The sequence below is a fragment of the Stegodyphus dumicola genome, chromosome X1 (assembly GCF_044657685.1).
Source record: "Stegodyphus dumicola isolate Sdum_Otavi_A_Nest chromosome X1, ASM4465768v1".
Classification (NCBI taxonomy): Eukaryota; Metazoa; Arthropoda; class Arachnida; order Araneae; family Eresidae; genus Stegodyphus; species Stegodyphus dumicola.
Window position 1 is genome coordinate 82873055 of NC_140780.1, and position 288358 is coordinate 83161412.

General features: G+C 33.9%; 3 protein-coding genes, 1 long non-coding RNA gene and 1 pseudogene across 11 annotated transcripts; 3 read left to right on the forward strand and 2 right to left on the reverse strand.

Moving 5' to 3' along the window:
- Positions 1 to 27891: 27891 nt before the first annotated feature.
- LOC118199148 (putative tRNA (uracil-O(2)-)-methyltransferase) lies at positions 27892 to 135668 on the reverse strand. Of its 5 annotated transcripts, XR_015038673.1 has the most exons (14): positions 135221 to 135667; positions 129791 to 130197; positions 100671 to 100767; positions 94086 to 94302; positions 93926 to 93994; positions 80540 to 80647; positions 66413 to 66484; positions 65351 to 65457; positions 64227 to 64410; positions 64054 to 64128; positions 61062 to 61413; positions 40190 to 40306; positions 36027 to 36191; positions 27897 to 28134 (listed from the first exon to the last, which is right to left on the reverse strand). XR_015038673.1 is itself a non-coding variant. In XM_085808039.1 (13 exons), exons 1-13 carry the CDS (start codon positions 135262 to 135264, stop codon positions 27950 to 27952), a joined length of 2055 nt encoding a protein of 684 aa, XP_085664165.1. In that variant the 5' UTR covers positions 135265 to 135668; the 3' UTR covers positions 27892 to 27949. The 5 variants fall into 5 exon arrangements, 4 of the variants coding, with proteins under 4 accessions (XP_085664165.1, XP_085664166.1, XP_085664167.1 ...); XM_085808039.1 differs by lacking the exon at positions 36027 to 36191 and having other exon boundaries at positions 27892 to 28134; positions 40169 to 40306; positions 135221 to 135668; XM_085808040.1 differs by lacking the exon at positions 36027 to 36191 and having other exon boundaries at positions 27892 to 28134; positions 40169 to 40306; positions 135280 to 135666.
- Positions 135669 to 148961: 13293 nt separating this feature from the next.
- On the reverse strand, positions 148962 to 150153 carry LOC146993204 (THAP domain-containing protein 2-like). The gene is made up of 2 exons (XM_085808475.1): positions 149881 to 150153; positions 148962 to 149118 (listed from the first exon to the last, which is right to left on the reverse strand). The coding sequence occupies exons 1-2, from the start codon at positions 150031 to 150033 to the stop codon at positions 148990 to 148992; spliced, it is 282 nt and encodes a 93-aa protein (XP_085664601.1). The 5' UTR covers positions 150034 to 150153; the 3' UTR covers positions 148962 to 148989.
- A 444-nt stretch (positions 150154 to 150597) lies between these two features.
- On the forward strand, positions 150598 to 241553 carry LOC118182926 (solute carrier family 35 member E2A-like). 4 transcript variants are annotated; one of them, XM_085808471.1, is made up of 8 exons: positions 150599 to 150755; positions 154089 to 154268; positions 186652 to 186988; positions 195462 to 195597; positions 217126 to 217374; positions 222475 to 222528; positions 227542 to 227745; positions 239950 to 241553. In XM_085808471.1, exons 3-8 carry the CDS (start codon positions 186691 to 186693, stop codon positions 240140 to 240142), a joined length of 1134 nt encoding a protein of 377 aa, XP_085664597.1. In that variant the 5' UTR covers positions 150599 to 150755; positions 154089 to 154268; positions 186652 to 186690; the 3' UTR covers positions 240143 to 241553. The 4 variants fall into 4 exon arrangements, with proteins under 4 accessions (XP_085664600.1, XP_085664597.1, XP_085664599.1 ...); XM_085808472.1 differs by having other exon boundaries at positions 150685 to 150842; XM_085808474.1 differs by lacking the exon at positions 222475 to 222528 and having other exon boundaries at positions 150598 to 150755.
- On the forward strand, positions 201680 to 209789 carry LOC146993205 (uncharacterized; annotated as a pseudogene).
- Positions 241554 to 258295: 16742 nt separating the features above from the next.
- Positions 258296 to 259522, forward strand: LOC146993206 (uncharacterized). The gene is made up of 2 exons (XR_015038532.1): positions 258296 to 258515; positions 259376 to 259522. It is a non-coding gene; the product is annotated as an uncharacterized LOC146993206 (long non-coding RNA).
- The last annotated feature ends 28836 nt before the right edge of the window (positions 259523 to 288358 follow it).

Sequence of the window (288358 nt, forward strand, 5' to 3'; positions counted from 1 at the left end):
TTTGCTGAAACATCAAGTTTTTGCAAAATAATATGCATCAACAAAGTATCACTAAAATTATCTATCCTTTGATCTAATATTTCCAATGAGCAAGTTATTTCGCTTACATTTTCTACTAAATTTAATATCGAGGATGCAGATTCCGTTTGTATTTGTGAAACGTTGAGAATTCTTTTAATAAAAGCAAATATCTGGTCTCTTTTATTAGAAAATCTCTCTTCTAGTAAATTCCAAACAATCCTGAAATTTTGATCAGCTATGGGAATTGACTGAAAAATGCGATAAGCATCATTTTTTAAAGAACTCTTTAAATATTGTAATTTTTGAGCTCCAGAAAGATTTGGATTGTTGCGAACACTAGGGTTAAATAAATCTTTAAATGTTATCCATTCTGTTAAATTTCCGCTAAATGTAGGTAAAGATAATTTTGGTAACTTTAAACTTTCAGAGATTGATTCAGGTATGACAGGTTTGTCGCCATTTAAATTTATGACCTTGTCGATCTTTAACTTACGAACAATTTTTAAGTGAACCTCCTCAATTTTCTTTAAAATCGACTGTTCTTCCTCAACGAAAGTGTCTATTTTATGACCATCCCAATTTGTATAAATTTCACTAAATAGAGATTTGAAATCTTCCTTAAAGATTTTACATTTTTCTAAGATTAATTCAGCTTCAGCATTATCTAAGTTATCAAAATCTATTTTCTCGATGAATTTCGTTAACTTATCAGGTTCAGTGTTCCGCCTTACTTTCTTTGGGAACATGCAAAGACCCTGACTCGGAACAGGGAGCTTACTAAAGCTATGTTCAATAAATGTGGGAAGTAGACAAGATACACAGGAAGGGTATACGAAACCCTTTATTTTTCACTCTTTACAATAATTTCCGTACTTCGAAATACAGAGACCAACTACTTGTGGTCTGAACGTAAGAATATAAAAATATTTAACTAAACTCTAACTTAACTTTGGAATAATAAACAAGGGCCTACGTGGAAGATTGGCCGTATATTAACAGGAAGCCGTATGTAGTACAGAGAACTGTTAACACTACAATACGTTTAAAATTATCAAGAGGATTAAACCTCTGGCCTGGAAGGCAACCAGCAACCGAGTAAAACTTCTAAGGCAAGCGGCCTGCTTCGACTAACTCCTTCCTCTCTCTCGCTTGGCAAAAAGCCACAACTTAAGTACTTGGCGTTCGCCAGACAAATTTTGCATAAATAAGTTAAAGCTTTTAATTCTGGCGGGAAGTAGAAAATAAGAAGTGATAGTAAAGATTTAAAATAAAAATAAACGTTAGTAAAACTTAAGATCCTTACATACTTCCCGCCAGAGTTAATTAGTTTGAAACTGAGGTCTAAAACGACCTTGTTGAAAACTTTTAGCTCTAGAATCTAACGCGAGGCCAATCTTTTACAAACATTTCTCACTAGAAACTAGAAATTTTAAAAAAAATTGTTTTTACAATATCAGCTCCATGGACAACCAATTTTTCATCTGTACTGCATCTAAACAGGAGCTTTTATTCAAATCTGGTTCCTTCCAGAGATCTGCAAGGAAAACTAGTTTAATGAAATGTTACACAATGAAATGGCAAGTAACATGAATATTTATATTTCTCTTAACATTCTTATTTCATTCATGACTTTATTTTATTTATCTCTCCCCGTGCTCTCTGACATGTGTTGTAAAAGAAAACACCAAACACGAATGTGTTTATGTATACGTGTTCAACACTGCCGCCTACAATCCAAACACTAACGTGTTAAAATTCAACATAACAAGACCTCGTAACACACCCTATCTTCAACTCTAAGCCCTGAGGTACTATTCTGAAAGTGGCTAACTCTGAAGTGTAGCGTCAGAGAGCCTAACTACATTCATTCAACCTTTAACACATATTCACCATAATTTGGTCTTTTTACAGTCACACGAATAAGTTTAAAATTTTTTTGCATTACTTTCACTTTTACCATATCATAGTATTTCTTAACATTTAAAATAACAGTTCACATTGTATATAAGAACATATTAACATGCCGTTAATTTTACGCATTTTAAAACATACATTAGTTGTACATTGTTAACTTCTATTCTTTTCCAAGCAAGTGCCAATTCTTCTACATTGAAATACTACATTTCAAAAGTCTTTCAGACTAAAACTTCTTTCTTGCCAGAATGTTTTAAATAAAATTTATACAATAACTTTTACAATATTCAAGTATTTACACATTCCTATTATACATCAACTTTAGGTTTACTCGCGAGTAATTGAAAAACATAATACCAAAATCGGTAACAACTCATTTCTCGCCTTTTTGGCGATAAAGGTAGACCTCACATGAGGTAAAACTTCTTGAAATCTGCCACTTGCAGTAAGAATGAAAGATTAACTTAAGTTTGCAAAGTAACATAAAATTTTACTTATCTTTGTGATATTCGGACATTCTTTTCTCTGCCCAGTCCTGGAAGGTAGCGAAGATTCTAGTTTGATTTAACCTCCTTCTCGTGAGGGCTCGCCCTTCAGTTCCTTCCTCTAGAAGCTTTCTTTTTCCTCCAGTTCGGTCACCCTTGAATACCTTCTTTTTCGCCTCTGGCTGTGGTCTTGGCCGTTTGATGGCAGCTGGTCTTGGCTGAACCGCGACACTTCTCTCTCGTTCCGGCTTGGACCTCGTTGCTGGCCGTTCAAATTTTCTTGTATCTTTTCCTCCGCCGCTAGTGGCCCTTCCGCAGTTCCGCGACATTTGCTGCGGAGAGTCCTGTCCGATGAGTAGATCTTCCGTTTGGGAGCCGGTCTATAGTTGCCGTTATTTCTCCTGGCTCTATTTGCATTCGTCGTACTTTTCCCTTCTTCATTCTGGGGGTGGTCGTGAGCTCTCTTTTCTGGACGGTGGAACGGCTTCTTTTTCTTGTTACCTTCAATTTTCCAGCGGGGAAACTTTCTTTTCAATTGCTCCTGCCTCCTAATGGCTTGCCCTTGTACTTGTCGTTGTTCCACCTCTGGAGCTTGTGCCTGCCGTGCCGGATCCTGCAAAAGATCTGTGAATATTTGCATTTTATTACGGTCATAGTAGGGTTTTATTTGATCAATGTTTGCGGAGCATGTTTCACCATTCCTGGCTTTTAACACCACTACAGCGTGAGTTACTTTTTCTATGACATATGGTCCTTCAAATCGTGAAAAAAATTTGGCGGTTTTATCTTCTGGTGCTGAAGAAAGTGAATGCTTAATTCTTAATACTTCATCTCCTACTTTATAAGTTACTCCCCGTCGTTTCAAATCGTAATAAAGATTTTGTTTTCTCTGTGCTACTTCAGTATTCTTTTTTGCTTCTTTAATTAATTTTTCTATATCACCCATTTTAAATTCTGGGGCTCTTTGTTGCACATAAAATAATTTATCTAACGGCGTTATAATCTTTCTGCCTAAAAATAACTCAGCAGGAGTTTTCCCCGTTGTATCATGTTTTGAGGTCCTAAGGGCGAAAGCAAATTCATTGACATAGTTATCCCAGCTTTTATGAAAATTTTTAACATAACTACGGATAATTTTCACTATATTTCTATTGACCCGTTCCGCTATATTTGATTGCGGCCGATACGGGACCATTTTTAAATGGCGTATGCCCAGTTTTTGGCACATGTCTTCAAATATATTACTTACAAATTGAGGACCATTATCCGATATAACTTTTAGGGGCGCCCCGTATTTTAAAATATATTTATTTAAAATAGAATCAGTAACTAATTTCGCGGAGGCTCGTTTTAAGGGAACAATTTCGGTCCACTTACTAAAATGATCAACCATAACAAGGAGATAGCGACTTTTATTTAACTGACTTTTTGGAAAAGGGCCCAATAAATCGATGCCAATTATTTCATTTGGAAATTCGGATTTAATACTATTTAGAAACCCGGCCGGGCGGAAATTAATATAATTAACTGCTTGACATGTTGGGCAGGACTGGACATACGCCCTTGTTAACTTTTGCAGTTCAGGAAAATAGACTGCCTCGCGTACGCGTTGGATAGTTTTTCGAATACCAGCATGAGAAGCTAAAGGGCTGTCATGTAACTCCTGAAGGACACTTAATCTAAGACTAGCTGGGATAACAGGTCGAAATTCGTTGTTGGAATTTGTAGTTTTTGTATAAAATAATAGACCATCTATTAGTTCGTAATGGGCCGCCCTATTTCTTATCGCCACAATATCTTGGTGGCTAAAATTTTCAGGATCCTTTAAATACTCATAAATGCTTCCAAACTCAGGATCCTTACCCAGTTCGGTTATTACAGTTTCTCGGGAATTTATTGTACATGCTGTGAGCATTGCCACCTTTACAGTATTACCTTCTTCATCTATTTTTATTCTGAATAGGGCATCTGCTACGATATTTTCCTTTCCAGGGGTATGCTTGATTACCAGATTATATTCTTGTAGCTTGAGTGCCCATCTTATTAACCTTGGGGATAAGTTTTTCCCTTAGTACATACAATCTAGTTACCGCCGCATGATCAAAATACACTGTTATTGGCGCCTTTCCAAAATAGACTTGGAACTTTTGCACTGCTAACAGAACTGCAAGTGCCTCTCTCTCGGTCGCGGAATAATTTCTTTGTGTTTGATTTAAAGTTCGGCTAAAAAATGCCACGGGCTGCTGATTTTGCGAAAGTACCGCTCCTACCGCATAATCCGAAGCATCCGCTGAAATTTCTAAATTCTCATCCTTTTCAGGAAATTTCAAAACAGGGGCTTGCGTTAATGCTTGCTTTAATTTTTCGAAAGCACTATTGGCTTCGGTCGTCCACGAGAATCTTGCCTTTTTCCTTTTTAATTTTAACAATGGTTCAGCAATAGCTGCAAAATCTTTTATAAAGGACCTATAATATGAACAAAGTCCTAGAAAAGAAGAGAGCTTCTTCGCCGTATTTGGTGGAGGATACATTTGCACAGCGATTATTTTTGATTCGTCTGTCTCGATTCCTTTCAGAGATATTTTGTAACCTAAATATTTTAATTCAGGGGCTGCAAAGTTGCACTTTTCGACATTAACTTTTAGACCGGCCTCATTTAATAAAGAAAACACCTGTCTTAAATCCTGTACATGTTGGTCCAGATTATCACTAGTAATAATGATATCGTCTAAATAGATAAATGTGGACTTTCCAAGAACAGGCCTTAACACAATGTCCATACATCGCTGAAATGTTGCCGGTGCCCCTGAAAGGCCAAACGGCATACGCAGGAATGCATAAGTGCCAGACTTGGTTATAAAAGCAGTCTTAGGCACGTCCTCCGGTCTAACCCCTATTTGAAAATAACCAGTCGTTAAGTCTAAAGTCATCATATATTTGGTCGACGTTATGTTCCTTAGAATTTCTTCAATAATAGGTAACGGATATAACGGATATTTAGCTATGGAGTTAAATTTACGGTAGTCAATCGCGAAACGCCACCTTTTTGGATGTGTTAATGGATAGTCATTATTTTTCTTACATAAAACCACCGGGCTAGCATAACTACTTGAGATGGGCGTTATGATCCTTTTACGTAGCATATCGCCAATGTGCCATTCTATAATTTTTTCTTTATTCTTATCATACCGGTATGCTTTGTGGCGAACTGGCATTGAATCTCCGGTGTCAATACTATGGTTAGTAACTTGAGTAAATCCTGGAATATCACTAAATAACGAAGCAAATTCACTTACCACTTGTCGGATTCTTTGTTGCTCTTCATTAGGCAGGTGGTCAAGGTTTAACATCGGCGGCTCCGATTTTTCTTCTCGAACTGGTTTCATCGTCAGCTTAACGGACGCTTCATTAAAATCCAGCGTTGCTTGTGCCTCTCAAAGAAAATCTATTCCTAAGATAATATGTGCCTGCAGATTATTTACTATGAAAAACATAACCTTTACTTGTTCGTCCTTGATAGGACGTATAGCGGTAATTTACCTATGCACTTACATCTTTCTCCTTGCGCAGCTAACACTGTCGTATTATCCGAATTATATATGCGATATTTACAAAAATACTTCCTAAAAAAATCTTCTGCCACACAGGAACACTGCGCGCCTGTATCCAGGAGTGCGGTGGCTGGGATATTATTCACCAACACTTCAATCTTTGGAAGAGTCAAATTTTTCACCATCACTGTATTTAACTTGAAGGAAGAGGGGTTTTCTTGGCCTTCGGATTTCCGCACCCTCCCGTCAGCAGAAATCCGTTTTAATTTAAATCATTTTTCATTTCCATGCTTTCCTTCTTTTTCCACTGGCCTTGAGACTTTTTTCCTGGATTGCTATTGAACTGTCGACGTTCGCCGGCTGTTTTTGGATGCTCGGGTTTCCTTGCCCACTGATTCGCTTTGCTTCCGTAGCCGTGTGCTTGACTTTGCTGTGGTCTTGGCGCACCAAATTGGTTTCGTTTTTCATACTGGCGTCTTCTTTCAATGTCCGCCGTTCTTCTACTTTCAAACTGGATTGCTAGCTCAAATAATTGTTCCAGTGTAGTCGGATTCCTTAATTCAATAAAGTCTTGTACTTGGGGAAGTAACCTCTGCAAAATCACTTGAATTATCTCAGGATCCGGACGGTTTCCATACAAGAGTTTGAAGACCTGAATTTTTCTTAAAATAAAGGTGGAAAGATTTTCGATTCTTTGCTGATATATGCTGAAAAGTTCCGCTTCTAATTTCGCACGATCCCTTACGACAGGGAAGGCTTTTACTAGGGCAGTCTTGAAATTTTCGTAAGTATAGGTGGGACTTCCTGCTTGACCCAAGAGACTTCTGCCTATACATTTGAACCAATTAAGCGCTTGGCCCCTCAAAGCGCTGGTAGCTAAGGTAACTTTCTGAAACTCGTGCACCGGGTACAGCATGAAGTGGTCATCTAGTTTTTCCAAAAAACTGGTAACCGGTGAGTTTCCATTAAATGTTGCTTCTGGTTTCATCGAAGCGCGCATGGTCTGGACGATGTAACCAAATCCTTCCAGGGCGGCAGCTGGCATTTCTGGCATAAATATATTTTAAAATACGGGGCGCCCCTAAAAGTTATATCGGATAATGGTCCTCAATTTGTAAGTAATATATTTGAAGACATGTGCCAAAAACTGGGCATACGTCATTTAAAAATGGTCCCGTATCGGAACAGGGAGCTTACTAAAGCTATGTTCAATAAATGTGGGAAGTAGACAAGATACACAGGAAGAGTATACGAAACCCTTTATTTTTCACTCTTTACAATAATTTCCGTACTTCGGAATACAGAGACCAACTACTTGTGGTCTGAACGTAAGAATATAAAAATATTTAACTAAACTCTAACTTAACTTTGGAATAATAAACAAGGGCCTACGTGGAAGATTGGCCGTATATTAACAGGAAGCCGTATGTAGTACAGAGAACTGTTAACACTACAATACGTTTAAAATTATTAAGAGGATTAAACCTCTGGCCTGGAAGGCAACCAGCAACCGAGTAAAACTTCTAAGGCAAGCGGCCTGCTTCGACTAACTCCTTCCTCTCTCTCGCTTGGCAAAAAGCCACAACTTCAGTACTTGGCGTTCGCCAGACAAATTTTGCATAAATAAGTTAAAGCTTTTAATTCTGGACGGAAGTAGAAAATAAGAAGTGATAGTAAAGATTTAAAATAAAAATAAACGTTAGTAAAACTTAAGATCCTTACAAACTGTGTTTTCAAAATTTTCTTTCGTTTTTTTTTTTTTTTTTTTTTTTCCCCTATATGTGACATTTTGAAAACATTCTAAATTCTCGATTTTACTAATACTTTAATTACAATAAAGTAGCAATAAATAAATGTCAATTGCAATTAAAATGCGTTAACGTTTTCACTCACCTCGAACACTGTATCCATTGCGTAACTCTTGAGAATTCTAAAGTGTATTATCAACACCATTATGAAGACGTAGAATTCTTATTCACAAGCGCGTCAGCGTTTGGAAGAATGCAAAAACAAGATGAGAGCTGCGCATACGATCTGCGCATTGCGAAATAGTATCTCATAGACAGGCAGACGACTCTGGTAGCCGAAACACATGGTATTACACTTAACTGGATTATAGTGTATGTTGGATGCTTAGACAATGAGAGAGTGGGTGTCCTTGCTAAAGAAGTGGCTATTAGAGGCTAATACTTTAAACGCAAGAATACCAGTTTCAATAAGAAAGCCCATATCAATTATGCTAAATAATTTGTACACGAATTGGGATATGGTATGGCAGGACTCTGTAAAAAGACACTTTTTATGCATAATTTCAAAATTAAGAGAAATAAAAAACCTATCTTAAGCATAGATGTTAATCAAATTATAAGCGGCCATGGAAGATTTCCTTATTATTTTAATAGGTTTGGGCTTCAAGATATTGATAAATGTAAGTTATGGAATGTGGAGTTGCTCGTCATTTTGTTGAAGTGTGTGCTGTCACTAGAAATATAGAAGAAACAGACAAACCCTTTAAAACATTGAATTACAATAATGTAGGAGTGAAAAGAATTAAAGACAAAATTATGCAAAAATAGGTCAAAACACAGAAAATAGGCATAATATGTTAACTTGCATGTGGATGCTAGTGCTTTGAGTATTTTTCCCGTATTTTAGTTTAGTTCTTAACGCTTTGCTTCATGAGGTATTTCTCCCGCCTTCTTAGCGAGCCATCATGGTGTAATGGTCTACACGCTCAGCGCGTAATTAAGAGGTCCGAGGTTCGATTCCCGCCGATGGCGTTGCATATTTTTCATCTTACCTGCTTCCAAAAAATACCTAATGTCTCTACAGTGGCGCTCGAACTAAAAGGGTGTTGGATGATGATTCTCCTCACCCAAGATTTGGCGATTGGGTCCCCTAAAAAACCACAGTCGCCCTTTAAAAAGGGGGAGTGTATAAGGTATTTCTCCTGCCTCCTTAACGAGCCTTCGTGGTGTAGGCGGTGAAGGCGTTGCATATTTTTCATCTTGCCTGCTTCCAAAAAATACCTAATGTCTTTACAGCTTTTCCTTTTTATCCGTCTGCTCTCTTTTGCCAATGAGTGAAATATAAAAAAAATCAGAGGTTTATATTCTAGTACCAACTGGTTGTATCTTGTTTCTGTTTCGTTATGTTTTCTAATTTTTTGTTTTGTTTTGTTGGAGCTGTTGTTGTTTGATTTGCTCTGGAGCAGCCCACAAAAAGGCCATATGGAGATGCCAAGTCTGCCAGGAGGGTCGGGCTGCGCCGCTCACATCACATCCCCACCTACAGCGGCCAATTGTGTGATTGAGTCGAATAAGCGTCCATTTTTAATGTCGACCAAAAGAGAAAATTTTTGCAGAAAGTCAGCACCAATTATTGGGTGCAAAATCGCAGCTATGAAAAATGGCCATTAAAATTTGCGACGCAAACCTAAGTCTAAAGACTAATATTTCTCCATATGTTGCGATTTTTGATCCATTAGCTGAAAATAAGTTTAATTTTCTCGGCGGCCGTTTCGATTCGGCAAGAATGAGAGGTACGTCTGAAATGTACGCACCTGTATCAAAAACAAAGCGCCAGCCTGACAATTTCTCAGTTACAAATGAACGACTAATGCACCGGCCGCTGTCACCCGTGGCTTAGAGTGACAGCCCACTCAGTTTAAAGAAGATCGGCTGGAATGTGCATAGCTTATACTTACGCGCTTTATCACGAAATCGGGAGTTGATAGAAACAAATTTCTTTTTTCTTACTGGACTGCGTGCACTGGTAGTCCTCTTTATATCAGTTTCGGAACTTTGATCTGCCACGCGGGTGATACTGAGATCGTGTCTGTAAGGTTGATACCTGCAATGATAATTCCTGGATTTGTTGCTGGAGCGACGAAACATCAACTCTGGGATGCTGAACTTGATTGATTGCTTGTAGCTGGAGAACATCATGAATTTTTTCTGCCATCTGGACTAACTGAGATAGTTTCTCGTTATTGTTGGCAAAAATAAACTTGATATTGATCAGGAGACGGTTGAGCCCCAATGATTGTAAACATTCGATTTAAAATTGTCACCTGCAAGTTCCCGCATTTTTTTTTTAATAACTGGAATGGATGCATATCACCAAGTTGCAGATCCTGTAACGGCTGCTTTAGTTTGGTATCTTCAGACTCCTCATGTATTTATTTTTCGATTCTCCGTATTTATCATCCGGGGGGGGTCAGAACTATCTCGCGGACTGACTGTAGAATTTCAGTGTCGAGGGCAGAAACCGCGGTATAAAATTTCGTGTCATCGCATGTTATATCCCCAGCTTGAATTTGGCGTCTAAGGTTGGGAGTCATTGCGGCAAAAAGGGGCAGGTTTTATAGCAACGCGAGCCATTTGCTTGTCATCAGCTGCTGGGGGGGGGATCGCTAGCTGACATTTCAATAATACATATAAGTAAATATAGATGAAAATAAAATGCTGCGGTTCAGGAATGCAGCTGTAGTACACGTGACAAAAAACTAAATAACTGGTACTAGGCCCTGGGTTCAAATGATCTACAGCATGAGAAATACATAAGGAAATGAAAACTCACCCACTTGAAGAATGTAGATATATAATATTAATTTTGTCGAAGAAAAAGGTACAAAATACTACAAAACACCTTGATGCACAAAAATTATCCAGTCGCACGTTACCAGAACATGATCAGCGACGATTAACGATGGCATGCCTCGTTAAAGTAATCCACGTTGCTGGAACATGACAGCTGACGAATACATTAAAGTAATCCAATATGCGCATTAATAAAAAATATTGGCTGAGATTCATTTCACACACTAAATTAACCATTTAAAGGGCACTGGTATATAAAATATACCGGTTGTTAGTCAATTTTTTAACCTCCTAAAAATTGCTATTTTTTTTACACCAAAAGCTATAATCGTAAGTTTCTAGTGTTTCCTTTCCATTCTAAATGGCAGTCCCTATGAATGCTCAATATTTTCCAGTTATGAAATTAATATACCTCGTTCCAAGATATCATGTTTGAAGATTCATAAATTCTATCGGAGGGGAAGAAAAAATTCAAAATCTGCAAATGTACACATGCTGAATCTTATATATTTACTTCATTTCAGTGAGAAGTGATAATTAACAAACGATTATTTATATACGATTTTAAAACCGGTATTAGCCCATACTGAGAGTACCACTCCAATAGATGGCAGCAGCAGTCTTCTCCTTTTCTACTCTGTGTGATGACAGAATTTCTTTATATTATAACAGTTTATGATGTAATAATTTTTTATGATTAATTTACAAGCTGCTTAGGATTCAACATTATGTTCCTGAGGGGTTGAGGAGTTTACTGACCCTGCCCTAGGACTGAATACATGTATATTAGTTTCTTTTTATTGACTCATCCATTTCAAAATTGTGTCCGGCGTCAAAACGTTACACAGTTGTAGGGGTTAAATGTGGCATGTTAGCCCCGAAAGACAACCATTGCTTCGTGTTTTCCAAAATACTAGAATGCAGCGAAAAGGAAAAGAGGTGATTGACTACTAATTTGTCATTCGGGGGTGTGATAAGATCACACCAAGGGAAAGCTCATTTAAAAATACGGGAAATGGAAATGCACTTAAGGTCCATATCTTAGTGTAATTAAAAAAACTGCTGATTTGAAAGCATGCTTTTATTCTTTGGGATATCGTCTTTGTTAATTTCAGATGAAAGACTAGGGAACGCAAGATAAATTTGCCCTTTGGGTTAGGATACAAACAGTTTGTTTTCGAAATAAATTTTTACAGTTGGTGAAAGGAGAGAAAATGTTTCTAAGGCCCGTTTTAGATGCAAACCATAATTTATCCAAAAGCTGAAATGGAGCCCAAAGGGGTTGAAAATCCAAATAAGAGCTTTGAGGTATATCACATAATAAAATGGTTTAACGGCCCTTCTTCCTGAACAAAAATATATATTACAACCTATATTTACAAAAAATAAAAAAGGGGCCCTTACGGTCTTCGATAATCTAATGTGTTCGGGGGGGGGCGATTCCTAGTATCACAGTATGAAGCATGGTCTTTTTTTACATATTACCTAAAGTACAAAATATAACTTCAAAAATGCAACTCACTTTCTCAGCTTAGTGTTTAATTTTTCAATTCTTTATTTTTCGGCTGAGTTTCGGCTCTGTGTAACATTTTACTAGTTCAGTTACAGCATGATAAGGTTTACGCATGCAGTGTTATATTTGCTAATTTTTTTATAAAATTATAATATTGAATTTAAATTAAGTTTAAAAGCTTTTTACCCATATTTTACATAAGTATGTTCAGGTGGGTTGCATCATCAAAGTGCATGAAAACATAAATTTTATTTTTAAAATTTTAAATTTCTAGCGAAATTTTAAAAGTTTTTGTCTTCAGACTTACATAACTATATTCAAGCACCCATCTATACAGACGCACATCAAAAGCACAAAAAATTAATTTAAAAAACAAAAATGAACAGTTGGCAGCTATCTGGAAAAAATGTCTTAGAGGAGCACCGGTATAAAATACGAGTATAATAACCAGCTTTCAAAATTCAGGATTTCGTTCTAGATATTTAAGTCTCAATTTTGTGTTCTTAGGGTTACAATTCATTAAAATTTTACCACAATTTAAATTATTTTATATACCGCCCCTCAAAGGGTTAATATTGATGGTATTTAAATCAGAAGAAAAACCAGACCGACAGCGGTGACGACAGAGCGTGAAGTGTGACAGACAGACAAAGTAGACAGATGTCTTGCTTTGCACCCAGTAAGGCTTTCTGCCCGCAGTGAGGAAAATCAAGCTTAGGTGGGAAGGGAAGGCAATTAGAAACAGGGTAACTTTGTTTGAGAGAAAAACAGTTTCGTAGCATTTGATACGAATTTTTTGTAAGCCAGGTAAAAAAGTAGGTTAATAAAGGGGGGAAATAACATCGAGACTATGTAGGGAAAAATATTTATGGACTTAAGACAGAAAAGAAGAAAGAGAAGCATGAAGTCTACTAATCATGAATGTACACTAACGTTAAATTACTGGGAAGTCCATGTGACCTGTCACCTTATAATGAAGACCCTAATTTGCTGTTGTAAATGTATAGTATGTTGAGTGAGGTGTTGAAAAATCTAACCTAATCTAAATGAAAATGCTCTAAAAGAAAAAAAGGGGGATGATTCGTTCCAGTAACTGAGCACTCCTGAACATTTGTTTCTCATCAGAGGAAGAAGAAAAAGGGCAAAACGTGAAGCCCAAAAAAACCTCTGATCAGGAGTGTGGTGCTTAGAAAATTATGAGTGTGCTTGAGCTAGTTGAAAGTGCCGGCAAAACCAATGAAAAACAAGAAAAGATGGGGTCCAGTTTAAAGTCTAGTTAAGAAGTTAAGACAGGATCGCAAAAAAAAAAAAAAAAAAAAAAAATTTCTTCAAAATGGAGTACAAGGCAATATGTATGCTTTTAACTTGAAACGCAATAGCAAAAAGACACATAACATCAGACAAAAGTACATATTACTTTAAAGTATCTTTCACTATTACAGCTTCCAAGATATTCATACATTTTTTTCAGAAAACAGCAGCAGATAAAATCATAAATTCATGCACAATGCGAGACCACATCAGCAAAGAAAATTATTTACAGGGCATATTTATTAAAATATTAATTATTTTTTATTAATTAAACATAGTAATTATTTATTAATTTAACTAGCATAATTTATCATATTGCTACTAGTTTAACAAATTAAGGCACACTGTATTTATATTAACTCATAATTCTAAGAAATTTATTGAAGGAAATATAGAATAACTCACATCTCACATTTGGACATTAAACACATAGCAGAGTACAGTATGAGAAAAAAAAATTTGATAAGGTATAATATTTAAAGGCGAGAAAATTTTTAAGCGAACTGAAAAAAGGATCGGAGATGGAAGTAGCAAATCGCGTAACCTAATACATACTTCTATGCCTAAGATTCCCATTTTTCTTCTCAAGAAATTTATCAAAGCAAGAAATGGGCGCTCAGAAGGATAACTGCTGATGACGAGAACTGATACAGGAAGTAGCGTTTGTCCAGAGTTGTTACAAGAAAGGAAAGACATAATTATGCGCAATTACTAACTATTTTTTAATGCTAGAAACTTATGAAATAATAAATGAATGAATTTAAAAGTACTTAAGTAATAGAGATTTGATTTAGTTTTGAGAAAAGAAGGATACTTATCTGAAAGTTCCGTCCCAGGTTTCGTCGTGTATTCTCACATCGTCCACTCTGTCACTTCTCAACACTGCACAAAAAAACACCGGAGCAGAAAATCTTTGTAAAAGTGTGTGGAATTTCTTGAGAGAACAATCTTCAGAAGTAAGGAAATATATAATCACTAGGAGGAGAGGAATGTTTGTTACTTATTTTGAGAGCGCGAAAGTGCGGCCGCTTGTATCGGTGATCTCAGCGCCTCCTCAGCGTGAAGTGTTCGACAGAGAAAGTAGACAGATGTCTTGTTTTGCACCCGCTAAGTCTTTTTGCACCGGTGGGCGAAAAATCAAGCTTTGGTGCGAAGGAAAGGTAAATAGAAAGAGGGGCAATTTCGTATTTGAGGAGAGTAAAAAGGAACTTCGTACATTTTGTACGAGTTCGAAAGGCCAGGAAGAAAAGATGGAACAAAATAAAATTTAAAATAAATGGCCCAAAAATAATAGAGGGAAAAAAAGGCCTATATAAAGAAAAGGAAAAGAAGTAGAAAATATCCCAAAATACGATTGTGTCCATGATGTAGTTAAAAGGAGAAGAAGGTGTCTTCATTTACAATAAATAGTGTCTCACAGGTGTGTGTGTGTGTAGTGAGTGTGTTCGGTAATTCTGAATAGATGTGATACTGAGAAAAAAAATATTGACAGTGTTAAAATGCTTCGTATCAAGGTATTTAGCATTGAATACACAGTAATATGTATGCTTGCATCCTGAGACACAACAGCAAAAGACCCATAACATCAGACAAAAGTATATATTAATTTAACTAAAGTAACTTATGCTATTTTCGTTCCCAACATTTTCATACATTTTTCAAAAAACAGCAGCAGACAAAGAACATAGAACCATATACAATACAAGACCACAACCGCACACACACACACACAAAAAAAAAATTATATATGTTTCATATCTATATATGTGTGTGTAAATTACAGAGTATATGTATTAAAAACATAAATTAAACATAGTATTTATTAATTTAACTATCAAAATTTATTACAAGATTAATTATTTTATTATCATAATTTATTACTAGTTAATTAATGCTAGTATAACACAATGAGGCACACTTTTATTTATATAAACTATAGTTCTAAGAATTTATTTAAAGCAGTGAAGACTAATCCCCCCCTTACATATGAACATTTAACAGATAGCAAGGAACAGTATGAGAAAAAAAAATTGGTGAAATATAATATTATTTAAAGGAGAAAATATATTTAAGCGATCTAAAAAAAGGGAAACCAAAAGAACCGAGAGCGAAGTAGCTCGATGCCCCGAATCCCCAATTTTCCCTCTCACGAGATTCCTCAAAACAAGATAAGGATGGGGGGGGGGGGCTTTGTAGGTGGTGACAGACGTGAAATGATAACGTTGGCTTCCGCTTGGAATTGTAACTACAAAGGAAGCCAAAAGCAATGAGCAATTTCAAGTATTGCTTAATGCTAAAAACTGAGGAAAAACTAAACTTTATTGATTTAAAGACACTTATTTATGAATTCCAGGCTTTCGTAGTATATTCTCACATTGTCCGCTCTTTCATTCTCATCAACATCGCAGCTGAAAATCTTTTGAAAACGTGTAGGTTTTGTAGAAAAAACACTATTTCAAAGTAATTTAATTGATAATCACTAAGGGGAAAGAAATGTTTTACACGTTTTTACAGAGCGCTGCGAACGTGCAGCCGCTTGCCTCGGTGATCGCAGCGCCCTCTACAGAGCGCGTCCCGAAAATATCCGTTAGGGTTACAGTTAGAGATTCAGGCACGCGGTTGGCGAGTAAAAAAAGACAAGTTCATTTAGTGTCGTCACAATATCCTTTTTATTGTTTAAATTACGAAGTATAATTACAAATGCAAAGGTTGTATGTAAACGAGTGAACTTTAATTATGAAAGCAGAAGAGAATCAGGCCAAATGAATCATAAAATTAACAATACGACAACCTTCATTTTGGCGTAGATTTAAGTCAAAATCTCAATCTATTGCGAGGTCAAACAGATACAGCTCGCTCTTTATCGGGAGCAAAGAATCTGCAAGCCTGATCAAACTGCAAGATTTCTTTGCAAGACTGAGCAAAAAATATTAGCAATAATAAAGATAGCAAACTTCATTGATTATGAGACTGATTCTTGAAGTTCATCAATCCCGAAACTAAAATTAGAAACTGTGCATATAATACACAAACGTTCTGAAATTGCTAAACAAGAATTAATAATGGCCCAGTCAGGTCAAGATTCAATGCAAATTTCGAAACTAAATTCTGAAAATTACACTACTTGGAAATTCAAGATTCAAATACTTTTATTGCGTGATGAGTTGGATGACCTTCTACATTCTCCCCCACCTTCTAGACCTGACGATGAATTTCTGAAGAGGGATAAACAAGCACGAGATATAATAAATCTATGCATTAATGACTCTCAGATCCACGTTAGAGATGAAACGACTACCGCAGGTACGTGGCAAAAATTAAAGTAAATTCGTGAACGCTCCAATTTGAGTAGCAAATTGTAACTTCTGAGAAAATTATATGCAATAAAAATGCCTGAACACAGTGATATAATCACGCACGTCATTCACATGTTAGACTTAGTCGAAAGACTGAAAGCTGTCGGTGAGAACATTCCGGATCAGCATGTAGCTGCAATTTTGTTAGTTACAATTCCCGAATCATACAATAATCTAACTGCCCTAGAAGCCAGAGAGGAAACTCTTATGACTATAGATTCCGTAGAAACGAAACTCGCTGACGAAAACAACAGAAGACTAGAACAACAAGCAAATCGAAGTTCTAATTCTTTAATGGCGTTTAAATCTACTATAAATGAAAGAAATTCTAGTAATAATATACCAGGGAAATCTTTTAGCATTTGTAAACGCAGTGGTCATACTAGTGAGCGTGTGTTTTAAATTTCAAAACAAAAATTACAGTTCTTGTCCTGACAACTCAAAATCAAAAACTCGCGTGGCCAAACATGTCGGAAAATCAAAGCGACATTGCATGAGCGCTGAGACTTCTGATGAAAGAAGCTATGATTCCAGTGACAGTTCTCACTCGGCGCCAGTCCAAAGTACTGTTTGCGAAAACGGGTTTAATAATTACTCCACGGTATTGCTCAGAACAAAATGTAAAAAAAATTCTGCGTCGATTCCGGCGTGCGTACTTACTTAATGGGAGACAAAAGTTTGTTTAGAAAGCTGATATATGAGGTTTCGCAAGCAAAAATCATTTTAGCTGATGGAAAATTTTATATTCGCAGGGTAGAGGATATGTTGATCTTGATTTTGAAGAGGAATGCGGGTTTCAGAAAAGTAGATAGACTAATGTTTATTACGTTTCTCATTTGAAGAGCAACTTGATTTCCGTTAAGCAAATTGCTAGTAAGGGATATTCTGTTACTTTCGGAAAAGGAAATTGTTTCGTCAAAAAGAATAGCCAAATAATCATGAGCGCGTATTCCAATGATAGTTGTTTATATGAAATTGTTCCAATCAAAAATTCAGGAAACGCTAATATTGCAGTAGAATGTAAAAATAAAAACTGTATACAACTATGGCATTAAAGGTTAGGCCAATGAAGTTATGATGCAGTTAGACAGTTTGTAAAAGAAATTCTTGCCGAAGAACTAAAATTAGATAATTTTACTCATAATAATAGCTGTTCAGAATGCATAAAGAATAAAATGCAGCAAATTTCTTACCCAAAAGCTACTAATATTCGCGGAAGCAAACCACTTGAACTTGCACATAGTAACATTTACGGTCCTATGCTTACTCCAAGTACTCTTGGTTGGAGGAACTTTATTTCGTAACCTTTATTGATGACTTTACTAAATACATCATCATCTGTTTGCTTGCTAAAAAGAATGAAGTTCTTAGTAAATTAAAAGTCTCGGTATAAGAAGAAACAAATTTGGAAAAACCATACAGACTCTTCGAACCGATAACGGCGGTGACCATACTAGCAAAGAAATGGAGTAATTTGTATCGAATAACGGCATGAAACATCAAATTACTGTTCCCTTTTCACCTCCTCAGAACGGTGTCAGTGAAAAAAAAAGATGACCACCTTATGAGATGACCAGCTGTCTGCTGTCCCAAGGCCGACTTTCAACAAATAATTGGGTGAAGCTCGCAACACAGCAATTGACATCCAGAATCGCCTTCCAACTAGATCTTGTGATAAAACCCTATGAATTATGGAGCGGAAGAGAACCTAATCCTGCTCATATGAAACAATTTGGTTGCAAAGCCTATGCGCACGTGCATAAGGAAAACTGGAAAAAAAAAAAATAGACCAGAAAGAAGCTGAACGAACCTTTGTCAGTTACGATCAACGATCAAATTATTACAGAATCTACACATGGGGAAACTATAAAATTGTCAGTAAAAGCATAAAATTTGTCAAATAATCATTAGCGAATGAAAATATTGAAATTCCCCTCCATCCAAAGGTTGAAAACGATGAAAAAGAAGAAGAAACTTAGAAAAAAACCCAGAATTAAATCCGAAAGTGAGCCAAGACGATCGGAAAGGAATACGAAGGAGGGAACCTCCAGTGCGTCCAGGATTCTTCACAAATACTATCAAAAAACATACTTGAGAATTTTAAAGGCTTGGGTAAGTTCAATTCCAAAGAAAAGGAAAAGTGGTTACTCGCAGTTGACGAAGAAATCGATTCCTTATTCCGAAATAAAACATGGGAACTAGTTGAGCTTCCTGTAGGAAAGAAACCTTTTGGATATCGATGGATTTTCAGTCTGAAAGAAAACGAAACTTGAACAGTCATTCGTTACAAGGCGCGACTAGTCTCAAAATATTATAGTCAAAATTTTGGAACTGACTGCGACTATACCTTCGCTCGCAACATATGGTAAAAATGTACATGAGGCATGTTGATGTCACTACAGCATTTCTACACGGGAATTTAGAAAAAAAAAAATATATGTGAAACAGCCGGAAAGCACAATTCAACCAGGACAAGGAGAAAAGGTTGCAAATTGAAAAAAATCGCTTTATGGATTAAAGCAGGCCGCCAGAGCATGGAATAAGAGGGTCGAAGAAGTATTAAAGAACAGTAACTTTTCGTAGAGTACGGAAGACCCATGCTTGTTCTTAAAGAAAGATGGAAATGACATGATAACGATTACTATCTGCGTCGATGACATCCTTTCAGCATGCACAAGCGAAGATAAGATAAGATAAAAAAACGAATCAAATCTCTTACCGAATTCATCGAAGCAAAAGACTCAGAAGAAATCAAAAACTACTTAGGAATCAACATCAAAATAGATGACAACAAGTTCTTATTGAGCCAAAAATAAAAAATAGGAAAACAAGATTTTTTATCTAGATATCCACAAGCCATCTTACACACCAATCGAAACTTCTTATCCATAGGAAGATGACACCTCTTTACCAGTGGGCAACACCAAGTATAGGCAAGCCATCAGAGCCTTACTATATACAGCCATTCTAATCAAACCGGATATTAACTAGCAGTAAACCTATTAAGCAGGAAAAATGAACCCCCTAATGAGAAGGACTTCAAAAGTAGTTCTAAGAGTTATTCAATACCCGAAGGCTACAAAAACATTTACCTGAGAATTGACTCGGATACCCCATCAACACTTTATACACACTGTTATACGGATGCTGCGTATGCGCCTCATGTAACCACTAGGTGATCAACCGGGGAAAATTTATATTTCTTAGGGATCCCCTCCTTATTTTGGTCCACAAAGAGACAGAATTGTGTTTCTTTATCATCTACTCAGTCCGACCTTATTTCTGCAGCTATCGCTGCTCAAGAGCTCAAATGGATTCCTCTCCTTAAAGATTTTGGACTACCTCAAAAACTGCCTATTCAGATACTTGAGGACAACAAGTCCACAATATCTATTGTCTCACATGGAAAAATAAAAAGCAGGCTAAAGCGCGTTAATGTTAAATATTTCATTTTAAGAGAAATGGTAGAGAAGAAAATAATCGAGACAACATTCTGCAGTATAAATTTCATGATTGCCGATATTTCGATAAGCCTTTGGCCAAACCAAAAGTTATGAAATTAAGAAGTGAGCTAAATCTTATTTCCACCTTTTCCCCAAATGCATGACTAAAGAAGGGATTGTTGTAAATTAATCAAGCATTTTGGAAAAAAATATGTTTTGTAACTCACTTATTCTAGTAAACCTAGCGTGTACCCTAGTAACCAAAAGTGCGCCGACCATGCCAGGAATGACATCTCATGATCCTTTTTTCTTTTCTATTCTGCGTTATTATTACTCTCCCTTGTGTAATTCTATGGTATATCTTTAATGTATCCGATGCTTATTATTATGTTAGTTAAAATTGAATAAATGTGATTTGTGCATAGATATGCATTCCTATTATTAATGGATACATGATGAGTCATCTCTCACTCCAAGTTTTATTTCGGAGATTTAACCTGGGCTGTTATATTCACGAATAAAAGGTAAGCAAAGCTTGCTATCTTTAACTTCACAAAGAGCATTAGGGATGGGAAACATCCGATAGTCTTGTGAACAGCACTGCGATAGGCCAGTAAAAACAAAGACAACGTTTGCTCCCAGTCCTATTGGTTTCTGGAAGATATCAGCGAGAAGTTCGTAAGGATGGTTCGATTAAACCTCTTTATCATGCCATCTGACTGGTGATGTAAAGGTGTCGTTTGGGTTTTGTGCATGCCAAGTAGCTTGCAGAGTTCTTTAATTACAGCGACAGAAAATTCCTTTATTGGAATGTAGCTGAAGAGGCACTCGAAACCTGGAACTCGAATTCTATATCACTACTTCCGTTATCGTCACAGACTCTCGATAAGGAATAGGATAAGCTTCAGGCCACGTTTTGAAGTAATCGATGACAACGTGCATATATTTGTTGCCATTACCAATTCGTGACAAAGGTAACAGGATGTCAAAGGTGATGCGTTCAAAAGGCGCTCCTGCATTGTAACATTGCAGCTTTCCTTGGCTACGCTTCTTCGGTCCTTTCCGACTCGCACAGGTATCACAAGATAGGCACCACTTCTGCACGTCAGCCTTTTCAGTACTCCAGTAGAAGCTCTCTCTAATTCCCGATACAAAGGCTTCATTATCCCAAAGTGGCCTCCTGTTAGACTACTATGTAGCTGTTTAAAGATTTTTGGTAGTAAAGTCTCTTAAGATAGCTGATTCTGAAATCGAAAGTATTTTGAACCCAGAAGAATTTGATGAAGAGATTCAAACTACAGAAGAATATCGCGAAAAAATTCTGTTGTGGAAATTTTGAGCGAAAAAACGGATTCAGTTGTCAAACCAAAACTCTACTGTTACTGATACAAATCTATCTAATTCTCAATTATCTTCTCAAACACTAGAAAGTAACAGACGTTAACGTATTAAATTGCCGAAAATATCTATTCCAAAATTTTATGGTGACATCGGCCAATGGCTTTCATTTTGGAAATGTTTTGATCTGGCTATTCACAAAAACGAATCCTTAGAAAAGTTAGATAAGTTTATTTATTTGCGTGCACATTTAGGATAACTGCATTAAGTATTATAGAAGGATTTTCACTTTCTTCCGAAAATTATGATTCAGCTATTAATTTACTACAAGATAGATTCGGAAGTAAAGATGTGTTGATTAATGCACACTTGGATAATTTACTGAAAATTAACCCATTGGAAAATTCTAATGATATAAAAGCGTTTAGAAAATTATTCGATCACTGTCAGACTCACATACGCAGTTTAGAAGCATTAAATGTCGCATCTGACACGTATGAAAGTATTTTATGTCCGACAATTCTTAAGCCCCTTCCTTCTGATTTAATCCTAGAGTATAATAAAGAAGGAAGGGAAAGTTTAAAATATGATTTACACAGTTTAATGGGTTTTATTTCTCAGCAATTAATTGCACGGGAAAAAACAGCTTTGCAATCGAAAGAAGCGGCGTCAATTTTCCCTCCCTCACTCCCCCGACAGATAAAACGCCAAAGCAAGCTGTCAACTTGGCATGATAAACGGGTACCAGATGTAGCGTATGCTTCGCAGTTACTGTCTACTAATGAGAATCGAAATTATAAAACATTCGAACTGCATATTTTGTGATTCAGATAATCAGTGTTCAGAATGTCGGAATGCAATTCGTTTAATCTTAGATGAAAAAAAGCAAAAATTAATAAAGAACGGAGGTTGTTTTAAATGCCGAAATATATTTCTCTTTTATACAAAGCCAAAGTTAAATGTTCCATATGCGGTAAAGCTCATTTTTCAATGTGTCATACTTTTAAGGATGATTCTCACTGAAATAATTCTACAGACATTATTGGGGGTGAAAATGACAGTGTTCTGACGAATAAATTATGCATACAGTTAGTAAATTTGCGAACTTTAGTATTAAAACTTCGTGGGGATGTGATCGAAAAATATGTGAGAATTTTAATAGCGGTTCCCAGCGATCCTACATTTCGAAGTATGCAGTTAGTATAATGAATTATAAAACAAGTGGTAAAGAAGAATTAATCCATGGTTTGTTCGGAGGAATTGAAAAGAAAGAAACCCATAAAAATATTTAATAAGACTGAGTAGACTTAAAGGTGATTATCACTGTAATTTTCAAGCTTTGAATCAGGATAAAATATGTACTGACATTTTTCAAATTCGAAGAGATACATATCTTATTGAACTGCGAAAACATGAAATTTATTTAACTGATATGCAGAATAAATCTGTGGATTTAATGTATGAAAAATCGCCCTTAGAAATTCATGTTGTTATAGGTGCAGATGTGGCGGGAAAGCTTCTAGCAGGGAGGGTTAGACAATTAAAATGTGGGTTATCATGTGTACAACATCAGATTAGGATGGACAATGATGGGGAAAACTAAAACAGTACGAAAAGTGCAATGTCACTTCATGTTATTGATGCTAAAATTTCGGATTTATAGTGTCTTGACTCGTTAGGAATAACGGATCCTGCTACAACCCACACTAGAAAGGAAATTGATGAAATCGCTAAAACATAGTTTCGTCAGTCATTAAAGAGAGATAGTGAGGGTAGATATCAAGTCTCCTTAGTTAGAAAGGCATACGGTTTTACCTGATAACAGATTTTTAGCAGAGAAAATGTTAAAATCCTGCATCAAAAATCTTCAGTCAAAAAAACTGTCTGAAAAAATATAAAAATATTTTTAACGAATGGGCTGAAGAAGGTAGTATAGAATCAGTTGAAGATAAGAAAAACGAAAATTGTCATTACCTACCACATAGGGATGTAATTAAGGAAAATTCAACCACAAGGATAAGACCTGTATTCGATGCCTCAGTGAAGGAAAGGAATGGTGTGTCCTTAAATGATTGTTTAGAAAAGGGCCCAAATTACTTGGAATTAATACTGAGTATTTTAAACAGATTTCGCCTAGGTAAATAAGGGGTTATCTCAGATATACGCAAGGCCTTTTTGAAAATAGGTGTCTGTCCTCGAGATAGACTTTCTTAGATTTCTGTAGTGGGAAGGAGATTCCGAAAAATTGTATATATATCGACATAAGCGTGTTGTGTTTGGCGTTAATGCCAGTCCTTTTCTTCTCGCTGCCACAGTGAATTATCATCTCGAGAATGTTCCGGAACACGAACAAGAGGTAGCTAAGAAATTAAGTGAATCAATTACGTTGAGAACTGAGTGGCCAGCGTTGATACTATTGAAGAACTAAACTCTTTCATTAATGTGTCGAAGGAAATTTTGTCGACTGCTAAATTTGATTTAAGGGGGTGGTGTTACAATGAACCTAGCGGTGAAACATTGAAAGGAAATCCTTACAGTCAAGACTCCGATAAACCCGTATCAGTTCTGAGGTTGAATATGAATTTAGCAGATGACACTGCTTTGTCCTGTGACTTTAAAGACAGTTCTGTGGAACAGCCCGTCAATACATTGTCAATAGTACACAGGAGTTCTGACCCGATTGGGTTTACAGCTCCAGTTACTCAAATTCCAAAGCTAATGCTTCAAGAATCCTGGAAACAGATTTCATGGGATAACAATTTACCTAAAAGGATTTCAGACAAATTACATAACTTGGAAAAAATAGCTATACCCAGACTAATCTTTGCTGACTTCCAAACAATTTAAGATTTGTCTTTATACGTGTTTTATGACGCAAGTAAATCTGCTTATGCCACATGCATATTTATGCGAAGATGTAATGAAAATTCCGTTACATGTCAGATCATCCCAGGTCGATCCAGAGTGGCATCTATCAATCCGATCTCCATACCACGACTAGAGCTCTTAGCTTGCACGATTGGCGCTAGACTGGCACATCGTGTTAAGGAAGATTTGAGACTAGAAACCTTGCCTATTTATTACTGGAGTGATTCCATGGATGCATTATTTTGGATCAAAAAGAAGGAAAACTGGACCGTTTTCGTTCACAATAGAGTGAAAGAAATCTGTACTCTAAGTAATCCAAACGACTGGAATTATGATCCTGGAACGCAGAATCCAGCGGACCTCCCTTCCCGAGGATGCAGTCCGGAAACCTTAGTCAAATCGAAATGGTGGGAGGGTCTCCACTGATTGAGAAATGACCCAGAAAAATCGCCTACCTCTGAAATTGCACTGAATTTTGACATTATAAATGCTGAAAGAAAGAAGACAATAATTTCTGCAGTTAATTCGAATGTTATGACGGAAGTTAGTTTTGATACGATTTCTTCTATTCTTATATCTTGGATCTTCTGTTTTGTTAAAAATGCCAGACTAAGTCCTAATGAAAGAACGTTTTTAAAAATTACAGCTGAAGAAATTAAAGAAAATTAAGAAATTAACTCTTTTGAGATTAGTGCAGGGTGAATCATTTTCTGGATTAGATGACAAAAGATTATGTGTACTTCAACCAATGATTGATTTTAACGGAATCCTTTAGGATAAAACCAGAATTCTGAGAAGAGATGATGCAGAAAATTTTCGATTTCCTATTATTCTTCCTTCAGATCATCCTATTGTAGTAAAATTAATTAGAGCTAAACATGAAATGAACAATCATGTAGGAGTACAATTTTTTATATCCGCTTTACGAGAACAATATTGGATTTTGAAAACACAAAAGACTGTCAAGAAAGTCATAAGAAGCTGTGTTGTGTGTCAGAGGTTCGACGCTAGTTCTTCGAAAACACCCATTGCTCCTTTCCCTGAAAACTGAATAAGAGAAGCAGCAGTCTTTGAGATTGTAGGTGTTGACTTGACTGGACCATTGATACTGAAGGGAAATCAAAAATCATGGATAGTAATTTTTACCTGTGCTGTTTTTCGTGCAGTACATTTGGAACTGATTTTCTCCCTATCGACTGAACATTTTTTGCAAGTGCTGAGATGTTTCATTGCTAGACATGAAGACACCATACCATCTATTCCAACAATGTAATGAATTTCAAAGGAAGTGATAGATTGTTCAAAAGCTTAAATTGGGATAAAATATTAGAACATGCTAGTATCCACAGGATCACATGGAAATTTCTTCCGCCATCAGCTCCCTGGTGGAAAGGATGGTGGCAGTGATTAATTTGAATCCTGAAAAGAATCCTTCGCATAACGTATGTCTCGGAAGATGTTGAAGATTTATCTCCGATCACACCTATGTTTCTCCATGAGATTTGACAAATTGGAGTTCCTGATCTGGATAATATAGATGCGAAATCTTTAAACAAAAGGCTTATTTATGGACAAAAACTTTTACAAGATCTACGTAAAAATTTAGAATTGAATATCTCGGACAGTTACGGCAAGATTCTGGACATGTAAAAGCCTCACACCCTCTGAAAATAGGAGATCTAGTTTTAGTGTCTGATGATAATAAGAAACAAACAGCCTGGTTGGTGGCAAAAGTAAACGAGATTTTCAAATCTCGGAATGGACATGTGCGTTTAGTTAAGGTAAAGACTAAGCTCGGGGAAGTTTTGCGACCAACCAAGCGTTTGTATCCTTTGGAGTTAACATCATCAGATGAACAGTCTAAATTTAGAAATGTGGCAAGCAGCTCTTCTGATGAAACAGAGACTTACTGTGATCCTGATATTCATAATGACTTGCCTCTTGGGAGTGATATGATTCTGTCGATGACTACAAGAAGCAGTCAAAATATAAAGCCTGTTCAAAGGTTACAGTTTTAAACTTGATTTGTCAGCAAATTTAAAGGTGGGAGTGTGTTGAAACTCTCACCGACCACCACGTGATTTGCCCATGCGTGCAGCAAAAAACTAAAAGCGAACTTTTAGAACTCGTGACGGACGTTTAAGTGAAACATGTAATCCTTCTCTTCTATGTTATATATATATATTTTAGTTTAGAGATGTGATTTGTAAATTAAATATCTTATTATCTTAGAAGCGTCTCTTTTTGCACGAGTAGTGCCTTTGATGTGTGTAATTAATAAAAACGTTCCTGGATATGCCTTTGGATCAAGAAGATCATGTAAAAGGTAAGCCTTTTTAAGTTTATTTTCTAAGAATGATTATGTTGTTAATCGTAACATATAAGACCGGTCGAAAACTATATAAGGCCAGATAGAGAGCATCTGCTCTGTAAGTAGTAATTGTTAGTTCAACATGAACTAAGATATCTCTATTAGCTTTGTTTTTAGATGCACTTTGCATTGCATAGTATTTAACATTCTTAGTAGTTTGAAGTTTTAAATTCTAGACCGTTGAAGTGCTTCTTTTGATCAATAATAAATTTTATCAACCTAAAATTGGACCCGCATGCATGCAGCAGTATGTATGTAACTATGCTACCATTATAGGATATACAACTTTACATGAAGTAAAGCTAAATTTAGAAAGCAGGAAAATGCACAGGTGAGGTAAATCTACCAGTAGTAACATACTATGTAAAAACATTTTAGTACAAAAGTTTCAGTCACTAGAAATAGTTTAACATATTGCTAACAGATGAAAGCATTATATGCAGCGGTCATTAAATTTTAAACCTGTTCCATTTTACAGAATTTCTTCATAAACAAGCCCACATTTTAGGAATAAAACAGAATCCACTAATAAACTTTTTATTATTATAAATGGTTATTTGGGGGCTAGTTCATTACAACACTAGAAAAATATTACTTTTTGGTGGTGATATGAATCATAATAATGGAACATTTTTACCTATGTATTCCCCAATTAATAATGATCTGGCCATTTCTACTATTAACCCCACTCAAAATTAAAGCTTATTGAAATCTGCATACCATTCACCAAAATAAAATGACATACAGATTACATATATTTAACAATATTCACTTTCAAAAACAGGTTATCATAAAGTCGTAAACCAGCTGACTTGAAGTTTTGCATTAAAGTGAAGTGAATAAAACAGCATTAATTATATGAATGCAATGTACTTATATTTAAAACAATGTTTGGCTCCAATAAATATGTGAAAACAAAGAGTAAGTAATCACTATATTTTTTCCAATATTCTCAAGTTAGCTTTGACACAAATGTAGTTTAATTTGCTATCAATTCTATAAATAAAGTGGCTATTATTTTTATATGCCATCATAATCATTTGATTCAGATATGTGTGTATGTGAAAGATTTATCAGAGAGCTTTAGAAAAGTAGACTATGCACATTGACACAACAATGTTCAATACTTTTCCTTATTTAATAATGAAATTCTATAGCAAATAAAATGATTCATTTCTTAATGCAAGAAATTACATTCATTTGCAAGAAGAGGACAGCCTTGAGGATGATGATGATGAAAATAGCACTTTCTTGCATGAAAATTTTTCTTATCTTTAGAACCTTTATGTTTCTTACTCAAAGATTCATCACATAGTAGAAAATCTTTCTTTGGTATCTGCAGTTGAATTTTACCATTCCTAACTGAAATAGAAAGGATATAAATTATTTTTAATCTATATTTGTCACATATTAATTTACAAATGGTGGATGCAGAAGTTTTCAGTGCCATAGAGAGTACTTATGGCACTGGTTTTTATGGCATAGGCTCCTAAATACGGCATAAATAAATAAAAAAACTCAACCTGAATACCAATCAAAAGCAAAATAAAATGTTCTAGGTTGACTAGCTAAAACTGTATTTAAAACTTAATAAAACTGCAGCCTCTGCAGATAACTGCTCCGCTTCATCACCTGCAGTTGGAATGAATGGCTAGAAAAAATTTCCCTCCTTTTGTTATTTTCTTTAATCTATTTGTCACATATTAATTTACAAATGGTGTCACATATTAATTTACAAATGGTTAATTTACAAAGTTTTCAATGTCATAAAGAATACTTATGGCACTGGTTTTTCTGGCATAGGCTCCTAAATACGGCATAAGTAAATAAAAAAATCAACCTGAATACCAATTAAAAGCAAAATAAAATGTTCTAGGTTGACTAGCTAAAACCGTATTTAAAATTTAATAAAACTGCAGCCTCTGCAGATAACTGTTCCGCTTCATCACCTGCAGTCGGAATGAATGGCTAAAAAAAAATTTCCCTCCTTTTGTTATTTTCTGCTGGATTGCTGTACTCCTCAGAACCAATGTCCAAGTGTATGCAGATCAAGATAGTTTTCAGTGGCCCCAAATATTTTCGAAATACAGAAAATAATACAAAGCAAATGATTACGAAAATGAAAAGGGCTATCGAGAACAGCGTAGACTTTTATATACCCATCATTAGAAACTAACAATCCTTTTGCCTTATTGCAGAATAAAAAACTACATATTCTATGAATTAATATAACATTCAAGAAATAAGAAAGTTGATGACCCAAAATGTTCTCAGAGCTTGCAAGTCGGATAAAATGGTGATAATAGACAAAGAATTCATCAGAAAAAGTTCAGGTGCATCTGTAAGATACAAAAAAACTATAAAATGCATTTTGCAGAATGGCTGATTATCCCGATATAAAATGCTATCTTGGTAATACTGAGCTCAATACAGATTACAGTACACCAAACTTTTGATACAGTTCAAAAACCTATACCAAAAATTATCCAGCCAGACCTGTTGCTAACAGCAGACCTTTAATGTCAAAGAAATTCAAGAAAAAGCTTGCTAAACTATGGTCTATTTTTATAACGGCACTTCTGAAGTGTGTACTTACTTATCAGCTTACAAGTGAATTTTATGCAAAATTTTATGCAATTGCTTCTGATGTTACCATGCTTATCATTGACATTAAATCTTTATTTCTGTTTCTTTGAGTTTCACACAATCTATGTGAAAATCTTGATTCAAAAAGTAAAAATTGCATCCAAATTTATTAGCATCTATGAAGCCTTTCATTTTATTTTTAATTTTGCAGTGTTTAGAATCAACAGGCAAACTAGCAAACAAAAATTTTTATGTGAATATGAATCTCACACATTTTAGTTGAAATTCATATGCAACACATGGAAAATTTTTTTTTCACCAACTTCTCCCTAAAACCTGTTTTCTGGAATAAGAACACTGATATCTTTATTCTATGGAAACATTCAGAAGACGAACTCATAGCATTGTTTTCATTTATGTTACAAAACTTCCCTAACCTACAGTTAAGAATTAACAGAAAAGTTAACAGCAGCATTTAATTTCTTGATCTTAAAAACTGGTGACATTCTTCAATAGTCTACCATAAATCACCCGGCAATCTAACAGTTATCCTGTACGATTCTTATTCATACAATTTTCATAAAAGATCTGCATTTTACTTTTATTTACAAGCCAGAGAATTTTATTCTTCACCCAAAATTTATGAAATTGAATAGAAATATATCCTACAGATTCCAACAAACAATAAATATCCACCCAATTTTGTTGATAAATTTATCAAGAAAATGAACAGTTGCTACCAATGCAAGAATCAAACAGAAGTAAATTTAATGCAACATTTTCTAACTATACCACATGCACCAGTTGTGTTCTCAAAAGACTGTTATATATATGCCATAACTCCAGTCCCATACATCTGAAAATTGTTAAGAATGGGGAAATCGGAAGCCAAAACAACAGATGCGTATACTAGGACACCCCCAATAGTGGTGTTACACCTTTATGTAAAAGGATTGCCATTCAAAAAGACAGAAATCTTCATAATGCTGATGCTGCAAAATGGAGGGTGCACAAACTGAAGTTCATTTTCTTGCTTGAAACTGATTATTTAGCACCCTTATGCCAGTCTGATTTTCGTTTCAATAACTGATTAGTTAATTAAGCAGGGGATGCAATACATCTTTGGCGCCTTTATGAAAAACAGGCACTTTGCATACCTGCACCCTTATGAAAAACACTGCATTGTTGTACAGCTGCCTGTACTTATATGAAAAACAATGAATAATTATACAGCTACCCAATGGAAAATACAGGTTTGCATCATCAAGCACATGTTCTCATCACTCAAAATAATTTTTCAGGTTGCACTTCTTGGAAGAAGACTTAGGCATTTAAAAATAGCAAACTATTTTCACTGAAATGACAAACTGCTACACACGTCCGGGGTGAAAAGGATACATTAAAATTTTTAACCTAATTTTTCTTTTTTGGTATCTGGAATGAACACAAAATGTAAATTTAATAAAGAAATCTCATACTAAATCTTCAACATTCTCTCAAATATTCAATTTTTATATGTTTTATCTCATAGTTTAAATATTCTACCTGATTTTCTTTCCCCTATCAATGTATATGTCGATTTCAAATATAAAAAAAGCATTTTTACTGTTACCAATAATATGGAATCCCTCTCCCAATTTGATATTTTCTTTTTTGTAGTGTTTCAAAATTTTCTTAGCATCACAACCTATGAGCTCTCTAGAAATTCTGTAGAAAAAGTTCTTCTCTAGAAAAACATAGAAGACTCCAAAGAAAATAATTTTATAACAGAATAATATATATGAATAATTATTGACAATCAAATCAATTAATAATTTAAACAAATATACGTAACTGTAAAACAAAACAAGAATGTTCAAATATCTTTTTACTCCCCAATGAAAATTATTTCACAACACAACCCATGTCTTGGGAACCACTATTCTAAATCATCCAGTGTTTGAAATTGACGTTTGCAGAAAGCAGGATGCATATTTTGCAGGAAGCAGGATTTTTATAAAGGAATGCAGAAGTGCATCCTTATGAAAAATGTTGAATTTAGTCTCAAGTGAGAAACTGATAATTTTGTGCACAATTCTTCATGCAGTTGCACTGTTACAAAGATCCCTATTTTTTCAAACAGCAGTCGACTTGTATAAAGTTGCAGCACTGCTACGCCAGGGTCTAGCTATGATGCACTCTAGCATATACTAGCCCGATTCACAATAAAGATACAAAGAAACTCGACGCATCTGTTCAAGGCCCTCGAAAATTATCAGAATTGCCAAGCATGAAAAAGATATTGACAAATAGTACATCAATGAAAGTGGTACATCTTTAATTACCCCACAGAGTATCAAAACTTGTAGAGTATTAGGTATGTTCCAAAGTCAGGAAACCATAGAAATATGCACTGCCCACACCTCTCAACTGCTAGCCAGACATGCTTCCCAATTATACAATGAAGGCATGAGGTAATAGCAAAGAAAATGCCTTACACTGTCTTCAGTTAAAGGAAAACTGGGATAGGAGGGACCTATTCGGCAAATCCTGCTGATGATGAGTTATCGTCTACCACCATTTATTTTGGGCGCTATTGTGGTGACCATTAAGCTAACTCACAAACTCAATAACTGAATGGAAAAGAGAGAAAATCATCAACAAACACCGGCATAAAAGCAGCTTTGAAATCAAAGTAGCATCACAAAATGTACTGCAAGAGACCTTACTTTCAAACTACCACAAATGTGGACATCAATTGTGAAGTACAGTATTACTGTAGAAAACAATACAGGAGGGAAACTTTATAGAGCAATTCATAATCATATGTTCGAATTTGCCTTCGTTACGCAAAGGACATGTGTTTGAACACTTATTGTTTTTCATATTATTGAAATTTTGTATTGTACGGTTGCTCAACTAGCTTTTCTAGCTTGTTATGCAAGTGGAGTTTTTACTAGCATGTTTTCAACATGATATTATGGATGTTGACTGAAGATCTTATTTCAGAAATCAATAAAAACTAATATAAATGATATTACAGACTGCTGGCTAAATATATCAAAGGAGCTAAATGAGTTAGTTTCCAAAACAAAAGTGCATGACGATGTTCATGAGAACTTGGATATCGGGAAAAGACAATAAAACCCAAAGAAATCTTTTAGCTGTATTCCAAGACAATCTACCGCTATCGAGGAGCAGCTGCCAAACATTGTACAGGGAAGTAAACAGTCAGAAACTCAACACACACAGAAATGTCAAACCAAGGATGGCATTCAAAAGAAAATTAGTTGAAAGAGATGCAGACAAAGTAAAAATATTAAATAACTGAAGCTCTCAGCAGCAATGAGAAAAATATGGAGATGGCCATGCCACAGGAAAACTGTATTAATTATTAGAACACTAAATCCCACCCATTATCCTGTCAGAAGCAGAGGTCAACTCAAAGAATTTATAAGCAACATTTAAAAGCTTTTGCTCAGAAGACTTTGATGTAATAATAATGGTTGGTCAACAAAAAATTTTCTCAAGAATCCTGAACAAATCTAGGAAACTTGCTAGACATCTATTTATATGTAAAAAAATACAATACCCACTTTCCAGATGACTATAGAAATATCAATAAAAGCAGTAATAAAGGAGTTACTCAACGATATATTAGAAAATGACATGCCAAGATTTCAGAAATATGAAGTTTTCTGTGAGAAATGTAAAGCAGTTCACAAAAGTCAAGAATGATAGTGCTAGGAAAATTCTGATCCACTTTGCAGATCTTTAAAGAAACACAGAAGGCAAGGTAACCAGCATCTATAACACTGCAGATGTGGGAGAAAAATAATATCACCCACATATACAGAGGAAAGACAGATGTAGAATCATACAGTCCCAGAGCCTGCTAAAGACAAAGATACTATCAAAGGCTCAGTCACACTCATTCTGGATGTTATAACAAGACCTGACACAAAAAATACCTCGAGGAGAACTTCTCATATGACTTCAGAATGAGAAAAAAGACAATGCATAAATTGCAGAGGAAGAATTCATACCACACGGATGTTCAGACTAAAAAAGGATGATGGAGAAATTAAATTCTTGGCTAAGGAACAATGAAAACCTGATATGAGAAAACACACGATGATGATCAATGATATATTGAGAATAAGACTTTATAATACAGCAACGACAATCATGAACTGACAGATATATCTATACGAGATAAAAAAATATAAAAGCAAACTTCTAATTTTAATTGGCTATAATATAATCACTTTCATTTTTTTATTTAATTTGGGGACATCCTCTCTCTATCTTAAAAATAGCGTTATAAGTATAAACTGCATCATTCAAATTAATCATGTGTTCCTACATAATGCTTAATGCAGATACCTCTTGATCAATCACAAAATTGTAAACCAAAACTTTTTAACTCTAACTGAAACTTTTGCTCCCTACCTTCTTCCTCTGAACTGATGCACCATTTTTCGCTTCACCTTCCCTGTTGTGTGAATGATTCGCTATGCTCGCTTCGATCACTATACTATCAAAATGTAAAATGTTCTGGAAATACGCGTGATTGTAGGGCCAAGTGAATTGTGGCCACAAATGTGAATTTAAATTTAAAAAAAGAAATTAATCTGGCTCGACTTGCCTTTAAACAAGGTATGGAGGCCTTTATAAGTAACTGCCAAAGCATCGCTTAACCACTCATGAAAATTTAGTACACGAGTTCGTTAAAGTGGTTATGCCCAAATAGCTGGATATATGTGTACTAGAAGAAAGCTGTAAGGTCTTCCAGTTTGTATAAAATAAGAAAATTCTAAAATGTAATAATAAAAGAAAAAAACCATAATTTCAATAATGACATTACAAATGATATTACTCATAAATGCAAAAATGTTTTATGATATTACTTATAAATGCAAAAATTAGCATGTTGTACAACTTTAAAATTTATAATTATTCATAATAATTAATGGGTATATAAAATTTTTCTAATTGTGATATTGAGTGTAAAAATTTTTGGAAATCCTTCCCTGACATATCAAAATTGTGAATGTTCGAGAAACAAGAACATTTTACCAATTGGACTCGAATCTTAATAGGACTGTAAAAATGTGCAATTGTTTAAAAAGAATATAGTGCTTAAAATTATTATTGAATTCAAAATGTTACGACTTATAATTTTCTAATTGTTCAAAAGTTAATTTTATGTTTTGCATTTTCAAAATTATATGTTTTGTATTTTCAAAATTATGTCAATCGTATTTTGCTGCTCTAATACTTTTTGTCTCAAAAAGCTTCTGTCGCTCGACCTTTTTCTTTTTTAAAGGGGGGAATGTGTAAGATAAAAAATATGGACAAAACTTCTAATTTTAATTGGCTATAATCTCTTTTAGTTTTTATTTAATTTAGGGACTTCCTCTATCTTCAAAATAGTGCTATAAGTCTAAACTGTGTCATTCAAATTAATCACAAGATCCTACATAACGCTTAATGCAGATACCTCTTGACCAATCATAAAATTGTAAACCAGAAATTTTTTAACTTGAACTGAAATTTTTTACTCCCTCCCTTCTTCCTCTGAATTGATGTGTCACTTTTCGCTTCAACTTTTGTGCTGTGTGAATGCTTCGCCATGCTCACTTCTATCGCCATAGTATCAAAATGTAAAATGTTCTGAAAATAAGCACGGCTGGAGTGCCAAGTGAATTGTGGCCACAAATGTTAATTTAAATTAAAAAGAAATTAATCCGGGTCAACCTCGTTCCTCTTTAATATGGATCAAGTATCTATGCTAAACAACATTGCTTTGCTTCTACATCTCAGTGTTCTTACATCAGTGCTTCCAAAATCGTGCTTTCATTACATACATGAAACTACTTATCAAGAAATGCATAACAGTAAAACAGCTGCTAATATTCTATAGAGAGGCAGTTAAAAAATATAAACGACAACAAGATTTAGCGGCTTTCAAAATTCAGGCTTAAAAATCTGGAAAGTCGTTAAGCTGATCGATTTACCCATTGAAAAGATAAAAAGAGATAAAAGCAAACTCATTTTGGCTGTCGATACATACAAACTTAAAACGTTTAATAGAACTTAGGTAAATTTAATTCTTGAAGAATTAGACCGGAATAAAAGAAATTCTGGAAATCATTTTACCATGGAAAGATATTTCCCAATTTTAGCACAATACAAGACTAAAAACAAATTCCCCGATTACAAACAATGTATAGCACAGATGAAGTGCAGTAAAATATGATTAAAGTAGTAATCTGTTTTACACTACTTGCACTTAAATAACTGAATGGAATTACAAACGTTTTATGATATAGCTAGCTTACTGCACCTAGCTTGAATCTTGGTGAAGAGAGTGATTACTTTTCCCATCTGGACAACATTGAATACTAGTCATTTCCCCTAAAAAGTAACTCTACTTTTAAAATAAATTGCTATAAATTTTTCTTCTACCAAACTATATTTTCAAAAGATTGAAAGATACTTTTTTATATTCTTAAACCAAATTCTTATATTATGCTAGAATTTTAGTCCTTTTTATTATAATCCTGTGATACATGATTGAGGCTTAGGTTCATTTTATTTATTGTTTCAAAATCCTTATTTGAAGAAACAATTGTTAATTCTCTCTTAAATATGTCATCTCATTAAAAAAAGATCTGCAGACTAACCTTGGTAAGTATAGGACCGCTTTTGAGAAGCTTGCAGGTTTTCTATTGTGTACGTTAGAATGTGATGGTGGGAAACAATTCCTACTGCTCCCATTAATGGATTCTACAGCCACAGGGCCTCACCATGTGGCAGATTCTGATGAAACTGCTTATGGAAAGGTATACCTGGATGAAATATGGGAATAGCTGTTTATCAAGGTCATTTATAATCTCGATTATTTCAGTGCTATGAATCACATCAAAAAAATTAACTGAGATTTAAATTTGTCAGTTAAACAAGACAATGTGTTTGATCTAATCAAACTGGCTAAGGAGTGATGGAAGCTCCTGCTGTTAATGGAAAAAAAGCTGAAAGAATGCTGCGATATGTTAAAAGAAAGCATGAATTTTTAGTACCCGTAATATTAGGTATGCAAATTGTACTACTTTTGATGTATTTCATGAAAAAATTACTTGATATGTTAAACACAGAAATTCTAATGTTTCTTGTCATCCTGGTACCAATAAAATTCTGTATTATGATCAGTATAGAAATTAATTTCGTTAAACGCTGTAACGGTTTTAAAAAAGTTGACAAAAGAACTGTAAACTCTCAAAACCCTAACAAATTGATTTTGCCCCCCCCAAAGGCTAGGCCATCTAAAATTGTGGAACAGAATGTTAAATCCAAATTCATAATAAATTTTATACTCTGTCACCAAATAATAATGATGTTGACACTAATGCAAATAGTATGTGTAATGTTGTTAATGACAAGTTGGAAGAAATTTATATGGATACCCAGAATGGATTGAGTAATGACTGTACACCTATTCGACCTCCAAGAATAAAGCCAATAATGGTTAAACCTAAAAAATTCTCACACTTCATTAAAATTCTGAGAAATGATATGAAACTAAATTCTGTTGGTAGAGTCAGTATTGAGTTCCTTCAAAAATGTTTCTAAAAGCTGAGGATGCTCACAGAGATATTATTCATTACCTTACCTTGACTAATGAAGAATGGATCATTATGTCACAACAAACTAATTCCAAAGGTCAATTAAGGTCATGTTCAGAGGTCTTTCTATGGACTTGTAAACAAAAGTTCTAGGGTTAAAAAAAGTCACACAGATGCTTAAAAAAAATGCTCCCATGCCCTTATTCAAAATTCAGCTCCCATGCAAATTGAAGACTGAACACATCTGAAATTTAAATCTTTTGCATTTTCATATATCTGTTACTGCATACAAAGTAGAAGGTAGCAGTGTGCAGTATCATAATACTTTAATCATTCTTTGGAAACTTGTTGTTTGAAGTGCATGTGCATGAAATGCACTCAGACACAAAAATTCAGACTGTCGTGCCAAGCAATTAGATACAGCCAAATGTAAATACCTCCAATCTAGTCACACTACCAGTTACCATGGTTGTTCTAAATTTCCTTCAAATAATCTGTCCAAAAGCAACAAAGCAAAGAAGCCTAAAGACAATAGCATCCTCACTGATAACAGTGGATTAAGCAAATTCTCCATTGTTACACCAGATGTGCCAGGTGCAAGTGCAGTATGAAATAACTGTGTTAACATCATGAATCAGTCTGGTGATTCCAGACTTGGTGACACTGCTACATTGTCATGCTCTTACAAGAGCTCAATAGTATGTTCATAAGGTTGCCAATGGTAAAATCTTCTTCAAGAAAATTTCAGCAAAAATACCAATGCTCCAAGCCACAGAACAAGCTATATACAAACTTTTTACACTGTTTGCAATTTCTCAGCTCCACTTAAACTGTAAACAGCAGTTAATAATGTGTCTAAATCTTTTGTAAACTACAATGGCTACCTTCAATAAAAAGTCTATTTTTAAGATCTGTCAACAAGACTAGTACAATAATGTGCACAGCAAATGGCTGAATGCCATTTGTATATTATTTCTGTACAAAGAAGATTATTTCTTGTAAGAATAGAAAATCCTTTTGTATTCTTGTAATGTATTAGTACTTCCACTGTTGACTGTTTTGCATTTATGGAACTTTGTATATGTAAGAGTTAACATGCAACAACAGATCACACTTACCTTATGCCTTATACTAGGGGTCTCCAAACTTTGCAGCCTTAGGGTCATACTTGATTACTCAAGTAAGTTCTAAGGGCCAAAACAGTTTCAATTTTCTAGATACGTATTAGTCAAAAGTGGAAATAGGTAGTACCCTCTATACACTAACTACTAATACATGGCACTCGTATTTCTTCCAAGAGCAAAGTATAACAAACATTCTATAAAATATACAACTGAAGGTCAACCTAAGTTGAGAACACTAGATATAGGAGTAAGTATATGTGTTCGCCGTAAAATACAGTTCTACGATTTCGAGAAGTAATATTGTAAAAAATTATGCTGTGAAATATGAATACTGTTGAACAAAGAGAACGCAAGTACCATTTCCCTAAACCCAAAGTGTCAAGAATGCAGTTTGTACTAGGAAGGATGATGTAGTTAACTTCTCATTAATTTTTACATTTTTAATAATAATAAATGTTACAAATATTAATCTATGGAAATACAGAACATGGCATTTAAAATTAAAGCATAATTTAAGATAGTACATTAAAAATATTTAAAATATAAAACTAAATAATAATGAAATGAAAAGAGTGTCTAAAATAAAAAATATACAGTCAAAAGTTGTTAATCCGGACTCGTCGGGACTTCGGCGATTCCGGATTATCGATTTTTCCAGATTATAGATCATCAGTTTAAATCTCGTAAGATGGCACGCAGAAATTCTAAAATTAAAAAATATGAAACCGTAATTTATGAAATAAAGAACAATTATGATCTAAAAGGTATCAAAATTAACAAAAAAAAAAAAAAAAAAAAAAGCTTAATATTTATTTGTTTACTTTATTAAACATTTCTTTCAATGTAAGTTGTTTAAGTTGCTTCGTTTTATGTGATAATACTTTCTCTTTAATTCTATAAACAGACATAATTTCTTGTTCAGTTACAAAGTTCCGCTGTTCAAGTCCCGTAATTGCTGTGCCGAGAATACCGACTAACTTGTCAATCGAAATTTTTTTGTTTTCACTAACCTCTCTGTCACCTTCTTCATATCTTTATCCATTTTTTGCAGCAATTACACTATTTGTTTGATGGACATCGAAACATACTTTCGTTTTGTTGATCCTTTGGGAGCTCCAGCATCGGAAATTCTATTTGACATAATCGAAAGTTCAAGTTTACTTTTATAAAATTGCTCTTACAGTCTGCAAAAAATAACAAGCCGGATCCAATTCGAAGATTAATCATCATCAACATTAACTGAAATAGATAATTAGATAATTTTAGCTTATACCTTACGTTATACATAAAACGCGCACGCGAAAACGTATTCTGCGCTTGCGCATACACATATGTGCAGTTGTAAAGGTCTTACGCGCATGCGTAAACGCCTATGCGCATGTGTCAACGCGGCGCATGCGCAGAAAGTTTTTAGCTTTGAGGTCCGGATTATAGATCATTCTGGATTATGGGTGTCTGAATTAACGACTTTTGACTGTACATGTAAAGCATACTGCAGGATAAAAATTTTAAGAAATAAATAATAGCAAGAATTAATTCTAAACAGAAGATTTATTTATTGCACTTTACTGGCATTAGAGTTGGACCGATTCTCTGCGAATGAATTTCAGTTATGCTCTGCACATTTACTTCACCCGCAGATAGTCGGAACTCAGTCACCTCAGGTACTTGAACTTGGTTTAACATTGCTCAAGGAGTCTACCTTCTTCTCTTCACATTCTTTGATCACCAATGCCTCAGTCATTAGAAGCTGACTTCACCTAATGAAGCCATCTACAAAAACTTTAATTTTACTAATGTTTAAGTATGGTTTCACATGTCAACCTAGAACACTAATTACTTTTTAACTTTATTCTAACTGTGTGTACGTACTAATTTTTCAATTTCAAGAATAATTATCAGAAAATAATGTGTATTTACTTAAAAAAGTCCTTTTTTAAAAAATAATAAATATAAATCAACAGTCACTTAGTTAACACATATAATACTTACAATGTCAGTTAATTATTCTTATAAGTACATATTACAGAAATCTAATTGCATCCAATTACAAACATAGTAAGCATAATTTTTCTTAACTGTTAGATGATGCAGAATTACCTTGGAAAACATTCTTATGGTTGCGTAAAAATGTTTGTAGACCACCGCATTGGCTTTTCATTCCCTTCAGTATCTTAGAATCCAAAGATATAGCCAAATCTTTAATGCTAATTTGTCCTATATTAATTAAAAATTTTCTACTTTGTAAAGTATACTCTTTAATACATATAATGCAATCAAGGAAATTAACAGCGGGCTATTTACTCAATAAAAAATACAGTAAAACTCGTAATTTGAGAACACCTTTGGGATTTTAGATGTCCCCTAATGAGCGGTTATCATCAAAACTTGTACCTTTTTAATTTATAATTATACTTATTGAAATACATTTTTATTAATATAAAAAATATGTTACCAGTTTTAAAATTTATTTAACATATTAAAATTCACAGTGATTAATATTCATTAATAATAAATATACCTCCATGTTTTCATTACAAACAGTAAGTGATATTTTTCTGCTGGCAATCTGAATTTAAAATGCGATTTTCAAAGCAAACTTGAAAACTCAGAAACCAAAACTCTCATAATCATTAAGATGAGAGGAAAACTTTTAACACATTATATGCTTCAGCAGAACTCTGCATTAGACCTAAATTAGTGAATTTTCCTTAATTTTCATTATCTAATATTTCTTTTTCACAAACATTATGTTAAGCATCAAGTCTGCTTTGTATATTTTGCAGTTTAACCTGTGATATCCAGTTTCATCAATATGCTGGCGTTAAATTGTACATTGTCAGCCAACAGTTACTGTCATCGCCTGAATGAGAAATATAGTGGCATGACATTTAACATGTTAATATAGCAAATGCTACATTTACTCAACAAAAAATGCAGAATTACCTTGGGTACCTTTATTTAAAAGGAAGGTGTAAATGTTTTTAAATTTGAACTATTATTCATTCCTTTAAATACATTCTGAGAAAAACAGTCTCAATATTCATTAGGTTAAAATACTTCATTTCTTAATATCATTTTTATCTTTTTATTACATACAGATGTATTTTTAAAAACTGATATTCTTAAATTTCTGTATTCTCAAACTCATTCTTCATTAAATGTAGGTACCAAATTCTGTTTTAATTAAAAACTTTTAGTATGCCAAGGAAAGGATTTTTTCTTGCCCATCTCTAAAAAAAAATTGCAAGGTTCCTTTTGATTTCCTTAGTGATGAAATTTTTCAAAATCTTTCTTCAGGGGACACCCAAGTTTTACAAACAATGCACGTTCCAAATTCCATGTTTCTAGCTGTAATCATTTAAGCTATTTTATGATCAGTCAGACAATCAAAACTTTACCCATCAAACATTAAAATTCAATTTTTTAATATAAATGTTTTGGGAGTACTTCAAATAAGTTTTTTAATAAAAAGTTTATGATAGCTAAAAAGCCACAAGAATTAAATCTTTGAAGTTATGGGCCATATGTCATATCTTCCTGTGGCAATGACTAAGAATGCCAGAATAAAGCCTGTATTACTGACATAGTACTGCAGGATAAAAAGATAGTTTTCAATTCAAGTTCCAAATCTGGATGATGATATATTGCCAATAAATAAAAATAAACACTACCCTCCAAAAGTTAAGAAACAGCATATTTTTTTGTGTCTAATTTGAAAATAAAGCAACATAGAAACAAGAAATTTAGGGGATATGTTCATTAAACAGTTCTTTAATGAAAGCAGTATAGAATGTTTCTAACATGAACACAAACATGAATTACAACAAAATATTGCACTCTTGGCAGGAAAATCCAGTCTTGGAGAAACAGTACATCAGTTTTTTTTAAATGAAAAATGTGGTGGTAACATTACAAAGATGGGTTCTAATAAGGAATGTGTCCACCCTAAGCTGCAATACAGGATGATTCATAAAGAAGTATACAGTTTTAATGCATTATAAATAAAGAACAATATAATATATTATATGTTACCAGCAACAGAAAGGTATAGGATTATTTTAAGTTTTGTTAGGCTGCTATCACATGTCAGTTTATTTCAGAAGAACAACTGTTTGGAACAATTTTTCTACTTTGTCACAACAGCCAATCACCATAGATCGCTTTGAGGTTAACACAAGGGAAACTGATTCCCCATTACAAACAAGCTGATAGCTGATTGGTTTAAAACAAACAACATGCAATTTTTTTGGAAAGGAAGGAAAAGGTTGCACGCTTTTATTTCAATAGTAAACCAGGCAGAAAAATTGTCCGAAACAGTTGTTCTTGTGAAACAAATGGCATATGATATAGAGACACTCAGAGATGTTTTATTATGTGAACCCATAGTCACACGACATGATGCAAACTCTATCGGCATTTTCTTGGGATACCCTCGTACAGTTGATGGTCCACGACATTTATTTTTGCACAAACAGCTCATAGTTTTAAAATTTTCATGCCACTGATAGACAGATTTTCTAGTTGAAGGTTCTCTTCCGAATTGTGATCAGAAATGCAGTTGCGGATTCCATTTTGCTAAATTCAAGAACAAAAAAATCCTTCTTCACTGCAGACGTCGCCATTTTGACTGACTAGTCACACGACATGCACGTTATTGCTTATGTCACTTTCATCAGGGGCTAGACACAATCTTTAAGGGTATGTCTACCTTGTGGTTTATTGAGGTGATGCGTGTCTTTGACTGTCACTGTTTTACAGCATTTGGAAAGTGTATACTTCTTTATGAATAACCCTGTACAGTGGCAGCAGTGATGCTGTTAATTAATTTAGTCACTGAAATGGGAAGCAACGACCAGACTCCACTAAGTTTGCTACACATGTATTGAAGGACAAATGGTGGTCAAAAGGTGGACAAGAAGCATTCAGATTTGGAATTCCAATGGTGTGGTACCAGCCATGAAATCACAGCAATGATTGCTACTTTTGTTCCTACTGGTGTTCATGGTTTCATTATGAAGAATAAACATAGAACTATCCATTCAAATGTGCCATCTGCTTTTTTCCCAGTTCCTCGTGGTTTAGATGTACTATATATATAATTAAAAAAAATAATTAATCATAGAATTATTAACTATTCTACCAGAAAATTTACAGGAAATAAATGGTTCTGCAAGTGATTTAAATGAAGATAACATTGAGGAGTATGAACCTAGCAAGACTTGTAACATCAAAGGGTTTTCAAAATCTGAACTAAATGATATGGTTTGAGACTTGCATTGACCAAAGAAAATTCAGAACTGTTTGGCTCGAGGTTTGAACAGAAGAATCTACTTGCAGCTGTCCTTTTATTTTCTTCCTTCAGGTACAGAGAAGAGGATTTTCTTATATATATTTCAAAATAAGGAAACTGTCACATACACGGATGTACATGGGCTTCTGAAGCAATTCAGCACACCATACAAAGTACCGACTGGAGACTGTCCATAGGTTTGTCCAAAAGAAGACTTGTAGTTGTCCTTCTAAACAATGGGAATACCTATGCATCAATACCCATCAGACATTCTGTCTATTTAAAATAGTATTAAAGATTTGGAATTCAATCTCGATGAAATTAAATACGAAGATCATACATTATATGCAGTGATCTCAAAATAATATCGATGCTCGAGGCCCATATCACACGGCGTTTGTTTCACATGAACAACTGTTTGGACAAATTTCCGCCTGGTTCACTATTGAAAGAAAGACTTGCGACTTTTTCCTTCCTTTCCAAAAAAATTGCAAGTTGTTTGTTTTCAACCAATCAGCTATCAGCTTGTTTGTAACAGGGAACCAGTTTCCCTTGTGTTAATCCCAAAGCGATCTATGGTGATTGGCTGTTGTGAGAAAGCAAAAAAATTGTTCCAAAAAGTTGCTTTTAAACAAACCTACGTGTGATAGCAGCTTAAGACAGCATGGAGGATATAAAGTTTCCTTGTTTTTGTGTGAATGGAATAGTAAAGACAAAATAATAGATTACAAAAGGGGATTTAATACAAAAAGGGATTTATTAGAACCTGGAACCAAAAATGTGCACCTGAAAGCTCTTAAAGATCTGAATAAAGTTCTTCCACCTCTGACTATCAAATTAGGCTAGAGGAAGCAATTTGTCAAAGCCTTACCAAAAGAGGTCAATGTTTTAAATACACCTGCGATAAATTTTCAGCTTTATCAACTGCCACTTTAATGGTCCTGACATTATGAAACTTCTCAAAGGTGGTCATTTAAGAAACAAACGGAAGATACAGAAAAGCCTGGGGAGCCTTTAAAGACATAGTAACCATGTTTCTGGGCTGTGAAAAGATCTGAACTTCAAATTAATTGAGAAAATGCTACAGAAGTGCCAAAATTTAATCTGTCCAATGAGCTTAAACATTTATTTCCTAAATTCACATTTGAACTGTTTTCCTAAAAATCTGGGTGCCATTACCAAAGAGATAGATGAAGGAGTTCGAGACATCAAATGGACTACTTTGATGATGGCAGAATATTGCTGGATGTTATACCAAGATGAACCCCATCAAAAACAAAAATGGAACAGCACAAAACACAGCAAGCAGTCCACAGAAACTTCCAACACACGAAATAAAATTATGTATCTTAGATACATTGTCTCAGTATAAGATGGAAAAAAAAAAAAAAGAATATATTATAAGGAAAAAACATTTAAATCTATTTTAAAGCTTCATATTTTTGCAATTTTTCAACTTTTTACAAATTTTGAAAGTTTTCATTTCTGAAAAACCATGATGTGATGGGGAAAATTGACATCTTTTTCAGATTCAGGGCTAAAAAATACACAGGAGTCAATTAATTTAAGTTACAAAACAAGACACGACCTAAATTTTGCAGGCTTGTGTTATTTTAACAAAGCTAAATTCTTAAAGCAGCAAAATTAAGTCACAAGTGGTTTCTCTTTTGCTCCAGTCATATTAACACAGCATTACATAGTTAACTGGTCTTTGACAGTTTTTCCAGCTGCTTTTAAACAGAAATTTTTCTGAAAGTACACAAATTTAGCTATTTCATTAGAATTATAGATATCAAAATATTGTCCTACTAGTGAACTAATTTGTTCACCAGACATATGTAGATTCACAGGAAAGCACCTTTTTCACTTTCATTGGATTCCTTCAATATTTTTTTTCCCCTTTTTCCTGTGAAATATTTTCTATTTGACTTTTGCTGAGACCACATCTTATGAAAGCACACTTAAGCTGTAATATTTGTTATTAGCTATTTCAACACCAAATATATTTTTTCTGATAGACTGTGCATTACACTTTGATTCTTCATGGGAAGAGAAAAGTTTTATAACATTAAACAAAATTAGCTAAATTAGGAAGAAACTGTAGCATTTCATCGTGTAAGCGAGAGGTGCTGCAATCAGCCAATCCACAAGAGGCGCACACCATCCGTTATTCATTATGTCACATCTTCTGTCCCGTCTCACAGTCTCTATTGGTGGGTGCCATTGGAAGAAAAAGACACTACACAATGCTCCTGGTAAGTCTCATTCCTGTGTGTATAAATAAAATATATTTTTATATCAAATGCTGTTTCATTCATATCCAGGAGTCAGATTAACAAATATCACCCTTGATAGTGACTACCTTTAATGGTAACCTTCTTCAATGGAGCGAAATCGTAACAGAAACTTTTAGTTTTGATTCTTCCCGCTAGTGCGTGTTCCATTAAAAGAAAATGGTTGAATTCGAAACCTTTGCTGCAGTGATTCAACCTTTTATTCAAGTTGATTCATCTCTTTGGCTTTACAAGTTAGAATCAATGTTTGAATTAGCTACACCTAAACTGATAATAGAGGAAAAGACAAAATTCAACTAGGCGCAGCTCACTTACAAGCTAATATTGCAACTGTTGTTCATTATGTCATCGTTAAGCCTGATAAAGGTCAACCCATATTAGGGTCTGAAATAAAGAATTATCCAAAGATGTTCAGAATCAAAAACTTAAGAGATTCGTTGGCTGCTAGCAGGCGAAAACCTTGGCGATCGAAAGCCCAGCAAGTTTCTTCACAATATGAAATGTCGTGCAGAAAATAATAATATAGACGATTCACTTTTATTTGAACCCTTTAATCAAGCAATGCCTGCACCTGTTCGAGCTATATTAGCTTCCATCTCTCGTAGTACTTCGGATAAAAGATGGAAACAGCTGATCAAATTTTGGATCTAAACAACATGAATATATCTGCCACCGTCTCTAACAATGAATCCTCTTCGGCAAATGCCAGCTGTTCTTCAGCTCAACTTCGTCAGGAAATCAAAGGTCTTTGAAAAGAAGTGACCAAACTTTATCGTTCCAGAAGTTCATATCGTACCAATTTTTCTGGCCGCAAACGTTCAAAATCGCTGTGTGCTGGTATCATAAAAAATTCAACCCTAATGCAAAAAATTGAATTTATCGTGTTCCTACAAGGGAAACTTGAAGAAGGAAAAGTAGACCAACTCTTCCCACCCTCATACATCGTGCCATCTTTTCATTACAGACCAATTGACAGGTAGGTGTTTTCTAATAGATTCAGGGAGTGATGACAGTTTAATTGTTGCAAATAAATCTGAATTCAAGGCCACCAGTGCTCCAAATGTTTAATGCTGCTAATGGATCATTTATTAATGTCTATGGTCGCAAAACAATAAATGTGAATTTTGGTTTAGGACACAATTGTCTTTTTTCTTTTTATATTTGTTATGTTACATGCTCGATCATAGGTGCAGATTTTTTATATTACTTCAATTTACCTCCTAATTTATGTAACAGCGATGTATTTGATTTAACAACAAAGTTTAAAGTAGTTGGTGAAATTAAATACTTGCAAAATTTTTTCTGTAAAATCTTCTTGTGTTGATAATTTATTTGGTAAATTACTGTTACAATATCTAGATATTACTGAATTACTGGATCCCAATCAATCTGTGAAGCACAATACTGTGCATTATATAAATACTAAAGGTTGTCCAGTTGCTGCTAAACATAGACGGTTAGCACCTGACCGCCTCAAAATTGCAAAAGCTAAGTTTCAGTGCATGATTCAACCGGGTCATATAAGACCTTCCAAAAGCTCCAATTCATCGCCTTGCACATGGTGCCCAAGAAAGGGTCTGTTGAATGGAGACCTGTTGGTGACTATCAATCTTTTAATGCACAGATTGTCAAAGAATAGTATCCTATTCTGTTGCATGGCTGAATTTACCTTAGAATTGCACGGTAGTCACATTGATTTCGGAAAAACGTATCACCAACTTCCCATTCATCCAGATAATGCATATAAAACAACTATATGTACTCATTTTGGTCTGTTTGAAAGTTTAAAGAATGCAGTTTGGTCTCTGTAATGCTTCCTTAACATTTCAAAGGTTTATCAATGAGGTCACTAGGGACTTGCCTTTTGTTTATGCATTTATTGATAATTTACTTGCAGCTTCTAACAATGAACAAGAACATTTACAACATTTAAACCTGCTATTTTCTAAACTTCAGGTTTATGTTTAAATGTCAAGTAATGCAAATCTGGTCAATCTACGATAGATTTCCTAGGATTTAGGTTATAGGGTGAAGGAACTGAACCCCTCCCTGATCATGTAAAATGCATCCTAGATTTTCCTCAGCTGCAGACTCTCACACAATTACACTGATTCTTAGGTTTATTTTATTTTTATAAACATATTCCTAAAGCTGCTCATATTCTAGCACCCTTAAGTCAAATACCTTGAAGGCCATACTAATATAAAGAGACATTCTCATTCCAAAGCTTCTACTGAGCTATTACAATAGGACGATGAAGCAACACTCTCCTTTACAGCTTCTAAGGAAGCTATCACTAAAGCAACCTTGTTATGACATCCCATGCTCAGTGCACAATTATGTCTATGGGTTGATGTATTCGATATAGCAATTGGCCGTTTATTCATGCAACTTGTTAAACAACAATGCGAACCTATAGCTTTTATTTTATTTAGCTGAAGCTTCTATTCAGCTCTAAGCAAACCTCTAAGGAATTTCTCCACTTATGACTATGAATTCCATGCTATGTATTCTTCAGTCAAGAAATTTAGGCACCTTGAAGGACGAAATTTTCTCATCTGTTTGACCAGAAACCCCTTAAATTTGCATTCCAGCAACATCCTGACAAAATGCAGTCCTTGCCAATTACGCCATTTGAATTTTGTCTTCCAGTTTACCCCTCGTACTAGATATACTAAAGGTTCTGATAACACTGTCGCTGATGCACTATCTTGAATTGAGATCGATGATATTTCATCTACTGTGTTCGATTTTCAAATATTTGCGGCTACACAATCAAGCAATAAACTCCAACAACTTTTAGCATCCAACAGCTCTCTTTAAAATTAGAGAAACATTATTTTCCTCTCAAGGATATTCATCTCTATTGTGACATGTCACAAAAACATTCCTGTCCCTTTGTTCCTCAGTGTATGAGATTAACCCATTAACTGCCAAAACTACAAGGAATGTTTCTTTTCTCATGAAAATAATAACAAATATTAAATTAAGCATTTATAACATAAATTTATATCGAAAATAAAAAAATGCTCTTACCGGTGTAAAAAGCGAGTGTTGCGTTCGCGCAACGTCAGCGGAATAAGACTACAGATGTTTAATGAGTAAGATTGTACTCGTGATGTTTCTTTCGAGTGAAGCGCAGGATTACTTTTTAGCTGTAGAACGTTTTATAAATACAAATCACTTTACTTGTAATTAATTTAATATAAAAATATACATTGTATTTCTTTTACAAATACAGATTATTTCAATTGAAAGATTCAAGAATGAAAAGTTTGATTACAATCATGATGTATAGCTACATTACATACTTTGCATCTATAAACAGTATGGCTATGGTACTCTTTACAACAAACTCTTTTGTTATCAATGGACTTTATGATAAAATGTCTACCATCTCCATGCAGTGGTTTTTGAATGCTGAATTTACTAGGTCTTCCTGTTGCTGATCTATTTCTTGTTAATTCTATGCTCTCAATAGGAGTTTGCAAAAGGAATAATGCATTCTCGCGTCTGAAATCTAAAAGAAACTTTATATTTCCAGTAGTAAAAAAATGGTGATATTTAGTAAGTTTAGATACGGTCTCACCTCATATACAGGGGTTGGACAAAAATATGGAAACACCTTTAAAAAAAACATGTTTCTTTGCTTAATATGGTGTAGGAAACCCGTTGGCATCCAAAACAGCTTGCAGTCTTCTCGGAATGGATAAATACAGTTCCTGCATGTTTATACCATTCTTCCTACAAAACGGTGGCAAGTTTAGATAACGATGTTGGCGGTGGATAACGAGAACGCACTTTCCGTTCCAATGTAGACCACAAAGGTTCGATAATATTCAGGTCTGGTGACTGTGGTGGTCAGGGGAGATGGGACAACTCATCCTCATGCTCAGAAAACCAGTCCTGGACAGACAATGTGAGCTGTGTGAACAGGGGCTTTGTCGTCTTGGAAGACACCATCACCATCGGGGAACAAAGTTTGTGCCATGGGATGAACTTGATCGGCCAAAATGTTCACATAAGTATTGGCAGTCATGTGCCCTGACACAGTTATCATGGGGCTAGCAGAGAACCTCGATATGGCTGCCCAAACCATAACAGAACCCCCGCCATGTTTCACTCTTGGCAACAAGCAGTCTGTATTATAGGCTTGAGATGGTGTTCTCCAGACGTAAACTCGGCCAGAAGTGGGAAACAATGTGAAAGAAGATTCGTCAGACCATATTACTCGCTTCCACTGCTCTATAGTCCAGGCTTTATGACTTAAACACCACCTTTTCCTATTACGGGCATTAGCATCACTGATGAGTGGCTTCTCAATTGCAGCACAGCCAGCAATTCCCTGTTTATGAAGCTCCCTTCTAATTGTTTTGGTACTCACAGTGTTCGGTAACACAACATTCATTTCAGCAGTAACTTTTGCAGCGGTGGTCTTCTTATTTTTCGTCACAATTGCCCTTAATGATCGTCTGTCACGATCACTCAGGACACACTTTCGTCCGCGCTGTGATTTAGCAGATGATGTTTTTCCGCTTTTCAAATATGCGGAATAAATCTTCAATACAGTACCTCTTGAAACACTAAACACCTCGGCTACCTTGCTTACGGAGGCACCTATCATACGTGCTCCAACAATCTGCCCCCGTTCGAAGTCTGTTAACTCTGACATAATGCAATGACAACCTCACATAACAGTACTCCGACAACAACTGAACTGTTTAGCACATTTACGAAGTTGTATAGGTGGCGTCAGTAGCCAAAAACGTCAGCGCCACCTACATATTTCATTAAAATCAATCTTTCTTTTCAAACATGCATTTCACAAGGTGTTTCCATATTTTTGTCCATCCACTGTAATTTATCAATATTGTCAATTTGACTATTGTCAAATGCAAATTCTGCTTCATATTCCTGTACTGCAAACGTGATATCGATTCTCGTACAACAGGAACAGAAATGTCCTTATGAAAAGACCAATACATTTTTTCTTGAGGTAAAGAATGATATCCTGTAAGCAATAATATTCCAATAAATCTTCTCATATAGGCTTCAGATGCAATAAATTCTGGGCTTTTTTTAATTTTTTATTTATTTATTTATTTATTTATTTATTTATTTATTTATTATTATTTTGCTGAACGTATATATTTGTCTGTTCAACGAGAAGAGAGTAAATGTCTAAACCAAAAAGAAAATCGAAAATCTGTGCACTAGTTTTACCTTGTATTTTGTCTTTTATAATTTCTCTTCTATCTCTTCTATCATGTTCTTCCTGAATCATAACTAACAGTTCCTTTTTTATCCACTTCAAGATTTCAGTCTTCTGCTTTTTAAACTTTTTAGTATGACTATAACTGCTTTTAGAAGGCTGAAACTTACTTCTTACGTGAATTTCAACTTCCCCAGCAGTATCACTTGGTAAGATATCATTATCATTATTTAAAACATTGCCATTCCTTTCTTCTTTGTCACTAGCTTCTGCAGTTTCTGGGGGAACAACAACAATATCAGTTTCATTCTGGTCATTATTAACATTATCATCATCTGTTTCTTCATCAAAAAAATTTTGAAGGGCTTCTTCTAATGTAAGATACCTTGTTCTAGGCATTTTTAAACAACCAGAACATGAACCAGAATATCGAAAGGAAAGAGTGAAAAAGGAGATTGACTACCCGTTTCCTGCTGACGTCGCGTCAGCGCAACACCTGTTTTCCCTTCCTTCCCAACACAAATATAAACATCTGACTGATGTAATGTTCTGAGAAACAGTGACCTTGACTAAAAATAGATCACTCATAAAAACGCCAATTCTTTCATTAAATATTTTCAGCAAAATTACCCGGTCAAAAATTTTGCTTAAAGTATGCGATTAATTATTATAAACAAAATGATTGTTGAAGGCAAATATCTTTTTACAGAAATAATTTTACAGAAATGGCCAGGCATGAGAAAAGAAATAAAATCTTTTACGCACAACTGTGATCAATGTCAACGAGCTAAAATTTCTAAACATACCAAATCTCCTCTTGGATCATTTTCTGAACCCCATGCTCGTTTCGCACATATACATATAGATTTCATAGGCCCTCTCAGGGTTCGTAGCCACATTTTAGTTAAAAAAATAAACACCTATAAGCATCTTTCGAGCATATTTTAAGAAAAAAAATAAACACCTGTCTAATTACATTATACACAACTCCATAACCTTAAAAGAAAAATTAGATTTGTAATTTATAATATAAGAAATTCAGTATTTATTAAGAAAGAATGAGCATTACTCAACCATGAAAAACAATTACATTCTTTTTTTTCTTAATTTTAAATAACAGTTCAATTTACAGAACTAGTTTACAATGACAGAAAAAAAAATTATGCAGAACTAAATTATATTACAAGACTTAATGATGAAATTTCAGTTCAAAATAGAGAAAATAAATAATAATAAGCCCTATTTATTATATTCGCTTGGCACCTAAAAATAAATACAATTTATTTTTCCACTTATATTAATATTTAAATAATTTAACTTCAATTCTGAACATTTTTTAAATTTTCATTGTATAATTGTTTTTCCTTAACATATATTGCAAGCAAAGTAATTTAAGCAAAAATAAGTAAAAAAAAGGAACTTTTCTGAAATCAGAAGCTGAGAAACTGCTTCAAAAGCTTAACTAACCAGCACACTCGGAAATCGCCGAATATCTCAAAATTTCGGATAGTCGAGAGTAAAAAGAAGAAAAAGGGTAGATTGTAACCTTTCTTTAGATTTTTCAGCTAAATAATGCTTTTGACATTTCGATATGTGCATCATATAAAAAACAGCCCTATGGAACTGAAAAATAATCTGCTTAGCAAGCACAGTAAAACTCTTTTTATCTCTTCGAAATATCGCAAGCGTTATTGCGCAATATGTGCGCCTTAATTCTTCTGCATGTGATATTATGCAATCGGAATCAGCAGCTGCGGTATTCGAAGAATAAATTACTAAATAAAGGAAAACACCCCTTTGTTTCGTTCAGTTTTCACCGTCATGTGCCCATGTGGCATATTTATCATTGAGCAGAGCACGTTGCGCTGCCATACTCATATTGATTAACAATGAGATTTACCAATCTGGGGTGTTTTTCATTCTAATTTTGAACAGACTGCATTAAATTTCTGAAATAGAATCACTCTTCGCTTGGGTTGGTAGACATCAGAACTTTTACTCGTATTTAATCCAGGTTGGAAAGTGATCCCCACCCCAAAAAAAGTCCGTTGCTTGCTTTGCTGCGAACTGTGGCTAAAAAAAAGAAATTATTTTGACTATTCGATTACTTTATTTATGCCATTCCAAATATTATTCCTTAGAAAACTAATCTGTGTTAAAACACACTTACCCATTTTTTAAGTTTATCTATACTTCAGCAGATACTGCAAATACAGTACAAAGTCTTTAATCCGGACTTGTCGGGACTTCGGCGATTCCGGTTTAAGGGTTTTTCTAGATTATAGATCATCAATTTAAATCTGGTAAGATGGCACGCAGAAATTATAAAATTAAAAATATGAAACTGTAATTTATGAAATAAAGAGAAATTAAGATATAAAGGGTATCAAAATTTACAAAAAAAAAATCTTTATATTTATTTGTTTACTTTATTAAACATTTCCTTCAACACACGCATGCATAAAGCATAGATTACACATAGTCGAAATTAGAAAATTGCAACTAGAAAACTATTTGATGTGTAATTAAGAAGTCAAACAACAAAAATCAGCGTTATATTTTCAGATTTTCACAGGACTAGTTTCGATGGTTTTACCGAACCACCATCGTCAGCTGCAAAACCGCATATGAACGAGACAGGATATCCTATCTCGTTCATTTGTGCTTATGGTTAGGATATAATGATCAGATAATATCCTATCTGATTATTATATCCTATCTTGTTCATTTGCGCTTATCTGATCATTATATCCTATCTCGTTCATATGCGTTTTTGCAGCTCACGATGGTGGTTCAGTAAAACCATCCAAACTAGTCCTGTGAAAATCTGAAAATATAATGCTGATTTTTGTTGTTTGACTTCTGAATTAGTGTTTGTTCGGCGTGTTATTGTGTTTTAATTATTTGATGTGTGTTCGTTATTTATAATGACGAGGAATTTGATTTAAATCATATCAGAGACGCAGTAGATCCAGATGAAATACTACATTTAGTAAGGAATTATAAGCCGAACAAAATAAAAACATCTGCCCTGAAGATAAGGATAGTGCTGACATATCAACTTCCAATTCATTGCGTGCCGCGGCGTTTCCCCCCCTATCCTGCCACAGAGCAGCGTGAAATTGATAAACAAATTTCGGAATGGTTAGAGAAACAAAGGATATGCCTTTATCCATTTTTTGCAGCAATTCCACTTTTTGTTTGATGGACACTGAAACGTGCTTTTGCTTTATAGTTCCTTTGGCAGCTCCAGAATCGGAAAATCTTTTTAACATAATCGAAAGTTCAAGCTTACTTTTTATAAAATTGCTCCAACAGTCTGCAAAAAATAATAAGCTGGATCCAATTAGAAGATTAAGGAACAACGCAATCTGCAACGTTAACTGAAATAGATAATTAGATAATTTTAGCCTAGCTTATACTGTCAGTTATACATTAAACGCGCATGCGTAAACGCTACGCATGCGCAGAAAGTTTGTAGCTTTGCGGTCCGGATTATAGATCATTCCGGATTATGGACGCCTGGATTAAAGACTTTGTACTGTATATTATTATAAATACTCATACATATGCTCATAGTATAAGCATACCGATCATAAATAAACATGAATATGAACTGACCACGCGGAACGAGAATCTAAATTATTAAAATCTTGATAGAAATTCAAACGTGTGTAATATTGGGTGGGAGCAAAAGAATATGGAATGTGCTGGAATTTTCTACTACTTTTGCAATTCTTTGACCAATAGAACACCATGCACCTGTCTGTACTCGTGCGCACCAAAGGTTATGTTAATGCAGCGAAAAGCCCGTTCACATGCAAAGCTCTTTTGTGCAGCCACCGTTTGTATTAGGAAGAAACGGGGATATGAAGCAGTTCCGCCTTCAGGACCAGCTCAGATGCACATCGTCTTCCATCCCTCAACCCTTAAGCCACTGCGAGCAATGAATGATGTCACAAACGCGGATCAGATTGGCGAATTTCTAACGTCTCACATCTTTTTTGGCATTGCTTACTATTGCTATTGAAAACCATTGGAGTTTAACTCTTTAATTAACTAAAATACACCTAAATTAATTTAAAATGTAATTTATATATGAAACTAAATGGTTAAAAGAAGAAAAGAAATCACATATATTGCTGAACGTTTTTAAATAAAATGTTTTCTGGCTGTTAAAATTTCAAAATTTGCTTTTTGAAAAAATGAATAAAACGACAAATTAATATTATTTACAATAATTATAAACATTTCAGAAAATATGTTAAAACTAATTCATGCATTAAAATTGTTTTGAACCTGTTTCACGAAGATTTTAAATAAAAGCTTGTAATTTATGTTTATATTAACGAATTGAATAGCAATAGGTTTTATTTTATATATATATAAGTACTGAAATTCAGTAATAACATTTTTAAGAAATTTGAAATGATTTAATCACGATCTAGGCTGTTTATATTTTTATAGTGCTTTTTCTCCATTCGCATTTTTTCGATAAATCCTCTTTATTTAGTGTCCTAAAACTTATATAGATATGGCCTAAATTATTTAATATTTTTACCCCTTATTTAAAATTATATACTTTATAGAAACAAGGATGGGTTTTGCAAAATACTGAAAAGAAAATTTATTTGAAGTGAAAATGTAAATGAGATATTTGTTTCAAAGTTTTTACACAAAAATATATTTTCATTTTTCTTAGAAACTAATTCATTATTTGCAAAATTGATCATTAAAGTTATTAAGAACTCTAATAAATGCAAAAGAAAATTTGGGGAAAAATTGAAAACTGTGGGAGAAGAATGACATTTTAATTGTTAACCTTCTTCAAAAAATTTTAATTAAAAAAAAATTACTGGCCAGAAAAAAGTATTAAAAAAATTTTAAAGGTTTTTAGATTTTAAATTACATCCAAATTTTTAATGTTTTGTGTGTTACCTTTATTTATTAAATATCATGTTCTACGTACTCAAACCATAAAATTAAGTTCAACAGCAGTATCTCAAAATAATTTTTAAATGAGCATATCTTTAGAATTTCCAATACAATCTCGCGCGCAGGAGATAAAGAAGTTTTTTCTTTCAGTGATGTTTTGCCATTGCTCGCTTTGAAATCGTTGCGTTTGTTAATAAAAAAATTCCTGAAAGTTTTACAAAATATGAAACAGCTAACAAATTCTAAATTTGGGCTTCCAGTTGCCCATACTGGGGTGGAAACGCACGTTATTCAAAATTGGATGGCTCTAGGTACCGTTCTTTTATCATAATGCGAGAAACATACATACATTTATGCAGATTCTTCATTATTTAATTAATTTAAATATAACACAGGGTGATAATATTTGGTGGCAACAATTTGAAAAGTGATTCGCCGTTTAGTTTTCAACACAAAATGTCAAAACGAAATAAATAGTCCTTCAGGGTGTTACGTCGCAAATTTTAATTATTAATATGTGTTTTACGTTATTGTTATTCTAGTATTTTTATTTGTATTCATGTATATTTTAATCCCATAAAAAGAGTTTCTTAAGTTGTTAAGGCTTTATTTAACTCGTTATTCTTGAGTAGAAAGTGTAACAAAGGCGAGAAACAGTTGCGAGGAAACATCTGGTTTCTTGGTTTATTGCCCTTTTTACTAACAATGGAGGCAGTAGGGTGTTGTGCTGTCGCCTTTTACTAATGGCGTTTGAAACGAAAATCGTCTTCCTTTCACTTTGTTGTATTTGCATTGTTTCTTTCAGTAAGCTTAGGTAATTACTTTCTTAACATCAGTTTCCGCTTGTTAGTTGGTGGGTCCACTTTACGTTCCCACGTTTTTTGAGTACAGATGTTGGCTTCATTGTCAGATTTTCTGGTTTTTAATTCGCCGTGGGGGTTGAATTTTCTCAGTTTAGATAAAGTAAAATTCTGGCATTGGTATGATTTTTTGTAAGCCAATGAAATTTTTGGGGGGAAGGGGGCGGAGAGGAGAGTTTACCTCAGTGCTTACACCTTGTTAGAATTCATTCTGATTTTCAAGCTAAGAGGAAGAGAAGAAAAGAGTGGAGGGACTTGACCCTTTGCGGGTCTTGCTCTCACGAGTGCCGGCTATTGAGTCGGATTTAGAGACAGATTGGAGTTGCGAAGATGTAAAGCAGAAAAGAGAAAGTTCGGTGGGGCTTGACCTCTTGCAGGGGGCTAGCGCCTGCGATCTAAGGTAAGGTTTCTCGCGGCTTTCCGCTGATGAGAATTTGTTAGAATGGAGAAAGTGCTCTATGCAAAATTTAATTTCACCGTTTCATCGTGTATTTTGAGATCTTTGAATAGTCATGTTAGAGGATTTCCAGTTAGAACTGTTTATCATAGACAGAAGAGATTTGTTACAGCTAGAGTTTGTGCTGAAAGTGCTCTACGCAAAATTTAATTTCGCCGTTTCATCATGTATTTTGGAGAACTTCTTGAATAGTCATGTTTGAGACATTCTGGTTGAAGGAATTTGACATGAGATACAGATTTGTTCCAGAAGAGGGTATCATGCACCCCTTGTTCCTGAAACCAATGGACGTTTCTGAAAGTGTTTTGAAAGGAAAATAATGGCCTTCACTCATTTCCCAGTGGATTGGATTGGACACTAAAGATCTTTCTGTTTGGAAACTGTCTCTCACTTAATGGATATATTTAAGGCGGTTCCTGGCTGATTGAAGAATTTTTATTTAATATCCTACACCTGCAATTCCTGAAATCAATGGATGCTTCTGAAAGTGTTTTGACCAAAACAAAAAATAATAATAATAATAAAAAAGTTGTCCCTGCTTATTTCCCAGTGGATTGGACACTAAAGATCCTTCAATCCGGAAAAAATGTCTTCCCATCTGTGAGTGATTTTTAAGATTATTTTCTCTCTTTTCTCTGTCTTCCCAAATGCCATGGTGGACTGACTACTTAATAACCATTTATCCACATATATAAATTTTTATTAATTATGTAAATTAAATATTGCTAGCTGGTAATATTAAGAAGTGATTAGAAATTTTAAGGGAATTACCAGTTAATTCGGAGAATTCAAATATGTTACACCTTCTTAACTTGTCAAAAAAATGTTAATTATTAATTAAATGTTTTAATTATTGTAACCTGAAATTTTGTGTGACAGATGCGATATTTTCATAGTAAAAATATGTGGTAGGGGATACTGATCAGTACCCAAGTATTTAGTAATAATATTACTATATTCAAGAATTTAATAAATGTGTTTGATTTAGAATTTTAATTGCACTTGTTTATTTTGTGTAACTTACTTTGGTCTGTCATGTCACTCCATTTGTTTAAGCCGGTAGGCTTTCAAGAAACATGGAGCTTTACTTGAATTTGGATTATTGATTTTCCTTTTGCATAGGTTACTCACAATGCAAACCTAAAATTTAATTTGTACTACCACTATATGATTGTTTATATGAATGTTCATATGATTTTATTGTCTGGCACCATGAGTCAGTTTAAGGTCAAAGTTATAAAAGATTAAAACACCAAAATTTCAGCGATTCAACAAGGGCAAATTGTCCCTTTGGGCTAAAAATTTTCTTTCAGCTTAAAATTATCTTGTCTTACAAAATTATTTAATAATATTAGAAAAAAAGTAGATGAAAGTTCTTAAATTAAAAAATAATCATTCAAAAGGTACTGAGTCCCCTTGTCTCGTTGAAGATGATATGTGCATCTTTAGTTTTAATTTGAACGGTATTTCTGGAATAACCAGCATCAGATAACCTTGTATCTACTAATTTAAAAATTTCCGTATTTTGTACGGTTCCATCTAATTTTTTTGGATGATATCACATCCCCAGATATCTATCAACACGATTATTTCGCTGACAGTCCAGCAAGCAGTCAATTGCACATCAGCCATGTTGTTTGTTAAAATTAGAGAACGGCGCAATTGCGCAGTGCAGTATGGGAAATCTCCCCATTTGCCCTGCTCCAGGAGAGGTAGGAACGTTCAACCAAGTTCTAACTTCAATTCGGCGAGGCAGTTAATGCTTGTTTGGCATGTGAATGGGATACGTTGGAAGAACCGATTTTCGCTACCTTTCAAATCTGCTCTTGTGAATGGGGCTAAAGGGGCAAAAAGCTGTTTCTGGGAGTATAATTCACCATTTGACGTTCCATATATGGAAGAAAAGTTGTTTATTTAGTTTTGGCTTTGTTACGGGGGAAAAAATGCGCGTTCGTTAAAAAAAAGAAAAGCACTAAAAGCAAAAAAAAATAAATAAATAAGTGCTTCAGAGAAAAAGTAAGCACCTATACGGGCTTTTATATTTTATTTTCAAATATAAGGACTTATAAGCACTTGTAAGGACTGCTACTAACTCTGCCTCTACCACCATCTGGCGGGAAACAGTTTTGCATGACTATCATAGACTGATTCACAAGATGGCTGGAAGTTATTCCAACAACAAACATGACTGTGGAAACAGCCATGCATGCCTTACTACACGGCTTGATATCCAGATTTGGATGCCCAGTTACAATTACATCTGACAAGGGTAAAAATTTTGAATCTAATCTTTTTAGAGAACTTACTCACACTTGGGTGGAGCAAGATTCGAACCTATGCATATCACCGACAGTCAAATGGAATTATTGAACGCTTCCATTGGCATCTCAAAATAGCCCTTAAAGCACATAATATAGCACAATGGACTGAAATTCTTCCACTTATCCTCTTAAGTAAACGTTCAGCCATTAAGGATGATGTCAAAGCAACTTCTGCTCAACTTGTTTAGGGCACAAAATTAAGATTACTGTTTGATCATTTTTTAACATAAGATGTTTTAATACATTTTACTTTCTATGTGAATATGTCTTTTAATTTTATAGTGATACATAATTTTATTTTCAATTGATGGAGTTCCACTGTTTAGGTTTTGTTTCTGTCATGGTGAAAATTCCCATTAAATATCCATTTGCAATCCCTTCATTTTCAAAAATCTCTATCACTTTCTTTACTATTGGTGGCAATATTTTCTGGATTTAAAACCATACTACAGATTTTGCCATCAGTTGTGACATTTAGCAATTCTTCACATATTTCATTAATCAGAATTCCCTCCTCCCAACAGCCATAGAACACAGCTCTTCTTTTCTCTTTGTTCAGTGTATTTCCTTGGAACCAAGCATTACCAGCTTTGTTTGGCTTCTTTACTCATGATTATTTACTGATATACTACTATTTACTGTTTATCCTGTAACATTTTTTTCTTTCTTTTTAATTGAAACAAATTTTACAATTTTGGATCTATCAAGAGATAAAGCAGCAGCCATCATATTCTTCATGAAAGAGACAAAAGACTACCTGTCTATAAAAGACTATTCTCTATAGAGAAAGACTATATGAATAACAACCTTATGAAAATTAAATCTGACTCGGAAGTAAAAATGCAATATTTTTTGCCATTTCATTAATTGATTGATTACATTGTCATTGCAATCACAGAAATAAGTTATATCATCTTCAGTTAGCATTTCTTTGCATATTCCAGTTATCAGAAAATTTTGCTTTTTATGTGATACTATTTTAAAACCTTCAAATCTCCAGCTACCATCATAACTATACATCGCATTTCCTAAATTGCAAAAACATTTGAGAAACGTGAACATGCTTCATGCTAAAAAGTGATTATTTAATATTTAATACAGAAATGAGCAAGGTAAATTTACTACATACATATCCACATGCTTTTAACATTTACATTGCATCAAGCAACAAGATGTACTAATTCAAATGTAAAATTGAATTCTGTGCCCTCAAGCATTACAGAAAAAAATACTAGAGATAATAGAATTAATTACAAAATGTACAACTTTTAAATTACATTTACTATAAAAAATATTTTTGCACAGAAAAATTAATATTGCAGTAAAGTTTCTCTTAGATATTTTTTACAATTTTAAATACAGTGCATGTATCCAAGTTATTCTACTATAATATTTAATAAAAAAATTTTAACTCAACTTATTACAATCTAATTATTAATAAATCTTAAAAAGAATGCAAATAATTTTGTTTATTTACTCAGTAAATTAACAGTTATGGTGGCCTCAATACAATGAATTAAAGCCTGAAGTTAAAAGAGAATATCAGTAAAAATAATACAGAAATGCAATAACCAATAGACAGCAATGCTCAAATACATACCACCAGAATTCCAAGAAATGATATTTGTATCACGCTGGATGTGGACATAGTTTTCTGTTTTGAGCAAGATTTCAGCAACAGCAATAACTGTTTCTTCCAAAAATTTTTTATCCAAGTTGGTGCAATTTCTTACATTTTCAATTTTTTCCCTCGGTATAAAATCACGAACCCAATGGTTACTTTTGGACATTGCAACTTTGTTCTCTGCTTGTATATGGCTATTTCCTGCTTGAAGACACACTGAAGAGCAGGTGTACCTTTTTGAATGATACTGGATAAATTCAGAACGTAATGCATCTATTTCTGCTTCATCACATTTCTCGTAAGTTCGCGACTGACACACAATACATATCTGTAAAATGCAAAGATGATAATCACAAACGCAGCAAATCTAATACACTGAAACTCTTATTTTGATCATTTTTAAGTTTTTATGCAATCATTTTCCCATATTTCATGTATTTAATTTTTTTTCAAAAATTTTTATTTAGAAGAAATAAGATATGGTACACAAAAATTAAATTTAATACACAGACAAAATAAAGGAAGTTTCCGATTTTATGAAACTAGAAAAGAATATGAAAATTCTTCAAATTTTTCATTAAAAGTTTTAAGCATTTTAAGTATGTACATTACAGTATCTCCAAATGATAGGTATATTAAATATATCTGCATATTTCACTCATATTACTCTGAGTTTTGCTAAAAATAGATAATATTCAGTATGAACATTAAAATCTGTTTATCTTTTTCAGATAAAAATCAGTTACTTGATTATTTTGAAATTATAAGGATTAAAAAAACGTTATCCTGCTTCAGTTTTGCTAGCACTGTTTCTTCAATAATCATTTACTAATGAAAAAACGTCATACTGCTGCACATTCATGGAAAACTTTCTGAATATTTTGAGTTTCAGAATAACGGTTAACAGAATCATTAGATATTATAACAGTTATAGTACAGAGCATAGTGCTTTGAACTGGAAAGGCATTTTTCTTTTTGTTCCAATGTTAACAGTGAGACCAATTAGTTTTGACAATGTTGTTAAATTTTTTAGTGGTTTGTTTGTGAGAAATAAAATTTAACTGCAGTTCCTGATAGAAAATGTAAAACAAGAAATTTCATGTATGCTGCTTTTCATTATTTCCCTCTGTTTTAAATTCAATTTTATACTTAGATTTGCTCAATTCACTACATAAAATATATTAACAATTTACACACCTTAATAATATATACTGATATGATGTAAAATTCACCATCACTTAATTAAAATGTTTGGGGTTTGCCAATACCTCGCAAATTACCATTTAATGAAAATAGATGTGATAAATGGGCAGTTAAAACACTTTCATGAAAACTTTCATAAATTAAACTATTCAATTCATGATCCACATGCACATTTTTCTTAATGAGTGGAAATTAAGCTTGCAAAATGATGGCACATTACATGCAAGGTTCATTCTTTAACATCATAATAGGGAAAACATTCAAGGTTTTAATTATGCATTGTTGAAATTTTTAAAAAAGTCTCAAAGACTTGGTTTAAAAACTGAACAAAGTAACACTAAACCTTACATTCTTTTAACGCAAACTTGGGTAATAAAGAGGAAAATTACTCTGTACATTAACCTGGTAGAATAAGTGCAGAAGTTAGTAAATCTGCATACATATCCTCTCTGTTTTAAAATGAAGCAAAAGAGTAAGACTAGTTGTTTGATGCTAAAAACTGCCAGCCAAACTGTATATCCAATATTCCTTTATAAGGTGAACGAAGTAAGAAGTGGGTATTTGGGAACTGTCCTTTGTATTTCCTTATAGCTGCTGTTTTAGCTGTAGCCTCATAGGTAAAAAGATATCAGCCAACTCTGCTTTTGCATAGCAATGCACACTAATTGAAACTCACATCGAGAACGACAATTTATGACAACAGAATGCTTTTACTAACTGTTCAACATTGCCCTGTACCTCCTCAATGTGCCATTCTCCTTAGTTTGACCCTTTCTAACTGCCTTTGCAGTTTACCATACATTTTTTAAAACATCAGGGGTTCTGATTTTACTTGTTTTACAATAATGAAAGTAAGCTCTCTGGATTAGTGAAAATGATGTACTGTGACCAGCATAGAAGCATTTCAGAGATGAAAGTTCTAACAAAACTATTCCATCTCGATGTTCTAAATGAAACTGGTGCATTTATGTTTCACAAGACCAGAAAAACTCACGCAGAACACAAGAATCAAGATAAACTACAAAATGTTACTTAAGAATAGGTAATTCAAGAACATTCCCATCCTGGCTTGCTTCATAGCCATGGTAACAATGGCTATAGAATATGGTCAAGTCCTTTAAGTTGCATAATTACACCAATTCTTTCTGTGCAGTGATAATGGTACATTTTATAATCACGAATGGCTTTAACAGTCAGCATTTTTCACCAGTATCTAAAATAAGGGAGCAAAATTTTAAATAGTCTGCATTTACTAATTTCCCCTACTACTGAATAACAGACTGAGTGAATAAACATAGTCATGTGTGTGTTAGGATCGCAAATTGTACATTGTGATCTTTCTTTAATTATTTCTGTAAACAATTTCAGTAATACAGCAAGAGAGACTGAACATAAGATTGCGCACGAAGGAAAATGAAAATGGTGTTTAGAGAAAAGGGAAAAAAAATTTTATTAATGCTTTTGTATTATATGTGATTATACATTTTTTAGAACACATTCCTAGAAGTGGATATCATACAATTTAAAAAAAAAAAAACTCTAAATTCTTAGAAGTTAAAGAAAATTCTCTTTTACAGTCAATACAGAATTTAGCCACACGTATTTATTTATAAAGCAAATGCTTGAAATGAAAAAATGTAACGAAAACTATAATGTAAAACAATGCTATAATTCTCAAACATGTAATAAGATGTCATTAGATTTTATTTCACTATTCATTACATAGATGAATGTAAATTAATACAACAGGCAATTGTTCACATACCTGTTTATGAAATGCATTACAACTCTGGCAATTACAATATGCATTTTTCTCCCAGAAAAGAGTTGTAATCTTGATCTAACTGATCACAGACATCAAATAATTAGTACACAGAATTATGGCAGAGACTACTCAAAGGAATGTATGACAAAAATATTTAAAAAAAAATTTTTCACCCTTTTTGTAGATGGAATACGCAGTTTATCTTGTTGTACATCAAATCCCATTGTTTTGCAAAGTTCCTGTAAAAACTTCAAGTAAGACTGGTACTGTGTGTTTCCAGGAAAATGTCTTTCATACTTTCCATTAAAAGTGTAACAGCAGCATGGTAACAGGAAAACTCTCATATTGTAACTAGATCTAAGAATATAGAATTGAAAGCTTAACCACTAGGAAGAAATGGCGAAAATTTAATTTAAAAAAATGCAGTGCAGATAAATGAGACAATTTGAAAATGAGACATTATAGCTGATGAAAGAAAACTAAAAGTTTCTTCGTACGAACCTGCTGAAAAGGTCATACCTCTGAATAACCGTTCAAAGTTTAAAGTAGATTAAACTAAGTGTCATGTTAGAATGTTGCCAATGAATTTCTTAAACCAATTTTTTAAGGCAAAAGAAAAGCTTGATTTGTTCTTGAAACAAAACTGAAAAATGCTTAGTGAAATCAGCAGCAGATTCTCTAAAAATTAAAAACTTCATTGTTTCAAATCAAAATCCAAAACAATGCTCTTTTTTACAAGAGCTTACAAAAAACTGCACATTAAGAATTCAATTTCAATTAAGTATTAAGAATTCAAGAAGCCTAACTGAAAGTACTAATTAATACATTTTAACTGTCATCTACACAGGTCATATCAGTGTCAAAAACAGTGTAGCTGGTTTTCTTCATGATAAAGCCTGTTAAGACAAGCATTGTCATTCAAGAAATGTGGGCCAGAAAACTATATTTGCATTTTATCATACCCTGCTTATTTGCTAGTCTTTATTACGTTTTTGATTATTTCCAAAAATCAAAACAGAAACTAGGCAGGTTATTTTGATAGCTAATCCAATATCTGGAAAATGGCAATGATTATTTAAAACAGAATTCTTTTAGTTGCTTGCCAAAAACCTTTCTGTACTCTCCATTATCATGGGGGGGGATAAAAAGAAACAGTGTACAGTAAAGTTTCAGAGCACGTTACTTTGAATAAAGCAAAATTGGTAATTTATACACTAATTCATTATCTCTTCCGCAAATTAGTTTCATTTTCAGATTGCTCCACAACATTAATACTTAATAAAAGTAAATACGTCACCTGGCTGCTATAACAGGAATCCAAGGAGTCAGCTCATCTGAATGATTTCCTATGATCCAGTCATACTCAGGAAACAGCAGTTGGTCAGATGGTTCAACAGCTTTTTCCTTTAAAATATGATCAAAAGTATTTCAGTAATATAATAGAAACAGCTAATGTATGCTTTCACCACTCTCAGAAAAAACAACATAAAATTATTTTGCACTTCATTCTATAACCAAATAACACATTTCATTACATAAAAATATAAGTGTAAATTCTGTGAAAATACATCATTAGCAGAATCCCTTACATACAGTCATCTCTATTTCAAATGGACTATGAAAGCTTTTGCATACATTGAGACTTAATTATATGATTATTGCCAGAATTTTTTTTTGTATTGAGTATAGCTTCTTTTATTGCCAACACATTTCTCAGTCACATGGTTTAATTTATCAATTTTAGTTAAACTAAGGACTTGTGTTTGTACATTAGGAAATCACTTTGTCTTATGATAACAGTAACCACTATCTGAAATTTGATTATGACAAGCTTATGCGAGCTACAAGGAAGAATGTTTTCATGGGACTTCCTAAAGAAAATGCATATATCCATGCAACTGGTTTGAAAAATCACATCAGCCAGCTTATTCACTGGAATTCAAATGTGAAATGACCCATGTTTAACAATCTTATCCATAGGCCAGTAGTATCATGAACTAAAGAATTAAATACAAAATAATATAGAATATGTATAGCCACTCTAATACTTTATTACTTCGAGCTTTCTTGCAAAACTCAAAAATATATTGGAAAGCAATAATACCATTCTCTCATGGGATAAATTCAACATGGCAACATGGCAATTCAGAATAATTTTGCCCATTGCAAAGAGCAGACAACTCTGCTGAAAAAAGGCTTTCAAAACTGACCAACTTTTCAACTTGAACAGATTGTCCTAAACATACGTATTTACCTTCTCTTTCAGAACACCAAAACTGAATTAATCAAAAATTACTAACATCTCTCATATTTACAGATATTCATCATTAAAGTTTTATACAAATAAAATTTTACTCACAATTAAAACAGTTGATGACCCATATAAATCCCAGATTTTTCTTTTTCGAACATCAATACCTATTCCTTTGTACTGAAATACAACAAAACGTAATCACATTTTCAGAAAAATACACTAAAATACATCCTAGCAGAAAATTACTTAGATTAGATGAATGCAAGTTAAATGATTATTTCATTATCTTCTTTACTCTTAATTTTCTTATTTCGGTGTGTATTTTCTTATTTGTGTCTGTGTCACATACACACACACACACATATATATTGTGTATATTATATACTCCAGTGGTTACATGATAAAACTTTACTAAAATAGAATTCAGATGAAAATAACAGATTCAGATGAACAAATATTAATTTAGAAATCAAACAATTAAAAAAACAACAACATTTTTTCACTTTGGCAGCCGAGGTTGATGGTCCAGTAAAAACATTGAAACTAGTCCTCTGAAAATTTGCAAATATAATGCTGACTTTTGTTTGATTTCTAAATTAAATTCAATGAATAATATGACAATAACGTAACACACATGGATTTCACATAGCCACAGAAATGCATTCGATGTGGCAGATATGATGTAAGTATCACAGGGGCAAACGAGCAGAAAGTGTGTACATAATGCTATTAAAATGAGACTAAAGATAGTAAAGTTAAAATTCTGCTTCATTTCTGTGTTCACTTGAATGTTTTGGTTTGCAAATTTAATATTAAAATTAGCTAAAAGACTAAGTTTCACTTTTGATACAAAGTAAGTACATGCATTATTAGTACTACTAAAAACTATATGACAGGGATTAATTTTGATATGATGCATTTATAATGATTCGTAATAAGCATATTACTGTTTTTAGGATAGACAAGAGAATTAACCAAATTAAAAACTAAAATGTAGACCTATAAGGCTATCAGAAACTGAAGAATTAAATTGCAACATGCACACATACACATGCAAAACAGCAAAAGAAAAATATATCCAAAAAATTTACATCCATTAATATATACTTTAATTTCCCTATTAATAAATTAATTGATTGGACTTCTAACATTTCCAAAAAAAGTGATTAGTAACACAATAATTGATCAAATACAATGCATTAAAATATTTGTACAGACACATTAAATACGAGGGCAATCCCAAAAAAAAAGGTCTCCTATTTTTTGGGGACGTAGAGAAAGTTTTAATACGGTTGTTGGCAACACTGTTGTGAGTGGTGCCTTCTCTGCTACCACATAAGCATGCAGGCGCTTCGCTCGGATGCTCAGTCTTGGCTTGGCAGCCATTCGAAATGGAGCTCCCGATAAACGTTACCACCAAGTGCGAAGTGCGTGCAGTTATTCGATTTTTGAACGCAAAAGGCGTTAAACCAGTTGAAATTCACCGCCTATTGACGGAAGTGTATGAACAGTCGTGCATGGATGTCAAAAACGTTCGCAAGTGGTGTAGAGAGTTTACAGCCGGTCATACTGAAATTCATGATGAAGAAAGGAGTGGGAGGCCATCAATTGCCGACGAGACAATCGCGAAAGTTGAGGAACTCATGCGTAAAGATCGGAGGATCACTCTGGATGCTCTCTGCATTTTGGTTCCTGAAGTTTCCATAAGCATCATCCACAGGATTTTAACGGAAAAGTTGCAATATCGGAAGGTGTGTGCAAAATGGGTGCCGCGTATGCTGACAGAAGACCACAAACGACAACAGGTTGATTCTTCCCGCGAATTTTGGACGGCGGTTTTGCTCCGATGATGAGGTGAAAGATGAGGTTCAACGCTTCCTGAAGGGCATGGCGGCAGGCTGGTATGACATGGGCATTGTAAAACAGCCACAGCGTCTACAAAAATGCATCGACCGAAATGGCGATTATGTTGAAAAATAAAGCATTCTTCAATCTTTAAAGTGATGTAGCAATTATAGAAAATAAACGGTTCTTTGTATATCTAAAAATATAGGAGACCTTTTTTTTGGGATTGCCCTCGTATTCAAAACGAAATTTTACTACTTACTTAAACTCTTAAAAATAATCATGTATCAAATTAATTAATTAACTTTTATCTTAAAAAAAGAAGGCATTAAATACCCAGTCTAATCTTTTTACTGGTAAGGTTATGATAACATTTTTCTAAACCTTCTAGACGAATTATGTTGGATGTTTATCGGTTTAAAGATTTATAAATTTTGTAATTATTACTGTAATTATTGTATATGATGTAAAATATCAGTTTCTTCTAGCTATCTTTGCTTTTACTAACAAGATGCACCAATTTTCATTTCTAAGATTTGTTTGCAGCCTGATACAAGTGAAGATAGTCTACTTTTCTTTGTACACTGCGCAAAAAAAAAAAAAAAAAAAAAAAGGGCGGCAGTTCTATCTCTCCCGTTCTACTGGGCCGATTGACGAAATTCAACTTGCGTTTTTCATGTCTCAAAAGTGTGAATTAGGATATGTATTAGATTTATGTATAGCATTGTTCTAATATAGGTATATTGAATAAAATCGGACTTCTGAAATTGCATGCCAATTGTTTTCCATATTTCGATTCTGCGATTCAAATTATGCCAAACTGCCAAGTTTTGTAAAAAATTGCATAAGTAGTTTTTAAAAAATTAACTCTCAAAATTTCAGCTCCTCAATGTTAATTGAATTTGTTATATTTACTAATATCTCTTTTTTATTAAACTTACCTGACTTCTTCCAGAATCGAAATTTACATTCATTCCAAATATAATTCACACATTTTTTATGATTTATTTTTTAAATTTGTATTTTAAAATGTTTTTTATAAATTTTTGAAATTTTTTTTTATTATAACCTATTACATTTTTAACATCATCTTAAAGTAGATGTATTTCTAATGCAAAAACAATTAAGAGTTTTTTTATTCAACATTTCTTCAGATATACCTAAATTTCCTAAGTGAATTTACATTTTGGCATGTTTTGAAATTTGGCATATTTAATTTAAGCGATAATAACGAAAATGTGGTTTACATACTTTGTTGAAATTATTTGAAAGAATGAACGATGGACCTTTTTTTCCTCTCGTGCATCAATGAAAAAAGGGAAAGGAAAATAGTTTGCTCTAAATTACGAAGTTCATCAAGTGAATTATTCTTGGGGCAAACTGAAAAAAACGCGCCAAGATAAATTTTTAAAATTCTCCGGAAATTTCTCATAAAAAATTACAAAATTTAATATCTAGGCATAATTTGAGTTGTAGAATCAAACATGGAAAAGAATTGACATGTTACTTCAGAAAAAGTATAATTTTGTGTCAAAATACCTATATTAGAAGAATGCTATATATAAATCTAATATATATCGTAAGTCGCGCTTTTGAAACATAAAAAACGCAATTTGAATTTCATCAATTAGCCCAGTAGAATGGGAGATATAGAACTGCTCCATTTTTTTTTTTCTACAGTGTACAGTTCAGACCATTAGCCAGAAATCAATTAATTTCGATCGTTTGATAAAGTTTTACAGCCAATTTGAACTAAAGCAGACAAATTCTCTCGCCAACTTTATGATAGCCGAACCAAAACTAATTTCTCCCCCTTCCTAAAACAGCATCTGACATGTCTACTAACACCCTTTTCTCGTAAATATTACAACACTAGTCTCATTAAATTCCAATGAACGTTGAATAACTGCCATTTTGCTTATTGCTTCAATTGAGCATACATATAAATTTACTTTAATTCATTTCTGGCCTTTTTAATGTATAATAATTATGCATATTTTAAAAGCCTCATACAAAGCAGTGAATGTGTAGGGTAACTTTTTTTTACAAAAGAATATTAAAATCCTTACTTAAATAATTAATAAGCTTTGTTCTTGGCTTGTATTTTGAATCAAACTCACCAACTTCTAAATAGTTACTTAAATCTCTCAAGATTTGTTCTTGACTAGTACTCTGAACCCATTTTGGCTCAGTATCTTCCTGGCTTGGTATTTTACACCTGGTTTTTGAATATTAATGCAACGAAACACATTCGCTTCTATTAATTATTGTTAATTGATTGGAAATTGGTTTGTTCCGCTTCAAAAGTAAATTAATTTCCATTTAATAGCAATTTATTCAATTTTTCTTAACATTTTTCATTTTATACCACTTTCATAAATTTACTTTTATTTATTTATTTTTTTTTTGGCTTGATTTTTTTTCTAGCAATAAAATTCACTTTATAAACTTACCTAATTTCCTTTTCTTCCAAGGAGATAATCCAAAAATTGTTCTAATAGATAAATTCTTGTTTTATGACTTAGCGGATTTAACACAAGTATTAGGCTCCATAAGTACCATAAAAATTCCATTATATATATATATATAATTTATCAAGCAAAACTTACAAGCTTACTACTCCTTTGAAAAAGTAGTAAGAATTCTATTGTACTGAATTTACTCATTAGCATATTTAAAATGCAGTTATCAAAAGAAATAACTGAAAGTGAAAATGCAACCAACAAAGTAAGTAATTATCGTCACTGATTGGAGATTAGTTGACTTTTCAAGGAGAATAAACTAACTTTTGATTAACTAACAATAATTACTAAATGTAAATTTTTTTCTCACGCAAGAATCATTATTAAAAAAGCTTTTTAGTAAGATTAAGTTATTCAAATTTTTAGTTAATAATGAGTAAGAAATTGGCTGTGTTGTCAAGTTTTAAATGTAAATTTCCAATTGGAATAAAAAATTGGCAGTGCTGTCAAGTTTTAAATGCAATCTTTTAATTGGAATATAAAATTCTTATATGAGTGAGTTTTATTTTCTAACTTGAGAAATTGCTCCATGACACTTTCACCTTTCATCATATTAACACAATGCAAACTTTGTAAAAATAATAAAACCAGAAAGAACAAGTGTACAAAAATAGATTCTCATAAGACTAAAATAAACATTATGAAAAAAGTAATTTACATAATATAAAGGCTAGAAAATGAATTTAATTAACTTACAAATACAGTACAAAGTTCAAAATCCAGACGTCCATTATCTGGAATGATCTAAAATACGGACCTCAAAACCACCAACAAAGTTTTTCTCATAGGCTTTACCCATGCGCATTTGATTCCCCCCTCCACACATAATAAAACATCTGGAGACTTCCGATTCTTAATTTCACTTCGACATTAAATAAAATACCTTGTTATTGAAAAAAAAATCAGTTTAGCATAAATTTGTACGAGACATAAATTCTCACTTCGACACTAAATAAAATACCTTGTTATTGAAAAAACAATCATTTTAGCATAAATTTGTACGAGCAGTAATTTGGCTCTGTTGCTGCATATTTGCTTGGCACACTTCCCAAACCAAAACATTCCACCTAGATACATGGTTGATCTGACGCCAACCTGGCGAATCATTATTATTTATTATACTTTCCTTTCATCACCGCATGTTTATCAACACATGATGACTTGAGTAATGACTCATGTAGCTATGCCTAAACAATTTTCTTTTATGTTAGTAATTGAATAACAAAGGATTTATGGTAACCTTTTATGTTGACATGACGCTTGGTGATGATTACAGATTTAAGTTAAATGGTGCTTAAAAAATATTGACGATGAAAAATTTAGCAAACATTTCTTTCCATATTCTAAAAATAGATTTTGTTGATGATACTCATACACCCAAATATTACATTTAAGGCTATTTGAATTAAGAATAACTGATTTGTTATTGATGATACTCATACACCCAAATATTACATTTAAGGCTATTTGAATTAAGAATAACTGATTTGTTATTCACATAAACCCAGAACCAGCACCAGGGCGCGTAAGGTGGCATTTTGTGCTAACATTTTCTCGATAATTTTAGAGAAGACACAAATTTCTTGTTCAGATACAAAGTTCCATTGTCAAGGTCTGTAACTGCTGTGTCGAGAATTCCCACCAAACTATCATTTAAAATCTTTTCATTCTCAACAACCTCTTTCTCACTCTTCAATATTGATAGCTATTTTTTCCAGAGTTGAAACAATATTACAGAACTGGAAATCCATTAGTTGACTGATAATTGGGGCACTGTCATCGCAATAGAAAACTTCTATTACGTTATCATCATTTATTATTATTTCTTTATGAATTCGGATACCTTGATAACTTTTATACCTGGCTTTTGCTTGTGATATCCAAAACCTTCTAATTCGCAGCTACTACAGATTATTTTTCAAGACCATAGTACAGATTACACTATCTGTTAGTTGGCTGATTATTGGGGCATTGTCATCACAAAGAAAAACTGTTATAATTATTATTTCTTTACGAATTCTGGTAATCAAAAAAATTTGCATATTGCTTGGGGTATTCAAAAACCTTCAAATAAGCAGTTAGTATCCTCTTACCAGCATGAACTATGACAGCTGGCCTTAAACATACCAAACATTTCTCAAAATTAACTGTAGACTCCTCTCATGACCTTGCAATGCTCCACAAAGAATATTTTTTGTTAGAATGTTTCAAAAATATCTTCAATGGTCTTGCGAATGTTCAGAAAATTTAAACAGATTTTAAAAAGGCTACTTTATATCTGCATTTCAGCACATGCAACACCACAGTATCAATTTTCTGATTGACAGATGTACAACTTGGAGGAAATAATAAAATGGAGACATTAACTTTTACCAAAACTTTTAATCCAGAGCTGAAAAGTTAGCAATAATCAGGATAATTTTTGCCTTATGTGGTAAAGCAATCGGTTTCAAGTGTTGCCAAGCTTTGGGTATGAAATGATTTTAAAACTAATCATTCATTAATGTTTGCATCACCTATGCTCTTTTACTTGAGTGATAGATGGCAGGGAATATCTTTATTCCTTTAAAGGGCATTTGTGCATGACTTTAAAAGGCATCTGTGCACGCTAAGATTGCTAGTCTTAATTTGAATCTTTGACACCAGTTGAAACCTCTTTTGCAGATGTCACCAAGGTATTTCAGAGAACATACTGCCAGAAAAGACCAATTTCATCAGCATAATAAATTTGTTTCAGAGATCACATTTCACTTGGAGTTTGATAAATTTATCTGTGAATTGTTCCGGTGTCACTCTATTAGCTGAAGCTTTTCTCGTTGAAATTTTTAGCTACATTATGGCATGGGAATTTCAAATTGAATTAATCAGTTTATTGGATATGTGCACCTAAAATTTTAAGATCATTTCCTCATGAAATAATTTGGCTTTTGAGATATTAGCACTGAATCCATCAATGGAATGACATGGCCTCGCAGTGATGCTCTCATATCCTTTCAAATATCACCTAGTCATGATCACCACTTTTATAATAATGAATGGATTTTCCATTATTTATTGCTAGTGGGATATCAAAACTCACAAAAAAAATCTATGAAGTTCTTTTCCAGCCTTTTACATCACATACTGTGGACTTCCAATTCCATATTCCTCCCTTATTTTTGAGACAGATATGCTTTTATCCATTTTTTGTAGAAATTCCATATATACCTTCCATTCTTTGAATGGCATCAAAACATATTTTCCTTTCGAAATCCTGGTGCAGCTCCAGATTTTCACTATAACTCAAATTCAAATTTTATTTTTGATAACACAATTATAATGATAATGGAGAGCTAAAAGTAAATATCAGAAAGTTATAGAACAGCTCAATTTGCTATTCCTCAGAATCTTTCTCTCTTCCCTGCTGTTGTACCAAAAAAAGAAAACCAGTATGAACAATATTCCATTCCAAACAAATATGTTTTGGAGCTTCACACATTGTTATATCGAAAAATGCTACTCCCTCGCAACCACTCAAGCATAAAAATGGGGATCATAGCCAGCATCAATACAACATTAAGCATTGTATTATTACTGGCCACAGCACAATATTTGAGCTAGCAGATCTTTGAGAGTAATATGCATGATTTTTAGTCAAGAGATTAAAAACTACTGCTTCTCCTCGAGAATTTTACACTCCACTCTTAGATCTTGTAAGGAGAGAATTTTTTTGGAGGCAGGATTAGTGGCAGACATTGCATCCTTTCAAATAACAGATGGTACAAGGAAGGTTCAGGGGAAAAATAATAACTAAAAAAAATTAATGTTTACAAATTTAATGGAACATGATCCCCCCTGACATGCACACAGATATCACAAGTGTTCATGCTGGCAATAATGTTGTTAATTACAGTTTGAAGAATTAAGTTCCACTTATCCATTAATGAGATAACTACTTTTCCAAGGTAATCTTGTAAGTTCTTTATCAGATGAAGGTCAGATTTTTCTGGCCATGGTATTAGCTCATTATTTTCACTTTCAAGGAATTTGTTAACATGGTTTGCTCAGTGTGGACGAGCATTATCATCCATGATAAATCAGATCCATATGCACCTCTGAAAAGTCTTACATAAAGTTATAATCCTGATATCTCTGGCAGGTCACAAATATGTTGTTCAAAATATGCATCAATTATTATTATTCCCCATATCATCAGATCTGCATTATGGAAACAGTCATGTTGTTCAGACATAATGTTCAAAGGAAAATCCCATTAAATGTGACTCCCTCCAAATTTAAACACATTTAGAACCAGATGTTAAACTAAACTTTGACTCATCAATAAAGAAAACATTCAACCATTGGTATTTACTCAAGTTCTGGTGGTTTTGCACCAGGTTTCATACACATTTCTGCACACAGAGATTAAGTACTTTCAAGAACCATTAATGAAAAAATTAAGGACCTATGAGCAAATGGAAACTGAATAAAAACCAATTAAAAATATTATCTATGCCTAGACTTCACTTTTGTAATACCATCCTAAAAATAAAACAGATCCATAAGTAAGATGAATTATTATTAAACATTAATTAATTAACAAAATTATTAATAAGTTTGAGACTCAAATCAACTTTATAAAATGTATCAAGCAGCAGCATTAAATATTTTACACTTATAATAGTTGGACATATTTGAAAGAAGATAAGTGACATTTTATTTATGTTTGACTAACAGTTAGCTTTATGTTGATTTCCCCCTCCCCCCTTTTTTAATGTTTCATTTGGTCACATACATATCAGTCTAGAGGTTTAGTGAATAAGCTGGTAAATTTTATGTCAAGCGGCATAGATTAAAAAGAGAAGTAAGATCAAAATCAGCATGAATCATAACAAAAGACTAGATATTGTCACCACTGCTGCTTGTAGAAAAAGACCTGCTGATTAGAGCAAACCTGAAAGGCCCGATGTAGGCATGGCTCGCAAGTTTTGAAAGTTAGGCTCTGTCTGACACAGTTAGCGTCGTAGCTTCATGTAGAATTCCAGGGATTGTTAACCCAGTTAATATACTTTAAGGTCCCAAAAAGGCACTGACGCCCCACGGGTGATAAGTTGTTTTATATTATTTTAAGTCTCACTAGATGCAAAGAATAAGCCTTACATGATTTTTAGACTTTTGTGTTTTATCTTGTGACCACGGTAAGGATTAATGAAAGGCAATGGCTCGCTTTACTATGCAGAGAGAATTTTTAAGGGTGAGCAGTCAGACAAAATAATTAAATTAGGTAGTTAGATAGTTATTATGGATTTACATGGCCACCATTAAATTTTACTTATTTCTTTAACAATATTTGTTAAAAAGTCCTATTAAAACCACAATGTAATAAAATTTCACAGTTTAAAATATATGTAATTTATGACATTGATTCTTAAACAATATTAGGAATATAACACATTAAAAGCTACAAAACATTTATGTTTTGTAACAACAACACTCAATGAAATAGTTATGCGTCTTTTTAATTTGAAGCCTTCTCAGAGATTTTGGCTAATTTATATCAATTTCCTTCTCTTTAAGCATCTTTTCTATCAACCAGAAATGTATCTCAATCTAAAAACCAGTGTTCTCACTAGTTTCTGCGTGCTCTATCTCCTAACTTGTCAAACTCTCCACATACAACACTCAACAAAATATTTATGCGTCTTTTTAATCTGAAGCATTCTTAGAGATTTTGGCTAATTTGTATCAATTTCCTTCTCTTTAAGCATCTTTTCTATCAACCAGAAATTTATCTCAATCTGAAAACCAGTGTTCTCACTAGTTTCTGGGTGCTTTATCTCATAACTTGTCAAACTCTCCACATCTTAGCTATGAGGATTTATTTGATCTGATAAAAATTAAATAGTCCAAAAACCTCCCAAAGACGTGAAGCACATTATCACTATGTCCGAAAGCAACTACAGTGTCAGACAAAGGTTTAAATAAGCATCCTATTTAAAAAGAACTTAGAACATAACAACATATTCTGATGCTAACAAAATCAATTACAGCTCGTGGTGATGTAATTAAACAAGAACAGTCAAATTCAAACTAAACGTGTGGACTATACAAGTTTCTTTTGATTTAAGCTCGCTCAGTAATTCTATCATATGAGGAAATAGAAATGAGAAATTATAGTAAAGGCTGAAATCATAAACACCTGGTTAATTTACATAATAATAACTGCAAATATCTTTGAAGAATAATTTATGTATTCAGTTTCTTTCCTCAACACATTTCCTTTTCATTTTAGAATTTTTGGATTTAATTTAGGATTTCTGTTATCCTAAAAAAATTAATGTATTTAGAATGTATAGAAAAATTTGCTAATTTTATTTCTTTAGTAATATAAACATTCAAAAGAAATATGAAATATATATGCTAAGAGCTGGTTATAGAGCTGGTGTGGCAGAATTTTTAGAATTTAGTGATACACCAAGCAACCAAATTAGAAATGTCATAACTTTTAGAATTTAAAGCAGGGACTGGAAGCAGAATTTAGAAAGGTACTAGGCAGCAGAATTTAGGATCCACAGAGATTGCATCGGGGGGGGGGGGGTATGCCTAGCACCAGCTCTGTGTTTGATGCATTAAGGCATATTAGACGAATGTTTTAAATTCTTTATTAATAAAAAAAATTCCTTTCTGTAACGCCTGTCTATGTGATAAGTTTAGAAGCATTTGTGATATTTTCCATGCTTGTGTCTAGTGAAAAGTACAGAAAATGAAGGGATGATAAACATGTTAAGAAAAAGATTTTAGTATCAGAAGTAAAACACTCAAATATTATGTTTTCATTTTCTTCCAAACATTCTCCAAAAAGTAAGAAATTCATCACAAACTTCCTGTAAAATACATCCATTAGTTAATATCATGTATTAATACCATGGAGACATCTTTCATTTTGTCATATATTTCTTGATTCGTTTAGAATCGTGTGTCTATAAATCTTGCTTTCAAATCCTTCTAAACTTTCCATGCTGCAGTATCTAAAATCCTAAACAAAAATTATCCCTACCAATTCTGTAATAGCAAAAAGCCTGAAATATTTTGGAAAAAAAGGGGGGAAGTGTAAACTTAATTTTATAGAGAAAACGGATGCAAATTCTGAGAATTCTGAGACAATTACATGGGAAAAACTCTTACTATGAAAAAATTAAAAAGATATTTTTTAATTAATTACACAGCTAATTTAATTTTGATTTTGCTTAGAACTGTTTTGTAAATTGTGCTTTACAGCATTATACCTTGTTTATTTTTCAGATTCAAAATATTGTACAATAAGTTGCCAAAATGGAACTTTATAATATGATAGCGAAAAATAAAAATGTTTTATTTTAATGTTATTTTTTAAATGTGATTTCAATATATTACCTGTATTTTAATCAGATTTATCAATGTTACAATATTTTTTAAAAAATCGTCGAAAAATTCCCAGATCTCGGAATGAATTTTTTTTTTTAAACTGATCTTAAAATCACCAAATGTCGATGAATCACCAAATTTAGAACCATTAAATAATGAACTTCTCAAACTTTGAACATGTGATGAATGTTGTTGTAAAAGTGGTTAATTTCAATCAGTCTAAAGGACTTAATCCCAGGCAATTTCAGCAGTTCTTGAATGATTTGGAAGCTGAATATGGTGATATTTTGTATTACACGAAAGTACGTTGGTTGAGCCGATGAAAGATGCTTCAGCGCCTGTTTTCTTTGAAGAGCAAAGTTCAACAATTCATGGAATCTAAAGGGAAGTCCATTCACAAGTTCAGTAATAAGAAATGGTTGGGAGACTTTGCATTTCTCGTTGATATTCCAAGTCATCTCAATGATTTGAACTACCACTTACTGAGAAAAGACCTACTTGTTCATAATCTTTATTACTTTGTGAAAGCTTTTGAGACAAAATTAATCCTGTGGGAAAGTCAGTTGCTAAAGAATTCAACTCACTTTCTAAAATTGATCGAGTGTGTGAAGAACTCTACAACATGGAATTCAAATAATTATGTAGAATGCATTTCAAATTTCAGAGGAATTCAAAAGCAGATTTCCGATTTTCGTGAAAATGAAATTTTTATGAGAATGTTCTCCTCGCCATTTTCAGTAGACATTGAAAGTGTTCCACCAAAACTTCAATTAGAATTATTAGATTTACAGTGTGACTGCAGTAAAATGAAAGTTTCTTGAAAATCCTACATTAATTTATTTTTATTCAAAGTATGTGACAGAAGACAAGTATCCAGGAATTCATATAAACATGCACTCTTCATGTCTTCTATCTTTGACAGTACCTACATATGTGAAAATTTTCTTAGTAAAATGAAAATCCTAAAATCAAAAACAAGAACATGGCTGACAGACACTTAGAAGAAACTTTATGAATTGCAACAACACAGATTAAACCAGATATTGAAGATTTAATCAAGAAAAACAATGTTAAATTTCACATTAAAACTAAAGTAACAAGTAATGTAAACTGTTTTTATTGTAAAGGCCTATTGTAACATCTTTCTGTACAATCATCTTTATACTTTTCTTTTTCTATAGTTAAAAAGAGTTGCAAAACATTTTAATTCGAATTCATTTGACTTTTTGGAACTAATGTATACACATCTCTTCACTTAGAATCAACTATAGTCTTGCAAAACAAACCTCCCTTTTCTATATAAATTTTCTGACTACACTATTTTTTGGACAGACATGTGGCCTGCAGATCTTTGTGAATTTATAGATGTGGCTCACAGGCATGAGAGGTTGGAGACTCTCTACTCTAGAGTGTCAGGAAAAAACATTATGTTAAATATGAAAATAAAATGTTCCATTTTTCTGATTTTATTAGTAAAATTTAAGAAACATTTTTAGCTATTAAAACACTAATTTGTAATCTGGCTTCTAAGGATGGAAAAATTTTCACTGCTAGCAAATGTGATAATAATGAGCAAAATTTTATGAAAAGGTACTACATTATGGTTGCTCTTTATATAAATGGCCAATAGCTGAAAATTTTAAATACCAAATTTAATAACTAAGAAATAAGCTAGACTTTTATTCAATGTCTAGTTTTATCTGAAACTTAGATATTTAGCATACTATTTTCAAAAGAAATAAAGTTGTAATAGGTATTCTCATGGACTGCTTACGAGTAAAACATAGAATTTGCCAGCACTGAAAAATTTACTATATCATAATATTCCTTACCAACCGTAAATCTTTATTTTCCTACCACCTTCCCACATTTTTTAATTAAGGCAAAGATTAATTTCAGATTGACATTGCTTTTACAGAAAACAAACTGAAAGTGTTAATTAAAGAATTCCTCTTCAAGGAGCAAAAATGCATTATTATACATCACTTTCTCTCAATAAATCTTGCTACAGAAAAGGGAAATAGTCAGCATTTCAGATTTCAGATTTTTTTTTTTTTTTTTTTTTTTTTAAAGACTGAGAATTTTTAATCATGCAGAGAGAAGAATATTAATGCTCATGTGCTTTTATTTTGAAATAACAGTTCATTTCCATGATTCACTTCCTATAATTTAGAAAACAAAAGAATATATTCCAACATGTATCACTTACCAATTTCTGCATTCATAATGAGAATATATTTTAGATGAAAATTCACAGATTATAATTCATGATGGCATGGACAATGAACAAAACCTTCTTGAATAATTTTTTAAAATAAAACTATGTTTTACTTAAAATATATATTAAATAAGACTAAAAGAATTATACCAGAAAAACATCTCATATGAACAATATCAACATCCATGATTAAAAATTGGCTTAAGATATGCACCAACACGCCTAAGATTAATAAAACATAAAATATAAAAATATAGTACTTACCCCTTCTGATGACAGAATAGAAACAAGAAGGCCATTCCCACAGCCTAAGTCAACAAAAGTTTGCTTTTTGCTTAAATTTAGCCTTTCCCTTTCTTGTTCCCAAGTAGTCTACATACAAGGAAAGATAATTTGCTACATATGATTTAAAAATCAAAACTTAATGGTTTTTGTGAACATTAATGGAAAGATGCAAGATTTGGAATTAATTTAAAACATGTTTGCAAAGGGAAAACTATATTTTAGATAACAATAGTTTCAAAAATTTTTTCTTGAATTATATATATATATGCAATACAAAGTCAGAAATGGTGCATAGCACAGGTTGTGCACACACGAACTTGCTTCTCAACCAGGATACTTGTGTTTGTAAAGAATCAGATTCTATTCATAACTCTGATACAAACATCGGAACTGGCTTTCACGAAACAGAGGTAAATCATGTATCAACTGTTCAAAGTACTGAGGTGAATTGTACACACGACGCAAATAAACTACAGAGTAGTGAACAAACTGTTTCAGATCTTTCTGTGAATGAAAAGCATGAAAGGACTGAATCTCCACACTGTGATAGACAAAACAGAAATACATCTGAGAATTGTAGTGAAAACGTACTCTTGACTTAAGCATAACTTAATGAAAAGCTTGAGAGTGCAATTCAGTATGGACTTTTATTTGTATAATTAAAAGTGTTATGTGGTTAATCTGTATATATAACTTGTACACAGTATAACTATTTGTTTCTTTAGCTATGTTATTTGTTTATTTTATTACATTTTGCTTGTATCGAATTTGAATTCTGACCAAGGATTGTACTGCCTAGGACGTGCAGTCCTTGGTAGGGGGCAGTGTCAGCTGTGGTAAGATAGCTTTCCCACAAGGCATATTTAGGGCTGCCAGAAAATGGCAATGGAAGGCAGGGTTGCCATAGTTGGTGACAAACCTCCCATTTGATGACAAAATTGGCAATATGCCATAGACGGATGGAGAACATTCTAGAATAAATTTTTACCAGTTTGGACCAGAATGTTCTCAAAGGCAGCCCAAAATCTATATAAACCCTGTCTGCAGATGGAGTAGCAGTGGGTGAGAGTCAACCAGGGACAGTCAGTGAGTAAGTGAATCAGTCAGTCAGTTCCTCGTCTAGTGAGTTGATCGTCGAGAGTATCACTTGCGTCTATCGAGTGTATCGCCGACTGCATCGCGAGTTGTAGCATGGAGTCTCGAGAGTACATAGAGTTCCAAGAACAACGAGTCCAGGGTTCATACACATTTTTGCACATGGAAATTAAGTACTTTTAAGGGTCATTATTGAAAAAATTAAGGACCTATCAGCAAATGGGAACTGAATAAATTCAATCAACTTATGTTTGAACTTCACTTTTGTAATAACACTCTAAGAATAAAATAGACCCTTTCTTACTAAACATAATTTAATAAACATAACTATAAAACAAATTTGAGAATAAAACCAACTTTATAAAATTTATCAAGTAGCATTAAATATTTTACACGTATAATAGTTGGAAATATTTGAAAGAAGATAAGTGACATTTTACTTATGTTTTACTAACAGTTAGCTTTATGTTGATATTTTCTTTTATGTCTCATTTTGGCACATACTTAGCGTAGAGGTTTAGTAAATAACAGGTGCATTTTATATCAAACGGAATAGGTTAAAATGACAAATAAAATCATAATCAACCTGATTCGTAACAGAAGATTGGCTGTTGCAGTGCTGCTGCTTGACAAGAGAGAGACCTGTTAATCAGAACAAACCAGAAAGCCTGATGTAGACATGGTTGACAAGTTTTGAAAGTTAGTTGCGCTTTGTCTATCTGAAGCAGTTAATGTTGTAGCTTCATGTAGAATTCCTGGGACTGTAATCCAGCATTATTTTAAGTCTCACTAGATGCAAAGAATAAGTTTTACATGAATTTTTACATTTTTGTGTTTTATTTTGTGATCACGGCAAGGATTAATGAAGGGCAATAACTTGCTTTAATATGCAGAGATAACTTTTAAAGATCAGCAGTTAGTTACAGGTTGCAGGGTTGCTGTGTTTAAAATGTTATGTCAAACAGCATAGGTTAAAACGAGAAATGATGAAATGAAAAGGGGAAGTTATAGTAAAGGCTAAAATTGTAAACAACTGGCTAATTTGCATAATAATAACTGCACATATCTTTGAAGAATAATTTTTTCCCTCTTTATATATTCAGTTTCTTTCTTTAATATGTTTCCTCTTCACTTTAGAATTTAAAATATATAAAACAAATGTGAGAATAAAGTTTCTTTCTTCGATATGTTTCCTCTTTACTTTAGAATTTTTGGAATTAATTAAAGATTTCTGTTATTCTAAAAAACCAGATGCATTTAGACTGTAAAGAAAAAGCTGAACATTCAGAATAAATATGAAATGATATATGGTAAGGGCTGGTTTCAGAGCCGATAATGTAGAATTTTTTTAGTTTAGTGACACACCGAGCAACAAACTCTAGAAATGGCAAAACTTCTAAAATTTAGGGCAGGCACTGGGAGCAAACTTTAGGACAGCACTAGGAGGCAGAATTTAGGATCCACAGAGATTGCATCAGGTGGGAAAATGTCTAGCGCCAGTCCTGTGTATGATCTATTGAGACATATAAGGTGTATCTTTTACTTGTCAGTTTTCAATTTCTTTATTAATAGATAAATTCTTTTTTATAAATGCCTGTCCATGGAATAAGATCAGAAACATTTTTGATATTTTCCATGCTTGTGTCTAGTGAAAAGTTGAGAAAATAAAGGGAAGGTAAACATTTTAAGAAAATGACTTTTAATATCAGCAGGACAACATTGAAACATGTTTTCATTGTCCTTCCAAAAATTTTCCAAAATGTAAGAAATTCATCACAAGCTTTTTGTGAAATACAATGAAAACATTTTTCAGTTTGTCACATTTTTCTGAAGCCTTCTAGAATTGTGTGTCTGTAAATCTTGCCTTCAAATCCTTCTAAACTTTCCAGGTTGCAGTGTTTAAAATTCCAAAGAAAAATTAGCCCTACCAATTCTGCAACAGAAAAAAAGGTGGGCATATTTAAAAAAGAATTAGTGGAAGAAAGCATAAAATTAATTTTAAGGAGAAAAACTGATTATTCTGAAACAATTACATGGGAAAAAATGTAACCATGCAAAAATTAAAAGGAAAAAATTTTCAATTAATTACATAGTTATTTTGCTTTTGCTATGAATTGTTTTGCAGACTGTGCTTTATAGCATTTATTACCTCTTTTATTTTTCAGATTCAAAATACTGTACAAGTCGCCAAAATGGAAAGTAATGTCACTTTATAATGATAGCAAAAAAATGAAAATTTTTTATTTTAATGTTCTTCCTTAAATATAATTTCAATATATTATCGTTATTTTAGTTAAATTTATCAATGTTTAAAAAAAAATCGTCGAAAAATCCCCAAATCTCCAAATTAAACATTTTCTATCAAAACTTATCTTAAAATCACCAATATGTTGATAAGTCGCCATATTTAGAACCGTTTAATAAAAGAATTCACACCATCCCTAAAAGCGGAAAGTTGTTTAAGAGCTTTAGATTAGGGGGGGGGAAATGAAATAATTTTGAAATGCTTATGTTTAACTCCTTGCTCAGAAACTCCTGTATCACATCTTTTATATTAAGAATAGAAACAAATTATAACCCACGAGCCCATTCAAAAGGTAATATTCGTTCAGTGACTCACCAAAAATATTCCTCGAAAATGATAATTCACACTCAAAATAGCAGTCGTAAAAACAAGGCAGAAATTTCAGATGATTAAATTTACAAACCTTCTGCCGATTTTGGCCGAAATTAAGGTTTTTTAAGGACCAAAAATCGATTCAAAAAAACCTAAGGAATTTTAAGGACTCTTAAGGACCGTACGAACCCTACGAGTTGGGAGCTGTACTCTGGTGCTTTGCTGTTATAGCCTGAAGCCTGTGTAGCTGATTGTTTCAGAGCATTTGTCATAGTTTTTCAATGACTGTAAATGTGTTTTTGCAGCTGTCTTGAGTAATACTGGCTAATAAATTGTGTTTTGATGCTGCATCAAGTGTCATTGTGAATCACTCCAAATCCATGAACCCGTACAGAACGCAACAGTATGTTCTCTTTATAATATAAGAAATAACATTTGAATTGCAAAGCAAGAACCCAAATATTTTGATAAAAAGCAGATTTTATAGAAATTATTTGAGCATGTTAGGCTTGATTGCAAAATGCATTTGGCAGTGATGTTCAGGACAGTTAACAGCTGATAATTGCATAGTTAATTATTTTCAACTGTATTTATCCATTCAGAAGGCAACTAAACGAATAAATTTTCTTTACTGACAAAAGTATATAATGAACAAATTTATCTAAAAAAATTTTTTATTGCTATAGTTCACCTTTTTAGTACTCTAGCTGTCTTTCTTTTCTTCTGCTTTAGCAAGCGCATAGGCTAACCGAATAGCTGAGCAGTAAAGTCAGAGTGCATTGGTTATTTCACTTGGGTTTGATTCCATAAGAACAGGTTGCCTGCATGGGCATTTTTATTGTCTTCCCAATATGCAACGTAGATTCAAGTTAGTTTACCTTACGAAGTTCTCCATAAAAACATCCTGGCTCTTAGGCAGACAGCTCTCACGTGTCATAATCAAATAAATAAACTTTAATAACCATGTAATATTCGTACTTCCTTATTATCATGGGTCCCCTTTGGAAAAGGGAACAAGATTATCAACAAATTGCTAATGTAAACCATCTTAAAACATTTCGATCCCAATGACAATAATTTACAGTTTGTTCATGATGAGAAGAGTGCCAACTAAATCACACTGTCATATTTTCCTTTTTCATATAAATGTTAATAATTCACAACCACTCATAATTCTCTGATCACGAGAAGAATTCTCAGTATTCCACATGTAAATGTATTTTATTTTCTTAATTAAAAATATTTTATTTACTCAGAAGTAAGGAAAATGTTTGCCAGGTAAAATACACCTTTCTTAAAAGACGGATTTTACCTCACATTCAGATATGTAAAAATGGTTATTTGATTTCCAATAAAACTTTTTAACTAATATCAATGAAAGCACTTTGAAATGCAGCTTAAAAATATGGAAATGACAGAAAAGTATGTTTAAACTGACTCAGTGGTTTCTGAATATTGTTTGTAAAAGCACAGGAAATTATTTACATTGGTTAAAGATGAAAGAAGCAATATGGAAATACAATTATTGACTAGAACGGTTTTATGAAAGATGCGTACTCTTAATAGAACGTATAGATTGTGGAAGACTTGCCCAGAAATAGTCTTGGAATAGAAGGTAGTTTCACAAAGCCTTCAAAGACCTTTGTGGCAGTACAGTTGGCCAGGGATTTTTCCAGTTAGAGTTCATTATTCTCAAAGACTTCCTCAAATATTCTTGGTAATAGAAGATATAATGATACTTTCAGAACACTTTGAGGATCAGTGCCTTTTCTTTTGTAACTTCAACATCTCTTGCATACAGAGATATTGTACAGTCAAAAGTCGTTAATCCGGACTCATCGGGACTTCGGCGATTCCGGATTATCGATTTTTCCGGTTTATAGATAATCAGTTTAAATCTCGTAAGATGGCATGCAGAAATTATAAAATTAAAAATATGAAACCATAATTTATGAAATAAAGAACAATTATGATATAAAGGGTATCAAAATTTACAAAAAAAAAAAAAAAAAAAAAAAAAGCTTAACATTTATTTGTCCACTTTATTAAACATTTCTTTCAATAATTAAGACACAATAACACGCCGAATAAATACTCAGAAGTCAAACAACAAAAATCAGCGTTATACCTACAAAATTTTCACAGGACTAGTTTCGATGGTTTTACCGAACCATCATCTTCAGCTGCAAAACCGCAAATGAACAAGATAGGAAATAATGATTAGATAAGAAAGCCTGGACAAGAATAAGCAAGTGGCGCCATCTGTTGGCGAAACCAGAACTAAAACATAATTTCTCTAAAAGCCGAAGACAAATTTGAATTGGAATTAGGATCGTTAACTAGAACAGAAAGATTTTTATGAATGTGAAATGCCTCTAGAAAATCCAGTTCTCCAATGGAAGATGTTTTTTTGAATAATTTTGGCAGCAGAAAAATTGAAAGTGTGATTTTCGGACCAACAATGTTGAGCAACAGAAGACTTCTGTGTTTCCTTTTTTCTAACATATGCCTCATGTTCTTTGACGCGAAATTTTAAGGCTCTCTTAGTTTGGCCAATGTAAATTAAACCGCACTGGCAAGGAATCCTATAAATACCCCAGGAATTCATATCCGGAATGGGGTCCTTGAGTATAGAAGTTGGAATTTTATTGATGGGAGAGTAAACAACCCGAAAGTTAAATTTCTGCAAAATATGTGCAACTTTATAGCTAATTGATGGAAAGAAGGGAATGACAACAGAATTTTTATAATCTCCTAAAATAAGAGTGTGGCTTTTAGTGTGTTGAGATGAGAATTTTTTAACTGCTTGATTAATAATGTTGGGTGAAAAGCCCCTGTCAATAGCTATTGCTTTTAAATAATTTAGTTCTTCATCAAGGGCTAGTTTGGAGGAGCAAACTTGAAGAGCACGGAAAACATAGGAATAAAATGAAGCTAACTTTTGTTTAGTCGGATGACATGATTTAAAGTGTGGTGGAAGGCAAACCGATGAAGGGTTACGGTAAACTGTAGTACTGAAGGTGGATGTGTTACGTGTGACCAGAATGTCGAGAAACGGAAGAGAATTGCAAATCTCAAGTTCAAAAGTGAACTGAATAGCAGGATCAATAGAATTCATTGTTGAAAGAACTTTATTTAAATCACCTTTATTACCTTCAAACAGGGTAAAAGTATCGTCTACGTAGCGGAACCATGCCGGGAAGTTTAAAGTTTCAAACAATTTTGATTCATAATAATGCATGTAGATATCAGCCAGGATGGGACTGAGGGGGCTTCCCATGGCTAATCCCTCAGTTTGCTTGTAATATTTATTTTGGAAAACAAAATGTGTTTGTTTCAAACAGAGTTGGGTGAGAGAAATTAGCTCATCAGTTTCGATGCAAGAGAAATGAAATTCGCGAAGTCTGGTTTCTAGACATCTTAATGCACCCTCCACTGGGACATTGGTGAATAATGATTTTACATCAAAAGAAACCATGAGTAAATTACTAGGAGAAATGTTTTTAACCTTTTTTACAAACTCTATTGAATTTTTTATGGTGTAAATGTTATTGTCTAATAGAGTGGAAAATCTAGAAACTAAATATTTAGCTAAAGGATACGAGGCAGTACCTAAATTTGATACAATAGGGCGGAAAAGAATACCACTTTTATGAATTTTGGGAAGAGCATATAATCTGGCACAATTCGCAACAGATGGGATAAGCGAATGTTTTAAGTTGCTTGAAATGATTTGCGAAGATTTGATCGCAGTTTTTATTTTGGATAAGTCCGAAGGTGAAGGATCTTTAGGGATCGGATTATATGGTCCTTCGTTTAAGAGTTTAGTGACACCATCGATGTAAGTGTTCTTATCCATGACGACTATCTGTCCACCTTTGTCGGCCTTTGAAATGATATATCCGGGTTAGAATGAATTTCGCGCATTGTAGCTCTTTCTCTCGCAGTTAGATTAGGTTTCAAAGGTTTATTATTGAATTTCACATTATGAGCGATAAGATGCCTAATCATTTCTTTCTGTGAATCTGAAACTTTACTGAACTTGAAAGCTTTTTCGATAGGAGCCAAAATCTTTGGAATCGAGGGTTTACAGGTTTGTGAGAAGTTAAAATTATATTTTAGAATTCTCTCTTGTTCTTCTGAAAGACTAACATTAGAAATATTAACTATTGGCTTGATGTTTACAATGGGAAGATTTTTTGAACTACTTGAACTGGAAGACTGTAAAAGAAGTTTTTCGACAGACAATAACATTTACACCATAAAAAATTCAATAGAGTTTGTAAAAAAGGTTAAAAACATTTCTCCTAGTAATTTACTCATGGTTTCTTTTGATGTAAAATCATTATTCACCAATGTCCCAGTGGAGGGTGCATTAGGATGTCTAGAAACCAGACTTCGCGAATTTCATTTCTCTTGCATCGAAATTGATGAGCTAATTTCTCTCACTCAACTCTGTTTGAAACAAACACATTTTGTTTTCCAAAATAAATATTACAAGCAAACTGAGGGATTAGCCATGGGAAGCCCCCTCAGTCCCATCCTGGCTGATATCTACATGCATTATTATGAATCAAAATTGTTTGAAACTTTAAACTTCCCGGCATGGTTCCGCTACGTAGACGATACTTTTACCCTGTTTGAAGGTAATAAAGGTGATTTAAATAAAGTTCTTTCAACAATGAATTCTATTCATCCTGCTATTCAGTTCACTTTTGAACTTGAGACTTGCAATTCTCTTCCGTTTCTCGACATTCTGGTCACACGTAACACATCCAACTTCAGTACTACAGTTTACCGTAAACCTTCATCGGTTTGCCTTCCACCACACTTTAAATCATGTCATCCGACTAAACAAAAGTTAGCTTCATTTTATTCCTATGTTTTCCGTGCTCTTCAAGTTTGCTCCTCCAAACTAGCCCTTGATGAAGAACTAAATTATTTAAAAGCAATAGCTATTGACAGGGGCTTTTCACCCAACATTATTAACCAAGCAGTTAAAAAATTCTCATCTCAACACACTAAAAGCCACACTCTTATTTTAGGAGATTATAAAAATTCTGTTGTCATTCCCTTCTTTCCATCAATTAGCTATAAAGTTGCACATATTTTGCAGAAATTTAACTTTCGGGTTGTTTATTTTCCCATCAATAAAATTCCAACTTCTATACTCAAGGACCCCATTCCGGATATGAATTCCTGGGGTATTTATAGGATTCCTTGCCAGTGTGGTTTAATTTACATTGGCCAAACTAAGAGAGCCTTAAAATTTCGCGTCAAAGAACATGAGGCATATGTTAGAAAAAAGGAAACACAGAAGTCTTCTGTTGCTCAACATTGTTGGTCCGAAAATCACACTTTCAATTTTTCTGCTGCCAAAATTATTCAAAAAACATCTTCCATTGGAGAACTGGATTTTCTAGAGGCATTTCACATTCATAAAAATCTTTCTGTTCTAGTTAACGATCCTAATTCCAATCCAAATATGCCTTCGGCTTTTAGAGAAATTATGTTTTAGTTCTGGTTTCGCCAACAGATGGCGCCACTTGCTTATTCTTGTCCAGGCTTTCGTATCTAATCATTATTTCCTATCTTGTTCATTTGCGGTTTTGCAGCTGAAGATGATGGTTCGGTAAAACCATCAAAACTAGTCCTGTGAAAATTTTGTAGGTATAACGCTGATTTTTGTTGCTTGACTTCTGAGTATTTCTTTCAATGTAAGTTGTTTAAGTTGCTTCATTTTATGTGGTAATACTTTTTCTTTAATTCTATAAACGGACATAATTTCTTGTTCAGTTACAAAGTTCCGCTGTTCAAGTCCTATAATTGCTGTGTCGAGAATACAGACTAATTTGTCAATCGAAATTTTTTCGTTTTCAATAACCTCTGTGTCACTTTCTTCACTATCGGAAGCAAATTATAATGTCGAGGAATTTGATTTAAATCATATCAAAGACGGAATACATCGAGATGAAATACTACATTTAGTAAGGAATTATAAGCCAAATAAAATGAAAACATCTGCCCTGAAGATAAGGATAGTGCTGACAGATCATTGCGCGCCGCAGCGTCCCCCCCCCCGCAGAGCAGCGTGAAATTGATAAACAGGTTTCAGAATGGTTAGGTAATTTTTTGCAGCAATTCCACTTTTGTTTAATGGACTTCGAAACATACTTTCGCTTTGTAGATCCTTTACATATTAGTAAATATATATCGGAAATTCTATTTAACATAATCGAAAGTTCAAGCTTACTTTTATAAAATTGCTCTAACAGTCTGCAAAAAATAATAAGCCGGATCCAATTCGAAGATTAAGGAACAGCGCAATCTGCAACATTAACTGAATTAGATAATTTTAGCTTACCTTATACCGTCCATTATACATTAAACGCACATGCATAAAGGTATTTTGCGCATGCGCACATGCATATTCGCAGCCGTAAAGGTCTTACACGCAGGCGTCAACGCGACGCATGCGCAGAAAGTTTTTAGCTTTGAGGTCCACATTATAGATCATTTCGGATTATGGGTGTCCGAATTAATGACTTTTGACTGTATAATCACTTGCTGGCCCACCATGAGCTGGAAAAAGAAATATTTTGAAGGGAATATTTTACCAAGAAAGCCATATCCCTTTTCACATCTGTTGCCTCAACAAACCAAATAGACTCTACAGTGGTGCCCAAACTAAAAGGTGGAGGAGGGTAATTTTGTCCCCATGAAGATTTGGTGGCTAGGTCCTATCAATGTTTATATAGGGAAGAATGTAAGTTTATCTCCCTCTTTCCTCTGTGCTTTTGTGGTGTAACTGTAAAACACATCTGGTTAGCAATTGGAAGGTCTAAAGTTCAAGCCCTGGCAAGGGCATAACTTATTTTTCATGTCTCCTAAACTTTAAAATTTTACTATTAAGTTTTTCAACAATTCAACAAAATGGCTATCAGAAGTGGTACAAACGGGACCACAAACAAATACTTTAGGGGTATATACTACCCTGATCCCCAATGAAGATTCAAACAAAGAAACTCAATATATCAGTTGGATATCTAGAAAATTATCATTATGAATTGCCTATCATAAAAATGATATTTACAAACTCTCTGCTAAAAAACGAGTATATCAACGAAAATTGCAAAGCTTTGGTTAAATACTCCCTGGAGCATACAAACTCAATAGCTGAATTGGAGAAAGACAAAATTATCAACAAATCCATAAATTGTTACTAGAGTAACACACACCTTCCTTTCAACCTATCATATACCTAGGTTTCTGAGAAGTATAGATAACCTGCAGAAAGCAATAAAAGTAAAGGACCTTCATTTAGCCATCATTTCCAGCTATTGCTGATGAAGCAGATTGGTCACCAGTGAAAGGTTCTATTTCATTTATATTTAAATGAGGTTTTAGAGTGTCAGCCTAGAATATTTTATTTAATTTTGAAAATTTGAACAATTACTGTTTGAGGGCAAGTCTTGTTAAAAGACTGCCATAGTATGTTCCTAAAGATATTACTCAAGTTATTTATAGTGACAGTTATTAAGCTGTTTGTTAAAGAATGATATATATCAAGCAGGAACAGTAATGAACAACTGAATAAGAGAAGCACAAAAAAAAAAAAAAAAAAAAAGCTGAAGCAAGACAAGCATTTTACACATGGAGAATGAGATTAGTGAGTAAGAACAGATAAAATACACATTGGAAAATGGAAAAATAACAAATGAATTTCATACTTTCAACTTACACTTGTAGTAAATCAGTTATAGGTTTTCTTAAATGGTCTAAAGAATAAAACCAAAGAAATTCTAGTGTCACAACCTGCAATTATAAATTTTTATAATACTTTCACAGGAGGAACTGATTTATGCAATAGGTTTTCCAGTTTGCATCTGGTTGCATAATTCGCACTAAAATTGGTCAGAATGACCTTTTGCTTCCTTTGTGGATTTAGTAATCTCCAACTGCTGGATGATGAACATGGGAAGTTCTAAAGAAACTAAACTACATTCCTCCTTCCCAAAAAAGGAAATATTTCCCATTTTTCAATACTGATTATAGGTAAAATATAAATGAAATATTAATCAAAAAGTGTTAATAAACATAAGCACTCAGAATGAATATCAAATGAACATCTCACATATAAATAGAATGAAGTTATGTTAATATACCAGTGCAAAATCCAGATGTAAGGAGGGAAGTAAACCTTAACCCATAATCATTTATATTAAGGGGTATCAGAAACCCCTATATCGACAATGTTAAATTGGCCATTTTCGATGTACTTTTTCTCAAAATCTGCTGTAAATACAAGCTTGAAATTTTTTCTGTAATTAAAGTATACCTATCTGATTATACTGAAATGAGCTTTTGAAACATTTTGAATTTTAGAGTAAATTACAGAATATTTTGTTAGGCATAATAAAATTTAGCACTTTTCTCACACAAAAAAATTAAAATTTTTTTTCTAAGTTTATTACAAAAAGCTCATTTCAGTAATTATTAGGGAACCTAATAAATAAGCCATAAAAAGTTTAGATACCTGTGAGCAGTAGTTTCTGAGAAAAGGTACATTGAGCACAAAAAAATCACGTTTGGAGAAAAACGCGTTTTTATGTAAAAATCCTCATTGGTCAAAGCAGTAGATGACAAAGTAAAACTACATTTTTTTTTACAGTTCTAATTTTCATAGAGATTAAAGAATGGTATTTTTAGAAAGATAAAAGTGAAGAGAATTTTGAAAATGCAAAAATCCAAAATCACAATTTTTTGAAGATATTGGGGTTCCAACACCCTTTAAATGCAATGTATACCTGCATGTATTAAAAAAAGAATTGCTTTGAAAATTCCTAAAATATAATTATTAAAAAATACGTAACTTATTTGCTCTAATTTTTTTATTAAATGTATTTCTATGTTAAAAAAATATATAATTTTCTTTAAAGGCATTCCGGGTAGAAATACTTAAGGGAAATCCAAAGTGTACCATTTGATAAATAATTAATGTATTATTAAGCAAAAAAGCAACCTTAGAGCAGCATAGATTTTGGATAAAATTTTTATAGATTTAAAGACACAAGGACCACTTCTTAAGAGAGGAAAAATGGCAACTTTTTTCACAAATTCAAATGCCAGTTATACATCAGAGTTTACTTTTCCTACAACCTATTAGCATAGTTTTAATCCAAACATCTATAGTTCTTTCAGTATGCGTTACCTCAAACGCAAATTCCCATGCTGTAAAGTAACACGATGTGCCCCAATTTTAGTTTTAGATTTCACCCATATCCCCCCCAAAATAGTCATGCTTTCTAACCTAAAATTTAAACCAGAATTCTAAGTTTCATTTTGTCATTAATAAAGCAGTTTTTTCTTTGAAAAATAGCACTTATTGCACTACTACTGAAAACAATATGCCATTGTTACATTGCTTTAAATTATTATAAGATTTCCCTTACTTATGAAAGGAATATATTGTTCAACACTGCTTTTAACAAATTTTCATAGCAATTATATCTAAAAAAAAAAAAAAAAATGATATATGGCAATAAAATGAAAAGATAGAAATTTATTTTACCATTAAATAAGCAGCAATAGATAGATCTTCATATACATATTTCAATATGGCAATAAAATGAAAAGATAGAAATTTATTTTACCATTAAATAAGCAGCAATAGATAGATCTTCATATACATATTTCAAAGGATCTGAACATTCTGGCCACATCTAAAACAGCACAAAAAATAAATAAACCTTCATATAAAACATAGCAAGAGATATAAAAAAAAAAAAAGAAAAAAGCAATTATTATACTTACCTCAATGTACTTTTTTCCATATTTCCGTTTCAAAAATTGATAATATGAGTTAAATTTCTTTGCAGATACTAATGTCAAAGAGGGAAGAATAGCATTATCTGGCAGGTTTTGGGACCAGTTAACAACTTTTGGAAAAACTGATGTTTTGAGCCATAGTTCAGATTGTTCAACATTTACATTATCCTGATTTTCTGTCCTGCAGACTTCTAGAGAAATTCTAAATAGTATTTTCAAATTAGCCCACAAAAATAAATGATATATTTATAATTAACAGTTTAATAAACATGGATAATGCAATTTAGTACCATCTACTTATTTAACAAACTAAAAATATCACAAACCCTCTTTCTTAGTGAGTAGATAAAACAGTTTTCAGTACAATACCAGTAGATAAACAGTTTTCAGAAAAATATTTAAAAAAAAAAAAAAAAAAAAAAAAAACAGTTTCATTAACTATTTAGTGGTCATGGATATGACTGCAAATTTTAATTACACATAATGTAAGAACATAAAATTACACAAGATGAAGTAATCTACTCCCAGAATAATTTTTTAGCAGAATAGCCTAAATATATTGATGTTTTTATGTTTTTTCTAGCACACAAATGAAAAACAATACACTTTCCTCTACCTGCCCTCCATAAAAGACAACCAATCTAAGGATAATAATTCTAACACAACTTTCTTTTTACAAATTACATATCTGAACTTACAATGTAATGTAAAACTGATGTATATGAGCTGTTAATTTCTTCAGATAAATATGGGTAGAGACATAACACTCTTATTGCTTCAGTGATAGGATATCATTAAAGTAAGAGAAAAAATGACTTGATACTTACTTTAATGTTTAGCACATTAACATTCCCTTAGTAATATAGTGCTCCCTCACTACAATGTGGGAAGTGCAGCTAAGCTCAAAGTGAAAGTACAATTGAGAAAAAATGATTTAAAATGTATTTTAGTATTTTTACAAGACGAAGTTCATTATTGGTCACGTCCCTGTTGTCTATAGTGGAGACGATAACAGATTTATGGACCTTGGACACACTTGGCCTTACTGACCCATCAATCAGGAAAAGCCAGATTGAATTGCAAGAAGCTGCTCGATTATATTTCCTAAATACAGTCCATGTAATAGATGATCGTTTTGAGGTTGATTTCCCCTGGTTGGAAGATCATCCACAACCAGATTATCTTGATTTAAGCAAGAGGGAAACTGTTAAATGTCTTAAAACCGAGTCCAATAATGAAGCTTATGAAAATGTTTTTAAGGAATGGCTAGAACAGGGAGAAATTGAAGAGGCTGCTAAAAACAATCATGGTCAAGTTCTTTACCTTCCTCATCGAGAAGTTATCAAAGAGAATAGTACTATAAAATCCCGACCGGTATTTGATGCTTCGAGGTTTCTTAGTCTTAATGACTGCTTAGAAAAAGGTCCAAATTATTGGAACAGAATCCTAATATTTTAACACAATTTCGAAAACAACAGATAGGTGTTATTACTGATATATGAAAAGGCTTTCTATAAATGTTTCACCCTTGATAGAGATTTGGCTTGATAGAGATTTTTTAAGGTTCTTATGGCTTGATAGTGATGGTCAGGTGAAAGGGTAGTCACTGTCATGTAGTTTTTGGTATAGCAAGCAGCCCTTTTCTTCTAAACTCTACTATTCAGCTTCACTTACAAACTTTTAGAAAAAATAGAAACTGGTTTATTCTCATATCCAAAAAGTATCATTCAAAATCTTATGCATAGTTTCTATGTTGACAACTGTGTCAGTTGTGTCAAAAATGAAAAGGAAATCAATCTTTTAATTAATGCACCACCTGAAGAAATGGCCAAGAGAAAATCTGAGCTTCAGGGTACGAGTTCAGTTATATTAATGATGATGGTTCTGCTCATACGAATGTGCTCGGTTTAATATGGAATAAACAATCTGACACTCTACGAGTAAATACTGGTAGTATAAAATAGTTAAGTTTTGAAAAAGTAACTAAATGGTTAATCGTATCTACAGCTCATAGACTGTTTGATCCTCTTCGTATATGTTGTCCTGTCATTTTTATCTCTAAATTACTGCTTCAAGAAACATGGAAGCAGAAGATAACATGGAATGAAGAAGATACCTGTATGAGAACTACATTTTTAAAATGGCTGTGAGATAAACTAGAAAAAATCTGTTTTCCTAGATAGTTTGGTTCAAGGAATACAAGTGAAAATATTTCAGAACATATTATCTGTAATGCCAGTAAGTTTGCTTATGCTGTGGCTGGTTTCATTCAAATAAAAACTTTTGATTCTCTTAAAAGTACCACTGATACAAGCTAGGAGTAAAGTTGCACCAACTGGAAAAGATTGAAACTACTATAGCGAAACCGGAATTACTTGCAGCTACTATATAGCATGACTTTCATCCTCAATTTTATCAGAGATACAGAGTGACAAAGTTTACTTCTGGACTGATTCTTCCATTATTTTAACATTGATAACAAGATATGCCTGGAATGTCTCTGTTCAGAATAGAGTGAAAGAAATACGAATACTAACAATTAAAATTTTTGGAGACATATTCCTGGTTGCATGAATCCGGCTGATCTCCTGAGTAAAGGTTGTTCAGCTATAAATGTATTGAAATCTAACTGATGGCTAGGTCCAAGTTGGCTTTACTTTGCTGAAGAAGATTGGCTAGAAGGTGACTTAAATTTAGATGAGAGTGAGATTGTTAAGAGAAAAGAAAAGGAGCACAGTTTCATCTGTAACAAAATGTCTAGTTTCTGCATGCTTGGTTACCAAGAGAGATTGGTATTGCAGATATTTTATACAAGCACAAATCTAATTACCTGAATCTTAAGATTCGCCTACAGTTGTCGATCTGAACAAATTGAGAGAAAACACTTAAACCTCGATTCTGATGAAATTTTTTAGACTGAGAGGTCATTGATCAGAATGGTTCAAGAAGACTGTTTTGTGAATAAAAAAGATGAGAAACTAAAAACTTTAGGAATATTCAAGGATCAAAAGCGAATCCTCAGATTGAAAACTAAACTTACCTGTCGTAAGGATGCAGAAGAATTTAAAATGCCAGTTATTCTTTATTCCAATCATGAGATTGTCAAAAGATTAGTGTGATATCAAGAGAAAAGTGCACACGCTGGTGCTCAAATTTTGATAAATATTCTACGAGAGAGATTCTGGATGCTGAATACTCGTAAAAACTGTGAGATCTCTCATTAATCAATGCGCAGTGTGTAGAAGATTTTCTGCAAAAAACCAAGAAACTTATACTGCATCTTCAGAAGACAGACTATGAGAAGCAACAGTATTCGAAATCTGTGGATTTGACTTTGCTGGACCAGTGATCCTGACAGGCAACATGAAATCTTGGATCTGTTTATTCACCTGAGCTGTTTACAAGACAGTCCATTTAGAGTTGGTTGAATCTATGTCTACCGACAATTTTTTACTAGCTTTTAGAAGATTTATAGCTCATAGAGGACACAGTAGAATCATGTACTGTGACAACAGAACTAATTTTGCTGGTGCTTCAAATGTGCTTCAAATGTACTTCAAGATCCAAACTGGAAACAAATCATTGATGACACAACTATACTACTAATTCAATGGAAGTTCAACCCATCAACTGCCTCTGGGGAGGCTGGTGGGAGAGATTGACATAACTCTTAAGAAATTGTTAAGATGAGTACTAGGAAAAGCTTCCTTAACTTCTTAAGAAATGACTACAATTCTCTGTGAGCGTGAAGCAGTGATTAACTTCTGTCCATTGACATATGTAACTGAAAACGATGCTACTTTAATGCCTTTAAACCCATCTATATTTCTGCAAGACAGTCAAATAAGTGGTGTTCCAGATCTTGATCACATTGAGCACAAAAGTCTTAATAAGCAGGTTAAATATAGAGAAACCTGCAAAGAGATTTAAGGAACAGGTTTAGGTCTGAATATCTAAGGGCATTCCTTCAAAAACCAGAAAACAGAAAATCTGTCAAAGTGAATATTGGTGATATATTGATAGAAAGTGATAACACCAAACGAATCAATCGGCCACTAGACAAAATAATTCAGATCCTTCCAGCGAAAGACGGAATTACAAGACTTGTTAAGCTTAAAACAACTAATGGACAATTGCTAAGACCAACTCAAAGACTGTATCCACTTGAAGTATCTAACAATGCTCCCATCATACAGAAATTTTCAACCAAGAAGGTTGAATACGAAACTTATTCAAATTTTGCCTCTGATGACGTATGTGTACCTGAAACTCAGATCCAAAAGACTGGAACAGGTTGTACAATCAAAGTACCTAAGAGACTGGACTTGCGAACTATTTAAAATTTTCTTTTGTAACTTGAGAACTGTTCACAATTTTCTTTTGTAAGTTACATTTTTAAGATATAAAGTTAACATAGATGGGGGGATGTCAAGTTGAACATCTAATATTATCTTTGTTTGATGTAATTTAGAAAATTACAAATGGCAATAGTGGATGTTTTTTACATTTATGTTTTGAGCTTGTTATTTTTATTAGAAAATGAGAAAAAATGGCTTCAAGTTGCTTTCCAGGTGTATTTGAGAATTAATGTGTATTATCATATTACGGCATTTATATTTTAAGTGTTGTTTGAGATGTCAAAGCTAAAATTGCCACTTGTAGGATTTGTAAAATAAACTGTGTTGTCACAAGATGTTTCATTGAATAATTTATTACACTCATTTCCATCACTAATTCTTCTAATATTTGAAGGCAAAATGGAACAATAGCCATTAGGCTCATCATTCATTCTGAAATCTAAATATTTGGAAAAAGTATGGAATAGGCAATCGCCATTTTAACATTATCAGGTAGAGGTGCTTGAATATGTATGGTGCTTGAATATGCTGGTGCTTGAATATGGTGGCTGTAAGCAGCTCCATATTTACCAAGCTTGTTCAGTCATTGGTGACTGTTACACTGTCTCTTTCCTTTACCTTTCTGGGATAACATGGGCCTTGAACCCCTCATCGTTAATGAGAACACTACATTTCAGAGAATGAAAATATTTACTGCGTGGATAAGCTTACATGGTTAAGACCTAACTTGCAAGACTGTTAAGATAGATTAACTCATTAACTGTTAAAACTTACAAGGTTAGGACCTAAACTCAACTAAGCAATTTATTTCTCATGAAATGCTTGACAGCACATTACCAGCCATCAGCAACACTTCTGGAGCTGCCAATCAACACTCTGAAAAATTCCTCAAACATGATAATCCAAGAACTCATCGATGACTCCATACTGAATACGAAGAGGTCAATAATGCATATCCTGCATCACAGTCAGAAGTAATCCCATTCTCAACTGGGGGCTACATTTTTCGCGCTCTACTGTGTGTCTAGATATTTGTCTTCTGGTCCGCTGAGCTTGAAACCCATTTCTGGAAAAAAAAGATCATTTGCATTTTTTAAAAATTATTTTGTTATTCACTGTTTTCCATACACCTTGATGGTTTATAGTGTGCTTTGTATCCACTCAAAAACACAGCTGCATGATGCTACATATGAAAACATGTCCTATCTTAAATTTCTACATACCAGATAGTTTTCAATTTTCATCAAAATTTGTTTTAATATGTGATAAAAATTATTGTTGCTACAATATTCACACTTATACTTTTATTGCATGAATGGCATTGATCACTTGTCTTTATTTCAATATCACATTCTAGTTTTCCAAGAGAAGAAAAGCGGTGTTTCAATTCTGAAAATTTTCGCCTTTTAGTAGAGAAACTTATTGATTTTTACCTAATGTTAATTAAATAATATATTATTTTAGTCAACACCCACACAGCATGTCCAGAACCATGACATAACAAGGAGTGTCATAAACAGAGAAGAAATTATTATTGTAATTTATTGAACAAAATATAAGATATATAAACTTTGTATTAATTACAACAGACTCCTTATCACGAATCACTCTGGCACAATTTTCATCAAGGCTTTTCTTTCACAAATCAATTCCATTTCCAGTTCTAGGAAAAAATACAATTCATTCATTGTATTCATAGAATTCATATAACTTCAGCCAGAAAGATGAGTAAAATATACCCCTTTCATGTGATTTATAACCTTTGGATTAGCTTGCCATTAGTATATCCAGACTCCTATACAGACTAGTTAAACATGAGTCTACTATATTTCCATGCCTGGTTTTTGTTAGAAATTTCAGGCTTTGACACTGACACACAACATTTACAGAAATGAAATTTTGAAAAAATGTTTGTAAATCTTTGAACGTATGTGTTTAATTTTAGGCATCTACCTTTAAATGTTACAACATTTCAAGATCTTAATAAAGCCGAATGCCAGGGCAAGACATTCCTGTAACAATAAGGATGTTCAAAACAGTATTTAAATTAAAATGGAACACTGTTCCAAATACATAAAGTCATTTTTTATTTAAATTTTATCTCAAATAAAATACTGCTTTATTTAACCAGCAGCTGTATTAATTATAACTAATCGTTTATTAACTTTTAGCTGTTACTTAAGTTTCAAACAGAAATAAGTCATTTACTTACAAATTGTCCTTACAGACTATTCTGTAAGGAAAAGCAGGAGTTATGTGTGAAGCCTGGACATCAGTTTTTTTTGGATAAAAAGTAACACAATTTGTAGCTGAAAGAAATTCTTTTCATTATTACAGAGGTAGATATACAAAGTTATACAAGCGTAATAAAGAAAATTTTCAATTACACAATTCTACCTGTTACAAAAAAAATTTTTTTTTAACTTTTTTACAGCTTCACAGTAACCTTTTACACATTGAATGATTTGATATTTTCAGTCAGTTCCCAGTTTATAAGAGATTATTGAAAATTACTTGATAACTCATCTAATTATATTTTAAACATTACACAGATTATAAAATACTAAAAAATTTTGTACTTGCAATTTATCAAATTCTTTAATGGTTTAAGCAAACACCCACAAAAACATTACTTTTTAAAAAATTTTTAATATAGGATAAGTTCCTGTTTTTAAATATTTCAGTGCAGACAATGAAAACAGTCATCACATTAATACTTTCCACTCTGATTTTCTGTAGGTGTTACAGTTGTAATAATATTTGGGTAGGCTATTCTCTATCAGTTACAGCTTAAATTTTATTTAGTTAGTGTGTAAATTTTACTTAGATGATTATTTAAAACTTCATGAAGATTTAATTTCACTTTCAAATTACAGCATAAAATTTGAGATCAAGTTACCCAATAGCTGGAATAATCTAATATCTGGACCTGGAGATCACCAGCAACCCCCCTCCAGAAACGGAGAATATTATACTCAACAAACATAAGCAGGTATATCATAAACAAGATTTTTCTGCTGACTAAATGAGATTCCTGCATGTCACTTTCATACTCCTGCTGGCTACAGAATCACACCAAGATCAGTGACAATATGCTGACTGACTTGTCTATCTGATCTAAATAACCAATATGTGAAAGCCCAATGTTGTCAAGTCCATACATCATCTTACTAGATTTAAACTGATGATCTAAAATCCGAAATCACAAGGACTTCCAAAGATTCTGGATCTCATACTTTGTACGATATTACCAAATGAAAAAACAGGCAAAACAGCAATCTCATATTATTACTTTAAACTTTTATTTTGCTACAAATATCCACTAAGCTTCTTCATTTGATGAACTGAATTTACTTGAAGCTCTTTACTCAACGCAAAATTTACCTACATGCACATACTACTCGAAACTTAGTTTTTCCCACCACTTTCAATATTTTAATACATCAATTTTCTCTTGTAAATAACTTTTTTGCATGCAGAGCATTTACTTCTCTAATGTAATTGGTCCCCCCTCCAATGTTACATTTTGAATTGATGTTTCCTCTACCAAACTCATTATTAAATGCCCCTACTAGAAATATTGCTGCACTGAGATAAAGCAATCTTATTGGCAATATTTTGGGGTTCAACACAAAAGAGTTAAGCATACTGTTAATGAGATATTGTTAAACTAAATTGAACTGTACTTAATTACTAACACAACAAAATGCAACTACTTTAAAAATTATTAATCTCATGTTGGCTCATAAATTATAAATCTTTTCTCTCTGATGATAATTATTTTCTGACTACCACTTGTACTGCATCTACGTACTTTTTCCAAAAAATTAATTTTTACACAAAACTAACTAAACCAACATCCGATATAAAGCACAAAGTTTGCACACATTCTATTCCTCGCAGATATATCAAGAAGATAAACTCTGACAGAATTTGAGTAAAAATATAATTCAACTATTAAATAATTAAATACAGTTCTTAGACAAACTATTTAGTCAGTTATCTTTTTAACCTGCAAGGAAACACATGGAAGTATCTTAACGCACAAAACATTTTTTATGATTTAATTAACTTCATTGATAGCTCTAGCTTGTAATAAAAGGACATGCTTATAAGACAACATTATGCCAAAAATTTCTAGGATAATATTTTTGTCAATGTATTTTTACAGACAGTACAGAAAATTTATGTGGTCCACATATAAACTGCAGACTAGCATTAGTATTTTGAGTTTCAAGCTCTTTTCAATATCTAATTCAAGGAAGAATTTCCCCCCCCCCACAGGCTATCAGCATAAAAAAAAATAACTTTGTATAACACACTAATATTATCAGTATTTTGTCATTGACTAAAAGCGACCACTCACCTTTGAGATTTATCTTATTCTCCACATTATTCGATTTCTTGGTAACTGTGATGCAATGACTTTTACAAAAAAATTTTCATTCAGTTAGAACCTTTTTTCAGCTATCCTATATTGTTTTGAAATGGAAGATATATAGAAGGCCGTCATGTTTATATACATTTCACCTCTCTTTCTTCTGCTTAGGATATTTTTCTATGGTGAATCACACTCACATATCCATTCAGTATTCAATGACATTTCGTGTTACATGGTTATATTTATATTTCTTTCGGAAAAAGCACTAAATATTTTTCAAGTTTTAACATTATTGCAATTTATTAAAAAATATAAATTTGCATTATCAACATATAAAATAAACATGATACTTAAATTTTAAAATATTTGAACGGTGCTGCCATCTAGTACTAGAAATTCCTATATGTGCGGTGGGACGCATTTGTCCCACCTTTCAATTTCAACCATTCTTAATTAATATATATGAATTGAAATAATAATTTTTATTAGAAAAGGAAACTTTCACATAAAAATATTCATTCTAATACCAAAAGTTGTTGTTCAGATGATTTAAATTGCATTAGAAATTAAGAAAAAAAACTGCTTCAAAATTAGACTTGAAAAGAATTCTTATTTTACACTATTTCTATGAATGAATACTAGTGCTGCAATCAGTTATACATTTAGAGAACTAAAAGGTGTAATTATATATATTTTAAACAGAATTTAGCAGCTTTCATCTAAGAGATAAAAACTGATAAAAAAAGGTGGGAGGCCCATTAAAGGGTTAATGTATTTTGAGAAAATTAATATATTTTTTGCAATTATTCACACCATTAGCTATACACCTGAATTTGATACCGATAATATTTGGGATTAGATTTTCGGGTACTCTCTGATTATCCATCTAACCCTCCCACAAAGCTGCCATTTGTTGCTAACTAATCTTTCGGCAACCTAATACAGTCAAAAGTCGTTAATTCGGACACCCATAATCTGGAATAATCTATAATCCGGAAATCAAAGGTACAAACTTTCTGCGCATGTGTCGCGTTGACGCATGCGCGTAAGACCTTTACGGCTGCTCATATGCGTGTGCGCATGCGCATTATACGTTTACGCATGCGCGTTTAATGTACAACAGACGGTATAAGCTAAAATGATCTAATTATCTATTTCAGTTAATGTTGCAGATTGCATTGTTCCTTAATCTTCGAACTGGATCTGGCTTATTATTTTTTGCAGACTGTTAGAGCAATTTTATAAAAGTAAGCTTGAACTTTCGATAATGTCACAGAGAATTTCCAATGCTGGAGCTCCCAAAGGATCTACAAAGCAAAAGTATGTTTCGATGTCCATCAAACAAAAAGTGGAATTGCTGCAAAAAATGGATAAAGGTATATCCTTTGTTTCTCGACCATTCCGAAATTTGTTTATCAATTTCACGCTGCTCTGCGGCCGGAGGGGGGGGGACGCCACAGAGCGCAATGAATTGGAAGTTGATCTCTCAGCACTATCGTTATCTTCAGGGCAGATGTTTTTATTTTATTTGGCTTATAATTCCTTACTAAATGTAGTATTTCATCTCGATGTACTCCGTCTTTGATATGATTTAAATCAAATTCCTCAACATTATAATTTGCTTCTGATAGTGAAGAAAGTGACACAGAGGTTATTGAAAACGAAAAAATTTCGATTGACAAATTAGTCGGTATTCTCGACACAGCAATTATAGGACTTGAACAGCGGAACTTTGTAACTGAACATGAAATTATGTCTGTTTATAGAATTAAAGAGAAAGTATTATCACATAAAAAACGAAGCCCACCAGCGACTGAGCGGAGTCTAACGGAACAACTGGTGGTTCTGTCCGGGGTTCGAATCCCGGGAAACGAGCTGGTTGCCAGGATGATATTCTTAGTTTTCCATATGTGTAACATGTATGCAAGCCAATTTCCGTTAGGAAGTCCTCGAACGAAGGCATCCTTCACCTTAGGCAAGTAACCATCGAGTACTTTGCCATAATCAAATAAACCTTTATCCATAACATGCTTCAAATATTTTTATGTTGAAAAGTTCATGCGCCAAAGTTGGCCCCCGTTGAATGAAATATGTTGTTTATTTTTTCTTTGTTTTTTATAACAACAATGTTCTTGTTTTCAGAATCTGAATTATCAATAAAATTCTTTTAATAATATACAATTCTATTTTTTTTTTTTTTTGTTTTTTTTTTGCTTAATGAAAAATTAATTTAAGCGACAAATCTCTTACATTTAGAAAAATTTTCGATTTTCGAAACGAGTTGCTGTCAAAAGCGCATCTTCTCGTTGCTGCATATATTTATTTAAAGCAAACTGCTTGGCGCGTGTGCTTTTATATTTGAAAAGATTCAGAGAATTTTCAACAGGGAAATAAAGTTATTAATTTTACTGAATTTTGTGGATTCTTTCTGTTTTGAGGTAAAAGTCAAACCATCAGATATGTGATAACCTTAAAATAAGGGTATATATAATCAGGATTTTGCGGCCAGACATTCCCAGCGAAATACATTACAAAAAATTATCTATGTAGAATTAATGTATATTCCGTTTAGTATTTTAATTTATCAGTGTTATTACACATCAGTTTATCAGTGCAAGTTATATCGAGTTTTAGTTGTGTTCGATATAAGAATTTTATTTGGTTTATATAAATCTGATTCGTTTAATAATATTATATTTATTAAATACTATTTATTAGGTTTCCAAATCTGTCAAACCCAATCAATGGCCTCCTGGCTAAGATATCTGATTATTGCTATTTCGACTCGTATTCGAACCCAAACAAACGAAATGGTTGAATTTTGTGATTTCCCCTATGTGTAACATGAACATGAGTACGTTTTACTTAGAAAGTCGTCCATGGAGACATTCATTGCCTTCGGCTGATAGATCTCATTTCCTTTGCCATACTCAAAAAATCTAAAAATTTTTCGAAAACACTAACAGATGCATATAACAAAATAAAATTAAGTAAATGCATATAAGAAAATACATTAAGTAAATGCATATAAAAAAACTGAAGTAAATGTATATAACGAAAAAAAAATGAGGTAAAAACAAATTTTCAATAATTTTTCAATACAGTAGTTTTTAAATTGCTTGTTTCAAATTTTATTTCATTTTTATGTATGTACTAATATACAGTGTATGTGTGAGAAAGTGTGCTTGTTTGGCATATCCATATATATTAATTAAATAAATCTGATTTGAAAATGCATGCACTAACGCGTTTTTCTCGTAATTTGAAAAACACTAAAGTATTGTCTGAGAAAAATATTTATAAAGAAAATTAAATTTTGTCTTCTTACTCGGTGCTGTGTAAAAAATTTAAATAAGCTTATTAATTTTTTCTTCTTTATTAAAAACAAATTAGTTTCTTTTCATCTATATATGAAAAATAACAAAACCTTGCTGTCAGAATGGAAATTCTTAAAAATATAAAACTCGTTTTCTTCGAACAAAAGTTTCTGAGAAATTTCTCTAGGTCAGCAGGTAGTAACAGGACCACTGACTGCTTTGTTTGAAAAACCCGATGAAGTGGATGATTTTACCCCCAAAAGGTTTCCTTTAACAAAGCAGATGCGATCCAAATGGCTTTGCTGAGAAGCGTTCGTATTTGAATAGCTTGAAGCTTGAAAGCTTGAGTTGGAAGACTTATTGTTTCCGAAGCAATCAGTCAGACAGCAATAAAATTTGTTATAGATATTTCTCTCTCTCTGTGAGTTCTTGAAATCTTGGAATGGGTGAAAGTTTATTTTGTTTTACATATATAAGGAAATTGCATGTAAAGCAAAATAATTCAAGGCACATATTGTATGTTAATCATTGTACGTCCCCTCAGCTCTTCGGTTGGTCACTCGTATTAAGAAAAGAAATTCCTATACTGCTTTTGTATTACTTGTATATTGAAAGATTTGAAAAAAATAGCTTCATATGAAAAGTTTTTCTCCGATGAACGAATACAGCTGAAACATGTTTCTGTCTTCAAGTATATCCACAAAACATGAAATAGTATTGTACTCTTTTGTATTCTATTGCATTTTTTACTTCGTGGTAAACTTTTTGATTCTTAAATTTCTCTCTCTCTTTTCTTATAATACACAAGTACTCTTTCAAATATGGCTGACCTATGAACCTAAATTTTTATACCATAAAATTTTATATAAAAATTAGCCGTAATCATTAGACACAGCTTTGTGTATATTATATTCTTGAATACATGCCTGCAATTAATACTAAGAATACTATTGATAAAATTCGTGATATAATTAATAATGAAAATACTGTTTAAGCTAAAAACCGATTTGAATCTTTTTTTCATTATAGGGTAACATGAGCCAAACAATTTTCGTTAGAAATATACAATTATGTTAACTTGACACATCAGATAGAAAATATTTTATCGTCATCATCGGCTATGATAAAAGATTTTTACGCTTAAGATTTTGGATTATGATAAAGCACACAGGACCTATTTGTCTAAGGGAAAGGAAGTCTTTGGGGTAGATTTCTTTTGTGGGAAACAAACTGTTAATTCACAATCAATTGTACTTATGAAAAACCCCTAAACCCCCATGCAGCCGCTAGAATTTACCGGTGCTCAGCTATCTTACTGCTTGGAGAGACTAGTTGGCTTTCTGAACTTATGCAATACCTATCTGAATTTGAATATTTGCATAAAAAACGAGCAAAATAAAATGACACATTGTAAATAGTACATTTTACTGAAATCAAACTTTCTTTGAAAAAGGAAAATTAATTGTAAGGAATAAGATGGATGCATTTAATTAAACGGCGGGCAATAACAGCGCTGATCATACGTTTCGTATAGGAAATCATTTTGTTCGTGTTATCGTATAACGGAAAATATCCACAGATTATATTTTACGATTTTTAAGAAGTCATGGGTTATCTGCTTAAGGAGAACACCTTCGTGGGCAATTTTCTAAATAAAATTGGCTTGAATTCACGTTACGCATCGAGAAAATCATAAATACCACAAGCAGCTAAACTGTTCGGTTGCCAACAACAAAATACCAACATCCAGCAATCTTATTCACTCAACTATAGTGAACTTAAACTAATGTTTGTATATTATTAGTAGTATTAAAATAACGAAAATATTTATTCTAATAAAAATTTGTGTTTGAATATCCTCCCTAGTAAGGTATTTCCTTTGGTTGGAGAATTGTCAACAATAAATGCTATGTTTAAACAAGACATTTATTTAGAGCATAATGCTTCAAAAATGTACGCTGGGATCCCTAGGAAAAAAAATATCGCCGGAAAATATATCTCCGAAAAAATATTTAATTATTCATATTCTTATGATTAATTACAGTCAAAAGTCGTTAATCCGGACTCGTCGGGACTTCGGCGATTCCGGATTATCGATTTTCCCGGATTATAGATCATCAGTTTAAATCTCGTAAGATGGCATGCAGAAATTCTAAAATTAAAAATATGAAACCATAATTTATGAAATAAAGAACAATTATGATCTAAAGGGTATCAAAATTTGCAAAAAGAAAAAGCTTAATATTTATTTGATTACTTTATTAAACATTTCTTTTAATGTAAGTTGTTTAAGTTTTGCTTCATTTCATGTGATAATACTTTCTCTTTAATTCTATTAAACAGAAATAATTTCTTGTTCAGTTACAAAGTTCCACTGTTCAAGTTCTATAATTGCTGTGTCGAGAACACCGACTAATTTGTCAAACGAAATTTTTTCGTTTTCAATAACCTCTGTTACTTTCTTCGCTATCGAAAGCGAATTATAATGACGAGGAACTTGTTTTAAATCATATCAAAGACGGAGCATATCGAGATGAAATACTACATTTGGTAAGGAATTATAAGCCAAATAAAATAAAAACATCTGTGCTGAAGATAAGGATAGTGCTGACAGATCAACTTCCAATTCATTACGTGCCCGCAGCGGCGATCCCCCCGCCGAGCAGCGTGAAATTAATAAACAGATTTCGGATTTCAAAACATACTTTCGCTTTAGATCCTTTACATATTAACAAATATATATCGGAAATTCTATTTGATATAATCGAAAGTTTAAGCTTACTTTTATAAAATTGCTCTTACAGTCTGCAAAAAATAATAAGCCGGATCCAATTCGAAAATTAAGGAACAACGCAATCATCAACATTAACTGAAATAGATAATTAGATAATTTTAGCTTATACGTCCATCATACATAAAACGCGCACGCGAAAACGTATTCTGCACTTGCGCACACTCATATGCGCAGTCGTAAAAGGTCTTACGCGCACGCGTAAACGCCTATGCGCATGTGTCTACGCGGCGCATGCGCAGAAAGTTTTTAGTTTTGAGGTCCGAATTATAGATCATTCCGAATTATGGGTGTCCGAATTAACGACTTTTGACTGTATTAAATAATTAATAACTTCTATAATTATTAAATGAAATGCTTATTTATACTTTACCAAATGTACAGCAACACTCTTTTTTTACAAAAATACCATATTGAATAAATTATATTGTAAGCTAATAAGTAACAACATTGCTTTGTTTAATTAAGATACAATAATAAGCCGAACAAACATTAAATTGGAAGTCAAACAACAAAAATCAGCGTTATATTTTCAAATTTTCACAATCTAATTTTCATATCTTATCTCGTTCATTTGCGCTTTTGCAGCTGAAGATGATGGTTTGGTAAAACCATCGAAACTAGTCCTGTGAAAATTTGAAAATATAACGCTGATTTTTGTTCTTTGACTTCCAAATTAATTGCTTTGTTTGTTATTAATATGTCTCATCTTTCCTATTTCAGATAAAATTTACTAGTGTTTGTTGGACAGGAAAGCAAGAATTTTTAATTTGAATCCATAAATTTATTATACACTGAAAACGGTTTCATGTTATAATTCCTTTTCTGAATATCTTGAATGTATATGAAAAAGTAAAATGCAAATTTAATATTAATATTACCACCCTTAAAAACACCCAAATATTTCGTTTTTTACTCTCTTAAAACTACGTAATAATTAAGGAAAAATAAATTATTTAAAATAATTATTAGTTGCCTGCAGTTGAAGAATATAGGAAAATGCTGAAGGTTTTAAAGATTTTTAATTAATGGCAAAAATACAGAAAATTGGAAATAATACGAAATGTTTCAGCAATATCTCAGAAGGAAGGAAAATTGCACCAGATATTTGTCAGAATATAATTTTAGTGATAGCAGTTTAATCAGTCTGCATTGAAATTCCGGTGATAATCAGTGACATACAGATTTAGGTTACTTAGGTTAAAAATGCGTAATAATTTAAAATTTAACCGGGTAAATTTTAAAACCAATTTATTTGAAAACTATCAGCTTCGCTGCGAGCCTTCGTCTGGCTTTTAAATGTACCGGAAAAATGGCTGAAGGGAACTCCAAACGTTAAATTTAAAAACTGCGTAGGATTTTACTCTGCAGAACAACTTCATAAAAAAAAGTTATTACGTATAAAAAAATTACAATGAAATAAGCAATGTCCCTTAATACAAATATTAATTATCCTAATAAATAAATTAACCAAATTCCCTTTGCAAAATCTTAAGAACTCAAATGGTATAAAGGAGGTTAATAACTTTGTTTCCAAAAAAATAAGTCAAAACTTTTCAATATCTTAAAAACAGTGAAATGAGCAACAAATAAAATAAAGGAATGCAAAAAACAAAACATTCTGAAAAGCAAAGTATAATTAATGATATTTTATCTTATGTTTTCAAGGGAAAAAATTACAATGAAATAAGCTATATCTCTTAATACAAATATTAATTATCCTTATTAAAAAATTAACCAACTTTCCGTAGAAGAACAAAAATCATGCAAAACTTTTCAATATCTTATAAACAGTGAAATAAGCAAAAAAATGACATGAAAGCAACTCAAAAAACATAAAATTCCGCGCAGAATTTTACTCCACAGAACAACTTTATCAAAAAAAAAAAAAAAAAAAAAAAAAAAAATCAATAACAATATATTACAGTCAAAAGTCGTTAATCCGGACTCGTCGGGACTTCGGCGATTCCGGATTATCGATTTTTCCGGATTATAGATCATCAGTTTAAATCTCGTAAGATGGCATGCAGAAATTCTAAAATTAAAAATATGAAACCGCAATTTATGAAATAAAGAACAATTATGATCTAAAGGGTATCAAAATTTGCAAAAAGAAAAAGCTTAATATTTATTTGTTTACTTTATTAAACATTTCTTTCAATGTAAGTCGTTTAAGTTTTGTATCGTTTCATGTGATAATACTTTCTCTTTAATTCTATTAAACAGACATAATTTCTTGTTCAGTTACAAGGTTCCGCTGTTCAAGTCCTATAATTGCTGTGTCTAGAACACCGATTAATTTGACAATCGAAATTTTTTCGTTTTCAATAACCTCTGTCACTTTCTTCGCTATCGAAAGCGAATTATAATGACGAGGAACTTGTTTTAAATCATATCAAAGACGGAGCATATCGAGATGAAATACTACATTTGGTAAGGAATTATAAGCCAAATAAAATAAAAACATCTGCGCTGAAGACAAGGATAGTGTTGACAGATCAACTTCCAATTCATTACGCGCCCGCCGCGGCGATCCCCCCGCCGAGCAGCGTGAAATTGATAAACAGATTTCGGATTTCAAAACATACTTTCGCTTTAGATCCTTTACATATTAACAAATATATATCGGAAATTCTATTTGATATAATCGAAAGTTTAAGCTTACTTTTATAAAATTGCTCTTACAGTCTGCAAAAAATAATAAGTCGGATCCAATTCGAAAATTAAGGAACCACGCAATCATCAACATTAACTGAAATAGATAATTAGATAATTTTACCTTATACGTCCATTATACATAAAACGCGCACGCGAAAACGTATTCTGCACTTGCGCACACTCATATGCGCAGTCGTAAAAGGTCTTACGCGCTCGCGTAAACGCCTATGCGCATGTGTCAACGCGGCGCATGCGCAGAAAGTTTTTAGTTTTGAGGTCCGGATTATAGATCATTCCGAGTTATGGGTGTCCGAATTAACGACTTTTGACTGTATATTTATATAAAAATGACAATGAAATATGCCAATCTCTTAAAAACAGTGACATAAGAAATACGATGAAAAATTGTTGCCAAACCCATATTTCTAAAAGAATGAAACTATTCAAAATGATGCTATTTCATCAAAAATCTATCAACAACAATAAGACAGGAAAATTGTTGCCAAAATCACATTTTTAAAGATGTGAGATGCAAGAAATGTACTCGGAAGCTTCATTTAAAAAATCTTTTAAAAATACAAAATATTATCATTTTTCCAAAATTCTTTTTGTAAAAGCATTCGCAAGGATGAAAGTTTAACGTGTCCAAAAATCAAAGAAAAATAAACTGTACATTTTTAAAAATAAACTTTTTTAGAAAAAATCCCATTGAAAAAGTGTTAAGCTCCCTTTGTTAAATAAATTCGTATTTAATCGATTTATTGAAACACGAAATTTATTTTAAGTTTGTAAAATAGCTAAGTGCCTACGTTTCATGACGATGTGAAAATGGAGTGTGTAGAGTAAAATCTCTCTTTCCTATAGCCCATTATGTTTCAAAATGACACGATTTCGTCACAAAACATGAAAAAAAAAAAAATTCGAATTCGAATTTCGAAAAAATCGCTTCGAAGTGCACTGGCTCTTGTGTACATGTACCTATGTACCAAATTTCGTAGCCGTGGGTCTATTAGCTTACGCGCAGCGCGAACGAAAGGCGCACACACACAGACTCTTTCTTTTATTATATGTAGAGAAGATATGTAGAGATAAGATTGTTTAAGGGAAGGAAACTTTCAAGTTTCGCAGCTGTAGCCTGCGGCATTAAGACGATCATCAGGGAGAGTCTAGCCTTTTGCAATTCTCTTGAGAGCTCACAGTTACCGAACAATATATAGCAATCAATCTCACTTAGCGGAATCATTGAAGTAAAATGCTGGGAGGGATGGAAAATAACAAAAGAACTGCTTGACAATTTTCAGAGGTTTAGGGTTATTTTCGCGACATTTTACGGGAAGTTCGGTCCAAAACTAGCAACAGTTTTAAAGAGATTCGCAGATAATCACTCGACAGGCTAAGGGTTAAGTTATTTTTTTGCAATTTTAGTTGTGAAAGATAACTAGGGAGTGGGGATGAGGTAAAAGTTACAAAAAAAAATTATTATACAAATAATAAAAATATAACTGAATTATATTTTTTTTTATATTTGATAATTACTAATTTGAAACCAATTTCTTGCTACAGCCAAAATCTCATCATCATCTTCAGATTCATTTCCATCACTCATGAAACCATCACTGCATTTCATTGCTGAAACTTTCTGATAAATTGGCATATTCAAAATCATCAGAGTCGCTCATTATCAGATAATTTTTCTAAACAAGTTACAAAAACACTTAGTAAAAATTAATTTATGGTTAACCGCTTACTTTTATGATAATTAACACATTAAAAATGGATATATATTACCTTTTCCACACCAAACAACTGCTTCATAACAAAAAATTCCTAAAAAACTTGTAGCTAATCATCAAAATGCGCCACGTGGTTTACACAAGAAAAATATGCACAGAGGTGCCATCTATGGTAAATAAGTTTAACCTTTTAACTGTCATGCCTGAAATAACCTCGGGTACAGCACTGGTATTCCAAAATGTCAAGCCCGAACATCACTAGGGCTAGTTTTTTTTGAGTGCATCGCATTCTTAGACCCGAATATATATCATGAGAAGTTTCGGCTTCAATTCAACAGATGGCAGGGCTTTACTGAAGGTTTCAAAGGATAGAGGTTAAAGTTCAACGTGCACAGCTTTTTTTTTTTTTTTTTTTTTTTTTGATTGCGAGGCAAACTTTCATTTTTGGAATTAAAAAAAATTTACAATTTATGCACCCAAACCATCAAAATAACTTGACAGTTAAAAGGTTAATTATAATGTAGCCTATCTATTTTTTGTACACTTGAATTTGGTAACATTTATTAATATCTTTTTTTTAATTAAACTTACTTGATTCCATCTTTAACAATTTAAATTTAGGTTCAATCAAAATAAAATTCACCACCATTTTTTATTTATTTTTAAAATTTCTATTTTCAGTAAATTTTATAAATTTTTTGTAAACATTTTTTAATTATAATGCATAAAAAGTTTACCATTAGCTTAAAGAAGATGTATTTCTAGGCATACTTGTAAAAAATTAAGAGTTTTTTTATTAAAAATTTTGATTTCAATTTAGTTGACTACAGCAAAGCACAATGGGTTATCTACCTAAGGAAAGAGTTGCCTTCGTGGAAGTCTTGCTAAGGGAAACTGGCTCATATACACATTACACATGGGGAAAACATGCAGCCAGCCCGTACACCTGGATCAAACCCAGGTCAGAACTACCAGTATTCAGTGATTTTATTGCTCAGCCGCTGGTGGGTATTATTCAAAATTTCCCAAGAAATATATAAATTTATATACCGAAGCATTTTGAAATTTGGCGTATTTGCCATAAGTGAATGTGTGATTCATGAACTTTGGTACAATCTTTCATGTAACAAAGAACTTTGTTACCAAATGTGATTCATGAACTTTGTTACAATCTTAAATGATTTGCAACAGTTATTTTGAAACTTAAATTTCCAAATAAACTTTTACAGAGAATTAGGCACACAAAATTTCTTTATCGTCATTTTATTAATAAACATATGGAAAATTATTTTTAATTTATAAAGAATATTAATAAAAATTTAAAGTTTTTTCCTTTCATAAACATAAATTTTTACTTTCGCCACATTATTGTCTGCTTCATTTCACTTATTTTATATGCAATGAAATTTATTTAGCAGATTTCAGAATTGTGCATCATATATGTATTCAGTATTTCTGAGTTCGTCAAACAATATATCAAAAATATTATAATAAGACATGCTGTCTTCTACTGCAGAAATGTTTAATAGCAGCAAAATTTATTAGAATAAAAGATTTTTATTTTATTTTCTATGTGTAGCAAAGGAAACAAAAAAAAGGAACGATTCTGAAAATGTTTTATATCCTAAGATATTTCATGACATTATATGCATAAAAAATTTCTAAACCAAACTGTTGTTTACATTTGAAAGGGCCCATCAAAGCAAATCCTCTTTTTTCATAGCAAATTATGTTTTTATGTAAACACAGGATTTAGAATAAGCACATTTTTAGACCGTGATTTGACAAGATCTGAATTCTAATCTTTAGTAATATAATAAATTATGATTATTGTAACATTTATTTTAACATTATTATTTATGTTACATTTTCTGATATTAGAATTTACTAAAAATTTTCTTGTAAAGTAATTAAAAAAATTTTTTAATTTGTCTTTCTCTAAGGACATACTGCTTATTTTATATCAATCAAAGTTCTGACACCTGCTCTTTATTCTTTTCATTAACGTTGACAAAAAAAAACAAATAAAGTGAACTTAACTAATGAATGACAAACTTAAGTTCAGAAAGAAAGTGCTGATAATTCATGCAATGGTGTTGTATTTATCATATGCCTCGAGACTGGATAATTATACTGGTTTTCGACGAGTTTCTTACTTCCTTTGTTCAGAAATATGCGTTTAAAAATCGCATATAAATTAGGTTGGCTGGTTATTTAAATACGGCACAGCACATGAAGGCTATCAGCCTAAGTGGAGAAAATCCTCCATCAAGGACTTATGTAAGGAAAAGTGGCTCATATTCATATTGCACATAGAGAAAATCACAAAAGCTAACTATACAGCTATCTTGTTTGTCTGTGCTGGACTCCGGAACAAATTACCAGTATTTAGCACCATTTAACTGCTTGGTGACTGGCAGTACCATTTAAATTAGGAGCCAGGTTATGAGCTCTAATTTACTCTTTGTTATTAATTTTAAATATTGTTATATTATCAGGCAGGAAAAAAAAAAGTTAGTTTACAAGTTAGCTCTTAAACCATAATGTAAATGAACGTTCAGTTACATACGTTATTACTGTATTCACTTGGTGTTCTTGGAATCTAAGCTAAAGACAGGACAATTATCTTCCTCAGGGTTCGTACACATTTCTGCACACAGAAATTAAGTAATTTTAAGAACCATTAATGAAAAAAATTAAGGACCTATGAGCAAATGGGAACTGAATAAATTCAATTAAAAATGTTATCTATGCTTGAACTTCACTTTAGTAATACCATCCTAAAAACAAAATAGATCTGTAAGTAGGATGCATTATTATTAAACATGAATTAACGTAATTATTAACGAGTTTGAGAATAAAAAAAACTTTATGAAATTTGAGAAGTAAAATCAAATATGTTACACTTATAATTAGTTGGACATATTTGAAAGAAGGTAACTGACATTCTATTTATGTTTTACTAACAGTTTTATGTTGATTTTTTTTTTTTTTTTTTATGTCTCATTTTGTCACATACTACAAGCTCAGTCTAGAGGTTTAGTAAATAGCAGATAGATTTTATGTCAAAGGGTATAGTGAACGAGAAGTAAGATCATAATCAGTATGATTTATAACAAAAGACTAGATGTTGTCACCACTGTTGTATGCCTAGAGAGAGACCTGCTGATTAGAACAAACCTGAAAGGCCTAATGTAGGCACGGTTTGAAATTTAACTGGGCTCTGTGTGACACAGTTAGTAACATAGCTTCGTGATGAGTTCCAGGGGTTGTAACCCAGTTAAGCCACTAAAGCAGCAAAAGTGATAAGTTGTTTTGTATTATTTTAAGTCTCATTAGATGCAGAGAATAAGTTTCACATGAATTTTTACATTTTTTGGGTTTTATCTTGTGACCACAGTAAGAATTAATGAAAGCCAATAACTCACTTTAACGTGCAGAGATAATTTTTAAGGGTAAGCAGTTAGTTGTAAATAATCAAATTAGGTAGTTAGATAACCTTAGTCATTATGAATTTACATGGATACTATTAAATTTTATATTATTTTTTAGGAATAATTGTTAAAAAAGCCCTATTAAAATCCCAATCTAATCAAATTTCACAGTTTAAAATACATGTAATATATGACATAAATTCTTAAATGATACTAGGATAATTACACATTAAAAGCTACAAAATATTTATGTTTTGTAGCAACAGCACTCAACAAAATACTATTTATGCATCTTTTTAATTTGAAGCCTTCCCAGACATTTTAGCTAATTTATATGGATTTACTTCTCTTTAACCCTTTGAGGGGCGGTATATAAAATAATTTAAACTGTGGTAAAATTTTGCATGAACTATACCTTATGAACCCTAAGGACACAAAATTGAGACTTTAAAAAAAAATCTAGAGCGAAATCCTGAATTTTAAGAGGCAGTATATATTTTATACCGGCACCCATCTAGGACATTTTTTCCAGGTAGCTTCCAACTGTTAATCTTTGTTTTTTAAATTAATTTTGGGTACTTTTGATGTACGTCTGTAGTGATGAGTGCTTGAATATAATTATGTAAGTCTAAAGACAATTTTTTTTTAAAATTTTAGCAGAAATTTAAAATTTTAAAAATAAAATTTATGTTTTTACGCACTTTGATGATGCAACCCAGCTAAACATATGAGTACTTATGTAAAATATGAGTAAAAAGCTTCTCAACTTGATTTAATTTCAATATTATTTTATAAAAAAATTAGCAAATATAACACTGCATGTGTAAATCGTATGATGCTGTAACTGAACTAGTATAATATTACAAACATATGTAACTCAGCCAAAAATTTTAAAAAATTGAAAAATAAAGCACTACGATCGACTCAGCTGAGAAAGTATGTTGCATTTTTGAAGTTGTATTTTATGCTTTAGATAATATGTGAAAAACACCATGCTTCATACTATGATACGAAGAATCGCCCCCCCTCCACACACACACACTTTAGATCATCGAGGACTGTAAGGCTCCCTTTTTTATTTTTTGTAAATATAGGTTGTAATATATCCTTTTGTTCAGGAAAAAACACCGTTAAACAATTTTATTATTTGATACACCTCAAAGCTCTTATTCTGATTTTCAACCCCTTTGGCTTCATAGGGGATCCTTTTCAACTTTTGGATAAATTTTAGTTTGCATCTAAAACGGGCCTTAGAAATATTTTTCCTCTTTTCACCAACTGTGAAAATCTATTTCCGAAACAACCTATTTGTATCAACTAGAGCTCAAACTTCTCTTGTGTTCTCTAGTCTTTCATCTGAAATTAACAAAGAATTAAAAAGAATTTCCCTAAGAAATAAAAGCATGCTTACAAACCAGCAGTTTTTGTGATTACACTATGAGATGGACCTTAAGTACATTTCCATTTTAAGTGAGCTTTCCCTTTGTGTGATCTTATCACACCTCACAAAGGGAAGAAAGCGTGACTCCCGAATGACAAATTGGTTGTCAATCACCTCTTTTCATTTTCTTGCATTCTAGGATTTTGGAAAATAGGAAGCAACAAGTGTCTTTTGGGGGCTAGCATGCCACGTTTAACCCCCCACAATTGTGTAAAGTTTTGACCCCAGACGGCAATTTTGAAATCGATAAGTCTTTCTCTTGAGAAAGGGATAAGTGTTGAAATAAAAATTTAGCTAAACACAGACGAATGAAACTTGAGCTGAGTACACAAAGAATAAATGAAACTAATATACTTGTATTCAGTCCTAGCGCAGGGTCAGTAAACTCCCCATTCCTCCATGAACATAATATTTAATCCTAAACGACTTATAAATTAATCATGAAAATTATTACCTCCTAAACTGTTATAATTATAAAGGAATTATGTCGTCACAGAGTAGAAAAGGAGAAGACTGGTGCTGCCATCTATTGGCGTGGTACCCTCAGTGTGGGCGCCGGTATATATTATATACCGGTTTTAAAATCGTATAAATAATCTTCTGTTAATTATAACTTCTGACTGAAATGAAGTAAATATATAAGATTCAGCATGTGTACGTCATATATTTGCAGACTTTGAATTTTTTCTTTCCCTCCAATAGAATTTATCAATCTTTCAACATGATACCTTGGAACAAGGTATATTAATTTCATAACTGTAAAATATTGAGCATTCATAGGGTGATTTTGCCATTTAGAATCAAAAGAAAACACTAGACACTTACGATTATAGCTTTTGGTGTAGAAAAATTAGCATTTTTTCGGAGGTTAAAAAAATTGGCAAACAACCGGTATATATTATATATACCGGTGCCCTTCAAAGGTTTAAGCATCTTTTCTAACAATCAGAAGTCTGTCTCAATATGCAAACCAATGTTCTCACTAGTTTCTGCGTACTTCATCTTCAAACTTGTCAACCTCTCCACAATGTACCTATGGGGGTTTACTTGATCTAGTAAAAGCCAAATAGTCCACCCACCCCCGACAGACGTGAAACAAATTATCGCTATGTGTTAAACTCAGACAAAGGTTTAAATAAACCTCTTATTTAAAAAGAACTTAGACCATAAAAGCATGTTCTGATGCTAACAAAATAAATTACAGCTCGTGATGATGTAATTAAACAAGAACAGTCAAATTCAAACTAAAAATGTGGACTAGTGGTCAAAGCCTATACAATTTAATTTTAATATATGCTGGCTCAGTAACTCTATCATATGAGGAAACAAAAATGGGAAATTATAGTAAAGGCTCAAATTATAAACAACTGGGTAATTTACATAATAACTGTACATATCTTTGAAGAATAATTTTCTTTATGTATTCAGTGTCTTTCTTCAATACATTTGCTTTTCATTTAAAATTTTTTGGATTTAATTAAGGATTTCTGTTATTTAAAAAAAACTAAATGCATTTAAACTGTATAGAAAAAGCTGCTAATTTTATTTCTTTAGTAATATGAACATTCATAAGAAATATATATGGTAAGGGACAGTTAAGAGATGGTGTGGTAGAATTTTTAGAATTTAGTGACACATCGAGCGACAAAAATCTAGAAATAGAAAAATTTTTAGAATTTAGAGCTGGCATTGGAAGCACAATTCAGAAAGGTTGCAGAATTTAGGATCCACAGAGATTGCATCAGGTTGGAAAATGCCTACCCCCCAGCCCTGTGTATAATGCTTTAAGACATATTAGATGAATCTTTTAAATTATCAATTTTCAATTTCTTCATTAATAAAAAAATTCCTTTCTATAATGCCTGTCCATGTGCTAATATTTGAAGCTTTTTTGATATTTTCCATACTTGTGTTTAGCAAAAAGTAGAGAAAATAAAGGGAAGATAAAAACGTTAAGAAAAAGACTTCTGGTATTAAAACTTTCCGTAAAATACATCCATTACATATTAGTCGTATTTTTCTGGAATCTTCTAGAATCGTGGGTCTATAAATTATGCCTTCATATTCTTCTAAACTTTCCAAGCTGCAATGTCTAAAATTCAAAAGAAAAATTACCCTTATCAATTATGTAACAACTAATTATGTATCAACTATGTCTGTCCAAAATATGTCTTTTTTTTTTTTTTTTTTTTTTTTTTTTTTTTTTTTTTTTTTAAGGGCAGACATATTTTGGAGGGGGGAAAAACCAGAGGAAAAAAGTACAAAATTAATTTTATAGAGAAAACTGATGCATATACTGAGAATTCTGAATATTCTGAGAAAATTACATGTGGGAAAAACTCTTACCATGAAAAAATTAAAAAGCCATTTTTAATTAATTACACAGCTAATTTTGCTTTTGCTAAAAACTATTTCATAAATTATGCTTTATAGCATTACAGCTTGTTTGTTTTTAAATTCAAAATAATGCACAATAAGCTGCCAAAATAGAACTTCCATAATATGACAGTAAAAAATTAAAATATTTTATTTTAATGTTATTTTTTCAATATAATTTCAATATATTACAATTATTTTAATGAAATTTATCAATGTTACAATGTTTAAAAAAAAAATTTCCCAGATCTCAGAATTAAAACTTTCTAAAGAAGCTGATCTTAAAATTGCCAAAGAACCATTTAATAAAAGGATTCACATCCAAAAGCAAAAAATTGTTTAGAAACTTGAAATGCTTATGTTTCACTTCTTGCTTAGAAACTTAAGTATCTCACCATTTATATTAGAAACAGGAACAAATTATAATCCATGAACCCATTCACCCATTCAAATTTAACCATATATATCAGTGAATCGCCAAAAACTATTCCTCCAAAATGCTAATTCACACTCAAAATGGCAGTCGAAAAAACAGACAGACATTTCTGATGATTAAAATTAAGGACCTTCTGCCGATTTTGGCCAAAATTAAGGACTAAAATGCAATTGCAAAAAAAACTACACACTTTTAAGGGCTCTTAAGGACCTTACAAACCCTGTTCCTGCATTAATCACACGGGAAAATTAAGCAAGTGTTTAAATTGACATTAGGTTTATAATACAAGATGAGGTGTCAAAATAATACAGCAATTTTAAATGTTCAGCTGAGAATTCAGCAGAAGATATTTAATCTGAACCTTATTCTGTCAAAGACCATTCTAAAGAATCTTCTCACCAATATGAATAACCACTTTGCAGAGACATTCTATACCCAAATTAATATGTTTTTAGTCATCCCACATGTTCTCCAGATTTGTCTCCTTCGCATTTCCTTTCCCCAAAACTAAAACTGTCTCTCATTTTTTTTAATATGGAAAAGACAAAAAGAAAACAATAAATATTCTTAGAGGAATGTCAAAACCAGCTCTCTACAAGCCTTCTCTGTCATTACCTGTTGTACAGTCAAAAGTATAATCCGGACGTCCATAATCTGGAATGATCTATAATCCGGACCTCAAAGCTACAAACTTTCTGCGCACGCGTTTACGCATGTGCATATGCATTTACGCATGCATATTTAATGTAAAACAAACGGTATTATCTATTTATCTATTTCAGTTAATGTTGAGATTGCATTGTTCCTTAATCTTCGAATTGGATCCGGCTCATTATTATTATTATTATTATTATTATTTGCAGACTGTTAGAGCAATTTTATAAAAGTAAGTTGAACTTTCGATTATGTCAAAAAGAATTTCAGATTCTGGAGCTGCCAAAGGATCTACAAAGCGAAAGCATGTTTCGATGTCCATCAAACAAAAAGTGGAATTGCTGCAAAAAATAAATAAAGGCATATCCTTTGTTTCTCTAACCATTCCGAAATCTGTTTATCAATTTCACACTGCTCTGCGGAGGGGGGGGGGACATCGTGGCGCGCAATGAACTGGAAGTTGATCTGTCAGCACTGTCCTTATCTTCAGGGTAGACGTTTTTATTTTATTCGGCTTATAATGCCTTACTAAATGTCGTATTTCATCTCGATGTACTCCGTCTGATATGATTTAAATCAAATTCCTCGTTATTATGAATATCACAAATACACATCAAATAGTTTTCTGGTTGCAACTTTCTGATTTCGACTATGCGTAATGTATGCTTTACGCATGCGCGCATTGAAAGAAATGTTTAATTATGTAAACAAATAAATATTAAGCTTTTTTTTTGTAAATTTTGATACCCTTTAGATCATAATTGCTCTTATTTCATAAATTACGGTTTCATATTTTTAATTTCATAATTTCTAATAATGCCATCTTACCAGATTTAAATTGATAATCTATAATCCGGAAAAACCGATAATCCGGAATCGCCGAAGTCCTGACGAGTCCAGATTAAAGACTTTTGACTGTACTTGCATTAAGGCAGAAAGTTTCACCAGTGTGAGCTCGATACCCTATTTTTTTTATGCACTCTGATTACTTAATTACCACAGAGTGAGTATACACTAAACTTCAATAACTTCAGCCTTGGTAAGTCTTCAATTTGGTAAAAATATATTTACAGGTGCCCCTTGGTGGAAATTGGCAATTTTTGTCCGTACATGGTCACAGTGACTGAATATTTTGGCCTTGGGCCAAAAATCGCCACTACACAAAGCCAAAATAACAAGCTGTATAAACTCGGTATCCATGTACACATCAGCTTATTTTCATTTTAAAAAAAAAAATCATCAGAGAATTGCACAAACTTGGCATTATGCACTCCCTTGACTTTGCCCATATATACATCAATCTATTTTTCACTTAAATCAAAGGAGCAGTCAGTTCTACACTAGAGTCAAACAAAAAATATATATTCTCATTAAACTACATTTTAAATTAAAAAATGAAATAACATAAAAAAGTAAATTCATCTTAGCCTTGCACAAACAAAATATCCACTTACCTTATTTAGGAATTTCTAGTCAAATAAAATTCCTTAACAGCATCCAAAAACTTGCTAAAATTATCTGAACTAGAATCTGTATACTGGCATCACAACATAAATTCACAAAAATAAGAGTAAAAAATATCCTCCGTAGTACTGGTATCCTCCGAAATTCGACCATTGCATTTCTTTCGTACAAACAGGACACTTATAATGGCTACTTAAGTAAACCTTCATTTATACACCAGTCAATTAATGCTTTTTTTTCCTTTTTGTTCCAAATCATATAGAAATTCAAATTAATCTTGCCACATTCAGCCATTTTACCATGTAAGCCACAAAATAACCAATGTATTTCCTACCCAACATTCAACACGCAAACACACTTACAAATCTCTTCCCATCAATCAAATTCACTGCAATCACGAAACCAATTACATCAAAATAGGGTTTCCATAACATTCAACTACTCACGTTACCATAAATGAAACAACTTAGTGATAATCCAAGGGGCACCCTTAAATATATTCTTACCCTGAATTTTCAACAAAACGGTTGTTGGAACTAGGTATTCGAATGCAAGTTGAAGTGAATATCAAAGCATGTATTTTTGATAAACGAACTAATTCAAGGTCGAATTTCCAGTATTTTTCTTTTTCAGGAGGAGGAGTTTGTTCATCTTTGGCTCATTGAAACTTAACTATTTTTGGACTAATACTTTGCTTTTTTCCATAAAAACAAAAATCTTATGCATGCTATACACATTTCATAGCACATAATTTCAAATTAAAATTTAAGCTAAAATTTAAGCATAATTTAAACTTTAAGAGTTTGACAGTTTGGATTATATTCCACCTTTTAGCAAAAATACATGAAGCATAAATTTTTACGTTAATCCTCTTACAATGAATATTTCAAGTAGCTAGTTTTCTCTCATACTATTACAGATTATGTAAAAACATATACTCTTTAATATGGAAATTATTTGCCCCAAAATTGTTAAAATCTTATGATTTAGATTGTTTGCACTCAAGATTGGGTCACTTGGTGGGATAGAATAAACACTGTCTCCTGCTGAGCAGAAAAGTTTGGGAATACTTCGTCATTTGCTAAAAATATTTTTTAACTCAAATGTCTATCCTTTGGCTTTTACTTTATTTACAGCTAAAATGTATAGAAAATTAAAAGCAATCTCCCTGAAAATGCAACTGAAATTTTAAAAGAATCTGAGAAGAATACAAAATTTATAGAAATGTAAAGATAAAAAAATCATAATATTCTTGCATTAACACTGAAAACAAATATACAAGAAGAAATGTAGAAACAAATTTAGAAGGAAAGACAGAAATTAGAAGAGAGAACAACAATTTGATATCCATTTAAAAAAAGTTGTGTTTTCAAAGGAACATAACCTGGAGGTTTATACCATATTTTGCTAATGTTTTTTTGCATAGTGCAGTGCATCAAATATACCAGCAAAGGAGCCTGTGGTAACGGGACCGGGAGGAAATATTGACAAGTGAAGGTAAAAGGTGACTATTTTTCAAATGAATGGTTGTGTGTTTATTCTGCCTTCAGCCTCCGTGGGTGCAGGTCGCTCTTCTGCTGCTCTCATGGTGAGCCATGATCTTATGCCAAACCATGATGTTCTTCCTCCGGATAAAAGTTTTTCCGATTGCAGTGCGCCTATGGATGACAGTGAGAATGATATGATGACCGCTATGGAACATGGACCACCTGATGATGATTGACCCGACTATGAAGCACAACTTGCTCAACTAAATATGCAGATTATGATATTGGAATCTACAATCAAAACAACCAAGGATACAAAAAAGCAATTCGATGCCGCCAGGCCAATCACCGCTCCAGATACTTACACCGAAGTTATGGCAAAGATGCTTCGAGAAGACACCTTACAGAAGGATTATCTCATAGTAAGCGAGATCTTTTAATTTCTCAGTGTGATAAACCTTCCCCTTCTAAACTGAATAGAAATGTTAGCTTGCATCAATTAAAAAGAAAACAACAGGATAACTCTGATCTCTCAGATGATAATTCAACTCAAAATGATGGATTCCTTAAACCCACGCATGTAGCTAAAATTGGTAAAAAAGATCATATAGCAAAAAATCCTATAACCATAAGTAATAAATTTAACGTTCTAAACGCAGATAATGCTAAATATAATTGAGATAATCAAAATATTCAAAATAGTCAACCCGCAGACCCTGAAGAACAAACTCCCCTGCCACCTAAGGAAAAATAAGCACCCCCAATCATGATTAAGTCTCCAGATAACATTAAGCAAAACGTTTACTTAAAACAACTCGCCACCCAGACATCCTCCAAATTCTACAGTAAAGCTAGCAGCAAATTTCTCAAAGTTTTTCCAAACACCTCAGATGACTACAGAACACTCACCACTTAGCTCAAAAATCACTCAGTCGAACATTATCTCATCAAAGCACAATATAAAAAAACCTATCAAAGTTGTAATTCAAGGATTACCAATCGATATGAACACCACAGAAATTAGCAACATTCTAACAGAGCTAGGATACAAAATACACAAAGTAGTTCAAATGACACGATTACGAATACGACAACCCATGCCATTATTCTAAGCGCAACTTCTACCCACACCCAACATCGACTCTATGCATAACATCACTCATTTTCTCATTATTCATAGTTGAAATTCAAAGATACATCAACAAAAACCTCATTCTACATTGCCACAATTCTCAAAAATAGCATCACTCCTCTGAAAATTATTTTCATGCACCATGCTGCGTTAAATGCACAGGAGATCACAAAACTTCACTCTGCCCTAAAAAAGGTTTCCTAGAAAATCCCATATGTGTTATTGTAGTTATTCTCACCCCGCGTCTTATCGTGGTTGTTTAAAGTTCCCGAAACCTAAAAATTCAAGCACTAATCAGTGCAAAAAAAATCTTACTTGGAAGTAATACAAAATTTACCACAAAGTGATAAGTCTCAGCAGTCAGAAACTAACTTAAATCAGCCTAGCAATACTCCCACTACATCCAAACCTAATCCTACTAAAAAATTCTCAAACAACTCCCCTTCAGTCTTTCTGGAATTTTTTAATGCAATAAAAGAACTTGAAGTTATTTTCAGCATTCAGCTATTCAAATTAACACTTCTCATCAGTCAGAAGCTAAATGAGATAAGAAACGCAAAAACAGTCATAGAGAAAATTTATAACATTTTTCTAATCCTTGAAGAAGCAAGTAATCCAAATTCTAAATAATTAAATACTCAAACAAATAGTTTATTCAATAAATATCTTTCAATTGTAACTCCTCATTAATTAACTTAAACTTAATAACTCCACCTTCTCAGGCTAATCCCTCCCTCTCCCCCCTCCCCTTACTTTCGGCTATCTTTCAAAATTGTATAGCAATGAAAAGAGCCCTCCTGCACACTGAGTATTTCTCGCCCACCTATCACTTTCTTTCTCGCTGGCCCAAGACTGCTCCGACTCTTCCCCAGTTTCAAGGTCTGCTGAAACGACCAATAGGTGGCACCAGTTATGCCATTCTTATGCTCTCTATCCAGCTACGCACTCAAATACAGCTATATTCCGAAATTATTATCGTACGTCTAATGTGCCTCAGTGCTCAATGTAGAAATTTTGTCAACAACATCGACTTTCCTGTTCACATTAATCTGGACTTGCATCTTATTTTTCCAGAACTATGTTTGTCAACGTTTGAAAAATATTAAATTGCTGATCTACTGGGATAGGTTTTTAACCAGGTTCACTGAACCTTTGGTTCACCGAGGAATGGCTGTGTAAATTTCAGTTAGATCGTAGAACGTCATATCATACCACAAACAGATGATTTCAAGATGGCTCAGTCGAATTAGTTGAAGATTCAAGAATTTATCGAAGCATGTATACGGATATCACCTAAAGACTTCTTTTCCTACTGGTGAAACCACTTTCCTTTCATCTTTAGCCTTTAAAATGCCTAGCATCTAAAGACATTCAGTATCATAGTAAAAGCTGCTTTGCTATTTTACGCTGAACGAATACTAACAAAACAGAATGGAAAACCTTAAATAAATGTCAGAAATACCAAGATGTTTGAAAAATGTTTGTGGTATATAGCAAACAAGAAAAAAAGGTGGTTGATTTTTTAATAATTGCAAAATGCCTGAGGAAAAACACGGCATTAAGAAGAAAAAAATTTTTTTGCATAATAATTTTCAATTTAAGTATTTTTAAATCATATGCTATTTCTTGAGATTTTAAAATTTGATTAAAATATGAATAACATTTTAAGAAACTAAAAGTCAGATGATAAAACTGATTAAAGCAATATATGCAACTCATCCTAAATTAAACTGATGGTTACACATCTTTTCTGAATCGCCTATTGAAAGGAATGTCATTAACTGTGCATTAATGTATTTTCTCTTTCAATATATGCAGTTTTAAAATGCATTACAGTCTGGGCAGAGCCACACAAAGGCAGGGACATATGGGGCAGTTGCCCCGGGCCCCCACATCAGAGCGGGGGCCTCAAATCAAATAGAAAGTTTATTATAAAAATTTAAACACCTCCATAAAGTTTAACTCTTCATTACTGAAGCAGATGGGTGCCCCCAAGGAAGTTTTTGTCCCTGGCCACAGTTAGGTTGTGTCGGGCCCTGAGTCTGAGTCACAAAGTATTCTTTCAAAAGACATGCAATTCAAATAAATATAATCAAATTCTTGAAAATTTATATTAATAAATATAGTTAAAATATGCAGTTTAAATGAATAAATAGAAAATTTTAAAACAACTAATTAATGAAACCATGCAACTCAAACAATTAAAATGAAATTCTGAAAAGGAAAAATTACCTAAAAATAACAACTGTAATTAAAAAATATAATATAAAGAAAATTATTTAAAAGAATAAGTGATGCACCTTTTTCATCATTTATATCTTTCAAATAATTTTCTTTTATTAACTTTCACTTGTGCACTATGAAAGGAAAAAGAAAACAGGTTACCATAAATTACGAATTCCGCCAAGGGAATTATTCTTGGTGCAAACTGAAAACAGTTATGCCCACATAATTTTTTTAATTTCTCAGCAAATTTCTCGCCACATTTTACAAAATTTACTATTTAGGCATAATTAGAGTCGTAGAATCAAAATGTGGAAAACAAATCTGTGTGTCACTTCAGAAAAAGTTACATTTTGTGTCAAAATACCTATGTTCAATGATTATATAAATCTAATATATATCTTAAGTTGCGCTTTCGAGACGGGGAAAATGCAAATTAAATTTGCTCAATTGGCCCAGTAGAATGGAAAACACACAACTGTCCTTTTCTTTGTGTGTGTGTGTGTATATGCAGAGTGTATTATTGAACTGTTTTAACTTAAAAACAGTCACCCAGACAGTATGGTGGTTAGGGGAGCATACTACAGTACCTAAGGGACCGAGTTCGAATCCCAGAGAAGACAGAGATGTTTGCAAATGTATAGTGTCGATGTGCAAAAAATCGGCACTACACAAAGCCAAAATAAGAAGTCAAAGAATTGCACAAACTCGATATCCATGTACCACTAAAGATCGACAAAGGGCACCTGTAAATATATTTTTACCTACAATTATTCTTGTCAAAGATGGAGAGATAATCACAGAGTATTGTTTTTGTGTTTTTATTTATTAATTAGTGTGCTTTCTTGATTATTAGAAATTTCGTAGGTAATTTTATTATTTAGTTCATTGTTTTAATTTGTTGATAGAAATATTTACAGATAATACTGAAGTTATTGCTAGCTTTGTCTATAGTAGTGATGATAATTTTTTTTTTTTTTTTTTTAGTTCTTTCACCTTTTTGTAAAGTTCATTTTAAGTATAATTTGCATTACTGTAATTGCAAAAATGAAGTTTATTAATATTCCTTTTAATGCTGCCCTGTGCTTGGCGCTTCCATTCTGCAAAAAGAATTAAAAGGAAAAAACTGCTTGCAAGCTTGAACTAATTATATATTGGTTAATGTTGTGAATAATTTTCTAAAATTGGGTTTTTGCTGGGATTAATTAATTCTGAATTTAGTTCCAAATTTTTTAAATTCTTAAGCTGCTTGCTTTCAAGCTCTGGCAATAATGGGCTTGTGCTGCTGTACAATGTATTTTTCATAACATGGCAGAAACAAGGAGGGTCAATAACTGGATCACCGTTGTGGTTGTTTAATATCACCCCCTTTTTTTTACCCTGTATGTGAAACAAATTTTGGCATCAGAATCATTGATAAAGAAATTTTCTTTTTGTTCTGTCTAAGAATTTTGCTAAATTTTAGGACAAGATACTTCCATGTACTTATTAACTACCTACAAAATTTAATATTACTATTATATACTATATATAACAAATAAGTATGTTTCCATATCATTTTTTATTCAATTTTGTATCTTTTTAACATTTTGCATCTTTTTTAATGCAATGCTTACTATATGTTTATTAGACATTGCTTGATTCCTCATTAAGTCATTGGAGAACTTGTAAATAAAATTTCTGATACAATTACTATAATTATTAACATCGGATCTTACGAAACTGGAACAGAAAAAATATATTGTAAGGGATTTTTTATTTAAGAAACTGAAAATATATTGCATAAAATGTAAAAATAATATTACCTATTGCAATAACTTCCAAAACTTCATGAAATTTATCCAAATTTCTTGGAAGCAGTTTTCTAAAAATGAATATAGCAGAATTTTCACTCTTTTCACATTCTGGAATTTCTTGTTTATAAGAGGTTATTTTCTTTATGTGAAAATATTCATTCTTAAATACTGCTTCAATGTCTCTCATTGAAACTTCATAAAGTGCTAATAATTCAAATAATATATCTTCCATACTGAACGTATCTTTGCCAGAAATCATCCATATTTCCAATACCTCAACTGCCAACAGTTTACGATTTATAATATGCGGTCTCTCAATCCAAACATTTATTCCACTCCAGAAGTTAAATGTAGATGATTCACTGTTAACAGTTTGTTCATGTACTTTTATCCAGTTACTTTCCATATTACAGCATCTTAAAAAAATAATTCAGTATTAAAACACACGAAATGAAACTTGAAGTAAATTTTGGATATTTTTACTTTTATGTTGATCAACAATTTTCCACCTTTAAATAATCTGGGATTCAAAGAAAAGCCGCACCATGAATATAATATTAAATTTGCAAAGAACATCTATTAACTATTACACACACACACACAAAACTTTGGAATTCATTCAGCTCAAGTTTTTTGTTACTCATAAATTTAATACAACCTTAATATCACAAATAAGGAAAAGCTGATAACTACACCAGATTTCTGAATATAAGTAAATCAGTGCATAAACTAAGAAGCAATAAAAAATGGGTTTAAGTCAATGCATAAACTGAGATGCAATAATAAAAGGCTGTTTACTCTAAAAGACATTTTGGTTGATCTTTACAATATGGTAACTGGTAGTTTGGCGACATTTTGGAGGCGATAAAGGTTACTACCTGGGACTTTGGTAATAATGTGAGCAGTACTCAGTTCCGATTACGCATTATTTTGTGTGAGGGAAATGAGAGATCATGGGATATGTCATGTGATATTAATGGACGAATTACGGTTCTTTAATCGGAAAAGGGGGGAAATCGGGAAAAAATCTGGAAATTTCGTATTTGGCTTTATTCTGTGTTGTGTGAAACAGTGTTCGTGAATTTTTGAATCCCATGGCCGTAACTAAAGTGAATTCGAAATGGGTATTTATGTATGTATTAATTTAATGTATGTGCTCATTTATATTTTAAGTAGTGTTTTTGAATTTAATTATATTTTAATTAAATGATAGTTATTTTGTGAATTTTATGTTTGTAGGAATTTGGTATACGTTTTAGTTGAAGTAAACGTGCATGGAAATAATTTAAATATCTAAGTATTTGTAATGGTTGCGGTATGAATTCGTTGGTGACGTGTATAATGTAATAGATGATTTAGAGGTAAAAGTTTTTGGATATTTTATTTATTTTATATGTGGAAATGTTCATATTTGGAAAGGGTAAATACTTTTTCGCGATCAGGTAATTTCATATATGTTCTTTTTACCGGGTTTAAAGATTGAGAAAATTGTCACGTATTTTCGTGAAATTTTTCTAATTTATGAGAAAAAAGCAGTGTACATGGATATAGTGAAGAGTGTGAGCAATGCCATTTTTGTGCAATTCTGGGATGTTTTTTTAAGTAAAAATAAGTCGGCGTGTACATGGTTTAGTAATATTTTAATTAAATGATAGTTATTTTGTGAATTTTATGTTTGTAGGAATTTGGTATACGTTTAAGTTGAAGTAAACGCGGATGGAAATAATTTAAATATTTGATACTAAGTATTTGTAATGCTTGCGGTATGAATTCGTTGGTAACGTGTATAATGTAATAGATGATTTAGAGGTAAAAGTTTTTGGATATTTTATTTATTTTATATGTGGAAATGTTCATATTTGGAAAGGGTAAATACTTTTTCGCGATCAGGTAATTTCATATATGTTCTTTTTACCGGGTTTAAAGATTGAGAAAATTGTCATGTATTTTCGTGAAATTTTTCTAATTTATGAGAAAAAAGCAGTGTACATGGATATAGTGAAGAGTGTGAGCAATGCCATTTTTGTGCAATTCTGGGATGTTTTTTTTAAGTAAAAATAAGTCGGCGTGTACATGGTTTATGTGTATGTGTTATTTTGAAAAACGCGTAAGGAGTATGGTATTGTGCACTTTTCCCCAATTTTGCAGTGAATATTTGTCATGATTAAGCAGTTTTGTTAGATAAAATTTCTAGTATAAGTGTAATTCGGCTAGTAGATTGTTGGAAGAAGTGTTCAGTAGATAAAAAGAAAAGAAACATGTCTTTACTTCGTGAAGACAAAATGGCGGCGGGGAAAAAAATAGAGGGTTGCTGTAGGAGAGTTGGTCGCCAAAAAATCGCCAAGTTACCATAATGTAAAGATCAACCGACATTTTTCTTTCAAAATCAGCTGTTATACAAGTTACAATGTTTTAATGTTAAATGTACATTTTTCATCATATATAACTGACAGTGGCTTAGCTAGGATTCCAGGGCTTGGGGACAACTGAAGAATTTGTGCCCCTTTCTGTGTGCCAAGAATAGAAAACATTTCATTAAAAAATTTTGCAGCATCAATTGGGCGCTGCCTGGATGCTGCGCCCCCCTCGCCCCATCCTAGCTACGCCACTGATAACTGATATATGTATATAAGACAAATATTACAACAAAATGCATAACAAATTACTAAAAATAAAGGTAGCACTTCTGCAGAGAACCCGGTAAATGTAAACATCACCAACTTTGGCCGTAATAGTTCAAACCTGGTAACCCATCGGATTTATCCAATAAAGGAAGCACTTCCACAGAGAACCCAGTAAATGTAAACATCGCCAACTTTGGCCGTAATAGTTCAAACCTGGTAACCCATTGGATTTATCCTATTCGCTTGTTCGAAGTTTGCAACCATTCCTCTTGCGTTTATTTTGTTGAATTTTAACAATTTTGTTGAACAATATATTTAATGCATATAATAATAGAAATAAATTATGAAACACGAATATAGATCATAATTGGAACAAAAAGCTACGAAAGTTGCAGACAGGGTGCAAAAAGCGTATGGGATTCGAACTCACGACCCCAAAAGTTAACTATTGTTACCGTCAGCTTTACCACTGAGCTAGCATCACACGATAGTCTTAATGCATATTTTGTTTTATATACATCATCAAGTAAATCAATTCTTAAAACTAAATTCTTTGGTCTTATTTCAGTGTGCTATCATCTAAAAAATTCACCAGAGTTTGTTCTTCAGCTTCTAGTACTTACTAGTAAAAAACTTCAGCTTCTAGTATGGAAGCACGTCCACAGAGAACCTGGTAAATGTAAACACGCCAACTTTTGGCGATAATAGTTCAAACCTGGTAACCCAGCAGATTTATCCTATTCGCATGTTCGAAGTTTGCAACCATTCCTCTCGCTTTCATTTTGTTGAATTATCACTGTCGTTGTTCACATTTGCAGATTTATATTATTCTTCTCTTATTTATTATTATTTTTTCTGAATTTTTTAACAACGAATAGATAGAAATATTTTCGTAGATAGATGCCAGTTCTCCGTTCGGGATGAAAGAAGGGGTGAATGCTAATTTGTAACACGGCTGTTCACGTTGTGTTCTTAATTATTAACAGCTCTAAGAACCATGAAGTTTCCAACGTCTAAAATAATTTGTTTTCATAGACCGCAAAAATGTGCATGTGCATTTTATATAATGCTTTTATTTTTATTATTGGTTATTGTCATCTAAAATTATGAGAATAAATCAATTTTTATGGCGTAAAATTTTAACAAGATAATATATTGTTAATGCTTTTCTAACAATAACCTTTCAGAGGATGGCAGGTGTGACATAAATAGATGATTAAATTGAAATAAAACATATTATTGATTATCTAAGATAACAGAATAGTTTGATGCATCACCATGGTCATCAAAATTAGCAAATCACTGCTGGTATAAGGAATGTATTGTTTTCTGTGTTAACTGGAATTTAAGACAAATTTTTTTCGTATATCACGTTTAACCAGTTAATTTCAGTATAAAAATAATAATTTATATTTTTAAATTGAATTTTTATTTCTGCTATAAATGCTCATATATTGTCTTATGCTTAATAATATATTCTTGTCTGTGCTAACTTGAATTTAATACAAATTTATTTTCGTACATCACGTTTAACCGGTTAGTTTTACATGTACATGCTTACTATCTGCGAATTTTTACTACCATATATTGTTTATATATTGTTTTGTCTGCTAACTTGAATTTACATGCACTAAAAATCACGTTTACGGCTCGGCTCATCGTCGATGAACCGCGAGCTTGGCGAGTAAAAATGCAACGCACCAACAGGTTCTTTCCCAAAGCGCCAACGGGTTCTCTGCAGATGAAAACCCAAAAGAAAATTTAAAGCATTAATAAGAATTGTTTGTTATTACACATACTATTATTTACGAATGATGAGTTTAAATAACGTTAAATGCACTTAAAATCTAAATACAAAGAAATCTGAATTCCATGTGCATGTAAATATATATTCATATTAGTATAAAATTTTATTGAAAGTCTATTATATGTGCAGTTACAGTAAAATCTTAGTATACGGTGCACCCTTGGTGCGATTTTGAAAATTATCGCCAACACCAAAAATGACCCAAAATCGTCTATGTATATACTATACACTATGTACTATCACTACATACATAGTATATGCTATGTATAACTATATATATTCTTTGAAGAACCCGTTTACTACTCATCGTATATGTCTCCTTTTTACTACTCATTACATAAAGTCGCCAAAAGTAACCAAATCCCGTGTGCACCAGATACTAGGATTAAACCGCAGTTACCATTTGTAGTTCTTAAAAAAGTGATAACAAGAGACATATTTATCATCATATAACTGTCATGAATAAAAGTATATCATACATATGATAAATTTTAATATTTCTTGTTGCATATACTTAAGTTTCCAAGACAAAAATGAAATTTAAAACATAAATTTAGGGATTTCTCTAATGAAACCTAGTACTAAATCTCGTACTGGTGATAAAGTATCCTTAAAATTTTTCTGAACTGGAGTACATTTGCCAGGAAACTTTACTTTTTTAAAAAATACTTTATCATATGTTTCTCTATTTCCAACTATATTAGGAATGCAGGTATGCACTGCCGGAGAAGTTCTGGCTACAGCTAATTTTGCACAATTTAGTAACAAGGATTACAAAGATGTACTAAGCAGATAGATAGAAATCTGTATGACCATTAGTCATTTAAAACAAGAAAAGCATTTGCTTCACTACTATTACTTCTCCGAACTATTTACTTCTCTTGCAAAAATCGAATAATTCAATCAATTTTTGAAAAATATATATTAAAACTGAGAGGGTGATATACATATGGTAAAGGTAAATATCTGATGTGGCCTATTAAGAAATACTTGTATTTTCAGGCATACATTAATTGCACTATAAATTTCCGCAAGGAAAGATCTGCAACCATGCTATCCTCACATACTTTTAAAAATGCGGGGTATGTCCACAAGAGTATACAGATGGCCGTAACGCACACGCTTCACGGTAAAATAGAACACATGGAAAAACAATTTTACTAATAGATCTCGCCAAACAGATGTGAAAAAGCCGCCAAAGGGGTTGTTCGTCGAACGATTAGCGGAACCACAGCAAAAGTGCCAGACGCCCAACAAGTCGCTCAGAGATACTTTTATAACATCTGCGCGTTCCGACCAGGCACAAAGAAATGTTTGTTTACAATTTTACAACTATCCTGATAGATAACGAAAGCTTCAAATCTTTATGTCATTTTTGGGGCTATCCTTCTCTTTAAGTACACAGAGATATGTTTTTAAATCTGAGAAAAAAAAAAAATCCGAGAATTGCACTGACTCGGCACGTTGGAAACACCAACTATCTACCAAACGAAATTCCTCGTTGTTCCCTTTAGAGATTTTCGGCAAGATTATGTATTCTTCCAGAAATTTTAGCGCAATTTTGTCCACTGCTGGCAAATTTAGCAAGCGCATTATATAAAATTAAATTTAAGGCAAAATACCACGATTTGCTTGTAAAATTCATTGGAACTTGGAGAACAACAAAAGAACGCATATAAAAGTGGCGACGTTACTGAAAGATTGTAAAGAGCATCATTGCCTATAGAATGTTTGAGTTTAATATATTCAGCAAATTTTCAGACCTTCTACTAACGTGATTGCGATAACACGTGAGTACCGCAAATGAAATAACCACTAAATTTTTATATGTCAGTTTAACAATTACACAATTGCAGCCAAGTAGAAAGTAAGGAATTCAGAAGAGAGGGCAATTGCGTTTGCTCTTGAAAAGGTTCTATCGTCGATGGTGGAGAGTATTGTTTCTGATGCTCGTCTTCAGGTAGCCATCGAAGCGAATGAGCCTGACACCGTGGAACTTGCTTCGGCCAGTACAGGTGTTAATGCTCTACAAGTAAATTGTGTCGGACGAAATAATGAAAATTATGATTGTGATTGATGATAATATTGAAGCAATTGAACTGTGCGCTAAATTCGGATTTGATGCTCTCAGTTCTTCAATTATTGGGAAATCTATTGACAATGAACCTAATATGTACACGGGACTTCGAAAATATGCAGTGAACATTTACAATTATTCTGAAGAGGGAAATGCTGTGAGAAACTGCCTGCTTTCCAAAATGGACTATGATGCTCTGGACTTAATCCATGCAGAGCTGGGGCCCACCAGCGGCCGAGCGGTAAAATCGCTGAACACTGGTAGTTCGGTCCGAGGTTCGAATCCCTCGAACGGGTTGGCTGCATGGGCGTTTTCGTATTTTTCGTGCAATATGTATACGAGCCAGTTTCCCTTAGAAAGTCCTCCACGAAGGCATCCCTCCCCTTAGGCAGATAGCCCTGGTGTGCTTTGCCGTATTCTCAATAAACCAAACCAAGCCAAACATGCAGAACTGGTTTTCTATATTATTTGCAACGAAATTAAGGCTTTAAGCATGATTAGAAGAGGCATGGTGAATCATTCATTTACCGCAGATGTGGGAATCATCAATATGAGGCTTTTGGAGATCAACAACCCCGACAAGTGTTTTCAAGGTAAATGGAATTTTCATAGGCAAAATGCTAATGATAATACTATAAATATTTATAACATCCTTGCTAATCTTGCAAATATAAGAAACATCTATGTGAATGGTAATAGCAGTATAAACGATTCTAGTTGCAGTGACGTAGGTAACAGTGCTATAAATCGTTCCAGTTACTCTAATGTATGTAAAAATACTCCGGTTAATAGCTCCAATGTAAATGCAAAAAGGTCAATTAAAATGACATAATTAGTCCCGCCCATGATGGTGTCAAAAGAAAAGGCTCAAACAATTTGTCCTAAAATGCCCATGGTTCGAATACACGTAACTCTGAGTCAATTTTTGTAAAACGCTAGGAACCGAAGTAGACTGGCAAAACTTGTTAGCAGCTAGTTACAGCGCATTCACTGATCTCTTTCAAATCTTCAAAGATTTCAATGACCTCTGAAATGTAGTTTCATTAATTAGTATCATGAGAAGAATAACTAACCACATGCACGAAGTGCATGCTGCCAGCAATTCAATACATAATATTTTTTCCCAGTGGCAGATTGTGAACAATTACAAATATAACCCAGTCCATTAATCTATACAACGCCGGAAATGATTGTCTTTTTATTATGGAAGAACCTAATAGTTGGATCACCATCGCCTTTTCGATGAAGAGACGGACAATTACAGCCATGCCTTCTCTGGGATTCGAACCCAGGCCCTTCGGCATCGCAGTCAGCTTCCCTGACCACCATACCGACTGGGCGGCTTTCAATAGATAAATTATTTGTATTATTTTCTGTATTCAAAGATGTAACGAGAGCTATTAGTGTAAATAATTATAATAATTTAAACTCTTTATATATTGTAACGTGGAATGCAAGCGGTTTATCATGGAAACTCAATGAACTTCGTGACTTTGCACATAAATACACTGCAACAGAGTGAGAGACACACAAATCTGGACCATCGAGTAACCCGTAAATAGTTTTTATGTACACATAGCCCGAAAGTGATCCCGGAAGGCGGAAACCGTCGAAAACAAACTTTTAAATTATTTAATACATAGCAATTATACAGCCTGAAACAGACAGACTTGACAATAGTCTTACAGTTCCTGCTGAGCCTGAGCGGATCACCTTATAGACAATTTTTATCACTGTGAAGGCAGATAATCCTTCACAGTGATTAGCACACAGAACATTCACAGTGATTTGGATAATCTCCCTCATACTCTCCACTCCCAACAAATGAACGTTACGAGTTGCCAGGTCAGGAAGGGTGTCGAGACCGATTAGTAAGGAAAGTGAGGTAGCTGTCTCTTCTTTTGCCGTCTCTCACCCATCTCGAGGGACGACCCATGAAGGTGCAACTGAATGCAGTCGCAACTTACTATTCCTGCAAGAAACCATGCTTAGGTTAACAGCAATAGCCGGTATTTGCATGTAACAGACTTATAGATCCGTCAGAACTACAGCTCATTGTCAAAGAATGGATGGTAGGGCCCTTCTTAGGTATTTCATCCCCCATTACCAGTCAAAATATCACAGCTTTCCGCCATTGATGCCCCAGCTATTAACTTCATTTGCATGCAGTTTTATTTCTACTTATGTAGCTTATAGATCACAGTCACAACATGTAACCTCTAATCTCGAGGTAATATGTTTACTTTCACTCAATAATCGAGTCATAATAGGTTGAGACTTAATGCACAAAGCTACGCGTGAAGCTGCTATAATTCTAACGCCATAGGACTCATTGCATTCGGTTTGGAACAAACTGAGAGAACAAGCATAGCAACTACATCCACTCTTACATGATATAAACCTAGGTCCAGTGGTATTATAGTCTTCCTGTTGCGAAATGCTAGTTATGCACTAGACATCTCTGTACTTGGTGGAATATCCTGAACCCTAATTAAATCTGTCTGGACATTAGTGGTTATATAGCTCCAAATTACGGAGCCTTTATTACCAATTGGCAATCTTTCGCCAAAGCTGTACATATTCAGTCTACACTCCGAACGACACATTCAGGGAATGATGTGGTGAGCTTGGTCAAGCAGTTCACTGACGACATCATCACATCTTATGAACACGAGGGTACGTAGTTGCCCAAGCAAATGATTAGTCGAACTCCAGATCTAAAAAGACTCATTCAGCAAGACGTAAATGGCAATAAACCAGACTTTCCAAAGACAAGAGAATTTAACAGACTTCAAAGTACTGTCAGCTCCCTCATGAAATTGCAGGTACATCAAAGCTGGACGAAGTACATCAGTTCTCTCAGTGACGATACTAGCTATGTATCGCGTACTGTAGCATGACAAATGAAGAGCTACAATGCCATTCCGCTCTTTAATGGTTCCCCGAGGATCCATTAGATTAAGATTGAGAAGGGTGAAATCTTACTTATGCATTTGGAATCTCAGTTTTGCACAAACAACATTCAAGCACCAGGTCTCAAGCACTTTCCTCAATTTCCAACAAACCCATACGCAAACAATATTAGTCCACTAAATAATAACTGATAATTAGTCTTTGTGTTTGTTATATTTCTTACTCTTTCGCACTTCTGACTACTTGTGTGATTGTTTTATATAAACTCTTTTGCCAGTGATTATCCCCCTCATAATTATTTTGAACTTCATATAATTTATCCAAGAGCTGCCACAGAACTTTATCTGCACTAAATTCGTGTAATTCTCTCAAATACTTACGCAGAACTTTCTCGCAACTGCGATTTTGTTATCAAATTACTCAGCTCGTTCCGCCACGCGTCCAAAATTATTCTGCTCCTAAGTCTGAAATTTTTGGGATTATGAGTTTTGTTACATCTCAAATTACTCAGTTTTTTTAATTCGCAATTTGCAGTGTGTTTCAAAGTTGGTTGGACAAGTCCAAGCCGTAGGGTAATAACTGCGCTCCTCCTGAGACGGCAGAGGCAAATAGTATTTCTCAACAAGAAAACTTTTTCGAGAAATTCTCTCAAGAGAACTCCGTCGAGAAACTCTCTCAAGAAAAGGTAATATTCGATGCATGAAAGGATTTAAATTTGAATTAATTACCTAAAGATGTGATGAAGAAGAACAGAACGAAATCAGTATTTGTCATTAATTTATTCATCAATATTTAGCATTAATAAATAAATAAATAGTGTATGCATCAACAGCTACAACATATAAGCAGTCGAAACGTAGTAATCATTTAAACAATACAAGCAAATATTTAATAAAGAAATTAAAAAAAATTCGCTTGACAAATAAAAAAATGGAGACTAGAAACTCACGTGCAAACTAGAAACTCACGTGCAGATATGCCGAATGCAATTGACGCAAACGACGCCAAATTTAGCCCAGAACATGTAATCACCTTGAATTTGGCATCAAAGATTGCTGTACATTTCCCATTGCGGATCTGCGCAAAATAGAGCTACTAGAGATACAGGCTGACTCGTCAGCCATTTTGAATCTAAGCTTTAGGGTTGCAATTTAGGTATGGAGCGGCAACTTTGGCTCTTTAGCGCTGTCCGCTAAAATTTAACATTCTAGAGAATCCAAATTTCAGCTTTTTTCTGCACTCCTATAAAGATGTGTGGCTTTTTCCCCTTCTTTTGTCTGAAGTGCAGATTCTTTCTCGTATTTTTTTTTAATTGCCAAATTTATCGTATTATTCAAGTTATTTTAAAAGTTTCTAAAACATTTTCACATATCATATTTCAAATTTGTATTTTTAGTTAAAAATACTTTCTTTTTGAATTCCTTTATTGAATTTTCAATTTTTTCTTTTAAATACACGCATAATGTTATTCATCTCAAAATGTATTTTTTGACTAGAGCTTTCCCTCAACCACATTCTTAATATGGTTGAGGGAACCACCATTAATTTAGGACAAGATTTAATCTTTAATTCTTGTTTTTTATTTTTAATATGTTATTTGAATTTTGCTCACATGGAATCAAACGTCTATTACTGTAGTAAATTTGTTAAAAATGTTATTTTGTGTGTGTTTCCAGAAAAAGCTGCTAAACACTTTATGATTTTAAATACTGATTCAGGATATACACCTTTAAATTATAATGCTTTTAGAATGAAGTGCAGAATGCTATAAAAATTACTTCAATGCTCAGATGACTGTGGGATTCATAGATTTAATAGAGTAAAAAATTCCATTAAATATATATATATAATAATAAAGAACAATATATATATTGTTGTTCTTTATTTAGCTAAAAACAATATTAAAATAATACACACACAAATAAATAAAAATAAAGATAATACCTTTACATACAGAATTTACAGATACTATTTACTTATAAGTTTATTTGTTGTTGATAGTTACTTTTTATTACACTTGGAAAAATTATACTTACATACATATGCTCTTAATATTACACGTATCTGAATATTTAAATGATAATTCCATAACATAATAAGATTCAATCTATATCACAGCAAAGACAATACTTAAATCACAGTTCTTTTTATTAATTAATTTGCATAAGTAAAAACATAAAAATATTATTTAGCTTCAAATCTATAAAATAAGTCCTCTAGTAACAAACATATGACAAACACATATAGTGAAAATAAAGATAAATAAATAAAAATGTTTTGCTTTTTTGTCTAATGTAGTGCAATTCAGTCTATTATATTCAAATTTTATTAAAACATACTGCAGTAATTGAATTTTTTCCATTATACATCAAACAGCTTTATATAGAATGATATTATATTAGTTTTACTTTTAAAACTATTGGGTTGGAGGGAAAGTTCTGTCGTATTTTAAAGAAAATATTTGAATTCATTTATAAAAATATGTGTTTAATATTAATCAATTATATATGCTCCGTTATTTGTTACAACCTGTTGCCATCTTCCAGGTAACCTGTAAATTCCTGTTTTGTAGAAGTTCTCATCCATGGAGTTAAAATAGTCAGCAACTGCCTTAGAAACACTTTCAAAAGACTTGAATTTTTTTCCCGTTAGATAATTTTGCAGAGATCTGAACAGGTAATAATCAGAGGGTGCAATGTCAGGTGAATACGGGGGGTGACTAAGGATTTCCCATCCTAACGCATTCAGTTTTTGTAGTGTCACCACTGCAGTATGTGGGCGAGCATTATCGTGATGGAACACTATTCCTTTTCTGGACGCTAATGCTGGCCTTTCTTCTTTGATAGCTGCATTCAATTTATCCAGCTGATTGCAGTACAGATCCGCGTTGATGTTTTTTCCCTGTTTCAGCAACTCGTAATACACTAGACCTTTCCTGTCCCACCACAAACAAAGCAGTACTTTTCGTTGATGGATACTTGGTTTTGGAACTGTTGCTGATGATGTTCCTGGTTTGCAGTAAGATTTTTTTCTTTTAATATTCTCGTAAAGAATCCACTTTTCATCTCCAGTAACCAGCCTATCCAAAAACGGCTCCACATTGTGTCTAATCAGATGTGATGAACATATTCTTACACGATCAGACAAATTCTTTTCCGTTAATTCATGTGGAACCCAAAAACTTTGCTTTAACACAAACCCAAGAGATTTAATGTGATCTCCAACAGTTGTATGATGAATGCCAAACTCTTCTGCAATTTCTCGACTTGTTAAACGTGGATTATTTTCCAACATGGATCGCAAAACATCATTATCGATCTTGGATGGTCGTCCAGATCGAACACTTTCTTTGAGGCTCAGGTCCCCGGAACGAAATTTGCTAAACCATCTTTGACAAGTACGAACATTTACAATATCTTTTCCAAAAACCGCACATAAATTTTTACATGCAACAGATGCGTTGCTTCCTTTTTGGAATTCATATAAAATGCAGTGTAATAAATGCACTTTATCTGCCGACATGTTTTTCCCTTTAAATATTACAAGTAAATGATGAATGGTAAAAAAGGGCACCTTTTATATTATACAGCAGCTAAAAAAAAAAAAAAAAAAAAAAAAAAAAAAAAATCCGATTGATTCACTAGCCAGATGTTTTTTTTTATTTACAAGAAAAATCACCTGCCTATTTAAAATACTTCCCTCCAACCCGATAATATAATATAATTAATTGTCATTTATATGCGGAGATGTCTGAATAAATGCAAAAAACCATCTGAATAAATCTTAGCCAACACTATTCAGATAGTATTCTTGTTTTCAAGGTATATAATTTTTATTTTGTTCTTTTTCCATTAAATAAGCTAACCTAAGAGACTTATTTCATTTATATATATCTCATTGATATATTATAAATATAGCTTAAACATGTTTTATGTGCATACTCAAAGGGGTGGGAAGTAAGCCTTGATTCAAAATCTGTTTTAAAGCAATAAGTAAATAAATAAAATACACTGGTTCTATTAGAATGTCAAAAAATACTGTTATGTATTCTATAAACAAATCCAAATTATCACATCATATTACATAACCCTGGTACAAAAGAAGAAATGTCGGATTAGGAACATACTCTATTTATTTGGTAACAAAGAAGAGTAAAACATATGCAACATCACATTATAAAAAATCCTGCAAGCCATTACAATACTATAAGACATTGATTAGTAAGGTAAACATCAGTTGATCATTCTTTCACAACAGCAATAAATGTTTCATTCAAAATTCCTAATAACATGCCAAAACAGATTCACAATTGATGCCTCATTTAAGGTCACACAAAAGTAAATCCGATTTAGCTGACTATGAGATCTTCTATTGCAGAGGACTTTGTAAGGAGAACTGGCTTGTACTCACATTACACATGGGGAAAACCCACAAAAAAACCAACCATGCAGCCAGCCTGTTCGGAAATAGAACAGAAGATGGAACTCCCAGCATTAAGTAACTTTAACCATTCAGCCTAGTTATTATTCGAAGAGACAAGCAGAAATTTTTCAGTGACAACTACTCTACTTTTTTACAGACAGAACTGAACAGCAAAAACTTCTTAAACTCTTGATTAGATTCTAATTTACTTTCTTCCTTTTAAAAGCAGGAGATGCAAAACTTTGCCGCTGCTGCCTTTTATTTTGAAGAAGCTTCTTGAGACCAATTCCACGGGCAGTCAAATAATATTTTATTATCTTTATTTTGATATTGCAACAGGAGGGAATATTTACCTTGCCTGCTTTCTTACAAATCATATTAACAAATTCCACATCCATAATTACATTTCCATGTATTATTTTGTTTCGAAAATTTTGAATTATTTTTTCACACAGAAGGCACAATTTAAAAATTTCTGGAGAAGGACATTTAAGCCCACCTAAATTTGCAAAATTAATTATGTACTGCTTATTTTCATCAATGGAAGGAGTATTTTGCTCACAAACTAAGAGAAACTGTGAGCATGAATTACAAGCATTTTTCAAAACAGAATTTATTGCAGCTCCTGCAATATAACAGATGTTATTTTCCTCACTAAGGGTGAGATTCTGTAGAGATATGTCAGAAACTTCTGGTATGGTAACAGGCTCTAAAGCTTTTTTCTCCTTCGGAAATTCAAATTCATCTTTCGCATAGTTTAATAAATAAATATCTGAATCAGTAGCATAACTGGAGTTCTTAATGTGAGATATAAACTGAGATAAACAGATAAGCTTTAATGCTTTCACAGCTTGCAAAGCACTTGGCCTCAAACCAGCTTTTCTGCGTATCTGAGAAAATACATTTTCTAGAGCATCTTGTGTCAATCTGCTGGTCAAAATAAACTGAAAATCATTCAGAAAACAGGCCTCTGCTAACTGTATGGCTGATAAAGTAGAGAGAATCAAACCAGTATGTAATGGTTTCCACCCTTTACCAATTTCTATAAGCTGTATAACATTAATAAATTCAAAAAGTAACTCAATTTTTTTGGTTTTATTTGTCACAGAAATTGAGTTCTTTCTACATCTAGAGGATAGCATTTGAAACCACTGACATATAAATCTTATCCACCATACTGTTATAAGAGCATTAGGGCTTATCTCTTTTAAAGCTACTGCCTTCTCCAATCCCACAGCTGTTTTAATTAAAAAAAAACCTCACAGCAGAAGCAACATTCATTTTATCAAAATGTGAGGGGAAGAGGTCTTCTTTACTGAGATGATGCATAGTTCTCAAACCATAATTTTGGTTTGTTTCAGTAAACCAGATATCTTTTAATAAATCCTGCAGATACATGCAAAGTAATGAAATTTTCTTTACTGCAAACATAACTCGGCAGTTTTATACTATGATTAAGAGTTGCAGACCAGAGATTTTTTAAAAGATGTGGCACATCTGCAAATACATAAATAATTTTGCCCTTAATTTCAGTAGTGAAATTATTTCTTTGGTTTCGAGAAACAAATATTCCCAAAGAATTCCACAGGCTTCTATTTACTGCTGCCATATCGCTAACAATACCAACAACATTAAATCCAACCGAAATGACAGCTTCGATAACATTGACAAGTTGTTTCAGCTGGCATCCTGTTACCTGTCCAGTTATCTCATGGGCAACCACTTGCTTCCATTTCAGCTTCAGACCTCTTAGTAAAATAACTAAATAGTGATTTCCTGCACCCTTTTGATTTCCTAATGTACATTTACCAATAAATTTATGTTTTGAAATATCAAAATCAGGATTGCCAGAAATCTCCATTTCATCCAATGATAAAATACAGTCTTTATCACTAGCATTCATTTTTTCTCCTTTAATTTTCAAAAGTTCAATCATGTCACTGATGACTCCAAATTCATTTCAAGACCTTGAAGTCTTTTATTTAAAGTGCTGTATGAAGGCACAGGAAAACCTATTCTGTGCAAGTAATTATAACCATGCTTGCCCAAGGCAAATCTAACTTTGAGGCCTTTTATTATTCCCTCCTTAGACCATTTTGCAATGCTTGTACGAGGAATTTTCAATATTGCTATTTGTTCATCTGAATGAAATGTTTTCACTCCTTTCAGCAATTCCTCATGCTGTACTTGAAGGTCATGAAGTTGAATTTCAGTGCTATGCCATTTTTTTAAAACATTAATTTCATTTTTTTTGGTTGCTGTAAGTTCTTTCAGTAATATTTTGTTCTGGCATTGCAGAAGCTAGATCAATTCAGTCTGCTGTTTTATAAAAGTCCTTAAAAGAACATCCTGGAATAAAGAAAAAATCTATATGAATAATCATATATAAATCATATATAAGGGGGGGAACACAACAAACAAAAAAGATCTGAAAGGTTTCAGATTTTAAATTACACCCAAAGGGGCTTTTTTTAACATTTTGTGTTTTACCTTTATTTATTAAATATCAAGTTTTTTGCACTTAAACTATAAAATTCAGTTCAACAGCAATATTGCAAGATAATTTTAAAATGAGCATATCTTCAGAATTCCCGATTCATTGTCTCACGCGCTGGAGATAAAAGTGTCTTTTCTGTAAAACATTGCCATTGCTCGCTTTGAAATCCTCAAGTTTGTTAATCAAAAATTCGTTAAAGTTTTACAACATATAAAATCTATATTAAAACAAATTCCGAATTTCAAATTCGGGCTTCCAGATGTCCATATTCACAGTAGAATTAAGTCATTCAAAATTTGATGGCTCTAGGTACCGTTGTTTTATCAGAATGCGAAAAACATACATGCATTTATGCAGATTCTTCACTATATAATTTCTTTAAATATAGTACAGGATGATAATATTTGGTGGCAACAATTTGAAAAGTGATGCAGCCGTTTATAGTGTTTCAATACAAAACGAAAACAATAGTCCTTCAGGGACAAAGCCCCTTTGGATTAAATGCCAAACTTAAACAGATAATAAATCCACAAAATAAAAATGAAACTTCCAGGTCTCTTTCCCTATACTGTGGTGGGTTTTTAAATTTGACTCTATTGTTTTCAGCATTTTCTAGATTATTTTTATTTTATTTTCTAATATTTAAAATTTATTTCACTTAAAAATAGATTTTTAAAATTTATTTCCAGCTTTTCAAGGGATCAATTATCTCCATAATCATGAGCAATTTAATAACACAAATTATCAACTTATATCACAGCCTTCACAAATGCTGATGAAATTAATTAAAATTAATTACAATTTGGTTGCAAGATGAGACTAAAGGTTTTTTTTTTTTTTTTTGCAACTATTGATGAAATTAATTACATTCCTTTTACCAAAAAATTACTTTATAGAACATTTTAAATGTATATAAGGAAGCAATTTAATTATACATTAGTTATCAACTTACATCAGGGCCTTCACAAATAGATGGTATTTCATTGCAAAATGAGGCTAAAGGCTGTTCTTGCAAACAAACCTGAAATGTACACAAAGAATTTGTAAAAGCTGATAAAATTAATTAATTCCTTCCCCCCCCCAAAAAAAAAGTTTATAGAAACGTTTTGTATTAGCAAGCAATTTAATAATACACTAATTATCTACTTACATGAGATCCTTCACAAATAGATGGCATTTTATCACAAGATGAAGTTGAAGCTTGTTCTTGCAAACAAACCTGAAATATATACATAAGAAATTTAGAAATACAGATAATATAAACTACATTCATTTTAAGAAATAATTATTTTACATAACATTTTATAATTCATAAATAGCTAATAAATTGTTAACACTCAAAATTCAAAAATAATTCCATAGCACAACAGCCAGATATAGTACAGCTGTTTAGGAACCATAAGACAAACAATTTCATATTTCAGAAATCGTATAAAAATTCATCAATATATGTAAAACATATGACATTTAATAGCTGCTCAAATGAAAACATAGCATAGATTCTTTACTAGCAGCTGTTATTTAATCAGATGGTAATGCTAAATGTTGTTGCAAACACACCTGATATGTACTGTAATGTACACATTTGCAACCACTGGTGAAATGAAACAAAGTGCATGATTATGAAGATGGAAACATTTAAAAAAACATAGTACAGTTTACGAATAGATGTTAAAAAACTATTAAAATTTTTTAGAAGTGCAAAATGGCAATTTACATCAAATACTTCAGCAGCAAAATTTATTTCTCCAAAATATGAAGCTGAAGGTTGTGGCAAATGAATCTAAAAGAAATTATAATATATGAAATATGTGGAAGTGAAAGAAATTATAAACTCTGATCGGATAAAAATAAATACAAATAATCATTACCATTTTAAAAGTAACTTTCAACTTATAAAAAAGCATAAATACATTGGACTGTTCATAGCATTCATACTTCTTAAACATAAGTAAATATTACGTTAACATATTTTTAAATTTTAGAAACAGTGTTAATACTTTTTAGAAAAAGTTTATAATACTAAATATTTAATAACTATTCAAATGAAGACTTACAACAGATGGTTCAGCAACAGAAATTGCTTCAGTTGATAAAGGTAAACTGTGCAGCAAGCCACCCTGAAGATGCAAAAATTATGAAACACATATAAGTAAGGATACCTGAAAATGCTGATAAATAAAATATACTTAATGTAATTTTAATAATAAATAATATAAATAATCCTAATAAGTTTTGTAAATTTTTAAACAAAAAATAACATTCAGACAAGACATTTAAGACATTAAAATATACATTTAAATCAATGTATTATAACTATATTATTGTATTACTCAAGATTAAAGTTATTAATTTCAATATTATTTCTTTTACTTATACATATTTCTCTCTATTTATCTGGAATACATATTTCTCTCTATTTATCTGGAATTTAAAATTAAGCAAAAAACCAACTTTAGTTTAATATAAATTTTGATTTAAACTCTTTTGACTTTGAAGGCAATCAGATACAGGTTTCTTTCTTTTAGGAGCAAATTTGAAGAAACCAGACCCATGTGTGACTGTCCTTGAAAAACTACATCAAATTGAGATTTTATGCCTAATTTTCAATATATGATTATAATAACAAAGTACATACTTAATTATATATATAACAACAGCAAAATTTTAATTTTTTAATCTAATCTTAGGGACTGTAATTACAGCTTTATCACATAATGCCTTAATTTCAATATATTGATTCTTTTATAAAGCAATTTAGTCCATTTGTAATAAAAACATATTTTTTATGAAAACCATAAAAATAAAAAACACATACATTACAAAAATTGGATGTAACTGAACGGTGCTTTGGTAAACCAATGCCTTTTAGACGCTGTGGGGGTCAACAGTTGTGGGGGGATTAGGCACATTGAAAAGAGTTGGCACAGCATTGGGCTTGAGTTTTTTACGCCCATCTTGCCTAGAGCATTCAAATTGATTTTCTTCAAAATGTACCTGTATATTTAACAAAAGCATGCATGAAATTTAACATTAAAATCAAAAGCACTAGTATTTAATTACAGTTACATATATTATATTAATTTAAGAATGTAATTTTCTGATAAATTTAATTTTTTTTATGAAAATAGAACAAAATTTTTAAAAAGTAATCATGTTTGTAAAACTACTCAAAACATATTTCCTGCTCACACACTAAAAATAAAGGACCTATAGTTAAAAATACATTAAGATTTACTACTACAATAAAGGATAATAATGGGATCAAAACGATTCATCGAATATTTAAATTAATATTTAACTTCTTAAAAATGTCTAAAAATACAGAATATATTTATCTTACTATAAAGAAAAAACAAAATCATTTATTATTTGGATCATACCATCCAGTTTTTAACATTGGCGCCAAATATCCGATTTGGCGACAATACATCAGAATCAAAACATAGAATGCTACTTTAAATCACCAATCGTACAGTAAAATTAAAGAAAAGAAAAAGGCACATCAGATTTCTAACTGAGCACAAAGTTTACATGAAATGTATGATACAAATTTTACAAACGGTATAAACTTTTCGCGATAACAAAAGAAACAACGATATTTTACTGCACAAACACATACACATTCCGCAGTTGATTTTGTACTTATAAAATCAGTTGATCGTCAATAAGTGACAGTTAAATGAAAATACATATTTTAAAGTACCAAGAAGAGTAATTTTTCTAACATTCTACGGAAAAATACGAAGCTGACCTTACCTCACAAAGATACGCTCCTGGGACCGGGATCCATTGATCTCGACGAGAATTAACTATCCATTTTCTTCGTCTTTCTTCATTTCTAGGGAAACGAAACATCCTAAAGTTATTTTTAGACTGATTTGAACAATTTGGTGCAGCACAACCACCCATATTTCTGAAAATTAGGTCGGAATCGATCCACAAATATGTCAACAAATCAGTGCAAATCCAATAGCGAATACCAACAAGTTAGCTTCAAAATGGATGATGATTCAGCTCCCCTTTATAGTAGCCTTAGCGCAAAATAGCTGTAATGCTTTGCTGCTGCCATTTCATGCGTAGCTATGAAAATGTTTGTCCTTGGAGTTCTGCAGAAAGTCTTTGGAGTTCTGTTCTTTTACATTCTTGTAGAAAACGAGCAATCAAGCTTTCAATTTCCAACAAGGTCAGAAAAATAACTTATTTAGGGCATTTTAAGAAGCTTGCTTTTGAATATGAACTTGGCGTTTCTGAGGGCTCTCTTTCACACAGTCAAATCGTTTATTATATTCTAAACTTGGTCAGTAATGCGAAATGAATAAATCATAGTAAAAATTTAAGTAAGAAACATTTCATTGGTAAAAAGCTTTACTTTTCTAATTACAGATATATGTAAATTGCGTTTTGTCAAGGCCAGTACAAGTTGGCCTTGGTTTTGTAAACACTTTTCATTTATAAGCCGTTTCGAAACAACTCCAACTTTATGTGCAGGTTTGTTTTGGTTTTCGAGTCGCTTTAATTCATTTTGTGATATTTTTACAGGTGGCATCTATTGAAATTTGTGTGTTCAGCTTCTTATGAACCAATTTGAAAGTGAATGGTTGTCCACATGTCTGTTTTTCGAATTTCAGAATGTGAGTTTATATTATATCTGTAGCTTTAGCGCGATTTTTTTTCTGTTTGTCAGTTGTTTTGTATTTCATGGTTAAGGTTGCCGACAGGTAAGTTATCTTTTTGCATATCGGCTCATTGTTAGAAATATTTTGATATTATACTTTTCACTTGCTGCCCCTGGGGAAAAATAACAAGTATAAAACGTTTTCACACCTTCATGTTTTATCCATTTTAAAATTTGATGGTAAATTTTCATTTTTTCATATATCTTTAACGAGAATGTAGTTGACCTTTAAAGTGTTTTTTTCTGAGGATTATGGTTCGTGAAATGTTTTGAGAATAATCCATAAACGAAGTCAAATGATGCATTAAGCTAGATGGTGAAATACGTAGTGTTGAGCAAAACCACATTTTAATTATTAAGCAAATTCTCAATCTCCTAGTTATTGCGATGGACATTAAACTTGTATTGCATGATTTCAATAAATTATTCACTGAATAGGAGGTCAAAATATTACAACTGACTAAAATTTTTCAGAGGAAAAGTGCATTTACATTCTTAAATAGCATTCAATATACATTGTTCTCCACACCAGTAAACCTTTACATAAGCATTCTGTGTAGCTTTTGCAGTGTGAAGTCTCATTCCATGCATTGCAGTTAATGTTATCTGTAATTAATGCTACACACTCATCAAGCCAGTAGTTCAGTTCTGCCAAATCTTTCTTTTCTGACACAAGAATTTTGGGTTGATCTTTACATTATGGTAACTTGGCGTTTTTTTGGCAAAAATTTGGCGACCAACTCTCCTACAGCAACCGTCTATTTTTTTTTCCTGCCGCCATTTTGTCTTCACGAAGTAAAGACATGTTTCTTTTCTTTTTATCTACTGAACACTTCTTCCAACAATCTACTAGCCAAATTACACTTATACTAGAAATTTTATCTAACAAAACTGCTTAATCATGACAAATATTCACTGCAAAATTGGGAAAAATTGCACAATACCATACTCCTTACGCGTTTTTCAAAATAACACATACACATAAACCATGTACACGCCGACTTATTTTTACTTAAAAAAACATCCCAGAATTACACAAAAATGGCATTGCTCACACTCTTCACTATATCCATGTACACTGCTTTTTTCTCATAAATTAGAAAAATTTCACGAAAATACATGACAATTTTCTCAATCTTTAAACCCGGTAAAAAGAACATATATGAAATTACCTGATCGCGAAAAAGTATTTACCCTTTCCAAATATGAACATTTCCACATATAAAATAAATAAAATATCCAAAAACTTTTACCTTTAAATCATCTATTACATTATACACGTCTCCAACGAATTCATACCGCAAGCATTACAAATACTTAGTATCAAATGTTTAAATTATTTCCATGCATGTTTACTTCAACTTAAACGTGTACCAAATTCCTACAAACATAAAATTCACAAAATAACTATCATTTAATTAAAATATCACTAAACCATGTACACGTCGACTTATTTTTACATAAAAAAAATCTCAGAATTGCACAAAAATGGCATTGCACACACTCTTCACTATATCCATGTACACTGCTTTTTTCTCATAAATTAGAAAAATTTCACGAAAATACATGACAATTTTCTCAATCTTTAAACCCGGTAAAAAGAACATATATGAAATTACCTGATCACGAAAAAGTATTTACCCTTTCCAAATATGAACATTTCCACATATAAAATAAATAAAATATCCAAAAACTTTTACCTCTAAATCATCTATTAAATTATACAAGTCACCAACGAATTCATACCGCAAGCATTACAAATACTTAGTATCAAATATTAAAATTATTTCCATGCACGTTTACTTCAACTTAAACGTATACCAAATTCCTACAAACATAAAATTCACAAAATAACTATAATTTAATTAAAATATTACTAAACCATGTACACGCCGACTTATTTTTACTTAAAAAAACATCCTAGAATTGCACAAAAATGGCATTGCACACACTCTTCACTATATCCATGTACACTGCTTTTTTCTCATAAATTAGAAAAATTTCACGAAAATGACAATTTTCTCATATAACAAGACATGACAATTTTCTCAATCTTTAAACCCGGTAAAAAGAACATATGAAATTTTCTGATCGTGAAAATGTAATGAACATTTCCACATATAAAATAAATAAAATATCCAAAAACTTTTACCTCTAAATCATCTATTACATTATACAAGTCACCAACGAATTCATACCGCAACCATTACAAATACTTAGTGTCAGATATTTAAATTATTTCCATGTACGTTTACTTCAACTAAAACGTATACCAAATTCCTACAAACATAAAATTTACAAAATAACTATCATTTAATTAAAATATAATTAAATTCAAAAACACTACTTAAAATATAAATGAGCACATACATTAAATTAATACATACATAAATACCCATTTTGAATTCACTTTAGTTACGGCCATGGGATCTAAAAATTCACGAACACTGTTTCACACAACACAGAATAAAGCCAAATACAAAATTTCCAGATTTTTTCCCGATTTCCCCCCTTTTCTGATTAAAGAACCATAATTCGTCCATTAATATCATGACGTATCCCATGATCTCTCATTTCCCTCACACAAAATAATGCGTAATCGGAACTCAGTACTGCTCACATTATTACCGAAGTCCCAGGTAGTAACCTTTATCGCCTCCAAAATGTCGCCAAACTACCAGTTACCATATTGTAAAGATCAACCGAATTTCGTTGTATGGCTCAGTTCTTCGTAGTAATAATCATATTTGGTTTGCATTAGTTTTAACTGGTAAAAAAAAACTACATCAAATAATTTAACCCTCTTATCTCCCATGCAGAATTGTGCCCTGTTCTGTATGGGCTTACTGATGTAAAACCAGCTGGAAGCAACTTCAGCTGTTCAAAATTGCATCTGGCAACAAATCACATGGTAGCCATGGTTTGTCAGGAATATTGTAATACATAAGGATTGGGCATTGCCGAATTTCATGCCTATTTTTTATCACCTGACACATAATTTTCATATCAAATCAAGACATATACCCAGTTTTGTTATTCCTGTGTAAAATTGTGTTTATAATTTTTTATCAATGTCAAGCATCCAGTAGCTGCCCTAAGTAATAACTTATTAGTCTTTCTTCCACTTTTTCCTTTTTTGTACCTCTGACTACTTGTGTGATTATTTTTATGTAAACTCTTTTTACTAATTTTTATCCCACTTTTATGTGTTGTGAATTTCATGTAATTTATCAAAGGACTGCCACAGAATTTTTGTGTGTATGTACTAAATTTGTGTAAATCTTCCAAGGATTGTTGGATGTTTCTTACTGAAGAAAAACAGACTAGTAACTTCATCATACATGAGAACTGCATGATTCGTATGCGATTCCTGGGACACTAATGATATGTAATCAGACTGCACCTGTGTTAAGATTTACGCATGAAAACGGTGTGCATTGCATGAAAAACTGAGTGAATAAATTTTACGGTATGATCTATTTTTTGCAATAATTTTTGGTATTAAGATATTCTGATAAATTTTCCAGTGAATAGTTTGAATGCCTTGTATTTTTGTTATTATATGCACAGTTTCTTAAAATTTATAGTAACTTATTTAATAATTTTTTGTTAATTGTTTTAGATATTTATATATCTTGAAAAATAATGTGATAAAAAAATTTAAATATGGCCTTACATTGGTGGTTCCCAACTTTTTTCACATCATGGTGCTATTTGCTAGTATAAATTGCTTCAAAAGCATAAATAGTTTTACAGCACACTTCTCAAGCATGTATAGTTCTGAAGCATGTATAATGCTGCACATTGTGAAAAGATCATTTGGTAAAAATATATTTACTGGTGCCTCTTGGGAATAATTGGCGGTACATGGACACCGAGTTTGTTCAGTTCTTTAACTTGTTATTTTGGTTTTGTGTAGCGGGGGGCGTTACACAAATCCAAAATAACAAGTCAGGATTGCACAAACTCGGTATCCATGTACACATCAACCTATTTTCACTTAAATAAATAACCATGGAGAATTCCACAAACTATGCATTGCACACTCCCTTGACTTTGTCCATGTTTACATTGATCTATATTCACTTATAAAGTAAAAGGAGCAGCCAACAAAAAATATATAATCTCAGTAAACTACATTTTAAAGCAAACAATGAAATAACATAAAAAAGGGAATTCATCTTAGCGTTACACAAACGAAATATCCACTTACCTTATTTACAAATTTTCCTGTCTTCAGGAAAATTTGTCTTCAGTCAAACAAAATTCTTTAACTGCATCCAAAAACTTGCTATAATTATCTGAACTTGAATCTGTATACTGGTGTTGCTGCATAAATTCACAAAAATAAGAGTAAGAAATATCGGTACTATTCCGTTTTGAGGACTAAATAATTGCAGCGAAAATATATGCGCAAAAGCGCCAAATCTATCATACGCACCCAATTAACAGCGCACCAAATCTAGCGTACGTGCTGATTTCAGATTGCATATGTTTATATAGTTCTATATTTCGCCATTGAAATACCAGTTTAATTTTTAAATTCTTTTTTGATTTTAAATCCTTTTTTTTTTTTTTTTAAATATCCTATGGATTTAAAAATTTGGGTATTGCCCATGATGAAAAGTGTGCAATAGAATTTTGGGTAAAGTGCAGAATCACCCACTGCTTGACGCATTTTTAAGAATTGCACATACTCGGTATCCATGTACACATCAACCTATTTTCACTTCAAAAAAAAAAAAAAAAATCACAGAATTGCTCAAAAATGGCACTATGTACACCCTTGACTTTTTGTATGTACACATCGACCTATTTTCACTTAAAAAGTAAAAGAAAATTGACAAAAATCCAATTGTTTTTACCCTTGTAGAAAGCGGCAAATAAGTAAGTGGGTGATTCTGCACTTTACCAAGAATTTTTTCAAAGAAAAAGCATCATTCATTATAGAAAATGATGTTTGAACAACCAAGGAGAGGAACTTATGCTTTAGCGATAACTTGGTAGCGAAATAGCGATGCAGACATCCATTCAGTTATATGGATGGCAATTTTAGTTTAGCAATTTTTATATAAATTATAATAATAATTTGAAATAGTTATTTACTCTTATGCTTCCATTCAGTCATATTTAGCCTTTTTTATATGAATTATAATAATAAAAAAGTATTATATGAAATTAACCTTTCATCTAAATTAAAACATCAATCTTAGATAATTATTTACTATTATACTTCCTTTCTTGCATTTGAGTTGCCAAAATTATTTTTGGCAGCACTGGCATCAACATTAGCGATTTTTTACGGCCCTCAAAACTGAATAGTGCTGAAATATCCTCCGTAGTGCAGGTATCTTCTGATGTTCGACCATACACATTCCCTTTTTACAAGCAAAACACTTATAATGGCAACTAAGTAAACCTTCATTTAGACACCAGTGAATTAACGCTTTTTACCCGTTCATTCCAAATCGTACATAAACTTCAAATTAATCTTACAACATTCAGCCATTTTACCGTGTAAACCACAAAATAACAACATACTAAAATCTGTCCCATCATTCAAATTCAGCACAATCATGCAACCAGTTACATTATAATAGGGTTTCCATAGCATTCAACTACTCAGGTTACCATAAATGAAACAACGACTTAGCGATAACTCAAGGGGTACCCTTCAATGTATTCTAAACCAAGCGTTTTTATATTAACATGATTATTTTCTTTTATTTCATACTATAGAGTCAATTAATAAGATTTTATTTCGGATATTTTTCCATTATAATGGCGCAAAATAAACAAAGCAGATGAAAAAAAAAAAATAACGTGATCCATACTTGCTCATGATTAGAATAGACTTTAAGGTACCCCTTGTATTATGACGAAGTTGTTGTTTCATTTATCGCCAAGTTGTTATTTTATTTATGGTAGCCCGAGTCGTTGAATGTTATGGAAACCCTTTTGTGGCGTAATCAGGTGCATGATTCTGGGAAATTTTGAATCATGGTATGTTTTGTAAGTGCTGGTGTGTGTTGGTTTTATTATTTAGATGGTAGAATGGCTGAATGCAGTAAGATTAATTTGAAATTTCTGTACGATTTGGAACAAAAGGGGAAAAGAGCGTTAAATGACTGGTGTGTAAATGAAGGTTTACTTAGTAGCCATTATAAGTGTCCTGTATGTAGGAAGGATATGTGTCTAGTCGAATGTAAAAACCGTTTAGATGGATTTGAATGGGTTTGTAGGAAGAAAGGTTCAGATGCGGTGACACCAATATACGAATTTGAGTTCAGATAAATTTAGGAAGTTTTTGGAAGATGAAGGAACTTCTAAATAGGGTAAGTGGATATTTGCTTTTTGTAGTGCTTAAATGTATAAAATGTTTTCCCTTTTTTCTGTTATTTTATTGTTTGGTTTAAAATGTAGTTTATTGAGATTATGTATTTTTTGTTTGCCTGTATCGTAGAATTGGATGCTCCTTTAACTGTTTAAGTGAAAATATATCAATGCGTACATGGACAAAGTGAAGGGAGTGCGCAGTGCAAGTTTATGCAATTTTTGGATTTTTTTTAAAGTGAAAATAGGTCGATGTACATGGATAAAGTCGAGGGAGGTCGCAATACCATTTTTGTGCAATTCAGGTTTTTTTTTAAAAGTCAAGATATGTCGATGTGTACATGGATACCGAGTTTGTGCAATTCTTTGTCTTGTTATTTTAGCTTTGTGTAGTGGCGATTTTTGGTGCAAAAATTGCCGTTATGCAAGCCAAAATAACAAGTCAAAGAATTGCACAACCTCGCTATCCATGTACCGCCAAAAATCGTCAAGTTTCACCAAGGACTACCCTAAAATATACTTTTACTCTTGCTCACTAAATGGGGTTTGATATAGTGTTTTATATCTGATCTATAAAATAGATGGCCATCATGCTGAGTGAAACTATGATTAAATTTTTGGAACACTTAGTCTGTAAAATTACAAAAGTGAGATTAGTACGAGGGCCATCCAGGAAGTAGATTACGTTTCCGTCTGTGTCCGCTAGGGGCGGGGCTAGCGCGGCCATCTTGGGGTCAGAGCGTTGCGCAGCTCAGTCTGCATCTAGCCATGCTAGTGAGAGGTTCGTGCTGTGCTCCGTTCAGATACTGTGACAGTTTGAAATGTCTGCGTTAATTGAAAATCCCGCGAGCTGCGAGGTGCGCTCAGTAATAAGGTTTCTGACTGCAAAAAACTGTAAACCGATAGAAATCTATCGGCAGCTTCGTGAAGTGTATGGGGACAACATTATCACTGAAGGTGGAGTGCGTCAGTGGGTCATAAGATTTCAAAATGGCCGAACCAATGTTCACGACGAAGATCGAAGTGGGAGACCCAGCATAGTGACCGCCGAACTTCTCGAAAAAGTCGATGCTAAAGTCCGTGAAAATCGAAATTTCACAATAACGGAACTTTCTTTGAGTTTTCCACAAATTTTGCGAAGTTTGTTGCACGAAATCATCAGCGAAAAGCTTGGTTACCACAAGTTTTGTGCAAGATGGAAGGCAAGAAGAGGTAACGAAGTGGTTGAAGGCGCAGGCGGCCGAATTTTTCGACGAAGGAATTTCCAAGCTCGTACATCGCTACGATAAATGCCTTAATTTGTATGGTGACTATGTAGAAAAGTAGTATTTGAGTGTGACTTTCATCTGTATATAATAAAATTTGTTTCCTATACTTTGTTTATTTTTTTATTCCAAAACGTAATCTACTTTCTGGATAGCCCTCGTAATATAGAAGAGAATTTGATTATTTATAAATATGCTAATAATGATAATTTGATGGAAAAATAATAATTTTTAAGTACTAATATACAGTAAAAGCCCAATTGTTTGGCATTTAGCAAACCGAAAAGCTCAATGAAAAGTTCAAGGAATATTTAGAATTTTAGAAAAGTTTTTGTGCCGAAAAATTTAATAAATGAGAGACTTGTAGTACTGTTATTGAACTCTTAATACTGCTAACGCAAATAAACTGTTGTCAAACAGTACTGTATACTGCCAGTAATGGATAACAACAGAGTCGTAACATGTTCATTTTGGTTTAATGTAAGCTTAGTTATGCTCTTTCGGGTGGTGTAATTTTTGTAAAGATAGATACGAGTTTTATTCTTTCTTTGCATTTTGAAAAAATGATTAATATTTGGCACAGCATAAAGTGAACTAGTTTCAAAGTTGCAAAATCCAGGCATCGAATAAAGCCACAATAATGGATTTTGAAAATGAATAAACAATAGTGATGTAACATGATAAATTGGTTGTTGATATGATAAATAAAATGATAAATATGTTGGTTTTTATGACTGAAATGTGCTTTTTTCAGAATCTTGTGTAATTTTAAATGTAGGTGATGATGCGATATGCAATAACGCTATAAGCAGCAGATTGTATGAAAATAATTTTAATTTCCAAGCCTGGAAAAAAAAATTTTTTTTGAATAACAGCGAAAAAACAAATCACCTACTTTTGTCACCAAAACGCGAGAGTCACGTGATAACTAAAAATAAACTACGCTCATACTAGCAGCGCCATCTACATCAACTTAAATTTAATAACATACGTGCCCCTTGAAGCATGAAGCTTCAAAGGACAAAATAACCTGAAAATTAAATAAAAAAAAATATTGGTGGCAAGTAATAAAAAATTCGAAGATAACAAAACTGAAAGGTGTAAAAAGCTAATGTTAAAAAAAATTCGAAGATTGCATTCACAGGCAAAAGGTAGAGCTTCACAATAGCCCTTTGCCTGTGAAACATTGCAATCTTTGAATTGTCTTTCAGTTTCTCCATTGGCAGTTCGAATGTCCACAACTCGAACACTGTTATCCAGTGTGGAATATACACAAATTATTCTACCTAATTTCCATTGAAGAGGTGGGGTGTTTTTTTCCCTAATCAGGACCAAGTCATTTACAGAAAAAATTTCTTGAGATTTCTTCCATTTGTTTCAATGTTGTAACTGAGAGAGAGATTTCCAGCTTCATATTTTTCCCAAAAGATTTAAAAAATTAGTTGTCTCACCTTCCACCATTCAGAATATTTTTCTATTGTTCTAAATTTTCTTCAGGCAAGGATGTGAGAAATGTACCAGTGAGGAAGTGTCCAGGTATGAGAATGGTAATGTCAATTGAATCATCAAATTGTGTATACAAAGGCCTGGAGTGCGTACAGGCTTCAGCATGTGTTATCAAGATCGTTAATTTAATATCCTAAATTCATGATCACTGGAGTCACAACTGGGAGCAGTAATAAGTCCCACTGATCACTGGCACTGACAGGGTTTGTAGCGGCCTTTACAAGTGCTTACAAGTCCTTATATTTGAAAATAAAATATAAAGGCTCTTATAGGTGCTTACTTTTTCTTTAAATCCCTTATTTTTTCATTTTTAGTGCTTATTTTTTTTTAGTGCTTTTTTTTAATGCTTTTTTAATGAATGCGCATTTTCCCCCATACCAAAGCTGAAACTAAATAAACAACTTTTCTTCCCTATAAATGCAACGTCAGATGGTGAATCATACTCCCGGAAATTGCTTTCCCCCCTTTCTCTGTATTAACGTAACCTATGGTGCGCGGAAGAGTACAGACAGGTGCACGTCGTTCTATTGGTCAAAGAATTGCAAAAACGGTAGAAAATTCTGGTACATTTGGTATTCTTTTCCTCCCACCCAAATACTACACACATTTGAATTTCTATCAAGATATTAATAATTTGCATTCTCGTTCCGCGTGGTCAGTTCATATTCGTGTTTATTATGATCGTTATGCTTATATCATGAGCATGTGTATGAATATTTATAATAATATAGTTGCAGTAACTTCTGAAGTATAGATAAACTTCCAAAAATGGGTGTGTTTTTACACAGATTAGCTTTCTAAAGAATAATATTCAGAATGGCTTAAATAAAAAGAAAGTAATCGAATAGTCAAAATAATTTTTTTTTTTTTTGGCCAATACATTATACAGTACAGAGGTGGCTGGGAGGTTCTCCCCTTTCTCGGCAAAATCTCTAATATTGAAGCAGCGGACTTTTTTTTTTGTCACTCTCCAATCTGGATTAAATAGGACTAAAAGTTTTGCGGTCAACCCAAACCAAGTGAAGATTGATTCTATTCCGGAAATTTAACGCAGTCTGTTGAAAATTAGAATTGGAAACACTCTAGATTAGTAAGTCTTTTTCTTTTCCTTTATTTAGTTCTTTATTCTCTGTATACCGGCAGCTGTTGATTTCGATTGCGTAATGGAAGAATTACGCTGCACGTATTGCGCAATAACGTTTGTGGTATTTTGCAGAGATAATTAATTTTGATGTTCAGTCTGAGATTTGTTTATGAACACTTAAAAGAGTTTTACTGTGCTTTCTAAGCAGAATATTTGTCAGTTCCGTTGGTCTATTTTTGTATGATGCACATATTGAAATGTCAGAATCATTTATTTAGCCGAGAAATCTAAAGAACGGCTACAATCTCCCCCACTCCTCTTTTTCCAGTTACTATCCGGAATATTCGGCAATTTCTGAGTATGCGGGTTAGTTAAGCTTTTACTGTTAAAGGATGATTGCATGAAGCAATTTCCTGTCTTCTGATTTCAGAAATGTGCCTCTTTTTTACTTAAATTACTTTGCTTGGAATATATGTTAAGGGAAAACTGTTATGTAATGAAAATTTAGAAAATGTTCAGAATTTTGATTTAAGTTAAATTATTTAAATATTAATATGAGTGGAAAAATAAATTGTATTCATTATTAGGTGCCAAACGGCTTATTATATATTAATATGGCTTATTATTATTTATTTTCTATATTTTGAACTGAAATTTCATCATTAAATCTTGTAATATAGTTTAGTTCTGCATAGTTTTTTTTTCTCTCATTGTAAACTAATTGTGTAAATTGAACTGTCATTTAAAAAAAAAAAAAAGTTAGTTGTTTTCCATGGTTGACATAATGCTCATTCTCTTAATAAATATTGCATTGCTCATATTTTAAATTACAAGTCTAATTTTTCTTTTAAGGTTATGCAGTTGTGTATAATGTAATTAGACAGGTGCGTATTTTTTCCTTAAAATGTGCTTGAAAAGTGCTTATAGGTGCTTATTTTTTTAACTAAAATGTGGCTACGAACCCTGACTGATCTTCGAAAATGGTATTTCATAGATTTTACTGCAGATTTCTAAAGTCCTCCAAAATGTGGTGCGGCTGGAAGAATGAAATTACCTGTCACATTTTCTGAGGTCAGAAAAGAATAGAAATGTTCATTTTTTCTGACATTAGAAGAAGATCTTGTGTATGTCTTCACTAGCACCCTTGAACTTTGTCCCACCATCAGTAAATATATCCTTTGGTTTACCTTTCCTGGCAATAAATCATTTTTATGCTTCTGCACAAGCCATATGGGAAAGATCTTAGATGACTTCCAAGATGAACTGCTCTCATGGTAAAGCAAACAAAAATGCAATGCACTTGAAAGCCCTTTGTCCGTGGCCTACTCTGTGTTTTATGATAAATGGTCTGGCAGAATCCATTTCGACTTGAGAAAGAGCTCATGAAGCTAGCTGTAATTCTAGATGGTGGAAGATCAACCATTATTTGTCTTGCAATTTGGGCACGATGTCTGCAAAAACAATGCAATTTTTAATGATTTTTCTTGTTTTAGATCTACCAGCGACAAACAATTGCAGGAGGTTTTAGTGTCATTAAGCTATTTTGAAGCAAGAGATGCGAAAAATGTGCAGTGCTATCGCTGGGATTCGAAGCTTGAGTATGCACTGAGTGGGCTACCATTACACCATGAAGGCATGCTGGAAGGAGGGAGAAAATACCTTACATACTCCCACTTTTAAAGGATGACTGGAGATTAAGGAAGCATATTGCCAAATCCTGTGGGGATGAATTATTGTCCACCACCTTCTAGTTTGAGCACCAGTATTAGAGTGATTAGGTTTCTTTGAGGTAGGAGATGTGGAAATTCTGCAGTGCACTCACGGGACACCAACTCTGGACTTCTCGAATATCTATTGTGTTTCCAATTACACCATTAAGGCATGCTAGAAGAAGGGAGAAAATACCTTATAAGGTGCATGCAAATACATTTCATGATAATGCCTAATGATAAGATTAGAAATGAAGTAAGTATTCTTTAGGAAACAGGGGATGTGTTTGATTTTTCAAAATGTGGCAACAGTTTGAAAAGTGATGCAGGCATTTATGGTGATTCGACACAAAATATGGTTACAAAACTAATAGTCCTTCTGTGCTAACGTCCCTTTAGGCTGTATGTAAGAAAAAGAATATGTTAAAGATTAAATTAGCAACGTAAATTTCTCTTCTCTATTCTAAAAATAATAACTCCTCTCTGCATTTCAAGACTATTCTATGTCGTATAATTATTATGTAATTATGATGATGTAAAAGGAATTTAAACTCAACCAGCGGATAGTAATTTTAGAGCAATATTAACTGTCCAATCAGAATGCTTTCTGAACCAAAACTAACTCAGTCTGAATAAGATTTCATACTGAACATACGCACTTGCTTTCCACGCTTTGGCCTGGCTACACTGCTGTTTGTCTGCTCTGCTTTTTTGCTACAAAATTATCAAAATGTGAGCATTTTGGAACAGGCACATTTAATGTGCCGACTTGTGTGTAACCACAACATGTTGCCGAAAATAAAACTGAAGATTTAATCTTTCTTCGCCTCCAATTTCTTAGTCATTATGGATCAACACTACTGCGACATCAAAATTCCTGCTCCTGAATATATTAAAATGAGTTTGAATTTATTACAACTGAGTCGGCAGGACACATGTCCTGTGTGTTGGAATTCCATCGGAAATGTCATCGCAGTGTCTACAATAAGCAATCATATCTTTAAACTTCCATGTGTAATGGAAATTCATAATGTATATCGAGTATCTACAAGTCCAAAAGTGCTAATGTCAGTGAAAGCAAAGTGTGCAGCCATCTCTTAAATGTTTAGAAAAAAAAGTGTTTTACATCATCAAAGTGTGCCTGTACTTCATAGAGATGTTATCATCGAAATTGTGGCTACGATTATGAAAGCGAATTAGTTAATTAATGCCTTCGTGTTCTAATCTTCAAGATATATACGGCTTCATCAATCTATGTGCACATATATGGTGATTTAATAAGTGCAATGTCGTAATTGGACAGCGATATGAAAATTTGAAAAAAAAATTCAAATTGTAGATTTGCTGCGAGTGCTTAAAATTGAAATCTAGAGCCAGCCTTTCAAATTAAATCTAACGTTTGTTTATAGTAAAATAACGAATGTTTCTGAGTCCTAACATTTCAAATCATTCCAGTGCTTTCAAGTTTATCGAACTGCATATCTTAAAATGGTGTTATTCAAATAAGTTAGGTTATTCTTTAGCAGTTATAGGATTAAATTTACAATTGAAGTAGGTGCCAAAAATTTATATCCGTTTCTGCTTTTGCGTAATTAAATCTCCACTGGGAGCTGATATTTTTTTCTAATAAATTGGACATTAAAAATGTAACACTATGATATGAAAAATATAATTTAATGATATTATAAATTTGAATTCTAATAATTTAGTAAATTAATTCTTAGATTTTTAATTATTTTTAGGGAAGGCTATTAAAATAAGTTTTTATATTTTTGAAATTTTGTTGAAAATTTTGAATACGAAATTTATAATTATTTTAAAAATGAAGTAGATGTAAAAAATAAGTGAAATTAGTACAGATAAGTAATATGAAATTATAGTAACTGCATGTTAAAATTTACGGGTGATTGTGATGAGTATGATGAGGGTGTACTGGTTCCTTAAACAGGCATATTATTACATCTGTACAGTTGTTCCTTTGTAAGATAATGTTGGAGGCTCTCATTTTATGAGTGTATGTAATTTTTTTTATTATTATACTTTTTTATTGTGGAATGTATTAGTGCAGTTCTCAAAGGCCAGTTACCTTATGCAAGGAATGGAGGCCTTTTCTAGTAACTGCCTAGGCACCCTGTGCCACCAGTGTAGAGAACACACTGGTTAGCTCAAGAGGACAGCCCTATTGATGGCTATGTTTGTTTAGAAGTATTGTGAGGCCTTCCAGTTTAGTCAAATCAGGAATTGAAAATGAAGGATGATAACGGTAAAACCATAATTTCTGAAAATCTTACTCCTATTATTTATGGTGATAAACTATATCAGTATGAAAATCAGTATCATAAATATTTATGTGTATTACATTTAATTATAAGTAATGACTATGTAAAAGTTTATTTTGGGATATTCTATGATAAGAACCTTCCCTGAAGAATTATGATTATGTGAACTCTGAAACAAAAAGACTTTTGGACTGAAATGTTGAGAAATTCAATAGGACTCTAAAAATTAAGAATTTATTTAAAAAAATTGATATTTATAAATTATACTTAAACGATCAAAATTTTATGGTTTATGTTTTTTTTTTCATTTGCTAGTGCTTTAAAGCTTTCTCTTTAAAAAGGCTTTTCTGTCGCTATGCCTTTTTCTTCTTGAAGGGGGAGAATATGTAAGAAAAAGAACACGTTAAAGATTAAATTAGCAACGTAAATTTCTCTTCTCTATTCTAAAAATAGTAACCCCTCTCTGCACTGTGCCATTTCGAGACTATTCTATGTCATATAATTCTTACGTAATTACGATGTTGTAAATGGAACTTAACCAGCCAGTAGTAATTTTAGAGCAATATTAACTGTCCAATCAGAATGCTTTGAGAACCAAAACTAAGTCTGAATAAGATTTCATCCTGAACATACGCACTTGGCTACACTGCTGTCTGTCTGCTCTGCTTTCTTGCTACAAAATTATCAAAAATGTAAACCTTTTGGAACAGGCACATTTAATGTGCCAATTTGTGTGTAACCACAACATGTTGCTGAAAACAAAACTGAAGATTTAATCTGTCTTTGCATCCGATTTCGTAGTCATTATGGATTAACACTACTACAGCATCAAAATTCCTGCTCCTGAATATATTACAATGAGTTTGAGTTTGAATTTATTACAACTGGCAGCCATTTATAGTGATTCGACGCAAAATATGGTTATGAAACTAATAGTTCTTCTGTGCTAACGTCCCTTTGGGCTATATATAAAAAATTACTGAAATAAATATGCTATTAGTAATAATTTAATGACAAAAATAAAAATTTTGCATTTTAAGATAACTGTCTACAATTTGCTTTTGCCACAATTAATACTTATACAGTCAAAAGTCGTTAATCCGGACTCGTCGGGACTTCGGCAATTCCGGATTATCGATTTTTCCGGATTATAGATCATCAGTTTAAATCTCGTAAGATGGCATGCAGAAATTCTAAAATTAAAAATATGAAACCGTAATTTATGAAATAAAGAACAATTATGATCTAAATGGTACCAAAATTTACAAAAAAAAAAAAAAAAAAGCTTAATATTTATTTGTTTACTTTATTAAACATTTCTTTCAATGTAAATTGTTTAAATTGCTTCGTTTTTTATGTGATAATACTTTCTCTTTAATTCTATAAACAGACATAATTTCTTTTTCAGTTACAAAGTTCCGCTGTTAAAGTCCTATAATTGCTGTGTCGAGAATACAGACTAATTTGTCAATCGAAATTTTTTCGTTTTCAATAACCTCTGTGTCACTTTCTTCACTATCAGAAGCGAATTATAATGACGAGGAATTTGATTTAAATCATATCAAAGGCGGAGTACATCGAGATGAAATACTACATTTAGTAAGGAATTATAAGCCAAATAAAATAAAAACATCTGCCCTGAAGATAAGGATAGTGCTGACAGATCAACTTCCAATTCATTGCGCGCCACAGCGTTAAAGATAAACGAAGTTTAGATAAACAAACGTTAAAGTTTATATAAACAAAGGATATGCCTTTATCCATTTTTTGTAGCAATTCCACTTTTTGTTTAATGGACTTCGAAACATAAACTGGTGTGCAAAAATTAAGGACGAAGTCGAAAAATTAGCATATCAGCTGAACGAAGAGGCAGAGCGGACAGAAAGACCAATCAGGAGATTAAGGTGATGTACGGTAGCACATGCGCAGATATGTGGTAGACGTAATGGGGGAGTGTCTGAGTAGTATAAAGCATGTTGTTGGTGTAAGATCAGTATTTCTGGCAAAGAGATTGCACGCCGTATAGCAGTTAAAATCACACCGAGTTGCTGCCTCAGCGAGAAATGGCGAATAATCAATCTGTTAGACGACATCTGGATGCTTTTACCCGAGGTCGAATCATTGGGAAGTTGGAGGAAGGTCGCAGTGTGACAAGTGTGGCTGCAGAGTTTGGAATTGCTCACAGCATCGTTTCACGACTTTGGAGACAATTTCAAACTACAGGAACAGCTATCCGGGGGGTTTGTAGTGGTCCTCCACGAAGAACCACACCCGTAGATGACCGGTGTATTGCCTTACAGGCCAGAAGAAACAGGCGGCAGACAGCAGGAGAAATCGCTAGACACACGACACAGGCGACTGAACAACCGATATCGCATTTTACCGTGGCCAGAAGACTGCACGGTGGTGGTCTGTACGGTGTGTACCTCTAACGCCTGCCCATCGGAGAAGGCGTTCTCTGTGGTGCCGGGAACACCGGAATTGGAGAGACAATGAATGGGGACGAGTATTCTTTACAGATGAGAGCAGATTCAGTCTGAGTAGCAATTCTCATTGCATACTCATCTGGAGAGAGCGGGGAAGCCGCAATCATCCGTCGAACATCATTGAAAGGGACAGGTATGGAGGTAATGGTGTTCTCGTTTGGGGAGGCATCATGTTTGGTAGTCGTACAGACCTTCACCTCTTCGATGCAGGTTCAGTCAACGGAACCCGTTATTGTAACGAGATTCTTCTTCCATATGTGCGTCTTTTTACAGGCGCTATGGGTCCGCAGTTCCTTTTCATTGACAACAATGCACCATGTCATCGCACGGTAGCTGCCGAACAGCTCTTAGAGAGTGAGGATATTGAACTTATGGATTGGCCAGCACGATCTCCAGATCTCAATCCCATAGAGCATGTATGGGATTTTCTAGGCAGACGCTTGGCAGCTCATACCTTACCACCAGTAACAATTCCGGAGCTTCGATTGGCACTGCAAGACGAATGGGCAGCAATGCCTCAACAACTCGTTGACACCCTCATTCTCAGCATGGGCAGATGCTGTGAAACCTGCCTAGCAGTCAGGGGAGATCATATCCCCTATTAAAGACCGGATGTTTCTTGCTGGACACCCATCACAGGGATGTTTCGGCCTTCAGTCGCATTGCACTCCATGCTACTTTTTCAATAAAGCTTCTTTTTATCCTCTGATTTCTCTTTTAGTAAGTGTTGCTTACATTACTCATGTCCTTACGTATTGGGGACCTTACGGTATTAAATGTGTTGATTTGGAAAGCTTTTGTACAAAGTTATATTGAAAAAACCGTCTCGTCCTTAATTTTTGCACACCAGTGTACTTTTGCTTTGTAGATCCTTTACATATTAGTAAATATATATCAGAAATTCTATTTGACATAATTGAAAGTTCAAGCTTACTTTTATAAAATTGCTCTAACAGTCTGCAAAAAATAATAAGCCGAATCCAATTCGAAGATTAAGGAACAACGCAATGTGCAACATTAACTGAATTAGATAATTTTAGCTTAGCTTATACCGTCCGTTATGATGCAAAAGCAAAATTTAAAGTTGTAAAATTAAACATTTAGCAGCAGTAGCAATAGAAGCTCCCTAAGGTTATGTGCTGTGCAGACACTGAAGACAAAAAAAGGTTTTAAACTAAACCAATTTATTAACAATATATATATAAATAAAAACATAATGAATAAATTTAAACAATATCAGGAACTTAAAAAAAATATAACAATCATTATCAAAAATTTCACTTAGTTGATAATCCATTAACCCCAAGGGTTACACTATTAAATAATATTTTACCTGATCCAAATACTGGCATTCAATACGCGAAAAATATATCACTAAACAGAAATTACGCAGTTATAATGAAATTCGCTACATTATTAAAAAGTCCCTGCTTCATGGTCAAGAAGGCACCTGAAAAATTAAAATTAAATCCTTGAGAGCACATGAAACCGGCAAAACGCCACTCAGTGTAGTGAAACAGGGGGAATCACAGCTTAGAAAAACATCGCCGCTAACTTGTGTTAAATGCCGCCTTCATGAAGAATATGGATGCCGCCGACGGCAGTCGCTCACATCATAGCCTCTTTTGAGAATCCAGGAAAAGTCATCTTGTAGACTGGAACCATGGCACTTATCACCGGACTGCACGCATCGCAATATCGTCTTCCAATGGGGACTGGAAACTGCACACCAAGGAGCAAAGAAACAGGAACTAGAAGGAATGAGCCAGAGCGACACGAGATACTTATACCTGAAGTAGACATGACGTCATCTCACGGCAACCAATCAGTTGTCGGCATGACTCGGCTTTCCAGATGACGTAACATCAAGTTTCGTTTTTGCATCTTAATTAGGCTGAAACAGTCCGTTCTTAATACAAACAGTGGCAGTGAAAAACGAAGTAACTACTATATCCCTTTAAAAATAAGAACTAAACTAGATGTTCTATATATAACTTATGTAAAAGCTAGAAATATTTCAAGGAGGAGAGATGATGCAGAAAAAGGGTTACAATAGGTCATATTTTCCAACACGTTATACATTAAACGCGCATTCGTAAACGTATTTTGCACATGCATATTCGCAGCCGTTGACGCATGCGCTGAATGTTTGTAGCTTTGAGGTCCGCATTATAGATCATTCCGGATTATGGGTGTCTGAATTAACGACTTTTGACTGTATTAACATTTATTTCTGTGAGATTCTTGGGCTTGTTTTTTTTGTTTTTTTTTTAACCCGAGTCTATAGTTGAAAGAGGTACAGACAGTTTATGATCAAGATATTCAATTACTGATCTCTTTAAATTTTTGATAGTATGGAAGAGAAACTTTGTTCATATATTTCTAAGGAAAATATTTATGTATATGTGAATATAATTTATGGTACTTGCATATTAACACAACCACCTTAGTGTAGTAGGGCGATTTTGTACAGATGAAAAGGTAAAAGTTACTTATCGGGTTCAAGTTGATGGTTTTCACAACATTTTTAAAAAGATTCCTAAGCCGTCGACATTTATTGTAAGTTGACAAACATTATAAACACATGAAAAGGGAACATATTTTAGCAATTTAAAATACAAATTTTAATTATTAAATAAGGATTGCATGACGCATTAAAAAATAAAAAACAATCTTCTCTCAATCTCTATATAATTCTTTTGCACTATTCCCAAATACACAGCAGTTGCTTAAAAAAAGGTAAAAGAATTGCAGCGGTTCAGTGTTGTGCAAACCTCAGTAACACCAGCTCTCTGTTAAATTCATTCCTTATTATTCCCTTTAAAGATTTTGTGGCAAAATTCTATATTGTAGAATTTTCTCCTCAGTTTTTTACATTGCTTGCAAATTCTCCAAGCTCATACTTTAAAATTAAGAGGGAAAATATCGCGTTTTATTCATAAAAACCATTGGAACTTGGAATGCAACTATAAGAATGCATACAAAAATGGTGACATTGCTTGACTGAGAGATTGCTATGATCATGGCTGCCTTGAAAATGGTTATGCACAATGGCTGCCACAGTTTGGCACATTCTGAAAATTTGGCAACATCTAGTAAAATGGTTGTGATAAGATGTAATTACCTAATATTTATGGTATGAATATTTATTTGTGGATATGCTGTGGGGAAAGAATGTTTATAGCCTTTTACCCAATAGATGAGAACTCCATGTTTGTAGTTACCCAGAACTGAAGTAATGGAACATCCTTCCACTGTTTTCAAGTGTATGGTTACTTTTTAAGTATAATAACTGCTTCTTTTCTTTGGCATTAATTAAATCTTATATGATCTATTGAAAGTGCAAGTGGATTTTGAGCCCAGTAGAATTTCATTTTTTTCGTTAATGCAAAGGTAGAGCTTTTTCTCAAGCATCTATTGGTGCATCTATAACTTATGGTAGATTTTTTAGGATTTGAACTAATACGCCAATTAAATATTTCAAAGGAACCAGTTTTCACCACATCTTTCCTCGAATTTTGTTTTTGAATACGTTGATTTTTTCTGAAAGTTTATGTAGGGGGGGTCCTTGCTTTTTTAAGTTCATTTAGATATTCAAACATGTCATTTAAGTAGGCCATTTTTTGCAAAATTAGTTTAATACTGACACTTAAAAAGTAAATTTATTCTTTTTTCTGTTCATGAACTCTGGACAGAACTCTTCCTTGTGACTTCTGACAAACTCCAGTATGAACAAAGACTGAGGTCATATCCAATTATGCTGCTTAAAAGTGAAAAAAATTCAATTGAAGTGTTTACATTTCATCCCATTCTCCATTTTTACAGTCCCCTCAGGGACTCACTTTTTGTGAGTACGAGTGTGGCAATCCCGAGGTACCTTGCCCTTCAAGGGATCACCTTCTTGGTGAGACGGGGTCATGATCCTGGAACGTACTGATCTTTCCTCCTTTCTTTTTCTTCTCTCCTTTTCTATGCTACTTCAATTATTCCACCTGTGTTGTTCCACCCTTTTCGAAGGTTCGGGCTGAAGTGATATTCTGTTACATCCCTTTGTTTCTAGTTTCTCATGGAGAGAAACTGCCTATGCATTTGCTGTGTGTTGTGACCAATAAGGCTGGAAAGGAGTTGAGGGGCGAAGCACTGTCTCCAATACACTGCTTTGGCCTCTGCTTCAGATTGAAATGGGAGGCACTTAGCTGTCCCCCATTACTGTCAATCGGCTGGTCACTTGCCTTTAGGGTCAGTGGCTTTGGGATAAGCTTTCTGGAGTTCCTGCTTTTGAGAAACCTGACTGTGGGGCTTGATATTACATATAGACCCAGTTAACCCTGGTGCAGGTTTCTGCATCCCCTTGTTGGACTCCATCGTGGGTGGGGCTGTGGGTCAAAATCTTACTAAATCTTCAATTATGGCCACTTTAAATATCACTAGTAATGTCTCAAATAAAAAAGTCAAAACATGTAAATGCTGATGATAATACAAAAACACCTAGGTTTCTAGTTATTAACAACTCAAAGGGCGATCTGCAAAAATGTCACCTTTTCTCATTCAGAAGACTTTACAATCATATGTAAGAGAACCCAAAAATATTAAGCAGCTGCGATCTGGTGATTGTGTTGAAATTTCTTCTTCATCTTAAACTGTAACACTCCTTGGATGAAAAAGCTTGGGCTAACAAAACTTTGAACTCTTGTTGAGGTGTTATTTCAGAGACTAACCATTCATATCCAAAGAGGAAATTGTCTCTGAGTTGACCAATCAGAATATCTGTGCTGCTGGGAAAATCAAGATGCGCAGAGGCCAGTTGATAAATACTAAGCAGGTTATCCTGACTTTCAGTTCACTTGATTTGCAGAAAAGTATTAAGGCCGGGTATTTGCACTTCCCAGTAAGAGCTTACATACTAAACCCCTTGCGATGCTTTCAGTGTCAGCAGCATTTCAGCCACTCAAAAATGTTCTGTTGTGGCACGTTCACATGTGCACATTGCTCTGTGGAAGGCCATGACAGTGATATCGTATTTGATGGCATATAAGATGCACTTTTTTTCCTAAATTTGGTCTCAAAAAAGTTACCTGCGTCTTATACGTGAAGGACACAGTCTTATACATGAAGGTAATTGCATTCAATAATTGTTTATTTGGCTTTTATGAAACGTGAGAACTAAAAGAAACCACACTATTGAAACTTTTTTTCCTTGTATGTGGCCGTCTAAATAAGGGTGCATCTTATATGCTGTCAAATACGGTAATTGCAGTTCCAATCCACTATGTGCAAACTGTAAAGGGAAGCACACAGCTTTCTCTCAACTGTGCCCAAAATGGAAGGCCAAAAAGGAGGTGCAAACAATAAAATTTCCAAGGAATATTTATTACGCTGAAGCCAGAAGGTTAGTAGCAGAGACATAGCCAAGGAAAAAATTATCTTATGCAAGCAGTGAAATCGGAACAATAGGCACACAAACAACAATATGCATCTAAAGTAGGCAAATCAAAATACACAGCAAAATATAGCATAAAAACCAAAGCCAATAATAATAAAAGTGCTGTATAATGAAGAAACAAAAGTTATTCAAACTGAAAACGCAAAAGGAAAAATGAAAATTGCAAAACCTTCCAGATCTCCTAGTGTGAGTTCTTTTGGGAGCATTATCTCAGAAAATCTTAACTCTGATATAGATGTAGAGGACAGAATAGCTATTTCGAAACATCTGTGTCCTCATAAAACAGAAAAAGAGCACCAAAAAGCAAATATGACACATAATGCCCACCCTTGTATCTTGGAATTGTCATGGCTTCCAACAAAACCTTGTTAGCATCAAACATTCGATTGATGTATATGAACCTTGGCGATTTAGGAAACTATGCTAAAATCAGAATTGGAGATATTCTAGGAAAGATAATCTGGGAGGCCAGCATGTCAGTGGAGGTGTAAGACTTCTCACCTCACTTGATTACGCTTCCAGTTTGATTTCTTTAACTACAAACCTCCAAACTGTTGCTACCCAAATAAACGTATGTAGTTTGGTTTCAGTTTGTTCCCTTTATTTGCCACCAAATCACCACATTGATCAGCAGGACTTAGGTGTAGGTGATCTAATAGGCCAGCTGCATGAATCCTTTATCATGATAGGGGATTTTAACGGCCATAGTCCGCTGTGGGGAAGTAGTGATACAAACTCCCAAGGCAGACAAATTGAGCAGATGATCGAAGATCATGTCCTTTGTCTCCTCAATAGTGGAGTAAATACCATCTTCCATGTTTTGCAGTGATGACAGAAGAGGTAATAAAGATGTGCCTATCGACGATGCTGTGAAAACTGTAACTGATGTCATTATTCGTGCAGCTACAGTTTCTATTCCGATGACATCAAGGAAACCTCCAAAGTATCCTAAACCATGGTGGAATTGTGAATGCAAATAAGCAGTGGCAAAACAGAGAAAAGCTTGGGGAATTTTGATAAGTACCCCACTTTGTCAAACCTTATGGTCTTTAAAAAGTGGATATCATATGTGTCATCAAAACATCATCTACACCTAGTAAAAGAATTTAGGAAAGAGTTAAGAAAGTGTGCGGAATGTATAAAGACCACTCATTTTCCTTTCTGGAGGAAGATGGTCGAGTGATGAGCACAACAGAAGAAATTGCAGATACAATTGGTGAGATATTTGCTGCCGTTTCCAGTAGCAGCAGCTACCCACTGGCATTTTTTTCTGAAAAGCATCGTCTCGAAAAAATTTCCATTGCCTTCAACTCTTCCAACTTAGAGCCTTATAATGGCAACTTTACTATGCTTGAGTTAAAGAAAGCACTGATGGAGACATGTAGCTCGAGTCCGGATCTAGATGGTATAAGTTATGCTATGCTGAACAATCTCTCTAGTAAGTTGTTGACTGTCCTTCTTGCTCTATGCAATCGAGTGTGGAAGGAGCACATTTTCCCCAACACATGAAAGGGAGCAATTGTCATCCTCATAGCTAAACAGGGAAAGATTCAAAGAATACATTTGAAGCTCGGCTAATCACTCTTACGAGTTGCATTTGCAAATTATTTGAAAAAATGCTAAACCACTGCCTAGTCTTATTTAGGGGGGGGAACTCAATCTCGCCATATCAGAGTGGTTTCCATAAAGGCCAGACAAGCAATGACAATATGATCCTGTTAGAAACCTCCATCTATCTGTAAGGCCTTCGTAAAAAAAAAAAAAGCACTTAATTTCTGTCTTTTTTGACATCAGAAAAGTGTGTGATAAAGCATGGAGTTATGGCATTTCGTGTGACCTTCATGCTTGTGGCTTGCATGGCAACATACCAATCTTCATTAGGATTTTTTTAAGGATTAGAACTTTTCAAATAATTATTAGCTGTGTTTTGTCAGCCGTTTTTGAATGGAAAGAGGGTGTGCCTCAAGGTTGTGTGCTGAGTGTTACTCTATTCAGTGTAAAAATATATTCTATTTCAGTGGAAGTTCCTCCCACTGTTTCAGAATCGCTGTATGTAGACGACCTTCAGATAAGCTGTCAAGGTGCAGATACGAGCTATGTTGAGAGACAGTTCCAGATTGCTCTGAACAGATTACAGAAATGATCAGACATGGATTTGTTTTCTCTAAACAGAAGACTGTTTGCATGCACTTTTGCAGAAAGCGAAATCTCCATCCTGAGCCTGAACTTCATCTTGAAGGATCATTGATTCCACTTGTACAGGAAGTTAAGTTTCTAGGTGTGATGTTCGATCCAAAATTAACTTTCATTCCGCATGTAATGTACTTGAAGAAGAAGCATCTCAAAGTGCTTAATCTTTTAAAAGTCCTTGCGAACATCACCTGGGTAGCAGAGCGGCTCATTGCTTCACGTCTACAGAGCACTTGTCCTCTCAAGAATAGATTATGGCTCAGTAATGGACATATCAGCACGGCCTTCTGTTTCTGGAAAACTTGATCCTATTCATCATCAGGCTTTATGCATTAGTTCTGGAGCCTTCAGAACATCCCCGCCCACCAGCGGCCGAGCGGTAAAGTCGCTGAACACTGGTAGTTCGGTCCGAGGTTCGAATCCCGCGAACGTGCTGGCTGCATGGGTGTTTTCGTGGTTTTCCCCATGTGTAACGTGTATACGAGCCAGTTTCCCTTAGAAAGTCCTCCACGAAGGTATCCCTCCCCTTAGGCAGATAGCCCTAGTGTGCTTTGCCATAATTAAATACACCAATCAGAACATCCCCAGTTGGGAGTCTATATCTGTTGCTTCGAACCGTTTCTTCAATTAAGATGAAAGCAATTGTCTCTTGTTTATTATTTCAAAATTTTATCAATATTTCATAATCCTTGTCGCCCTCTTTGCTTGATAACTATTACAGTACCCTGTTTGCAGCAAGACCTGTATGTGTACCTCGTTCTATATAAGAGCTAGGTCACTAATAGAAAAATACCTCATGTCCGATGTGAATGTCCAGACCGTAAAACATTTTGAAATTCCACCCTAGGAGAATGCAAATATCCAACTTCTTTATGCTTTTCATGATCTGAACAAGAGGAGTACAGATGATATTGTATACTGATAGTACTTTCTTGAGCAAAGACAAAAATATAACAGATACATTTCTCTAAATACGGACAGTTCAAAAGAAAGTAATCATGTTGGAATTGGTAATAATATGAAGATCTGTTGAGATTGGTAATCTGTTGAGATTGGTAATAATATGAAGGGCATTTGTTTGCATGATATCATCTTGGTCAAACTCTGAACTGACTACTGTATACGAGGCACTTTCTTTCATATTTGGACTAGCCAAACAAAGGTTTATAATTTATACAGATTCATTCAGTGCACTGAAAGCTTTGGAAACATTTTGGAACACCCAGAATCCTGTAGTAGTTGAAATTCTGAAGTTAAACTTGAAGAACTGTGGACTTGACATTCTTTACTGCTGAGTTCCTGGGCATGTAGGGATAAAAGGTAATGAATGAGCTGGCAGACATCAGAGCAAAGTGTGCTCTTGAAATGTCCATTCGGCTCATTCTTTTTAAAGATGTTGTGACCGGAAAAATGCCCACAGTAAAAAAGCTCACAGGAAAAATGCTCACAGGTATAAATGCTCACAGGAAAAAAGCCCACACAGAAATATGCCCACATAGAAAAAAGCTCACTTAGAAATATGTTCACATGGAAAAAACTCACATGTAGTACGAGGGCTATCCAGAAAGTAGATTACGTTTTGGAATAAAAAAATAAACAAAGTATAGGAAACAAATTTTATTATATACAGATGAAAGCCACACTCAAATACTACTTTTCTACATAGTCACCATACAAATTAAGGCATTTATCGTAGCGATGTACGAGCTTGGAAATTCCTTCGTCGAAAAATTCGGCCGCCTGCGCCTTCAACCACTTCGTTACCTCTTCTTGCAGCTGTGCGTCGTCATCAAAACGCTGCATAGCCAGCCACTTCTTCATTGCTGGGAATAGGTGGAAGTCGCTCGGTGCCAGGTCGGGACTGTACGGCGGATGAGGAAACAACTCCCACTTAAAAGATTCAAGAACTTTACGAGTGACATTTGCCGTGTGGGGCCGGGCGTTGTCGTGAATCAACAAGATCTTAGAGCTCAACATTCCTCTGCGCTTGTTTTGAATTGCTCTTCTGAGTTTTTGGAGAGTTTGGCAATACCTTTGAGAGTTTATTGTAGTGCCTCTTTCCAGGAAGTCCACCAAAATTACACCTTTTCTGTCCCAAAAAACAGTCGCCATCATCTTCCTTGCCGACATTGTTTGCATGCATTTCTTGGGTTTTTGGGGAGAACTTGTGTGCCCCCACTGCATTGATTGCAATTTCGTTTCACAGTTCACATGTTTCACCCATGTTTCGTCACCAGTAACGATGCGAGAGTAAAGAGTCACCATCCTTATGGTAAGCGTCCAAAAAGTTCAACGCTGCAGCCATTCGCTGATTTTTGTGGTCCTCTGTCAAGATTTTTGGAATCCATCTTGCACAAAACTTGTGGTAACCAAGCTTTTCGCTGATGATTTCGTGCAACAAACTTCGCGAAATTTGTGGAAAACTCAAAGAAAGTTCCGTTATTGTGAAATTTCGATTTTCACGGACTTTAGCATCGACTTTTTCGAGAAGTTCGGCGGTCACTATGCTGGGTCTCCCACTTCGATCTTCGTCGTGAACATTGGTTCGGCCATTTTGAAATCTTATGACCCACTGACGCACTCCACCTTCAGTGATAATGTTGTCCCCATACACTTCACGAAGCTGCCGATAGATTTCTATCGGTTTACAGTTTTTTGCAGTCAGAAACCTTATTACTGAGCGCACCTCGCAGCTCGCGGGATTTTCAATTAACGCAGACATTTCAAACCGTCACAGTATCTGAACGGAGCACAGCACGAACCTCTCACTAGCACGGCTAGATGCAGACTGAGCTGCGCAACGCTCTGACCCCAAGATGGCCGCGCTAGCCCCGCCCCTAGCGGACACAGACGGAAACGTAATCTACTTCCTGGATGGCCCTCGTATATATGCTCACATGGAAATAAGCCCACTGATAAATAAAATACAAAGAAAAATCTTTACATTAATTAATCAATAATTAATCGATTTGAACATCGCACACCTACTTGAATTTTTCAAAGAAAAATTATTTAAATTACCAAAACATCTTTATATACATATCAAAAACTGTATAACTTATGTGTAGATTTAGTTGCTGTATAAGATTAACAAATGGACCGTTTTGAATTAGGAAAAAGAGAGGAGGAAGGAAGGAAGGAAAATGAAACACAATATACAGCGAAAAATTATTACAATTTTAATTGTTAAAAAAACAAAATACAGTCAAAAGTCTTTAATCCGGTCTAGTCGGGACTTCGGCGATTCCAGATTATCGGTTTTTCTGGATTATAGATCATCAATTTAAATCTGGTAAGATGGCATGCAGAAATTATAAAATAAAAAATATGAAACCGTAATTTATGAAATGAAGAGCAATTCTGATCTAAAGGGTATCCAAAAAAAAAAAAAAAAAAAAAAAAAAGCTTAATATTTATTTGTTTACTTTATTAAACATTTCTTTCAATGCGCACATGCGTAAAGCATACATTATGCATAGTCAAAATTAGAAAATTGCAACCAGAAAACTATTTGATGTGTATTCATGATATTTATAATGACAAGGAATTTGATTTAAATCATATTAAAGACGGAGTACATCGAGATGAAATACTACATTTAGTAAGGCATTATAAGCCGAATAAAATAAGAACATCTGCCCTGAAGATAAGGATAGTGCTGACAGATCAACTTCCAGTTCATCCCCCCACCCCCACAGAGCAGCGTGAAATTGATAAACAGATTTCGGAATGGTTAGAGAAACAAAGGATATGCTTTTATCCATTTTTTTGCAACAATTCCACTTTTTGTTTGATGGACATCGAAACATGCTTTCGCTTTGTAGATCCTTCGGCAGCTCCAGAATCAAAAATTCTTTTTGACATAATCGAAAGTTCAAGCTTACTTTTATAAAATTGCTCTAACAGTCTGCAAAAAAAATAAGCCGAATCCAGTTTGAAGATTAAGGAACAACACAATTTGCAACATTAACTGAAATAGATAATTTTAGCTTAAATTATACCGTTGCTTATACATGAAACGCTCACGTGTAAATGCATTATGTGTTTACGCATGCGCAGAAAGTTTGTAGCTTTGAGGTCTGGATCATAGATCATTCCAGATTATTGACGTCCGGATTAAAGACTTTTGACTGTAATAATAAGTATAAGTTACACATGTTATAATATAAACATTTAGAAGAATAAGCAAATAGGAATAATTATTTTATTTAAATTACGTAAAATGCCTTGTTATATATAAATCATGTATACTTCACATAAACTTATAAGATATTTCTTCCTCATTCTTAGCATGCTTTCGTGGTGTGGTGGTATGCACGCTGGGCACGTGTTGAAAAGGTCTGTGGTTGGATTCCCAACGAAGGCTTTCTCATTTTTCACATCTCCTGCTTCTAAAATACCTAATGTTTCTACAAACTTACTGAATATTAGCTAATATATGTAAATATCTAATTTTATCATCGATTTCATCATAGTTTCTTACATGATTTGTGATTACCAAATGTAAGTTTTCATATTTTCTTTTACTTCAGTATGCCCTGTATTTGCAGTAGCTAGTAATAAACAATGACAGGCTAAATCTTTTTTCAGTTTGTCAAACAAAAATCTCATACTGAGATGTCTACAATTAAATGATGAATTTAGTACCTTATGAAAGCTTTCTTAATAGTTTGTTTTAGGAGAATTTCGAAGGCTGCTTCATAATGATTCCACACTTTGATTGCAAACTGTGGTCTTCAGAACTTTTTTGGCTCCAAACTTAAAAAACTACATTCAGACATCAAATTCTATAGATACACATGAAAAGTATGCAAAAACAGAGTAAATAAAAAGCAAAAATAAACTATTGGCAGTTACAAGGGAAAAAAATGTCATACAGGGGGCAGTGGTATAAAATATTACAGTACATGCAAAATTTTACTGTAGTTTTCATTCTTTTATATACCGCCTCTGAAAAGGTTAATATGAACATTTGTCCAATAATTTTTTAAAATGATCAAATAATTTTTCTTTGAAAAATTCAATTAGGTGTATGATGTTCAAATTGATTAATTATTGATTGATTAATGTAAGGATATTTTTATGTACTTCATTTATCAGTGAGCTTATTTCATTTGAGCATATATCTATGTGAGCTTTTTTCCATGTAAGCATGTTTCTGAGTGAGCATTTTCCCATGTGAGTATTTTTCTATGTGGGCATATTTCTGTGTGGGCTTTTTTTCCTGTGAGCATATATATCTGTGAGCATTATTCCTGTGGGCCTTTTTTCTTGTGGGTTTTTTTTTTTCCTAGAACCAAAGATGTTAGCAGTGTTATGAAGCAGAGGGGTCTTGTACAAGTAGCAGTTACTCTGGGATACTCAGCTTAGTAACAAGCTGAGAAGGATTAAAATGAAAATGGAATATTGAGAGGCAAATAGAAATCAGAGAGAGGAAATGCTTTTAACTCGCCTCAGAATTATCTTTTAAAAGCAAAGAGCGAGCCTATTTGGTCCAAATGTAATTCTTTGCTTTCCGTGTGTAACATTTTAGTAGATTGCCCATATTTCAATGCACTTCATAAGAAATATTTTATTGCCTCTAAAGGTAAATCTTCATAATCTAATTGGACAAGTCTCTAAAAACGATATATTCTTGTATTTAAGAGGTAGTGGTTTTTATCACTCATTTTAAAATGGTTTTAATGTTTGAGTAATGTATTTTAAATATTTATCATGCATGAATTTTACCTATTTTATTAGGTGAATCATCTGGATTTTATTGTTAATCTCAGCTGTCATAATGTTATTATTTCTATTGGTTTTATCAGTATGCTTTTATTTTAAACTTACCTTCTTTTTAATATGTGTACTTGTAAGTTATTTGTGTGTGTATTTGGTTGCTTGTGAGTATCTGTAAACCTTAGTTTAACGTCTGAAACTAAGGGAACGTTCTGACATGTGTTTCAGCATATATAACCTTCAAGGTTTTGTGCCAGGAATCCCACAACAAAGCAAGCAACCAACCATTTTCACAGTAAAAGTTAAAAAATGCTGGATGCATGAAAATTCCGAATAGTTGAGCATATAAGAAATGTGTAGTTCATGATAGTGTGGCTTTGAGCCTTATGAATGGAAGGTGAAACCTCCAGATGTGAGTTCGAGTTATATCCTGGTTGAGTTTTCTCAGCCTAAAATCATTTGCCATCTCTAGTTTGGATCCTGTGAATAGAAGAAAAAATTTTTGGTATGACATTTTAAAAGCTATCTTATTTACTATCATCTTTGGCCCACCAGCGGCCAAGCGGTAAAGTCGCTGAACACTGGTAGTTCGGTCTGAGGTTCGAATCCCGCGAACGGACTGACTGCATGGGTGTTTTCGTGGTTTTCTCCATGTGTAACATGTATACGAGCCAGTTTCCCTTAGAAAGTCCTCCACAAAGGCATCCCTCCCCTTAGGCAGATAGCCCTAGTGTGCTTTGCCATAATTAAATACACCACACCATTACTATCATCTTTAATACCAAAAGTCTGCATTTAACATTAAGTAAAAAATTAATAAATAAAAGCCTACATATTTTCATAGGCTTTAAAATGTATGAAATATAAGCATCTGATTCAGTGGAGTAGCGAGCATAACTAGCGCCCGGGACAAATACCTTTTTACCTTTTTGGCGCCCCCCGAAAAAAAAAACAGAGTGATATGATGAAAATCTTGTTTGAAGACCATTTGTTGCCCCTCTGCGAGTGACGCCCTCAGACATACACCCCTTGCCCCCCTCCCTATGCCACTGATCTGATTATGAAATTTGTTGACCTATGTAAGATGGTGGAGTTCTGCCAAGCTTGTACCAGCCATTCTGGCAGAAGTTAGAAAGAACTAATTGCTCTTTAATCAGTTAACTAATCAAGAGATAGTGGTTATGGATATAGCACATAAGAAAACATAAATCACTGGTCATAATTTTTTATGTTGCATTGACATTGATTATTCATTTTCAAATAAAGTTGCATCTTGTTCTTAGTTCCAGGACCCTGTAAATTTTTTAAATACTGTACTGGATATCGTTCTGTTTCGAGAAAAGCCTCAATTTTTAATAATTTGTTTCAAAATGTGAGAGGGAAAACAGATGAATGGCTATATCCTTCATCACAAAAACTGAAACAGTTTATTAAGAGTTAATCAAGTTAACATGAAAACAAGGCGAAGACCTTATGATTTTTTGTGACATCTTATCCATTTCTGAGGATAAATCTCACAGTTGGGTAATAATTTTTGTTTGTTCCAAAGAATATAAGTGAATGTTTGTCAAAGAATTGCACAAACTCGGTGTTCATGTATTGCTAAGGGGCACTCGTAAATATATTTGTACCTTTTTTTAAAATTAAACTTTGATTCTAATTTTTCATTTATGACTTTCAGTCTCTTTGGTACTGTTGCCTCATAATCAGTTATTTATGGTCGTTTTGCGTTTAAATTTCTCATGGCACATTCGCTGAAAAGCTCTCATTTAAATAACAAAGGTGTTAAATTTTCAACTTCTTGTAATTTTGTTAATTTTACCTGTTTGATAAAAATTAGCCTAAACATTGTATATTTTCCATCTGGGAAACATATACAGTACAAAGTCCGTAATCCGGACTTCCATTATCTGGAATGATCTATAATCCGGAGCTCAAAGCCGCAAACTTTACACATGCGCGTAGAAAATGGGCATACATTATGCATGCGCATAAAGAATGCGCGTACATTACGCGCATATGCTTTACACATCCGCCCGTTGAAAGAAATGTTTAATGAAGTAAACAAATATTAAGCTTTTTTTTTCGTAAAATTTGATATCCTTTAGATCATAATTGCTTTTTATTTCATAAATTACGGTTTCATATTTTTAATAGTATAATTTCTGCAGTCCATCTTGCCAGATTTAAATTGATGATCTCTAATCCGGAAAAAACCCTAATTCGGAATTGCCGAAGTCCCGACGAGTTTCGATTATTGACTTTGTACTGTATAAATGTATTTCAGTAACATCACTTTATCATATTTACTTCCTTGTGGGAAGTAAAGGAATTATTGTAATCTAAAAAAAAAATTGAGTATCATATTTCTATGGAAATATCCATTTAGACAACTTTTTTGAGTGACATCTATATGTACGAACGGAATGAAGGACTCTTCTTTTTTTTTTTTTCGAAAATAGATTGTAAAATGAGTTTAAAACAAATTAAAAAGGAATTTTTTTATGACTTTTGCGTGTCTTGCATACCCTAAAAACAATTAGTTGTAGAATCTTGAAATTTTTGTTTGATGAAATCTCATTGTTTGATGCAGTATTATTAATATGAAGATTTTATGATGAAGATGAAAGATTTCTACCTTGCATAACAGCAGTTGATAAAATGTGAATTAAGAATTTTGATCAGAATTGAAATCACTGTGAATCAAGTGATTCTCCTCGCGACCCTAAATAATTCAGTATGCAAAACTGTTGGTGAAATAAATTTGATCTCTGCCAGGGGCGTACCTAGAACTTCCAGCGCCCGGGGACAACTGAAGAACTTTCGCCCCTTTCTGTGTGCCAAGAGTGGAAAACATTTCATTAAAAAATTTCGTAGCATCATTTTGGCGCCCCTTGATGCTGCGCCCGGGGACAGATGTTCCCCCTTGCCCCACCCTAGCTACACCACTGATCTCTGCATTAGGATTACCAAGGCATTATTACGAAAGATAGAGTTTTATGTGAAGAAGTGTTCATTGCAGCATGTTAATGTTGGCTGCAAAAATTGGAAAGGAACTGCATAAAAAAGAAATGACTTGAAATTAAATTTAAAGGACACTCATAGAAAACTGAGATAAGCTCTTAAGTATGAGTGGGAGAAGGTTCACCTCATCAACCATAAATTTTTGTATTCAAACTTCTTCCCTAAACTGAAAGAGTTCTGTGTGGTCTGCAGGGTGAAAAAGGCTTCTTCAGCAGTTACTCAAGCCATTTTCAAGGGGTGAATAAAAGTAGTGATCTACAACGAATAGCGAATCTTCCAAGTGGATGACAACTTTTGTGAAGTGTAGGATCACACAACAGGAATGTAAGCGGAAACTGCCTGAAGTAAAATTAACCTGAGGCAAAAAATGTTAGAGAATATTATTTTTTAGATTAACTTCGTATTTGTACATTCTGTGCTATTCCAATAGCCATTATCTGCTTAAAAAGCAACATGGCAGGAATAGTAATTTCCAGAAATGGAATTATGTGCCGTTTTATTTGACAATAAGTCTGTGGTGGAGAATTTGAAATCAATTAAATTATTACATACATAATATAATTTAAGAAATTAAATTAGTGACTAAAAAAAAAACCTGTCATTGCATGATCCCTATTTCAAATTGTATTTGTATTTCAAAAAATAAAACTACTATTTATTGCAAACAACTTGCATTTCAGAACTTGAGAGCCGCAATTAAGGTATGGGGAAGTCACAGTTTGCCCATGCCTGATCTAGACAATCCTGTGTGTATTTGATGACATGGTGACATGAAAAGAAATTTATCATAGAAAAGGTGAAACGTAAGGCAGAAGAACTTTGTCGAAATATTGTTGACCAGTCATAGTTCCAGTTTCAATCACATATAGAGGCATGCAGCCAATGATCATGCATGCCGGCCTATACTACATACCTTCCTATACTACAGCCTATACTCTATATATCACCAATTAAATCTTTCCCATAGAATATTTACTTGATACAACACTTGACCACTTGCACCAAATCCTTTAAAAATCTTTTATCAGTGTGACTATTTTATTTATTATTTTATCTATCATGTGATTAACAGGCCAGGAAGTTAAACATTATGTATGCATACATCTTCTTACTGTGTATCATACTTATTCTAATTTTTCAAAAATTGGTTCCTTTCATTTTGTGGTTTCTGTTCCATCTTTTGCAATTAGCCAGCAGTGTATGTATATGCAAGATGGAATTTTCAGTCTGGTAAAGCTGATAATAGTGTGTGCAGGAGGTATGCCCAGTATTCCATGACTCCAAACATACATTCACATACTTAGAGCATTTCAGTTGGTAGCAGAAGAAAAGAAGCAAACATCATCCTAGCAGGATGAAAGCAAGTGTGAGAAGAGCTAATATTATGTTGTTGATGTTAGATTAATAATAGTGAAGTTGCTACATTTATCAGTAGAGGGACATAATATTATATCATTTCTGTTGGTAAGTTAAAAGTTTTGGTTTGATTACTTTTCAATTGTAATATTTTGAGTTAGTGACATTGCAAAAGAGAAAAAATACTTTTTATTGTTAATTGTAATTGGAGTCTGCCATAGTAAAACTTGCACTAAACATATTTCATGTGTATAGTGAATGATGTGCTTTTACACTACTCAACTATCAGGGCTGCAGTACATTACAAATAAATTCATTTGTATTTATGTCTGTTATTTATCTGATTGTGCTATATATTTTATTTCGTACTTATATATTTTCTTGTTGGCATTGAAAGCTGTTGAAGATCGTGCTAAATTTGCAGCTACCATGCCTGTGGAAGTTTGAAAGAACAGATCGCTTTTTATGTAGTTAGATAATAATAGATCACTTTATTTAGCTAATTAATAGATTATCTGTACAGATATATGGTATTAAGATACTTGAATATTTCTGTACTCAAGCTTTGAGAATATTTGACAAACAAATTCATGAAAACTAATGGCAGTCATTACAGTGAAAAAAATCCTTCGTTGTGAACTTGGTGTCGCATAATTTTCTTAAACAAGAATCTAAAATGGATGTGTGTGTTTTATTGCCCCATTTTGATAAACCCCTCATACATTTTATAAAGGCCCACCAGCGGCCGAGCAGTAAAGTCGCTGAACACTGGTAGTTTGTTCCGAGGTTTGAATCCCGCGAACAGGCTGGCTGCATGGGCATTTTCGTGGTTTTCCCCATGTGTAATGTGTATACGAGCCAGTTTCCCTTAGAAAGTCCTCCACGAAGGCATTCCTCCCCTTAGGCAGATAGCCCTAGTGTGCTTTGCCATAATCTCAATAAACCAAACCAAACCAAACCATACTTTTTATATTTTTAACATGCACATCTATATAACCAGGCTTGTAACTTTGAAAATACTGTATTGCTTGCTATCCTGTAAGGGGCAGGTTCCCAATTTTAATAATTTTTTCAAAATTCGTGCAAAAAACAAAAATAGCAGTAACTTTGATTTTCCTTCACAAAAAGTAAATTCTTTTATTGACGACTATAAAACCAGAGTGAAGATCTGAGTATTTCATGATGTCGCACATCTGCATTATTCGGGCTAATTTGGGCCAATTTTATTTGTTGAAAAATTGGCCAACAGGAAAATATGTGAATACAATATTGTTTAATTTTCAAAATTTTTCTTTAAAGTAATATTATAATTTTATAGTTGCAGGTTTTTCTATTATAAATTTCTGTGTATCAAAAATAAAATTTCTGTTAGTGAAATTTTGTGACTTTTTTTAAACAATTTATTCATTTTGTTTTGCTATAAACTGCATAAATAGAATATTCTATTATTTTTCAGATCTGAATGTTCTACTGAATTACATTCTGAACATTGCTAATGAATTCTGAAAGTAGCACAAGTCAGCTTAATGGACATTATAATATAAACTATCAATCATTACCTGATTTTAACTTAGATGGCTGTAAGAATAATCAACCTGTTGTTCATAAATCCATTGATAGTCCCAAAACTTATTCGTTAGAAAAATGCAGCAACAACAAGTCACCAAATCATCATGGTCTTATGTCGACAGGCGCATTTTATTGTATTACTCTTTGGTATTTTTTTAGTTTTACAACTCTCTTTCTGAATAAATACATTTTATCATATGAACAAGGAGATCCAACTGTTTTAGGTAAGATAATTTTTACATTTACTTTTTATCATGCTATTTAATTTATGTAAATATGTGTAACACTTGTGTAATGATAATTTATGTAACTCATGTATTATAAATACCTGTGTAGAAGACCAAACAGTTTTTTTTTTTTCAGAATTATTTCAGTATTTGAGTTTTTTCAGTGATTGCTCTCTCATTTGATAATTAAATTTTATTCATCAAGTCTTATTAAATGTATTTTGGAAGTCATAAGTTAAATTCTTTAAAATGTATAAAAGTGAAGAAAAGCAGAAATTGTCTCTGTAAATTAGAAAGCTGTAAATTGAACTGATCATTAACTTTCTGTGAAGCTTCATAATGAAAAGAAGTAAAGAATAGAAACTGTAGTTATATATATAATATTCTAAAAAAACAATTTTAATATGAGCATTACAGTGCTCTCCATGTACCTATAACTACGATCAATGATCATTTTGACCGCTTGGTCCGAACAGAAGAAAACACTCTTTGCTAATATTGTTTATTTGCTAATATTACTATTATTAAGTTAATACTTATAACGATACATTTTGCTTGTTTAATAAGAAAGTAAACTGAGTAAATACATGCAACCAAAGGATAATTTATTGGAACAAAGAGAAAAATAAAGTGAATAAATATATTAATATAGCAAAGAACTAAAAGAGGAAAATAAAATCACTCTAGATATTTTTAAACCTCTTATCATTTAATAAATCGCCTCAAAATTTTCAATATGAAATAAATTTATTAAAACGTACACATATTAGTACTTGCATTACTCAGTTTTGCAGGGCATAGATTACTATTTTTTTAATTTATATTTTTTAAATTTAACCTGTACAGGTTCCACAGACATATTTTTGAGAATATTCATAAATATTCAATCTTTTGTTGCCTCTGCCTGTATTTATTTGGCATTGTTTACGCTTACAGAAAGCTTTAACGCAAGTATCAATTCTCTTTTTGTTAGATACAGAAGGTTTGCGAGTTTTTGATGAAATATACGTCTTTTGAATCGTCTCAGCCATATTCAAAATAAAATCATGACAGTTGGTGTTCTTACATTCAATTGTTTCCTAGTAAATAAATTATCCATGCATTTATCGCAGCCAAATCAAGAACACACACACACACACAAAAAAAAAAAAAAAAACTTAAACTGGCCAACATCTGGGTGAGGACTTCACCGAGTATTTTTTGGTCATCTGGTTCAAAACATCAACTCCATATTTGGTCGAATTGTAAAAATTAACAACTTCAGTTGTCTTTTTTTCATCAAATGAGATTTCTAGTATTGGGTGCATGGTACTCAGGAGCAGGACATTCTTGCTTTTTTTTTCTTTGATAAGACATAAGCGTTATATTGTCATTCTTAGCAGTCTTACTAGAATAGAGCTCATACCTCATATTTTTGAAAGAATGAGGTAGTTCTCTTTTTGAACAATTTATTGTGCCAACACAGCTTATCCCTGAACTCCTCCTTTCTTGTATTAATTTCCGCAAAGTTAAAAAAAAAATTGTCTGTTGTTAGGTTTCTTCCAGTATTGTAGAAAGGTTCCATCAATTGAAAAGCTGAATGCTTACTTACTGTTTCTCCCTGTGTTCTTGTTTCATCTTTTCCCGAATAGGAATATCCATTCAGTAAATATTTTGACTGCACATCAGTAGCAAGCCAAAATTAATACCAAATTTGTCCACCCTTTTAGGCATATACTGAATAAATTGGCACTGGGTCTTCATGGGAAATAATTGTTGATCAACTATTTTTATATTTTTGCTTGGTTTATAACATTTTCAGTAGTTTTCTATAAAAGCATTCCAGATATCTGAAACAAGGGCAAATGGATCAGTTTACAGTCTTTGGGATCTAGTTGATTTCTTGTCGAAGTCCAAATAGCTCTTGTCAATTATGTCTGAGTGGATAAGACTGCTGATCACTGGTAGTTTGACCCAGGTTCTAATCCTTGGTAGGGATTAGTTGCATGGGCATTTGTGTAGCTTTCTGCATGTGAATGGTATTCAGTCATCTTAGAAAGTCGTTCGTAAAGGTCTTTGTTTCCTGAGATTAATAATAACCTTTATGTGTTTTGCCATTACTCACTAAGCATGCATGCCTATCAAGAAAACTAAATTGTTATAGATTATTTCATAAAAACAAAGCACACTGAGGCTCTCTGCATAGCTCTATCCCAGTTTTGTTTGAGAACAAATGGGGATGGATGGTGATACGGTATTCTTTCCTTGTCATTGACTTTTTTGAGGACTTTCAAACTGTTAAATGCTTGATTTCCACATGAACATCATAGCCATACAAATCTGAATTGGATTGGATTATTTAAATCACTGCACAATATACGAGAGCTAGCTGCTTAAAGATTGTGTCTTTATGGAGGATTTTTTTGAGGAAAACAGGTTCATATTTACATTACACATGACAGAAATCTGGCATTTGAGTTTAATTAGTACTTGTTCATGCCATTTGTGGTTTGAATTCAAGTTAATCAATATAGGAAACATGACTATCTACCATACCTCATCTGTATCTTTTAAGTGAGGTAAATTTGTCTTGGACTGACCTGTGAAGAAAGACTCCAATATCGTAGTGATCCTAACATAATGCCTAGCACATCTTGGTACAACTGCATGCAGAAATATGTTCATCAGCTTGAAACATTTGAAAACATATTATACAGTAGCTGTCATTTGTGGTCTTCTGAAATTATTCTCTGGCCCAGGTAAGACTCGGAGCTTGATGTATTGATAACAGTGGTATACATTTTGACTGACGACTTCTAGATCCCCGTGAGCAGTGTATGCTGAATAGTGCATTGATTGATGGCTTAAGCAACAAAAGCATTAAACTGAGATGAATTTGATGTAATGTTATTGACTAATTATTTATCAGCTGTCTTGAGCTGCTGGCTATCCTAATTCTTGCACCATTTATTGATGCCACCTCCTTATGTGTGCTTCAGATGTTTATCTTGATTTAATGTGTTCTAAGCCTACTCTTCTGTTATTCAGGGAAACAAGGGATTTACACTGCCTTACAGGAAAAGGGCCCCACCAACTTGACCTTTGAAATCTATTCAAACTGTGATGAATCCTTAACATGTTGCTAAGCAAATACCAGTGGTTACTGTGACACTGATATGATTTTGTATTATTAAGTTAATATATGGATAATTATACTGCAACTACAAGATCCAGCAGAATGATGTACTTGATTTTAATTTGCTGCCTGTGCCTTGTGTTTGTATTTGAATGGTATGTATATTTGAACAGCATAAGTCATGTCATTGTAGTGTAAATTGGTAGCATTTTTTTGAGAAATACTAATTCACGGTCACCATGATACATAAGTAAGTTAAACAATTTTGCATAGCTTAGAATCTGTGACTATGAAATGCACCATTTGATTCCATCAAAGATGAAGCTACAGCACACTCCGTAAATTAACCCTTTGCACTCGAGTGGTGCCTCTCAGGCACCACTGCATGTGATGCGATAACTCGAGCGGTGCCTGAGAGGCACCATTCAAATCGATGTGTTTATTTGTGTTTGACCTAAGAAATATCGCTTGAGAGATCCACTTGGCCTTTTGTAGATCATATTACGAGGTGTCTGAATAGCTATAAGGATGTCTTATCTCAAATAAAGGTTGTCTTTGCAATGCTTATGCGATTAAATGTCTTATCTCAAAAATACTTGCGACCGCGGGTAGGACTCTGTCTTGGACATCAGTTCGAACTCAACCTTCTTGCCGATCGTAGTATTTCTTTCAAAGTTACTGAGCCCAATAAGTATGGAACACGACGAAGAAGTTACTTCTAGAGAAGATGAGTTTAATTTTTCGGCAATAACGAACGAAATTACATCACTACATAGACAGCTTGCCCATGAGAACGAAGACGGAAGTGATAAAGATAGTGACGACGTTAGAAGAGCTAGAAGACGAAAAATCCGAATAATCGATAGTGAATCTGCAAGCTAAAGTGATTGTACAGAAGGGACTGAACCTTCAGAATGGACAGTGTGCACAAAATCCGAAGAAATCCCCAGAAGAATACCGTTTGTATCCTGTGAAAGATAAGTAGGACCGCACGTATTAGCACACATAAAAGAACGAATAGATTTTTTCAAATTATTTTCACCGAGGAATTAGTTACTGACATAGTGCAAGAAACTAACAATAACACTGCAAGGAGGTGGAAAGGAAGACCTTATCATCCCGTTCTATATGGCGATCATGGTACGATGTAACAGTTACCGAATTTTTGGCGTTTATTGGGGCAATCATAAATATGGGGACAATGCCACTAGCAAACATACAAGAATACTGGTCGAAAAATGATACTAGTTATATTCCGTTTTACTCAGACACGTTTACGAGAGACCGATTTTGTCAAATATTTTGAAGACTTCACCTCAAGACAATACCCTTAGAAAATAGAAACTCTAGAACCCGTTTGCAGTTAGTATCTGGTTTCCTCGAGTATATAAATGAAAGGTTCTTGAATTATTTTGTACCCGTAGAGCAGATTTGTATGGATGAATCGACTGTCAAATTCAAAGGCCGCATATCATTCATTACGCACAATCCAATGAAACCTACAAAATGGGGTATTCGTGTTTATACGCTCGCAGCTTCAAATACTGGCTTCATTTGTGCTATTCTGCTATATTATGGATCTCTAACAACAGAGACTTTGATAATACCCGATCTACCGGTATCAACCAGAATACCGCTACATCTATACAAAATGATACCGGATAAAATTCCTGGTGTTCAGGGACACCACATGTTCACGGACCGTTATTATATGAGTTACATATTGGTGAAAGAATTATGCAAACAAAAGTGCCACTTAACTGGGACGATCATGACAAATAGAAAGCATCTGCCATGTGAAATACGAAAGCCAAAATTTGAGAATCGAACCACATGTGCATATCGTAAAGGTAATATTTTGGTTCTTGTGTAGAAGGACAAGAGGATTTTGACGGCTTTGACTACTTGGAATAATGCGGAAATAACTCCTGTAAGAAGAACTCTACGAGGTGGTATTGAAGTCGTTATAAAAAAGCCCAATGTTATTGTAAATTACATCTAATTTATGAGCGATGTTGATCGAGCTGACCAACTGGCTTCGACATATTGTTTTTTAAGAAAATTCGTAAAATGGTGGCGAAAACTATTTTTTGGGGGTTTGGAGATCTGCTCCACAATTCATAAATTCTTTAAAAATCAGTGAAGAAGCAGAGAAACGAATGGCCGCTTAGTCACCTACAATGTTTGAAAACTTTAGTGGATCAACTGAGAGGAGACTTTCGACAAAAACAAACCAGCACAGCTTCTACTTCACACACCATTTCTGAAGCGATCCGACTAAATGGGAAGCTGCATATTATTTTGATGGGGCCAAAAAAAAAAAAAAAAAGATTGCATGGTTTGCTCCCAAAGAACGTCCCAAAGACAACAAACTGTATACTACTGTGACACGTGCCCCGACAAGCCAAGGATGCATATTGGAGATAGTTTTGTAAAATATTATACGAAGCAAAATTTTAGAATGTTATGTTTAATACATATGTTTCATTAAGTTAAAAAAATATGTATAATGTTAAAATATACGAGTTTAAAGTATTTTATTGTGTCTAAAATTATTTTAAGTTAACAATAAGGAACTCATGATATAAGCGGGAGTGGCTGATTACTCTCAAGTTGCTGGTTCACCCGACAGAAAAGCACCTCGAGCACAAAGGGTTAATCCAGGGTGGTTCTGCAAGGAAAATTTCAAACCGTCTCATTTCACAGTCATTTAGTTGTCATGTTGGTTTGTTTACTGAAGTTCCACAACTGGCTTTTCATCAGTACAAATCTTTACATCTATCTACCATTACTGCAAGGTGTTCCAAAGAGTCAAATTCAAATTGCCCCCAAACCTAATTTTTAATGAGGTATTGAGCTACTGTACTTCTTCACATATTTTCTCTTCTATCTTATCAACAGGTTCTTAAAATTAAAAACAGATATTTGCATAATTTTCCCCTTCCTCAATGTGTACAGAGAATGAGCTTCCCTAAATTTTAAAATGGATTCGTCCACAGAGAATTTTTTTTTTTGTTGTTTTGCTAACAAAGACAAATCCTCACAAATTACCTGGAAAGGTTACACCGAACCTTTCCTTTCTAACTGTTGAGTTTTGTGCCATTCTAATACAAGAAGTGTCACAGTGAAGCAGACAAAAACTGACATTCATTCAGTCACATTTATCTTCTCTAATTATTTATGGATGATTTAAGGCCTAAGGAGTAGCAGAAACACCTATAAGAATGGGTGAGATTGAAGTTTCAGGGAAGTAGAAATGAAGATAATTTGTTAGATAGTGTAATGTTAATATTAGTATGCATTCTTTTGGGAATGTAGGTTTCTTTTAAGTAAATAATATTGTGATAATTATTTGTAATTTAGCCATGACTACTTTTCATTTATTATGTTTTTACTGTAACTGCATCATTTGGAAATTAAATTATTTGTGCAGTTTCCTCATTTTGATTTTGAGATGAATAAATTTGTAAAAAAAGAAGGGGGGGGGGAACAAATATGTCAGGAAATACATTATTTCATAGTGTTTAAGAAGCATGTAGAGATATATTTTGTGCTGTCCTTTCCCAATTAAACATTGTATGCATTGCATGAATCAATGAAAAATTGCACTGTATGTATTTTTCATTAAAGGTTCGGGACAAATTTCCGAATGGAAAGTTATTGAAATATGCATTTAGTACAGTATATGCATTTCAGCACATATTTTTAAAAGAAGTACAGTGGAACCTCGAGATGCGAATTTAATTTGTTCCAGCATTGAGCTCAGATAGCGAATTTCTCATATCTAGAAACAAACTTCCCCATTGAAAATAATGAAAATCCAGTTAATCCATTTCGCACCTCCAAAAATCTCACTGCCATCTCATCTTCAGTCAACATACCTGGTGTTTTTCGGAGAAGGTCCAAGTACAGATTCTAGCTTCTGACACCAAATCCTTTTTAACTGCTTCTCGTTAATCCACACCAACAACGGCTTCTCAACATCTACGAGTTTCGGTGCTTAGATGTAAGGGTAACTCCTTTGGCCACATCAAGTTTCTTAATTTGTTCCTTGTTCTTCGGAATAGTCAAGCGGCCGTAAGTCTTCGCCAATTCCATCACTCTTACTCCATGCTTATGTTTATCTATGATTTTTTTCTTAATTTGAACGACCATGGCTTCCTTCTTTTTCTTTGCAGATTTATCTGTGACAACAGTCTTCTTGGGAGGGATCGTTAAATAATTATTTTCACATTAAAAGTAAAAAACAATTTACTCATAAGCACACAAACACATAGATAAAAGAACACAAAGTGATCTGACGAAGAGATTCCCCAAGTCGAGCCGGATCAAGAAACGCTCTGCGCGTACCAACAGCCTGGCTTGTTGCTCTTTACTCAAGTCAATTCTCTTATCCAGAGACGAATTATTCCCTCGTACTTTCCTTGTATCTTGAATTTCTCATATATGGAGGTGCTTGTATCTCGAGGTTCTACTGTATGTGTAAGCGTATGGTATGAATTAATGTTGAAAATAGAGTAAAATTATCTTCAACATAAATTGATGGCCATATACCATAAAATATATATTTATGATCTAGTATCTGGTAGAACTGAGGTTTCAGTATCATCAATTCAATCTCATCAAAGCTTTATTTATTTAGGCAGGGTTTTTGTTACATTTTATAATACTTTCAGGGATTTATATATATTTTTTCAGTTGCTATTTTTTCAGTTAATACATGAAGATAAATAAATCTCATGTCTATTTTTGATGTTTCATTTTAATATCTGGTACATGAATTTTTATGAGAGAAAAATGTTTTCTGAAATACTTTGCATTTGAGAGTAGTCTATATCTTGTCAACCCTTTCTCTGGCTAACTGTTTTCTGTTATAATTTCTGTCTTTAATTTGCTATGTTTGTTCTCAAAATTTTATATTCATAGTTTTTGCCATAATACATAAAATTTGAAAAGATATCTTTATGTGAGGTAAATTTGCCTTGAAATCGTTAATCATGGAGTCCCACCAGTGGCCAAGCGGTAAAGTCGCTGAACACTGGTAGTTCAGTCCGAGGTTCAAATCCCGTGAGCGAACTGGTTGCATGGGCGTTTTTGTGGTTTTCCCCATCTGTAACATGTATACGAGTCAGTTTCCTTTAGAAAGTCCTCCACTAAGGCACCCACTTAGGCAGATAGTCCTAGTGTGCTTTGCCATAATTAAATAAACCAAACCATTAATCGTGATATTTTGAATTCTCCTTTTTATTTACTTGTAAATTTGTTTTCACTACAAAATATATCTGAGAACGGTATTATTAAGAGAAATATGAAACTGGGTATCCAAAGTATAAAAATGATTTCTTTTTCCTACAGGATGTGCTCAATTATTAATGTGCTGTATTGGTGGTTATGCTCATTTGCATTTTCCGTGCAATATATACAAAAGTGTTAAGTGGGAGAGAAACCCTCCTCATTTCTTTCGTAACATGTTATTAGTAGGGAGCCTTAGGTATGTATACATTTAATTGTTATTTAATTTTGTTAATGAATGCAAGCTATATAAATTTTTTTGCATTTAATGTGTCACACTGTTTGTTTTAAAAATGTATAGTATCAACAGGTCAAAACATAGAAATATTATGATCAAATTTTATATGCAACTTCTATGAATTCTTGAACCTGGCTTTGCCAGCTCCAGATGAAATCATCATTTAAATATTTTGCTTAAACACCTATTATTTTTGCTGCAATCATTCTCAGGAAACACTGCGACTTCTTTGCGTAATTTAGTTTTCTCCATTCTGTTATTCATTTAAACATTATGAACTTATAAAGTGTAATGTTCTTTGGTAATATAAACTAAGTCCAAATTCCTAACAGATATGGAGCGAATTATTACTTCATCTGAAAAGAACTACAAAATCTTAAGAAGATTTTTAAAGAAATATTTTTATTAAATTAGAACTAGACCATGAAGGCATATCTTGTGCTTCACAGATCAGCCAGCCACTTTGGGCGACATAAAGTAAGAGTCGATTTAGAAATTTAAAACAAAGTCTGGTAGCCAAGGGCTGCACAATTGATTTAGTACAAAGTTGGCTCAAACTTCTCATCAGCATAACAATTTAAATGTCGGCAGCTGTAATGCAAAACTGAAGAATTGTAATCTGTTAGAGCTAACAAAACCTAGTAATGTGAGATCGAGAGGCAGAAACATGCTCTACCTTATAATCGGAAAAATCTCAGCTTAAATATCCTCAAACATGATTTGCATTTTGGTAGGGAAATGGAAAAGTAAAGAGCTTGCAGCTGCAGCACCAAATAGGCAATACAAACTCAAAAACTCTAGAGAAAACTGCCATTTGGCGAAAGACAGTAAACCTGTATGGCAATCTTACGGGCTGAGGGGGAGAGACGACTTTTTCTCCAGCCATTTTGTGTTACACTTCAGTCTTGTGCTTCACCAGGATAAGTAAACTTCGGTGCCTGTGTGTGTGTTGGGTTCCTGCTCTTTTTTAAGCTATTATAATGTACCCCCACCTGTGTGGTGACAAGGTGTGAAAGAATAGTCCCAATGTAGCTCATGCATGTCGTAAAAGGTGACTAAAATGGATACCCTGTCCCTAGAGATTATATTAGGGGACTGGTCCTCCAGGTTAGGGGTTGGGTGTGGAGCCAACTACCCCACCCTGTAAAAAGACTAACCATTAAGAAATCCAAAGAGAGCATTAGCTGGACTGCTTCTACTGGAAAACGACTTAAAAATGGCCTAAGTACCCTTCGCTCTGGAACTTGGAATGTGTGAACACTGTACTACAGTAGGCAACTGCAATTTCTTCTAGAAGAATTTGACAAATATGATACGGATCTACTTGCCATTCAGGAAATGAGATGGTTTGGGGAAGGTACCATTGAGAAAAGAAACCACACATTTTGCTATAGCTGTGATGAGAAAAAACATGTTTTTGGTACTGGTTTCTTATTGAACAAAAGTGTAAAACATTTAGTGATTGATTTTGTTCCTAAATCATCCTGACTTTACAAAATTTGGCTAAGAAGAAAGTTTTTTAATAATAGTATTATCAATGGACATGCATCTATAGGAAGAGGAAGAGAAGGAAATTTTTTATGAGGAACTTTCTATGTTATACGGATCTTGTCTCAAGCATGAAATTAAAATTGTTATGGGAGTTATGAATGCTAAATTGGGTAAGGAGGATGAATTTAGACTAAAAATTGGAAAGCATGGCTAACATGATAGTACTAATGACAATGGACAACAACTAGTAATTTTTGCTGCTGAATACAACATGATAATTTCAAGCACTGTGTTCAGCCACAAGAAAATACATAAGTTGACTTGGCACTCACCTGATGGAAAAACTTGGGATCAAATTGATCATGTACTCATCAATTCTAGGCATTCTTCGGATATCCAGGATGTTAGAACTTATTGAGGTGCTATCTGTGACTCCAACCACTATTTGGTTATTGCTAAACTAATTTCCAAAATTTCAAATTCCTAAAAGGTACAGGGAGAGAGGCAAAAAAAGATCGATTTTGAAAAGCTGAAAAATTAAGCAATTGAACGAAATTTCCAGTTCTCACTCAGGGGAGAACTAAGATCTAAAAACATGGCCAAATTGAAAACCGTGGAAAATAAGTGGAGTTTGCAAACCAAGGGATTGGTTTGATAATGAATGCTTCTTTGTAACGCAGGCAAAAAGAGCTGCTTATAAATAATATGATCCAAAAGCCACATTCAAGACGCTCTATTGAGGAATCTAAGAGATCTGGAAAATGGGAGAAGACGATCCATCGGCTTAAGAAAAGACTTTTTCAGGATGATCTATTTATGGATGTTTAACATCTGAGGGGGTCCAAAGAGACAAAAACTACATCATCCTAACTGATAGAAAAGAGGTACTTCACAGGTGAAATGAGCGCTTTAGTAATTTGTTAAATGACCATATGCAGGGTGGGCCCTCAATCTACCCAGTTACCTCTGCAAACATAGTATCCCGCCACCATCTTTGGCAGAAGTTAGAGAAGTAATTAAAAAGCTGAAAAATAACAAGGTCCCAGGCCCTGACTCGATTACTTCAGAACTCATTAAAAGTGCTGCAGGTCGAAACATTGAGGAGATACATCACTTTTCATTGAATCAGTTTGGAACCAAGAAGTTTTACCCAAAGATTGGAAACTGAGCATCATCTTCCCTATACACAACAAAGTGACATTTTGGAATATACCAACTGCAGGGAAATCAGTCTCCTTTGTGTTTTTTACAAACTATTTTCCAATATACTTTTTAGTAGACTAGTAACTTATACAGAAAACATTGTAGGTGATTACCAAATGCTGTTTCCGCAAAGGAAGATCTACAACAGAGCAAATCTTTAACATTAGGCAAATTATGGAAAAAACAAATGAATATGGCATAACAACGCACCACCTTTTTGCTGATTTTAAGACTGCCTACAACTCAGTAAACTGAAAATAATTAATTGAAGCTCTAAGAGAATTTGCAATACATGAAAAAGTTATGAATTTGGTCACCATTACTCTTACTGAGACAAAATTTAGGGTTAAAATTCAGAATAATCTCTCTGACCCTATTGTTGTTTCAAATGGGCTCAGACAGGGTGATGTACTGGCCTACTTACTTTTTAACTTTGCCCTCCAAAAATTCATAAAAGACTCCAACATTAATACGCGTGGAACTAACTTTAACAAGTCTGTTCAGATTTTTGCATTTGCTGTCGATATTGACATAGTCGCACGCACTCCCGAATCACTTAGGGAGGCTTTTACATCTCTAGAGGCTGCAGCCAGCAAAATGCATCTAGCAATCAACCAAGATAAAACTAAGTACATGCCATGTAGTAATAACAGCAGCCCCTATTTTGAAATTGGGAATAACAAATTTGAAACTGTAGGCAAATTATTTAGGATCAGAAGTTAGTACTCTCAATGATTTAATGTCTGAGATCCATAGTAGAGTCAGAGATGCTAACCAATGTTTTTTCAGTCTAAAAAAATACTTGAAGTCTAACTTCACTAGCAGAAAAATGAAGATTCTAATTTACAAACGCTTAATCAGACCCATTCTTACATACTCTGCTGAGACCTGGGCAATGACAGAAAAAGCTAAAAGTATCATTTTTGTCTGTGAAAGAAAATTTTGAGAAGTACTTTTGGTGGCATAAAATGTAACAATATCTGGAGAAGAACTATCTCTGAACTCTATAAATCTTTTAAAGAACTAGATACAGTAAAATATATAAGGATTCAGAGAATTAAATGGGCAGGACACCTGTGCAGAATGGATGAAATCGTGTAATTAAAAGATCTTTTTGGCTAGATCATTCGGCACTCAAAAAAGATTGAGACCTTAACTTAGGTGGCTCGACTGTTTAGAAACAGACGTAAGAATTTTAAAAATAACTAATTGGATGTATAATGGCCAAGGAAAGAAGAGCTTGGAATTCGATTCTGAGGAAAGCAAGGGCCCATCCTGGGCTATCTGGCCATTGAAGAAGAAGAATGTATCCCACTATGTTACATTTCCTTATTAAATTTCATTATTATTTGTATATGCCTATCTCAATTAAGATTGCTTTTTTTTTGTTAATGTTATCAATATGTAGGCATGTGTTACTCAAGTGTATTTCACCGGTGACCTTGTCTCTCACTCCTTCTGTTTCAGATTCCTAATGGCTATCTGTCTCAATCTCTGTTACAAAGCTAAAAACATGCCTTATTTTGATGAAAATGCTCATTTTTATGAGTGATAAATGCTACAGCCTATTTATTTCCTTTAGTTTCCTTCTCATTTTATTGTTGGTTTATCACACTGTTAAGGAGGATTTACAGGTATGTGGTCAAATATTTTGTCCTATCTGTGATGGGTCTTAATATATTTTTGTTCCTTTTCTCAGAATACCACGGCCCATGAAAACTAGTACAGTCAAAAGTCTTTAATCTGGACTCGTCGGGACTTCGGCGATTCCGGATTATAGGTCATCAGTTTAAATCTGGTAAGATGGCATGCAGAAATTATAAAATTAAAAATATGAAACCTTAATTTATGAAATAAAGAGCAATTATGATCTAAAGGTATCAAAATTTACCAAAAAAAAAAAAAGCTTAATATTTATTTGTTTACTTTATTAAACACTTCTTTCAACGTGCATGCGTAAAGCATACATTACGTATAGTCGAAATTAGAAAAATCGCAACCAGAAAACTATTTGATGTGTATTCGCGATATTTATAATGATGAGGAATTTGATTTAAGTCATATCAAAGACGGAGTACATCAAGGTGAAGTACTACATTTAGTAAGGAATTATAAGCCAAATAAAATAAAAACATCTGCCCTGAAGATAAGGATAGTGCTGACAGATCAACTTCCAGTTCATTGCGCGCCGTGACGTCCCCCCCGACACACACTCAGAGCAGCGTGAAATTGATAAACAGATTTCGGAATGGTTAGAGAAACAAAGGATATGCCTTTATCCATTTTTTGCAGCAATTCCACTTTTTGTTTGATGGACATCGAAACATGCTTTCGCTTTGTAGATCCTTTGGCAGCTCCAGAATCGGAAATTCTTTTTGACATAATCGAAAGTTCAAGCTTACTTTTATAAAATTGCTCTAACAGTCTGAAAAAAAAAAAAAAAAAAAAAGCTGGATCCGATTCGAAGATTAAGGAACAGCGCAATCTGCAACATTAACTGAAATAGATAATTAGATAATTTTAGCTTAGCTTATACCATCCGTTATACGTTAAATGCGCATGCATGAACGTATTATGCACATGCGCATGCATAAAGATATTATGCCCATGCGCAAATGCATTATGCATTACACATGCGCAGAAAGTTTGTAACTTTGAGGACTTTTGAGTGTAGTAGTGGCTATCGATTGAAACCCGTCGGCAGTCGCGCATTCATGTCGTTTACATGTTTACGGTAACAGATTATATTTACAATTTTTGATCGGTTTGGGCTCGGATGTTTAAGAAAATGCATTCTGATTTGCTACAATTATTTGCCTCGAATAACTGCAGAATTTCTACACACGGTACAAAATTATTAAGCATAAATTTAGGACTCGGACAAAACATTTCTTGGAAGTTTTTAATTAGCAATGCACTAGTGTCTATAATAGGAGCCGATTTTTAAAGACATTTTGATGTTTTAATCGGTTTAAAACGAGATAGGCTCATTGATAATATTACAAAAGTAACTTAGATTGGTTCTCTTTCCGATTCTGAAAGTTATATTATGGTAAAGCTAATATTGGGTGATTCACCATATCACAGAATCTTGAAAGTCTTTCTGGACTTATTGAAGTTAAAATCTGATTTGGGCAGAGTAAAGCATAGTATGGTTCATTACGTTGAAACAAACGGTCCTCCTGTATATAGTAAATCGTGTAGGCTAAGCCGTAAGTTATACGAAGCAGTAAAAAAGGAATTCTAATTTATGATTGTTTGTAGACCATCAGTATCAGCATGTTCATCACCTCTTCATGTAGTTTCTAAAAGCTCGGGTGACATGCAGCCAGTAGGAGACTACCGAAAATTAAACGTGTGCATCAAAACCAATAGATATCCCGCATTTATAAGACTTTAATAATAAGCTTAGCAGGAAGAAAAATTTTTAAAAATTGATGCCGTTCAGGCATATCATCATATACCAGTTCACCCAGATAACATACTGAAAACTGCAGTTTGCATCCCATTTGGTCTTTTTGAATTTCCATTTTTAAATTTCGGGCCGTGCGATGCGATCCAAACCTTTCAATGGTTAATGAACGACATTCTCGAAGACCTAAAATTTGCCTATGTCTACGTAGATGATATTTTGGTATTTAATGATGCAGAAGATGATCATAAATCTCATTTATGTTCTGTTTTTAAAAGATTAACTCCATATGGATTGACAATTAACGCTCTGAAATGTATTTTTGTTGTTCTGGAAATATCTTTCTTAGGACATTTAATCAATAAGGATGGTATCAAGCCTCTGACAGACAAAGTTGAACTGATATTTCCTTAAAATGGTGAAATGGTTGCAGAGATTTTTAGGATTTTTAACGTCCATTTTTACCCAGCGTAGCCCAGAATCGAATACATTATTAAATTAACTATTGGGTTGGAGGGAAAGTTCTGTCGTATTTAAAAGAAAATATTTGAATTCATTTATAGAAATATGTGTTTAATATTAATCAATTATATATGCTCCGTTATTTGTTACAACCTGTTGCCATCTTCCAGGTAACCTGTAAATTCCTGTTTTGTAGAAGTTCTCATCCATGGAGTTAAAATAGTCAGCAACTGCCTTAGAAACACTTTCAAAAGACTTGAATTTTTTTCCCGTTAGATAATTTTGCAGAGATCTGAACAGGTAATAATCAGAGGGTGCAATGTCAGGTGAATACGGGGGGTGACTAAGGATTTCCCATCCTAACGCATTCAGTTTTTGTAGTGTCACCACTGCAGTATGTGGGCGAGCATTATCGTGATGGAACACTATTCCTTTTCTGGACGCTAATGCTGGCCTTTCTTCTTTGATAGCTGCATTCAATTTATCCAGCTGATTGCAGTACAGATCCGCGTTGATGTTTTTTCCCTGTTTCAGCAACTCGTAATACACTAGACCTTTCCTGTCCCACCACAAACAAAGCAGTACTTTTCGTTGATGGATACTTGGTTTTGGAACTGTTGCTGATGATGTTCCTGGTTTGCAGTAAGATTTTTTTCTTTTAATATTCTCGTAAAGAATCCACTTTTCATCTCCAGTAACCAGCCTATCCAAAAACGGCTCCACATTGTGTCTAATCAGATGTGATGAACATATTCTTACACGATCAGACAAATTCTTTTCCGTTAATTCATGTGGAACCCAAAAACTTTGCTTTAACACAAACCCAAGAGATTTAATGTGATCTCCAACAGTTGTATGATGAATGCCAAACTCTTCTGCAATTTCTCGACTTGTTAAACGTGGATTATTTTCCAACATGGATCGCAAAACATCATTATCGATCTTGGATGGTCGTCCAGATCGAACACTTTCTTTGAGGCTCAGGTCCCCGGAACGAAATTTGCTAAACCATCTTTGACAAGTACGAACATTTACAATATCTTTTCCAAAAACCGCACATAAATTTTTACATGCAACAGATGCGTTGCTTCCTTTTTGGAATTCATATAAAATGCAGTGTCGTAAATGCACTTTATCTACCGACATGTTTTTCCCTTTAAATATTACAAGTAAATGATGAACAGTAAAAAAGGGCACCTTTTATATTATACAGCAGCTAAAAAAACAAAAAAAAATCCGATTGACTCACTAGCCAGATGTTTTTTTTTATTTACAAGAAAAATCACCTGCCTATTTAAAATACGACAGAACTTTCCCTCCAACCCGATACATTTAAATGTTTCGTCTGAGTCTATTTAAAAGGGGCTAAGAAAAATGCTAAGACAACGCTGAATCTGTCTGAGGAAGCAAGGAACAAATTTCAAAAATGTAAAAAATTAATTGTGAATGCGGTTCTTTTAGCACACCCAAAGAAAGATGCCCAGTTGGTTTTACAAGTCAATGCGTCAAACTTCTCTATCGGCGGAACGCTATCACAAATAGTTGATGGAAACTTACAGCCTCTTGAATTTTTCTCATGAAAACTTTTGCAAGCAGAAAAGAACTACAGTGCTTATGATTGGGAGCTATTGGCAGCTTATGCTATTAGGCATTTTAAGCATATGTTGGAAGCATGGAATTTTTCTTTAATCACCGATCACAAGCTGCTTACATATGCATTTCGACAGCATTTGGATAAGTGTTCACCTCATCAAGCTTGGAAATTAGACTTTATGTCACAATTTTATACTAAAATTTGCCATATTTAAAGGTAAATAAAAAGGCTCTTACTCGGGCCTATGTAAAAGGTTCAGAGAATATCTCTGTCTAGAATATTGCAGTTCAGAGAATATCGCTGCTTTAATAATATAAAAAGGGTGATATAAAAGGTTCAGAGAATATCTCTGCTGATGCGCTTTCATGCATAGAAATGATAAGCATGCCTAACCTTATCGACTATGAAGAAATGAGGAAATTGCTAAAATGCAACAAATCAATTCAGAATTACAAACTTTACTAAAAGTTTCAAAAGTTCTACAACTCAAAAAGTTATCTTAAATAATTGTAGCTTACCGATATATTGCAATTTAAAATGCCGGGGGGGGGAATGTAAGGGCCGGCATTTCGTGAAAGTTTTTGCAACATTGCACAATGTGTCTCACCCTGACATTCGTGCATCAACACAGTTAATATGCTCACGGTTTGTTTGGTCTTGCAGCCATCAAGATTGAGCAAATTGGGCATGACCGTGCATTCTGTGCCAGAAAGCGAAAGTAAGCAGACATACTAGAACACCGTTAATGAAGTTTCCAGACCAATCATAGAAATTTGATCACGTCCACCTTGACCTCGTAGGTCTGCTACCTCCTTCTCAGAATAATTATTACTGTTTAACTATGATAGATAGGTTTACTAGATGGCCTGAAGTGCTATCCATACCAGACATACGAGACATACAGTGGTACCCATACCAGCATGCGCAGTAGCACAGGCTTTCTATGACCACTGGATTACTTGATTTGGTTCTCTGACTGTTATTACTACTGACCAAGGGTGACAGTTTGAAAGCAGCTTATTTCAAGCCCTTTCACAATTATTGGGAATCGAGGATCAGGACGTCTCTATACCACTCACAGGTGAATGGACATATCGACGAGTTTTACCATCTGTTGAAAGCTGCCTTAAAAGCGTATGATACCAGTCACTGGGTGGCAGCCCTTTCAATGCTTCTGATGGGTTTCTACTCTGCTCTCAAGGAGGACATAGGAGCAATGACTTCTGAACTTGTGTATGGCAAGACTGTTCACCTCCCAGGAGAAGTTTTTGATCCGACACCTATGGACGCCTGGAGGACTTATAATCCAATTTTACCAGTGTCTGCCCGACCATGACATTAGCCATGGCCAGCAAACCTGTTTTGTTCATCCTCAACTTGACTCCGCACGTGTGTTTGTTTGACATGACAGAGTTAGAAAGCAGTGTTACGACACTACCTGGAAAACCGGAAAAAGTCAGGGAAATCGAAAATTGACCCTAAAAGTCAGGGAATTTAACTATTTTAGTCAAAATCTGGAAAAATCAGGGAATTTCATAATGTCAATCCTCCAAAAAGCAATTTTTGCGCCAATGTTGAGAGTTATCACGTTCTTGGTAAATTATGTCGTGCCCACTGCAAGCAGTCTCTCCTGTGGCATGACTTGAGCAGCACACAAATGGTTGTTCACCTCGCATACAGACCACTTTCATGAAGCCTTCTACACACAGTTGACGTTGACACCAACCTCCCGGTGGCTGCGGCAAGGGAGGATCTAAGAAGAGTCGAAGTAGCGGTTCTATTCCTGAGTGCACATAATGTCAAATATTGGTATCGTCGCTCGTCGTAGCAGTTGGCCGTTCTTGGCTGAACCTCCTAGGTAACGAATCTGTGATTTGAAATTGCCTCCAAAGCCTGTGAACCACAGAAGGACTCACATTTAGCCATCTGGCCACTTCTGTTTCACTTTGTCCTGCCTCTAGTCTCCCAATGGCTTTCTGTCGTAGTTCTGCAGGCAAATGATGCCTGGAGATCATTTTTACGAATTGGCTATCTCAGATTTCTGATCTCACTATCGCAGTGAAATATGTGGGCTTGCTCTCAAACATGGGCTTTTATGCTCCTCGCAGATGACGTATTCCGAGTGCAGCGCCACTGATTTGCATATTGCAGTTTTACTCAGCTAGTCTTACCTGGCAACATATTCAAATTTTACACGGTTTCGCTTATTTTTGAGGGAGTTATCGCTATTTTTGTGATTTTTCTTTAATTTATGGTAACCAGTGTATTATGATTACGGGACTTCAAAATTACGCAAAAAAAAAAAAAAAAAAAAAAAAAAAGAAAATCTGATACTTTATAAATTTCATTAAAAAAACTGAATTTGTTTAGTAAATTTCAAAATATTCTTTTTTCCCGTTTTCTTTGTTCTGAATTCGTTTTTCTGTTGTTTCGATTTTTAAATAATTCGCATTTAAAATTTATTTTTGAGAAATAAATGGCAATAAAACTTGTGGCCAAATTCAGAAACAAATGTTAAATGTTAAAATGTTTGTCCCCTCTTTTTTATATTAGCAGTGTAAAGCATAAGAAAATTATTTCTCTGAACTCAGAAAACTTTAAAAACTATTTCTCCATAGATAAAAACATTTCTGAAACATAGCAGTCTTCGGCACTAGTTGCTGAGTCATCAAATTTAAACTCCTTCGTAACTAAGGACAAAGTTTTAGCTGCGGAATTACTGTGGGTTATTAAACTTGTTTCTTCACATGTTTCTTATAATGCATTTAATGATGCTGCTGTTCTGTTCCAGAAAATGTTTGATGACAGCAATAAAGCTAAAGCTATGACCCTGGGACGTACAAAAATGTCATATTTAGTTTCATTTGGTTTAGCTCCATATTTCAAAAAGATGCTGATTTCTGATCTTATCTTATGAACACTGAATTTGTAATTTGCTTCGATGAAACATTAAATAGAATTTTCCAGAGAGGTCAAATGGACCTTTTTGTTAGATTTTTGAACAGTGTGAGGAATGAAGTCAGTACAAGATACCTCACATCAATTCTTTTTGGGACATGCATCTGCCAGTGACCTTCTGAGAAGTTTCTTTGAGGGAATCTCAGAACTAGATAAAAAGAAATTGCTGCAAGTATCACTGGATGGACCAAATGTCAATCTTAAATTCCTCAGAGATTTGAAAGAAAATTTAGCAAATAATGATGCCTGACATATATTAGATATTGGGTCCTGTGGTTTGCATGTTGCTCATGGTGCCTTTAGAGCTGGCCATAAAGCTACTGACTGGAATTTAAGTGCATTATTTAAAAATATGCATAGAGTATTTAAAGACAGTCCTGCTCGGCGAGCAGACTATATTGCCATCACTAACTGTACGACTTTTTCGCTAAAGTTTTGTAAAGTAAGATGGTGTGAAAACATACCTGTTGCTGAGAGAGCTATTGATATTTTTACACATGTGAAAAAAATTTGTTGAATCATCTGAACTACCAAGAACTGCGTCAATTGAAAGACTGAGAGAAGCTGTTAAAGATAAGCTACTTTTAGCAAAAATCTCTTTTTTCATTTCTGTTGCAGGAGTTCTACATCCGTTTCTAAAGTCATTTCAGACACATGATCCTTTGTGCCCCTTTCTATATACAACTTTCCATAGTATGCTAAGTCATCCATTCGAAATTTGTCAAAAGAGGTATACTGCGAGAGGCAAAAACTCCTGAAAAATTGATATTCTGGATCGTATTGCTGCTGGTGCGAGTTTAGCTAAAAGTGGAGTATCTGATCTTAAGAAAAGAGAATTCAGAACTCGGTGCAGAACCTTTTTGGTTAAGCTGGTATTGAAAATATTTGAAACAAGCCCATTGAAATATAGCTTAGTGAAATACATTACTTCATTAGATCCTAAGCTCATTACATCTAATGAATTTTTATGTGAGAAAAAGGATGGAGAAGTTACTGCATATACTGTATGAAAGTGAATGGATAAATTCTACAGTTGTAGATAAAAACAAAAGTGCAGTTTAAAGCATTATTATTCAGAAGTAAGGTTGTTTGGAAAGATACTTTTGTTAATTATGCTGCAATGCGACTTGATCACTTTTATAAGGACTTGATTAATAACTCGGATTTTAAAGAACTTTGGAGTGTTGTAAAACTAGTTCTAGTCTTATCACATGATGTCACAGTAGAAATGGCAATGTCACAGTAGAAAGTGTTTTTTCAATTAATAATGATATGTTGGTGGAAAATCTCCAGGAAAATTCTTTAACAGCAATGCAAACTGTTTATGATGTTGTAAAAGTAAATGGAGGTGTGACGAATATTAATGTAATGCCTGATATGCTACGATATGCCAGATCTGCTCTTGGTGCTTATCATCAAGCACTCGAAGACAGAAAACTGTGTGATAATAAGCATAAAAATTATTATTAGACTAAAGGAAAACACAGGCACAGATTAAAATTTTGGAGTAAAAAAAACAAAAATTGAGCAGAGATGTTTCTTCAATTGACTTGCAAATTGCAGAGTTAAAACAAGGAATCTAATTTGGTGCTTATTTTTCATTAGTATTTTTTCTATTAATGTTTTGTTTAAATATTTTAAATGTCTTTTTTAAAATTATAATAAAAATTTACATTTAACATATATTATGTATGCTTATATTAAAAGTTTTGCATCAGGGAAGAAAATGCTTTTTTAATCTTTCAGAATTTAGCAAGTGTTGAAATATCACTGAAGTGATTATTTGCCAATTATATATTATTTAATAGGATAGATATAAATGGTCCCGAACTGCCATTTTGTGAACAATAACTTCCATTCCAGAATTTATCTATAATACTTTTAATATCATTCATATTTTTTTTACAATTAATTGTGGAGAAAATCTTATGTTTAAAAGTTCATACATTGCATTGAAAAGTAAACAAATTTCGTTTCTGATTTTGGTTTAGATGGAATGCATTATAAGTATTTAAATTCTTTTATGAATGAAAGTTATTGACGGAAATGGAAAATAACACCTGTTATAGTCTTATAGCAATTTTTTGGGTAATATACTGTTGCTAATTGCAATTAGCAAATTTTTGTGTTATTAAGTGGCACCATAATTAATTTACCTTTAGCACAACTAATGTGCACTATGCGGATAGACTGGAATTTTCTTAAAACACACTTGGAAAACCTGGAAAAGTCAGGGAATTTCATTCTCCTGTTTGAGTGGCAACCCTAAGAAAGCCACTCCAAGCTCCTTATGATGGACCGTTTAAACTGCTAGCAAGATGAGATAAAATGTTTGATATCAAAATAAAAGGGATTAAGCAAATGATATCCATAGATAGACTGAAATCCACTTTTATAACCATTCTCAAGTTGTTTCTCAGATTGTAAAAAAAAACCTTTGGACATTTGTACCACCTGTTCTGGATAATTAATCCAACCCCCCGCATCGGTATGTCGCATTTCGTTGACACTGCGGAGGGAGTATGCAGTAGCAGCATCAAACAGGCAATATAAACTCAAAACCTCTAGAGAAAGCTGCGCAAAAGACAGTAAACCTTTGTCAAAAGACAGTAAACCTGTATTTCAACCTTACAGGCTGAGGGGAAGAGACGACATTTTCTCCGGCAGTCTGTTGTACACTTCAGTCTTGTGAGTCACCAGGATAAGTAAACTTCGTTGCCTGTGTCTGTGTTGGGTACCTGCTTTGTCTTTTTTAAGCTATTATAATGTATCCCACTAATCATAATGTATCCATAAAGTAACTGGTTACATTTCCTTATTAAATGTCTATGTCTGTCTCAATTAAGATTGCTTTTTTAGTTAATGTTATCAATATGTAGGCACGTTATTCACGCATACCTCAAATCATAAAGTAACTGGCTATTCAAAATAATAATAACCTTGAAGCTTATATATTGAATTAAAAAAAATCCATATCAGTAATTCACTACATCATTGAAATCATATATACATTTATTACTATTGATGCTTAAATACCTGTTCTTGTTTGAAAATTCCAAATGTGCATTATCAGGGAAAGATGTTGTCAAAATCATGAAAATTTAGTTTCATTAAAAAGTTAAACACTGCTTAATAACTATTAATTTTATTAGCAAATCGGACAAATGCAAACTGGCAAATTTCAAAGCATTCTCATTCTTAATGAGACACACACAGTAAAACAGTTAATATTACATATTTAAAGAATAATGTATTATGTAAAAGAAAAGTAAATACGATGCATATTTATTGGATTAATATTAAATCGCAAATTCTCTTGCATTCATTTTACATTTGATTACATATAATACTGCTAATATTTTTTTTAATAGAACTTGCACATATCTTTGGAAATCTAAATTATTTCGTTATTGAAGACGCTTGTTAAACCTAACATTTATATGCTATTCTGCTAATACAAATTTTGGATGACACCAGGGCATGGTAGGGTTACCAAGTCTACTTCTTTACTACGTTGACGTCTGTGCACTTTTTTAAGCATATGATATGTGTTGTTTTGTTAGCTTCTACACTAATGTTTTTGAAAAATGCAGCACTGTGGTGGAATTGTTGGAAATGAATGAAATTTCTTCCACGTATTTTTAGCAATAATAGTATAAATAAACAATCAAATTTACAAGACAAAAAAAAAAAAAAAAGTAACATGAGAAATCAGTACTTTATCTGTCTGCTATGCTGAATGATGAGAGCCTGTATACCTCGTGGCATTGAATCATACAGGTTCTGAATGTAATCCTGAGGAATGGCATCCATATGGCTTTGATGTGACGTCAATGTCGACGGACTCTGGAGCTAGACAACACAACACATGTAGCTGTGCTCCAACATCGTGCTAACACAGGAGAGGAGGCTGTATCATCTGCCACAGCCATGTGAATGAGGTAGCTGTTGTTCCGTGCCATTGTGTTAGTATGTGCCCCACTGCTAGGATTTCGCTGTGTTTTGTTCTCCTCTGTCCATTTCTTCAAAACACTCATCACTGTTGTAGCATTACGCTGAATGCAGGCTGCGATTGCTCAATACAAAAATCCACCCTCTCACATATTGATGAAGTGAATTCTTTTGAACTTCATTAGTTATTAGCATGGCACCCTCCGCTGTTGACGAAGCATATTGATTACTAGTTAAACACTCACTGCAGACAGAGGACGATAAACAGATTTCAACAAAACTTTACAGTCCTTTATATACAAGCAGCCAGTTCTCATTCCACGCATGCGCAGTCACTTTGTAATTCTAATTTTTTGCATATCTTACCTTACTTTACAGTTCCTGTAAGTTTGCATTATTCCTTCATAGTGTTGCAGTTTTCACAAACATTAGTGTGTTTATTCAATCCATGTATGTGTTTGCCTTCGTTTTCATTCGTGAGTTTGTAATTTTTCAAATAATGAATAAAAGCTATTGATTTTTTTTAAAAGTCATTGAATGTTGGGAAACAATTGAACATATTCTAATATCCAAAACCCAACTGATCAAATTCTGCCTCAGTAAAGAAAACATTTTGTGGCAACATTAAAATGCAGACCTAGTAAGAATGAGAGCAGGAAACTAATTTGAAAAATTTGAATAGTATCAAATATCAAATTAAATTTTATATTATTAATAGATAAAGTGATGTTCTTTGTTTATATGTAATCTATTAATTTTTGTGTTCTTATAAACTTAAGTATAAATTTAAGGGCTTATGGTATATTTATTAATGGGTGGTTTGAAATTTTTATATGTTTTGTATCCTGTTTTCTTTTACTGCTTTTATGCTTAATGCCGCCTGTCTTAACAGCTTTTCTAAGTGATATATTATCAGTAAAGAGTTTGTTTCAAAATTATTAGGCTATTAAGTAAATTGATTAACTATATTGTTTGTGCACTAGTTACAGAAAATTTTTATTACATTTTGAGCTGATTGAATGTGTGTTTGTGTTGAGATATTTGCAATCGCATTCTTATTGGTTAAAAGAAAATATAGCTTTCTGTCACGTTCGATGCATTAGCTTTCGGATAGGTCCGAATTATTCTGAAAGTTAATCCCATTCTTTGTAACTTTTGATTGGTTGTTTTATGTGTCTTGTTTATGATTTGTTAAACCATGATCTGTTGTAAAGTTATATATATATATAACATCTGTAAATCAGGTTCGTATCAAAGTTTTCTTTTTTTGCTTGTAAATCTTTATGTAGTATGTAACTTTGCTTGTATTTCTCTGCGTGTAACTCTGCGTATCTCAGTAATAAATATTTGTTTTGTAAACCACGGCATTTTCTATGTTCAACAGCAGAGCGTGATTCGTCAAAAATCAAAATGTGATATTTTTCCTAATTGAATCTTCTATGCCAGTGTTATAATTTATCGTTCATGTGATTTTGTTTTGGTTTTTCGTGAATGATGGCTTTTTCAACCGGAAGAGAAAGGGAAGCTGTTGGTGTTGCGCCATTTGATGGTGTTAATAACTTTACTGTTTCGTGTCGAAGAGTTCAAGTAGTATTTACTGCAAAGGAATTGGATACAATTTTGGAAACAGAAGCAAGTGCAAACAGAACTGCAGATGTTTTGAAATCAAAAAAGGTTTATGCCTTAATACTTGCATTTTTAAGTGATAATATTATTGCTTCTCTTCAACATGAAGACACAGCATGTAAAATATGGAAGAAACTGAAAGCTACGTATAGTGCTAAAAGAGCAGCGAGTCGAATTTTAACACATAAACGTTTAGCTACCATAAGAAAATCCAAAGATGTGTCAGTGAGACAACATATTGACTACATAATGAACTTGGTTAGTAATCTACGTGTCTCTGGATCTAAAGTAAATGACTTTGATATTATTATTTACATTTTAATGTCATTGCCAAAGGAATATGAAAATGTTAAGGCATCACTAGAAAATCAACCAAGTGATAATTTGAATTTGGATTTTGTTGTTACAAGAGACTTATTGATTGTGAATCTCTTATGTTTGATTATAAAAGTGAAAATAAGTATTTTAAACCAAAGAGGGACAACTCTGTTTTTATTAGTGCTCGTAAAGAACTCTTTTATACTTATTGTAAAAGAAAAGGACATTCTGTTAAATTCTGTAGGAAAAAGAACTGCGTCAGTCATAGCTGTGGGAAAACTGGTCATTTCAAAAGTGAATGTTTTGATAATTCTAAAAAGCAGGCAAATTCAAATAGTAATAAGTATGCATCACCTGCAATATCTTTTATGGCTGGAAATCTTGTGCATGATCAATTTATTATTCATTCTGGTGCAACTTCTCACATGTCTTCTCGCAAGGAATGGTTTACCTCAATTAAGCCTTAAGACTTGAACTGTTAAATGCGCGTCTAAATCGGCACTTTTAGAAGTGGAAGGGATTGGTGACATTTGTGGCAAAACTAAAAATGGTGTTGAAATAATGTTGAAAGATGTTTTTTACATTCCAAAATTAAATGCACAATTAATTTCTGTCAAAAATATTGAAGCAGTAGTTTTGAGCGCAATTTTTAAAAATGAAATAGTTTACATTGAAAACAAAAACAAACATTTTAGATTTGTATATTTGGACAATATTTTAGTGATTTTTTACCAAACTTATTTACAACTTTAGCAGTAAAGAATGATGATTTATGGCACAGAAGATTAGGACAATGTTGTGATCAAAAATTAAAACTAATGAATCTTCCTGCAAAAGAAACTTTTTGTGAAGTATGTGTTCATGTCAAACAAAGTGCTTTGCCTATAGGAAAGGGTCCTCACATAAAATAATCCAAACCACTTATAAACATACACACTGATATATGTGGTCCAATAGAACCTCAAACACTCCATGGGGAAAAGTATTTCATGATTATAATTGATGACTACTTGCAATTTATGCAAATTGGACTGCTCAAAAGTAAAAGTGACATTGCTTATGAACTTAAACTATTCTTTAAATTGAATCCAACTGTCACAAAACTGCGCTGTGACAATGCCGAAGAATATGTCAGTGGAGAACTTTGTGATGTTGCTAAAAGAGCAGGTGTAAAAATAGATCCTGCACCTCCCTATACACTTTTTCTAAATGGTGTTGCTGATAGAGCAAATATAGAACTGTACTGGAAAAAGCTAGAGCAATGATACTTGAGTCTAATTTACCAAAATTCCTTTGGGGTGAAGCAGTACTTATGGCTGCTTATATAAATAATCAACTCCCAAATAGTTCGATTGACAATCGTGTTCCTTATTTTTTGAAGTATGGTGAAAATCCTGATTTAACAAACATGCGTGCGTTTGGCTGTGATGCTTATACTCTTGTGCCACCATCCCAAAGAAAGAAACTTAGATGAAAAATCTACCATAATGATATTTGTAGTTTATTCCACAATGGGATATTGTTTAATGATTCCAGAAACAAGACGCATGATTGTTTCCAGAAATGTTATATTTAATGAAATAAAGAAGAAAGTAGAAAATCAAAAATATATTTCCGATAGTTCTGATTTGAGTGAAAATGACAATGATGACATTAAAAATGAAGACAAATCAATTTCAGGCACTGATAATGGCAAATTAGACGCTGCAAATCAGAAGGAGGAACAAAGAAAATCTACAAGAGAAAAGAAACAACCAGTTAGGTATCCTAATCCTGAGATCTACCAGAAAATGTTTGCACAGCAAGACACTTTGGCATTTGAAGATATTGTAAATCTACCACAAGTAGAACAAGAATTATGGAAAAGAGCTATGGACGAGGAAATGAAATCTATGGAAGATAACGATGTCTGGGATCTACAAAGTTTATCCCCTGATAAGAGAGCTGTTTCCTGCAAATGGGTTTTATGTAAAAAGCGAGATGGAACTTAAAAAGCCAGGCTTGTTGCTTGTGGTTTCATGCAAAAGGAAGGCATAGATTATACAGACACGTTTTTTCCAGTAATTAGTATGTGCTCTTTATGTTTAATCCTGGTAATTATCAATAATGAAGGTTTACAAACTTTTACTTTAGATGTCAGACGGCTTCCTTGAATGGTAAGTTAGATGAAACCATCTACATATACCAGCCAAAAGGGTATGATGATATGAGTGGTAAGAAAAGGGTTTATATGGTCTTAAACAGTCTCCGTGACAATGGTATCAGAAATTTCTTAATTTTGTTATTAAATTAGATTTTAAGCAATTGGACTCTGAACCATGTATTTTCATCAGAAATCTAAATTGTAAGAAAGTAATTATGGCTCCTTATGTAGATGACTTATTAATTGCAGGTTCGGATGTAAAAGAAACTAGTATTATAATATCATTGTTATCTAAAGAATTTCAAATGCCAAAATCTGAAAGGGTCTCAGAATTTTTAGGCATTAGACTGAAGTTTGAGTTTGGTTGTTTATATTTAGATGATAAACCATATATTGAAAAATTACTCGATAAATTTAAAATGTCTGATTGAAAAACAGCCCAAATTCCCATTGAAGCAAAATCTACAGCAGCTGATTTTCAGAAAGAAAATGCATTTCATGGCCCATACAAAAAATTAATTGGATCTTTACTTTACTTAGCATATATCACAAGGCCAGATATTTTATTTGCAGTAAATTGCTTAAGCCAACTGCAGGAGCATCCTACTGATGTTGCCGGTGTGCTCTAAAGAGAATTTTTAGGTACTTGAAAAACACCTTAAATTTAAAATTGATATACAAAAAGGGTGATTTGGAAAAGGCAAACTTATGTTTGTATGGTAGATGCAGATTGGGGGGGGAGATACTCAAGATAGGAAATCAATTACTGGTTACTTTAATAGTGTTTTCAAACTGTCCTATTATGTCGTGCTGTAACAAGCAAAATTGTATTGCACTTTCTTCAACAGAAGCTGAAATAATTGCTTTTTATGCAAAGGTATTCAAGATGTTTTATGGATAAAAAATGTAGTAAATGACATTTCTACTGTTAAAAATGTTTATATTTTTGAAGATAACCAGTCATGTATTAAAAGTATTGTTAATGAAAACTTTTCAGGTAAGCTGAAACATATAGATATAAAATTAAAGTTTACTCGTTAGATTGTTAAAGAAAATAATATTAGAATTGAATATGTACAATCAGGTTTACAAATTGCAGATATGTTAAGTAAGGCTCTGTCCAAAAGAAAATTCTATGAACTGTTATCATCAAGTTGTTTAAAAATTGTTTAATTCGTCTATGTTTTGTATAATGTGCGATTAAGGGGGAGCGTTGAGATATTTGTAATCACATTCTTATTGGTTAAAGGTAAGTATAGCTTTCTGTCATGTCCAATGCATTAAGTATCGGTCAGGTCCGAATTATTCTAAAAGTTAATCCCATTCTTTGTTACTTTTGATTGTTTGTTTTATGCGTCTTGTTTATGATTTGTTTAGCCATGATCTGTTGTAAAGTTATATATATAACCTCTGTAAATCATGTTCATATCAAAGTATCAAAGTTTTCACTCTCTGCTTGTAAATCTGCATGTAGTATGTAACTTTGGTTTTATTTCGCTGCGTGTAACTCTGCGTATCTCAATAAATATTTTAACCACGGCATTTTCTATGTTCAACAATTTGTGAATCTAAAAACTGTTGGGTTGAAACTGTTTTTCTTCATTATAAAACTTATATGAGCAAGGAGTTAAGTTGAGATCCTTGTTCTTTTAGTATAAAATTTTGAATCTTGATTTTTGTAATAATTTCTATTTATGACAGGAAAATCATTACTTTATCAAGGCTTATAGTTATTGCAAATGTGTGAATTAATAAAAGTTAAATTATATTTATTTTGAGCTGGGTGTTTTTTCTTGTTTAAATATACTGTAACATTACTCCCATACAGGCTGCGTTACATCAAAATATTTTTTGCTAACTTTTTTATGTTCGTAAAAACATTTTATCTATGGTTGGCTACTAACGACTGAATGGATAAGACCACTGAACACCACTAGTTCTCCTGTGTTTAGATCCCAGCAAACAGGCTGGCAGCATGGACATTTTCATGGTTTTTCCTATTTATAACATGAATACAAGCCAGTTTTCCCTAGGTAGTCTCCAAAAAGGCATCCTTTCCTTTACACAGATAATTTTTGTGGACTTTGCTTTAACCAATAAACAGTACTAATAGATTAAGAAAATGTTGAACGTTGTTTTCTTCCTTTAATGAATTTCCTTTGTCATAGTTTTAATTTTGATATTCTGTGTAATTTATTAGAAAGAGTACAGTGTTATTTGGTGTGATATAAAATTCACCTTATTTTTGTATATTTGTTCAGCTTATTGAATCTATTGTTTAAAATTTGTTATCTCGTAAAACTTTAATTTTATTATTGCATTTGTTTAAAGGTTTTCTACATTAATTCTGGGTTTAATTGCTTTGTGGTTTGTTCCTGTATCGTTTGCTGAAACAGTAAAGAGTTCTGCACCTGTTTTCACTGTGTTTTTAGCCTGGTTGTTGATGGGTGAAAAGACAAGTTGGCTAGTCTGTCTCTCTCTTATACCTGTTATGGGAGGACTGGCTTTATGTAGTGCTAATGAACTTAGTTTTAATGCTGCTGGATTTGTTGCTGCAATGGCAACAAATTTATCTGAATGGTATGTTGAAGCTAGAAATTAATATTTACTTTATTCTATGTATTTTTAAACTTGTTAGTTTTAATTACAGATTATAAAGAAATTACTAATATTTCTTCCAGTGTATTTCATATTCTGGCATTCCCATGTAATTTAACTTGCAAAATTATTAATACAGTCAAAAGTTGTTAATTCGGACACCCATAATCCGGAATGATCTATAATCCGGACCTCAAAGCTAAAAACTTTCTGCGCATGCGCCACATTGACACATGCACATAGGCATTTACGCGTGCGTGTAAGACCTTTACGACTACGCATATGCGTGTGCGCAAGTGAAGAATACGTTTTCGTGTGTGCGTTTTATGTATAACAGATGGTATAAGCTAAAATTATGTAATTATCTATTTCAGTTAATCTTGATGATTGCGTTGTTCCTTAATCTTCGAATTGGATCCAGCTTATTATTTTTTGTAGACTGTAAGAGCAATTTTATAAAAGTAAACTTGATCTTTCGATTATGTCAAATAGAATTTCCGATGCTGGAGCTCCCAAAGGATCTACAAAACGAAAGTATATTTCGATGTCCATCAAACAAAAAGTGGAATTTCTGCAAAAAATGGATAAAGACATGAAGAAGATGACAGAGAGGTTAGTGAAAACGAAAAAATTTTGATTGACGAGTTAGTTGATATTCTCGGCACAGCAATTATGGGACTTGAACAGCGGAACTTTGTAACTGAACAAGAAATTATGTCTGTTTATAGAATTAAAGAGAAAGTATTATCACATAAAACGAAGTAAAGCAACTTACGTTGAAAGAAATGTTTAATAAAGTAAACAAATAAATGTTAAGATTTTTTTTTTGTAAATTTTGATACCCTTTAGATCATAATTGTTCTTTATTTCATAATTTTAATTTTAGAATTTCTGCATGCCATCTTACGAGATTTAAACTGATGATCTATAATCCAGAAAAATCGATAATCTGGAATTGCCGAAGTCCTGACGAGTCCGGATTAACAACTTTTGACTGTATATGTTAGTTTTTAGGAAAATCATTCAAAAAATTTTGAAATAAAAATAGGCATTGCAGGTTTTAGTTATATCACATATGCAGTTTTTGTATTAAGTTTAAAATATTTAACATGATTTTAAATGATGCAGAAATTTAAGATGAATGTATTTTGGGAGTAGGTTTTTAAGCATGACCTATCAAAATAGCCTGAGGCTAAACAGCCTCAAACTAAATGGCGCCAACAAGATAACCTCGACAAAATAGCCCCGAAGTAATAGCTAAGCCTAGTTATATAATTATATAAAATTAATTATATTAGTATATATTATTAAAAAAATAAATTTTGACAGTTGTTGTTGTCACATCCGTGTTACATGAAGAATGATTTCCAGAACCTACTCCAAAGACAGGTTGGACTTCTCTTTTCCACCCCAGTTTTGAGGGACAGTGCACTGGAGGGTGATCCAGGGGTCTCCCACCCCTCTCCCCTTCCACCAAATCGCACGAGAGGACTTTCAGCTCACTGCATATTTAGAGTGCCTCCATGCCACATGGGCACTGTACATTTGCAAACATCTATCTCTTCTCCGGGATTCGAACTTGGGCCCTTCTTTACCGCAGTAGGTTCCCCTAACCACTATACCATTTGGGTGATAATTTTGACAGTTAAAAATATTTATTGAAAAGTGCATTTTAAAAATTGTATATGGGCATGTTAATAGAAATTCTATATGTGGTTGGGCAATTATTTACTGTCTTTAAGGTTTCTGTTCCTTACCACATTCTTTACAAAGTTACATTTCACATGTTCGTTTCATCTGGGACAGTGCTTATGGCAAAAAATGCAAGAACTGAATTTGGCAGAAGCTTATATAAATAATGAAAAATGTGCGTCTATATCTAAAGATGTTGTTAGCATTGAGTTTTGTACCAGTGCATGATGTTAGAGTATTTAAAGAATTAATTGAAAAATGCTTAAATGAACTAGACCCCATTATCAATTACTGGGAAGATACATATATAGGATGAGTAAGATGTAACCTTGATTTGCAATACATGTGTAGGCTCACTAGCGCACCATCAATGGTTTTTCTGAGGGGAAATAATTCAATAGAAGGGTGGCATTGTGCATTCCAGCAAACTGTAGATTGCCATCATCCATCCCTCTGCAAATTTATTGATAATTTCCGAAAAGAGCAAGATATGGTGGAAATCCACTTAATACACCTTGCTGTAGGTATTTATATCATAGACACTAGCAAAACTAAGTATGTGCAACTGAATCGACGCCTGGGAGCATAAGTGGAAAATTATGCAAATATGGAACATATGGACTTTCTTAATACTTCACATAACCTTGAAATGTAATTTTTGTGAAGAATGCGCTGAAGAACAGAAACCTTAAAGGCTGGTAGAGAATTACAAAATGGGGCTATTTTGTTGAGGTTATCTTGTCGGGGGCATTTAGTTTTGGGCTATTTATTTTGGAGCTTATTTTGTCAGATCTGTTTAGTCATAGGCTATTTTGATGGGGTATGGTTTTTAAGTGTGATGCCGTATGTTTAAGATGCCATAAATATGAATAAAACGTTTTTTGTTTATATATACAGTAGAAGTCCAGAAATCCTCAAAGCTTGAGACAAGAGGTAGTGCGGATTTTAGGTTTTGTGGATTTCAGGACAGAAAAGATAAATCATAATATTCAGACTAAAAGTGCAAAATAAATAAGGCGTATTAAATACATTTAATTAAATTATTATATAAATTATTGCAATAACTTATTATATGCATTAAATTATTATTACATATATAAATTGATTATATTGTTACGTTTCCTTCTTCTGACACCAGTTGTTACGTTATTTTCTTCCTTCATGTTTGTACAGGGTTCGTGTGGATTTGGAGTGAATAACAATGATAGCACTTAAATATCGAAACACACTTTATTTACCAATATTTACAAGGACAGCTACAAAACACTTTTACAGTCGTTGAAGATCTACTATAAATGTGCTGTATCAATCAGCAACACAACCTTCACACTGTCAGGTAATAACGGTGGAGACAGCTTCGCTGCAAAGCATCAGAGTACAGCTCCCGACTCTGCTCGGTCATTCTCGGAACTCCACATACTCTCGAGACTCTCCACACTACAACTCGCGATACACTCGACGACACACAGAACACCGCTCCCGCCTCTTCGGTCCAGTCGTCCATGGAGCTCAACATGCTCTCTCGACAATGCACTAACCACGATACACTGAGAGACTCCTTTGGTGAACTCGATGACCCACTCGGCACTCGCTGCCCAGCTGTCAACTCGATCGACTCGAGGCACTAACTATCTCACACTCTCGAGGCACACACACACTGACTGACTATCAGCTCACCAGACGAAGTGCACACTCTGACTGTAGACCAACAGGGTTTATATAGCTTTCGGCTTGTGTTCGAGAACATTCTGGGCTAAAGCGTTAAGAATTCGTTCCGGAAGGTTCTCCATCCGTCCATGGCATATCACCAATTTTGTCGCCAAATGGGCAATTTCTCGCCAGATAAGGCAATCCTGCCCCTTGCTATTTAATGGCAACCCTAAACCTGCTTTGCGGGGAAGCCATCTTACCGCGCCTGCACATTCCATAACAATATTATCATTGTATTATATATACACAGCATCGAGGTTTGCCAATTTCGCCTCATGCAAAGATTTCCGGTTTCAGATTCCGGTGTTAGAATCGCTGTTGCTGTAAAATTTCAACAGCTTTTCTTTATTTTCCCTTATATCATACACAATTGTATCGCAATTCCATACGATTTTGCGATAAACTAAATCTGCTATAAAATGCACCCGTCTCCATATTTTGCAGAATTTGCACTTTCTGCATTACCGTCAATGCAACCTGTTTACGTTGCAACCTGTTGTTTCAGTGTTGCAAGCAGTAAAATCATGAGTGTGTTTCTTATCTGTAATTGTATTAAAAAGGGCTGAAATTTAAAATATTCTTAATTTATCCACAAAATATCCAGATTAAAAAAAAAAAAAGGCAGCACTAAATAGTCTCATAAAATAACAACGATCAGAAAATACAACAGTATGCTGAATTTATGCATTTAATGCTGAAGTCAGAATAATTGATTTGCTGCTGAGATAACTAAGTACGTTCAGATCAGTCTGTTTGTTTAGTATATGTGAGAATTTATTTATTCATCACTCAGATAAGCCTATAGATGTTGTCGCAACTAATCTTAACCTTTCAGCATGCGCGAATGTGCAAAATTTATGACAAATTCAGTTTTTAATGTGCATTTTTCGCATATCGAAGCTGAGACATCTGAAGGTCATTTCTATTCCTCCCTTCTACCCTTCCCCACATCATGGAATGTGCCAACAGGAAGTCATGTGACTTTTTTTTTTTTTTTTTTTTTTTTAACTGGGCTTTTGTGCTATGTGGCAGCATTTTCATAAAAGTTACAACACGCACATGGTCTCGTTTTAAAATTCGGAAAAGTATTTTTTCTCAAATATTTTGTAATTTTGTGTTATTAATTAAGTATTAAAATTAAATATTAAAATTAGCTTCAATTTTAAAATGTAATTATTAAGTAATAAATTTAAAATTTTCTATAATGAAATACGTCATTGCATTTCCATCTCACTAACATAAGAACTTAAAAATAATTTACTTATATATGTGATATCATTTGCATTTTGCAATAATAAGATTAATATTTTATTTCTTAACAAATTTATTATCAATATTCACTCATTTTTGTCGTTTTTCATACCCCAAAACAGTAAAATAACAGATGTCGTAAAAAATAAGATGTGCGCATGCTCATGTAAAACTGCCAAGCGCGTGTGCTAGAACGTTAAAGAAGTTGAATGGAATGTGGAAGATTGTCGAGTTGAATGTGGAAGGAATATTGCATTATGTGTAACATTTGCTGTCATCCTTATTTCATTTAAGTGCAGTATGACTTTAAATGGATTACTAATGGTTTTGAAGGCATTTTAGACTTTTGTGATATGTATTTTAATCTTTTTATTGGTAATATAGGTTCTGAAAAATTCTTTACTATATTGAGCATTTGCTTCTTTACAGCCTTCAAAATGTATATTCAAAGAAGCTGATTAGTAATGAGAAGCACTGTTATAGGTAATGTATATCCACTGCTTTTCTAGGAAGTTTTATAGTAGTATTTTGAGGTATAACTGCTTCGTCATATATAACATGCATTACTTGACAGAACATGCAGAACTATGAAAGGGAGGTGAAAATAGGCATACAGAGAATGCATGTGCATAAATACTTGATTTTTATTGAAAAAAGATGCAATGCAGCAGTGGAAAAATACCCAGTGCAGGATTTACATATAAACTACACAAGCTATAGCTTAGGACCGCCGCTTTCTTGGAGGCTCCCAAAAAACCCTCTAGGTATCTGAAAATCATATTTGTCACTGCTGTATAAAGGGCCCCCATATCTGAAATAGCTTAGGGTCTTATCAGTCTAAATCCGGCCGTGAATGTACCATGTGATCAGTAGGAAGTAGGACCACTTCTTGTGATACAAGAAGCATCTCTTTAGGTACAGATGAAATCAGCATATGGCCGTATGTTAAATCAACAGGGGTTCTTATGTCTAAGGAATCAGTGACAATATGCTTTCAGTATGCTACCATAGTTCAACCTGCAGTTGAGGCTGGGGAAGATCAAGCAAACAACGGCCAATCATGTGCCAAAAATGCTTGATCATGTGAGATTTGGATACTTAGCAAAAGAAATTTATGAGTACTTTGTAGGACTTGGGAGCTGAGGATTCCCATGCATAGTCAGACATTATCTTGCTCAAAAACTAATTTGCAATTCTGAAAGTAGGATAATACAGCAATCAGCTGCAGTAATTCACCCAGGTATTATTGTAGTGCCTTCATGACTGTGATACGAAGCAGAGGTGACTGGCAATTTAAGGTCATAATGCCATAAAACATGATGCTGTGTTATCGAGTAGTACAGTGTTCGATAGCCACATCAAGATTAATCTGTCTCCACATCTCATCCTGGCTTTTACTTACTGATTGTCAATGGTGAAACAGAAGTGAGATTCATTGCTGTATGAGACTTTATGCCACCCAGTTGTTCGAAATAATCTTTACTGGTGTTAAGTCATTGATACCGATGGTTTCATGAGTGGCTGTCTTTGTAAACTGTGGTGTAACTGGACGATGCTTTCATCCAATCATCTTGAAATTTTTCTTTCTGGTATAAAATCAAGCAAAGCTTTTTGAAAATTCTGCATGATGTGGAAAATCATGCTTTGTAAGGTTGTCACTGCACATATTTAGATGTATGAATCCAAATACGCTGACATCCATCTAGATCCACCAGCACCCCTGGCACAATTCATTTTTTCTTCTTTAGTTCATCTCCAAATCTCTTGTGCACTGGTTTGAGCTGTATTACAATGAAAGCACTCATCAACCAATCAGCTGTTTATAGGCCTAAAATGAGTCTTTATGTAAAATGTGCGACTGCTGAAACTGACTTTATCCACAAGGCATCTCTTCCATTATGCATGTATTCTGAGATGAAAAATAGTTCAAAAAATGGGTTTCCTGTATTGACAAAGAATATTAGGTGTTGACTTCTCTGACATTTCCGTCCTTTTTAATCTTGCTAGCTTATCATGGGACACACTTGTGTATTAGTTTATCTATATAAACTGTTCAGATGTGTATGCCTTGCAATATAAGCATAAAACCAAATCTTCAGGGTGTTGCATTGACTTTGTCTGGTAGTATATTTTTAATTCTAATATGATGATCCCTTAATCCAAGTTTAAGTAATAGATCTTTTCCTTATTTATACGCTTAAAAATAATGCATGTCTATCTTACATATTTGTGATATATCAGAATATAATAAATAATAATATAAAATGACATTAGCTGTATTTAACAGCAGGGGGAAATTTGTAGACCTTTCAAGTTTAAAACCGTATGTTGATTTCTCTGTTTCTGTTGCTTATGAGCCAAATAATCAAACATATGGTTCTGCATGCTTTTAACATTTAGTTTAGGTACTTGTTCCTTTTTAAAATATCCCACTAGCAAAATGCATATCTTACTCTCTTTGCATGCTTTTTTTGCCTGTTTTAAAAAATGGTGGTAAGACTGCAAAAAGTGGAAATTTGCACTCTTTTCTAAATAATAAAAACTATCATGATTGCCTTTTTTATAAAATAATTACTTAATTGTATTTAACAGTTTGAAAACATAAAAACCTTACATGCACATATGTACGTAGGAGTGGATAGTATGTATATATACCGGGTGAGCCAAAAGTTTGTTAAAACTTTAAAAATTCAAAAAAGGAAGAAATTATGATAAAGAAGTGCAGTTTGCAAGGATGGACTCATAAGGAAGTTGGATTGTTTTTAGCAGCATAAATATTTTTAGTTAAAAATATCACTGGTTGAGGGCGCTGACAACCCAAAATGCAATGAATAGGACAACAGTACATTCATTTATTCTTGCAATAACAGTTGTTCAACATGACCTCCAGAACATTGTATGACACAACTAAGGCGACTCACAACGCCCATTACAGCTGAATGCAACATGTTGGAATGAATTACAGAAGCCTCACGACAGACAGAATCTTTGAGTTTGTCCAATGTTGAAGGGGTTGAACGGTATACAAGTGATTTTAAACAGTTCCACAACCAGAAATCAACTGGAGTGAGGGAGAGTGATTGTGGAGGCCATGGGATCTTGCAATCTAGACTGATCACTCTGTCTTCACCAAAGGTACTCAACAGGAATCGTTTTACTGGATTGGCATAGTATGACGGTGCGCCATCCTGCATAAAGATTATTACAGATAACACACCTAAAGAGGTAAAGAGATTTAATGCAGGGATGGCTTTCATGCGAAAGAGTGAGATAACGCTTAGCAGTTTCTCTGCCAGATATGGGATACAGTTCTTCAGTAAAAAATGGTCCGACAGTGAAAGATGAAATGAAGCCATATCAGACTGTCAGCTTGGCTGGGTGCTGTGACTTCGTTGTGTATTCACAAGGATTTGTCGTCGCCCATGTCGAATGATCTGGGTTGACATACCTGTGTAGAGTGAAGTGTGTCTCATTTGTCCAGAAAACATTGAACAACCAGAGGGTCGCTTTCAATTCTTGCCATAGTCCACTCAACACATGATTCCCTCACAGCTGTGTCTCCTGGTTGTAACTCATATAGTGACTGCAATTTTTGGGGATAGAGATGCAAATATCGCATGAACGATGTGTCGAATCGATGAGTGAGGCACATCCAGTATCCTTCCAGCTTTGAGAGCACTGCTACTCACTGTGGATGATTCTGCCTCTATATCATTCTTGGGAGTTTTTACTGCAGCTCTTCACCAATGAGGGTTTTCCTCTTTGTGGCCGATCCTTCAAAGAGCCAGTTTCTTCGAACCGTTTGACAAGCTTCAGTATTCCAGAGCACAATATTGGGCCATTCTTAGGTGTCAGTCCTTTCGCTGTGCGAAATTTTCACAATGCAACAGTTGCTGGCTCTTCGTTCAAATAGAACAATTTTATCAACAATGCTCATTCGGGTAATCACATTCTGAAAGTGAATGAGAAATCCTCATGTATCATGGTCTTTCAGAGAATTTATATGAAAACACAATGATCCAGCTTTGTTGTGAACCCAAGTGCATGCATTCATCTGTAAGCTGCTGTTTTGTATACAAATAGCATTTTCTGTAATTCCTTTGGAGGCAAGCTGCATGGCTTTGTCCAGAATTTGTTCATTAATGACTGATATGCATCCAGAACATGACTGATTTTCCTAGCTTCACTTTCCATCCCTGAACATCAAAACCAGTGGCAGCATGCAATATTGTCAAATGCATCCTCCTGTGCACTTGACAAATGTTTCATCATGCTAGCACTGCTGTACTGCTCTATCAAACTTATATAACAAATAATGTCTTGATATGCTTCTTATCCTCATTATTTGAAACGATTTAAAATTATTTCTTATCAAATTGTTTACTCTTACAAGCATGTTGCCTCTGTATGGTATCTGGGTGCACACTTAATTGGTTGAAAATTCCAATCATCACAGTGTCATGTACAACATCAAATCCACTTGTAATTTTAATCTCTAAGAAATGGGATGAACATTTGCATTTATCCAATATTATTGTTTAATCATTTCTGTATTGTACCTCATGTTTAGTATACTATTAACCATAATCAGCATATTGATTATAACTTGAAACATACATCGTTTGTATTGCCCAAACCTGCAGTTTCTTACAAAAAGGTATCTTCACTAAATTCTGTCTGTGTTTTAAAAATCCTAACTTCCTTCAGTGTTTATTAAATTACTTCATATTGATGAGAAATAAATCTTCTTGCATGAATTGTAGTAAAAAAGTGAACAAACAGTGTCCGAGAATAAATATTTTGTTCACCATAACTAATAAACAGGATATAAATGAATGAAACTAATACAGGAACATATGCTTGGAAATTAACATTCTAATTTGTTTGTTTATTGTGTATTTTTGTTTTAAGTATCAGTCATCAGGACATTTGGTTGCTTTTAATTAAGTACATGAGGGCTATCTGCCTCCTCGGAAAATTTTATTAGGGAAACTAGCTCATATTTATGTTACACCTAAAGAAAACTCTGAAGATTGAAATGTAGCTAGCTCCCTTATATGGATTTGAATCTAATAGGAACAATTAGTTATTCAGTGTCTTTAACCACTTGGGCACTCATAGGCGGGTTATTCAAAAGTAACATTTTGAAATTCTTCAAAATTCCCAAATAGCACTGATAGCCAAATATTGCTGTACGTTACATATTTTTATTTAGTTATCTGCAGCATTTTAGCAGCTTCTTCAAATTCCTGTGTCTTTAAAATAGCATATTCATGTACAATTCATTTCAAAATTTTTTTTGAGTTTTGATATTTAAGATGGGAGACTTCTTGTTAGTTCAACCAAACTGATTGATTTTTATGTGCTTACTAAGCAACTATTCTTCTACATGAAAGAATGCTTTAAGATATGTATGTATTTTGAAAAATATTGTAGCAAATGTAAATCAATATATATCTTTGTGTTCTAAATTTTGGTTGTTTCTGTCTTTTGTAGCCCTCCAGAGCTGCAGTTTTATACAAGTATGGCATCAGTATGCATACAGATACCAACTTTGATTCTGATGATGGATATATCTCAATTTCATGCAAATGTGTCATCAAAAATGGTGACTTTATTTCTCCTAAATGGTATTTCATTCCACTGCCAGAGTATAACAGAGTACACTTTGCTCAGTTATATTTCACCTGTCACTCATAGGTTAGTGTCTTATTGTATTAGTAATATGCAGTTAGGAATACAAGTGCATCACTTTTCTCACTTAAGTCACTTTTTTTAAACATTTTAAGTCACTGTTTTTAGAAAAAAAAAAATCATTATAGTGATAAACAAAAACTTTATAGCAGACCTTTTAGTTGTTACTAGTTGTGCTATTTATTATGTATTCTGATATGTTTATTGATGAGCGGAAACTTCAGCACTTTGAAGATCATCTCCTAGGTTATTATTCATGTAGGCAGGTATTGGAACCTCTTTTTAATGAGGAACATGTAACTAGTGGATTGAAATACCTGAAAAATTAAAATGAAGTACCAAATTATCTTTCAGTAACTATAAAAGATTATAGAGTGAATTTTTGTCCTGTCCAATTTCATAACTAGACATATCAAAACTAAAATCAGAAATTAAAAATTTATTAACATATTGTCACAAATTGAATTTCTGATGATTTGTAGGATAACAAATTTCTGAAATTTAAAAATAAATGCCAAAAATCCTGACTTAAACTTTCAGATATTTCCAGCTACATGTTTTGGTTGGCAAGCTAGTGCTAATTAGAGAAATATTGTGTAGAGTAAACAGTAAACTTGAAATAATCGCTCTGTACCAAATTTTGAAACTAAACTCTTTTATTTATACTTTAATCTAATTTGTATACTGGAAGTTGTTAGAAAGCAGTAACATAGAACAGCCAAAATATTGTGGTCGTTAGTTAAACTTTTAAAATTATAATTCTTATGCCTATGTGAAGTGAGAGTTTTCTTCTTCAGGAAAGGTTCTTACTGAAGAATGCTTTAAAATCTTGGAGCATATTCTGAATGCTTATTTGAATCTTAGAGATGTGAAGTTGTATGAGAATACACAACTTGTACCAGTGCCGAGACAGCTGATAACTCTTGCTCAGAGTAGCTATCCTAAAAATTTTTTTGGGGGGGGGAAAGGAACATGGAATTTTAAAAGAAATGAAAGATGGAAGGAAATTGATTCAAGTTCTAGAAAAAGAAATGAAACAAAATATGAAAGATGAAGAAAAACGTAAAATTGTTAATAAATTATTTGAAGAAGCTGGTGTTAGACTCCAGACTTCAAAGAAATAAAACATAGCAAATGCAATAATTATGAGTTTTTGAAAATGCAAAAGGAAAGGCCGAATACGAGGCAAGTTACTGAAAATACCTATGACATTGAGATGATACTGAAATACGTATATTGAGAGACAGAAAACTACTTTAGACAGAAGAAAATCATCATTCATGACTTAAATTTTTTATAAGAAACCAAAGCTGTAACTTTGGGCTTTAAAGATAAAATAAAAAATTTTATTAGTGTACCTTTATCGAGGAGTAAATTTCAGTGCTGATTAATGAAATGCATTACTGCTTTTTCTTTCATACACTGGAGATTTAGACCTTATTTTTGCTTCGTGACAATTGTAATTATTCAATTAAAAAAACTTGATTTAAAGATGTGCAGTTATATATAATTAAATGAGTAAATATTGAGGTTTGATCTTATGTGACTAGGGGTTTTTCATGTAAAAAAAGCAGCACACATATTGCCTTACTAATCGACCGAAAAGTACAAAACAGAACAAATTCTTTGCAACATGTACATTAATCTTGCATTTAAAATTTTTTTTCAGTCCGTTACTTTTCTCACCTTTGCGAAGGCATTTTTACAGTTGTTACCTGCTTCTGCAATTTAAACTAAAGCACTATGAATTAATAAGTAGAATAGAAGCATATCACCAGGTTACTCATGAAACTAACATTAAATCATTGTGAATCTAAAGCTGAATTTTGCTTAATTTTAAAAGTGTATGACTTTCCAGTGTTTCTTATGCATTCTGGCATCATGAAAGTTAAGTATTTGTTTGAATTTTAATTTTATTGTGGTATGTATGAGTATTTAGAACATCTACTAGTTTGTATGAAGTATGTGATTTGTAGACTTTTCTAATAAGTTCTTATAGCTAATTAAATAAACAATTAAGTAATTCACAACTTTGTAATTTTTTTAAAAATATTTTAATATGTATGTTGTAAGAATTCAAAATCTTCCTGATTTTAATGTAGAATCAAACGTTTCCTAGAGCAATAAATTACAGAAATGTTAACTGATGAGAAGAATAAAGCAGGCTATATATGCAATACTGTAAGGAATAAGCTTTGGTCCCAAGTAGCACAGCAACGTCGTGCAACATCGTATGTTGTTGCAAAAACTTTGCAATATGTCGTCCTAAAGATGATCAGATGTCCAAGAACACCCACTGTTTTGCAACTGTTGCAAAGATGTTTTGTCGCATAGACATCGTTATTGAGTCATTCTTAGGTGATATTTCGGTTGTGAAAGCATCGTATCACGACGTCTTAAAAATGCCTAAATGTTCACCAAATTCCACCGTTTTGCAACAGTTTTGAAAATTTCATTATTGTGTGCTTTGGTTACATATTGGTTTATGAATTAAATAAGCTTAGTAATTAATATATTTTTCTTCTTTTTTTAAATTTTGTATTCCTTGTATTTGTCTAAAGTTTAAATATTTTATCATTTCCTGAAAACCAGAAGATAATACAATTTTTTCTCTTTAGAATATGCATATTGAATAATAGCCGTAATTATTTTCAGTACTTTAAACTACATTTTTTAAATAACTTAAATTCCAAGTCACGATTATTTAAGATTTATCATTTTTTCCCCTTAATCCTTTAGTATGTAAGTGAGAATAATTATGAAAGTGGTTATTATAAATATATAGCATTAATAGTAGGTTTTAAGTAAATAAAACTCAGTCAGACATAAATAAAAGTAAAGATATATATGTGGGTTAAAAAAAAAAGAGCGTTTCTGATTATAACAGCATTATCACATTTATTTCTGTTAAATCACAGAGACATTTAAAATTGCCCCCATCATGATAAATTAGGAAGCGGTTCTTATGGTAGCATAATCAGTATTTTACCTGAATTCAAGTATAAATTTATTCGCATTTTATAGTAAAAAATATAACCATTAACTTCTATATCTCCAAGATATCCAAATGAAACACTGTATAAAGTAGTTAATAAATGTGATCAAAAATATTTAATACGAAAATTATCTAAATCTAATAACCAAAAAAAATTCCTATATTCATACCTCAAATGAAATAATAACCTAACAAACAACATACATGACAGCACTATTTAAGAAAAAAATATGAACTAGCAGTGTTTCAAAGTATAAATAAGCAGAAGGAAGGTAACCGAACTAAATTAATAAAAAATTATTCATGTTTTTTAAATAATAAGCAATTAAAAGTGTAATAATTATGGATTGCAGTATTTACTAATAATGCTGATGTTTTTAACACCATTTCTTTCGATCATATGTTAATGTATTTACTTACTTTTAGTTTCTACATTTTAGAATAGTGGTAGATTACAATGATTATTTCATGCACTTTATATAATCAATAACTTCCTTTTTTTTACTGTACAGAAATAATTTAAATAATGTAGTATATGATAGTAAGCTAAGTATGTTAAAGTAAGCTCTTCGTTAAATAGCCCACGATGAAACTTTTTGTTTCTATTTATTATAAATTTCTTTGTTATCACAAGCACATAAGAAGTAAGCTAAGAAAATAGAATATACTTAATAAAAAATAAAACTTAATTCCCAAAATTCATTTATTGAGATAATCTAATAAACATAAATAATGGCAGTATTTAAAAAAACGCGAATTATACAGTGTTTGGAAGAATAGATATCAAGCGAAACGCAATTTGCAATCAATAAAAAATATTTAGTGTTTTTTAATATTACTCAATTAAATATCACATAATTATAAATTACAGTATTTCATAGTAATGCTAATGTTTCCTTAACACTATTTTTTTTATAATACATTTCATACACTTTAAAATCATTAACCTTTTCTGCATACTATACAAAAGACACCATAATATAGAATGTGCATTATTATTAATTTTAATGTATTCCTTGTATTTTTCTAATATGTTATTACATATATCTAATTCATCTTCAGCAGTCATATTAAGTACCAGTCCAATAATTTCTTTCTATTTTGAAACTCATGAACTTACCATAACAGCTTGAATTGCTGTTGCTTCTGCATGGATTGCATTTTTAGCAAAATCAGAAAATACCTTAACATTGTAAGTTGATTTTAGTTTTATATGAATTAATTCTGAGCACCAACACAATAATCGATTAATATGAATGATATACGATATAGCACTTACGACGTTATAACCGAATCGCTAATCTGTGTATACAAATATTGCACCGCTGGGGTCACTGAAGATTAGAAAAAACCACCACATAATTTTAATCACTGGTAACACATAAAACACCAAATCAGAACACTATTTCACTGTATAGGGACGACTTTAGCAAGCTGCATCTGATATTTTCTTTAAACGATGCATCCAAAATTCAAACTTTTGGTGTGGTCTTGTAGATATTCACAAACAACATAAGCAGAAATTCGGCATTACCACGAAGATTTCTTCTCAATTCAAAATAAACTGCCATCACTATATTTTTGTGCATTGTTCTCTTTCTGTATTGAAGCTCTCCAGTATATACTTTCGACAGTGAATTGCAAAACCGTGAAGGAAACATTCCTGAAAATAAAGTGGAGTCTGAAATTTATTGTGCAGTTAACTAACATCTTCGAATTTGGCAGCTAGCCAAAGCGCGCAAGCCTCGAACTCAGATGTTCGTTTATATAATCATTCAGTAAATTATATGCATGGAATGTCTGAAATTTATTGTGCAGTTAACTAACATGTTCGAATTTGGCAGCTAGCCAAAGCGCGCAAGCCTCGAACTCAGATGTTCGTTTATATAATCATTCAGTAAATTATATGCATGGAATGTCAATCGGTTGAACAGCATTTCAGTGTAACTTTTCAGCGAGTTGTACAATTGCATTAAACCTTTCGACGGATCTTCTGATAATTTAATAGAATCTTTTTTAAATGGCTTAGAAGAATTATTTCAAGCGAATAGAATTACGAACAATGTTCATGAGGTTATACTTACAAAAAATATTTATAGGACTCGCTAAAACATTTGTAATGTCAATATCGCCAAATCCCGAGTGTACCGTATACTAGGATTAAACCAAGCATTTTTAAATGCATGGAGATGTAAAAAAACATAACAAACAGTTCAATAGAACTTTTATAGGTAATGAATTTTGTATTTTTGCTCACAGTTTCTCTAATTTTGATGTCAACATTTATTACAGTCAAAAATCGTTAATCCGGAATGATCTATAATCCGGTTGCACATAGGCATTTATGCAAGTGCGTAATACTTTTACACATGAGCATATGTGTGTGTGCGCATGCGCATAATACGTTTACACATGCGTGTTTAATGTATAACAGACGGTATGAGCTAGGCTAAAATTATCTAATTATCTTATTTCAGTTAATGTTGCAGATTGCGCTGTTCCTTAATCTTCTAATTGGATCCAGCTTATTATTTTTTTGCAGACTGTTCAATTTTATAAAAGTAAGCTTGAACTTTCAATTATGTCAAATAGAATTTCCGATGCTGAAGCTGCCAAAGCGAAAGTATGTTTCGATGTCCATCAAACAAAAAGTGGAATTGCTGCAAAAAATGGATAAAGGCATATCCTTTGTTTCTCTAACCATTTCAAAATCTGTTTATCAATTTCACGCTGCTCTACGGTGGGGGGGACGTCATGGCACACAATGAACTGGAAGTTGATCTGTCAGCACTATCCTTATCTTCAGGGCAGATGTTTTTATTTTATTTGGCTTGTAATGCCTTACTAAATGCCTAAATGTAGTATTTCATCTCGATGTACTCTGTCTTTGATATGATTTAAATCAAATTCCTCGTCATTATAAATATCATGAGTACATGTCAAATAGTTTTCTGGTTGCAATTTTCTAATTTCGACTATGCATAATGTATGCTTTCCGCACGCGCACATTGAAAGAAATGTTTAATAAAGTAAACAAATAAAGCTTTTTTTTTTCCGTAAATTTTGATACCCTTTAGATCATAATTGCTCTTTATTTCATAAATTACAGTTTCATATTTTTAATTTTATAATTTCTGCATGCCATCTTACCAGATTTAAACTGATGATCTATAATCCGGAAAAACCGATAATCCGGAATCGCCGAAGTCCTTACGAGTCCGAACTAAAGACTTTTGACTGTAGTATTTTATCAAAGCCATTAATTTTGACAGTTTCCATTAAAAGTGTTATTATTTCTGTCTCCTTTTCCATTAATTTTTCATCAGATATTTTGGACAGTAGTTAAATATGCATGGATATACAACGTCTTGTAACATTGGACGTTTTCTTGGAATTCTTAAAATCGCCCCATTTATAATCATGAACACATCTTCACGCACAATCATATCTTCGCGAAAATTTTACTTTTTGCTCTGTATGTAGTAAAAATGTTTCATATTATGTCAGCATATTAATTCAAATAAATTCGTTCTTACTTCAAAAATAATAAATAAAGTCATATTTCAGCAGTAAAATAATTGCTAACATGTGATTTGCATTGATTTCGGAAATATGATTTTTTAAAATATATAAAATGCATAACTTAATTACTTACTTTATAGATTTGTTTCATTTTAAAATATTTTGCTATAATATTTATAAAAAATATTTTAAGTATTAATTATTTTATCAAAATTTTAACAATAATTTAGCACATATTTTTAGTACTAATTAAATTTAATAATTCAAGTATTTATATTAAATTTATATTTCATTAAATGAATCTACCTTAGATTAATATATTTAGATGAAATAAAGTAATGAAGCATTGCAAAATGAATCTTATGCGGACTTCAGATTCTTGAAAGGGCAGATTTAGTCTCTTTTCATTCTAAAAGTAATGCTGAGGAACTATGAAAAAGATGCTAAAACGACCACATCTAAAAGCGGTTACATTTCAGTGACGTTGGCAAATTCCGTAGATGCAACGGCAAATGTTTTGCATCTTCGCAACGTTGTAAAGACATCATAAATGTTACCACGACCACTTTGCAACTTCTCGGACCAGTTAGCGCAGCTTTGTTACGACATTGCCGTGCTACTTGGGGTATTTTGATAGCCAGAGAGACATGCAGAGGGGAATGACAGATAGTCCTCAACTTACAATGAGAACAATACCAGCGATTCTGTTGTAAATGGATTCAGATGTAAGTCAGGAACTTGTTTTATCTTCAGTTTATTATCCAAGGTTCACTATGAAAGAAGGTCCTTTGAAATTTCAAAATGTATGTCAGGTGGTACCAGATGTGGAACACAGCCACTGAAACAAGAAAATAACTACATTCTCACTTTAATCACAACAGATTACAAGTCAGTATTCAGAAGTGCACTTTTTTAAATGGTCTCCTATGATGGCTATAAAAATGTCTGCACAGACTATGGCTATCAGTAATAAAACATTTGACTCTTCTTTTCCCATATTCACAGATTCTCCTGTTAAATTTACCTCAGCTGTGCTTTTCATAGTCTCCCTGGTCTCTTTAGTGATGTTCTGTTGCAGTCTTGAATTTACTCAGATTTTACTGCAGCTCTGAATGTTATGCTCTTCTCAGAAATTTATTATTTACATTACAGTGGTTTCTCAGCATAAGAGTAATGATGCTACCAGTGCTTTTAGACTTAGAAGAAGCTGTGATGTCCAATCCTTCTGTGAAAGCAAATTTTGCATTATTATATTAACAATGCTGTATTTAAGAAGTGAGGTAGTGTATGGTGTATTGTATTTTTTGTTAAAGGTGGTAATGTCTTGTGGTTTGAATTACCAATTAAACTTTACCGAATTTATACGTGTTACATAGATATCTTGTTCTGCATAGTGTTTCCTGTTATCTTCAGTATATTCTAGAATGAATTAGTCATGTATATGAAGGTAGTGCTTTATAAACTTAATAGCATTTATAAGCAATTTATTTGTATGCATCCATACTATATGCAATACGTACATATTTTATACAATTAACATTCACTCTTTCTTCAAATTAATTAACGATGAACAAAAATAAAAGTGAATCCTTTAATTAGAAATAGCAGGTAATTGTTTGGTTTATTCATAGCGACCAGGAGTAGTTCCTTTGATCAGAAATACATTACTGTTGTCAGTTTTTACCCCTATATATATATTTCTCTATAACATTTGACTGGTTCTCGAATTTGCTTTTTAAATTTGGTGAAACAATCTGTGCTTTTGATTCATATTTTCCAGTAAGTGAAGTCCTTGATTTAACATAAAAATTGCTTTGGATAAATCTTTTGTAGTAAATTTTTGTTAGTTTTTTTCATTTTCTTGGTCATTCCTTTCTCCTACTGCAACTCTTTAATTTTGAAATAATGAAATTTTCATCAGTCTGGTAACCTTCTTATTGAGCCATTCATTCTTTTACAGCCTCCATTTGCTTGTCTTGATCCAGCATACCTGCAGTTTCAACCACTTTGCCAATTTGTTGTATGATGTCATGCTCATTGTACTTACTCTGCCAGCACTTCTTGCAATTACATTTTCAAATTCCTCACATGCATCATGCTGATATTTTTTCTATGAAGTTCCACTATTCTGGACCCATTAACTAACATCATATTTTTTCCTAAAATTTCATAATATTATAGAATCCTGCGAATGGGCTGGCTGCATGTGCGTTTTCGAGGTTTTCCCCATGTGTAACATGTATACGAGCCAGTTTCCCTTAGAAAGTCCTCCATGAAGGCATCCCTCCCCTTAGGCAGATAGCCCTAGTGTGCTTTGCCATAATTAAATAAACCAAACCAAATCATAATATTATAACATTGCCAATTGTTGTTATTGCTTGAGAAAATATAGTTATCTGATAATATGATTTGAAATTATCAATCAAATCTTGATCCATTGGTTGAATCGCTGGTGTTGTACTGAGTGATAGGTATATCACATTTATTATTATGTTCAAACCATCCATATGGACAGAAAGAATGTCCAGAGCGCTGTGAAGTAACAAAAGTATGAAATTATGGTTGAAAGTTGAAAGGAATTCTTTTATCTATTTACTTATTTATTAAGACAGTAGGTTCACACTTTTGGAATAAAACAATTTAAGAGCCAAAGTCAAGTTTACCTTACTTAATTTATCCTCGTAAAAGATGAACACAACACATTAACGCTTTTAAAGAACACTTCTGAAATTCTTGAAATCATAACACTTTCCACTTGAAGAATGAAACTCAACTTTCGATTTTACACTGGATATTCCATTAACCAGGAAAACTTGATAATTTGTGATAAAAGGTCAATCAAACACCAGAATGAAGACACAGCTTCACGATAACGGAATTTTATTTTACAGACACAAATAAAAAATATAATAAGTAAATTTACATAGTAGGACTTCGGCAGAATATGCTGGTTCACGCACACACTTCCACACTTCTCCTCTCTCAACTGCTCATTTTGGCGAAGTTCTTTTACTGTGCTTCTGCGCCAAAGTCTACATTTGGCGAAATTCGCATACTTGGCGATTCTATTAGTTTTTTAATCTTGCACATCCCTCCTTGGGAAGCGTATACGTCTCCTTAGAGACCATACGCACAGTGAAAGTCTAAGATCATTGTTTATGTATCTCTAAATTATAGTAAGATTATATCAGTTTCACTGTACATGTTTCAAAGTATCTGTTTCATTGTGTCTCTGCATACACTTTCAAAGTACTACCCTAAATGTGCCATTAAGTTGAAGTATACAAATTAGATATACAAAGACCTTTACATACACAATACTTATATATGATAATATAACAAAATTCTTAATTTTATATGTAACACATTTACATCAATGCAATATACTATGTTAATTATTCATACATATGCAAGTTTTTCTAATACAGTATACAACTATCATATAATATGTGTATGTTTCTATAAAATGCCAGACATTATATTACCATCTAAACCAGAAATTAACAAAATGACACAGTAACTGAAATTATGGTGTGCAGGAATACTAAGAATTTAATTTCTTACCTCTTGGATATCTGCAGGTATCTAATGATTTCTTCATCCTATGAAAAGGCTGCACCAGTAAAGTTTACCTTTCTTAATTTATCCTTGTAAAAGATGCACACAACACATTAACGCTTTTGAAGAAACACTTCTGAAGTTCTTGAAATCATAACACTTTCCACTTGAAGAACAAAACTTAACTTTCAGTTTTACACTGCATATTCCATTACCTAGGAAAACTTGATAATTAGTGATAAAAGGTCGATCAAACACCAGAATGAAGACACAGCTTCACGATAATGTGATTATATTTTACACACACAGAAATAAAAAATATAATAAGTAAATTTACATAGTAGGACCTCAGTAGAATATGCCGGTTCATACATACATTTCCACACCTCTCAATTGCCCATTTTGGCGAAGTTCTTTTACTGTGCTTCTGCGCCGAAGTCCGGGGAAATTCGCATACTTGGCTTTTCTATCAGATTTTTTTTTAATCTTACAGCCAGTATCAAAATAAAATGACTGTCATCGAAGCTTTCTCCAGTAGTAAACTGGCAATTTATTCTTCAGTGATAAACAAAAATGATTTTAATTTAAAACCAGCATAATTTCCTTGAAGGAGAAGCATAATCTTATCTTTAAATAGTTTAAAACTAAGCTGTGATGATGCTGCTCTGCAGATTTAAGTTCATTCTGACATTCTTTTCTGGAATTAACTAGCTTTTATCTGCATTACATGTCTCTTCATGCAAATAACCTTCCTCTTTTAAGGCTTTTCTTGAAATTTTCAGCAGCTTCAGCTGTTATATGTATATTATGTACATAAATTATATCAACTTTTGAATTAAATCTACGTCTCCTTAGAGACCATACGCACAGTGAAAATCTAAGATCATGCTTTATGTATCTCTAAATTATAGTAAGATTATATCAGTTTCACTGTACATGTTTCAAAGTATTTGTTTCATTGTATCTCTGCATACACTCGCAAAGTACTATCCTAAATGTGCCATTAAGTTGAAGTATACAAATTAGATATACAAAGAACTTTACATACACAATACTTATATATGATAAGCATGAAAATTAAAACATCACTCTGCCTGTAAAGTCTGCTATGTAACCTTTGCTATTATTTGTTTTTCATTATTTAATTGTGCTAAGAGTAGAATATTCTGGAACAGCAAAATATTTGCAAAAAGGCGTGGTGTAGTTATTTTATATCTCCAGAGTACTATATTACTGGTACAAAAATTGCATTTGCTGATGGTAAGCTTAAATTGCAGGATTTTTAATCTTGTCTTGGCCGTCATGCTAGTGTGTTTCTTAAAGCAAGTAATGCCATAGTAATAAAGCAAGTAGTCTCATAGTAGTAATTCAAATGAACATATATAATTATTTTATTTGAATATGTTAGTCATTTTAAAGTTTTGATCATTTGAATTTTTTTCATTCAAATTATTTAATTCTATTTATGTGTCTAGTGCAATTGTTAGAATTGAAGGAAATAATATTATAGAAATTATAGTCTAATAATTTAGATAATAATTTTAGAAATTAAAGTTTTTTTTTGCTTAGAATTTTTGTTCTTTGAAATTTCTTATTTCTTCTTGCTTTTTTTTTTTTTTTTGTCAGGAGGGATAATAGTTCTTACATGTTATATTTTTATAAAAAAGTTTTAAAAGACATTAAAATGATATAAACACTTTTATTCAAGAATTCCTCCATTTCTGCAGTATTTTTCATTTATGTAGTTTTCTGTGTAGTTGTCCATTTATGTAATTCTGGGGTTATTTTTTCCATTGAAATTATCATTTCTTGGATATTTTATGGGGAGGGATGGTAGTTGTTACATGTTACATTTCTATAAAAAAGTTTAAGTTTGAAAAGGCATGAAAATCATATAAACATTTTTATTCAAAAATTCGGCAATTTCCTCAGTTTTTTTATTTCTGTAGTTTTTATATATGTAGTTGTCCATTTATGTAATTCTGTTTTTTTAATTGTGGGAAAAATTAACTGTATTCTGCATGCAAAGAATAATCTGCTTTAGATAAAAAAATTGCATTTTAAATTGTATTAGTCATATGGCCAATTACATTTTACTTTATATTCAAATTATAAATTAGACGTTTTCTTTCCAGTGTGGCTAATACTGTTAAAAGAGCTTTGCTGATATGGCTCTCTGTGATTACTTTTGGAAATAAAGTCACATTTCTTGGTGGACTGGGCACTACTATTGTGATATTTGGAGTATTTGGATATAATAAAGCAAAACAAGTTGCTCCAACAATCCTCACTGCATCCAAAGGATTAAAAGATGTTCATCTGATATAAATCTGCACAATTTTTATTTCAGAACAAATTTCTCTGATGTTCCTTTTTTTTTTTTTTTAAATTCGTGACATGAAGTCAGTGTTGGACAGATTATTTGAAAACCTGTATAAATACAAAGTACATGATAAAGTGTAAAATATGTTTTTAAGTCCAAATATATTTATATTTTGAAATGCTTGAATAAAATACGTTATTTATATTCTCAGATATATTTTACTTTATATTTGAATTACAAATTAGGAGTTTTCTTTCCAGTGTGGCTAATAATGGTAAAAAAGCTTTTTTGATATAGCTCTCTGTGATTACTTTTGGAAATAAAGTCACATTCCTAGGTGGACTGAGCATTGCTGTTGTGATATTTGGGGTATTGGGATATAATAAAGCAAAACAAATTGCTCCAGCTATTCTCACTCAATCCAATGAAGTAAAAGATGTTCATTTGATATAAATCTGCACATTTTTTGTTTCAGAACAAATTTCTGCTATGTACCCTTTTTGTTTGTATGAAATCAAAGCTTGACAGGTTATTTAAAAAATTGCATGTAAATACAAAGTACATGATAAAGTGTGTTAAATATGTTTTTAAGACTAAATATATTAATATTTTGAAATGCTTTATTTATATTCTCAGCGAGGAATTTTGTAGCTTATTTTTAATTGTATGCAATTCATAATTTTGTAATTCATTTTTAATAGTTTACAAATCACACTTTCAGAATAATGGGAAAAATAAGTTCTGATATTGCATATTTTACATATAAATATTTTAGTTATTTATGCATAAATGTGAAAATATATTTCTTTGACAAATTCCTGTATATTTTTTCAATATTATTGAAAATGTTTTAGTGCAAGCATGCATTTATCGTTTCTTTGCCATATTTATTTAATAATTTAACATTAACTGTTTCTGCCTTGGCACCTATTCTTTAAAATGTGAGTTATTTTCAGTTTTATAAATGCTTTCTTCATTTAAAAGATGCATCTTTTTTTAGTCTAGTCTTAGTTTGAAATTTTTATTTTCATGAAAGAAAAAGTGAGATATGTGTGTGTTTATGTGTATGTGTGTGTGTAATTTGTGGGCTGGTGTGATATGCATATTGTCACGAAACTTACAACGAAAATTCATTGTTTCTGATTTTATCAAACACACATTTCTAAGCTGAAGTTTAATTTAAAGCATTCATTTTTTGGTGCCTCCTGAAATTAATATGAATAAATTCATTTGTACACTGAAATAGATTTCTTCTTATTATTTCTCTTTTGAACATCTTCATATTTGCATGAATATTCAAAATGGATATTCATCCATGCTGTACAGAGTGCTTATTTTCATCTCAAGAAGTTCATTTATTATCAAATGTAATAAGCGTAAGGCCAATAAAGAACAGAAATTCCTCGAGTTGCGTAAGTAATGCATTCCGATTCTTTTTTTGGTTTTCCTTGTGATGTTTTATTTTAATTTTTACATTTTAAAATATTATTATTCTACATTTATAGAATTTAATGAAGTTCATTTGAGTTTAAATGTTTGGTCTTTGTGAAAAATTGGTTCTAAATTTCTTTCTTATACATACCTTTTTAATGTTTTCATTTTAAATATGTAAAAGATTCCATTTTAAATATGCTAATGAGTTGCTTCATTTCAATAGAATTATAACTAATTTTGTCAAGGGAGATAATATACGAAATAATTTATTAAAAATACATTATTTGCAGCTTATATTATTTTATAAAGGAAACATCATGCAATAGTATTTATTTGGATATAAACTATGAAAAGTATCAAATATATACAGTGATGGCCAAAATTGTGGACACTTTTGGAAATTTTTATGTTTTTGAACTTTGTATGCTTATAAAAAACGTTACGTTTCACAAAATGCAATCTTGTATATATCATTTTAAAGAGAATTTATTACTGAATTCAATGCAAAACACAAAATTCAATTATTTGCAATACAAAAAAAGTTAAATGATAATAGTTGTCGATATACATTAGAAAGTGATGATTGCAATGAGTTATCAGTACTTAGTAGGGTACCCTTTATTTTTGATTACACCTTCACATCAACGTTTCATTGAGCTAACAAGAGTTTTAAGCTCTTCTTTCATTATTACATAATACCAGGAAACAATTATAGCCTCAATTAGTTCCCTTTTATTTGATGGGCACCTCATTCGGACAAGAGTTTTCAAATGGTGCCACAAATTTTCGATAGGATTGAGGTCAGAACTGTTTCCTGGCCATGACAACAATTTAATGCTCTTTTTACGAAACCACTCTTTCGATATTTTGACCGTGTGGCAAGGAGCAGAATCCTGCTGAAAAATAAACGAAGCATTGTTGGAAAAGAGATCTCTGATGGAAGGTAGAAGTTTTGGTCCTAGAATAGTGTCAATGTATTTTCTGGCATTCAGTGTCCCATCAATGACATGAAGGCGACCAATACCATCTGCTGACATGCATGACCAAATCATAACACTAACTGGGTTCTTCACAGTTGCTTGTATGCGGTCAGGATGTTGCTCTTCTCCAAATTACGTCTTACATATTTTCGCCCATTGCTACCGAATAACGATATCTTAGTTTCATCACTCCATATAACTTGTGACCACTGATCATCTCTCCAATTAATGTGTTCCTTTGCCCATTGTAGTCTTTTTTGTTGCTGAAAATTAAGATAAGGCTTTTTTCGTGGAATTCTACCTCTCAGTCCAACATCTGTTAATCTTCTCTTGATTGTTCTTGAACTGACAGAAACACCAGCATCATTCAGATCACTTCTGATGGCCGCTGATGACATTTTTCTATCTTGGAGACATAGTCTTTTTATTCTTCTGTCATCAATAGATGTGGTGCACCTTTTTCGGCCTTTTCCTTCTTTGTTTTTTTATTGAATTTGGCTCCTGATATCGTAAACAAAACTTTCGGACTCCAGATGTAGTCACTGAACCACCCAACTGTCTTGCAATTTCAGCATAGGAAAGGCCACTTTCTCGTAACACAATAATATCACATCTCTTTCTAGGTGTCCAATCTACTCTTTTATTTGATGTCATTGCTTCTTGACTAAATATTAAAAATTTTTACAAAAATTCCTACTTGTAATTGCAGTGTATAAGAAACAGGTCCTCCTTCTACAGAACAAAGCAAAATAATGAATTGTTTCAAGTGTAAACATGATGTCAGCTTCTACTGGCAGTTACTAACATTTGATTGGTTCTCAGAACAAGAACAGTGATTGGCCAGGAAAGCTAGACATTACAAACCACTTCATAACTGTGTTTTTTATTTATATTAAAGTACATATAACTTTTTTGTATTGCAAATAATTGAATTTTGTGTTTTGCATTGAATTCAGTAATAAATTCTCTTTAAAATGATATATACAAGTTTGCATTTTGCAAAACTTAACATTTTCTATAAGTACAAAGTTCAAAAACATAAAAATTTCCAAAAGTGTCCACAATTTTGGCCACCACTGTATATAAAAGAACATAAAGAATGCTGAAATAACATTATTTAAATAAAGTTATTCTTGTGACAGCTAATCTAGCTCTGTAGAGTGAGCGTCGGCACTGAAGTTGGATGGTTTTAAAAGGAAATGCTGCTCTCTGGCTAGTGATTTTAACTTCGCCCCCTGAAGTCCATCGTAATAGCGATCTGATTTTTTTTTTCAGCCTTAATGTCTTGTAATTTGTAATGCATGTAATTTTTCTTTGAAATTGATGTCTATGGTGTTATCCTCTTAAGCAGAACCATTTCATTAATATTAAGTATTTGCTTAAGCAAATATTCCCTATTTCGAATATTTCTACCAGAAGTTCAGAAAATTTACTTGCAGTGCTTGTATCTGAACTTATTATTGCTGCACCACTACCTTAATGCTATGTAGATTTGGGCACTTTTTGAATCATTCGGACCATGCAGCATTATCCTTAAATGCAGGCCTAGCTGAAGGTTTTTCTGCATCCCCAGGTGATTAGAACAGTAAGGGTCACATATAAATTAAACATATGAATAACTGAACATAAAATACATTTACATTTAGCTTTTGAGAATAATTTAGCCGTTTCTCTGTGAAAATCGCCACTGCAAGTGGCTGCTTATGCTATCTATGCTTAGAAGCCTGCATTGCTTTGCCCACATGTCGTTTTCCTTTTTTTTTTTTTTTTTTTTTTGGGTAAATCTTTCGGTATAAAAAACCGTTTTCTGAATAATCAGAAAACTCAATAGTATTGGCTTCTTTGTCAGACCTACGGATCTGGTGGCACAAGAGTTTCTCCATCCCTAACATTGGATCCAAGATCTTCCTGCCTAATAATTGCACCCTTGAAAATTAACACAACTGTTTTTTGCATTCAACAATTCAAATTTTATCCTTTGCTACTGTATTTACTGTCAAAATAGGTCAATGTATGTCCTGCGTTGTTGATGATATAGTTTTTCTGTCTTAAGCCATATGAATTATTTTCAGCTTAAAAAATTGCAGATTTTTGTTTTTTAGATTTATTATCAGCACATTTTCTTTCTTTGTTTGCAAATTCATTTTAAAAGTAAATAAACAATGAACAAGTAGTTAAACTAATTGTGCAAATATTGTATGAATGTCAGAACTCTGAAAAAAAAAAAAAAAAAAAAAAAAAAAAAGGAATTGCTGTCGTTTCTAAATGAGTAAGTTTCAGTATGAAATTAACGGCTTCCGCGGACTTATGTACCTTCAAATGCACCTAAGTTGGGAGACTACTGGTATAGGTTTAAAGTTCTTTTATTTTTAGGGAGTAGGAGCACATTAGTCAATTAAGAGTCCAAGAAGAAGTATTAATTAGCTGGTTATCAACCAATAGTGGTGTTCTCAATGATAGTGTGCAACTAATTTAGTGAAATGTGTCATACTAGTCATATAATGCTGTCCTTCAAGTTTGAGGGACAAATTTTCCTCTGTACTTCCATTGAAGTCATGATCATCTAAATGGGAATGAGCAATTGATTGCCTCATCTTTGGTAAGCAGTGGATGCCCTACAGTGTTTCTGATATAAACCAGACCAATCATTCAAACCTTATACCCTTACGGCCAGGAACCCAGATGACAGTGAGGTGATGGAAAGCCTTTATCCGCTCAAACAGCTTAATGAGAGAATTGGATCTCCTACGAACACTGCTCATAACGCAGACTACTGACTTGCTATTCGTAAGAACAGCAACTTTTTCATCAGTATTCAGGTTTCAAAAAGCTTGCAGAGGGCCCAAGCGTCACCAGGGAAGATTGAAGCTTCTGCTATCAATGCACTGGCTGACTATCACCGCGGTATCGTCTACAGCCGCAATACCAACTCCTGTAGAGTAAATCTTATATCCTTGATTCACATAATCATTAATCATTATACGGGAATATTACTGTATCTCCGCTTCTGAGAGATTTTTGTTCTGAAACTCGTACTCATTCATTTTAAAACAAGACTTTACATCTTCGGAGAAATCTTGCTCGTTTTTAAAAGTAATACACATATTAAAATCTAGATCAAAATTATTAAACTAGTCTTTTACACACTGGCTAATAGATTTGCGTATCTTGCCCCACCTATACTTAAATTTTTCAAACTATCCGCGATAAGAAAGGCTTCTGAAAGAGCAATATTCTTTATTGAGAATTTAATAACAACGATGCAGCTTTTCGTATTTAAAGTGTATCTATGACATACAGCAACGGAAGAGTGATGCTGATAGGCGCCCCGATGGCCAGTCTTAAGGCATGATTATGGACAATTTCAAGTTTTTTCTTATTACGTTGAGAGGTAGACATGTAAAGAGAACTACCATATTCTGTTCTTCTTATGATAGCATTTGATATGTTAACGAAATCCACTTTTCTTGCACCCCACTTAAGGCTCGCAATGAATTTCGGAACAATTTTATCTACATGGACATTCCAATCAAACCATATTCCCAGTATTTTAAATGATCTTCCGTAGGGATGCTAGCACCGTTAAGCTTTAGATGATTCTCTTCGCTGCTCTTTGCCCCATCAAAAGTAAAAGATTTACTTTTGCCTGGAGAAATGAAAAGGTTCCGCTCATTAGCTCACCTATGCGCTTTAAACAGCGCTCGCTGCAAATTGCTGACTACCTTAGGTTACGAGACATCTGTACTGTAGAGAAAGATGTCGTCCGGATACACGTAACAATCGACATCAGTCCGTTTAATTTCATAGATGTCATGCAGGAAACTTGTGAAGAGAATTGGGGACAAAATACAGCCTCAAGGGGCCCCGCTGGTTAAACCGTAGCTTCTTGAAAGAAACCTTCCCCACTTTACTCTGATTGTTGTCTGGTTTAAGAAGTTTGCAAACCATAGGATGCTATTCCATTTGATACCGAATTGCATGATTTTTTAGAGCATGCCATCATGCTATACTGAATCAAATGCAACTTTGAGATCAAGGGCCACCAGCTGAACAATTTTTCTTTGCTTCCTCTGGTGCAGGATGCTGCTAAACAGTTTATTAAGCAAAACCAAACAGCTCCTATTCGGAATAAAGCCATAATGCATTCCTGAGTACCTTTTAACTTTGCTGAATCCTCGGAAATAATCTATTAAGAATCATCCTGTCCATCACCATGGCTAGAAATTGCGTTAATAAGTAATTTGGAACCATCGCACTGTCACATCCGGGTTTTAAAAAGGGAATAACAATAGCTTCTCCAATTCTGAGGGATCAATTCCGAGGTCCATGAATTGTTGCAGGCCTCAAGGAACACTCGCTTGCAGTCATCAGCTGATACTGTAACAGCATATCATGTGAGGTCATCTTGCCGCGGTGCAGAGTTACTAAAACTCCTGATGGCTTTATCGAGTTCTGAACCTGAGAAAGGATTATTAGCGGGGCAACTCTCTTCTCCACTAAAGCCCAGAGGATTGAATTTACGAATAGTGGAACTTGAGTAATGCTTTGTGAACATTTCGCTCTGTTCTTCTGCAGACCAGGTGTGGCCGTCCTGGTACTTTAAGATGTTATTCGAAACCCGGAACTGTCTATTATTATTTTGAATTAGCCTAAATAAATTACCATCCTTACTAGTAGGTCTACAAATTCTTTCCCAATACAGTCTTTTCTTGATTTTAATGAATCTCTTAGGTAATTTCTTGTAAAGAAATCCAGTATCCTCTTGAAAGGTGAACTTTAGCTAGTCTAAGGAATTTCCTTCCCTGGCTTAGAATAAAGTTGCATTCTGTGTCCAAGGGCTATTACTGCGTTGAATCACTATCTTTGTAAGGTTCTCTCTTTTCGTAGTGCTCAAAATGAGATTAATAATATCCAGGATTCTTTCCTCTGGGTGCAACGAACTGACCCTGTTACTCCTTTCGATAATGAGCTTCCAGTCTCAGTGTGCAATTATTCTCCTATTGCCAGAAATTGAGGCATTACTATCACTTGTGAAACTAATTTTTACTGGTTAATGGTCGCTGCTAAAGGGATCAGAAGAAACTTTCCATTTCACTTGTCCATAGAGCCTGGCTGAGCACAAGGCAGTGTCGATGCAGGTTTCAATTCCTCCAGGGCTTATGTGGGTCGGTCTCCCAGTGTTTAGGATACAGAAGTTGTTGCTACACCAGTCCAATAGCATTCTATCCACTGCTGAGAGTCTCCTCCATCCCCAAACCACGTTGGGACAGTTCAAGTTATCTAACATTATAAGCTTGTCAGGCAGCGTAGCCAATACTTTATCCCACTCCTTCACACCAAACTGGCCATTAGGAAGATAGACGTTAATCACCGAAAATTCGAATCCATTTGCTCGGAAATCCACTCTCATTAATTCACCTCCTGCTATTTCATAATTTGTGTCTTGTACCAATAAGCTTGTCCTTTCTTTCCTGATGGCTACCATCAGCCCACCGCCTTGATGAAAACTCATTCCAAAAATTACTTTATCTGCCAAACAAATAAGTTGGAAAACCAGGTCTCCTGGATAACTAAAAATACCACAGAAAAATTCTTTCCTGCTAATGACAAAATTTCTTTTGTTAGAGATGCTTCTTACATTTCCAAGATCAAATAGTTGGCCCCATCAAGTTGGACGAGAAAAGGAAGCTAAAAAAGAGCATGAAAAGAGAGAAAAAAGTCATTCAGTAGAAATAAAATCACGGTCTTTAATGTTGGACTGATTTTTTAGGTTTAGACAAGTCATGCTTGCTTCGAATGCAAGCTTCCCGTGCTAAAGACTCTGATTTAGAATAAGGTTTCTTTCCCTTGCTTCTCACAAGTCCTATTTCTGTAATTGGCGCATCCAAGTTCAGTAAACTATCGGGTTCAAGAGCTCTTTTACCTATGTACTTGCCCCTAGTACAGTCTGATAACTCAATCAGCTTTGTATTGAGCTTCTCTTGCAACTTGTTAAACATGCTTTTGTATTTTTAACCCAGGCCTGATAAAATTCAAAATACTCAGCCTGCTGTTTTAACACATTTTCAAAAGACCCCTGAAGAGCAGCTATTATTGGAGTCACCGCTTTCAGGAAATCTTTTGTAGTGCACATGAGTTTTAGCCACTTTCGCAAAAGGGGTTTTATTTGCCGCAGCCTTCCTTGCTTCTACTAAAGATACATGATGGCCAGCGCTATATTTGAGAATTTTGCCCACTGCAATGTATTTGAGGCAATCTTTCGATTAAGCTTCATGTGAGTTACTGCATTACGCACAGAACCGGATTTACGTATGAACTAGACAAGCTATAGCTTAGGGCTCCCCCAAAATTAAAATATAGTATAAATAGTATTAAAATATATTATAACAGACTTATAAAGGGCCCCATACCTCAAATAGCTTAGGGCCTTATAAAGTATAAATCTGGCTCTGACAACGCACAATTAATCAGCGCACATTGACACTCTTCTCTGATGTGATTCTCACTACATTTGCTTCATCTGACTAACCTTCTACAGCTTTTAATCCCATGTTCGAATCTCAGACATTGAGGACATTGCCTTGGATTGTCATAAAACCTAGTAATCATGTGTCTTGTCAACCATACATTTACATGTTCTGGAATGTGGTGTCCTGTTATCGTGACAAGTACTTTTTCGGAAGGCTTCTTGTTGCTGTCAGAGCTTTTAAGAATAAATCTTCTTCAATTTAACAATTGAATATCATTATCATGGTTCAGCTCGTTAGCCAATTCCGAGAGCTCAACATCTAGTGGAATGGCCGATAGAAGAAATTTGCTTGTCAGGTCTGTCATGGCAAGCAAAGGGGAAACCTTAATGTTAAGCAATTCAGTTATATTTAACACTTGCCATGCACATTCGACCATTGAGGTGCTTATTAAGAGCCTTTCATCTCTTATAATCTTTATAAAGTCGATATGTTTCACTAAAAACACTTTACTTGATATTTCATCATTCAATATTTTTGGATTATTTATTTTAAGATTCTTGTCTGTACCTTTAACAAAAACTACATAATTTATTACGCCTTTCTCATGACGAACTTTTAAAAGATGTTTTAATGAAATGGGCGGCTTGTACTGAAGTTCAGGGCTTGGGCCGTTCTCAGTATTCCAATTCATCATGCTTCCAATACTGCTTTCGACTGAGCGCTAAAAAACCGGAACAGTTTCTTCTACCAACTTACTTCCCTGTAGGAACTAATTCAGGAACACAAAATAAACCGTTGATAACCTTACTTAAAACACGAAACTAGTCACCATTTCGCAAGGAAAACACCGCACTTCTTCTTCTTCTTGAAGCTTGGCTTCCCTTTGGCGCCTTATGCTCCAACTCAAATATAATGTTATTTGCATGTTAAACCACAAGGACGTATTCCCTCTAATTCAGGAGGAACGTCGGTCCGAAAACCAAACCCTTACACTAAAAGTGCTTAAGAATTCTTTAGGATGTATTTGATGACAAATTTGCCTAGGAAATAATATCTCCAAGGTTTTTTATTACAATGATTTAAAAGATCAGCTAAGAGGTCAATATTGCTGATTTTCATCTTCTTGAACATAATGTTTCTGGTGCTATCGTACTTTCTGCAGTGAATAACTGCATGTTCTGTACTGTCAATCGTATAACATGAGCCACAAAATGGCGAATTCGCTCTACGATACCTGTACAACAGTTGATTCGTGTCCAACATTTGCAATCTTATTTTACTGATTACTACTTCCATTTTCCCATCCCTATTTAATCCTTTACTCCACTCACAGTGAACATTACAGTAGCTGAATCTGCGGCTGGTGTAAGAAGTCCGCCAGCTGTCGACTTGCTCTTCCTTAATAGTGTTCTAGATGAACCTACACGCATCCTCTGCTGAAAGATCCCCCGAGTTATTCATATTTCTTATTTTCGCAACTTTATCCGCTCTTTCACTGAACCCCTTATGGCCAGGAACCCAGATGACTGTGAGGTGATGGAAAGACTTAATCCGCTCGAAGAGCTTAAGAATGAGAGAGTTGGATCTCCTATGAACACAGCTAAATGCGCTGACTACAGATTTGCTATCTGTAGGAATAGCAATCTTATTGTTAGGATTCAGTTTCTCAAGGAGCTTACAAAGGGTCCAAGCCTCAGCTGAAAAGATGGAGTTTCTATTGCCTATGCGCTGACTGACAATCACCGTGGTACGATGTACAGTCGCAATGCCAACTCCTGTATCAGACTTGGAAGCGTTTAATCATTAATAATGGAACGGAAAAATCTGAAATCTGAATTGAACCTCCACATCTGAAAGATTTTTGTTCTGGAACTCATACTCATTAGTTTTGAAACAACACTTAACTTCTTCAGAAAAATCTAGTTCATTGTTAAAAGTAATACACTTACTGAAATCTAGATCGAGATTGCTTAGCTGATCTTTAACACACTGGCTCATGGGCTTATGTATTTTGCTCCACTTGTACTTGCATCTTTGCAAACAACTTTTCAGACTTTCCGCAACGGGAGAGGCGGCTGACAGAGCGATATTCTGTATTAGGAACTTCATTGCGGTGATGCATCTTCTCGTATCTAAGGCGAAAACCCCTGCTTCAACATATAACAACGGGAGAGGGGTGCTGATAGGTGCCCCTATAGCCAGTCTTAAGGCGTGATTATAAACAATTTCAAGCTTTTTCTTATTTTGTTGAGAGGCAGACATGAGGAGACAGCTGCCATATTCTATTCTTCCCCTTATTGTAGCACTTGCAATATTAACGAGATCCACTTTTCTGCCACTGCACCTGGGGCTCGCGATGAATTTAAAAGCATTCAGCATTCTTTCCGGTTGATCTTTACATTATGGTAACTTGGCGAATTTTGGCGAAAATTTGGCAACCAACTCTCCTACAGCAACCCTCTTTTTTTTTCCCCGCCGCCATTTTGTGTTCACGAAGTAAAGACATGTTTCTTTTCTTTTTATCTACTGAACACTTCTTCCAACAATCTAGTAGCCGAATTACACTTATGCTAGAAATTTTATCAAACAAAACTGCTTAATCATGACAAATATTCACTGCAAAATTGGGAAAAAGTGCACAATACCATACTCCTTACGCGTTTTTCAAAATAACACATACATATAAACCATGTACACGCCGACTTATTTTTACTTAAAAAAACATCCCATAATTGCACAAAAATGGCATTGCGCACACTCTTCACTATATCCATGTACACTGCTTTTTTCTCATAAATTAGAAAAATTTCACGAAAATACATGACAATTTTCTCAATCTTTAAACCCGGTAAAAAGAACATATATGAAATTACCTGATCGCGAAAAAGTATTTACCCTTTACAAATATGAACATTTCCACATATAAAATAAATAAAATATCCAAAAACTTTTACCTCTAAATCATCTATTACATTATACACGTCACCAACGAATTCATACCGCAAGCATTACAAATACTTAGTATCAAATATTTAAATTATTTCCATGCACGTTTACTTCAACTTAAACTTATACCAAATTCCTACAAACATAAAATTCACAAAATAACTATCATTTAATTAAAATATAATTAAATTCAAAAACACTACTTAAAATATAAATGAGCACAAACATTAAATTAATAAGAATTACCTTACAATCCTAATTACTTTAAACTAAATCATTGCTAATAACAATTTTCCCAATAATACCAAATTCCTTTACTTCCACCTTACATTTAGAACAATGCATAAAAATAACATCCTCAAAAAATTAAAAATACTAACTTACCTAATCTTCTTCAGAATCTTGATTACGTGTCAGATAAACTTTTCTTTAGTTACGGCCATGGGATCCAAAAATTCACGAACACTGTTTCACACAACACAGAATAAACCAAATACAAAATTTCCAGATTTTTTCCCAATTTCCCCCCTTTTCCGATTAAAGAACCATAATTCGCCATTAATATCCCATGACATATCCCATGATCTCTCATTTCCCTCACACAAAATAATGCGTAATCGGAACTGAGTACTGCTCACATTATTACCAAAGTCCCAGGTAGTAACCTTTATCGCCTCCAAAATGTCGCCAAACTACCAGTTACCATATTGTAAAGATCAACCTTCTTTCCAGTGTTATGTGCCTTTTTGGGGTGTGACACATAACACGATAATAAAATTTCTTAAATGGCTAGCCTACTCCTATCCATAAAATACATTTGCGTTGTGTTAAATTTTACCGGATTAACCCGTAACTCAATTTTAGGTGACCTGGTGAATGACATGAGTAAATAAAAAAAAAAAAAAAAAAAAAAAAAAAAACATACACTTAAATATTTCAATGAAAATAAATTTGTTTATTGAAATGAACATCCATCCATTTCAAATATCATGTGATAGAATCAATAAAAAAATAAAATAGATATTATAGCTATTAAAGATATTCCCGGGAAATATCAAAAAAAAATAAATTCAACATAAGATTATATCTAATTGGTAAAATTTCACCCTTAATACAAGTAGGTTTAACATTTTCTATAGACTTATTTCTCCATATTGCACATCAAAATTTAATTCTATTATTAATTCTATTAAGTTTAACATATTTCTAGACTTTTTCTTTCACAGGTTTTCTATAGGACAATTTTCAAAATTTCTCATATACAATTCAGTTTACACCCTTATTGCACACACAAAAAATCAGTTTTCCAAAGGGGGAGCAACCTTAACATAATTTCCAGGAGGAATTATATTCCACAGAATTTATACCAGAGTAATGACTTAATGTACCGACTATGAGCACTAATTTAAGTTTCAGAGAACACTCCTTTACTGCAGAACTACAAGATATATATTTTCACATTCTGAATCTTAACTATTAACTTTAGCTGACTTATTCAGTTTACTCTAACGGTTCTTCAAATAATAATAATAGTAACAACAAAACAATGTAATTTCTTTAAAATTGAGCTTTTCGAACTTGAAATATTTTACCAGATAACTCTAATAATAAAGATAATAAAAACGAACCAAATTAATTTTACTTCTCTTTGTTTTCTTAGGAAAACTTCTAAGATATTATTTACATTAATAATTCCAACTAAAAAATCACTTTATGCATAACTCATTTTTATCTAATTTAATTGGAAGAACATTTTTTTTCCATTAACAATTAACATCACCCTCACCTATATCAACTCCGCGAGATCTTGTAGATCTTAAGATTAAGAAATTATCTGAATTTAATGAAAGAGCAAGGAAAAATTTAAGTAGAATAATATCACCCAACAGAGGCTCCATGACCGAGGTCTCCTGACAGGAAAATGTAGCAGCAAATTCAGGCCAGTAGAAGCTGTAGGCTGTCCAATATTTCATCAGGATTCAGAACGGAAGAGAGTAGCATCATTCTGGCAGTTGAAAACTGGTAAACTGGATCCTTATATTCCATTCCGAAAAAGGGCGGAAAGGTAAATCATCTGATGTGGAATCAAACAGTTGAAAGCAACATAATGAATAAGCTGGTATTTCCTCGAAGTTAGTCTTCCCTTCTGGTAAACTGGATCAAGCCAAAAATGCAGTAGGGCGGAAAGGTTATTATCTGATGTGGAATCAAACCGTTGAAAGCAACATAATGACTAAGCTGGTAACTCCTTGAAGTTAGACTTACCTTACAGAATTTATTTTTTTTCTTTTAAGCTGTCATTTTTCTTTCTTTTTTTTAATTTCTAGATTGTACAAAGGTACATATTACTGTAGACCTGCTTTTTATGCGAGGCGAAGCATTAATTCGACTCGGGCCCAAAGGCTCCGAGAAAGGAGAGGGACTGTCATCGTTAAGAACTGCGTAAGACCAGAGGCAAAAGCCGCAACTCCAAGAGCTGGTGTCCAGGGGCGAGAAGAGATGAGAAGTGAGAGCTTCCCGCGAAAACAACCCCTTTTAGACATGACGGGACAGCCAGCTAGGCTAAACCCCCGCCCGAAAAGATGAAAAACCAGTTACCAAAAACTCCCGCCTTAAGCAATGCAAAATTTTTACCAAACCCAACCAGTTTGAACTTTTAACGGATCTCCCAACTCGCCAGAAATCGCGCCGAGATGACGCCGCGCCTAAACACCTGCGCTTGTAAAACGTGGCAACCCCAACAGGAAGTGGCTTTTCAAGTCCAAAGAACGCACATTTTCCCGCTGAAAGTGAACTTTTGTTACTCTTCTTCCCCCCTTTCTTGTTAGAAGAAAAACTTAGGAAGTTTTAATAATTAAAAGGCTATAACTTAAAATTGATTAAGTCTAGGATTAAGAAAGTAGTCTCAAATTAAGGAGCTAATTTTTCTGCATCTATTGATAATAAATTCTAAGGGTTTAACTTAATTCTTGTCATGAAAAACTGAGTTTATTACGTGAAAATTCACCTATATCCATTGTCTGAATGTACAAGTTTGAAAACGAAGTGGGCACAAAACGACGCTAGCTAAGGATTTCGTGTAAAATCAAATAACCCAAATTGATCGCAATAAACTACTAATAACCAAATAAATTAATAAATCCAAACATGTTGTGTAGCTAAAATTTTAAATATTGACACATTAAAATTTTGATTTCCGTGATTAACTTATTTACATTAAATTTGCTACACAACACCAGTTTCGGTACTATTTTATTAACATGGACGTTCCAGCTCAATTTACTATCAAACCACATGCTCAGAATTTTAATGTGATCCTCCGTAGGGATGCTAACACCATCAAGCTTCAATAGATTCTCTTCACTACTCCTTGTCCCGCCGAAAATAATCGATTTACTTTTCTCTGGGGAAATGCATAAGTTCCACTCTTTAGCCCATCTATGCACTTTAAGCATCGCACGCTACAAATTACTGACTACCCTGGGGAACGAGACATCTGCACTGTAGAGGAATATGTCGTCCGCAAACACGTAGCAGTCGACATCAGCCGGGATAATTTCATATTATATATAGATATCGTGCATGAAGGTTGTGAAGAAAATAGGAGACAAAATGCAGCCCTGAGGAACACCGCTGGTAAGTTCATAGTTTCTTGAAAGGACCCCTCTCCACTTTATTCTGATAGTTCTCTGGTTTAAGAAATTGCAACCCACAGGATACTATTCCCTTTAACACCGAATTGCATGATTTTAGAGAGCAGGCCATCATGCCAAACTGAATCAAATGCATCTTTAAGATCAAGGGCCACCAGCTGAACAACTTTCCTTTGCTTTCTGTGGTGCAAGATACTACTGAACAATTTATTAAGCAGGACCAGGCAACTTCTATTCGGAATAAAGCCGTAATGCATGTTTAGGAGTCCTTTACTTTGCTGGATCCTCGGAAGTAATCTATTGAGAATCATCATTTCCATTACTTTGGCAAGAATTTGCGTTAAAGAAATTGGTCTGTAACTGGAAACCAGCGCACTGTCGCCCCCAGGTTTCAAGAAAGGAATAACAATAGCTTCTTACCAATTCTCAGGGATCAGACCCGAATTCCATGAATTGTTGCAGGCCTCAAGAAGCGCATGCTTGCAATCATCAGCTAAAACTGTTATAGCATATCTTGTAAGGTCATGTTGCCCCGGAGCAGAGTTTTTGAGGCTCCTGATAGCTTTATCGAGTTCAGAACCTGAGAACGGGTTATTAATACGGATACTCTCTTCGTCACTAAAATCCAGGGGAATGAACTTTTGAACAGTGAAACTTGAATAGTACTTAGCAAATACTACACTCTACTCTTCAGCTGAGCAGGTGTGGCCATTCTGGTACTTTAAGATATTGTTTCAGAATCGGACCTGACTTTTTTTATTTTGAATATTTTTAACTATCCTAAATAAATTGCCATCCTTTGTGGTTAGACTACAAATTTTTTCCCAATACAGTCTTCTCTTGATTTTAATGACCCTCTTAAGGTAAGCATTCTATTTCTTGTAAGAGATCCAGTAACCTCTTGAAAGATGAGCTTTAGCGAGTCTAAGACATTTCCTTTTCTGGCCAAGAATGAAGTTACATTCTGTGTCCCACCACGGGCTGTTTTTGCGTTGAATCGCAATTTTTTTAGGTTTCCTTTTTCGTGGCGCGCAAGATGCGGTTGAAATTTTCCAGGTTCCTTTCTTCTGGGTGCAAAGCCCTGATTCTGTTACTGCTTTCTGTAGCGAACTTCTTCCAGTCACAGTGAACGATTATTCTCTGATTGCCAGCAGCAGAGGCGTTGCTATCATTTGTGAACTTAATTTTTATAGGGTAGTGGTCACTGCTAAAGGGATCAGGAGAAACTTCCCATTTCAACTGACCATAAAGCTCGGCTGAGCACAAAGCGATGTCAAGGCAGGATTCGATTCCTCCGGGACTTACACGGGTGGGCTCCCTGTGTTTAAAATGCAAAGGTTGTTGTTGCTACACCACTCCAAAAGCACTCTACCACCTGCTGACAGCCTGCTTGACCCCCAAGCCGGGTTGTGACACTTGAAGTCTCCTAAGATAATAAACTTGCCGCTCAACGTAGCCAGAACTTAATTCCACTCTTTCACGCTGAACTGGCCATTGGGAAGGTAGACGTTGATCACTGAAATATCGGAACTATTTGCTCGAAGATCAACTCTCATAATTTCTCCTCCCGCTAAATCATAACTGCTATCTTGTACAAATAAACTGCCCATTGTTTCTTGATAGCAATCATTAGACCCCCGCCTTGGTAGGAGCTTAATCTATCTTCGCGAAAAATAACTTTATCGGGTAAGCAAATATCGTCTAAATTAGAAAGCCAGGTCACCTAGATAATTAAAACATAGCAGAAAAGTTCTTTCCTGCTAATGATAAAGTTTCGTTTGTTAGAGATGCTTCTTGCATTCCCTGAACAAAACGTAGGTCCCATCGAACTAGATGAGAGATGCAGGAGGAGAAGCAAAGAGAGATGCAGGAGGGGAAAAACTCATTTTATGAATAAAATCACAGTTTCTAACCTTGGCCAGACTTTTTTGGTTTACTCATGTCATACTTTCTTTGAATGCAGGCTTCCCTTGTTATAGGTTCTGATTTAGAGTGGGGCTTCTTGCTCTTGCTTCTTACTATTTCTATTTCCGTAATATGCTCATCCAAGTTCTGGTCACAGTCGGACTCAAGAGCTCTTTTCCCAATATGCTTATCTCTAGTGCATTCTGATATCTCGCTCAACTTTGTATCGAGCTTGTTGAACATGCTTTCATACTTTTGATACAACCCTGCTAAGAGTTTTTCGAAATAGTCAGCCTGCTGTTTTAACGCACTTTCAAAAGATCCTTGCAACGCAGCTGTTATTGGAGTCATGACTTTCAGGAAATCTTCCTTTGCAGGAGTTGACACCTGAGTTCCTGCCACCTTCGCATAAGAATTTTTGTTTGTTACAGCCTGCCTTGCTTCTACTGCGGGAACATGATGGTCAGCACTATATTTGAGAATATTGCCCTCTTCGATGTATTTGGGGCAATTCTTTGAGGATGCTTCATGTGAGTTACTGCACAACGCGCACTTGATCTACACACTCTGGCACTGTGCCCTGGTGTGATTTTAGCTACATTTGCTACATCTTACTAATCCTCTACAGCTTTTAATCTCGTGACCAAACCTCAGACATTGCCTTGGATTATCGTAGAACCTTGTGATCCTATGTCTTGTCAGCCATACTTTTACATATTCCGGCTAAGGCTCCTATATACCAGGCTGAATCATCAGGCATTCGCACTCCCAAGTGGGAGATTTAATGGCGGCTGAGTGGTTACGGTGCAACAATTTTTTGTGTTTTTTTTGTGTAAAATGGGCGGATGTACAGCTATTAATTGTTCAAATCATTCACGGAAAGGTCATACATTGGTAAAATTTCCTAAAAATGAAGAAAGAAGAAAAATATGGGTAAATAATTGCCGAAGAGACAATTGGAAACCTGGTCCAGGCGCTGAACTTTGCTTAGTAAGTATAATGTTAATTACGCCTTCATTTAGAGTTTATATCTTCTCTGATGTTTATAATGTGCAAGTAAAGTGAAATTCTTGTGTACAATAACCTGAGTATCTGCTAATTTCTGTAATAATAGCTATAATTAAATTAGTCTAGGGTTAATGTACCCGTCGCCAAACATCGCCAATGTAGATGTTTTGAATATGGAAAAGAAATTTCTCTTCTAATATAAAGCGCGGATTTTGTTTTCCTGTGCTAATTGTGGAATTTATACTAATGTAACATGAAAATCATTAGCATATTGAAATTTATTAAAAAATAAATACTAATTTGGAAAGTCAAGATAAAATCTGAATGTTTGCTAAAGATATATGTAACATTATACTATAGTTGCAATATCGTTGGAATGATATATAATTTTTTCTTTATTTTATAATCACTATTGTTAAAAAGTTAGATGAGTTGTTTATGCACGGTGCCCACTACTGTTTCTTGGTTAAAATAACTTCCAGAATTTTGACATTGACATCTGAAGTCAATAGAATAAATTGAATAGTGTGAGACAAAATATATATAATCTGACTTCAATAATTGCAAGGATTGTGCAAGCTTATTTATAATCACAGTATTATACAATTTGGCAATGGAGTAAAGATTTAGAAATGAATGCAGAACATTCAAATTAGTATTTTCTTGTTTCTAATATATAGAAATATAGTCTATTTTCCAGTATAAAAGTTTTACTTAAAAGTATGGGAAAGCAGATTTGTTTCATGCATGATCTTTATAATACTGGTATGAAATGAATGAATTTTAATCTGTAAACAATTTTTTGTTAATATTGAAATGCGTTTCTTTGGGTACATTTTTAGGCACTTGTGGATCATGTCAGACAACATGCAATAGAAAAAAGATGTCCGTGTGCATAAATTTTCCCATTGTGTTACTTCATTTTATCTAAATTTCAAGGATAATTCTTTTCATTTTTATATGGCATGTTATCAGTATAAAGGCTAGTGAAAATAAATTGGTATGTGTATCTGTTTCTGAAGTGTAATGCTTAAATAAAAAGATGGTGTGTGTTCCTTCATTTAAACAAAATTTCAAGGATAGTATTTTTCAGTGTTGTACGGTTTGGTTTTCTCAATGTAAAGTGTAACAAGGGGAAAAAAAACTGGTATGGTATATCTGTTTTTTAAGCATGATAATTTTATTTATTTCTTTAGTGATGCATATATATAGAGAGAAGGTGTTTGGTCCAACTGAAGTTATAATAAATCTAATTTTACTAGATCTCTCCCTCCCCTCAGGTGTAGAAAATTTTCAAGTGCAGAAAGTTTATTTGCAGAATTAATTCATTTCTGATAAACTTATTATCATTAATTTTTTATATAACATGTTATTAAGTTACACATTTGACTACTGTGTAATAAAATTGCATTTAGGGCAAAAAATTAACTATAATTTTGCATCTGGTGACTAATATCATATGCTTCTAAGAATATTACTTTAACTTTTTCCATAATTTTTGTATTTCAGGAACATGAAACTGTTATTTTGATATACTTAAATAATAAAAGTGTGTATCTGAATCAATTAATGGATACAAATATTTTACAGTTATTTTTAGAAGATATTTGCCATATCGCTTCTAATAATTCATAAAGTATGTTAAAATATAGGTAAATAATCTGGTGCAGAATTCAAATTTAGGGTTTAAAATATAGTCAATCATAAGACTAAATGATTTTTATTGTCATGATTTGCCTGGGCTTAAGAATGTACTTTTCGCCCGGTGGAAATTGTCATCAAACTGTCCTGAACAGGCTTTTTGTTGATAATAACTTCCAGGCTTATCAGTACCTCCTTTTGAGTGGAGGGTATGCAAATATAGTACCCAATTTAAATTACATTGTGATTGTAATAATATTGTGGTATGAAATAAGTGATTATAATTAAAATTTAGGTAATTGCATTGTAATTATATTACATTGTATCTGTGAACTCTTAATTTCATTACTTTATGCAATTATGTTGTAAGTGCATAATCTAATTGCAATAATATAATCTATTCGCAATTACAAAATAATTATAAATGCAGTTACATCTTAAATAGAGGCCATTTTAATACTTTTAAATTTTCGCAAGATAACTTCCCATTAAGGTTCATTTGGAGGAAACTATGCAAATATTAAAAAAGAAGTTATGCTAAATTTACATATTTTGTACAGTACTTTCTTGTTATAATGCTGTTCAATATATCTTCAATACTTTTGTAAATTTAACGACATTCTTTGCAATCACTGTGGTGCTTTAAAAAGAAGTTTCTTAGTTATGCTTTCTAATAAGAATGGGTTTAAAATAAAGTATTATGTATAATAACTAGCAGTTAAAAAAACTTGACTGCATGAAAATGCTGTTGCTGTGTAAAATAAAAAATAAGCTTTCTTTTATGCTTTGAAATGAATTACATGTGGTTAAGTCATCCTTTTACAATTTAAGAATGTGGTTAACACACATTCTTAAATTGGACAGGTTTTACCTAAATTATTAGTATAAAATATATAAACTATGAATTATTTTGTAACATAACTCAAATTACAAAATTCATTCTATATACGTTCAAAGTTATTATCTTTTATAGAATAACTGTTTTTTTAATTTAGGTAAAAACTGGATTTTTAGAAGTATTACAAATACAATGCAACACAAAGGTGATCTGATTGAAGAGGAAGGACTTTTTATTACGGTTTCTAGTTCGTATTTATATTACATTTGATGAAAAGCATCCAAAACACAGAATGCTGTACTTTCTTCTTCCATATATGTTATGAAATATTTCACACATTTAAAAGAAAGTGTTTCTTCAGAATCTTGCACAATTATTTCCATGTACCTCAGACTTAAATGACAACATATTCTTAAGTTATTTTTTTAGTATGAATTTACAGTGTTTTTATGGAAATTTTTGTTAAAATGTCATTAAGATAAATTTATTTGCACACTCTACGCTTTAACTATTTCCCCATTTGACACTATTGAAAGTTTTTATTCATATCTTATTTATTATAGTCTGCTAACGAAACTGAAACATCTAAAGAATAAGTTATTTTGAATATGTTTACAAAATATACGCGAAATTTTTATTTAAGTGAAAACGTCTATATACTATTCGAGAATTAATAAATTATCCGAAAAGTTTATATGCGCTGAATACCGCGCGTCTATAAAATAAATCTTTAAAAAAACAGCAGACATTCAGCCAGCGTGTGCGATAAACGCGCCAAAATTGGCAGCGCGTTCACTCCCTCGCCAAGAGAGAAACGTTGGTGATTCAGCCTGGTTTAGAGGAGCCTTAATTCCGGCAAGTGGTGGCCTGCAATAGTAACGAGTACTTTTTATGAAGGTTTTTTTGTTACTGTCTGAACTTTTCGCCATAAATCTTCTTAAATTTAATACTTCAATCTCGTTATTATGATTCAGCTCGTTAACTAGCTCCGAGAGCTAAACTTCTACTGGAATGGCTGATAGAAGAAATTTGCTTGTCAGTTCAGACATCACCGCACTTCACCACGTAACACTTCATTAAAGTAGACAAACACGAGAGAAAGGGTTCCCCTCACATCTTCGCGTCTGCTCTCTGAAAAAAAATTTCGACTTATTTCCTCGAATTTCATTACAGATATATTTCTTATTCAATTAATTCAGTTCTCACTTAGCGGCAAGAGAAAAATACATAAAAACTCAATGCATCTTCATTAAAAATTGTAAAATACAGAAAAACATAATATATCAAATATAGTTTAAAACAATTAAAAAACAATTTTTACAATTAAAATTAGAATTTCTACACAAAAACAAGCAATTCGGCCAACGGGCAAGAAGACAGATTTTTTTCGATTCACAAGATTGAAAGTTTACTTTGGTCTCACTTGGCAAAAAGATACTGAAGTTGGTGCACAAATTGACTTAATTCACTCTTCTACTCTAAAAGTTTCAAATGTAAACAAATGGTGGCTGCGTTAGGCTTAACTCAAAATTTTAAATTGTTAATATAAAGGCATAAAAACCTTAACCGGTATATAATAACAACGTAATTCAATCATTTTTAAAGTAAAGAATGCATAATTTAGCAACATGTAAGAATTAAAAAAAAAAAAAAAACCCAGTTTACCGAACCGCGTAATAAAGTGGGTATATATTTATATATATATATATATAAAGGGTGACTCTAAATTATTTTTTTTAATTAAGAGGGGTGATATTACTCATCCACACGAGCAATAATTACCGTAGAACATAGGGTCGCATTCCACTCTGAGAGGCAGAAGAAAATAGAAACGCATCGAGGAAGAACAAGAAGCCTCAATTAACCATATGCAAATTTTCACAGAGAAGAAGCAGCATTTTGCTCTTAGTTTGTACAGGAGAAAGCCAATGAGAGCAAACGGTGTCCTTGAAAACGGCACAACATCATCGCTTCAAGTATTACCTTTATAACATCAGCCGAACCATTTCGTGAATGCTATGTTGGAGTACACATACGAGGAACTGGCAGATATTCACCTCACATACGGTGGCACATACTCTCAACCAGTTGGCGTGGCGAGTTTTACTGCACCCCTACCACGTGCAAAAAGTGCAAATGTGTTTTGGACACAGATGAACAGATAATCATTCTTGCCGGGCAGACATAATGCAATGGATGCTTGAAAAGAGGACTAACGATTCACGATTTCCTGCATTAATATTACTTCGTGATCAGGCAACGTTTAGCAGAGAAGGCATTTTCAACGTGCACAATTAACACATTTGGTCTGATAGCACTACCCCTCATAAACACCAGCAGAAACGTCTGGGCAGGTATCCTAGTTGATTACCTGCTAGACCTTTATATCATGTCAGACCGTTTGACCGCCGCAACATACCGTATCGTCATGGAGCAAGTACTTCCCAATTTATTGCCCATTCAGAGACACATGTGGTTTTTGCACGATGGAGCCCCAGCACATATTTCCGCCACGATCCGTAACATTTTAAATGCCACATATCCCGCACGATAGATCGCATGTGGCGGGCCTGTGGCCTGGCCTCCTCTCTTACCGGACCTCAACCCACAGGACTTTTTCTTATGCGACACATGAAATCTTTAATGTAGGAAACACCTGTGGACTCAGCTGAAGAGCTCGTGGCGAGAATCGTTGTTGCCGTGGACAAAATTAACAAGATGCCAGGAATCTTCAAAAGGGCGCTCCAGTCATTCCTTCACTAAACAATAAATCTGATTACTCAACTTTTGGTCTCGTTCATTAGCTTTCCCAACACTCTTGTAAGTTCAGGTTGGAATTTTAATTTTGCTCTTTACTGCCTTTCAGACTGGAATGCAACCCTATGTTCTATGGTAATTATTGATCGTCTGGATGTGTACTATCACCCTTCTTAGTTTGTAGGAACAATTTAAAATCACCCTGTATATATGAGTTTGGTTCGGCAGATTGCAACCAAAATAGAAGGTGCTCAAGTATATGTTACAGCAGTCCCATATACAAAATTTCAATGATTTCGTTTTTGAGTTATGCGAGATATGTCTGTGTACCATTTTAAATCCATTTCACAGTCTGTTTTGAAAAAGGAGTCCTTTATTCTATCCGTACGTAGAGATGGCACTCAAAAACATCGTTCAAATCGATTTGAGAGCGGTCAAAAGGAATATTTGCGTCGAAATATGATACTCGAAATTTCTCGCGATTACAATACTTTCTTTACTTCGTACAAGGATAACATCAGGATAAAAACGGACCGATTAATAGTGAAATCTGCTCAATCATGTAATTTATGTGGTTGCAGGCGTAATTATTTATGATTTCTGGTAGTTCAAATACGAGATCTGTAGATAAAATAATGAGACTTTTCCTAGGATTACTTTTATGTATATTTAAAACACAAACCACTCATATCTCCTTTACAGTTGTTTGCTTGGGAAGCTAACATCGCCTGCGATTATGATTGCGATAGTCGTGTCAGTCTTGGAACTCAGAAATTGAGATGTCTTCAGCTGGTCGATGACGTCTTCTTTTAATGTCGTCTATGTTTCTAAAATACCCCTTCAAACGGGTGTTCGGCCCACCAGCGGGCCAGCCTGTAATGTCGCTGAACACTGGTACTTCGGTCCGGGTCTCGAATTCCCGCGAACGGGCTGGCTGCTTGGACGTTTTCAGTTTTCTCCGTGTGTAACATGGAAACAACCTAATTTCGTTTACAAAGTCTTTCAGGAAGGCATCCCTTCCTCTTACACATTCGTGACCCATGACGTGAATTCACGTCATTGCAAATTCATTTCCTGCTTACCGCTGACGTGATTTCACGTCACTTCAAAATCTGTTCCTGGTTGTCACTTACGTGAATTTACGTCCTGCTTTATAATTAAATGCCAGAAACACGAAGACCACGACATGGTCCAGTAAAATAACAAAGTACGAAATAGTAGTTAGAGACTTGTCTGAGGCAAGTACTGGATATGACAGCAACTTTCAGGTGTATTGTGGAAAAGGAGACAATTTAGAAAAATTATTTTACTCCTTTTAAATAAAAACGGAAACTTTCGGCACCATGCATGCATGGATAATTATTATAATAGTATTACATTAGCTGAAAACTTACTTACATTAGCTGAAGTCGTATTTGTAGTACTGCGTAGGAATAAGACTTTTCCAGAGGAACTAAATGATCGTATTAAAAATAGGTGAATTTGATTTTCAGCACGAAGGTGAAGTACTAATTTTCAGATAAAAAGATAAACAAAATGTTCGACTGATATCTACCATACACAATGCCGATATCGTCGAGACTGGAAACATAAATAAATAAACTGGACAGGAAGTTCGTAAGTCTGAGTAGGTAATGAAATAATGAAATATGAAATATGAAAATTAATGCATTATGAAATACATTCAACATATGAAAGGTGTTCATCTTGTCTATGAAAGGTGTTCATCACTGTCTTTCATATTATTCATTTTTATGAAAATCTATCAAAGGGACAAAAAGAGTTTTCATGTTTCTTTTGCATTGCATACTCTTCAGTTCATTTATTTTGTATAAGATCAATCCAAGTGTCAAAATAACTTTTCCGTAATTCTCACAAACTTTGGCAGAAGAATAGATTGCTTCTGCTACTGGGCATCTCGAAAATCTACCAAATAGTAGCTCAACAGCAGTAGACCGAGCACCTCACCATGATTCTCTTTATAGGCTTTCATCTGACCAGTTAGAAAGAATCGCACAGTCTGAAAAATCAAAGTATCCACAAAAACGTAATATGCAAAACTCGTGGAAAATGTCATGCTACTTATGCAAATATGATATGCAAATTATGTTGCGTTTCCTTACGCAAAAGCCATTGTTTTTCGATTTATCATACTAAACAGAAATATGAAATTTTATTTTTCATCTTTGTAATAGTAAAATACATGTAATATAATACTAAATAAACTAAGTAGAATAATCAGTGGTTTATAATTTTATTTTAAAAGCTGTACACAGATTATGAGAATCTTTTTATTTTAAAGTAGCCGCTACGCGGCCAGCCTTCGTCTGGCTTTGAAATGTACCGGAAAAATGCCTAAAAGAAACTCCAAACATTAAGTTTAAAACTGCACTTATCTGCTACATTTTACATTTTTAAGTAACTCTCAGCACATTCAGATTTTAATGCCAAAAGTATTTCTGTGTGTAACGCTTTCTTACGCACTTGATTCTGTAGTGTTTTCCCCGTGCTCCTTATGCGCACTGCTTTAGTAATATCTCATTTTAGTTATTATTAAGCTGACCGTATTTTTCTCTGTGTTTCCCTGCGGTTTCACTCGCTATAGCATCGCACTCAGCGACCCTTGATACTCAGTTTTGTACTTATTACTCTGTGACTCCTTTATGTGCCTACGACCCCACTGTTTATTTCCCGTTATATTGTACCAATGGCCAATGCTAACGCAAAGGCCCTGCCTCATCCTCCTCCTCAGTAGTGTCAGAATCAGCATCGCGGGCATCTCCAACTTACTTATATGAAATAACTTACGAGGGCAAAATTACAACTTTGATTAACGAATGCACTGCTATCGCAAAACGGAAAAGAAGTGGAAAATTTGTTATTCCTCAGGACGAGAGAGTACGATTTCTGTCTACTCTTGAGGCACTCAAGAGTCTGGCACTCCGCGGGTCAGATTGCACAGTTCAGTCGATTTTCGATGACGCTGGAACGAATACGATTAAAGAACCAGCTGTGCACGTGGCAACTAACACAGACGACAGGAGCGCCCTGGACACTTCAACAGCTTTTCCTGTTCCTTGTCCTCAGTACATACAACCGAAAACCTTTGCAGACGTATTACGAGAGTCTAGCAAGCCAAGTTTAATTATACAGCCGAAGGGCAATATCTCTTAAGCAGACTTGAAAAAGGAACTTCAAGAGAAAGCTCCGATTTCGAAACTTCAAGTGACAGTTGCCAGAATATTGCCTACTAAAAATGGAGGGCTAGAGGTCTTCTGAAAATCCACAGAGGATGTCAACAGGCTCGAGAAACACATGGAACATGCAAATGTACATGCCGAACTACATAGAAGGCAGAGAAGAAAACCACGATGTGCCAGTCACAACGTACCAGAGTCAGTCACGCCAGAGGATATTATCGCTGAACTCAGCAGCGCAGCAAATGTCTCAGACAATGCAATTAGAGCACTCTTTAAGCTCAAGGAGAGAAGGTCTAACAGACTTAAGTGGATCCTTGAATGTGAACCTTCCAGTTTTGCTGCCATCATTAGAGTCAAAAAGGTGTTCACGGGGTGAACTGTGCACACCATCTCAGAATACCTGGGAATACGACGCTGCTTCAAATGTCAACAGCTGGGACATACCCAAGATGTCTGTAAAAGCAAAAGTAGCTACTGCTACTTCTGCGGAGGCAACCATAGTGTACGAGAATGTCACTCACAGCACCCTATCTGCATCAATAGCAGTGACTCAAATCACAGACACGGCTCCAAATATGATTTCAGGCATCCTACCTTTTCACCGCAATGTCCGGAATACCAACGAGCTGCAAGTTACATCCGTAACATCACGGCATACTAATGTGCCAGGCCGAGTACCCATTCCTGATGAAGAAACCGTTTTACCTCAATCAAGTTATGATACGCTCCAAAACTCCCACCCTGCTGCACTGAGCAACGGGAACCTGAATGAGCTGATCACGGATATTGCTGGTGTCAAATTTGTGCAAATAAACTTGCAAAGAGCACGAGCAGCAACGGCCCAACTCACACAATTCGTAATGGAGCATGAAATTGATTCATATTCATTCAGGAACCTTATCAGCATGGCAATAGAGTCATCAACTTCCCCCTTTCATGGACAGTAGTCAATACTACTGACGAACCCAGAGTCGCCACCATTTGCTGCCGCCAAAGATGGTCTCCCAATATAATCAGATGTTCAAGAGACATAATCGCTATAGCAATTGAAACAATAGGACTGAACCTACTAATTACTAACGTTTATATTCCCCCTACAACAGACGTGCAATCCTCATTTGATCAGCAACAAGAAATCCTGAAAGCGTATCCAAAAGCACACCATCTACTAGCGGGCGATTTCAACGCCCACACGGAACTGTGGGGTTACTCAGATACTGACGCTCGAGGACGTCAGGTAGAGGACTTCATTGCCTGTAACGATCTCTTCCTAAATAATGTTCCAGGCAGTCAACCCACATATGAAACAATTTACGGACAGGGTTGGCCAGATTTAAATTTAAAAACAGCGGCCTTTGCATCAAAATTGCATTCCTGGATGGTTAATGATACCCCGTCTAACTCGAACCATAAATACATTACGTACAGCATAGGACACCATAATAAAAAATTCTCAATCAAGAGGTACAAACTCAAGCGAAGGACGCTAAAGCTCTTCAGCCAAAAGGCCCGCAGTACACTCACACGTGCAGAACAAGATTTAGAACACTACCACAATACAGATGATGTTGATAACTTCACTAGTATCCTAATTAAAGAGCTTCAGGCCATTTGTGATTCGACTTTCCAGATCAAATCTCCAAAGGTACACTATGTTGCCAACTAGTGGACTAAAAGCCTCAGGATACAAAGGAGCAAGACACGAGCTCTTCGCAGAAAAATGAAGTCGGAGCATAAATCAGAACGCCGAGAAGAACTAAGTATTATCTACAAAAAAGCACAAGCCCAGTAAAAGGCCATTCTAGAAGCCAAGCTGTACAGCTGGAGGGCGTTTTGCACAAACAATAAAAATCCCTATGGGGTATTGCATAAAATCGCAACGAATAAGGTCTTTGCCCCTCCAATTCACAAGGTCTACGTAGACGGCACCAATAATCCGCAACCGACAGAGGAGCACAGGAGCACTATTGTGGCAACACTCACCAATATTCTTGATGCAGTCTTTCAAGACGACAACACATTGGATGCTTCCAATCCAGAACATCCAGCTTATCTTCTACACTCCACAACAGAAGATGACGTGTCATTCACGCAGCCTGAAGTTTGCGCTGTTTTGCGAAATCTACCGAGGAACAAAGCCACAGGGCCCAATTCGTTGGACTACAATATTGTCGAGGCGATGCATCAGGCAAAACCAACGTTTCTTAAAAATTTTTACAATAAATTGCTCCAACTGCGTTATTTTCCTAAGTCCTTTAAGACAGGGCAAATTATTCTTTTCCAAAAGAAAGAAAAGGACCCCAATGATCCGGCCTCATTCCGGCCCATCTGTCTCCTGCCCGCCATAGGGAAAATTTATGAGAAACTTTTAGTTCAGAGAATAAAGCACTACTTGGAGATTAAGGGTGAGATCACGGACTCTCAGTATGGTTTTCGAGAGCAGCGCTGAACTATCCAAGCTCTTAGTGCCATACAAAAGGGAATCTATGACGCGTATGACTCTAAGAACCATGTAGCCGTACTCAGTCTGGATCTGAAAAGTGCGTTCGATTCCCTGTGGTGGCCAGCAATCCTGGAGGCACTTCATGACTCTCAGATCCCTGATAATCTGCTGCAGGTGTGCAAAAGTTATCTCTCTGATCGCATTCTTGTAGCAGTGCACGACGGAGGAGTTGTTGAGAGAAAGCAGACCAGGGGCTGCCCTCAGTGTTCATGTTCAATTCCTGACCTGTGGAATGCAACTTTTAATTCCATTCTCAAAGCACTGTGGCCAACCCACACAAAGGTGATTGCTTTTGCTGATGACGCGACATTTATCATCAGAGGCAAATCGAGAGACCAGCTGGAAAGTAACAGTAATAAGACCATAGCACAATTTGTACGTCTCTGTGAAGGCAAGAAACTCACCATCTCGGAGCAAAAGTCAAAGTATTTGATCGTACACAAACCAGGTCAAACTCTTGCAAGAAATCCAGTTTTGAAACTAAAGGGCCGTACAATCAAACGAACTCGGGAACTAAAACTACTGGGTCTTATAATCGATGAAAAGCTCTCCTGGCTGCCTCATCTCAGAGCAGTCCGCGCGAGAACACACGCAATTGCAAATACCTTAAGGAGGCTTCAAGGCTCAGACTGGGGCCTTAGACCACATATAGTAAAAATCCTCTATCAGTCCGTCGTGGAAAAAATGGCCCTCTATGGAGCGGATATCTGGGCAACTCCAATGAACGAAAGGAAAAGGAAATTGCTAAGTAGTATACAACGCCCCTTGGCTCTGGCTATTACAAAAGGATACCGTACAACATCGACAGCGGCAGCCACAATACTGGCGGGACTTTTGCCATTACATAGTAGAGCAGCACAAGAAGCAGCAGTAACGACTGTTCTCCAATTACATCTCTGCACTACTTTTGGACCGCTATGCTATGATCCAGAGGAGTATGAAACAAAACGTCTCATAAATGCAACCCATCCTTCACACCATGGAAAAGGGGTTGTAGCACTCACCACCTCTCAGCACAGCCTCCATGAAAAAATAAGGCCAGTAAATGTCATCCATTCGTCTAACAACGGAAAAGGAGTCTCGGCCCACACATCATGGAAAGATGACTCTGACATACAGGATAAATATTATGTTTATACGGATGGTTCAAAAGTTGACGGACAAGTAGGCTGTGGCCTTATAGTAACTAAGAACAAGGAAACGCTGATAACATGGAAAGGTCATATGGGACATAATAGTTCAGTTTTCCAGGCTGAAGCAATTGCGATTCGCAAAGCTATCGAGTTAACAAGCCCCCAGTAGGATCCACTATTAATATTCTTACAGACAGCCTCTCAGTCATATATAGCTTACGAAATACCAGACATCCTTCTCCTATCATAGCGGTGATTCAGGACACGCTGAAGGAGCGTTCGTCGACAATGAATATCCTCATATCTTGGATAAAGGCGCATGCCGGCATTCAAGGTAATGAGGAAGCCGACAGGCTAGCAAAAGAAGCAGCTCACAATATCGATGCACAATGCGTAATTACCAAACTCCCGTGGTCTCACCTTAAAAAAGTGACAAGGACAGCAGCTCAGCACCAGTGGCAATGGGAATGGGACTCTACCGAACAAAGCAGGAAGACCTATAAATATTACCATAAAGTTTCGCTCGATCGTCTAGAGTCATCCCCACAAATAACGAGATTTGTGACGGGGCACGGGCCTTTCCCCTCCTATTACTATGAGAGAGGAATTGCAAATACCGAAAGTTGTGTCTGTGGAGGCATTGGTAAACCAGACCATTACTTGACCCAATGCCCTCTAACTGCACAGTGGCATGTGCAGCTTCCGGAACAGGCAACTTCTCATAAGCGTTATCTGATCAAACTGCCAGCATTTCGCATCAAAATATGCAAGGTAATGCAGAAACTGGAGGAATTGGGAACAGATTTGTGCAGTGTGGAATAGTTCCCTGTCAATCTCTCTTTCTCTCTCGTCTTTTTTTTAATTGTATATATTATGAAACATGTATGTATTACGGCCCATTGTATATGTTATGAAACATGTATGTACTATGGCCAATGAAAATTATTATGAACTATGTATGTATTATGTAACAGGCTCAATATATTATGAACTATGTAAGCAAGTATGAACTATGTAAGCAACTATGTACTATGTAAGCAAGTATTATGAAAGATCTATGTATTATGAACTACTTGTATATAAGTATGTACTATGAACTATGTAAGTATATATTATGAACTATGTAACTATAAGCATATGTATGAACTATGTTAGCATGTATACAGAACCAATGTATGCCCTTATAGGCCCCATGAGGTGTTGCCCCGGATAGTTGCGGAACCTGGACTAGACCCGAATAGTCTTAGTAAACCGCACGGGTGTCCAGATTCTGCTCTCAACTCAACTCAACTCTCCAGAATAATTTTATTAAAAAAAATTCAATAAAATGTATTACATATAAAATTTACAATGAAATGAGCAATATCCCTTAATTCAAATATTAATTATCCTAATAAATAAATTAACCAACTTCCCGTTGCGTTCTCTGGACAAATGTTCAGTATCCAAGAGAAGCAGTAGAAATGCACAGAATTATCTCCCTCATTTTCCAAGTGACAACAGTGTTGATATTAGCAACAATGGCAACAGTGATATATCAGCTACAATGGCTGCGTGCCGTCGTTGTTGTTGAATTCTCGATTTGATGTGATTTCATCAAAAAACATTAAAAAAAAATCTCCCTCGAATTTTAAAATAAAAATTAAAAAAAAAAAAAAAAAAAAATCTCATTCGAATTTAGAAAAAATCGCTTCGAGGTGCACTGGCTCTTGTCTAAATGCACCTTATGTACTAAATTTCGTAACGCTGGGTCTATTAAGGTTACGCGCAGCACGAACGAAAGACACCCATACACAGAAAGGCTCTTTCTTTTATATATATATATATATATATATATATATATAGATAGATAGAGAGAGAGACAACACATATTTATAACATTGATATTTTAAAACATATTTTGTAATTTACACTGCTCGACATTGAAAATGCAACACCAAGAAGGAGTAGTCAGAGTGATGAAATTTGGAAAAAAGACAGAGACAGCAAGCAGCAATAAGTGATCTTTATTTCAAAATGATAATAAGAATACAGAGCGAGAACGCCGTCGGCTCAGTAGGATAAGTGATAAGTGATAAGTGACGGTGGACGTGGGCCTTTGCCGTAAAGATTAATCAGTACAGCACCACGTCCACCCTTATCTAAAGTTGGCTAGAGATTGCATATAGGTACATATAGAACATAATAATTATTCCTGTAATTACGCAAATGAACTTGGGAGAGCTTTCATGCTGGGCTAGTACATATGCACTACATGTGTGCAGAAGGCGGTTGCAACTAAATTACTTCAGTGCACGTATAAATAGTGCTGCGCATATACATATTTACATAATTATGACATTGCATGTCTTATATAGACACTATGCGATACGGCATTGACATTATATATGAGGTATGAGATAATAGTGGTATTACATTACCATTATTGACATTACATTTACGAATTACATTATGCAGATTCAACTCTGTAAATACATTGTCAGGAGCAACATTGCATATAGAACACATTTATAACACTATATTTGCTCTTGCTTTTATGTGATTGAGCTTCAGGATGGCGTACAGGCAGACCTGATATATAGACATTATAGGTGCTCAAGGCAGAGGTCCTGCTGTACCTGTGAGATTTTTGTAGAGGCACATAGATACTTATTTATGACAGTGTTTGCATATAATGCGGTACTGTAAGTATTTTCTATATTATGTTACGTAATTCAATACAACATTGCATATGACTTTACATTACTATTCAGAAATGACGTTACACTTGCGTTACGTGGTATTACATTTACAGTTTGTTCAGCGTTCGGATTCAGCAGTGTTTTTATTATGTCCAACGTGACATTAGATTTTGATACATATTGAGCAATATAATTGCTCTGGCAGTTATGCAAATGAGGTTAGGATGTCTGACATGGCGGGGCATGTGAGTATACATTTCTGCTGTTCATAGGAGCATCCTGCTATGTCACTGCGGTATGCGCAGACTGTACTGTACATATACTTTTGCATACATATTCTAAGATATTGTCCTTTGACTGTTCAGTACATCCGATGCGACATTTACATTTAAATACACGTATTGAAAGCAGTTAGGTTGTGCAGCCACTTATGGGGATGGGCATTGGGTAGCATTACACTTGCAATTCAGGTCTAGGCAGAGCCTGAAGTCAGCTGGGTACTTTCTTTGTCTGACATGTTATCCATATTAATATTCACTGTTAAATTAGTGGAGATGTTCGCGCATACTTGCTGATGTGCATGAACTATTTTATATAATGGTTTTTAAGTTATTTACATTGCTTGAATTTTGATTAGTACTGCTGAGATGTTGCGGTACGCTTCGGATAAACAGTACATGTACACATACGCGGTATACTTAGCCTTGCGTATACGTGGTATATGTGGCCTTGCACTAATTATTCGACTGCGCAAAGGTCAGTTCCGTGTCTGGCAAGTAAATTCATAATTTTAATGATCTGTCGACAAAGGTGCTTTTGCTTAACTCTTTCGCATCGAAGTCGCCCAAAGCGCCCTAGCATTCAGACATCGGCTCGACGCCCGAAACGCCTGAATAATTTCCTACCCAGTGCTTTCCCCCATCACGTTACTGCATTACTCATTGCTTTCAGGTGTTGTTAAATCACACGTCAATCATTCTTTGTTGTCAATTTCCTTGTTTCCTTTGTTCCTTCCTTTCCTTTGCTTACTGTCAGTGTTTAGCTTTTGATGCCCGAAGTTGCAATCCCAGTGTCAAAGCGTCGAAGAAAGAAGTTCTCGCTTTACTTAAGTAAGGCTATTGTTAGCGCTGTAGTATTCAACTTGTTATGGGGGAAGGAAAAGCATTCCAGGAGAAATTCTTAGATACGGGCGTTTTCGATGTTTGGGAAATTGAGATTTTGTCCTCTCTCGATGCGAAAGAGTTAATCATGAATTTACAGAAGGCCTGCGTATTGACAGTTGGAATATGTATGTGCAGTTCGCTGGTAAGTGGGCAGGTTGTGACATAATGCTCCGGAGTACCCAGGTGGCCACAACTGCACTGATCTGTGTCAGTCACGCCATGCCTGGCAAAGTACTCCGGGAAAGGCCCATGGCCCGTGATATAGCGCACCAAGTGCGTATTAGAACATAGCCGGGCAGGGTTTACGTACATTAGATGGTAGTGTGTACGCCTGCCTGTTTGTGCAGTGTCCCATTCTTCCTGCCACTTAGCGAGAGCCTGCAGATGGAGATGTCGTTTCAAAGAAGAGTGTGGCCATGGAATTTCCAATTCCTCTGCTTCTATGTTGAGGGCTACGTCTTTCGCGAGGAGGTCGGCTGCCTCGTTACAGGTGTTTCCTGCGTGGGCTTTCGTCCATGCCAGGCGAACGTGCAGATGCTCTGTCTGCCTTAGATGGTATTGAATTTCTTTGATAATTGTGGACGTGTGTGCCGGATTTTGGATGGCTTGTAGGGCTGACATGCTGTCGGAAACTATTGCTGCATTCCTGATGTTATGGTAAGCAATATGTTGTACTGCCTTTTGAATTGCCAGTGCCTCCCCTTGAAAGACGCTGTTGTTTTTGTTCAGATGGCCCTTGCATTGCGCGACCTGTTCTTGGCCTTGAAACATTACGTACGCACATCCGACGTTGTCATCCATTTTTGACCCATCAGTAAAGATACGGGTATTGTACCTGTTCATATCTTCAGGTCGCCCTTTGAGGTTGATTCGTACTCCTACGCTCTGCTGTGCTAGGTCAAACTCAAGTGGATTGGCTGGAATTTCATAATCTCTGGGCCAGTAAGTTTCATCATATAAAGTGGCTGGTTGCCGCAGTTGCTTAACTTGTTGCAGGACTGCCTCCCTTTCGGCGCTGATGTGAAGTGGAACGAGACCTGCTAAAATGTTCAGTGCGCTAGTAGCTGTCGTGCGGTAGGCCCTCGTGATGTTTAACATAAATTGCCTTTGTATACTTGAAAGATGCCTCACTTTACAGCTTTGCATCGGCTGGGCCCATACAGCCGCCGCATACGTTATAATCTTTTCTGCAACTGTCTGATAGATGATCTTATGAATATGCGGATTGAGGCCCCAACTGTGACCCTGCATTAACCGCATGTTCTTAGCAATGGTCGCGGTACGTTTTTTGAGATCAATTACATGTGGGATCCAGTTCAATTTATTATCAAACAGTAGACACAGATATTTTAATTGCTTAACTATTTTTATCCGCTGGCCATTGATGGTAATGCGAGGCTGTCTGACCAGCGTTCCTCCTTTTTTGGGGAAAAGCAGAATTTGTGACTTGCTTTCCGCTATTATTAATTTTATCTTCTGGCATCTTTCGCTGAACAGGGAGCAGGTCTGATTGCTGTTCGCTTGTAGTTCCTCTCTCGTTCGACCTTTTACTATAAAGGCCGCGTCGTCCGCGTAAGCTATAACCCTTGTATGCTCCGGCCACTGTGCAGAAAGAATACTGTTGAAAGTTAAGTTCCAGAGTTGGGGGCCCGCGCATGAGCCTTGTGGGCATCCGCGGGATTGCCTCCTCTGGAGTATACCTCCGTTGTGGACGACTATGACGCTTCGGTCTGACAGGTAGTGCTGGATTGTTCTGTACATGTTCGATGGGCATTTGGCTTCTGCCAGCGCATTGAGTATGGCTGGCCACCACAGCGTGTCGAAGGCGCTTTTTAGATCGAGGCTGATAAACGCCGTGTGGTGACCGTTCCCTTGATTTTTATAAATTTCGTTTTTGATTTCTGCCAGTGCGTGAACCGTTGATGTACCGGTTCTGAAGCCATACTGATTAGGGCTTAAGTAATTAGTGAGGTGCAAGTGATGCCTCAGCCGATTCATAATGATCTTTTCGTACACCTTCCCCAACGCAGACAAGAGGCAGATGGGTCTGTACGAGTCTGGATTGGAGGGGTCTCTATTTTTCTTTAGAAAGAACACTGCTTGCCCTACTTTGAAACACCGCGGGAATGTACCCGTGTTATAAAGCCTGCTCAGGAGTGAAGTGAAGAATTCAATGTTTGCACTTAAGACGGCCTTGACGATGTTATAATTTACTCCGTCCGGCCCCGGAGCTTTTTTCTTGGGGAGGCAGCGTAGTATTTGTATCAATTCATGTGCTGTGATATCTTTGTCATCTGGGATGGAAGTATCTGTTGCCGTAGTCCTTTGTTGTTGTTGCTCAGCTGTATCTCCTGTCATATCATCCTGCGGGAACACTGCATCTAGTATCGCATTCAGTGTGCTGACCGTGGGGCTTTCATCTTCTGTCATTGCATGGAGGAGATGAAACTTAGTAGGTGCATACATTTTCCCGGTCGCCAGCTTGTGATGTATGCCAAAGGAAGCTGTGTTCTCTGTGCAGAAAGCCCTCCAGGAGGTGAGTTTTGCCTGTAGGACCATCCTTTTATAATGGGCTCTTTCTCGCTGGAAAGCTATCAAGAGAGTTGAGTCAGCGGTATCGTTCCTTTGGCGATCTCGCTTAAGTCGGCGTCGCAGTGCACGGCACTTTTTTGCTGTACTTTAAGGTCGCATGTCCATCAGCTCAGACTTTGCGGCTTTTTGGTGGTTCTGACCGGCAGAATTGCTTCGCAGGCTTCTTGTATGACCGTGACGACTTTTTCAGTAAGTTCTTCGAGCTCTGCTTGTGTTGCTGCTAGCTCTATCCTGGGGCGCAACTCGCCTAGATGGTGTTGACAGCGCTGGACGAATCGCTTCAGCTTGTTGGCGGGCAGATTATACCTTCTTATAATAGAAGTAGTTGTCCGGTGCGCAATTTTGAATGTCACATAATTGTGATCGGACAGACTTATTCCCTCTATTACTTCCCAGTCCTGTAACATGGGGGCAATACTAGGGGTGGATATTGTTAAGTCTGGCCAGCCTTTTGCGTGTACCCTATCAAATGTGGGTGGAGCATCTGCGGAATTATGGAGAACCAGGTTATGAGCCGAGAAGAACTCTTCCAGGTGTCTGCCATTGGGCTCCGTATCCGCATAGCCCCAGCACATATTGTGGGCATTAAAGTCTTCTGTAAAGATGATATTGACCTTGCCATAGTCTCTGAGGAGGGATGCCATGAAAGTCGTTGTTGGTTCTATCGCAGCTGTGGGTGCGGAGTAGATTGTAACGAGGACTAAATGCAGTTCTTGCGTCTCCAGGAACACTGCCATGTGATCTCTCTCTTGGCTGATGACACTGAGCGACCACGCCGGATTGCAGTTGATGATGGCAGTACGTGGAGGGAATTCCGTATTCTCTTTCTGAAATAAACCCCACTTGAGGGGGAACCCTACCACTTTTCCTTGTTTAGTGTACGGTTCCTGGATAAATATGATATCTATTTTGTTCTCGATAGCGTATGCTGTCGCATGGGCGCTTGCTGCGTGTGCCCGTTGCAAATTTATCTGCATACAACTGATTGGTGTGTACTCTTGTAGTCTGACTTCATTCATTATGCTTTTAGGCATCTGTGGTCTTATATTGCTGCTTGCTGGTTCCTCATGAGGTGCGGTGGTGCCCATGCTAATATTGGACTGAATCCCGGTATCTCTGCACTGCCAGTTTAAATTTTGGACAGTCTCTGTGGTAGGCAGGGTGCTTATGATCCCGTCTGGCACCGATGCGATGGATTGCATCACCACAGTTGATACAAGAGGTCAATTCTTCCCGGCATTCTCGAGTACCGTGTTCTTCACCACAGTAGGCGCAGTACTGCCTTTGGCTTTTGCAGCTGGCCTGTGTGTGGCCCAATCTCTGACACCTGTAGCATCTGTAGCATTATCGTGATATTCGGTAATGGTGTGGGCGGCCCATCCCAAGTAGAGTCTTCGTGCCTTGATTGCTGCTGCAAATCCTGCTTGTTGGCATTCAAATACCCATTTGACTCTATCGCGTCGTCGTTCCTTGAGGCGATAGAGTGCCTTGAAGTGGTTGGCTGGAGCATTGGTGACGGCACTGATTTCACTAATGATGTCCTCTGGCTGCATGTTGGCGGGGACGTTGTGCACGACGCATCTTGGTAGTCGTTTTTCAGGTCTCTTAACCTCGGCCGGGATGGCGGCTTTTTGTAGTTCTTTTTCCAGTGTGCCATCTTCGTCTGTGTCGCAGAATACTTGATATCCACCCTTACGTGTGGATACAATCTTGTTGATGTGCACAGGTAGCTTTGAGATAGGAACCTTATCCTTAAGTTGCTCCTTGAGTGTTGACGAAGTTGTCTCCCCTGCTGGTTGGATTAGGAGACTTGGCTTTGGAGCCCTTAGGGTGGCTTCCGCGTACGTATGATTCTGTGGAATCCTCTGGCTCGTAACTGTAGGTTGTTGCGTGCTGCTATGATAGGCTGGGTGGCTTAGACCTTCTGCTTGTTGTTGCTGTGAATGCGCTATTGCGCAGCAGAGAACGGTGGACGTGTTAACCCCGGTGTCAATTTTTGGTGGCTTAGGAACGTATGCTGGCCCTTCCAGGGCTAGTGTCTGCAACGCAGCTAGTGAGTCCAAGAGTCTGACACGTAGATCGGATGGGAGGAGATATTTAGTTCTCCTGGTTGTAGTAGCCGCTTGCTTGATTTCTTTGTAAAGGAGTGAGACCTTTTCGACGTGCGGTAGATCCGAAGTCAGAATAGCTGAGGCATTGATGGTGCTCTGTGTGTTGGAATCGTCGCCGTCAGTTGGCAAAACCGAGGGACGTGTCATGGCTTTGTGGAACTTACTCAGATTTGCTGTAAATTCCGTATGTGCTATAGATGGTGCTTGGCAATCCAAATAGGTTAACCGTGACACTGAGGTCTCTGGTTTTGAGACACTTCACTAAAATCACTTGATATCTCTGCACTATAATTTGCACTGCATTATCACTTAATATTACTGCACTATTACTAAAACACTTCACTGAAATCACTTCATATCACTACAGTATTATTTGAAATACTTCACTACAATCAATTGATATTATTGCACTAGCACTTGTTATCACTGCACTTTTGTTGAAACACTTCACCAAAGTCACTTGATATTACTACACTAATATTGAAACACTTCACTAAAATCACTTGAATTCGCTGCGCTAGTATTTGCACAATTAAATTCCGTGTGTGCCAAAGATGGTGCTTGGCAATCCAAATAGGTTAACCGTGACACTGAGGTCTCCGGTTTTGAGACATTTCACTAAAATCACTTGATATCTCTGCACTTTTGTTGAAACACTTCACCAAAGTCACTTGATATCACTACACTAATATTGAAACACTTCACTAAAATCACTTGAATTCGCTGCGCTAGTATTTGCACAATTAAATTCCGTGTGTGCTATAGATGGGGCTTGGCAATCCAAATAGGTTAACCGTGACACTGAGGTCTCCGGTTTTGAGACACTTCACTAAAATCACTTGATATCTCTGCACTATAATTTACACTGCACTATCACTTGATATTACTGAAACACTTCACTGAAATAACTTCATATCACTACAGTATTATTTGAAATACTTCACTAAAATTACTTGATATTATTGAACTATCACTTGATATCACTGCACTTTTGTTGAAACACTTCACCAAAATCACCTGATATCACTACACTAATATTGAAACACTTCACTAAAATCACTTGATTTCGCTGCGCTAATATTTGCACAATTAACAGCTAGGTGACAGGCTTACACTATGCACAAACCTACACTGTTATACCTAATACTTGGTAACATAGAACTCTGTGAAGATTGTGATATTGCAAAGATGTTGGCACAAGACCATCTGAACTTCTAACTAAATAGGATAGGAAGAAGTCCTGAACGGGGAAGAAAATGCGGAAGTCATTGAAGAATTATTAATTACTAGATCAATTAAAACAGTAATTGCGCTTCAATTATTATTGTATTTCTAAGACATAGAATTACAGAATCAAATTCTCATAGAGGGAAAAAAAAAAAAAAAAAAAAAAAAAAAAAAAAAAAAAAAGAGCACTATTGCCGTTAATGAGTGAGGCAATTAATTGGTTAATTAGTTATTGAGAATCCTACCTTGGATACATAGCTTCATCTGTTATTCATCTGTTTATAGCTAGGCAGTCCAGAATTAATCCAAGGTAATCCGTTAAATTGAAGCACAAACTGGATTGCAATATGACACACACACAAAAATTGAAAAGTCCAAAAATTAAAACACAAATTTGTAATTCCGGTTCTAATTGTCCGATTGGCACAAAATTTCAATCCTGCACTCCTGGGGTGTTTTAATGAAGAACGACGTTGGAACTAACTAAATCCCTTGGTTAGAAGCCGAGATTGATGAATAGTGTTAATTAGTCCACTACCAAATTTTTTTCGCAGGAAGTGAATTCCTTGGGAAGTTGAATCATTCAACGGTCGTTTTTTAACAGTCGAATCGTCGAAGCCTGTTCTGATACACGTTTTGAAACAGTAATTAGTTCATAATTAATTATGTTCTTATCGTCGCGACGTCGAACTTGTACTGGTTGAAGTGGAGATTTCAAGCTACAGGTAGATACCAGAATGAGGCTGATCCAACCCGCGACGGCTTCTGTAGAAGGCCACAAAGACGGACAGAGCAACAAAAATGGCTCTTTACTGTAGTTACAATTAGTAAAAATTTGTAAATTCCATAAGTAATTTTCTAATCATCATACGAACATAAAACTTATATCGACGTATTCCTTATTGCATAAGCTGTTAGTAACGACTGCTACTGAGAAGATCCAATGATTTTTTTTCCGCTGTTATTACACGAAAGCACGGAGCACAAAAAAAAAAAAAAAGTCCAATCGCAACGGCATCTCCCTGGCGTCTCGGCTCAGTAGGATAAGCGATAAGCAACGGAGGACGTGGGCACTGTCCCTTTACCAAAAGGTTAATCGGTATAGCACCCCGTCCACCTATATCTAGAGCCTAAAGAGGAATCACAAGACGCCACGCGCCGGGCGCCCAAACCCAGAGCCAAATTCAACCCGGGGGCAGTCCAACAGACCAAATGCCCACGAAAGACAGTCCCAACAACCGCCCAGGCCCCACATTTATTAAATAAAATAACAAAAGCATGCAGGGCCAAAAAGGGCGAGTTTGGACAATAAGCAAAAATTTTACAAAGGTGTAATACACACAAATATAGAATATACATAAGCTAAAGTACAGTCTGATGTTGGGCAGCCCAATAATATACAATGAATAAAATATAGACAGTAGAATTAGACTTAATGACAATATAACATAAAAATAGAGAACATAGTGAAATAATGAATGTAAATGATTACAGCAATACAGAGAGGATATACCAAAAGAAATAAAAATAAAAGAATACAATGTAACAGAATGCAATAGCGGTACAATACACTTGATCACGCGGTATTGTGGGAAAAACATGCTATAAGGCTAATTATACGATTATGAGGAATAAAAATAACATATTTAGCCTGCATAAAAGTTAACGAATATAAGATACTATACAATACTATACAATATTACAATACAATACAATACAAAAAAAAAAATTAACATATTTAACCTGTACTAAAAGCCAACTGATATAAGATACTATACAATACCACAATACAATACGATACAGTAGATACAATACCACAATATAATACGATACAGTAGATGCTATACAATACTATACAATGAAAATACAAAATACATTCAGTGTTGGTGACACAAAAATACATTTAAAATTGTCATGACACTAGTGATGAAAATACAAAATACATTCAGTGTTGGTGACACAAAAATACATTTAAAATTGTCATGATACCAGTGATCCTAATGCAGCAAATAAATTGATGCAGTTACCTGCATAAAAGATAACTTATATAAGATACCATACAATACTACAATACAATACAATACAAAAGCTAATTAAACGATTATAATGAATAAAAATTAACATATTTAACCTGTATAAAGCCAATTGATATAAGATACTATACAATACAAAAAAAAAAAAAATACCATAATACGATACGATACAGTAGATACTATACAATACTATACAATAGAAATATAAAATACATTCAGTGTTGGTAACACAAATATACATTTAAAATTATCATGACACTTGTGATCCTTATGCAGCAAATAAATTGATGCAGACAGTTAAATGTGTTACTATACATTTGCAAAGGATGAAATATAGACTTAAGTATGCCACAAATTATGAACATATATTATACCGTGAAAAACACAAAATACATTCAATGTTGGTATAAATACAATGGATATATTTAAAACAATGGATAATGGTTGGATATATTATACAATGAAAATCTCTAGCGACCCCAATACATTCAGTGTTATTATTACACAGAGAATTAAATGAATGATATTACATGGGCAATTGATGAAAAGAAGACAGTAACAGTATAATGTATAGCCAAATATGCAAGTATATGGTATACCGATGTTTAACAGCAACTGGCAAACAATGTACCATTAATACGCCCAACTAAATATGCCAAGATATTATATACTATTATACAGTGAAAAACGCAAAACACGTTCAATGTAGATATTATCATAGTGCATTATGAGGGAATACAGACAGTTATATGTTTGATAATACATGGGCAAAAGATAAAAATAAAGACAATAACATTATTATTCATAGGTAAATATGCAGATTTAATATATTCAGATATTTAACAGCACCTGGTAAAAAATGTACCATAAGTACATTGATAGCTGCTATGGACAACAAAGAGACTATTAGGACAATACATATGCAACAGATAAATATGCAAATTCAATATATACAGATATTTAACAGCACTTGATAATAAATGTGCATATGCAAAAGATAACATTATTATTCATCGGTAAATAGGCAAATGCAAGATATACAGATACTAAACAGCACCTGGTATTAAATGTACCATAGGTACAAGGACAGCTGTTATAGACAATATTACCTGGTTGCACTTAGAAAAAGATGCTGAGAGAGAATATACAAATATTTGACTGCTGCTATACACAGCGACTTATAACAGATGGATTACAATAGATTACAATGGTTACAAACACTTCAGAGCATAAAAGTAGATGGGTTATAATATATACAAGCAGTTGAAGAAGTTGAATCATATGTCGATATTATAAGGCACAAAGATCAAGTCCCAGATTCATCAGTTTGTCAATTAAACGGACTACCTTTTTGACTTGATGCCGTTGCTTAATCAAAAAACGACTAAAGGCATTCCTATCCGTTGGTGGAAAAGGAATATGGAATTCAGTAGTAAGTGGACAATCGATTAGATAGTGTTCTGGATTGCCCAGTTGTCCACAACTACAGAGTGCTGAGGAAGAGAGTCCATGTCTCTCGAAATATAAGGGAAAAGGCCCGTGGCCCGTAATGTAGAAGATCAGCTGTGGTGGCATGATTAATCGGTCTAAATCTACTTTAGGGACATGGGCAAATGCTCGGCGACCAGTTTCCTCCGAACTCCATGCATTTTGCCACAAAGAGATGGCTGTGAGAAGTAAGTGACGCTTTAGATTAGATACTGGGCGTGAAACCGTCAAGGTCTGTGTTATCTCGTGATTCTGTGCTGCTTCTTTAGCAAGCCTATCGACAGTTTCATTACCGTAGTTCCCCACATGAGCTTTTGTCCATTCTAAACAAATGTGTAGATTTTTATGTCGAGACAAGCTAGTTTGAATGTCCACAATAATGGGGGATGAATGCAGAGGATTTAAAATGGCATACAATGTGGAGAGACTATCGGTAAGAACATAGGAATGTGAATATCGATGATTAATGATTGTTTGTATTGCTTGTCGAATAGCAATAGCCTCACTCTGGAAGACGCTGTTAAAAGAAGACAGATGGCATTTCCACTGGTGAAGAGTTGTCTGATCTTGCAGTATGGCTATATATGCACAGCCAACCTGATCTTCCAATTTAGAGCCATCAGTATAAAAGACCAGATCAGCATGAGAAACTTGATGACTCGGTTTGAGATTAACTTTAACTCCCGTACCATAGAGGGAGGGGTGTTGGTCTTCTCTGTTTATTGCTGCTTCATAATCATGGGAGGAGAAAGAGTGATCTCCAAACTGAACTGAACAGCCAAGTTGTCTAATCAACTGATAAGCTGCGTCCTTTTCAACCGCAATAGGTAAAGGCAAGACTCCAGCTGCAACTGCGAGGGCGTTAGTTGGTGATGTGCGGAAGGCACGAGTGATATTTAAGAGAAATGGTCTCTGTATACTATTTAAATGTCGGACTTTGCGTCCTTGCATTGGTGCTGCCCAAATTGCAGCACCATATGAAACAATCTTTTCAGTTACTGTTGCATATAAAACTTTAAGAAGATGTGGATTTAAGCCCCAGTGGATTCCCTTCATAAGTTTAAGGCGTTGAGCAATCACAGCAGTACGCTTCTTGAGATCTAACACATGGGGAATCCAATTGAGTTTGTCGTCGAAAATAATTCCAAGGTATTTAAGTTCACGTTTAATACGAAGACGCTTGCCATTTATGGTTATTCTCGGCTGACGAGCCATAGAACCACCCTTCTTAGGAATGATCAGAATTTGCGATTTCTCTTCAGAGATTTGCAATTTAAAATCTTCACATCTAGACTGAAACAAAGAACAGGTCTCCTGTGAGTTTGCTTGAAGTTGATCACGAGTCCTACCTCGCACTATGAATGCGGTATCATCGGCATAAGTAACCACAGTTGTATGTTCAGGCCATGGCTGCTTAAGGATAAGATTGTATGTCACATTCCAGAGAAAGGGGCTCGCACATGAACCCTGCGGGCACCCTCGAGTCTGACATCTATGTACCAGGCCTCCATTATAGGAAATGATCAAATGTCGATCGGACAGATAATGTGCAAGAGTATTATATAAATTGTGGGGGCAATTGGCATCTCTTAATGCATATAGAACTGCCGGCCACCACAACGTATCGAAGGCGCTCTTTAAATCCACTGAGATAAACGCTGTGTGGTGGCCGGAGAACTTATTGCGCAGGATGGTATCTTGAACTTCCTTTAAAGCGTGCAGTGTTGATCTTTTGGTGCGAAAACCGTATTGAAAAGGACACAGATAATTTGTTGATTGCAAATGAAATCTCAATCGTCCCATAAGAAGTTTTTCAAAAGTTTTGTTAAAAGCTGACAACAAACAAATAGGGCGATAAGAATCGGCACGGGCTGGATCACGGTGTTTCTTTAAAAATAAGATCACCTGGCCAATTTTAAAACATTGAGGAAAAGTTCCACTATTGAATAGCTTATTAAACAGGCTTTGGAAGAGACTGAGATTGGTGCTAATAATCAATTTGACAATACGATAGTCAACACCATCTGGACCCGGTGCGCGCTTATTAGGGAGTTGGCGTAAGACTTGCCGAATTTCTTGAGTAGTAAAAATAACATCGTCTGGTGTTTGAAGACTAGAAGTTTGATTTCGAATAGTCTGATGAAAGGAGGAATCAGTTGAATTATCATCTGTAGAAAAAACCGTATCAAGGACTTCTGATAGAGTTGATTCAGTCAGGTGACTATTAGGACTAACTGTAGGTAAAAGATGGAAAGTTGCTGGCTTAAACAGCTTTTCGGTCGCAATCTTATGATGAATACCATAAACAGATGTTGTCTCAGAACAAAATTTGCGCCAGCTAGTTAATTTGGCACGTATAATCATTTGTTTGTAACATGCTCTTTCCTGTCGGTAAAGAAGCAGAGTATTGGAGCTGATATTATTTCGACGCTCTTGCTTTAGCCGACGTCGAAGAGCTCTACATTTTTGTTGTTGAGTACGAAGCTGAGCATTCCACCAATTTAATGTACATAACTTCTTAGTGGTACGAATAGGCAAAACACTATCACATACTATTCGAATGGTAGCCATAAGATCACTAGTAAAATGTTGTAGATCTTCACGAGAATGCAGAGATTGAAGACGAGAATGATAAGAGGCCAAATTGGCTTGAATGGCTGCAGTAAACTGTCTGACCTTTCGGCCAGGTAAATTATAACGCCGTATGATTGAGGTGGCTGTAGTTCCCGCGAGTGAAAAACGTATATAGTTATGGTCTGATAGACTTAGACCCTCAATTACTCGCCAATCTTGAAGAAGAGAGGCCATAGGCAAAGTAGACAAAGTCAAATCTGGCCAACCATGTGAATGTTGACGATCAAAAGTCGGAGGAGCATCATGTGAATTATGTTTCACGAGATTAAAACTGGATATAAAATCTTCCAGAAGTCTACCCTTTACGTCCGTAGTAGCATATCCCCACGAAACATTATGAGCATTAAAATCACCAGAAAAGAGCAAATTTGGAATTTGAATTGAGGTCAGTAAATCTTGCATCGCAGAGAGCACAGGTTCGATTTCTGAGGACGGTGAGGAATAAATGGAAACCAGAAGGACTGTCAGATGATGAACTTCCAGAAGAACAGCAACAATATCTCGCTGCGCAGTGACAAGTAAAGGAGACCAGGAAGAATTACAATTGACAATAATTGCACGGGGTGGAAGTAAAGGATCTTCCTTTTGATATAGTGTCCAGTGCAGTGGAAAGCCAACCGCCTTACCATTTAGACAATACGGCTCCTGGATTAAGATGAAGTCAATATGCTCAGAAGTAGCATATTCTACAGTCTGTGCCGTCGCAGCTCGAGCATGTTGAAGATTTATTTGTAGACATTCCGTCGGTAAAGTTCGTTGCAGAAGAGTGGTATTAAGATCTTTTTGTATATGATCCAATGAAGAATCAGATACTAAGTTACCTGATGCTAGACTATAAGGATTGAAGTTAGTAGTCTGTGTTTGCCCTGATGAGCTGGACGCGACGTTGATACTCTGGACAATCGGGGTGGTAGGCGGGATGGGCGAAGTCATATCTGGTACCGTAACGATTATTGGCTTCGCCACAGTTGATGCATTCAGGTGTTTGAGCTGTGCAATCTTTGAGCCCGTGATCTCCTGCACAGTAGGAGCAGTATTTTCGCTTACTCTTGCATTCTGTTTGCACATGGCCATATTGCTGACAGGAGTAACATCTTTTAATTCCAATAAATTCAGTGGCTCTGTGAGCTTGCCAGCCGACGAAAATTTTTCGCCGACGCATGACCGCAGCAAAACCTGGGGAGTCACATTCAACAATCCATTTAATGTATCCCTTCTGTCGCTCCCTGAGACGGAATCGCATCGTGAATGCTGTTTCTGGCAATCCCGTGGCTCCGCTGAGTTCTGAAAGTACTGTTTGCGGTGTGATTGATTCCGGCAAGTCATGGATAGCAATTCTTGGTTTTCGTCTGATTGGTCTACTGACATCTGCTGGTACATCAGAGCGCGTGAGTTCTTGTTCGAGTATCGCAACATCATCAGGTGTTTGACAGAAGACCTCCAAACCTCCGTTATTTATTTTAGTAATACGATCTATTCCAATTTTAAGTTGTGAGAGCGGAACTTTGGTATTAAGTTGTTCTTTAAGCGTATCACTAGTAGTGTCAGCTTTAGGACGAATAATAAGGCTAGGCTTTTTAGGTCGTCGAACAATATCCGCAAAAGATGGAGCAGGAGCCAAAGCCTGATCAGCTGTAGATGGGAGAACAGGTGACTGGAAAGAATGTTGTCGAACCGCTTCACAGCAAACTATGGTAGATGTATTGACTTCAGCGTCCACCAATTCTGGAATAGGTAAGCCCTCAGGCCCCTGTAAGGCCAAAGTTTGCAAAGTTGTCAGAGATTGTAACAGATGCTCTCGAAGATCCGAAGATAAGAGGATTC

What these genes read in the sequence shown, in the direction of transcription:
- LOC146993204 (XM_085808475.1), bottom strand. Translation starts at nt 150,033, where the DNA reads ATGGGTGGTTGTGCTGCACCAAATTGTTCAAATCAGTCTAAAAATAAC. An exon ending in CAGGAGCGTATCTTTGTGAG is followed by an intron (nt 149,119 to 149,880) that starts GTAAGGTCAGCT and finishes TTAAATATACAG; the next exon opens with GTACATTTTGAAGAAAATCA.
- LOC118182926 (XM_085808471.1), top strand. Translation starts at nt 186,691, where the DNA reads ATGAATTCTGAAAGTAGCACAAGTCAGCTTAATGGACATTATAATATA. An exon ending in AGGAGATCCAACTGTTTTAG is followed by an intron (nt 186,989 to 195,461) that starts GTAAGATAATTT and finishes TTTTTCCTACAG; the next exon opens with GATGTGCTCAATTATTAATG. An exon ending in GCAACAAATTTATCTGAATG is followed by an intron (nt 217,375 to 222,474) that starts GTATGTTGAAGC and finishes GCTTCTTTACAG; the next exon opens with CCTTCAAAATGTATATTCAA.
- LOC118199148 (XM_085808039.1), bottom strand. Translation starts at nt 135,264, where the DNA reads ATGGTTGCAGATCTTTCCTTGCGGAAATTTATAGTGCAATTAAT. An exon ending in ATAGTCTGTAAGGACAATTT is followed by an intron (nt 94,303 to 100,670) that starts GTAAGTAAATGA and finishes AATACTATTTAG; the next exon opens with AATTTCTCTAGAAGTCTGCA. An exon ending in ATGGAAAAAAGTACATTGAG is followed by an intron (nt 93,995 to 94,085) that starts GTAAGTATAATA and finishes GTGCTGTTTTAG; the next exon opens with ATGTGGCCAGAATGTTCAGA.